This window comes from Corythoichthys intestinalis, chromosome 2 (assembly GCF_030265065.1).
Source record: "Corythoichthys intestinalis isolate RoL2023-P3 chromosome 2, ASM3026506v1, whole genome shotgun sequence".
Taxonomy (NCBI): Eukaryota; Metazoa; Chordata; class Actinopteri; order Syngnathiformes; family Syngnathidae; genus Corythoichthys; species Corythoichthys intestinalis.
The window spans coordinates 40,606,322-40,894,679 of NC_080396.1; the positions used below are offsets into that span (position 1 = coordinate 40,606,322).

The window sequence follows — 288,358 nt, forward strand, 5'->3', positions numbered from 1 at the left end:
AGGCGATAAATTTATCGTCATCATCACTTGCTACGTTAGCACCCTCAGCGGTAAATAACGCCACTAATAATGGACCACACATTAGATCACACTGGAAACCACCACTCTAAGTCATGGTTGCCCAAACTTTTCATCAAACATTTGGGCTGAACAGAAAACAGTTGCTTTAAATTGTAAAAGCTTGGCAGTGAAAATAACACAGGAACCTTTACGCTTTTTACCCCTTCATTTTATTCTTCTTTCCGCCACCCTAATGCAAAACAAACAATACGTCACTGGCGGGCTGCTATGCAGTCCACCAATCGGAGCGTCGCGCTGGCGTACCAATAGGAGCCCCGCGTTGACGCATAAATTACTGTGCCAGTGACAGCCTCGGTGATGCTAAGATATAAAACGTTTTAAAAAAATGTCCATCCATCCATCCATCCATCCATCCATCCACCCATCCATCATCTTCCGCTTACTCCGGGGTCGGGTCGCGGGGATAAAATAATCAGATGCATAGATTCATTTACAGAACATATCACAAGAATTGCATGTTGTTTCCAATCTGCACTTTTGGTTAGCGGTGCTTTCAACACCGAACCATTGTAAAAGTCAACACCGTGCTTCCTTTCTCTCCCTCATACGCTCATCCACTTCTTCTTCTAAGCCATATTGGCAATGCCGGTCACACTGAAACGGGACAGCGGCCCCTTGGAGATGCTAGTAACAATGTTATTTATAAAAATGTTACATCATTTGAAAGAGTCAGAGATTTGTTGATATGCTAAAAAGCTGCACCAACAAATCAGCCCCTGACATAAATTGGAAAAAACTTTAGGATCAAACCGTATTTCAACATGCCTAATAGACAAACGAGTCAGAAAGGCAACAATGACAACAAGGAATGTTTTGGACAACTGAATATGGTAAGCTAAATAGGCTGCCGTGCCAATCATTTTTTTTTTATGTTTTACAAATTAAACCTATTGAGAAACTAATTGCTGACTGTAAGTCCCACCTGTGGTTATGTGGACAATTGCCCGTGCTATGCAGAGTATAGCCTAAATATTTCTAAATTGTTGTCATAACATTCATACCATGGATATTATGTTTTTAATTTGTTTATGATTGTTTTGCTGGTACTTTGATTCCATCTCTCTTGTGAAGCGTGTTTGTGTGGCTTGAAAAGCGCTCTAGAAATACATTGTATTATTATTATTATTATCTGAAATTGAGGCTTATAAGTCCCACAACATGGCAAGTGGGCGTTTGCATGTTGTTTCAGCACCATTTCTGCTTATAATCCGGGATCTGTGTCAGTCTCGTCATCACTGCGCTGTCATATGTACTTTGCGTTCCGGCACCTTATGATTTACAAATTAAGCACTGCATGGTAGTGATGACGCCGATTGGTGGCTCGACACGTCACGAAAGGAAACGTGGTAAGCCTATGTTTAGCATTGTGATTTCTCTCTGTACCTTTCTTTCCCAATTCATTCTGTGATATAATTATCAGTAATTGCAAAAATAGGCGAGTAGTTATATAGATCTCATAATTAGAGGTGTCCTTATCGATCGGGATGGATCAGGTCCGATTACGTCACTTTCAAAGTATCGGAATCGGCAAAAAAATATCGGCTATGCCTTTTTTTTAATATATATATATTTTTTTATTTTATTTTATTTTAATTAAATCGTTTTCTAATTGTATTTAACGTCACAGACATAATATGTTACACTCATCCAGAGTCTTTAGTTTAGGCTTAAGGTAGGGTTATCAAATTTATCCGGATAATGGCGGCAATTAATTTTTTAAAAAATGTGTCACGTTAGAATATTTAACGCAATTAATGCATGCGCTGCATGACCCTCTCACTCATTGTCGTGCTCAATCTGTAATGGCGCCGTTTTACCTATATAGAGAGAGAAAGACAGCGCAAAATGAGTAGAGTGAACTTTGGTAGCCTTTGGAGCCTTTTATTAATTGGCTAAAGCCTTGCAATCCCTCTCCCTATGACTAGAAATATCATGGGAAGCAATGTGGGGAAGCAAGATGGCGATTGATCATTGTCTTAACACCTCATGTTATTTCCCAACGCAGAGAAGATATAGCAATTGGTAGCACGTTGCACAGTCATGGTTCCACTTCCCATCGTGCATTTGGGATGGCCACAGTATCATTTACTGAAAGCTCAACAAATACACTCGATGGCAATATTTAGTCACAATACAAAGTCACAAGTCTTTCTATCCGTGGATCCCTCTCACAGAAAGAATGTTAATAATGTAAATGCCATCTTGAGGATTTATTGTCATAATAAACAAATACAGTACTTATGTACTGTATGTTGAATGTACTGTATATATTCGTCCGAGTTTTATTCATTTCTTTCTTAAAGCATTGCCAAAATGTATATGAATGGGAAAAATTATCGGGAATGATTAGAATTGAATCGGGAGCAAAAAAAAGCAATCGGATCGGGAAATATCGGGATCGGCAGATACTCAAACTAAAACGATCGGGAGCAAAAAAACATGATCGGAACAACCCTACTCGTAATGTATGTATCAAATTTACATGAATAGACAACATGTCAGCGGTCCTATCTACTTATGACAGACCAGCACCAACAAAACAAAAAACAAAGCAGGTCGCACTTCAACGAACAGACAGTAGGATTTGCGCTCCCTTATCAACAGAATTGCATTAAAATTAGGATAGCCAATAAGGGTTCTACTTACGTCTTTGAAAAACCAAGGTTGTATTCTCCTAGGCTTTCAAAGCTGTCGTCGCTGAAATGTTGAAAACAAAGCAGTGATCGAGGAGCCTGGGAGAAGTTCTTCCACTTGTCTCTCACAAACAATGTCCAAATCCTTGTACAAGCCACTGATAGAGTCTCGAGCCTTCGTGTGAGCAATTCAACGCAACACATCGAGATGGCATGACGAATCTTGCGAGTAAAACCCAGAAAATCTTTGCAATATGTGGCGAGGATAACGTAGTGCTATACTTCCGTATTGGAGTGCTGGCGAGGTCTTCTGTAAATTATGTCATTTGGTAGCGGCTGGCAACAAGGCGCATCTCTTGTTGCTAAGGAATTGCTATGGCAGTAACTCAAAAACTACACGGTCAATTCAATTTTTTTTTTTAAATGTGAGTTTTGACACAGCAAATGATACATTCAATACAATTTAATCGAGTAAAACGCTCAGTAATTGAACTCTTCATCTGCTCTTTAAAGAGGAGTTGAAGCCGTGTCTTTTTTATGTCTTTAACTGTTACTTTAACACAAGATGGATTTTGTTCTAAAAAGAAGCATGCCAGAGTTATGGTGATTAAATGTAACAATGCAATGTACAGATACTATACAATGCAATAATAATAATAATAATAATGATAAAGATTGTAGTAAATAATCATATATTGGGATATATTGTGCCAGTGGCACAACTCACCCGAGGCCGTGTGGCAAATGTTACCCCACACCCACCATTTTGGAAAAAAAAGCATTATAATGCTGTTTGAGCTGGCATCATGTTAAATGTATAGACCTGCAGTGTATCTTCATACACTTCGTACATAGAACATACAAACTTGTCATTAATTGTTCAAACACAGCAATAAAAAAACTTTGTTCTTATGCTGCATTCAGACCGGCAGCATTTTGTCACGCAACATGGTATTGCTCGCCCTACGCCCGTTGCCAAATGCTGTTTTTTGTTGACATCGATCTTTACGTCGCCAAAAGTTGAAGTCTGCCTACGCCAATCAACTTCTGGTTCTCATAACGTTATTCTTTCTCTTTTCTTTGGACTTTTGTTGACTGGAAGTTGAGGAAGGTTCCGGTGTTCGGCAATTCCTTACTATGCAGCGAAACGTCCTACACAATGATCAGCGCGCTTGCGCAAGCATCCGCACGCATGCGCCCATCGGTTAGAAGCAGCGAGTACTCACTATTTTTGTTTTTATTTAGTTTTTTGGTACCTTTTTATTGCCTGAAAAATACTTTTTGCATGTATTACCCTCTCATACAAACTTATTGGTTAAAACCAATGTGTTTTTCTGTGTTAGCTTTGAAGCAGTTGACCACATTAGTCACATAGCGTATTTAAACCGTCCTTATTTGATAAAACTACATTTATGTATTTTCTTAAGGTATTTTTATAGTACGTTCTGCCTGTATGCGTCTTAACTAGGGCTGTCAAAATTATCGCGTTAACGGGCGTTAATTATTTTTTTTGATTAATCATGTTAAAATATTTGACGCATTTAACTTATCTTTCCATTCCAACACTAATTTACGGAAAAATATGGCATATTTTATAGATGGTTTGAATTGCAATGAAATACGATTAATTAATTTTTAAGCTGTGATTAACTCGATTAAAAATGTTACTCGTTTGACAGCCCTAGTCTAAACGAAACTAGTTAAGAGCGCACGGTAAGCCTGAACGATATATCGTTTAAACATCGCCATCGCGATGTGTGCGTACGCGATAGTCCCATCGCGAGCACGTGCGATAGTTTTTATTTTTTTTAATCCACATACGCCTTGCTTTTCTGCTCTGCGCACAGCCTCACAGCCCTTTGTTCCTCTCAGTCACTGCAGCACTTGCTTCTTCAAGTTAACGATGCTTGTTGTCTTTGATCTTTGCCTAAGAACCGGACTTCAAAGCGGAGCAATGTGTCAATCATCGTTTAACTTGTTAAACAGTTTCTGCAAGGAAGCCGCACTGGAATGAATGTGTGTGTGGAGACGTTTGAGGCATATAAAATAAATGACATGATCATGAGAAGTTTGAAATTTCTACATGTCACTCCAATAGTCACATTTAAGGTAGATAAACAGAAGCATTTAATAAAGCCAAGCATTTTTCTACTACAGTACTTTATTCTTGTTCAAAAATGATTTGGTTGGACAGTTATGTTTAAAACTGATGATAATTATGACATTTGAAGTACTCAAAAATAATTTATTTATATATTTTTTAAATCACTTTGGGGGAAAAAGTGAGAAAAAACATCTTACATGTATCTCTTTCCAATGCTAAATTTGAATAAATACATTGAGCACAAAAAACAAACAAAAAAAAAAAAAAAAAAAAAAATAGGGTGGGGTGCGCTACTTCGCGGTTTTTCACTTATCGCAGCGGGTTCTGGTCCCCATTAACCGCAAAAAACGAGGGATCACTGTACACTGTTGTGATGATGAGTCATCCAAAGTCTTTCCAAACAGCTATTCAAGTCATCTAGTGAAAATTTCTTTAAAAAAATACATATATTCTTTTTTTAATATTGCAATATAATATCGCAATATATCGCAAACCCCCCAAAAATCGCAACAATAGTTTATTCCAATATCGTTCAGGCCTAGCGCACGGTAATACTTTGGGTGTCAAATTCGACTCATGTAGACGTTTCGCCGAAATAGGACATTTTGGCAGAACATCGGGCCAGCTCTTGCAACTGAGGTCACGAAAATGAGAAAAAATCTGACTGACTGCTTCCTCGTCATTGCTGAAATCTGTTGCAGAAAGATCAACTCAGCCATCTTCTCTGTGGCGTGAAATTTCAACGCAGCCTGTTTGGTCAAAATGGCGACATCGCATCGTACCTGACAAGTCTGGCGCAATTACATTGACTTTGTGTAGGAACCCATCACGCGACGAAGAAAAAAAACGTCCGGTGTGAATGCAGCATTAAAAATCACATTACAACATCACTTTCTTAACTTAAATGTGCTTAAGCCATGTGTCTCCCTTCTTTGCAAAATGAGTGAAATTACTCTCCCTACAAAAAATGTGGTCACATGACCAAATTCTATGGCTTTCTGTAGAAAGGGTCACACTACTTCCTCACTGGCACAAAACACCCTACTTTCCTCTATATCATTACATAAGCATTAAATAGAGGTGTCATATATGTTGTCCTATTACAGTTACCAAAGTTGGTGTGGCTAGTTCAAGTTTTATTAAGGCTCCCAAAATACAGTATACTTGATGTTGCACTTGTGTAGGGACACAAAACAACCACTCTCAATACAATGTCAAAAGTATTGCAGAGCCACAAAGTACTTGGGGAATGCTTTCAAAGTGCATTGGCATTTTTCATTCTGGTGTTAAAATTAACAGTGCCAACATACTTTGAAAATATCTGCATGCATAGGAACACTTTGCTCTGATGCTTTAAACAGTTGCACTTTGCGTAAGATGAATGTCTTAAGAGTTTTCCCTGTTTTATATGAAACCACAAAATGCACAGTGATTTTAAAACTGAGCTGTGCCCACCAGTGAGAACGGAAAGTAAAAATGCTTAATGTGGAAAAATATATATACAAATACGTGAAGGGAAGGTAGAATTAGGATCCTGAAAGATTCATGCCTCATTTTTATTTATAATTTGTTTTATTTTTCTTGATATTGTAGTGTAGTCACAACTTAATATTTGATGAATATTGCCTTAGAAGTAAGGAGGTGATGTCAGCAAAAGGAACAGAAAGAAAAGAGAAACAAGATAGAAATGCATTTTGCTAAGTTTGCGCTTTGGAATAAACTCAACTCTCTTTTCACAAGTGGCTTGTTAATTAAATGAGAGGATAGTTCACTATCTGCAGGTTGTGCTGAGCCCTGGTGAGGCAAGAGCGCGCCTCCCCGTATGTGCCGTACTGGCCGCTGGGTAGTCTCCGTGCACAGAACACCATCTGCATTTTGCTGTTAACGCTCCTTCACATCCGAGGGAGGATTAGGAGAAAATCCCCAGGTTTTTTTCAACCAGTTGACAAATATCAGATTTGTCTCTTAAAAAATTAGCTCCATCTATATCTCCCACCATATGACACACAAAAAAGATTATCTTTAATACCCAGCCAGCTTGGGTGTGGAAAAAGCAGATTAAAATTTCAGTTTGGTCATATTTACCTAGACACTTATAGAACAAGACTATACAGCAGACAGACCTTCTCATAAAGTGCCCCCCACCATTCATACACACACAAATGCGCACACATAATCAAGCACAAAAGACAGCCCAAACCTTCCAGAAACAAGCTGTCTGCCTTAAACCAATTAGACATCATACTTAAATAATTCAACATTTTCCAGTCAGCCTTTCACCTCCATGTGTCTTTAGACAGACATAGTTCGCTACCAAAGGGGGATAAAGTGAGTAAAAGCAGCAGGTGCCTTTTCAGATGAATCTTTGTACTCTGCAGAGGGTGTCGGGCTGTTATTTTAGTAGCCCACTGGTGAAGAGCAGGGGGTGGCTGGGAACTGGACCTAGTTCCTGACCTGAGTCCTTGGTCATTTAAGCTTACTCAAAATCAGCCCTGGCCTGAGTTAGAAACTAAAAAATAGTAATCACAACAACCCCCCCGCCAAAAAAAATACATTGTTTATGTGGCCCAGTAAAAGAAAGATCTTTTGTGATGTCATTGTTTACATTTCTCAGACTGCAAGATGATAGCCTGTGGCAAGAACCACTGTATTTAACATTTTACTTGATTTGCCCATTTGGAAGAGGATTTATCGAGGCAGATGTTTTACTCCTACTGTGTGGTCTATTGTTGGGAGCCTGATAAATATAATCACACATTTGAATTTGAACCCAAAAGGAATGTGTAAAACGAAAGAAATAGCTGCGGGCAATCAGGAGATTGAACTTTCAGATTAGTATGATTGTATAGGGCTTAAATGTTGCTCAAAGCGCCTGATAATACTTACAATTATTATTTTATGTTAGTAATTGTGGATTAAACACGTATGGCGTACACAGAACAGCATTTCTTAAAAGTTGTGTGGCCGCCACCTTTGCTGGATTAAAATTTAGATACATTTACAGTACTGTTGTTGTATCATTTTTTATAACCATCTAATAACTCTCATTGTATTGAGTTTTTCATATTTATTATTATGGCACAAATATTAACTTATATATATAAATGTAACTTTGTCTGTGTGTGTGGGAGGCATGTGTGTGTTCGTTCCCTATAGATTCCAAAACAGCTCGACTGTATTTCTTGAAATTTTACATATTTGTACTATAAGCGTCTGCGAGTGTTCTTAGGTAGGTTTTGTATCAAATTACACCTGACAAGTATCAAAAATCAATAATCGAAAAAATCGAGTTGCAGAAGGAATGGCCCGATTTTGACAAAATTTGACACACTCATAGAGAGTGGCAACAGTAGTGTTTCTCAAAAGTGATATATTCCGATTGCTCTCAAACTATGTCGGATTTTAAAGAAAGTTGACTGATTCGTTGTTGGGGTCATTGACGGTCACCATGTAAATTTTCACTCCGAAGCGCCCCCAAATGGAGCAACCAATTGACAACCGATAAACCGTTAATAGGACTACTTACAAAAGTGGTGTTTTTGGAATGTAAATCACGGTAAGGTCACGCTACGCGCGAGAAGGAAAAGCAGGTCACAGAGCAGTGGAGTGGAAGTTGGACGCTGCGGAGTTAAATTGCCGCCTTTAAAACATGCCACTGTTAATGGGTTCAAGCCTTATCTGCCTGGGTAACAATGGTTCTACCGTTGGTGCAGGTTTCCTCAGAAATGTACACAGGTGGCCCAGATTGCTGTTAACGAGGCAAAATTGAAATGCTCGGGTGTCCAACGTACTCAATTTTTAAAACCGCATCCATTTTTGGGTGGAGCAAAATTAAACAATTTGCGGCCCAAAGTGTTAAGTGTGGAACCACTGAATTGGCGGGCGACCAAAAATCATGGGGAAGCCCTGATTTTGAGGTTTATTATCTATTGATTTAACAAATCTTGGACCCAACAACCCAGCACAAGTAGCATGCCCAGCTAAACTGCTTGTGTTCCATAAATCTACATTTTCATACGAAAATTGCTTACAACCACACTTTTTAAATTGCTGTCCAGTGTACGCCACACGGTGTTAGTGCATAACTGCAGTACTATCTAAAATTTAACAAGTATTATAAAGCACTTTGAGTAACATTTAATGTTTACAAAACCCGAAAGGTCTTCAAACTGCTTTACAACAAAGACAAACATGGCTCAAGATAAATAAAAGGCAGGAATGTATTATACAATAACATTAAGAAAGAAAAAAAAAGAAATGAAACAAAAACAGCGCAATAAAACAGATAAAATCTGAAAACATGAAAACCCTTAAGAAATAAAACCAGGCTACCTTAATCAGAGGACCTAGATTCGTAGTTGTGCAGATATCAGGGAGAAGGCTATTCCACAACGGTCTCCCCACTGTGTAAGTTTCGACCCCGGAACTTGCAAAAGAAGCTGGCCGGTAGAACGGAGAGTCCTCACCTTTTTTAAACCCTGAGGTTTGACTCTCAAAGGTCAAACAGTGCAACTTTCATTAAATTATAAGTAATAATAATAACTGACCACAGCATCCTGTCTCTCTATTAGCCTCCCTCTCTGTGCGCCAGCAGCAACACACACTTAGCCACTTAGCTTAGCTCTCTTTGCTTACTTTTACAACACTTTTGAATAGGCTTGCAACCCGTCCTTTGAAATACGGAATCGTTCCGAATTGGGAATTAAAAGTTGCATTCCGTATTGAACCAATACGGAATATATACAAATACTGCAGATACATTTCTATGCATTTTAGGAATTTGGGGGATTTCCCTTTTTTTTTCGTCACCTGTATGGCTTTGGGCATGAAGGGGGCGTGCCTTATTTCTATTTCTGAGAAGTAGCAACCCTACTTTTGAAACTGGTCTCAGATGACTGAGACATTTCTTTCAGTAAAAGACAATAAAAGTTAAGTAGACGAAGTGAGCTGACCAGGGTTTGTTGCTCCGGCCCAGCCGTAGCAATTGCTGGTAGCAGTTGCTGCTGTTATAGCCTCAAACTCTGTGTGTTTGTTCTCATTTCGTCTTCAAATGTTTTATCAGGTTCAAGGAAACGGGCCGATTTAACTCCTCCTCTCGAAATTTTCAGGCCGCAAATCTTGTATGCAGCCATTGTACTCAACGGAGATTATAAACCGAAATATTTTCTGACCGCCGACATTTTCCTCTCGTAGTTTGTTTATCCTACATATGAAAAAGCTGCCCCAGCATTGGTTAAGAGTGGCTATTGGCCCGCTCTCATTGGTCTGGAGCAGGCCAATAGCGATAGCTGTTTGGCGTGCAAAGTCATCACGAGTCATCACACAACAGAGAGTGTAATGCGCATAAGGAGAAAAAAAGGCTCCGGTCAAGTATACTGGACCGGTAAATGTTATCGGCGCGCTCTTTGTTGGTACTCGCCGATACCAATACCACCATTTCAGACCGGATTGCCCCCCTCCCCGCCGATACTGGTATCGGTATCGGTGCATCTTTACTTTTTACCTCCATGGGGAATGGGTAATGCCCTGCCTGCCTCCTGCAGGGACATCATCCTCCGCAAGACCCCCAGGGTCAAGTATGTGTACAGTGGGAAGGCCAACTCTGAGCCGACGGAGCATTCTTTTGGCAAGCACCGCCACATGTGCAGCACCCATTACTTGACCAGCGTAAAGAACTTCATGGTCAGCAATAGGCCGGCCCAGCGCCTGCCAAAAACAACACTGTTAAAGATATATATATATTACCAGTCACTAATGTTATGTTGACAAAGTATGCTAATCTGACAGAACACTGGATGTTCCGAAGAAAGCCTGGATTCCTGCTGATAATGACAGGATTTGGGAGGCTCACTTTGCTTATAGTAAATTCTAGTGACTATAAATTTGTTATTTGGAGATGACTGAAACAAAAACAACACATTTTCATGGTATCCATTTTCAGCTCATCATGATTTTGTGCTTCACAGAAGAAATTGGCACAACTTTCCAAAAAACAAAATAATCGTAGGCCTCCAGACTTTAGGAAACCTTTAGTCTTTCACAAGTGAAGGGGTTTACTGTTAAGTAGGAATTAAAGAGCATATGACACGAGAAAAAAAAGTCTTAAATGGCATTATTATGTGAATTAGAATCATATTTTGAGACGATTCGACTATATACAACAATTTAGCAAAGCACAGATGGCGAGAAATTAGTCTTTTAATCTACCATTATAGGGCTTTAGCGTCCCCAACAGGTGGATGACGTCAGCGGTAGACTGGGCTCATCGGTTTTACTATTCAGCCCATTGAGGGGGAATTATTCACAACGAGGAAAGCGCAATGAAGAGAACCGCAAAATGTCATTGTTTCAGTCTCTCTACTCCAATATTTTTACAGGATATTCTTTTTATCCAAGTATTTTTCCCCAATAGCTATATAAATGGCTTGAGAAGGACCAGTCAGCCCGTCGAGGGGGAACTATTCACAACGAGGAAAACGCGACGAAGAGAGCGGCAAAGTGTCATTGTTTCTGTCTCTTTACTTCAATATTTTTACAGGATATTCTTTTTATTCAAGTATTTTCCCCAATAGCTATATAAATGGCTTGAGAAGGACCAGTCAGCCCGTCGAGGGGGAACTATTCACAACGAGGAAAACGCGACGAAGAGAGCGGCAAAATGTCATTGTTTCTGTCTCTTTACTTCAATATTTTTACAGGATATTCTTTTTATCCAAGTATTTTCCCGAATTGCTAAATAAATGGCATGGTCATGACAAATAACAGTCTTGTGCTGAATGGAATATGAAATAATAAAAATGCATTTATTCAGGACGACATGGCAAAATTACTTCATAATGGTCAAAACTGTTGACTTCACCTTTACTGTCGCGCCTCCCGAACGATATTTTATGACACCTAAATCGGACATATGTCATTTCCCTTCCCCGGCTTCAGAGAATGTAAACACACCAGAAGGCGTGACAGCTAGCCGACATGCTAACCCGAACCGAGTGATGTTTCAAAGTCTTCGAAGAGGAAAATCACACATAACTAAGTATCCTGGATTATTTGACATGACGACCCGGTTGTCGATGGTCTTCGCGGATCGGCAAACCGCCCGGCGGAGAGCAACTTACAGTTCGTTCCCCGGAGGAGTGTGGCTGGAGTTGTTGTGCAGCTAACGTGCTGCTGCTAATGAGCATTAGGAGAGCCGGAAGTCACTCATTTTCATGGCGCGGGATTCAAAGAACTAAATAAAAATAGCGATCGCTTCCACACACATCCAAGCGGCCCATATCATTCAGGGGCATAAAATACCGCGTGTATTATGAAATAAACATGCTTTTTCATGTCACAGGCACTTTAATGTAATGTAGCCTATTTGTGGCCAAGACAGAGGCAAGTTCAACGACTATTTTTTTCCATTATCTTAGATCGGGTTTTCGGGATTTTACTTATAAGTGCTTCGATTTAGTTTCCAAGACATATTTTAAGCTTTTCTCTAAACCTCCTTAGGTCTTCAGACATTTAAACTGTATACAGTGGTACCTCTACATACAAAGTTAATTCGTTCCAGGACCTTGTTTGTAAGTTGAAATGGTCGTATGTCGAGCAGGATTTTCCCATAAGAATACATTATAATTCCATTAATTCGTTCCGCAGTCCAAAAACCTACACTAAATCCTCAATAAATACTGTTGGTACTATTACAAATGGCAATTACACATAGCAAAACAAAAAAATATATTGATAAAAACCAGAATAATAAAATAATAATAATAATAAATACTGTCATGATGTAACGAATCTGATTCTAAGTGGCGGACATTTTTTGCTGTACCTGAATGCACCGCGCGGCTGACGTTACAGAGAGAGGGAGCGGTAAGGTTGAGAGCTTACTTTCCCTTTCAATGTTTTTTGAGAACACCGTCAACTGCAGCGGACAGTAGGCGTTTTGTGTTGGATAACTTCTGAAATCATTTATTATTAAAAACCTGACGAAGCTGGTGATTTCTTTGGCGATGTTACCACAATAATAATTGTTAACTTATAAAGACTGGCGAACGGTGGTCGGAGGAGGACCGTGCAGATGTATTGTTGACCCAGTTCATGGATGCGCACCCCAAGCTCATATTTTTCTATAATTTGCATCATCATTTCAATGGTAAGTGCCACCTTTTTCCTTGTTTCACCACCTTTACCAACCGTTTTGAAACGTGTTGATTTCTCTCACAAAAAAATCTGCCGTGCGTTCGACTGCGGTGCTGTCATGTCGTCGTATTTCGAGCATGTTGTCGGATGTAGAAATAAATGGCGAGTCAAATTTTACGTCGGATGTCGAAAAGATCATGTGTCGAAGCGATTTTATGTCGAGGTACCACTGTATATCAGAGATTTTGCCCTCTAAATCAGTGTTTTTCAACCTTTTTGGACTCACGGCACGTTTTTACATTGGAAAAAATCTCGCGGCACACCACAAACCAAAAATGTTCCAAAATTATTTTCTGTACAGTATATTCAATGATATAATGATTTCTCAGTATGTATACTTACTCAGTGTGAAACTTGAGCCTGTTTAGATGAACCCAAAGTCGATATCCTTATTCTTCAACAGCTCTCAGTCTTTGTTTTTATTAATTTTATTTTATTTTTTATAGCAGTTAGGCTTGAAATAGCTCAGAATTATCAGACAGCGGGACTTGAGCAATGTCTTTAGCCACATCAGGGCCAAGCATCTCGCAGACAATGGCTTTGTAGGCAGGTATTATTAATGTCTCTGTCACGGTGTCGGACTTTTTGGATTTAGCAGCAAGGTAACTGACTTTGAGGGCTTTCTCATTTTCCTTCGGAGTTTTTATATGACAAAAAAAGTGGCCTGTTTCTCTGTTTTCACGAAGGCGAACAAAATAGTCTATTGACTTGTTTTGAAGCGATGGATGTTTCGTTTGACGTTTAAACTTGCTTGGCACCGTGGCGCTGTGCTGCTCGTGTCGCGTTCAACAACTGATCGGATTTTTAGCCATTAGCCACCTTACTTTTCTCAACAATATGTTGTTCTATAACACGGGGAGGATTGACGGTCGTCACAAATGGATTAAATAGAAAGGATACTTTCGAGTATATCTACACATGACGAGTCTAACCAAATAATGTGCAGTAGACGTGTTGGGTCCACATTGTCACGGACAGCAAGGTCGTTGATGGCTAGAAATCCGAGCAGTTTTTGAACGTGACACGAGAAAACTTCGCTCATCTGCAAATGACCGAGAACTTTCTACTTACTCCTTCCTTCCTTCCTACTGCAACTCCGCCCGACGACGTAAAAAAAATATTGTAATATCCTCGAATGGGGAAATAGAAAGGAGAGGAGTCTGTGATGACTTTCCCACTTTATTGTGGCAACAATGGAAAATAATAAACAAAATAACAGCTGCATCCACAAAATACGACCGCTAACTTGCTCTTACGCCGTTCTCCCTTCCTCCTTGCTTGCTTCATGCTACGTCACCACTCTGCAGTCTGATGCCCCCTTCAAGGGCCCGTACATTACAATAAATATATATATTATATATATATATACTGTATGTATATATATTTAGAGATATAAAATCTATATCAATATATATATATATATATATATATATATATACAGTAGTGCTGCAACGATTATTCGACCTACTTGAGTATTCGATTAGAAAATAATAATCGAATTACATTTTGTTACTTCGAGTATTCGTTTATTAAAGTTGCGTAATGGTTTATTTTGAAAGTGTTTACATTTCGTTTTATTGATTAGGGTGGATACATTACCCTCGAGTCTGCCTCATTTCACATGGCTGAATCCATGGCTGTTCAGACCAACGTAAGCTAAGTTTTTGTTTGAGCTCATGTTTTTTAATGCATTCGTAATTGAGTTTATAGGTATATTTAGCTGTTTTTTTTGAGGGAATATGTGTCTGAACCATTTGTTAGGAGCATTGTAAAAAAAAAAAAAAAAAAAAAAACGTTAGCATTTTATAGCATTTAAGCTAGCGGACTTTTGCTACGTAAGCTAGCCAGTTGTTCTTTTGTCGTACATCGATCCTTATTTATTTTTTCAAACCGTTTGTGGCTCTGCTCAGGTATTTTAATTTTTAGGGCCCGAGCACTAAGCGTGCGAAGGCCCTATTGTTTTGCAAAGGATTTTTTTTTTTTTTTTTTCCAGGGCAAATGAAAACGGCCAATTTGGAGGCCTGAACATGCACGAAAAGTCACCAAAATTTGCACATACACATAAAATTGTAAATTTCGATAATTTTGCAACGTTGCAAAAAAATAAAACAAAATGGCTCAGTGGCGCCCCCTTGACATTTTAAAATTGGCCTATAACATTAGGGTCTGTCAGCGTAGAGCAGTGAAATTTGGGGAGTCTATACCTTGTCCAAAACCGCTCCAAAAAAGCATTTACACCCATATTCCAAACCCAACAGGAAATCGGTTGTTTTGGATCAAATATGAAATTTTTATCGATTTACAGGGTGCACATTTGAGACCTTTTCGCCGAGGGAGTTAGTTCGATCATCTTCAAAATTGGTGAGACTGTTCAGGAGACATATGAAATCTTAAGTTTTGAAAATGGTGCATTTTCATTCACGGGTCTGACCTGGGCGTGGTGCCGAAGTCGGCCATTTTTTCGGCAAAATGACAAATTCAGTAAATGACTAATAGTTCCTTGACACAACGTTCAATCTTTTTCATATTTGGCATGTATGTGTGGTATCCCACCCTTAACACGAGTGCATTGAAATATTACCCATTAGGCCTAGCGCCGCCTAGTGAGAACAGGAAATGCCTTTTTTTACGAGACAGGTTCCTCCTCCAAGGGAAAAAAATCTGTTGACCTCAAACCTGCATCAGGGGAGCCTTAAGACCTGTGTTCAGGTGCCTGATTAAAAATATTGAGGTTTCGTTGAGGCGGAGGGGTCCAAACAGGAAAGTGAAAATGACCGTCAACAATTTGTCACGCAAAAAACTTTGAACAGTCATAACTCAGCAGATATACCACATATCTTCACGAAACTTCCCGTGCTTGTTGAGAGTCATACCCTGAAGGGTCTTGTAGGGGTTATTTTGCATCAATTCTACAGTGCCAACTAGTGGCGACAGAAAGGAGTTTTAAAAAAGGCCTTTGCTATTGGGTTTTTTCAACGTAGAGCAATGAAATTTGGGGAGTCCATACCTTATGCAAAACTGCTCCAAAAAGTCTCTTGCACCCATTTTCCAAATCCAACAGAAAATCCGGTATTTTGGATCGAATGTGAAATTTTTATCCGTTTGTAGTACAGTTTACATTTGGAGGCCTGAACATGCATGAAAACTCACCAAATTTTGCACATACATGCGGCTTTGCGTGTATTTCGATAATTTTGCGACGTTACAAAAAAATGTAACAAAAGGGCTCAGTGGCGCCCCCTTGAATTTTTCAAAAAGGCGTTTCCTATTAGGTTTTTTTAACGTAGAGAAATGAAATTTGGGGAGTCGATACCTTGTGAAAACTGGTCCAAAAAGTCTCTTGAACCCGTATTCCAAACCCAACAGGAAATTGGGTATTTTGATCGAATGTGAAATTTTTCAATTAACAGGGTGCACATTTGAGACCTTGTAACAGAGGGAGTTAGTTGGATCATCTTCAAAATTGGTGAGACTATTCAGGAGACATAAGGGATCTAAAATTTTCAAAATTGTGCGTTTTTATTGACATGTCTGACCTGGGCGTGGACCTAAGTCGGCCATTTTTTCGGCAAAATGACAAATTCAGTAAAAGACTAATAGCTCCTTGACACAACGTTCAATCTTTTTCATATCTGGCATGTACGTGCGGGATCCCACCCTTAAAAAGAGTGCATTGAAAAATTACCCATTAGGCCAAGCGCCCCCTATTGGGAACAGGAAATGCCTTTTTTTTACTAAACAGGCTCCTCCTCCAAGGAAAAAAAATATATTCACCTGAAACCTGCATCGGGAGCCATAAGACATGTGTTCAGGTGCCTGATGAAAAATACTGAGGTTTGGTTGAAGCAGAAGAGTCCAACAGGAGAAGTGAAAATGACTGAAGCCATTTCGTCTCACCACAAGTTTTGAACAGTCATAACTTCTACAACATATCTGCGCCAAACATCTCGTGCTTGTTGAGTCATACTCCGAAGGGTCCTGTGGGGGTCATTTGCATCAACCCTACAGCGCCAACTAGTGGCAATAGAAAGTCACTCATTTTTCTAATATATGTCCAGTTCTTTTCAGGTTGGTCATTATAGTTTCAAGACCTTTTGAAATATTTATTTTACGGCCCATGTCCACATGTCTCTGTCTGTTGCCGTGACGACCCTTTATTCGCTCCTTTTTTGTAGTACTCTGTCCAATAGGGGTTTTTATCTCTTAGGTGTGTGAATGTAAAGAGGCAACGTTCAAGCATGTTAGGTTCTAATGAGATGATTAGGGAGGACGATCTGCCACCACCCTGACCTGCTCACTGTCCGAGTTGCGTGACGTCAGAGTTGCGCTAGATTGCGAGGGCCCGTTCAGTCCTGCTTGCAGGCCTAGTTATGTTTCTTATCCGATTACTCGATTATTCGAACTAACTAGTTCATCGATTAATCGACTACTAAAATAATCGATAGCTGCAGCCCTAATATACAGTATATATATATAAGTAGATAATTTCTCGCGGCACACCTGACGATCTCTCACGGCACACTAGTGTGCCGCGGCACACCGGTTGAAAAACACTGCCCTAAATGACTGTTGCGTCTTCACAGCCTGCCACCATGTTTGTGACTTCTTGCCAGATAACCAACTGTGCATACACTCAAAATATGTCAACAAAGATCTTCCTATATAGTATAATCCTTTTTTTTTTAAAAAGGATTTACAAACTAATACAAAACTCATTTACAAACATGTGTTGCACACAATCTTTCCAGTGAACCCACACTAATTGGCTTTTAGTTACAGCATCCGGAAAGAAGCAGAAACTCTGCATGAGATCCATTCTATAAACTAGTTGCAGCACAATGAAGTGTACGTGTAGTATATTTACATGTTTGTTCAGTGCCTGTTCTTGCAATTATTGGGTTATCTACATGTCACTCATTATACTTATAGCTATTGACTTGTAGCGATGTCACCCAGTGTGTGGTCAGATAAACAGCAGCAACCTCTAGGCTATTGGGAGGTACTGGGCAACCAGTGTGTGAATGAGTTTGTAACCCTCGTTCCATTACAGCATTTTGTGTAATCTTGCTGAGGTAACAAGCAAAGAACTTTGAGTGAATAAAAGGTATTAGAAAATATGTGCACTAGGGGTGTAACGGTACACAAAAATCTCGGTTCGGTACGTACCTCGGTTTTGAGGTCACGGTTCGGTTCATTTTTGGTACAGTAAGAAAACTAAATGCAAAATATAAATGTGCTAGTTGTTTATTACACACTTTTGTGCTTTCAACAGTAGGAACATTAGCCTACACAAAGCTAGAATTCTGCTCAAAAATAGAAAATACAATATTCTGAAATGTAGATATTTAAAAAAAAATAAAAATAAAAATAACTTTGGCTAAGACTTTTTCTTTAAAATAAATATCTGATGTGCAAAATTGAACAGTTGCAACACTGAAGTGAAGAGTTGTTCCATCTATATTCTTTTTTAATTTGAATTCCCCACCCAGAGGGCCAACCATCTTCCATGTTAACATTTAACACCCACGCTGCTCACTGCACTTCTGAGTGGTGCCACGGCCCTGGCCGTTTAATTGTTATCTTTTTTGAGACTGTCAGTCATCTGATCACCGCGTCCGCCAGCTGGCTGCCTCCCCTCCCAACGTGGCATACTCTGATTGACGCCGGACGGGCAGACGATGTCACCGCCGCTGACGGGCCACCCGAACTAGCCGCTGTCTGACATGTATCCATTATGCAGCGCTTTGTTTACATTTGCAGCAATAAAGACACTTGCTTTACGGCAGCTAATCCGATACAAGGCTCTGGGTAATACTATTAGGCCGTTGTTTGAGCTTGCATACCCGCGTGAGTGTTGTATTGTGCCTGAGTCTTGTTAACCAAATAAAGGCAGCGTTAAAAAAAGTCATCCGACCGCTCGTCATTTTACAGTCAACACTCAGAGTTCGCAACTTCGCATTTGACAGCATACGTGCCGCGTACCTCCTCGCCAGCTGTTTGTTCGCCATTCATTCACCTGTGCATTTGATCGCTATTTTGTTACACTCCCGCTTTTTCGGTGAGGTATTTTGTGTTCATTCGTTATTGGATCGTTTTTGTTCACCACTGTAAATAAGAGCACCGCAGCAGTAGAGGTAAACTGCCGTTTTCGTTCAACCCGTTTTGTTTAGCGTAAAGAAGCCAGGGTAGTGGCTGTATTGTTTTTTTCTTTTTTACGATCAGGGTTTACTTAGCGGGTGGTGTTCAAGTGTAGTTTCATTTTGTTTGTTGTTTTGGCCTGGCCTTACGCTGAAGCCAGCTTCTTCCGCATTTTGTATATTTTGTTCATTGCGAGTTCGACTTGTGTGCATAAATTTGTGTCCACTTGCAACTTGTGTGCGTGTCTCGTTTTATATTACGCCCTTAGCAGCCGTCCGTTGGACGTAACGGTGGGATTATGGGAAGCATGAGCGGGCATTCTGCGCTTGCGTGAAATGCGTCGAATATTTTAACGTGATTAATTCAAACAATTAATTACCGCCCGTTAACGCGCTAAATTTGACAGCACTTTACATTACGTTAGAAACTCGTTCGGTACACCCCCGTACCGAACCGAGGACCACGTACCGAAACGGTTCAATACAAATACATGTACCGTTACACCCTTAATGTGCACTGTTCTTGTTAGAAAGAAAGAGAGGTAACTACAAGGGAAGTAGCAACAGCCCAAACAAACATCCAACTAATGTAAATATTTCAGTCAAGTGAGTATTGCAAGATAATGAAGTGCTTTAAAGAACTGAAATAATACTGATACTGATACTAATACTGAAGATGGGTTTGAACACCTAAGTAAGATACAGCCTAAGTCTCAGCTAGTGTAAGTCACTTTATTCTTCCTACCTATTTATTATCATATAAATAATAATCATCTGCCGAGAAGAGAGCTGAAGGCCTCAGGCCCTACCTGGTGTCCTGGACGCAGACAAGACCACTGCCCCACCCAGAGGTTGCTTCATGAACACAGGAGCCCCATAAATGAAATTAGGTGTCAATTAGTCAATTACAGTATAATAACTCTGAGGGCAGACATTTAGAGACAGAGAGAATCTCAGCTAAGTTCATTTCCTGCGGCCCAAGAGCCTAGCGCTTGGCACACGTCACTCTCCACCCAGACTCGCTGAATAAGGGCCCCAGTGCTCTCCCTAATGTTATTTTCCCCTAGATATCTTTTTTGATCAACAATTTCCTTTCATGGGATTGTTTTTCACATGCACTACTAGGGGATGCACTATTTCTCTTCCCAATTTGGCCAGAGAGAATTTTATAATTTAGTAATTAAAATCTTTGTTAGGCTTTAGAAATTGCAACTAATTGAATTTAATGGGGAGATGAATTTCATTTTTATTTGATTAGCGGGACCCCTGGCATAGGTATTTATGGAAAAAACTTGACAAAAATATGCTGTGTGGGCTAAGATGGCATAATAGAATTACACTTAATCACATTTCACTGTCCTGAATTTCACTCTAATTTCACTATAATTTTCCATTAGATAGCTGGTTTACAAATATTTGCTCATCTGCGATGGGAAAGGCTATCTGTCTAAAATGATTACCGAGCAAGCCTTCAGAAATATGTCCCCTTTCTCCCCCTCCCTTTTAAAAACCAGATTGCGAGGGATCAAAATTAGGAAGATTGCATTATGGATGTCTGCATCCGGGAGAGCAATGGGGGAGATATGATGATTACGGCCGGGGGATGAAAGCTGTGTCAAGAAAAATATATTACTCTAAAACATAGGCCTATTCTATCTACAAAATCTCTGCTCTCAGCACACTGCTGGCAAGTAACATACTATATCATAATTCATGCGGTAGTATAAACAATGTGCAAATAAAAGAAAGCCGTTGCAGCATGTTATAATGTGCACCAAACAAACTCTGTGTTAATCGCTTCCAAGTGTGTAACCATAATGAGATTCTGTTGTGATTTTTGTAGAATGTCTAGGTCAATCGACACGTAGCAATTATGAAAATCAAAAGACACTGTGACGAATCATCGCCAGGAGTGATGTAAATGACCATTATCAAGAAATGTTGTTGCATTACCATCGTCATCATCGTCATAATCAGCATCATCACCACCATCGAGTTGCCTTTAATATTCAGCTCAGCCCCTGTCTAAGATAAATATATAATAAATATATAATGCAAAATAAACAGACGTGAGGGGGAATAATACCCCACATCATAGGCAACCTCAAATAACACAAGACTGAACTCATGTTGAATCCCATTTTAGAAGCTCCTGCTCCAGAATTAAGGTTTTACACTTTCAATTTCCTTTCCAATTTGACAGCAGCATGTACGCGAATATCAAGAATAAACTTTTCCATTGCCTGGTGAAAAGTAAAAACTCTTAATTTGTTTGTCGAGGCAGTAGGAGAGTGCCTCATGCTGTCCGCCACTCCAATCAAGCAACCATCTAGCTAACCAACTTGTCCATAGACATGTGCCGATTAGCGGTTTCAACGTATACGGTGGTATGAAAACGTCAAGGTTTCAAAACCGCATACATTTTCCATCATACCGTCCCTTAGGTATTTGATGTTTTTTATCTCCTAAAAATGCATGATGAAATCCCTCGCTTGCAGCTGTAAGGCTCAACCCTCCCCCACCAGTTGCTGCTCAGTGTCAGTGAGTTAGCTGTGTTACACAATGGCTAGAGGAGGTGAAACTCCTGAACTTTTTGCCCTATCGAAGTAAACAAAATCGCTGGTATGGGAATACTTTAGCTACAGAAAAGTTACAGACAGCCGCGGCATAGAGGAGGAGGGCCAACCAACATGTAAAACATGTATGCGGAAGGTGGCTGCCAAGGAGGCAATACCTCCAAAATGATTTTGCATTTATACAAAATTAAAGGTTATTAAACACTGTCATGAACGTTGCCCACCAGCTACGAGAGTCTAGCGGTGGTAAAACGTGTTTATCTCTGGCAAGTGTCTGTGTTGAGAGAGTGTTTGTATAATGTAAACACGATATGAGTCATGCACACGTGCTTTTTATGGAAAATAATTCAGTTATTTTTGTTCTGATGGTAATAATGTTGAGCTGTGGCTGTGGGTTTGGGCTCACCTAAAGACTGCAAGTATTTTAATTTTATTTAGAATATTTTTATTTTTAAATGTATTTTAACTAGGGATGTCAAACGATTAAAATTTTTAATCGAGTTAATTACGGCTTAAAAATTAATCGTAATTAATCTTAATTAATCGCAATTCAAACAATCTATAAAATATGCCATATTTTTCAGTAAATTATTGTTGGAATGGAAAGATAAGACACAAGATGGATATATACATTCAACATACGGTACATAAGTACTGTATTTTTTTATTATAACAATAAATCAACAAGATGGCATTAACATTATTAACATTCTGTTAAAGCGATCCGTGGATAGAAAGACTTGTAGTTCTTAAACAAGTTATAGAAATTTTATATTAAAACCCCTCTTAATGTTTTCGTTTTAATAAAATTTGTAAAATTTTCAATCAAAAAATAAACTAGTAGCCCGCAATTGTTGATGTCAATAATTACACAATGCTCATGGGTGCTTAAGCCCATAAAATCAGTCGCACCCAAGCGCCAGCAGAGGGCGACAAAACTCCCAAAAAGCACAAGTAACAAGTTGGCATTGCACTGTGCTGTCATTTTAATCTGTTTGAGCGGGGCAGGTGCGTTAATTGCGTCAAATATTTTAACGTGATTGATTTTTAAAATTAATTACCACCCGTTAACGCGGTGATTTTGACAGCCCTAATTTTAACTTAACATTATACTTATGTTCCAATTTGCTAATATGTTTTGAAAAATAAAAAATCCTGTACAATGGAATAGATTTTTTTTGTTTGTTTTTTTTTTTGCTTTTTTAAAAACCGAGATATCTCAAAGTAACACATTTTAGAGCTTTAATTGCAATACCGTGAAACCGTGATATTTTGGCTTAAGGTTATTTTGCCGTCAGAATATCATACCAGCACATGCCTCCTTGTCCATCCACCTTGTTCCACCAGAAAATTATAGCCAATCCCTCCCCTACGTTATGCTCTCTTACTCTTTGGCCCGAGCTGCCAGAAACAGCAAGAGGGGTTCGAGAAAGACAATCTGACTCCCAGGGAAGGTCAGATTTCTCACTCTACATGTCTCTGGGCTTTGGGCACAAAAGCCACTGAATTCACATCTTTCAACTGGATTGTAGCCTTTGTCCCGGCAAAATGAGGCTGGTGAGTGGGCCCTGCACCAGACCAGCCCCTCCTGGAGAGCCCTGTCAGGGGCAGCCAAACGTCTGCCCTCATCGGCTCTTTGACTGATGCACCCCTGCCATGTCACATGCACGGCAGCATGCACACACACTCACATACGTACACACTCCACCTTGCCTTCAGTATTCTCCTGCACGAAGTATACAATACATCGGGGCCACATCAAACGAAAAGCCCCCACAGCTCCTTTTGAAAAGTAATCATTCGGCCCCCAAAGATGGCAGCATCAGAGCCAGAGGGTTGCGCTAGATCTACCCACCCTGCTGATGATGTTGCCAGTTGAATAGAATGTGTCCTTCTACTCAAATGATACTGTTGATACAGTATGTACAGTAGACACTCAACTTTGTTCAAGTTCGAAACATTCTTAAAGCACTATGCACCAAAGACAATTTAACAGTATAAATTTGTAATGCCAGGGACTTGATCTCATTGTTTTCCATTACATGGGTTTCCACTGATATAGAACACAAGTCTTCATGGAACATTCTGAATATTGCCAAAAGAAAATACAATTATGCATTTAGATTCACTACTGTAATATTAGCACTTAGACATGATTCATCACAGACTATTTTTGTTTCTAATTAGAATTTCAGATTGTTACTTTTCCGGTTTAGACATCAAATCTTCATTCCCAACTTGAAGCGTACAGTACGTCTAGTTTGCTGGACTGTCACTCGGTAAATGGAGTTGGTAAATTGAGTAATACGTACTTGTATAGCTTGTATCTATATTTGTATCTTTGGGTGTAAGTGACATTGTGCCAAGGTGCGCGTTTATCTTTGACCTTTCCTTTTTTGGGCCAAAAATGATCACTTCTGTCTTCCCCACATTTACCTGGAGAAAGTTCTGGCACATCCATTGATGGATTTGATGAATGCATTTACTCATGGAGACTAAGGGACTATAATCATGCTGGGACACAAAAATGTAGAGTTGTGTAATTGCATAGGTGTAATAGGAGATGTCATACTGTTCCATGATCTGAGCGAGGGGAAGCATATACATGTTAAATAAAAGTGGTCCAAGAATGGACCCTTGAGGAACCCCACACGTGAATTTCGTTTATTCTGGCTGATGGTTTCCGATTGACACAAAGAAATCCCTGTCATGTAAATAAGATGTGAACCACTGAAGAACAGTCTCACTGAGCCCTACCCACTGTTCCAATTTGCTGAGTAGTGTGCTGTGATCAACCGTGTCGAATGCGGCACTGAGATCCAATAGTAGCAAAACAGATGATTTGCGTGCGTCAATATTCCGACGGATATTATTTAGGACTTTAACAAGCACAGTCTCAGTGCTGTTTTGTGGCCGAAATCCAGACAGTTAAAAAGATTGTTTTGCACTATTAAAGCCTGTATCTGTTCAAAAAGAACACTATCGATAATTTTCTCCAGGATTGTCAGATTTGATTTTGGCCTATAAGTACTAAAGTTTGATGCATCCAGATTAGGTTTGTTTTAGAAGAGGTTTTCATACGAAGTCCGATGTCCTCTTGTATATGCTTGTATTCTCGTGTGCTTGTAAAACATCAACTGTCCCAATTCCAAGTTCACATCTGCCAAGTTCACTCCGCCCATTTTATTGAACGTTACAGACTCGTCTGGGAAGGTGGGCATTCCAGAATTCTCTTTTCAATTACGGAAATGAAAGCCTTTAAGTGTAAAAGATTTATCTGACATTTTATATTTAACTCACATAATCTAGAATGCTATTTAGAAATGACACAATGTTATATTTTTAACTTTATTCATTTTTTATAATTTTATTTTTACAGCTCGAAGGTGTGGACTTTGTGGAGATTTGTATCGGAGAATGCATTTACATTAATACAGTAATGCACATCCGTGATATGGTTCGCTCAACAATACAGCCGTAGATGTTCTATGACGGTCCTCCTCCGTTCACCAGACTTAATAAGTTAGGGCGGCAATTATTATTGTAGTAACATCGCCAGAGAAATCGCCAGCTTCGTCAGGTTTTTAATCATTTATTCCATCAGCTTGTGCCTAGTGTCCCCCGCAGCAAGTAAACAAAATGAAACTAAAATGGCTCAGTCTATCAAGTCAGCCACGCGATGCGCTCAGGTACACCGCGCAAACACATTCGCCACCTTAGAACCCGGTTTGTTACATTATTACAGGTATTATTATGATTATTTCTATTATTATGTTATTATTCCGATTCTTATTCATAATGTATTTGTTTTGCTCTTTGTAATTGATATTTGCAATACTAACATCTTGGGATGTCCCGATCCAGGTTTTTGCACTTCCGATCCGATACCGATATTGTTTTGCACTTCCGATTCGATACTGATACTGACCGATGCCGACCTATCTGAGCATGTGTTAAAGTTTAAAGTTATTTAGCCTCCTTACTTAGTTGTCAGACTCATGTTGAAAAAGGTTTTAGTACTCTTGATAACAACTAGCCAGCTGAATTAGGTGAGTTTGAATAACACACGATGGTTGGTAACAAGAAACTGACCTGTTTATTCAGTGACAAACACAAAACATTATAAATAACAAACAGAAATGGCATAGTCAGTCAGTAAAACGTGCAAATAATATTGTAAACTGTCTTAAAAAAGCAAACCACACAAACAACCTCAGTGGAAAATCCCACAAATCCCCCAAGCTATTAGATGCTTTTAATGTTTCGTGCATTAGTTACAAAAATTGTATAAAAAGCCTCTCAGGTTTAAATAAACGACTATTTCAGTATCAAGTTAACATTTTAAAACAGTAAATAAAATACTCAAGTCCCCATTCTGTATCAGCAGCTTTAAACTACATTCAATTCATTTAATTTTGCGAATAAACTGTTAAAGTTGTTAAAATTGCTCCTGTTATTCCATAATTTCCCTTCTGTCTACTTTTGTGGAAGTTTTAAAACTGTTTTGAAGATTGATTCAAGTCAAGATTTTGCCGATTTAGGAGTATTTTAGATAAAAAGTTAATTAGGTTCGCTTGGAAGGTTCACAACAGCCTACAAGGGAAGTCTTCTGCTTTAAGATGGCGGCTGTTTACTAACGCATCTGGTTTTCAATACTTCAATGTTGCTAACGCAGTCGAGTCTGTCGTTTTGCATCTAGTTCTATATACATGTGATATCTATTATCTCCAGTAAAACGACGTTGACGTAGTTTGTAGCGGCTGTCAGCAGCAGTCAGGTATTCTTGTGTTCTTTATCCAGCGGCATGAGTTGAGCTAAAGCCGTGAGTTGAGCATTGGCATTACCTGGGTCTATGACAAGCATTATGTTTACTTTCGGGACGCAATGCGGTCAGTTTCTCATTGCGTCCCGAAGACCGCGCTGTGTATTAGTTCAGCTTTACTTGACATATTTCAATAATCGGAATTTAGATGTTTGTGAATCATTCTCGAATCTTTCACGGCCGAATCGCTCAAGGATGTAATGACGGCTGGGCATGTTGTACCGTGGTTCTAAGTGTTGGATGGTGCGTCTTTACTCACGAGAGATAATGGCTCATCATCCAGAATGAATTCTTCGGCAATGACTCTTGTTATTCCCTGGGCTTTGGGACTGTCGAGTGCCAGTTTGTCAAGCATAGCAAAAGTTTCTGCCAGTTTAAGTTGCGTAGGACCTTTCTTTTTGTCTTCCGTTTTCTTAACATACTCCTCATATTGTTTGTGGTGGTATTTCGCTAAATGCTTGATTAGGTTGGTTGTATTAAAACTTCTTACAGCTTTACCACTACGCTTGACTTTAATGTGGCATATGTTGCACTCTGCCTCTTCGTCTTTGTCGTCCTTTAAGGTGAAATGATCCCACACGGCTGACATTTTTACCGATAAAGTCTCTCGGTAAATTGGGAGACGGTAATGTAAATGTAGTGTGCTGTAAAATGCGGACCGGAGTTTAGGGAAACCGAAGCAAAAACTGGAATGGATTATGTAAATTGGTGCGCTGGAAAACTCGGACCGGATTTTAAAAAAAAAACTGGATTTGAAGTCTGGATCGGAATTTTTCCGTGTTCCGATCCGATACCGATGCGCATTTTTTTGCCCATATCGGCCTCCCATCCGATCCAAATATCGGATCGGGACATCTCTACTAACATCAATATTTATTGAAAATTTAGTGTAGGTTTTCGGGCTGTGGAACAAATTAATGGAATTATAATGTATTCTTATGGGAAAATCCTGCTTGACATTTCAACAAACAAGGTCCTGAAACAAATTAACTTCGTGTGTAGAGGTATCACTGTACTTGGGAGTTAAAATTATGTCATCAGGTCCATTGCCGTTTAAACTTGGCTTACTTAGTATTGAGAAATGGTCAACATAGTACTAGCTGATTGAAGGTGGGGTCCACTCTGATATATAAAAACATTCAGGGGGATTTGGAAGAATCTCTGAATGTAAGCGGCAAGACCGATACATATAGAATGTCAACAACTTTGAGAAACTATGCAGACTTCTCTGGCCACAAGCTCAAATGTACTGAACTGTCACAAAGTGAAAAGTATTGCGTGAGTTAAAAGGAAAGATGATGCCTTGGTGAACATGCTGCAAATTCAAGATGAGGGAATGCTTGCACAAATAATACAATAAACTATGTTTTGTTACATTTGAAATTTATGAATTAAGTATAAGTAGATGAAGTTAATAACAGTAATTAAATATGTTAGCATTACAGTTTTTCCTCAAGGAGAGACTGTTTTCCCTTTGTGATCTCAGATGAGTCATCAACTTTTAGAAATGAACCAAAACCTGTTTTATGGACAAACTTTTTTTTTTTTTTTTTTTTTTTTTGCTGAAACCAGTGCGGTGTATCATTCCATGTCGGTTATTAATCATAAACGTATTCATTTCCTCTTTTTTTCCCTTCAGTAAATGCTAGTTAGGCATCAACATGATCCAAAGTTTTGGCCTTTTGTAAACTCTGAATTCTTTATACCAAGTCATGTTGACACTACTGGGGTATTATGTCCAAATGGTCCAGAGACGCTTTGCATGTCACTGCAGGAAAAAAAAACTGCCAGGCAAATACGAGGTTGGACTTATAAAGTATTCATTGTCACCTGGTAACGGCCAGCCTTTATCCTTTCACCTGAAATTGCAATGAAAACTGATAGCTTATCAGAGGGAGGCATGGAAAGAGATTGAGGATTATATGACGTGGGAACTGTATTTGTGTGGAGAGATGAACTTATTTGCTGTAAGCTAAAAAGTCATAAACATGTTTTTTTCCCCCCTCTTTTATGTACACTTTAAAATCAACCTGCCCTGTGTACTGTGCCTCTTAAAGTAGCAATAAGTAACATTTTGGTTGTTTTTCTTCTTTTGCTCCAGAGATCTCTCTACATCTATCAATTGCAGTGGTGGAATGCAACGAAGTAAAAGTACTTTGTTACTGTACTTAAGTACATTTTAGTGCATCTGGACTTTACATGAGTACAAATACAAGGTGGTACTTTTTTGCTTTGACTTCACTACATTTTTATAGCACATATCTGTACTTTTTATTCTGCTACTTTTTTAAATTGTCGTCTGCGTTACACGCTTTTGTTTGCTTTCTTTTTTTTTCATTGTGTATTGATAGTTTCGTTTAAAATGCCTTCCGGCGCAATCGATAAGCACCATGCAACTATGCCGTAACTGAGCACTAGAGGCAGCAACACGAGTAAAAGATTAGGCAGGTGAACAAGATATTGACCAATAAAAGCCAACAGTGAGAGCAGCACGCCTTCAAATGGGTGCTGCACGCTCTTGTACAGTAGGTGGTGGTATGCAACTGATAGTTGCTTGCAATCCGCCATTAAGCTAAGTTTTGAAGTTTTTGTGCCTGTTAAGCTTCTGTTTACTGTGCAGTCAATTTTATTGCTTGTTTTTTAACAGTCTGCACAGTTTTAAATTAAACTGAGCAATCAATGAATTTTCTGGTTATTGACTCAGCTCTCTGGATGGATGGATGGATGGATGGATGGATGGATGGATGGATGGATGGATGGATGGATGGATGGATGGATGGATATACAGTGGGGCAAATAAGTATTTAGCCAACCATTAATTGTGCAATTTCTCCTACTTGAAAAGATTAGACAGGCCTGTAATTGTCAACATGGGTAAATCTCAACCATGAGAGACAGAATGTGGGAAAAAAACAGAAAATCACATTGTTTGATTTTTTAAGAACTTATTTGCAAATCATGATGGAAAATAAGTATTTGGTCAATACCAAAAGTTCATCTCAATACTTTGTTATGTACCCTTTGTTGGCAACAACGGGGGCCAAACATTTTCTGTAACTCTTCACTCTTTGCTTGGTGTAAAGAAATCAACTGTTGGAGCAATTATTAGAAAATGGAAGACATACAAGACCACTGATAATCTCCCTCTATCTGGGGCTCCATGCAAGATCTCACCCCGTGGCGTCAAAATAATAACTAGAACGGTGAGCAAAAATCCCAGAACCACACGAGGGGACCTAGTGAATGACCTACAGCAGACATGTCCAAAATCCGGCCCGGGGGCCAAATGCGGCCCGTGGTCAAATTTCATCCGGCCCCCAGCCTCTGTCATAAAATCAATAACATCTGGCCCGCACACAGACTTAATAAATTGGTCAGCAGTACTGCAACCAGCATATGAAGTAGCCTACACACGAAATGCTGCTCCTCATTTACCCACTGAAAGGCAGCAGCACTTTAACCCTTTATTGCCAAATGTATCGCGTTTGATACACCTAAAATTTCATGATTTTCAGACTAATTTAGAATTATGACATTTCTTTTTGGGGAAAAAAAAAATGATGGATGCAAGTCGAAACATGCATCTGCAGGTTCCATGAGAAAAAAAACATGATTTAGCATGGGTTATAGATATTAGAGCGCTTATTACACATATTCATCTTGACTTTTTTTTTTTTTTTCAAAAAAATTTGAAAAAAAGGTTTCATTGGGACCTTATTTTTCATATTTTGGGATTCTCTGATAATTGCTTCATGTTGCAGGTATTTAAGGGCTAAGCAACATTACTCCATTTGACCCTCTACTTCCAATTTTCTAAAATGGCGACAATCAACAAAAAAAAGTTGCCTGTGATGGTAGACGCTTCATGGATAGGTGGAAATTGGACTATTTCTTCACTAAAATACACAACAACTGTGTCTTGCCTCATTTGCAAAGAAACAGTCGCTGTTTTTAAAGATTTCAATGTGAGGCGATATTACCAAACAAGATACGCTGACATGCACGACAAGATTACAGGGAAATTACGCAGCGAGAAATTGAAGCAACTTGAAGCTAGTTTAATTTCACTACAGTAGTATTTCGCAAGAGCCCGAGAGTCGAAAGAGAACGCCACAAAGGCTAGTTGCGAGATTGTTGAAATTATTCATTAAAAAAATAATAAAGCAAATGTGACACACTGAATAGCTTGCTAAATTTTGCTTAAATATATTGTTCTACGTAAAGGACGTCAGCCAAGGTCGGCCCCCTCACATTTTTACCACGCCAAATCAGGCCCCCTTTGCAAAACGTTTGGACACCCCTGACCTACAGAGAGCTGGGACCACAGTAACATAGGCTTATTTTCCACCATGATTTGCAAATAAGTTCTTTAAAAATCAAACAATGTGATTTTCTGTTGGGGTTTTTTTTTTCCCACTCTCTGTCGCTCATTTTTTAGGTTTACCCATGTTGACATTTACAGGCGTCTCTAATATTTTCAAGTGGGAGAACTTGCACAATTAGTGGTTGACTAAATACTTATATGCCCCACTGTGTGTGTGTGTGTGTGTGTGTGTATATATATATATATATATATATATATATATATATATATATATATATATATATATATATATATATATATATATATATAAAATGTAAAAAATTTAATATACGTATATATGTATATATACATATATTACATTTTTGCATTGGGAGAAAATACTTTTACTTTTTACTTGTAAAGTAAATTTTAAAGCACGTACTTTTGAACTTTTACTTGAGTATTTTTTTTCTTAGATACTTATACTTTTACTTAAGTATTTTGTGCACCTGTATCTGTATCTTTTCCCTAAGTCTAAAAGAAAAAGTGAGTTCTTCATCCACCACTGGTCAATTGTACAACAATATACCGATTGAAAGGGCTTTTTTCTAGTAGTACGCCCAAAAAACATAAAAAGTTTGTTTTTGTTTTTTTCCTAAAAAAGTAACAAACTGCAAACTGTCATACTTAATATGCTAAAATTCACCAGCACGTGCGCTTAAAGGTTTTAGTCCAACAATGTTAACATACATTGTAAACATTTATTGTCTAATTACACAGTGCATCCTCAATAAACACATAAATGTGTATTATTTTATTCTACAAAACAATTATTACAATGATTTATTGAAGTAACATCATTGTTGCTGTGTGTTACAAGTAAGAAATTCAACAATTGTGGGGGGTTTTCATGACCATTAACAGGATAACATTAGACTTTGGACTTATGTTGTATCATAAAGTTGGCTAATTTGCATAGAATACTTTTTTTTTTTTAATAAAAAGAAGGAAAGGGGCTCTCTTAATTTTAATGGAGGCAGCACAGGCTCCTCCCCGAGAGAGTTGAAAGGCTAGAGGAGCACAAAGATGGAAAAGGCCAGCCCACTGAGGGAGGGAGTTAAAAAAAAAAAAAGAACGCAGGGGCTCCTCTGCCATAATTTCCTATCAGCCTATTGAGACGACATCACCAGCAGCTTGGTCTGTGCGTGTGTGCATGGAAGCAAAGCAGAGGGTGAGAGAGAGGCAGACACACCAGAGAGAGAGAGAGAGAGAGAGAGAGAGAGAGCCAAAGAGAGAGAGAGAGAGAGAGGAGGGAAGGGGGAGGCTCCATATTCGCTCACCTACCTCCTCCAAAGCCACAGGAAGGAGGGGCCAGAGTCAAAGCTGCCAATCAAATCTGCTTGTGGCAGCCGGCATTATCTCAGCAACAAACTATTGACAGATTACATGTCAAGGAGTTTAGTGCATGATTGAAGGAAGCCCCCTTTTTTTGTTATAGTCACTTTTTCGCTTTATCTTCCTCTCCGCTGAGCAACATTTGAATGACTTTCCGCCAGAGTTGAGTAGTATTATGAAAGTTACATGTCTGAGAGGATTTAACTTCGACTTCCCTGAATATGGTGAGTACTTTTCTCCTTTTCTCACTTTGCTATATATATATTTTTTTATATGCCTTTTCTACATGCAGACAGTTAAAGGTGTGCCTTTAACCCTCTCCCTCTCTCACACACACACGGGGAAAGTTGTTCATGATTAAACTGTGCCAGTGAGGACAGCATACTGTATACAGTATACCAAAGTGTTGCAACACCCTTATTTATAGCACTTTTCAGAGTGCCCAAAGGTGACTGCAATATCAAATATGATCGTGTCCCGTTCCACTCAGTGTTGACACCATAAAGCACTCATGTAGATAAAGTTCACAGGACCAGTTTCATTTTCTCTTACCTGTCACTTACTTTGTTTTTAAAATAAATTTTCATTCTTTTGTGAACCGGCCAACATATTTTTACTGTACAAATACAGGTGTTGGTTTTCTCCACAGAAGCACTGACAATGCCATTAGGATAGAATGAATGGCCTAAGGATTTGTTGCCAAGGGGACAAAGCAAACAAACTGTTTTGTTGTCACACATGTAAATGGTGCAGGGCAGTCACTCTATCACCTTTTCATGTAATTCTCAGTAATGTATGTGCTTTGTAATGATGTATCATTAAGCGGGGCGCTCCAATCAAAATACTGTATGTAATTGGTTTCCAGTGAATGGCGTTGTGGCAGAAATGGGCTGCATACTTTTTATACAAAGTATTTCTGGTGATGAACTTGTCCCGTTGTATCTGAATAAAAGCGGCCGCGTGTCACAGTATTTTCCACTTCAGGGGCGGGCTCTCTTTTATTTTACTAATTATTATTACACAATAACATTAAGTTTTTTTCTGTTTTGCGTGTGTGTTTGTCATGTTTATATGGGTGTCTTTTCTGTTGGCGTGCACTGCCTGGTGTGTGTACCTGTGTTAGTGTGTATGAGTTGCAGCTGTATATTTTATTTTGTAAAACTACACAATGTGTCACCTTTGACTTTTCATGTAATATTTGCGGTTAAAAAAAGACAAACAAAAAAGTTAATGCTTTCGTATTTATTCTGTGTATATATGCATATGTACATATGCATGTATAGTTTTCTCCAGTTATATAGAGACATGGTGACACACACACACACACACACATATAGTTATACAGAGACTGTGATTTTTTACAGTGCTGCAGCTCAATAGTAAATACAACTATTTCCCCAGTATAGCAAGATACTGAATTACTTATCATACATTTTTTCTTCCCAAAATTGTAATTCACTCTAGTCAGCTTTTGCTTCAAGCTGCTATTTTTAATATGTTTGTATGACACTTGGGAACTCCCTTTGTTAGAATTTTTTTGTTTTGTTTGTTTGTTTTTAGTTGTTTGGAGTCCATCATATTGGCACTTCTGCTCATCATTATGGAATATTTAAAGTGCATTTTTAAGAGCACTTTCCTTGTTTCATTTCAGAAGGTTTTCCCGTTGAGGACACCGGGACTAACAAATTCATTCGAGTCAATCTTGCGTGCGTGCCAGTAATGTGTGGTCACTCTCAGTGAGCGCGTTAAATTTGTAGCCGAGAGTAACACAAGTTGAGCAGACTTTTAATAGTGACACAACATAATTACAAACTTTTTACCTGGTTGGAAGTTGTTTTTCCTCCCCCTCTTATAAGTCATAATAATGACTGCTTTCACCCTCAAAGAGTTATCCCATTAACCCTTTGTGGCACCCTCCATCTTTTATGGCCTTCCACAAAACCAGCATGACATGAGAGAGGAAAACAAGTCATGGTCTAAAGGGCCTCAATAACCTTATATCTCAATTTATCCATAACCTGAATCATTTTGATGTCTAAGCAATAAAATATGCTGTTGAGATCCTCTTTCTCCTCCTCCTCGGATGACAGCAAATTTACATTTTTTAATTAAACTAGCCAGAATTTTTTATTGGGAGGCTGGGTTATGCTAATAGGAATGTTGTGTACAGCAGATTAACAGAGTTTTGAAATAAATTTGGCATGCAGACATTTAGATGTGAAAAAAGGGCAGTGATTTTCTCAAACCTTTGTCACGACAATTTCTCCTGGGGATTCCTGGTATTCTATGAGGAGCTTTGTGGCACTCTGAATGGTTACAAGCCTCTGAGTTAAAAATAAATAATGATAATCTTGTATTGAAACAAAACCTTTCTAAAGAATTGTACTACAGTATATGATACAAGAACATACTCAATTTGAAGAACCCACCCTATAATAAACATTTAAATGACTGATTACTTTAAATGACCAACTAAAAATATGTTACAGTTCAGGATATTATTTTTTTCATTTAAAAAAAAAAAGTCCCTCTTTTTTGTTTTCGATTCATTTCATGTTTGCTTTTATACACAATTTTTAAAATAAAAGACAAGCTAAAAAGAACCTTAATTAAAGATTTCAAATTATAATAGTTAAATGTAGGATACTAGTGTATGTTTTTTTAGTTTTATTCCCGGCAAGTAGTGCTTAATTTATGTTTTGCTGGCTTGTGCGTGTGTGTTGCATGTTTTATGCAGAGGGAGAAGAGAGGGAACACAAACAGGAGACGAGGGAAAGGAACTGTGCACGCTTGTATGTGTGTGTATTTGTATATGCGTGTGTGAGGGCGTGCATGCACTTACACGTTTGTGTGCATTTGTGAGTGAATGTATGTATGTGTGTTAGGGGTAGACAGAGAGAGAAGGACAGCTGAGTCCTGATTGAGCATGTGCCCAGTCATCAGACACTCAGCATCATAATTGCCTTACCTCCATCTTTTATTGGCAAAATCACACCAACTGGCCTTTTCAAATTTTGGGGGGGAAGGAGCAAGTGAGATGAAATGATGAAATTAAGTTCAGAAGCACGTGGGCTGTCCCGCATCTTACTGCAGTAGTCAAAGAGTTGGCGGCTACTTGATATGGGCCACGAGTAAGGCAAGTGGCATCAACACCCCCTTTCTTCACGGCTGTGCACTCATGCAGTGGCCGGCACCTAATTAAAACCTCAAAGCTCCCCGTCACCAATATGGAGTAATGGCCTAATTAATACTCTTCACCGAAATATTATGGAATGATGAACAGGTTGCACTTTGGGTCTTCATAGCTTTTAGTGTATAACTAAGATTTTTTTGCAAATATAATATGTTGAAATGCAGTTGCATTTTAATCAACTGTAAAGGATTCATTTTGCATTATTATTCTGGCAGGAAAAAAATTAAAATCTGGAAAAAAAAAAAAAAAATTACAAAAAGAAAGAACATAGAAGCTTCCTGTAACTTGCATCCTTCTCCTTATTTTACATACAAAATTGAAATTTCACAGGGAGAGAGGGGAGAAATAATCTCAAGCCATTGATATGCCGTATAAGAGGGCAAAACGGAAAATGAAGAGGTAATTAGCACAGTGGAAGACTTTGGCGTGTTTGTCTGAAAGCACGGTCTCCACCGGCCATGAATGAATTTGCATGCTTCGCTTATCGAGGCGCACTTATTAGGCGGGCTGAAAGAGAGATTAAGCCGGCGCAAAATGTGGTGACTAATCCTTTTAAATGTGGCAGCGGGTCTTTAGGTACAAACCAGGCGGCCTGCGCGTACGTTAGCTGCAGCGGAATGTGACAGGTCGCAACTTTGATAAAGAGGCGACGAATGTAGAGTTCAGGTGCAGCAAGGATGCTCATAGGTGATCATCTCCTGACCATCTTACCACAGGACCGAGCCACCACGGGGGGCCTCTAATTTTAATTTTCTTTTTTTTAATTCTGTATCCCTTCTTCATGTCATAAACACAAAAGGTGTGATGATTCTGTTTTGTGTAACTGTGTCGTCTTAATAAGAATGTAAGGAACGGAGCAGCTTTTTTCCCACTTCCCTGCCTTGCGCGAGGAGTGAGGAAATATTTGTTTTGCCGAGTTACCGAGCCAGTAGCCCTGTCCTCATCCGTAATTGACTGCAAACATGAATGTCTAAACACTGCCCGCACTCACCCTCCACTTCAGCTTCCACCTCCTGCTTGTGCTTCACGGTGACATTAGGGTCAGCAATGATTACTCCTTCCTCTCTTTGGGTGTTATATCTGAAGGCCAGCTGCTCATTTTTGTCCGTGCCAATGGAAAGAGAAAAAGAGAAGGATAGAGAAGGGATAGAGTGGAGCAGGAGTTTGCTGTATTTCTTTCCTTTTTTTAGTCAGTAACTTGATAGGATTACATGGTTCTGGAGCCTACACCTGTTAAGAGGCTGTTAGAGGAACAGTTGGCAGTCCCGTGGCCGAGCTGCTAAGCTTTTTTTTCTCCTTTCTATCTGCTGCCCGTTCCGTGTCGCCTTGTGGGGATTTTACCCGGCATGTACACAGGGAGTTCGTTTCGCGGGGTAGGGTGGGCAACTGCTCCTTGTGACATACAAGTATTGTGTTCGAGTGTGTATCCTGCATCGGTGTGTGTGTGTGGCTGGGCCATCTCCTGAGACTCATTGTCTCCATGCAGTGTGCTTCCCTTTCTGACCTCAGTCACTACGGCCGAACCACCCACGCAAGAACGTATAAGTAACACAAAGAATTCAATTTTGGTTTGTTTTTCCACGAAGAGTTCGGGACAGGTGTTGGCAGAGTTGTGAAAATGCCCAAATACTGGTTAAACCAGACCATTTAAATGATTAAGGGTTAGGTTGAGAACATTTGTGCATATTTTAGGAGTGTCAAAGAGCTGTTGTCAATCAAAAATACTTTTGGAAGGAGTGGAGAAATGAGTAATGCATATAATGTCTTACTTGTTTTCTCTTGTTCGTCTATTATTTAAGTGGGAAACAGTCATGAATTGTTGTCTCGAGTTGGGAGAGCGATTGAAAGGAGACACTTTGGAAGCAGCAACAGTTATCTGAAAAATTACTATACAACTGTGTATTTTGTGCCTTGGTGCAATGGTTCCCACTACCTTATTTGGCATACAGCAGCTCTGTCACTTTCTGTAGGCCTTCAGCACCTGTTCCCCCATTGTGCCGGAATTTTCTATATTTGGCAGGAAGTGGATTGGTGCGTAGGTCAAAGTTTGCACTAGTTTTAGAGGCATAAACTTGATATTCTCATGTCTATTTTTGTTTTTCTTCCACAGTTGTTTAGCAGACAATATTAGACAACATGATTCACGCCGCGAGAAGGAAACATTTCTCCGCGGGGCTTTTAAATGTCATGTATGATATTGGCACGTCGCTTTTCCACAATGGAAAAGGATCCCCCTTCTGAAGCAGAAGAGAAATAAAAAAGGCCAAAGTTAATAGATATCTCAGGCTAACTTTTAATTGTTCTGATATGTAATCGCTAAATGACAATTAAAAAAAGCAGGACAGACACTTTAAAAGCTTTATCTCTGCTGCTCTGCGCTCAAAGTGTCATGTCCATAACAGCACCACCTGATCTACAGAGTAAAATAACCGCTTAGGCTTATTGTTTGGACAATATTGGAACCCCCCACCACCACCACCTCCGACGCCTCAGCTCCCCTCGCTGCTCCGCTCCCCTCTCCCTTGATTCATTTCACCCACTGTCCTCGGCTGCTGGAAAATGGCGTTAATTTTTTTATTACCTGTTTGACTCTCCAGCCTTATTACTGTAGCCCCTTAATGTTCCCTGTAACCGTGGAAACCAGATGAATAAATGTCCGCCAAAGAAAATGAGATGATTAAACAGGTCACCCTTGCAAAACAAATTCGCTTGGTCGAGCGCAATTTGTGTACCAAGCGGCTGTCTTAACAGTTTGCTAACAAGGGGATTGTTTGCCAGACTTATTCAAAAGGGGAGGGGGGATGAAGATATCTTGGAGGGAAGAGGGTTGATTGAAGAGATAATATTTTAGATTGCCATGCAATTTGTCTCATCACTTTATTCTCCGTGATAGTCTGGTGTATGTTGATGATTTAAAGTTCCACCTTCATCCATTGCGAGCGACACTTTTTGCTGCCTGCGCGTATGTATATTTAAATCATCTTGTTGTCAGCGGCATTTGGTCTGTGATCATCAGCAAGTGCAGTGGCAAATAGAAATCCCTTCATTCATGTGGCAACCAATCATTACTGCTAATTGTCCTTGAAGCCATCTGTATAGGGTGGTTTGTCCTCTGTGGGTGTTGGTACAGTCCTGGTCATGGATTTACAAGTGCCTGACCCATCTTGTAGTCAGCACAAAAAAAATCCGAGAGGCTCCACTGCAGTGGGAATCGTCTATAACGCCGACAAACGATGGCAATTTTGGCTTCCCTCTGCTTTCCCATCATGCGCCAAGTCTACCGTTCCCAGAAAAGCCACATTCCCACCAATCAGTCCAGTTCAGTTAGGTTTATTAAAGAACAATTTGGAATAGTAACACCTCGCCTGGGCACTTACAGTGTAGGTGCGATGTTGAAAGAGTGGCATGGCGCACTCAATAATCAGTTCAACAAGATGAAGAATGTGACACAACTCTCATAGTAGTTAGTGTAATGTGCAGAGTCAGACATTTTCCATCAAGATGCATGATCAAATTTGACATAATTTTTTTTCATTTGAGTGTATTATTATCAATCATTGCACTGCAATGGCCATTCGCAATACAACGACCACACTGTATAGTTACTCTTAGTATGTACAGGTTTTCCCTAAACTTTTTGTTATTGCTTATTATTTAATCCCTCCCAAACTGCTGATTGGTAAATTACCGTACACATTATTCAAAAGACACTCCTTTAGAACATTTTTGCTGTTGTCTAGGCATACTTTACTGGGTCACAGTCCTAAATAACTTGTACTCATCACCTGTCAATCACATGACTTACAGTTCACGTGCAGACTTAGTGATGCTGTGGGGTTTTCAATTTTCCTCATATACAATTTATCTGACCACCACCACCACTTATATGACAATTAACCGATTTACTAAATACCAAAAATCTTTTTCTGTGATGGTTTATATGCCTTCATGCAGGTATTTAACCCAAATACAGTGGTACCTCGACATACGACCGCTTCGACTCAAGATCTTTTCGACATTCGATGTAAAAATTTACTCCCCATTTCTTTCTAGATCTGATGACATGCTGAAAATACGGCAATTTATGACAGCGCCATAATTTCTTTGTTTTCCCGCAAGATGGACACAAGGCGGATTTTCTTGTGAGAGAAATCAACATGGGTTCCAAGAAGGTTAGTGCAGGTGGTGAAAAAAAAGAAAAAGATGACCCTTACCATTGAAATAAAGATGAAAATAATAGAAAAATATGAACGTGGTGTTCGCCTCCGTGAAATTTCTCGACAATACAGCCATAGAATGTCTACGATCTCGATGGTCCTCCTCCGACATCCGTTGGCCAGTCTTTATAAGTTAAGGTGACAATTATTATCGTGGTAACATCGCCAAACAAATTGAAAGCTTCAGGTTTTTACCAATTTATTTCAGAACTTGTGCAACACAACACGCCTACTGTCCGCCGCAGTTGACGCCAACAACAACAGGACATTAAAAGAGAAAGTAAAATCTCTACCGCACCTCACTGTCACGTCAGCCACATGGTGCGGTCAGGTACAACACGCAAAACACCTCCACCAAATAAGAACCCGATTCATTACATTATATCAGGAATTATCATTAGTATTACTATATTATTATTCTGATCTTGATTTATAATTTATTTGTTTTGCGATGTGTAATTGCCATTTGTAATGGTACTAGCAGATATTGTTAAAAATTTAGTGTAGGTTTTTGGGCCATGGAACAAATTAATGGATTTATAAATTATTCTTATGGGAAAATCCTGCTCGACATACGACCACTTCGACTTACAAACAAGGTCCTGGAACAAACTAACTTCGTATATAGATGTACCACTGTAATTTGAACCGTAAAATGTAATCCCAATGTCGTTGCATTTTAGAAATTACTGCCCCACACTCTCAAAATACAAATGAATTACATACTTGTACTTTACTTATTGATTTAGGGTTTAACAATCTATATTTACCGAATATAAGACGGCCCTTATTATAAGACGACCCCCTTTTTCAAGACTCAAGTTTGAAAAAAGACTTTTTGAACACCAAATTAATTTTTATACAGAAAATAATTACAGTACATCTGAAACCAATGATTATAACGATATATTTGAGAGAAAAAGCATGTTACTTTGCCTCATTCAAATCCTAATATCTGAACATTTAAATATGTAAACTAAAGTGCAATCACATTCGTAAATGAATGGCTTCTGGTTTTTGAAATGTAAATAAACCAATATATTGTGATAAAACAACAAAATTGCAATAACTGCATTAACCATCAAAGTGAGGTCTAACTGTAACTGTAGTCTTGAAACAAATCTGAATAAGGAAAAACATTGCAATGAAATAATGCAAACTGGTTAAACTTGAGAGTAGCTGAGATCTGTCATGACAGAACATTACTCAAGTTCAGCATTCGCCTAATTGATATCTGGCGCCATCTAGCATCGTGAATGGGTATAATGTCTAGACCCCGAATATAAGACGACTCCCACTTTTTCAGTCTTATTTCAATGCAAAAAAAACCTACCGTCTTATATTCGGGCCAATACGGTATTAACATTCCTGAAGAAATATTTGTCAAATCCTTTTCAGTGAAGGGGTCTCAAATGTCAGTATAAATCTCTGATATAAGTGACGATTCGTCATACCTGTTCAAAATGCTCGCTGAAAATAAACATAAGCATTAAAGGACTTCCTGATGGTTCAGAATAGTCTGTTTATAACTGGCGGTGTAGTAAATTAGTTAAACACCATCCATGTTTGGATTGGACTGTGGAAGACAGCCAGAGAGAACCAGATTCACAACCTTTCCTAAAAAACAACGTAACTGCTCAGCCACTGTGCTGATGAGTTTGATGGGAGAATTAGAGGGATGAAGCCACATAACTGATCAAATTTGTTAAAGTCCAGGATGTGGCTGTGGTGTTGTTCATGGAGGGATGCCAATTTTCTTTGCCACTTAAAGGGTGTTGCCTGTTTGCACTGATCCACCACCAGCACTTACTCGCTTCTTGTAAAAAAAAAAAAAAAAAAAAGCCAAATGGATCCTAGCCCGTGCCAATTTATCCTGTAACAAATACCAATGCCAACTATTATTAGTCCTTCATTTGGCCGTAACAATCAGATAGGTCATATGCTTAGTGAAGAGCCATGGCTCTTACCTAACATGGGATAAGTGATAGGGAGCCATCGTTTTTTGTTTTGTGTTTTTTTCCCCCTGGCAGAGGAGGTATTTCATCCCAATACCAGGACACTATAGCTCAAAACTGAAAAGCACTTATGCATTATTGATGTTTTAATTTGTGCAAATGCCCAAGTCTTTGTTAAGTGATTATAGTGCTAGGGAGATAACAGGGGAGGTACTTTTCTATGAAACAAGAGCTTGCTTGCTGGCCGCACTGGGAGGCCATTGAACTAAATCTAACAAGCTTCTACTCTGCTTAGTGAGACGGAGCTCGCATTGAGAGTGGGAGGGAGTAAGGAGAGTTGACTCTAAATATCAACAGATAAGAAAAGAATCAGCCATTGATCTTTCGTCCCTTTTTCAGCTACACCCCTTCAGTTTATGATGCATGGTTTATAGGTCTTTTACATCCCTTATCAAAAATTATTTGATGTAAATACAATAGAAGTGACCTGAAAAGCCTCATGTGCAAATACTCTACGTGGCACACTAGGAACTGACCTTGCAGGGAGGGGACGGGGGAATGCAAAGTTGTAATGCTTGCAAAACAAGCCAATAAAATAATGTTGTATTGAAAGGAGGGGGTTTGGATAAATATAAAAGAGATGAGAAGCAATGATTAACTCAGAACAAAGGTTATCAATGATGGCATTTAAAAAAAAAAAAAAAGTAATTCTTGTTCGTGTTGTCACGATACAAACATTTTTCAACTCAATATTCATAATTAAAAGAATACTTGATACTTTTTTTGACACTACATTTTTTTTTTTTTTTGCAAGGAAAATGCAAAAACATCATTCATTACTATTAAGAGTAGTGCAAAATAAAATTTTCCCCAAGACAAAAAATTCTGGTTACCTGGGGTCTAGCAAAAACAAATGAATAAATGAAGCAGCAGCGGCGACAAGGTGGACTGAGTATTGATATATTTGCAACCAAATATCATATACATATATAAAGATTCCAGGATCAATATTTTTGATACTTTTGACAACCTAACAGACATAATTTGTTATTGCTCCTTTTTTTGGGTGGGGTTGTCCACATGTCTCAGCCATATACAGTAGATGTGTGACCATAACAAGAAATGCCTAATTACATCAGTTTTTGCCAGGCTTATAACTTCTTCATTGAGTCACTACTGTATACGATTTACCTTTTGGCCTCCTTTTTGGAGAAAAGCAGGTTGATTTTTGAGGTTCTGGGTAGAGGTAAAAAAAAAAAAAACAAACACAAGTGCATACATGGACACGTGCGTGCGCGCGCACACACAGGCATACACGCACAACCTTACCACAGCATTTACTGCTTTATTAAGCTGTCTCATGAACCCACCAGCAGAACATTAAAATAAGGAGGAAGGGGGGGAATAAAGGAAAAGCCCATATTACATAAATGATTTTATGTCATTTGTGAACTACAAAATGCTCATTTTTATTGTGTGCACAGAGAGAAGAGAGCCAGGAAAAATAGAGGTTGGCTTAGAAATTCAGAATTTCAATTAGCATATGTAATCTGAACCTGTCGGCTTTGATAGGCATTTTTTTCTTCTCTTTCACTAAGAATAAAGTAACACTTGTAAAACATTAATTAATCAGACTTTTTTTTTTTTTTTTTAAAGAGGAAAGTGTCCTTTATACAGCTTCTGTTCCCCAGTTACCTCAGAAGTGCTTCAACCCAAATCATTGGGAAAAAAAATTTCAATTGGATTTGTTTAAAACATGAAAGAGACACCATTGAGAGGATGATATCATGTCATGTGAGGGCTTAGCCTTTTGCTGGAGAATTGAAATGCATCCTTGGCTCAGTGAAACCTAAGCTGGGTGCGGGAGAATGAGCTTCTATTTTAATGTCTTTCTACCTGACAGATGACTTTTTTTTTTTTTTTTTTTAAATTAAAAACGTTGTTCCAACATAGAAAATAATTGATTATTCATTATTAAATTGACAGGTAATACAGTTGTCACGATAATATAATTTTAACATTTCTAAAGATTAAACTTTGTAAAATTCTAAGCTTTGGTCTTAATTGGAGTCAAAGGAGCACCTGACTGATGAATGCTACTTACCATGAAAAGTTATTACACCTCATTCAGACACGTTAAGTCCTGAATGAATCAAATGAAACGGTTGTAGTTTTGTCCCAACTGAACATTTACGTACCAAGTTCATACATACATTACGTCTCAGGTATAAAAATGAATGTTAAAGATAATTCTTCTTTTCAATTCCTACGAAACAAATTATAATTTTATGTCATCTACTTGTTGGAATATAAAGTAAAATATGTCCCTCAAGTACACATATGCTCTTACACAGACTACTGTAAATCCTCTGGCAGTGTGAGATGAGTACACATAGAGATGATACATTAAAAGTGCCATAACTCGCACACCCAGCAAAGCTAAAAATCAATTGGAATGGATAGTTAAGCTGGCCCTAAAAATCAATGAGCAATTCATGTCCTTGATCACAGTGAGTGTCATTCCTCTCAATGTTAGAACTAGCCGAGGGACGAATATGCTGTTCACCATTTATTCACGTTCAGCACAAATTCATAGGAAACCTGAACACACAGCATGCCGTTCTCATATATTTTAAGATAATGTTAAATGATGTTTGTGTTTTTGATAAATGCCAACTGTTAAATAAAACACCAGTCAAAATAGCAGTGTCAAATATCCAGTCGAGTGTTGTTTTTAAACTCTGCAAAATGATGCAATCCAAGGACATTGTACACCACGCTTGGAAAGTGGAGATGACCATACTCACGCGCGCGCTTGCGCGCACACACATCCGCACGCATACATTCACAAGTGGGGGGTTCCAAAAGAAGTGGGTGAAAACTGTGTTTCAAAATAGTAATTTTGCCCTTATTAATGCCATTAGTGTAACAGTCATAGTCGATCAAATCAAGGGATGACCGAATCTACTCCTCTGTCTCTGTGCTGTGACGGGATCATGTCACCAACAATTTGGCCATTTTGATTTGATGAGGGAAGTTTACTGTGCGGTCGAATCCTACATGCTGAATGATGCAGACTACTTTTCCTTTTTTTTTTTTTTTTTTTTGTAATTATTTCCTTTCTCTCCTCTGTTCTTTGCATGACCCATCACAAATTGTGTGTTCGTTTGCTGAATTATTATCAACTGCTATAAATTATAGAGGTAAAGATATCAATGAACAATTATGCAACATTTAGGAAATGTCCCAATTCTGATTAATCCTGATCACGGGGAATAATCTTAACTACTCTGCATAATTTACAGGTAATGGTACACTAATCTAACAAGGGGGGGGGGGGGGGACCACAAAAAAAGATGGCAATTCAATTTTTTTGTTTATATGAAGAGTTGCAGTTTGACACCTGATCCACTGCTCCACTATGGGACATTTTAGGCAAAAATACTTCAGACATTGATTGGCTATCACCATCACATTTTGTGCCAACTCTTAGAGAACAACTATATTTTGAACCCAGATTTAGATGCCGGCACTGTGACAAGCCGCAATCAACTCCTTGGTTATTTCGGGCCCTTCCTGTCACTCACATGTCCTTCCCAGCTTTGTGAGCAAAGACTAGTTCAGGGCAAAGCTTAAACACAACTCATGTTTGCGCAACAACATATTTAACCCCCAAATCCAGAATTCTCTTATTTGAAGCCTTTTGACACCACATAACAGGTGGTTGTGTTTTACAGCCCATTAGTCCTGTAACATTTGAAAGGGTCATTCAGGTCTGCTAGCTAAATACTTCAGAATTTGGGGAGTGGGCCTTGGAAGCAGTTGTCACCAAGCAGATCGGTGGAACAGTTGCTCATCTCCTCATTGAGGTGCGAAATTTTCCAGCAGCTGCCACATGGCCTCTTTTTTTCTCTGGGTATTTTTCTTTCCCTTCTTTTCTAATAAAGCAGAAATGAGTGTTTGTGGCAACTGGAGCAGGAGGGGCCAACGGATGCCGTTTGCTCTGTCACTCACAATGTCAACCGCGTGTGTCCTCCTCTAGCAGGGTTACATCTCTCATCAGCTGCCAGTCATAACGCAAGGGAGCTCGATGAGCCTAACTTGTTTCCACTGTCTGGTGTTTGTTTTATTTTTTGTTGTTTGTTTTGTTTTTGGTTTTGGTTCTGTATTAGTGTATAAAATATTACAATGGTGTTTTACTCGCCAGCACTATCCTTCTTGTTGCCATTTCATTTTCTTTTCTCCTTCACTACCCCCTTCTCCCCCCTCAATCCATCTGCATCATGTCGATCTGTCAGACTGCCAGTGTCTGTTCCAATTAGATTCCACTTAATTCACGTAACCTCGATTAACACGCAATCAAGCCCAGATAAATCACGTCCTTTAAGTTCCCCCCTCTGCCTCTTCGGTGTTGCTTTGCATCACTCACTTTTGCTCAACAAGCTTCCTTTTTCCATCACCCTTCTTACTCACAGTGTAAAAAATGACTAGCTTTATTTTCAGACCATGTAAGACACACGAGGGACTGAAGAGGTGTTTCTGCGAGACTCGCTACTGCCCTCTAACCCCTGAAGATGAAGGCATCCTAATTAGATCTTTGGTACAAAAGGTACTAAAGACACACCGTGCTTTCGAGAGGCTGTGTAGTCTATTGTCTCAGTGACCTTTTTAGCTAGCGGACAATTGGTTTGACTATATTACAAATTAAGACACAGCACCAGGCGCTTAGACAGCGAGTCTGTTAGAGAGCAGTTGTGTTACTAGCAGTTTGTGAATGCCATCAGTCCACAGACTGAATGTGCACCACAGAATAAAACAGCTCAGTGCACATTGTCCATTTACTGTACATTGACCATAAAGGGGCATTTTTTTATTTCCATGATAACTACAATGAGCCCGTGCCAGTGGCAGAAACGTAAAAAAAAAAAAAAAATCACTGTGTAGCTCGGGTTACGCGACTGATTATAGCTCTTTCAACAAAGTTAATAATTCACATTGCTTATGCTAATAGGGAAGAGGAATGTTGAATAACCAAACAGCAAAAGGTAGTAAAAACACAAACCGAAGAGAAACAACCAGGGGCAATGAGAAAGCACACGCAGCACTCCTGGGGTCTTCTTTTATTAATCGCAGCTAAAAGTGCTAACATTGACATGTTGAACAGATTAGCCTCTTTAATAACAGGGCGGGTCAACATGGCTATGGCTGCTGATCCATGAGGATATCCTGTACGGAGGTGAAAACCTTGTGTGTTCCATATCCTGACCTGTACCTCCATGGGCTTGGCCCCAGCAGAGTGGCCCATCTGACCTGTGAATTAAACTTGAATTGTCATGAACTATAGGTCTCGCTTTATTTTATCTGCATTTTAAAACTTTGTGGTGAACTTTTTGTAGGCTTGTTGTAATATGAATGCTTTAGTACTCTGCTGGGTTCACACATTCTTTGTTTAGTATAAACTCATTACACGACTATTTCAATGGTAGTTAGAGCTGACAAGGGCTGCTGCAGTGCAAATAGGGCTTGGATTTAAAATTACATGAGGCTCACATTTGTCAACTTTTTCCTCTGCTGCTTTTTAATGTCTCAGTCTCCCAAACAATGTCATCAATTTAACACTTTTTTTGCCTATTGTACATTGTAATACACGTGAAAATGTGTATTAGATGCTAATGTGTCCGTCAGAAAGTTGTGCGTGTTTTATTTAATTAGTATTGGGTGCAAACACAATGACTATTGAATAAACACTCAATAGCCCTCCGCTCTGTCTTTTTCCATTTATAAACTCTGCCCTCTGCCACAACAATGTCGCACTGTTTCTTTAAACAGGGTGACAGTTTTCACTCTAAGTTGAGCTATTTTTTGTCCTCTCTTTCCCAGAGAGAAAAGTGGAATAACACTGATGAGTTTTAACAGCTTCAGCCAGGCGATGGGCAAATATAATAAGTGTTTTTGTAGACGCCACCAGTGATTATCTCATCTAGGCATTTGGGGTGAATGTAGTGGATTTAGAGGCTTGCCTCCCATTGTGCTGACATCACCCTTTCACAAAACAAATTAAATCATGGTTAAAATCATCTGAAACTCTCCCAGAGTCTGTCTCAAATAGCTAAACAATGAAAGTCTGGGAACATTTTAAAAGGAACACTGTGCGCATTTGAGTATGCGTGCCTATGTATATGGACATGAGTGTTTTGTCATGGGGGTCAGCGGCGTTATGTTGAAATGGGGCCAATTTTGCTCGCATGGTGAATTATGAAATAAGGCCCAAGATTGTCTCCATAGGTTGATTACGGTATACACATTCATATACAGTAGATTTTTAACTTTCCTTATTTTAATTTTTTTTCATTGTATAAATACTGCAAGGAAAATGTTTTGATCAGATTAAACTTTCTAGAAGGACACCTCATGTTACCTCAGTATCAGGCAGCAGAATTGTGATTCCCCTCCTCAGCCAACAAATAATGCTCTGATGGTGTTTTAACTCTGATTAAATAGATTATAGTATACTGGACTGTCTCAGAAAATTAGAATACACAATATTCTAATTTTCTGAGACAGTCCTGTACATTAATCCACCATTTAAAGCAGGGGTGTCCAAACTTTTTGCAAAGGGGACCAGATTTGGCGTGGTAAAAATGTGGGGGGCCGACCTTGGCTGACGTCCTTTACATAGAACAATATACAGGACTGTCTCAGAAAATTAGAATATTGTGTATTCTAATTTTCTGAGACAGTCCAGTACATTCATCATTTCATTTTTTAAAAATTATTATTATTATAATGAATTATTATTACCGAATAATTCATTGTAGAACTGTTATACCCAAACTTCAAAACAATAAATGAAAAAGCAAAAAAAAAAAAAAAAAAAGTCTTGTTTTCTACCAAATTTTAATGTACAGTGTTACATCCACATACGATCGCTTCGACACCCGATCTTTTCAACAGGCGACGTCAAATTTGACACGCTGTATGTTTCTACATCCGACGACATGCTCGAAATACAACGACATGACAGCACCGCCGACGAACGTACGGTGGATTTTCTTTTGAGAGAAATCAACACAGGTTTCAAAAAGGTTGGTACAGGTGGTGAAACAAGGAAAAGGTATGCTTACCATTGACATGATGATGCAAATTATAGAAAAAATATGAGTGTGGGGTGCGCATTCGTAAACTGGCTCAACAATACATCTCCATGGTCTTCCTCCTCCGACCACTGTTCGCCAGTCTTTATAAGTTAAGGTGACAATTATTATTGTGATAACATCGCCAAAGAAATCGCCAGCTTTGTCAGGTGTTTATCATTTATTTCAGAACTTATCCAACACAAAAGGCATACTCTCCGCCGCAGTTGACTGTGTTCTGAAGAAAACATTGAAAGTGAAAGTAAGCTGTCAATCTTACCGCTCCCTCTCTCTGTCAGGTCAGGTGCGCGGCGCGTTCTGGTACAGCAAAAAGGTCCGCCACATTAGAACCCATTTCGTTACATTATTACAGGAGTTATTGTTATTAATATTATTATACTATTATTCCGATTTTTATTTATATATATATATTTTTTTTGTTTGTTTGTTTGTTTGTTTGTTTGTTTGTTTTATGTGTGTAATTGCCATTTCTAATAGTACCAGCAGTATTTATCAAGGATTTAGTGTACGTTTTTGGGATGTGGAACGAATTAAATACATTATAATGTATTCTTGTGGGAAAATCCTGCTTAACATATGACCATTTCGACTTACAAACAAGGTCCTGGAATGAGTTAACTTTGCATGTAGAGGTACCACTGTGCTTAAATAAAGTGATACAAAGTACATAGTGCACTTTTTACATTGCCAGCCAATGTAAAAAGTGCAATGTTGCATTGCAGTTGTCTACAGATATTTAGATTCATCCAGCACGGTAGAGGAAAGTAAAGATTAGATGACAACTTGGAACACTATGATGGTGCTTGTCATAGCGTGCCATCATCGAAAGTGTCATTTTTTTCCCTTTTCAAATACACTAAGGGAGATGTACACTGTATTTCAAAACACATCTGCCACTTGTTTTGAAATGTACTTTTGTAATCACTCAAATCTAACCAATTTCCAAGTTGGAAGAATTAATGTCGTCCCACATTTGTTTTGGCTACACATCACCAGCAGGTTAAACTGCTGTAGCACAGCAGGGATACACTGGGAGTCATCAGCTGTTTCACCACTCGCGTGATGGTGCTTGCCACCTGTGACCTTGTGAAACGGACAAGTGGGGGGAAAGAACTAAAGTGAGCGCTTGAGTCAGCCAAGTCTGTTAAGGCGCAGTGGCGAAGTGTGGAGGTGCGTGGAGGTAGCGCAAGACAGGGCGGGGGGAAGTTGCTAAAGGCCTCAACTCAGCCCCTGTGTCCTGATGTGACAAGATTAGCTAAGCCCCGGTGAGCAGGGCTGGTACTGCGTTTGTGCGTGTGTATGTGTGTGTGTGGCGGAATGAGAACTCAGAACTGCTGCTCGCCACCAGCCGAGCCAAGACGAGACATGCGAGATCAACAGCGAGTAGGCCCGTCGCTGCCATTAAGCCTTCATCATCACCCTCCTCTTCTACCGATGGGAGGGGGCCAGACCATAGAAGTCACGGCCAAGGCAGTCAAGATGCATTGGGGAGGGGGGTGGGACACAGTGGGGGACAAGTGGGCGGGCAGCTGGGGCTAAAGTGAACGTGAGTAGGGAAATGATCCTATTAAATCGAATTAAAGAGGCAGTCTTCATTTACCCCAAGAATGATGGATTTGGCTAATTAACAGTGTTAATGGGGACTGGTTAAAGAGGGCAAAGGAAACCAGTGATTGCAGACTAAAAGGGCCAGGTCGCTTGTTGGCAATTCTTTACGAAATGTTTCCAGACAGCGACACTCGTGCTTCTCTGTTTGGTATTCAAGGTGCTCTATTTTTGTCCGTCTCCATGAAAGGACGGCAGCTGTAAATTAATCAGAACACAAGCATCAAGCATCGCTGTTTACAGCACAGGCTTGTTAAATAAAAGCAATAGTCAAGTGTGGGTTTAGCAACGATTTATTTCAGAGTAGTGAGTGCGTTTTACCAGTTTAATGCCCTCATCCTGACAATCTAATTATGGCAGTCGCGCTGTTTGTGCAATGTACTGTATCTATGCGCGAGTGTGTGCATGCAAAAAGGCACAATGTGGTGTGCTGGTACGCCTGCATTTTCACTTTGGTCATTGCACAAACGCTATCTGCATGTCCTTAATTCTGGATGATGTGCAGGCCTCAGGCAGCGTGTGTGATGGAGAGGTTGCCTGTGTGCCAAGTTGGAGTGATCAGGCGGAGGGGGCCGTGCGCCGGCCCTCACCCCTTCTCAACAATCCCAATGCAGCCCACCGCTTGTACCGTTGTGCGTTGCCAGTTTTCACACGGGAGCCAAGTAGCAGCAAGTCGGGCCCGCAAAGGAGCCAGATTTATGGGCTCTGCGCGAGGGCAATCTGCAGCTCGTCTATTGCTTTGGAAATAATAGCTAATCCCGCAGAACAACTTTAGTTGGCTTCATTTACATGATGCCAGCCATTGCCTTAATAATTCTGGTTCTTCATTACAGATGCGGTATATATTTCTCACTGCATTGTTTGAGGTCAGTCGTTTTTCTTTCAACGCAAAGCGGCGTGTGTAATCAATTCTGACAGTTGCAAACACGCACACTCAACTGTCCGTTTTGTCGGATCGTGTGTACAGCAGCTTACCTGCACCCTGATTAGGCAGTCGTTGTCCTCAGTAAGGGGATCAAATAATTGTATGCTACTTTTCCCTTTCAAAAAAAGGAATTAACACTACTGTTGTAGGCGCTTACGTGCGAACAAGAGAGTGAGGAAAAAAACAATCTCATCAAGCAGCAGGCCGTTTGCTTAGCAAGAGCTGACAGTCTTTGTGTATGTAAATGAAGAATTTAGACTAATGGAGTTGAACCATTTCTAATTTTGTGATGGCAAGAGGATTTTGATTGAAAGTAATTAAGCAAGCTAGCTGTAAAATTAATTAAAGCAAAAGGAGGAGGGGTAGGGGGGACTTTTATTGGATTGGTTAGCGATATAGCTGCTGTCAGGCAGGGGGACAAATGGGGGTGACCTGGATTCTCTGCCCTCCCTCCTCCCACTCGGGACTTTTATGTCACTTTAATCTCCTTAGAGCGGCTGGTGTGCATTTGTTTGAAATAATCAAGGAAATATGGTCAGAAATTGTCAGCTTTCAGATCTAATTTACCTGACAGGCTCGCAAGTGTGTGTGCACGCACAAATATGTGACAGTGGCAGGTCCCTCTTTTTTTTTTCCTTGTCGTCCCCTCAGCTTTGCAGAAAATGCTTTTGACAGTCTTGAAAGCATCGCGCTTGTCGAAGGGCAGGGCGGGAGGGACGAGGAACTTGGGTGGCGTTAAGATGGACATTTCAATGAGGCACATTTGGCCCTCGTCTTAGCACCTTTAACCCTAGTGTATGTGTGTTTGTGTATATGTGCGTGCATGTGTGTATAGTCATGCTTAATTCTCTGTAACCTATTCAAGTATCTTGGGTCCATTGTGCCCGCACTTCCAAACTATTGTTGTCTGCAAGTTGGCCCCAAACGAGCAGAAGCAGATTACTGCCATGACAAAGCCTGTTACAGCTACTTAACCAGTGACAAATAAGATTGGACAATCCCTCTCAAATAGAACTCTTGTCCCTGTACTTCTAAGTCTAATATTTCTGGATTTCCTGTATTTTCGCACTGTTTGACGACAGTTCAGTGGGTGTTCAAAATACTAGCCTCCTCGTGCAATATGTGTTAAGCTAATAAGCAGCCATAAAATAGCCCCACTAATGTCCTGCGACATCTATATAGCTTGGAGCTCTATGGGGTCCGTATTAAAGGTCCACAGGGTTTCCAATGATTCCACTGTGGGTGAGATGCCACTTCCTCTTAAAGCTACTGTTTGTGGCCCAGGGTCTCAGTGTGGCCCTCAGTACCCCCTGAAGAGAGAGTTAATTAAGGTCTAGGCCCAGACAACACTGCTGGGACTCTCAGCTGCACTGCACTGTTGTCCTGCATTCGCTGTTCTCCTCCTGGACTCTACTGCTTGTGGGAAAGCAAAGCGCCACCATCAGGGCCTTTAACAGGATTAGCAAAGCCTCTCAGTTGCCTGAAAGACCCCCATACCTTCTGTACACCCCAAGTCCCATCCCTTCCTCCAACCCCAGTCCTGTTTTATCAATTAATATAATAAAAGGTGGAACAAAGAGCTTTCTTTCCCCTGCTCTGTAATTAGAGTAGGAGATCTCTTGAGGACTGGCATTCCTCGGTCCCCGCAAAAAAACATGATTCTCACTCCCAATCAACCCCCACCCCTACCCCTTTGATTCAACCAGTCATGCGGAACATGGCTGCTCGATATATGAGGGTGATAATGTAAATGTAATGTACGCATGACAGGAAAAAGAGGCGACATTTCTTTATCTGTGTGCGAACAAATGGAAGTAGCTTTTGTGAAAGTGATACATTATTGACTCTTAATTTACTCTGCTATACTTTCTTTCACTGTCACCTTTACGTAGGCCCGCCCCAGTAGTCTCCGTATCACTTTTGTGGTTGTCCCTGTTCTTACACGTTATGTGTCATTGCACGCTGTTAACAAATGTGAGAAATATTCACCTAAATTGAAAATATCAGGTATGGTGCTATGAAGGTGAGATGCCATCGGCTTTTATGAGACTGCCTTTGTCTCTCTCTTCTACTTAACTGTGTCTGCACGGGTGTGAAAGTAAGAGAGAGAGAGCTATATAGAGAGAGTGAGCTGGAGCGCCCACTTTCACAAGCACTGGAGCTTTCAAATAGAAATTAGTTTTACAACATATGCAAATGTTCCCCCTTGCGAACGGGGTCTTTAAGTGACAGGTTGATATGTGATTAAACGACAATTAGAGCGCTGAAAATATGTGTCGGAAGTGGGTCGAGCACTGGGCGGCTTACGCTACTCGGGAGAACATGTTCCAAGGTGGAACCGTGCAAAAAAAAATTAGAGGTGAGAGCGTGACAGGGTTGTGTTCCCTGAAAGTTGCGATGCCTTTCTTTTCATGAATAAGTAGCCAAATTGTGATTCCCAACTACTTGCATTTGCCGTTGTAGCATAAAAATGGATGATACAGTGAGGACTTTAAACTTGGATTTGACTCTTCTGCCCTAAAGTTCACAACCACGATGTATTTTATATTAGCCACACACACCAACACAAAGTGCTTACAGACACATAAAAGGGTTCCTGCTTATTCTGGCAACAGATGGCCTCGTCCCTTTAATCCCTGTGATGCTGCGGTGGACAGTGGCTTGTGAACATCTTGCAAGCCAAAGCCTTAACAAAAGTTGAGCTACTTTTCCTTTAAGTAACCCCAATTTGTCAAGAATTTGTCAGCTGTCAGAGCTCGTTAAGCCACTAAAGGGCATCGTTTTCTGGTTCTTCCAGTTTGCGCTGTCGTGCTGGCTCCTTTTCCACCAATGGGGGCAGTGCGCGAATGGTTTTAGTGACTTCAGTGGTAGCGGTGCAGGCCGCGCTTAACTGCTCTCCTGGTCTCTTTCCAGAAGGAGGATAACTTCCTGGTGTGTAATATGGTGGCTGCAGAATGGCAGCAGGTGGGCTAATAGACTCACTCTTCATCAATAAGCTAAACTTAATCATTTTGTCACATTCGAGAGCATACCTGCAGAAAAGCATATAAATGACAGCAATGTATTACATTTGAACAGATCCAATCTTCATTGGTCACAACGTCATTTATACTAAAATTTAAGTGATAATTTGAAATAAACAAATCCCCCCCACCCCAATTATAATGGTTATATTTAGGGTTATTCCGATCATGTTTTTTTGCTCCCGATCCGATCCCGATCGTTTTAGTTTAAGTATCTGCCGATACCGATATTTTCCGATCCGATTGCTTTTTTTTTTGCTCCCGATTCAATTCCAATCATTTCCGATAATTTTTCCCGATCATATACATTTTGGCAATGCATTAAGAAAAAAATGAATTAAACTCGGACGAATATATACATTCAACATACAGTACATAAGTACTGTATTTGTTTATTATGACAATAAAGATGGTATTTACATTATTAACATTCTTTCTGTGAGAGGGATCCACGGATCGAAAGACTTGTAATTCTTAAAGGATAAATGTGACTGTGTGTATTGTGACTAAATATTGCCATCTAGTGTATTTGTTGAGCTTTCAGTAAATGATACTGTAGCCATTTAACTGTTCTGCCCAAATGCATGATGGGAAGTGCAACCATGATTGTGCGTAGTGGTATCAATTGATATATCTTCTCTGCGTTGAGAAATAACATAGGGTGTTAAGAAAAAGATCAATTACTACCTTTCTTCCCCACATTGCTTCCCACTATATTTCTAATTGTAGGGAGAGGGATTGTAAGGCTTTAGCCAATTAAAAAAAGGCTCCAAAGGCTGCCAAAATTCACTCTACTCATTTTATGCTGCCTTTTAGCTCTATATATAGGTAAAACGATGCCATTACAGATTGAACGCGACAATGCGTGAGTGGGTCGTGCAGCACATGAGTTAATTGCGTTAAATATTTTAACGTGATTTTTTTTTTTTTTTTAATTACCGGCGTTAACGGGATAAATTTGATAACCCTACCTTAAACCTAAACTAAAGACTCTGGATGAGTGTAACATATTATGTCTGTAACGTTAAATACAATTAGAAAACGATTTAATTTAAAAAAAAAAAAATATATATATATATATATATATATATATATATATATATATATATATATATGTGTGTGTACACATATGTGTGTGTGTATATATATATATATATATATATATGTGTGTACACATATGTGTGTGTATATATATATACATACATATATATACAGTGGGGAGAACAAGTATTTGATACACTCACAATGGGAAAACCCATTGGCAGTGTATCAAATACTTGTTCTCCCCACTGTATATTAAAAAAAGGCATGTCCGATATTTTTTGCCGATTCCGATACTTTGAAAATGACGTGATCGGACCCGATCAATCATCCCAATCGAGCATCCCAATCGATCGGGATATCTCTAGTTATATTATAATAACACTATGAGACTGATTGCAATGTTTTTTTTATTGGTGTTGAAGTGCAGTTACTGTACTAAATCCAGTTGAGGGATGTTTGTAATATTCAAGGTGACTCTAAGACACATTTCTCTTAATCATGCGATTTAATTCTGCTTACTGAAAACGACCCCAAAAAAAAAAAATTAACATGTTTAAACTTTTTTTTTTTTTTTGTCAAATCAATGGCTGAAGTTTCAATACTTTTCTTTGGATCTCAGTGAGTCTCTTTTTTTCCCCCTCCCTATTTCTTCCTATTACCTTTTAATTTAAGAGCCCTGTCAAGATTTGTCCTAATGCTCGGTCATGTTGTTCTTCTCGGCTTCAATTGATGACAGTGAACACACTGTTGCATGTTTGAAACACTGCATTTATAAAGCACAGAGCATACCCAAATTGGGACAGACTCTCAATAATGTATTTTCACGCAAGAGCTCAGGGGCATAATCATCACTGAGATTTGCTCACGTTTCCTGCAGGTCTGCTGAGATGCATGTACGTAGCTAATGGGATTGGTCTTTTTCCCCCCCTCTACCCCTCTCCTGTGGCGTTACGGAGCTCCCAGCTGAACATGAACGGATATGCGCACTGCTGAGTTGTGCACAGGACTATTTCAAGACCGAAATGCGATTGTTTTAATACTTTAATCCACCTGTCCTTGGCATTCAGGATGTTGCAGAAGTCGCCTAATTATTTCAGTGCCCTCTATCCATTCGGGTTGAAACACAATAGACAACCTCGATCCTCTTGAAAAACTCTTTAAGTTGTGCATAATGGGAAAATAATCAAGGGAGAAAATAGCGTACTTTCTCTAAGCTCCAGTATGGAGAGAACATTGTAGTTTTATGGCTTCACTCTAAAATCTTGCACCTTAATTGCGATATTAAAAATGCAAATATGCAACAAGGATTTGAAATATCAGAATCAAGCTATTCAACGACAAGTTTTTTTAGAATTGTCCCAGGATCCAACCCCGATAGTATGCAAACACAAATATTTTCTTTTAATTAAAAAGGTCTCATCTCACTATATCCTCCCCCAAGTCTGCTGCCTGCTCCCACCGACCCCCCACGACACACATACGTGCACAGGCAAAACCACACACACAAAGTTGGTACTTTATCTACATTCTACACACATATACAGGGAAATTTTTAGAAAGTGATTATTTTAATTGTGTCCTGAGCCATGGATTCCTCGTGACTGGCTGTTAATCTGTCAGAGCCGGGTTGTCAATTAGGAACCGGGGACACCAGCAGTGACGGCTGTCCAGTTCACTGATAGCCCCCTGAGGGACAGTTAACCCTCACAGAGCCCCCTCAAAAAAAAAAGAAAAAAAGAAAAAAAGAAAAGAAAAGAAAAAGGAGAGTCCACCCTTTCGTGCAACCCCTCCTTCTAAGTCTAGTACAGTTTATCAAAACCCATGGTGATACTAAAATGAAGGAAGAGGCTATAGGTGCGGAAGCAGTGGCAATTTGTATCGTGTGTGAGTGTGTTTGCAGACATGCAAAACGCATGGTTTTGTGGGGGCTGGCAGCTTGATAGTAATGCATGTTGATGGTTTTAGCGATTCTTCATTTCAGAAACAGGGGCCTCATTAACTGCAGTCTTCATCAGGCCAACAAGCAGCGGGCACATTAGGGGTCCACAGGAAGTCGGAGTACAGCAGGAGAGTGCATTAAGGAGGCCTGGGGAGACACACTTCCCCTAGTTCCACTTCCACCTCCAGTGCTTTTCTATATCTTAATGTTGCTTTCAGAGGAATTCAGATAGAGGTCAATAATTATACTCTTTAAATTATTCAGTCGAGGTCCTCTGTAATTGTGCTTTTTAGATGCTTTGACATCGACAGGTTTTACTGCGCCTGACCGGATGAGGAGAAAGTTTGCGCGTTCCTCCTCTCTGACGCAGAAGTCAGCCTATTATGTGACATGAAAACACAACATCCCCAAACGGAAGATGAGCTGAGCAAACCTGTCATCGCATCAGTTTTCTTAAATTCAGTGCAAGGCCACAGTTGTAAAACGCAAGTTTCCACAAACATGCGGTAATGTTCTGTTTGGGTGTGTTCGTCACTTTGAGGAGTGAGAATCCCAAACTGAAAAAACTTTAAAACTTTAAAACCAAAGAACCCAACTTCCCCAAATCATGCCCTCAACTATAATACACAAAACACTGTGTCCACATAAGAAAAAATGAGTATTATAAACATGCTTGTTGAAAGTAGCGCTGCTCACTTCTTATATTGCCTCTTAAGTTCTTATATATTTGTTCTCTATTTGTTCTAGAGGGGCACTGACAAACCCTGTCCACTAGGGGTGGGAACATCTTGGTACTTCACGATAGGATACTGTTTGCAATAAGAAGCTCACGGTAACGATGATCATATGATATGGCGATACAACGATTATCGATACATAAGTCAGGAAATCATTTTAGGATATTCTACAAAAAAGTAAATCTTCATCCTTCTGCTGTAAGTTTATCTTTAGTAGACGTTTAATCCATTGGGAGGGTGGCAGCACATGAGCCCCTCCCACTTCAAACGGGCCCCTCCCACTTCTATGGCCGTTAGTGGCAGCCAGTGCCAGGCAACAAGGTCATTTTGGGCTGTTTCAGGTCATTACCGGTTGATTTTCAGTCACCCCCTGTTGATTTTGGGGCACTTTATGGGTCACTTCCTGTTGATTTTGGGTTATTGAACAGGAAATGACCCGGGAGTGAATAAGACTCAAACTCAACTGGAAGTGACCTGTTTGCCCTAAAATGAACAGAAATTGACCTGTAAATGCCCCGAAAATCGGAAAGACTGTCTATGAATGCACTTGTTTCGAATGAACAAATATTCATTGGCCCCTCCCTGTCTAAATGGATTGGGCGTTTAGCGCTGTTAATGTCAGCCAGTGAGCTAACGTGACTACCATAATTTCCAGACTATTGAGCGCCCCTGATTACAAGCCTCACCCAGTACATTTTTAAAGGAAAAACCATTTTGTACATACATAAGCCTCTCCTGTTTATAAGCCGTGTGTGCCCACATAGTAGCATGAAATATTTATGAAGAAATACACAGAGCTTTCTGAGTTTTAATAACATACTTTAACGAATCGGGTTATAAATATACTGTAGCGCGTGACTTACGGGAGTAAGGGAGGTGCGGAAGAGCGAGAGACATGCCTTCCTGTTGTTGTGGGGGGGTGGGGGGGGGTGCGCCTCGGCTGCTGCAGACAGCATTCGTGCATTTTTCCACGAGTTTCCAAAATAAAGAATTGCAACCTAACTAAGCGGGTGACTCTTTGTCAATGTTACAATACCTTAACTTTTCTTTCCAAAGAGCTCCAGCAAAACGGCAATCAGCTGACTCCTCAACTCACTCCTGAGCATGTGTCATCCTCTTCGTCACGCAGCAGACCGGCTTTTTGAAACCCGTTGGTGGTGGTGTTTTTTTTTTCACTGCTCCACGCTGTCAGACTTGTGCAAAAGTTGCTCTTCGCGTGCGGCCATTTTTGGTAAACGATCTCTCATCCAAGCCTTAAATTCAACTCGGCACGTCATATCCATTTCTTCTAGCATTTTCCATGATGCGGGTTTGCTAATTTTACTAATGCACAAAGATGAGGGTCTGCTACTTTTATTCGAGCACAAAGCACAAAGTTAAAATGCGGGTAAGAGTGCACACTAGCGTCTTCCTCGACACATATATTCCACGTGTCTTACGCTTACATTTTATGCTCGAGCGCTCCTGGCGGCCGTTAGAAAAATTGATAAATTGGCCGCATCATTGCATACGCCGCGGGATTCAAAATGAGGGGGAAAAGTAGCGGCTTGTAGTCCGGAAATTACAGTAGTATTCTCATGGAAGATTTTGGTAGCAGCCTTTACTTTCCTTTTTTTCTTTTTTAAACATTGACGCCTTTTAAAGCGATATCTCGATTCTTGGCATGAGCATGTTGATTACCTTTTAGGATGCGAAGTATCACGATATACTGTATCACCATTTCGATATTTTGTCACACCCCTACTGTCCAACACCAGCATTGCTAAACACAGAGTCTTTAAAGTTTTGTCACAGCTCGGGCAAGTCTGTAATTGCTGCTTCATGATTCTTAGTTACTGCATTAAAATAGTGTTTATCCTGTCGCCAGTGTTCCTGCAATGTATTGCACCCAGACAGCCATATCACACCTATGAAAAAATGTGTTCTCCTCTCGCTTCCTCTTTTTGTGATTCAAGCTCGTTCTCTTCAGTTGAGAACCGTTGCCTTATAAAAGAAGATATGCCTTTCGCTCCCCTCTGACACACCCACGCACAAATAAACATAAAAAGCTCATTTGTTAGCGCATTCATTTCAAAGGCCTGCGCTGGAGAATATTGTTGGGGGGGGTGGGGGGGGACGAGTAATGCTTTGTCAAATGTTGACATGTGCTGCAAACATGGGGCCTTCAGCAGCAGCGTTTGGTGGGGCTGCTGCAGCACATTGTTGGCACATGAAGAGAGGATGCTTTGAAACAAGATTAGCCTCCAAATGGCCCTGCCTGACCCAACCAACCCCCTCCCTCCCTCCCTCTGCCCCATCAATACTCTGTGCGTTTGTGTGTGTGCCCCACACAAAAATACTAAATGATTGGATCAAATGAAATATTCCGTGGGCCTGCTGTTTCTGTGCGCTGCATGCTCTTGTTCGGCCGAGAGGGCCCCAATGTTTGACACCTGGGTTCTGCTGGCCAGGAAGAGCAGATAGCTGTCACCAAAGCCTCCTTCTCCTCCTCCTCTTCCCCTTGGCTTTGGGTCAGGGTGACACTAGGCAGGGGGAGGAAGAATCCATCACCCGACAAGCCTGCCCCACAAAAATGAATAAAAATTGGAAAACAACATGCAAGGTCCGCTAAATACAAGAACACTTGCAATATGCTGATGTTTTGTTTTGCACACTGTGTTTGCTAAATTGCCTTTGACTGCGTGCATCAGTAATGAAACTTTATGTCCTTGTGGAGAGGGCAGCAAGTCCGTTCCAGTTAGGACCGGGACGATCACTCCTGTCTTGCTATTGTAAGACTTTTATTTTTCCTTTCTAATCCACGTCCTTATGAATAAATGAAGCACATGAAGTCATTTATTTTCTTCAATATTTGCGTAAATTGCTTTAAAAGCATTTTATCATGTCATAAAAAGCACAATTGATCTGCTGGGCTTAGCCCATTGGACAGCTGTGTGTTTTGTTAATGGCCACTTTGCTCCAAGCAGCTTATTAAAAAATTCATATATAAATGCTAAAATTGCATACATTATTTAGATACAGTAAGCATTTTTTTTTTGTTTTAGTCTGGCAGGGAGGGGCTGCTATCAGTATGGAAATTTTCCATAGTGTGATATAGTAATATATCCACCCGGGCACATGTGTCCTCCTCTCTTCACCCCTACATGCACATGCAAAGGCGCTGGGAGGAAAAAAAAAGTATATATTTTTTGATGACTTCGTTTCAGCAACCACGGAATGTCACCCATATCCCAGTTGATTGTACTTTCGAGTTTTATGATGTTTTTCCATTGATTTGTTTCCCCGGCGCAGCTGCCGACCTCTATTGAGGGACGAACATAATCAGCGCTGACGCAAATTAGATGGTTATTCGTTTCGAAAATTGACAGAAAAACAATAAAAAAGATGAAATGCTCCCAAATCAATAGATATAATGAAATTCAAATAATCCGAGAGATGGGGTCTCCATGGCAACTGATAATGTGGAAAAGAAAACAATTTAATAAAGGACAGACACGCTTTGAAAACAGATTGGGGAGGGAGGGGGTCGGCTGTAAAGCGGGGAGAGGAAGGTGGGGGAGGTGGAGGGAGGGCAGCCGATGGGGTGTTTGAGGCTCTAGTGCTTGCTCTATAGCTTGTTTCCCCCAGCGTGTGAAGGATCTGTGTCTGTCCCAAGGACACCGCAATAATTAGAAAAGCTTTCAGGCCAGAAAGTGCAGATTCAGGTTTTAATACACAAAATTATTTCAGGGGCAGTGAATCGGAAAACCATTTGTTGGTGACCTTCCCAAAAGGCCTGCCCCCCACCACCGCACACACACCCCTTCGGTGCAGGGCAAGATGGAGGCTATGTGGCAGCGCTGGCTGAGTTATAGCATATTTGTGTTTTTATAGAGGCGCGGGGAATGGAGTTGGGCGGGTGCATGGGGTAAATGTGCGCCTATGATTGTATTTTTGTGTCAGGGTGTGCGTGAACAGGGGGATGGGGCACATTGAGACCTTCATGTCTTGAGTTTGGAGTTTTGGGGAAGAGGGAGAAAAGCGCAAGATCAGAGCAGAGAGAGTGGCAGCGGCAGACAGCGGGAAGTTGAAGATCTGGCTTTATTTACAGATCATTTGTCAAAAGGAGCCATTTAAGGGGAATACACCCGTTTCTGCACTCTGACAAGCGAGATGGCTGTTTATAAGCTAAAGACAAGCATGAACCTGAGTGTGAAATAGTCAAACAGGCTTTTTCTGTTGAAGACACGCAGAGCAGAGGGTGGCGAGGGAGGCGAGTGGGTGTTAAGTGACTTCATTTGTAGTCTATTTAAGGTATGTTTTACTTGTCCTCGTGCTGCTCCTCCATCACCTATTACTGCTGCTGCCTTCTTCTTCCAGCAACACGCACGCAATAGTTTTTGTTGAAGTAATAAGTTTTCTGTCATTTGGCAAAAAAGGTGTTTGTTTCCAGCCCTGCCTCCAAAGTACAATTTGCAACTATGTAGACTTCATTCAACATCCGTGTCCTGCTGTTTTCACATCCTTTTTTGCATTGAGCTATGACACTTTGTCACTGTTTAGAAAGTCGTCTGACAGGGCGTTGAACCTCATCTGTCAACCAGTACTCACAATTTTTGTGTCATTAGAGGCCTTTGTTTGATTCAAATAAAGGTGAGCCACCCTTTGTTCAAATGATAGCACGTCCAGGATATCACAACTTGACAGATACCCTTATCCTGTTCCTGGCAGCAATAAATAGGAAAAAACAAGTCCTCACACAAACTTTGACCTGATAATGACACTTCTGATACTGTAATGCTGAGGCAACCTGATGCGATCAGCACTTTATGCGTTATAAAACATCTTTACATGTTGAGCAATATTTGATCAAAATGAATTAATAATATCAGCAGGATAAAGTTCCAACATGTTTATCTCAGAATTTCCTTATCTCCACACCAGAATCTGACAAATGTGCTATGCAATTCTCTTGCTAATGGGACATTGCACCCCTTTGTCAAGTCTTAAACAATCATTTTGTTCTTTCTCCTGCGTGATGTTTTTAAAGCAAACACGTTAAATTTGCCGTTAACAAGATGCAGCAAACTCAGGCTTGTTTAGACTTTTGACAGTCACATTCTAACTTATTATCCCCTGGGGATTTTGCTCATATTCGAAGACAAACACAAGAGATGACACTCTTCAGCGGGACAGCTCATATCCTCAAGTATTGATATTACAATGTGAAAAGTGACCCTCAAGTAAGAGAGAAACTAGAAATTCCCCACAGCAGACTAGCTGAGAGCCTTCAAATCTAACACGGCGGTGTCAATGAGCAGTTTTCTTTTTTTTTCTGTCTCTCTCTCCAAAAAAAAAAAAAAAAATGCTTGATAGAGCTGAAATTCGAGAGCCAGCAAACACCTGTGGTGTGTTTGTGTACGTATGCACATAAATGTGCACACACACATTAAGGCACAAAGCATGTGTTATCACTGTTAACAGCAGCACAAAACAGTTGATAGCCTGTGTTGTGTTTGAGTTGATATTTGTGTGTCGAGACCCCCCACTCCCAGCAGCTGGTGTTTCACTGTAACTCAGCCACTGTGCGTGAGTGTGTACATGTGATTGAGAGAGTGAGAAAGAGAGAACAGACTACAACAGTACCACACACTTGAGGGGCCAGAAGCCAAGACAGAACCAGGTCGAACAGGACTGGAAAGGGCCCAGGGCCAGCTCCCTGTGCAAATCACCCTCTTTACACCTGTCTCTTGCTCACACACGCACCCCCAATACACAAACACACTACAGTCGTGCTGCTCAGCGCATGGTTCTCATTGTAGCAGTGACAGAGGGCGTCCGTTAAGTAGCTCACTCTGCCTCTGAGTGTGTGTGAATGTGTGCCTTTCCACTTGTGTCTGTGGGGTGGGAAAGGGCGATGAAGGACCCCTACTGGTAAAGTGGGTAAACTTGCACAGCTTCGACATCTGTGCTCGGAAGAGGAGGAGGGGGAGTGGGGACAGACAGTGAGAGAGGAGAAGTAGGAGGAGGATGAGGAGCACGGAGTGGGAAAGAGGAGAAGAGTGTGAAGGAGAGAGGGAGGGAGTGAGAGAGCAGAGCCCCGGCGCTAAACAGTTGGGGAGAAAATGCCTTGTTTTGTGGAGAGAATCCTTCCAGGGCAGGAGGGAGAGGTGAGGCAGAGCGCGGAGGGCGGTCTGCTGCCAGGTAAGACTCTCACTCACCTACTCACACATACATACACACACCATTCCCGACCCTCTGCCCCTCCCTCCCCTCACAGACAAAACACACACAGTGCTACCTCGAGGTGAACCGCCTCGCTACTAGTTGCAGCTGTTGATGATGGCGTCAAAGTTTGGAAAGAACAGGTGTCGTAGTTTAGTTTGTCATTATTATATACTCTTTTCATGGTGAATATGTTGCACTATACCTTCAAGTTTGACTTGAATCCAGAACTTTGATAAAAGTTTTCCCTTGCTGAAAAGGAACTAACTTTTTTTTACTGTTGAAAAGTTATTGTTCTGCTTTTTAACTCTTGTTCTGTTTGAGCCACAGGTTTAAAAAAAAAAAAAAAAAAAAACTGATGTAACTTTTTTTTTTTTTTTTGCATTTTAATTATGTTGGTGAAAAAAAACGTAGTTATGTTTTGTTTTTCATTTAGAATTGATTCATTGACTCCAAATTCTCTAGCATGGCCTGACCAAGAGAGCAGCACAGACCTAAGAAAGAAGTCAACAAAACGACAACTTTTACGCCTTTTTAACGGAAGTTTATGATTACCTAGACATACAGACGAAATAAGAAGACTTAAGTGTAACTCCAAACTGAACAAGAAACAAGTTGGACAGAAATGAAAATGAAACGAATTGATAACTTTTAACGATTACAAATGAAAAATGCAATGCAGTGTCTGCATTAAGAAAGGGCAGGTAAAAGTAATTTCATTTGAAATTTAGACAACCACAATCCAGTTTAACATGGTGCTGCAATACAGCAAATTACCTTTATTGTGCTTTTGTAGGAGTTTTCTTCATCTTTAATATGCTGGGTTTCCGTTCAAGTAAACCACTCCGTCAGCCACTAATTATATATTATTAGACTTTATTGCAAATGCATTTGATATTTTATGAAGCCCCTATTCAAGCAGTGGCAATGATTAAAGGCTACATCAATACATGGTCTAAGTACACCGTTGCTTGCTAAAAAGGGAAATGATTCAAAAGCACCTTTAAATCCTGCTGGTCTAATGTCAAGTACAGATGTGTCTTTTTTTTTTTTCTCGGACGTGACATTGAAATAATTTGCAGTGTGGAGATTGATTTGGCGGTTGAAACGCAGATGTTGTGATGGAGAGGTTTATCATCTGAGGGATTTTCCACTCTGCACGTGTAAACACTGTCTGGAGCTCAAGAGTCCTGTCCTGATGGTTTCAAAGACGAGAGAATCCTTTTTGCGTAAAATTGTATTTTCTTTTGCTTACATAACCACGGCATCTCTGAGCGTAAACACAGATTTACATGCGGCGGCCCTGTCAGTGTCTGCATCGGCCTGCCGCCACACCACGAAGCACGTAGGTCAAAATGAGGGGCAGACTATAGTCGGTGAACTTTTGAGCTCTCGTTTTATTTGTGTTGTTAAATAAATAAGTAAATAAATAAAACTGAGTGAACAGCTTCCTGAGTGAAAGGTGAAGTCAGAATCGAATTTGGATCGTGTTACCATGACGATCTTGAAACCCCTCCCCGTGTCCCACAGGGCCGCTCTGGTTGCTGTGCGCCAGCGCGTGTGTTTGTTATTTAACTTTGTGTGTGTGTTTGAGCAGTGGGTGGTGGTAGCTGCATTCACCAGAGAGACATTGTACTAAGCAGACATTTCCCCCTCTGTTTTCACTCTGACCTGGTAGGAGATTGATGACTGAATTGTGGAGTAGATGTTAACAGTAACTGGTGATTTATGAAGATACTTAGGGTAAGTGAGGCCGCACAGGCTGAAGGGGAAGAAAAAAGATAGAGCCTTTTAAGTTAATGCAAAAATATAGCCTTTTTAAGTAATAATTGTTATTACGGCTGCCGAGGCTGCACAAGAGTCTTGAGACAGATTTGAGATGTGCACAAAGTAGAAAGTGAGGTTCTTCCTTTTCCGTTGGCCATGTGCCTTTACCGGCTTTTGAACTCAACTTCAAAAGCGAGTTTACTGCATGGAAAAAAAAAATAATAATAATTTAGGAAAAACACTGCTATATTGGTGTCACATTTATTATATATGAATTGAAATTGATTTTGTTAAATGAATAGCTTCAAATAGAGGGGAAAAAAACACTTTTCCTGTTTAAACCACAGTGGAAAACTTTTCTTGGACGACCTCTTGCACTGCAACAAGTGCACTGTGTGTTTTGGCTGCCCCACTTAGCCCAAGTTCTCAGCAAGCCTCAATATGTAATTTTTGATTCATTCTCTTTTTCTTGGCTCATGACTTCCCAAAATATTATTCGCAAGGGAGGTTTCACCTCTGTTTTCAAATTTTAGGAATTAAATTCACTTGAATGTGATCCATATCATTCTTGAGGAAGAAAATTAAGTTGGGGAATCCGGTAGAGGGCTTCCTGTGGAAGGAGGAAAAGTACTTTTTTTTTTTTTTTTTAAGCCACCATCGAATGACTGAGTGAAATGTTTCCCTTTTCGCTCAGGGACAACTTTATTTCTTACTGGGGATTTAACACTCACTCAGTCCCCTCATAAATACAGCGTCCCTCAGCCTTTTGCTCACCATAACTCACGCGCTAACTCTCCGGCTAACTAAACTCATATAGCAGAGCCAATGCTCGCTTGTCTTTTTACCTCTGCCTCTTTTTCCTACCTTAAGCTGATTTACACGGGACACAATCTCCTCTGACTGCTGCCTCACCGGGCGGCTCTGCTGATCTTCTCAGCTCACTCTTGTGGTGCGTTTTAGAAGAAATGGCCGTTAGAATATTAGCCAAGCTAATCTCCTTTAGTCATCCAAACGCATAGAGTACTGCATGAGCACTCTCCTGGTTTGTCACAGAAGTCCATGGTACCTGTTTAACCATAATTTATTTTTAGTCAGTTTTATTTCCATCTACAGTGGGGCAAATAAGTATTTAGTCAACCACTAATTGTGCAAGTTCTCCCACTTGAAAATATTAGCGAGACCTGTAATTGTCAACATGTGTAAACCTCAACCATGACAGACAGAATGTAAAAAAAAAAAAAAAAAACAGAAAATCACATTGTTTGATTTTTAATGAATTTATTTGCAAATCATGGTGGAAAATAAGTATTTGGTCAATACCAATAGTTCGTCTTAATACTTTGTTATGTACCCTTTGTTGACAATAACGGAGGCCAAACGTTTTCTGTAACTCTTCACAAGCTTTTCACACACTGTTGCTGGTATTTTGGCCCATTCCTCCATGCAGATCTCCTCTAAAGCAGTGATGTTTTGGGGCTGTCGTTGGGCAACACGGACTTTGAACTCCCTCCTCACCCCGTGGCGTCAAAATGATAACAAGAACGGTGAGCAAAAATCCCAGAACCACAACGGGGGACCTAATGAATGACCTACAGAGAGCTGGGACCACAGTAACAAAAGCTACTATCAGTAACACAGTGCGCCGCCAGGCACTCAAATCCTGCACTGGCAGACGTGTCCCCCCGTTGAAGAAAGTATACCTCCAGGCCCTTCTGCGGTTCGTTAGAGAGCATTTGGATGATCCAGAAGAGGACTGGGAGAATGTGTTATGGTCAGATGAAACCGAAATATAACTTTTTGGTAGAAACACAGGTTCTCCTGTTTGGAGGAGAAATAATACTGATTTGCACCATACCCACTGTGAAGCATGGGTGGTCAAAACATCATGCTTTGGGGCTGTTTTCCTGCAAAGGGACCCGGACGACTGATCAGTGTAAAGGAAAGAATGAATGGGGCCATGTAACGAGAGATTTTGAGTGAAAATCTCCTTCCATCAGCAAGGGCATTGAGGATGAGACGTGGCTGGGTCTTTCAGCATGACAATGATCCCAAACACACAGCCAGGGCAACAAAGGAGTGACTTCGTAAGAAGCATTTCAATGTCCTGGAGTGGCCTAGCCAGTCTCCAGATCTCAACCCCATAGAAAATCTGTGGAAGGAGTTGAAAGTCCGTGTTGCCCAACGACAGCCCCAAAACATCACTGCTCTAGAGGAGATCTTCATGGAGGAATGGGCCAAAATACCAGCAACATAGTGTGTCAAGCTTGTTAAGAGTTACAGAAAACGTTTGGCCTCCGTTATTGCCAACAAAGGGTACATAACAAAGTATTGAGATGAACTTTTGGTATTGACCAAATACTTATTTTCCACCATGATTTGCAAATAAATTCTTTAAAAATCAAACATTGTGATTTTCTGTTTTTTTCCACATTCTGTCTCTCATGGTTGAGGTTTACCCATGTTGACAATTACAGGCCTCTCTAATATTTTCAAGTGGGAGAACTTGCACAATTAGTGGTTGACTAAATACTTTTTTGCCCCACTGTATCTTATCTTAAATAAACAGTTGTCACCCCACAACAGCCAAACTCAGGTATCTACTGCGTGCCTGAAGTGAACATTTAATGTTCAATGTTGGAATGATAAACCCCAATCTGACTCGTGTTTCCACTGTAGTGTGCTTAGGCCAGATGACGATAGCTGCGTCACTTACAGTAATGTAACATCAACCGCAAAAGGTTTAGTTGTGTTTGCAAGTTAGAAAACCCAACACCAAGTACTGTAAATTCGGAGTGCTGTTTGAGTCCCTAGCAGTTGCGTGGTAACATTTGTTATTTCAGGATCAACTTTTGAAGACAAAAAATAATGCTGTACCAAACTGTAGTGCAAACGGGGCTGTACCCACTTGGCAGGTTGGGAGGAGACTTTCCTTCTTGTAGGGTTCCTGTATTGGTTGTTAACTGGCTCGCGGTGCCTTCTGTTCCTACCGTTCTGTCCCAAAGGTCTGACTCTGACATCTCCAGAAGCATCTGAAGACCCTCTGAAGTCAAAATCACCCATTTTGATGTCTCATGGCAGTATGTTGTATTTGCGTTTGAAAACACAGTCCTTGCTTGGAGAAATTGCCCTCAGCACTTGTTGGTTGATGGAGGAGGAGGATCGCGTTCAACTTTTTCTCCCCCCTTCTCTCCTTTCTCCGAGCTGTCCTTCCTCCCTTTTTGATCTCGCTATCAAATCTTCCCCTCTGTTTCATGAGTGACGTTTACCCGAGAGCGGCGAGGGAAATAGCTGGTGTAAGGAGACGTTTGAGAAAATGCTTCTTAGCAAGCGATCACCTTTGATAATGGCAAAGTTCCAGTGGGAGAGGAAGAAGAAAGGCAACGAGAAGAGGCATTGTTGGTAATGAAAAAAAAGGCCTTGCAGGAGAGAGCATTGCTCTGATCCCAGCCTAGTAAACTAACATTGTACAGTACAGCAAATAGTGCAGTGGCACATCAATACTCACACTGCTCTTGTCCACCCAGAGGACTGATCTGGAGCTGGGATTGCACACGGTGTATTTCATTGCACACCAGCTGGCCTCCAAGTAATCTCATAACGATACAATGACACTGCGCGACCACGCACGTTCGTGCACACAGGTGCTGCCATCAAACACTTATACTTCTACACTCAGCTGTTTCAATTGAAAAATAAATAATGGAAGAAGTGTCTCTTTAGTGGAGGACCTGAGTCACAAGAAATGCTAACTTTACTATCTTTATAGAGAAGCAATGGCGGGGGCAAATAGGCAAGCACGCTACAAAGGAGGGCGCCGTGTGCAGATAATGATGGGGTATCATGGTAGCGCTGACTGTGTTAATCTTAGAGCGTATGTGTGTTCATGTGAGTTTAGCCTTTAGATATAGTGCTTTTGTGCACAGCACTGCCTTATTACACTGCTTTCTCTTCTTAGTCTGTGCCCATTGTTTAAAGCAGGCCTGGCTTGTTTTGTTCATTGTTACCATTACTGTGCAATGGCAACAATGTAATTGGCCATTCTAATGAATTATTTGAGTATGATTAACTGAAAAAAGATCTGTCATATACCTTGTTAGTTGGTTTGATTTGTCCATTAGAACAATATGAAGGAGTGTTAATTCAGCGGGATATAATTTGGATATATGCTAGGCTAGCTACTGGTCAAACCACAAATGTTAAATTATCCTAAGATGGAAAACAGTCTAAAATGGGATGGAAAAAGTCTTTTTGTCAGACATCTCAATATAAAGTTCACTTGATATCATTTTATCCAGAAGCATAGACTTCATAACATATTGACATGACACGAGAAACGGGCCCATTCAGAGGGGGTCTATTTTCAAAAACTTCAAATTCAAATATTTACAAAACCAAAGCTGCTACCGACCTAAAACCAAAACAGGCACCTACCTTAGCTATATATGAGTCTCCATGAGCAGTGGCAACAAAAAATTCAAAGTCGTTCCCTTATAAAATCCCGATTAATTATTTTCTATGTAAGTATAGCCATGCTACTAAGCTAGCAAATCAGGCTAGCGGCCGCCTGGCATAAAAGGAGCTTTTCTGGTGAAATTTCAGTGAATAAATGCTTAAATCCCCGATTTCTTCATAGATATGGACGTAAAACAGTCTCGATTCTTGGTTAAAAGCAAAGAAACCGTACAGTTAAGGTTTATTTACGTATATTGACGAAGTACCATGCTACTATGTTAGCGAATGAGGCTAGCGGCCGCCTGGCGTAAAAGAAGCTTTTCTGGCGAAAATTCTTGTGAATAAATGCTTCAATCCCCTAATTCTTCATGGATACGGATGTAAAACAGCCTCGATTCTTGGTTAAAGGTAAACTATGAGGCTAGTCAGTTACGAAAATTCGCCGCCTCCATGTTTAAACAAAGAAGAAAAGCCCTGCGAATAAATGCTTCAATCAGGCATGCATGGTACAAAAAATATATAAAATTTATCTTGAATTCTCGACCAAATCACTCCTGATACAATCCTTCCTGTTTGTGTACGGTTCAACTTTTGAAGTTAAATCCAATTGTAAGTGAATCCAAGCTTAAATCCGATATTAGCGTGTGCTGTCTTTGGCTATTACTAAATGAAGCTCGGCCCCCTCTGATAAGGCGTCGCACAAAGAATGACAAAGTGACACGTCAATAGTGATGATGTCTATGCCAGAAGACTAAAACATCCTTGAATGGGGAAAGAAGGGTTACTGATACATGAAGGTAAAACCACAGTACAGTAGAGGGCCATGAGAGTATGTTTTACACACCACTATAAATAGCCAAAATATATGTATAGGACATGCAAAATTGTGAGTTTAGTTTTAAGTTGTCTCATGAATGTGAAATGCAGTCAGAAGTGTGTTAGAACTGAACTCATCTGACCAAAAAGAGTATGAAATAGTATTCTTTATGCACCTATGATATAAATTGGACTAGTAAACTAAAACTATAAGTACAGTGGTACCTCTACATACAAAGTTAATCCGTTGCAGGACCTTGTTTGTAAGTCGAAATGGTCGTATGTCGAGCAGGATTTTCCCATAGGAATACATTACAATTCCATTAATTCGTTCCACAGCCCAAAAACCTTCACTAAATCCTTAAAAAATACTGCTGGTACTATTAAAAATGGCAATTACACATAGCAAAACAAATAAATTATAAATCAAAATCGGAATAATAATAATAATAATAATAATAATAATTCCTGTATTAATGTAACGAATCGGGTTCTAATGTGGCGGACGTTTTTTGCTGACCCTGAACGCACCGCGGTGCTGACGTGCCAGAGGCAGACCGGTGAGCTTGAGTTTCACTTTCACTTTGAATGTTTTCTTAACACCGTCAATTGCGGCAGACAGAAGGTGTTTTTGTTTTGAATAAGTTGTGAAATCAATGATAAAAACGTGGCGAAGTTGGCGATTTCTCTGGAGATGTTACCACAATAAGAATTGTCAGCTTAACTTATAAAGACTGGCGAACGATGGTCGGAGGAGGACCGTGGAGATGTATTGTTGAGCCATTTCACGGATGCCCACCCTACGCTCATATTTTTCTGTCATTTGCATCTTCATTTAGAAGGTAAGCGTCAACTTTTTCATTGTTTCACCACCTGTACCAACCTTTTCTGAAACCAGTATTGATTTGTCACACAAGAAAATCTGCCGTGCATTCGTCTGCGGTGCTGCCATTGTCGTCGTATTTCGAGCATGTCGTCGGATGTAGGAACAAATGGCGAGTCAAATTTTACGTCGGATGTCGAAAAGTTCGTGTGTCGAAGCGATCGTATGTAGAGGTACCACTGTATTACATTTTATGACCTGGTGTTGTAATGTAAAATATAGCCTCGAAGGGCTTTAAGTCAAACCAGTTTTTATTTTATTTTTTTTTTTAAATCCAAGGATGAGCGAAGGCTATAAAATGAAAATAAATAAATAAATGAAATCCATCCCACGTTTACACTGGGTTTTAGTTTACTTGCAAGTGAAAAAGGCTGACTGATTTAATGATTCCCACTACAACGACAGTCACTGTTTCATGGACACCATTGGGGAGACCACACAACCTCTCAGGTTCCTCCTTAATAACTTGAGTGTTCCCACTCTTTGCAGAAGAGTATGGAGAGGATGGAGGCACCCAAACTTTGGATAGGCTGAACCTTTTCCCCTTTTTTTCCCCCTCCTCTTCTTATTTGAAGTTCTGAGACACTCTCATTTAAGCCTCATCACACAGCAACACAGGAGAAAGTGTAATGAATATGTATCAACACAGCATATGGCAGCAGTAGCACTGGGACTAGGTGTGTCCAGAAGGTAGAGTGCTGCCAATGCATTATTCTTCATTCAAATTAGGAAGAGGAGCTGAAAGGTGTTCAGAGCCTCTTCAGATGGGCCAGTCGCAGAAGTAGAAGATGAAAACGAAAAAAGCAGAAAATGAGAGGCTGACACGAATACAGTAGCACAGCAGCCAAGTTTCCTTGATATAATTTTTTTTCTCCTAACCTAGCACTCTCTGACATAAACGTGATTAAAAGTGATCTTTCTGACACATTAGGATGCACACGGGAAGTAACCTCCTCTAAAGCGTTCATTATTAGATGCATGACAGAACTGAATATTTATAAAATACGTTTTAATAATTAATTGCAGCAATCTGCTCCTGTAATTCATCAGATTTGCACTTCAACAGAGTATCTTTTTTCACTTTAAAATAATAATAAGAGAATTATGAATGTTGCAGAAATGTAAAACGGGCAGCTGGATGCGGCAGGTGAGTGTGTTCTCATGCTTTTCCTTTCACATTATCAGTTTGAAACTATATTTTCAGCCTTTAGTACTGCACAGTCTGAACACTTTAGTTGTTGTGCTTGAGTGACAGTTTAGTGAGCGGCTTCTCACAAGTGTCATGAAGATAAAGATGCAGGAAACTGGGTTGGTTTGGTTTAGAATGCTAAAGTACTTTCAGTGGTTTTTATCAAAAGGTAATTTATTTGTTTGAGTCAACTTAACAGTACTTCCTTTGGTCTACTAAAACCCAAAATAGGCATCGTTATTTTTTTCCCGTAAAGTACCGTAGCTGTGTTTATTTCCTCTTTTTCCCCCCGTTGCCCCCCTTGAAAGAACTGTTTTATCACACCTTCAAACGCTGTCACGACACATTCCTCACTTGATTGAACTCCCAGAAACAACATTGTCCCTGTTTCAGTTGAAAAGTACCTTGTTTGATTCCGCCTCCTGTTGAAGGTTTCACTTAAAATTATTTTTTTTCCTCTGATGATTAGTTCGGAATGTGCAAAAGATGTGGCCTGCAGCTTCAAACCGCTGCAAACAGAACCTACTATAATAAACAGAATGTGAAATGTATATCTGTCTGAAAAGGTCAAAGAAAACTGAAAATGGTTTTCTATGCAATGTCAGGATACGTATTTGCTACATCTCTGTAAACAATGCGGCCGATGAGTATAACAATACCTTGTACACTCATCTCCAACCGAAAATGTGCGTAACAGTCAAGTTGGTGCAGGCCTACTGACACTTCCATTCTGCTCGTAAGAAATGAAGTAGTGCGTATCTATGAGGGGATTCACAGCCGGGAAGGCCCATTTACTTCACTTCCTCTAGCAGTCCACCAAAGAAACTATTTTCATCGAGTTTTAATCATTTATATGTATATACATATCAACAAAGTTTGTTGAAAATCATATAGTAACAGGCACCTGTTCAATCTTTAAAGCCATAATGTGCGTGCCTGTGTGTGGAGAGGGTTTGACTGAGAGAAGAAAAGCCCTATATGAGTGTAATAATGATGGAGGTGAACGATAACTGATGCGGAACCATCAAAGTAAGTAGTAGGGAAAAAAATACATTGGTACAAGGTAACCTTGGAAATCATTTTGTCATAGGTGGGTGCATGTGAAGGGGATAAAAAGTTAGCTATGAAACAATCTCGTTCCTTCTGGACGTACTCATCAAAGTTTTTATTTTCCTCTCTCTCTCTCTTTTCTATGCCGGAATGCCTTATTTGCTGTCAAAAGGTCTTAAAACTCTTATTAGAGGAATGCCACTGCTCATTTCCTAGGAATGCCATTCATAATCTTGTGAAAGAGGGCATGTCTAAAGTTCTAAACAGTCGGCTTTTTAGGCCGCACATTAGAGTTTTTGTGTCATTGATTGACATTATTTGTCCTGACAGGGCCTCACATCAAGGTTAACCTCATGGACAAAAATGCCGCTCGCACCAACACAAATTGATATGCACCCACGTACTACGCTTATTCACTCGCTCGTATATGGCACCGAATGAAAAAATGATCCTCAGCCTCCTGTTGAGAGACGTGATGATTGCTCGTGTGTGTGTGTGTGTTCGTGCGTGCGTCATCTTCATTGTTGTGCGTGTGATGCCAGGTGGAGATTTCAAGACTTAATTGATAACTAATGGAGCGGCATGTGCTGAGTTTACCCTGGAGAATTGACACTGTTGGCGTGTGCGTGTTGGGGTGCGTGTGCGCATGTGTTTGACTTACTCAGCAGTGCACCTCCGGATTGTGGTGAATTAAATATGACCCCGAAAGATTACAACTTGCAGCAACACATCAGTCTAAGTCACCTGACCTTTTAGACCAGGCGGTAATTGTCATTTTCATACAAACAGAATGTGTGTGATAATGCCACTCACACACACACAAGCATCATCTCACTCTCAACAAGCCACAAAGACAAAGCGAGATCCCCGTGACCAAACTACAAGTGAAGCAGTTAATCTGTACAGATATTAGCTGAAGGGCCCTTGAGAGGTGCACCGCTGAGCCCTCTTCTCCACTGTACTACCCACGATGTCTTGCTGCCACGCCGCAGCCATGGGACACACACACAGACACACAGGAGTTGTCTGCTCATTTACCGTGGTGCTCGGTTTATCAAATTGCACCCCTGCGAACGTCTTGAAAGTGAACGTGGAAGCTGAGGCCCAAAACAAAGCTGCAGGAATAAATTTCCCCTGCTATTCTCAGCAAAAACGTTTGAACTGTGTGCCAATTGTCTACCTATTCAATGTCTAAACTCCTGAAATTGGAACACAAGTAAAGTCATCATCTGCTTCCAGCTGTGAGCCCAGATTTCATGTACAATATTAACAAGTTAGCCATGTGTCCTGTGAATTACCCAAAGCAGCAAACAGAATAAAAGTTGGCTGTTTTGGTGCGTGGCTGTCACAATGGTTCTTGTCACTCATGTCAGTTCCTTTTTTCACCCTTAAACCACTTAAGGCTGCTTGTCCTCTGCTCTGGAAAAGACAATAATTATACTGTTTGTGATGAAGCCCCAGGGCGTATTTGTCCTTCGGTTTTCTCTCAAGTTCAATGTATTTCCCTTTTCCCCTCTGCACTTGAAACATTGTTTTCTTCAGCCATCATCTTCTGCCTGTTTCTTACTTTAGTATCTGCCTTTGCCCTGTAGAGTCTTGTTTGTGTTTTGTGGCAACGTGACGGGAGCGTGCCGCTTAGCTTGAGGACCCGTGTGTGATAACAGCCCAGAGACGGTGCCAATGAGAAATAGTCAAACGGGCCCTTCAAGGATACACAATGAGCAAGGTCACATTCTGGACTCAGAGCAATAAGTGCTTTCTTGATTGGTAATAGAAAAAACAAGAAGGCATATAGTGGGGCAAATAAGTATTTAGTCAACCACTAATTGTGCAAGTTCTCCCACTTGAAAATATTAGAGAGGCCTGGAATTGTCAACATGCTCAACCATGAGAGACAGAATGTGAAAAAAACTGAAAATCACATTGTTTGATTTTTAAATAATTTATTTGCAAATCATGGTGGAAAATAAGTATTTGGTCAATAACAAAAGCTCATCTCAGTACTTTGTCATGTATCCTTTGTTGGCAATAACGGAGGCCAAACGTTTTATGTAACTCTTCACAAGTTTTTCACACACTGTTGCTGGTATTTTGGCCCATTCCTCCATGCAGATCTCCTCTAGAGCAGTGATGTTTTGGGGCTGTCGTTGGGCAACACGGACTTTCAACTCCCTCCTCACCTCGTGGCGTCAAAATGATAACAAGAACGGTGACCAAAAATCCCAGAACCACACGGGGGGACCTAGTGAATGACTACAGAGAACTGGGACCACAGTAACAAAGGCTATTATCAGTAACACAATGCGCCGCCAGGGACTCAAATCCTGCACTGCCAGACGTGTCCCCCTGCTGAAGAAAGTACACGTTCAGGCCATAACACATTCTCCCAGTCCTCTTCTGCATCATCCAAATGCTCTCTAGCGAACCGCAGATGGGCCTGTACAAAAAAAAACAACAACAAAGTACCGTTGTTGAGATGAACTTTTGGTATTGACCAAACACTTATTTTCCACCATGATTTGCAAATAAATTCTTTAAAAATCAAACAATGTGATTTTATGTTTTTTTTCCACATTCTGCCTCTCATGGTTGAGGTTTACCCATGTTGACAATTACAGGCCTCTCTAATAGTTTTCAAGTGGGAGAACTTGTACAATTAGTGGTTGACTGAATACTTATTTGCCCCACTGTATGTGCAACCAACTGATTAATAATAAAAGATATTTGTGTCAGAGAGGGGCCAGTAAGAGGAGAGTGTGCAGAGTAGACTTTTTGACCCTTATCTGCACGCTGCTGTGCGACCTGCATGTGTTTATCGATTCTTCCATAAGAAATCTGTTTAGTGAAAAAAAAAAAAAAAAGTTCCAAAATGCTACTGATGGAAATTTTCCACAGTTGTGCACACGCTCCCACTTCTTCTACTTTTCTGACTCTTTCTGTTCAGTCATATTATGAGTGATGTGTCTGCTCTGCTATTATCTCCTTTCATAAAAGTAAGCAGAAACATCCAGGCAACAAGGGAGCTCCAAAATGAGCAGATTTACATTCGGGTTGGGGAGTGCTGTCCCAGCACCAACTAAACTGGTTCCTTTAGGAAGACTGAGGCTCAGGTGGGCTGGCTGGGTTCAATATGCTCTGCCAGCCCTTCTACCTGGAGTTGTAATCCACCCGCCCCCTTGAACCACCCTTTTTCCTCCATGGAAGTATGCTCCGATCTTTTACAACCTCCTCTCTAAATCCCCACTCCACATAAACTTCCTCTCTGATGTGCCCACCCCCAAATCTTCATCTATCATCTAGTTGGCAATGGCATTGTTTTTAATCATCAGAACCTCAAAATTATTATCGCTTCTGATGCGGCAATTAAAACTTCAGGTCAGAGGCACAACGAGCGGTGATCAGCAGCTGAGCTGAGAAGTTTTAATTAGACGATCAGAACCATTAATGCACAAAAAAAAGGTGTGCGCTGGGAAATTAACGGGAACGTCTTAATCAGGGTTAGCGACTCCGAAGAGGAGTCAAGTGAACAGAGAGCAAAAAACAAATCATTTCCGCACCACTGGGACAAAACTCAATTAAATATGGATGCGGAAAAATGGAAATTTCCCGGCATCAGCTTCACGGACTCTTAGAAAAGTGTAGCAAAATCTCACGACGGGGTTGACGACCCCACTTATTGTTATTCTTGTGTAATAAAAATGAGAAAAGGGGCCAGATGTTGTGGTCCTCGCATCGTGGCGCACGTCCGTCAGTGGCTTTCTGCTTGACTTCCTCATGGAGGAGAGCAATTTTAAACGCTCTGCCTGTGTTGGGCACTGTGATTTCGATAACACACACTTATACAAACACACAGGTACGCACTGGTTGTTTCATCCACCAAAGGTTCATAATGTTATAAGCTATAGCAAATCTCAGTTGCATCATGTAAAATAATCTTCATCTCACAGACCCTGTTTGTATTAATTAAGTCCAGATATTGCTTACTTATTTGCCTTTGCGTGATTCATCTTGTAAGTCAGCAGGAATCTACAACAAACGCACATTTTAATGGGGTAAAAGCAGAGGGTGCATTTGGGGTGGTCATGACACTAAAGTGGGTCGTTTTCAACATCTACCACTCTTATTCAGACTATAAAGCTATTAGCAGCACAAAGAAAGTAAATATTAGATTTGATTTCTACACAGGTACTCCTAATGAAATGATATAATATAACGATAGTTGCATACATTTATAGACATAAAGTATCTGTAAAATGTAGGGCTCCAATTTTTTTCCTAAAAAATGACAAAGTCTACTCAGTGGTCAAGAAATTCTTCTTTTCTCAATGTTTCACTTTCAAAATAATAATAAAAAGATCAATGTGCCATGAAGTCAGCTAGAGGTAAAACTCATCACTGCTATCATTAAAATTCTCACATCCTTTACTCGAAAGCTGCCTTGATTACAGTCTGTACGCGATCACACAAATAATGCACTTCCAACAGTGTTATTAGGATTTGAAACGCTACTTGATTGGGCGTGATATCATTCTGGCGCACAAACATAGAGCGTCTACATTAAAAAAAAAAAAAAAAAAAAAAAAAAACTAAACCTTTGGTTATACGGCTCCAAAGAGTGTTGAGTGGCTTTGAAAAGAAACAGGCGCTGAAAATAAACCTTCTGACACAACTTGAATAGGAACAAATCCTATTTCAAGCATTTAAATGGTTTCCTACCATTTTCCTCATGTTTTGGCCTTATACAGACAAGAAATGGGGCTCGTTCCTAGCGCTGCGCTTTTTCCAGTAAAAATAGTGTCACACTTAACATAAGCATTTGGAGAAATTAGTTTCAGATGTGTTTGACTTTAAATCCTCTTTTTTTTTAAAACTCACAATCCTGACTGAGCTGTCAGTTCCTTGACAATTAGCACACCAGGGTAAAACAAAGTGTAAATACGTTCAATGCGAATGACAGCCTTGTTTTTCTTTCTGATATTTATTAATAAGGCAGAGCGCTTAGTGGACTCACCGGGGGGCTGGGGAGGTGGTAGAGTTGCTCCCTGAGGGAAAGTTGTTCTTTCATGTAGGTCCCCTTAGATTTGATATCATTGTGCGCTATCATGCACACAAACTACTTGAGGTAAACAGCTTAGTGTTACCATAGCAATCTGTAATGTAAGCAAAGGGCAAAAAAGCTGCTGTGGACAGAAACCTCAGCATAAATAATAGTGAAGACAGCTTCTATAAACCATCCAACCTTAACACCGTTCTCCTTGGGGCCTTTTAAGTAAGTTCTGCTCACGTTCTTTGTTGTTAAAAGAAAATACTACATAAATAGTCTCTAACAGAGAGAAACAACTGTGCAGGGGTCATTTTCTACAAGGATCTGGAGATGGCAATGCAAAGGAATAGGTAGTTAAAGCATGAAATACTGAACACAGTTAAAAAAAAAATGACCTCCACCGCAACACCCAAATGACCTCAATCTTCCTTGGAGTGTACTTGTAAAAAAAAAAAAAAAGTTGGAAATTTATTTCCTCTACTTCCTAATAGTTTTTCCAGCTGATTTTGTTTCTCTGCCACCCCCCGCCCACTAACCCCCCCCTCCGAAAAAACTGCTGTCCTCTAAAAGGTTGCCCTTTCAGCCCTGCTTGCAATTGTCTAACACTAATTTGTCGGTGTAATGTGCCGTTGCTACTTCTCCCCACCCCTAGCTCTCAAAACGACATCATTCCTGAAGTCATTGTTTCACTGAGGAAGTGTGCAATGTAAATACAGTAACTGAGAAAGCATGTGTGCTGAGCGCTGCTTGCATTGTCCGCTGACGGGGTGATTTGTACACTCCCTCCAATGGTATATCCTCTAATGATTCTTTGCAAAAGAAAATGAAAACAGGATTTTATGTTGCACCAGCGTGATTTACATAATGCCAGCAATGGCTCACGCGTGATTGTGCTGCGTTTTATGGCCGAGGGAAAATGAAGTGGCTTGCACTTGTTATAGAAAGTCAATTGAGTCTTAAAGATAGAACTTTGCAACCTATGATATCATGCATTCCTCTCCAGTGAAATTGTGCGCATATTATGTTAGGCGAAATGCGGAGTCAACACAACGAGAATAAATATCTCTGCTTCAGCCTGCTGCCAGAGCTTTACGTGAAATGAAAAAAACAGATCACAACTTTTAAAAATATCACAAACGCCGCGTTGCTCCTTAGTTATTTACAACCTCGATCAAAATCTGGCCTTGAGTCGGCATCTGCAAAATGCCGTTGCAAGGTGAACTTTGGTGGCTCTGGAAATAAAGTGAAAGGTAACAGAGTGCGCTTTCTGCCCTAAAAAGGCAGCTCGGGATGTGGAATGCCACAGGCAGCTGTTCCTGCCTCATCAGAGGACATGTTATAAAGATAGCCCCACTTGGGTTGAAATAATGCCACCCATTCCCGCCCCAAAGCGCACTCTATCACACTCTATTGTTCAGAGAGGCCGTGCTGGGGGGAGCAATGACACAGTATGTCCATGTCGCATGTCAAACACGCAAACTCGCTGCATGTTTTTCTCATGACGTAAACCATCACGTTATGTATCTAAGAGCAAATCAGCATCTTCGAACCGAGACCCAGGAATGTTTTTGTTCACCAGGAGCAGCCACACAATTGGATTTTTTTTCCATACTCCTAATAATATTGTGTATTTTTAAGCACTTCTTTACTGCTGTCTGATATAAAGCCAAAATACCCTATTCAAATTTCTCTCTTGATTCTAATGGGCTCCCAGGTTACGTTAGAAACAACACAATGACGCGGTTTAAAATAATGAGTAAAACTATTTAATCCATGATTATTGTTTTATCAATTTTGATTCATTCCAAAATTGTTCCAATCCTTTGTCAATGTTTTTAAAGTCGAGTTGAATAAAATACTGGCGATGACCAAATTTCTAAGAGTTTTGTCACATGTTTTATCTCCTCATAATTTAATGATGTAAATATTTGAAGGGGAGTGCTGTAATAATAGTATAACTCAATTTCCTTGGCTAAATTGTTCTTGTGTCATTTCTAAATAAAAGATACTTAGCTACTCAATGAATAGAAATAACCAACTCAACATTTTTGCCTTTGTCAATGAACGCATCTTTGTTGGTATTTTATTAAATTTGAGTCTAGAGGAAACAAATTTCAAATTAGGGTCTTGAGCTGAAAGGATTTGCTTTCAATGATTTGATAAGTCACTTTTAGTCAACGCCAGGGCACAGTAAATGTGTTTCCTTTTGGTCACTTCATAACCAAATTGTTTTAAAGATGTGCTCTGCTCCCTTCGCCCAGTGGCAGAACCGCAGCCTCTTGAGAGGGTGAAGATAACATTTCAGTGTGTCTATAGCGCTGTCATGTGAAGGATTATGTAGCCTGCTTGTTCTGTTGTAGCATAGTGTGTTAAGGGTGTGTGTGTGTGTGTGTGTGTGTGTGTGTGTGTGTTGTGGGGTGATACATACTGTATCTGTCTGTGGTTTCACCTGCCACTGCTCTTTTCTCCTTGTTTTTTTTTTTTGCCCCCACATTGAGCTACCCGTGAAGGTGCCACTCGGAAAGATATGTACAGTATCTCTGTGTCCTCACTCTTGTGCCCTTTTAAGTGCTTTGGGGGTTATTAATAGAAGCAGTTACCATTCGATGTTCGTTGTTTTTCCATTGTGATATTTGAAATCCGATGTCGTTTATGACTGTGAGGCTCATTGCAAGCCTGCTGGGAGCGCATACTTTGCAGAACTGTGACACTTAATCGACCGTTTTCTTTTTTTCTTCCCCTCTCTCAGCTGAAAGGAGTTTATGCACTGAAACGACCTCAGGAAAACCCAAGATGGCCGCCAAAAGGAAAGGTGGCCTAAAACTCAATGCTATCTGTGCCAAGCTAAGCCGCCAAGTTGTGTTCGACGGCAGCTCGCAAAACGCAGAGGGAGACCAGAGCTTAGCTGAAAACAGCGAGCGGGGCAGTTCCCACTACGATGACAACGAGGCCAACTTCTGCGAGAGCCTGAGCCTGAGTCAGAGCCTAGAGGAGGACCAGAAGAGACGCGAGGCCATCGAAAAGTGGGTGAACGGCGAGTATGGCGACGAGCCTCCGGCGCCAGATGGTGGCGATGAGCACGAGCGTGACCTCCTAGACGGCGACGATGAAGGCGCTCCTCCCGAAGGCGTCTACATGGTCCAGCCCAAAGGTTGCAGTGACGACGAGGATAATGACGGCGAGGAGGTGGAGCCATCTCAGGATGGCAGTTACCACGACGACAAAGATGCTGACGACGGGCCTTCCAAGCCTGACGCATACGTCCCTCCGAGCGAAGCCCCGAGTCGCCAAGCACCTTTCTCCTCTCCAGGTACATTTGTGGTCGTCATCCTCCAGTCACATTGTGCAGCACCCTCACTTTGCTCTTTAAAACATTCCACTTTAAAGTATTAAGGGGCAAAGGCTCAAACTGTGTGTGCGTGTGCATGAGCCTGAGTGAGGGAAAGAGCGACATTGCCACATGCACATAAGCTTAAGTGTGCCCATTATTGGAGAGAGACACTCTAGGGTTGCATTATGAATAGTCGTGACATTATTACCCTAAAGACAGATTCAACTGGGGTGCTGGAGGGCGAACATAGAAACTTGTCAGTGTGTGCTAAACTGTATGAAGAACTTCATAAATGGAGTAGGCTTACAGCGCGAGGCAGTTGTAGCAGCTGTGCGTGGTCAAGAGCACATGGCGGGGCTGGGCTAAGCTTCATATTACATTCAGGATTACATATTGAGTCTTTGATTGTCCATAAGCTCCCTAAAGTTAGCCACTGCTGTACCATCAGCTTCTAGATGCGCTGCAATTATTATCTATCAGGAGATTTTGAATTATCGTGAAAACGTAGCATGCTTGCCACCCACTTTACATTAGTCTCACCCAATTCAAATAAACGCACTGGAGAAATTACAAAAATGAATGGCTAACTTCAAACGGTTTTGTACAGGAACTTCAAAATGTTTTTGTTGAGGTACTATTCGACTCACATTTTGTGTGTTGTGTAATAATTAAAAATAAGCTTTACAAGTAAACAAAGGATGTCACACATGTTACATTTTGGGGACATTGTCATTTAAATTTAAGGATATCTTCAGAGTTGTTCAATTTCTATAATTGCAATTTTAAACTAAACTAAAAGGAACAAACAAAACTATTCATGGTGGTAAAAAAAATACCATCTAAAATAAGAAAGGATCAAGAGTAGAAAATTTCAGAGTTTATTGTTTTCATTAACTTTCGCCTTATTGTCTGTCAAAATGAGAGATTAATTCAGACTAAATAAGCACAGAAGACCCATACCTTCACTGGTTACTGATACTGCATGATGATACTGCATGCAACACTTCGTTTTGTTTGCCTCAGAGTTCCTCTTTGTTGATTGTAAGTAGGCCATCTATACTTCTGTGATTCTCCTCAGCACACAATTAAAACATTTTTCCGTCTCTCGCTCTCCGCTGTCGTTCCAAAGCTGATGTGCACTGCACATAATTATGCATATAAACATAGTGGCTTAATTATCTCTCACAACATCAGTGACAATGTAATTAACAAACATTGCAAGATCAATGAGAGAAACTGCGACCTTCAAAACATTTAACTCCTCACGCTGAGGCATCGTGCGGGATTTCCTATCAGTGCAAAACCTCAGAATACTTACGAAGATAATTTAGAGCCAGACCAACAGGAAAAAAAATCACAACAACAAAAAACACTTGCTTTGACCAAATATGTTTGACCAATTTCATTCATTGATTTTCAATTTTAGATTGGATTTAAAGTTACTTGAATTTTGTTATTCACAAAAGAAGTAATATATCCCTACACATACGTATATATATATATATATATATATATATATATATATATATATAATACAGGGTTGGACAAAATAATGTAAACACCTTAAAAAATCAACAAAAACAAATTTATTATGGTGTAAGTCCGCCTTTTGCAGAAATTACAGCCTGAATTCTCCGAGGTATTGATTTATACAACTCGTGAGTTGTTTCCAAAGCAATTTTAAGCCATTTTTCAGTTGGAATACCCTCTAACTCTTTTGGAGACGATGGCAGTGGATATCGACGTCTTAATTAAATCTCTAAAACTCACCATAAATGCTCAATAATGTTGAGGTCTGGGGATTATCCCGGCCATACGAGATGTTCAACTTCATTAGAATGTTCCTCATGACATTTAACCATAATATTCAATGAGTATAATGCCAAAATATTAGGTGTTTCCATTATTATGTCCAACCCCTGTATAAATACATACAGGTAACTATAGTGAGTAATATAAATGTATATATAATAAAACACTCTCATTACAACCATTACATTAAAAACTAAAGTAATAGCATTTAATTGTCAAAAAAAGTATAATTGTAACATGTACAAAATTGTACAAACTGTACTGTGATTGAAATACGTTCTGTTATTCTGAAAAAAAATATGAAAAAAAGTAGTAGGTTTTGAACAGTGTTTCCAAGAAAATAATACATTTATTAAATCAAACATAGTAAACATCGAAAAGCAACACTTGAAAACACAAGTTAGGAAAGGTTGTCAATATATGGATATCAATCATTTTTATTGTCTATGCAGTTTGCCAAGCACCCTCTTGTGCTGCAACTGTTCACAAGAGGTTACAAGATGATCTGTCTTAAAATCATTTCCTAATTGCAAAAAATATACTGTCCTAATTGCAAAAAATATACTGTATTAGTTCATCATCTGTGCCAGACGGAACAATAAAATACTATTCCTTCTCAAAAAATTAGCATAACGTGATAAAGTTAATTATTTTCTGTAATGTACTGATAAACATTAGACTTTCATTTATATTTTAGATTCATTACACACAACTGAAATAGTTCAAGCCTTTTATTGTTTTAATATTGATGATTTTGGCCAAAACGTTAAGAAAAAACAAAAACCCTATCTTTAAAAATTAGCATATTTCATCCGACCAATACAAAAAAGTGTTTTTTAATACAAAAAATGTCAACCTTCAATTAATTGTACAGCTAAGCACTCAGTACTTGGTCGGGAATCCTTTTGCAGAAATGACTGCTTCAATGCGGTGTGGCATGGAGGTAATCAGCCTGCGGCACTGCTGAGGTGGTATGGAGGCCCAGGACGCTTCGATAGCGGCCCTAAGCTCATCCACAGTTTTGGGTCTGGTGTCTCTAAACTTCCTCTTCACAATATCCCACATATTCTCTACGGGGTTCAGGTCAGGAGAGTTGGCAGGCCAATTGAGCTCAGTAATGCCATGGTAAGTAAACCATTTACCAGTGGTTTTGGCACTGTGAGCAGGTGCCAAGTCGTGCTGAAAAATGAAATCTCCATCTCCATAAAGCTTTTCAGCAGATGGAAGCATGAAGTGCTCCAAAATCTCCTGATAGCTAGCTTGACTCTGCCCTTGATAAAACACAATAGAGCAACACCAGCAGCCGACATGGCACCCCAGACCATCACTGACTGTCGGTACTTGACACTGGACTTCAGGCATTTTGGCATTTCCTTCTTCCCAGTCTTCCTCCAAACTCTGGCACCTTGATTTCCGAATGACATGCAAAATTTGAAAACAGTACTTTGGACCACTGAGCAACGGTCCAGTGCTGCTTCTCTGTAGCCCAGGTCAGACGCTTCTGCTGCTGTTTCAGGTTCAAAAGTGGGTTGACCTGGGGAATGCTGCACCTGTAGCCCATTTCCAGCACACGCCTGTGCAAGGTGGCTCTGGATGTTTCTACTCCAGACTCAGTCCACTGTTTCTGCAGATCCCTCAAGGTCTGGAATCGGCTGTTCTCCACAATCTTTCTCAGGGTGCGGTCACCTCTTCTGGTTGTGCAGCGTTTCCTGCCACACTTTTTCCTTCCCACAGACTTCCCACTGAGGTGCCTTGATACAGCGCTCTGGGAACAGCCTATTCGCTCAGAAATTTCTTTCAGTGTCTTAGCCTCTTGCTTGAGGGTGTCAATGATGGCCTTCTGGACAGCAGTCAGGTTGTCAGTCTCGTCCATGATTGCGTTTTTGAGCAATGAACCCGGCTGGGAGTTTTTAAAAGCCTCCAGAATCTTTCGCAGGGGTTTTGAGTTAATTGGTTGATTCAGATGATTAGGTTAGTAGCTTCTTTAGAGTACATTTTCATGATATGCAAATTTTTTTAAAATAGGGATTTTTGATTTTTCTTGACTTTTTTGCCAAAATCATCAATATTAAAACAATAAAAGGTTTGAACTACTTCAGTGGTGTGTTATGAATCTAATATATATGAAAGTCTAATGTTTATCAGCACATAACAGAAAATAATGAACTTCATCACAATATGCAAATTTTTTTAGAGGGACCAGTACCTACCATAAAAACGCAGAAGGAACAATTTACATGTGAATCCACCTGTTGCCATTAATACAACCGGGAAAAAAAAAAGTGAGTATATCAGCTTTGTGTTTAATTAAACAGATGCGGAGCCAACATTGAGTGAACCAATTTGTGAGTAAATTGAGACAAGAACATCATTATTTCAGCATTCATTTATTTTGAGACATTTTTGTCAGGCCATGAGGGACCACGTTGCCCAACAAGTTAACACTTGATGAGCGAAACGAGTATCATGTTAAAGAAGCAAAGCCGATGACTTCCCATGCTAACACAAACCTATATTTGAACTCATCCTGGTTATAACATCATGCTTTGAGATAGACATTTTCATATGCAACTAAGTTTGATGAGCGTTGCACACAATTTTGTATTTTGTAATGGAGTAATACAGTTCGTTAATTTAAGCACCGACTACCGGAATTGGATCGTAATTGGTTCAGACAGGGCCACCAATGACACTCTAATGTCAGTGATCTGTGGTCGCCTTCACAGTTACAGAAATGCTACTCTGTATTACCACAAGTTAATGCCGAAAAAAAGGTCACAATGTTGCCTAGTTATTTTAAGCTGGTTAACATTTGATATAACAATCTAAAATGTGTCCATATTTGTTTTAAGCAAGTGGTGTACGTTGTGCAGGTACAGTATGATTCCAAAGTGACAAGCCTGCTAATGTTCCGACTCTAGATTAGTCCATATATAGCCACTCGGGTGCACCTTTATCATCAGCGACACCTCTGCCTCTCGTCCTCTTTGCAGACCAGCCATGCCACACTGATGCCCATATTTGGCTTGCTCAAAGATATAATGCCCATCTGTTGTCATATCTGCGAGAAGAAATGTGGCCTAATTGTCTCCCAGACAGGGCAGGTCTGCGTCTCGTTGTATTTTCAAGTGTAAAAGAAAATTCAGGAGGTAAAAGAATATTAGCCATTTCAGTGATGTTCACATTAGAAGGGATCAGTCTAACAGTAACTGGAGGGAAGCAGCCTGATAGGGCCTGAGAGGAAAAGTAATTTACAGTGCTTAAAAAAATGTTATCTCCTGTGTGTGGCAGCCCTAATCCTAGCAAACCAACATCATTTGCCCTCCACTGATAGTATGGTCACATGGCTACCTCTTTAAATACACTCTTAACTCTCCTACCCCTCTTTCACAGGATGACGATAATACCTTAACCAAATAAAATATTTTTAAACAGCGTAATTGGCCCGACCAAAAATGACATACAGGTATATACCTTTTCATACAATACCTGCTTCGACGCAAAAAGAGGACATTACTAAAAGTCAATATATATTCATTATAATAGGGTCAATATTTATATAAGTGATTATTATATATGTTTAATTTTCAAATTTAGTGATAGGCTTTCCATCCAATTATGTTGATGGAAACGTTTTCATTATATGTCAAGACTCCAATGAAGTCCCATGTTGTGACTAATAACCGGTATGGGCTGGTCTGCCCTAACTTTAGAGATATATGATCTACTGTGTCCTGAAATGACCTGAATAATACAGCAGCACCAAAGTCCATTAAAACATTCTCAAGCTAGTCACACCTGTTGGGAAGGTTCAGTAGAATTTTAACTTGTTAAACCTGAAAAATAAATAAATACAAAAAAATAAATAAAACGGTGAAAGGTAGCCTGAGGCAACTCCAGTATCACTTTATGTGAAAACATTTGATTCAATCATCTATGGCAAACATGCCAGCCTATTCATTCGTCCATTCCTCTAAATGTTTCATGCCCTTTTCAATCCACCGGATACTCTTTCAGACTGATCTTCTGTGCAGAAGAACGACCCCAAAGCAGTGGGTGGAAATTTGGGGATTATTTTACATGCTGCGCAGGAGATGTGAAAAGCCGAGCACAGCAACTCATTTAGCAATAACTGAGAAATTGGAGACAGGAGCTGAAATATTTGTGTATTAATTACACCAGTGGTAGGCGGTATTACCTCTGACCAGCTTAAGTGCGCTCTGCGGCTGAAAAAGCAATAAAGCACTGTTTTCCCTTTTTATTTATTTATATATTTTTTAAAGAAATGCGTAATTAGTAGTCATGAGAACTTTGTAGCTACGCATTTTATAAAAAGTTTAGCACTATTGAATGCAGGAAAGCAGATAATGTGATGTAATGTAATGAGTGACTTTGTTAGGCATAGTTGTAAAGGCTGCATGAAAAAAAAAAAAAGAAAATTTAAACAGTTGAAGATACTAAACTTAAACACTAACAAAAATAAAACAAATTTGCCAAGTGCCGAATGCCAAGCTTTAAGCATAAAACATGTCCTGTTTCTAGTGAACAACTGGTAAATCTCTATTTTGTTAATGGTTTCAAAATTGATAGTCTTTTTTTTTTTTGTTTGTTTGTTTTCTAAAAATGGTGTGGGTATGATCATTTAAAAAATCTGTATTGTTAATTTAATATTATATATATGATCCAATTCCATGTACAAAAACCTGTGTTTTCAGCTTCTCATGAATTGATTCAGTTGTAATATGAACAAATAAACAGATTAAAAAATCTCTAAAGTTGTTGTTCAATGTTTGCACGATCCAGTCAACCTGTACATTCTACAGCTGCGTAACATGAAACCTAAACAGGAAAAGTGCTACCTCAGACTGCCTCTTTGTCGAATGAATCTTAAATATTCCAACTTTTACCCCTGTTGTACAGGGTCTGGCAAAATTGTCTGAAATAAAAACCAAATAAAGTAAAGAAACAAAAAAGGTTTTATTTTCGAAAAGTACATATAATGCCATTTTGTTTAATTAGGTTTTAAAAATTAAATCAGTCAAATAGGATCCATTATTATTGTGTTATTAATTAATTAATTAATTAATCATGTTATTACCGCTGCCACATTTTCTGGAGTTCTGGTGATGAGAGGCCTGCCGGTTGATTTTCATTACAATCCAGATCTTGTCGCTCTGAAGTTAACCCATAACAAGATCATTGTTCGAGCTGGTACGGGATCATGTTTACCAAGATTGAAGTGCAAACAGAACGCTCGTTTGGCTCTGCATTGAAATGAAAATCAACCGGCCGTTCTCACACTGCTAGAACTCCAGAAGATGTGGCAGCGGTAATAGCATAAATAATAATTAATTAATTAATCAATAACACAATAATAAAACCCAATGAAAACACTTGTTTGTTTCTTTACTTTGTTTGGCGTTTATTAAACCTACAAATGTGTCTGATCGTTTTGCCTGACCCTGTATAACACTTTCCAGGTACAACATACTACATTTTAGTTAATCAAATAATGTTTTTATAGATTCTATTGTTATCTAGTTCTAAATCACAGTCAAATGTTGTTTCAGTGCGGTAAAATACTGGACTCTGATAAGAAACTGACGAGTCGCATACAGTACGCAATGATAAAGCCTACAGTAAAAAAGGAAACTACTATTCACAAAGTTCACAAATGGAGAACAAGGTTTATGAATCATTTGCAAATGTTTACATATAATCTTTGTGCTGTTTCAGGAGAATCATCTGCTCTCCGAGACTATGCAGCCAACACAATGAATGAGTTTTTGGGAATGTTTGGCTACGACGACCATCATATGCGCGATGAGCTCAACAAGAAGCTCTGCTTTGAGAAGATCAAGGCTGCTACCTCAGACTCTTCATCCCTCAACAGCGAAGAGGCCTCTCGGCGAGCCCGCTTCTCCAAGTATGAAGAGTACATCCGTAAGCTAAAAGCTGGTGAGGCCCTGCCTTGGCCCATGCATGCTTCCCCACCCAAACCAGATGACCTCAACTCAAAAATGTCCCAAGAGAAAAGTCCTACGATGCTCCAGACCCCCGGGGTCCTCCCTTCGGCTGAGGCTCAGATCTACCCCACTAGCTTGGATCACAAGCCGCAAGGAGGGGCTGCACTGGCTGCTGCACAGCCATCTAATCCCACTCACTTGCAGAACATGGCCTCCCGGGCCTCGAAGTATGACTTCTTTATTCAGAAACTAAAATTAGGTGAGAGTATACAGCCCAATGGTAACGCTTTTAAACGACCCTCCAAATATGACCTGGACAATGTCAAGTTTCTGAATCTTTTTAAACCGGGTGATGGCAGCCCCGACATGGGCGGGGCCATTGCCTTTAAGACTGGGAAAGGTGGTCGCCCTTCCAAGTACGACATCAGAACAATCCAGAAGCTGATGCCGGGAAATCCTGATGGCTCACTGATGCCCAACATACTTGCGACGGCACCAGGGAACCCTGGAGCACCTGGTGTCCCCACCATTGGCACAGCTGGTGCCAGCATTGCACCAGGACTCACTGTGGATCAGACGGGCCATATAAGCTTCACCACTTCTGACTACATGAAGTCCAGCTTCTCCAAGACTGACTCAATCACCACTGGCACTGTTTCCTCCGTTAAGTAAGTCTGCTCCCACATTCACGTTTAATCAAGTGTGTCTTCTTCCTATCCTTTTTTTTTTTTTTTTTTTTTTAAAACAGTTTATCCTGTGCAAGGTTAAGAGGTGGCAGGAATATTACTCGACTAACTTGGAAATCCTGGATATACCTCAGATAATCAGTCATTCACATGATTGATACTTAAATATACAGTACCGTATTTTTTGGACAAGTCAGCACCAGCCAAAAAATGCGCAATGAAAAGGAAAAAAACATGTATAAGTCACATTTTTGGGGGGAAATTTATTTGATAGAATCCAGCACCAAAAACAGACATGTCATCTTGAAAGGCAATTTAAAATAAAAAAAAATACAATAGATAACAACAGGCTGAATAGGTGTACGGTATGCTAACATTACATGACGCATTAACAACAAACTGAGAACGTGCACGGTTTGTTAATGTTACATAGCTATTAAGAGTTATTCAGATAACTATAGCATAAATAACGTGCTTACAATCTACAATGAAATAATAATGTGTTAAGAATTTCAAACATAAGTCGCTCCAAACTATGAAAAAGAAAAAATACAGTATATGTAGAAGACCTCAGCGACATTCACATTTGTTTGTGGGCTTTAGCTTATTTTCTAGATAAATTTCAACATGTTTAGAAATCCACCCAGCTGTTAACTGTACCCCTCAGGTCACTGGGTTGCTGGAGCCTATCCCAGCTGAATTTGGGCGAGATATGTGGTACACTTTAAAAACCAAATGGTGACCAGCCAGTCGCTGAAATGTTTAGAAATGAAGAAATGTAAATCAGTATATTAGTCTACATATGTATAACATCAGTTGAACCACAACCGAAACAAACTTATGTGACCTGTATTTATTTTCTTATGATTTAAGTCAAATTTAATTTTCAGCCCTAAATCATCCAAAAGGTTCTGACATGCTTCAAAGATAAATGCAGATTAGCAAGAACTAAACCTTAAAAATAAACAGTAAAACTAGAGATGTCCTCAATCCAAACACGTGATCGGAAATCTGGCCATTTTTGTGAGGATCGGAATCGATTGGGAGAAAAGGATTGAGTTTATCTATTTTTTTAAAATATATGTATAAATATATAAATATATACCGTATTGGCCCGAATATAAGACGGTGTTTTTTTGCATTAAAATTAGACTGAAAAAGAAGGGGTGGTCTTATATTCGTGGTCCAGACAGTATAGCCATTCACGACGCTAGATGGCGCCGGATATCATTGAAGCGATGCTCTGTCATGACAGATCTCAGCTACTCTCCCCATTCACGACGCTAGATGGCGCCAGATATCATTCATGCGATGTTCTGTCATGACAGATCTCAGCCACTCTAAAGTTTAACCAGTTTGCATTATTTTATTGCAATGTTTTTCCTTATTCAGATTTGTTTCAAGACTAGTTACAGTTAGACTTCACTTTGATGATAATGCAGTTATTGCAATTTTGTTGTTTTATCACAATAGATTGGTTTATTTACATTTCAAAAACCAGACGCCATTCATTTACGAATGTGATTGCACTTTAGTTTACATATTTAAATGTTCAGATATTAAGATTTGAATGAGGCAAAATAACATGCTTTTTCTCTCAAATATATTGTTATAATCATTTGTTTTGGATGTACTGTAATTATTTTCTGTATAAAAATTAATTCGGTGTTCAAAAAGTCTTTTTTCAAACTTGAGTCTTGAAAAAGAGGGGGTCGTCTTATAATCAGGGCCGTCTTATATTCGAGCCAATACGGTATATATCTACAATAAAAAGCAATCCATGGATTGAATTATGATATGCCCTAGTCTAAACCCTCCCAAAAAACCTTAGGAACGGGGGTGAGGAATAAAATGTGTTCACCAATATTGAGACCTAAAAGTTATCAAATAAATGAAGACATTTTTCAAAGTAACACGTGGTGTAACACAAATGTTGGAGGTCTTTCTCCTTTACAGTTATTGCTTCTCAAAGGAGCAGCTTGACGCTCCTGTGAGCTCTCACGCACTTCACTGCTACAGCGAGTCAGTTTGCCCAACATAAAGGTAATTGCTACCTCCGCGGAAGCCAACAGCACTGTAGTGTGAAATAGTGCATGGAGCCCAATAGGACAGCGACATGATGAGTTGCGAGGACACATGAAGTGTTTACTTGCTGTAGCGACCCCTCGGAGACTGATTTAGCACAGTCATCGCAAAGTGACTGACTTGGTTCATTTTGGCTTGGGTGTAACAACTCTCTCTTTAATTACTTTGGAGTCACGGCTAACCTACCGGCGAGTCACAGGGGCACATACAACACCTAAAGCAAGGGAATGAGAGGTAGGCTGTGTGCACCGATATCAAACCACCGTTTGATTAGGTTTAATCTGGTTTCTGGTTAGGTGAGAGATGTCAAAGGCGACATTCAAAAGCCCTCAGGCACATCTCCCCCAGGGTTTGGCCTTGGTTGGATTGTGGCTGGTAGGAGCAACAGCTTGGCTAACTGACCCGTTTAGTGTGAGACATGGTCTGGCAGGACATCCTCCCCTCTGGGCCAGATTAACCTCAGGTCATTCCCCTTGTGGAGCTTCACATGGAACTAAAAGCTAATGCTGAGGGGGGCCAATGATGTATAACTTTTACCCCACAGATAGTACTCCTCCCTTGTAAAGGGAAATCTTATCTAATATGGGAAAAAATAATATCCATTTACAGCAAACCCATTCAAAGTTAAATCAGCTGGATATGTGTATAGTCCCATAAAGAAAATAACATTTTTTCCACCACCCCATTATCCAGTTTTGCATATAAGCACTCACCAAAACACCACTATAAAAGATTAATGTCCTTTTTGCTTCTGCATTTCTCCTCCCATTGGCTGAAAGGCCATGCATCAAATGTGTGCTCCTTCCATCTCTGATTCATATGGCACAGGAAAACGCTGCTCTGCCACGAGAAAATGTGAATTGATAGTCAAAAGTTTCCGCAAGTAAATATTGTGTCACTTTGTGTTTATTAACAACAGGCAGCCCAAACCTACCATTAATCCTGTCCCTTTTGTGTTTCCTGCGGCGTTAGGAATGGCCTGCCACCAGATAAACCTGCCAGCGACGACGTCAACCTCTACCAGAAATACATCGCCAGGTATGCAAATCCCTCAGCGGGCAATGCTAAGCACAGATGAAACAATACAGCCAAACTGAGACAAAACATTTCCTCTTCCACTGATGGTGTTCTATTCAGTGGTGTAACTTGAATCTGCAATGAAGATGTGCCATGTGCAGTGAATTGATTACGAATATACTTCAATTTATGTTGCGAGCACGATAAAGGGTAATGAAAAAGAAATGGGTTGATTGTAAATTTGATCGTAAATATTTGAATACATTCCCTAAGTGTGTATATGTGCTAAAGCCCTCCTTTGATTTTACATGGCCTTGGAGAAAAGCTAATTATTGGGCTAGTTGAATTGAAATTCACCTTTTGAGATGCATGTTTATGCCTTAGCCTGAATGAAATTTAATAATCATACCAGCACAAAAAAATTGAACTTTCACAGAAAATTGTCTCAGACTGCCTGAATACAATTGGTGCGCTTGCCACAGCTCCTCTTAACTCAGCCATTTTCACCGGAGCAAGGCCCTTCGCTCCGGTCGTTTTACTGGATTTTGACTGATATTGCGAGGCCAACAGAAAATTCTGTTCTATTGCTATATAAACATGGAACCTTCAGTAATAAAAAAGTAAGTTCATATATTTTTCCATTCTTTAGAAATCAGCATTAGAAAATAGCTTAGTTTGAGCAATTTTCCAATTTCTGATGAAAAAACGGAGAAATTGAGCTTTTTGTGAAAGCATACATTTCAAACATAACTTTGACTTTAACACAGCTATTTTTTGCTTTAGTTACATCCCAAACATCTGAATAATGTTTTCCTTTTTCAAAATAACAGAAACAACAAGACAAATAGAGTTTTTGATAGCAAAGTAACAATTTATTTACACATAACTAACTGAAAGATGACGCTATTGTGGCTGCGACAAACTTTTCCCTCATCGTTGCCTGTCTCAAAAGATGAAAGCCGCACGGACTCAACGGCATCTAGTGATCCCGGTCGTTCTGCTCGGTCGTCCAGTGCCTGGCATCCCGGGCGTCCTACCAGTTGTTCTGCTCGGTCGTCTGCCGCCTGGCATCCATTCGGTTGTCTTCCGCCTTCGCCCTAGCTTTGCTGCTCTGCCGTTCGTTGCCGTTGAATAGAGTTGCAGGTCTTACCAAATGCGCTACTGCCCTCCAGTGGCCAGTTTTATTGCTTTAAAATGGATTTTCAGCTTTGTGCTTTGGAGATAAATTGAATCAGAACCCAGAGATGTCTCTTTTGAAAAAAAAAAAAAAAAAATGTAAAAGACGTATAACTATGTCTTTGGGACACTGAAACAATTAAAAATAGAATGTATGTATATGTTTTGGGGAGCAAATGAGTTAAGATGTGTTCTTAACGGCCGACTTCGGTGAGTTTCCATGCAAAGTCAGTGTAATCACATTTTGAATGACGACGGGCAGCATTAAGCACAACTCAATGTCTCTGTTTTTATTAAACAGGCCCACACCATGAGATCGCGCGATAAATGTTTGCACCGCAAGAAAATGGCCTAGATTTATCTTTTTGCGACCGATTTCAACTACGTGACTAGTTGCTGGAGCCATTACAACTTTTAATCCTGTGCTATTACGAGTTTTTTACCATGATACCAGTGTTGCCAACTCCCCAGTAAGGAAAGTAGCTATTGGCTGTCCTAAAAGTCGCTAGAAGTCTCTAGATCACATAATCAACTAATTTGCATGTAATTGTAATGGACACTGTAGGAGAGAGGAATAACGTGAATAACGTTGAAAAAAAAACACCCTAAATATGTTTAGAATTACAAATGAACTGTAACCCTAACTTTTGTTTTTACCATTGCCAAACTAAATGGACCAGAAATATAATACAGAAGGGGAAAATGATGTTTTCACCAGATTTGTCACTAGTCATTTTTGACGAAAAAAGTCGCCATGAGGCTTTTTAAAGTCACCAGATTTGTTGTTTGCAAGTTGGCAACACTGCATAATACAGTTTTACGACTTTAATCTCGTGATATGACAATGTATGACACTATTCTCGAGGTCCTATTTTTTTTTTTTCCTTATTTGGCCCTAATTGTCTGAAGAACTAATCACACATAAAAATGGAAGATGCTTCGATAATAGCAGCTCGTGACCGTCCTATGTTGTGCAACACCACATTAAGTTCCTATAATTACAAGAACAAAAATGAAGCTGCCTGAAAGGACATAAGCGATGCGCTCGATGTTCCTAATAGGTGTTTGCAGTAACTATGGTTCCCTTGTCATGAAAAGAGTATTAGCGAAAGACTATTATGGTATGTCTGGTAACCAGTGGTTTCGCTGGATACACAACAATGGCTGAATCGGAAGTTGTTTGTAGCACAGTGTTGTAGTGCAATTGTTCAACATAAGTGTTAATGCCCCTGAAGTAACATTCAAAAAATCAGGTAGACCAGGAAGAGAATGTAACATTTTACTTTGTTATTAATGAAAGCAAGTGTTAAATAAAAAGGATGTATAAGCCTTCTAAAAAATGAACATTGATTTCTGTGATAGTAACTGTAGATTGTAACCATCACGTTTGCTTACATTAAGCATATGACTGCTGTGGGCCTTCTATTGAAAACAAGAGAAATTTTATTCTGCCAATAAAACAATACCTGCACTTACATAGCCAGTTTAGGCAGTCTACAGTTTAGTTTTGCTGTATCTGTAGCTCGACATAATTTCGGATTTTCTATTTTACTATGTGCTTTCAATGCACAACCCTTGAAAAAGTAAATAAGTGACAAAAAAAAAATCAGGCAAGGAGGATGTCACTGAACAATGCCCCCCCCCCCCACCCTTTTATGGATTCATTTAGAGCTGATGCTCAAAAGTGATTATCACTTGTTTGTTTATTCCTTCTAAAAAAGAAAGAAAAGCAGCATTTGAAAAGCCGAAGTGGCTTTGGCATTAATGAATACTTCTCCAAGCCATAACATGAAGGGCACAAATCAAAGCCTTGGCACGGACACACATGTGCAAACACACACTCACACTCACAAAACCTCTTCCTTGGACTGATTACATTTTGCAAGAAGATTTAATTAAGGAATTTTTAATGAGGCTTCTGCTGGCACTGCCAAGAACTGTTTTGATATTTGCACTGCATAATGCATAAAATTTGTCTAAACATCTCGGCAGTTGATGCACGGGGAGGTTGCAGATAAGCTCAGATACAGTTTCAATTTCCGTGTTGGGTTGGGTTGGTTGGGTTGGAGGGAAAGAGAAAGGAGGGATGGAAAAATGGGTATAGGAGTGCTCATAAAAAGGGCAAATGTAGCACAGAGACGTAGATAGAAGCGGGGGAGGGTGCTCCTTGGAGCTAATGAGTGCAGACAAGTACTAAAACCAGCTTTGTACATATGTTTGCACCCAATCCTTGTTCAATTTTTTTTAAGTTATCTCATCTTCTCACCAAAAAACATTTGCTGCTTCCCTGGTAGCGTTTAGTCGCAGTTTTCTCTCTTGCTTTCATGCACCCGCGAATTGCCTCGGCACTTTGATCTGTGTCTCTATTGTAACTGGAGATGCGCTGCAATCTCTGCATCGTGGCGATATTAATATTTAATCTGCAGCTGAATAGCGGCGGCCCATTAGGCCCCCTGACGCGGCAAGTGGGAATTGTCCAGAGGCAAAGTGATACAGCTGGGCAATGAACGAGGGGTGGGCCCCGGTCTCAGGGGGCTGCGTGTGTTCATAAAGATGTATGCACGGGGAAGAAGAGTGTGTAGAAAGCGCAAATGTTTGGGACATGCGTTGGCTTTATTGCTTTTGAAACCCCATCCTCCATATTACAGATGCAAACCCACTTTCACACGCATGCAAAAAATAAAAAATAAAAGTAGTGGATATGGCGTTCAATTAGCTTAATGAACTCTGCAAAGTGATCTGTAAACGCAGCTTTGGGATAATCTGAACAATGAAAAAAGAGAAAGCAAGGGGAAAAAAAAAAACATTACTTAGTCCCCTTCAACCCCCCCCACCCCCCAGACACACACATATGCACACGCACACACTCCCTCCTCTCCTCCTGCACTAGCAGATGGAGTTCTTGGCAGCAGCGGTGCAATGTTTATTTGTGTGTTTTCACTGGTAATTGGAGGATTTTAACAGTCATCATCGCCTGGCTTATAATCAGCGCTATAAAGTTGCTGTACTGTAGCAGGCTGCCGTTCTTTCTATGGAGTGCTACACTAGACAAGTAGAGACGAACGAAGGCAAAGTTGTTTGTTTAAAAACAGCATGGTGTTTGTGCTTCCCAAATTTAGGATCCTATACAATAAAATAATGACATCAATTTGACAAGGATTTTCACAGCATCCAGACATCAAGCATCAGAGGACTTCAGTGTGTGTAATAAGTGTGTCTTATGGCTGCCTTGCCAATAAATGTAGATAATTTGGCTGAAATCGGTGTGACAGACTGGTAAATTGTCAAAGCAATGAATGGAGTGTGCTGTGAGCAGCGATACTTTGAAGGTGAGATGAGCGTCATGTCTTTGAAAACTCGCTCACCTGTTTTATTGCGCCTGCTTTCACTGTTGACAGGCTGTTTGATAGCCTTTATTGTCACACATCTGTCCTAAATAGAAGGCCTGCTCCTGTGTACAGGGGAGAAGTCATACAAAGATGTAACATCCTACAATGTACGCACGTCTGGTTGGATTGTACACACAAATCTTGCCACACCTTTAAAATTTGCATTCTCCAAATGCAAAAATGTTTTCTTTATAAGCAACATGTAACTCACCTTGCTGTTGGAATCAGGAAACAAACATTGCTCATGTTATGGTCCGTTGGTCCAAATCTTCCTCATGTCAATGCTGACTTACTGGCATGGCCTGCCACTGCATCAAATGCCCCAATTTTGCACAAGATATTATAAGACTTGATTTTCAACACAGTTAAATAAGTCTTTTTTTGTTTTAAGACAAACATCATGGTCTCAGTAGGAGAACCATCCATGCATTTTCAACGCCGCTTATCCTTGTCAGATACCCATCTCAGAGAAAGATAAGGTGCTCCAGGCTATAAATCGCACTCATCAAATTTTACAATGTTGTTCATATATATAAGCACTATAAGCCGCAGGTGTATTTACACTAAAAGACATGCAACTTATTTGACTGTAAAAATCCATAAATAAACCGCACTGGACTATAAGACGCAGGGTTCGTAGATGAGGAAAAAAAGTAGTGGTTTATGGTCCGGAAATTACGGTGTTTGTGCTTTTTGGTCATTTACCTTATTTTATAAATTGGTTATTATCTCGTTTCATTTGAAGTTTGCAAGCTGTGACAATCTTATTTTTCTTCAGTAATGCTTTCATTTCTTCTTATCTTGTTCTTTTTCAGGTTTTCTGGAAGTCAACACTGTGGCCATGTGCACTGTGCCTACCAGTATAGGGAGCACTACCACTGCATGGATCCTGAGTGTAACTACCAGGTGAGCAGGATTTGAACAGCATTCAATGACACACTTAATTTCTGCTCAGTATGAGTACAATGCTGCTCCCTTACCTGAAAGAAATAAACACTTTTTAGAGGGTTGAAAAATTGCGAGTGTAATTTTGGTAAAAAGTGGTGTTCATTTGAAATAAAACAAACAAACAAATATTCAGGCCAAAAAAGATGTGGTTCGACAAACAGTGTGATGTGTCATCTTTTCAATATTCATAACATCCTGCCAAATTTGAACTAATCATAAGTTTGTTAGCCTGTGGTTTTCCAAACAGAATATTTTTCCGTTCGCAAGCGTCCTCTGGCTACTTTTGTTCCCTGCTTGAAATGTTTGTGTTTATCTTTTATTTATTTAGTAATAAGCAACATGTAAAAATTCACCAGTGGTAAAAAAATGGTCTCTAATACAGTTTCTTAGATTTAACCGTGACCTTGTTATGTGTGTAAAGGTAGACAATATTATGCAGGTATCCGACTAAAACTTGTCTTTGCATCTCCGGTCTGTAATATTTTCCAAATGAAGCAGCCACATATTTTTTTGTAGTACACTAATCAGGAGTGATCAGCTTGAATTAAAATATTGGTTAAAAAAAGGGTAAAGACCCAAGCTATCAGGCTTCAGCGTCACAGTCTGATGAGGCACACTCTGGAAAGAATACAAAGGAAAATCATTTCATGTATTCATTTAGAGTGTTAGTTCAGGTTATCATGGCAATTTCCACACTCGAGCCCACATTCCTCTCCTGCTTCTGCACAAATATTCTGTACAAGTCAATGTGGATGTCAATTCCCTGAAAAGTTGGGGGGAAAAACAGTCAGGCAGTAATGAGCAGTCCCTTTCCAAGTGATAACTCTTGAAATGTTACATGACACACACTCCTGGAATATTATCCCACTGCCAGCTTCTGGCCCATTGGCTGAGTCTTAACATTCTCCTTTCATGGGCTTGTACATGAGGGACAGTGTGTGCATCTTGCCACACTAGTGGGAATCCTAAAATAAATTGTAGCAAGTGCCTCCCAACCTTCATCACCACTCGACTGAAAATTAGATCTTTTTCCCAGTCAGCTCTCTCCATGGCCTATTTTGGACGCCTTGATGGATCGAATGTACAGCGACTGCATTTCCACTCATCTTCCCATCCAAATCAGACTGAAGCTCAGACATGAGGAGGGTTTTTTCCCCTAGGAAAATTTTAAAACAGCTGAATATTAAGAATCCTAATGATGTCTTTGCTCTTTGAGTCAAAAAAAATAAATAGGCAGCGGGAAACGGGCCAAGATCGACGAGGATGCGCTTTTTCATATTTTGTGCGAGAGTGGAACACACAACACAAAGCAATTAGCCCACTTTGTAGAGCAATTAGTTGCTTTTCGAAACGCTTCTTTCTGATGTTTTTTCCCCTCAACTGGAGATAAATATGGATTGAAGACAGAAGTGTCTCATTGATTTGCGCGTCTCTCGTTACAGTTTCTGTTACATCAGCTTAAGGCCAATTACAGCAGATTTGGTTGCTGCGAGTCTCTGAGGAGTCACTTTTCTGCTTTCTAACTGCGGCGTGTGGGAAGCATCATTTATTTAGTCATTTTAGATGCGAGGTCTCTTAGCGCATGCACTCATCATAAACGACAGCAAAAGCAAGTGTTCATGAATTGAAATCCCACTTTCGGCAATTGAACGTGAAACCTTATCTCTGCAAATTGATAGCGAAAAGTCCTTTTTGATATGTTGACTTATTCGTGTGTCTTCTTGTTTTTTACTCATCGCTGCCAATGCACGTAATGTATTGTTTTTCTTTACCAACAATCATTTTTGTTAATTGGTTTCAAAATAAAGAGAAAAGGTCCTCACACAAAATGTACACTTGAGTAATACTTAAATAAGTTGAATAAGCACATGTTAATGAAGCCTTAATTTTAATCTATAGTTGTGAAAAATCATGCATATTTAGGAGTTGGCATTTTTAGTGAATGGAAACAAAATAAAAAAGGAGGTGTTTGTGGAAACTAAACTTATTGAAGGCCGTTCTGTCCAAGTGCGTGTGTATTGTCTGCCTGTACTTGGAGAGGACATGTAGAGGAAAAACCATCTTTTAAGGCGTCCTGCCCACTCAATTCCCCATCATAACCCCCCAGCCTTCAAATGCCAACTGGCTGCTACGTGCTGCAGCTGCTGTTTCCACTAATATAAAGTGACATGTTGCTGATTTTGTGCCTGGTTTCAATAAACACTAACCTATTGCTTTACATTTTACCCCATCGATGCCCCCCCTCCTTCCATTGCAGAGGTTTACCAGTAAGCAGGATGTGATCAGGCACTACAACATGCACAAGAAGAGGGATAACTCCCTGCAGCATGGTTTCATGCGCTTTAGCCCTCTGGATGACTGCAGCGTCTACTACCATGGCTGCCACCTCAATGGCAAAAGCACTCATTACCACTGCATGCAGGTACATCTCAACAACAAGAAAACACTGGCCAAAATGGTACACATGGCTTGCAAATTTTTCCAAATTATGTTTTGCCCTGACATGCATGAATATGAGGCTAACCTAATCTAAGGGTTGGCTTTCATCCATTGACTAAGTATATTTTAATTGGAAATGACTTAAGACAAAAAAAACATAAGAAACTAGAAACTGCAATTTCTGGAGAAATTACGATGGGGCTTTGCTGCGGTTGATACAGATGTATCAGATCACTTTGTGTTGATTTGTGGACATTTCGGGGACATGTCCTGTTGATATGGGGTCACTTTCTGTTGATTTGGGGACATTTCGGGGACACGTCCTTTTGATATTGGGTCAATTTCTGTTGATTTAGGGACATTTGGGGGACACGTCCTGTTTATATCAGGTCACTTCCTGTTGATTTGGGCACACTTTTTTTTTTTTTTTTTTTTCTTTGCCCTTGAAAATGAATTGAAAATTTGCACACACATTGCCATCAATGGCACTGACTTACATATACATGAATGGAATCCAAGTACATTGGCATCAAAAGAATCGACATACATGGCCATCAATGGCATGGACGTGCATATTGGCATTTGGCATCTGTGTACATGGGTGTCAATGAAATGTAAAAGCCATTGGAAATGAATGGAAATTTGGACGTTCATGGCCGTCAATGGTATGGAGGTTCATGGCTCTCAATGGCATTGACTTATTTGGGCACCAGTTGAATGTCAATGGGCTGTAATGGTAAATGGTCAAAAATAACAAGGACTTATGTTTTCCTGCCATAAAAAAATAAATGGGAAACAGACGTACATGGCTGTCAATGGCATCCCATTAGAAATGAATGGGACAGTTTTTAGGCCAAATTCTGTGTCCAACTTTTATGCCCAGTAGCGTTTTTATTATTATTTTTTTTTTTTTTTCAAAAAACCTGCATTTTCGGGCGAACAGAAAATTTGGGGAGTTCGTTCAAAAAATTCCCTGCGCCTCCCGAAAATTCTGGTCATTTTGATATTCGAACGGTGATGGTCGGTCAAACGGTTTGGGCTGTGCGGCGCGCCGAAGAAGCACCATTCAAAAAAAAAAAAAAAAAAAAAAAGAATTTTACTATATGGGCCTTTGCCTTGCAAAGCCCCATCTAATCATTATACTGTATATTTATTTATATATTTAGAAAATCAGTCATATCAACGGCAATCTTTTGAAGCATTATTTAGGATCTTAAAAACTTTGGTTGTGTACTTTGTTTATTGCAGTCTGACTGCTAAAGGGTGTATACATTTTTGGGATACCCTGTATAACTTAGAACTACCTGAATACAGGTATTTCGTTTATTTAATTCCTGTGTCATTTCTGGCTAGACACTCTATTGAATCCAACAAGCATTCATAACTAGATCTCAATTGTATGTGTATAAATATACAATGTGTAAGTCATTCTGTCATGTAAATGTCATCTTTTTGCAAAAGACTTTTTAGTGTGTTTTTAATAACCAATTCTGTATGTAGTGTGTAGCTAAATATAAATGTTCCCCAGCAAGTGGATGTGACGTTTGTTGTGCAGCATGTAGCAACTGTTACGTTGCACTTTGAATATTATCGTTTGCCACTTTTTGAAGGATTTCCTTTTGAACTTTTGAGAGCACATTTTGCAGTTGCAGCTCTAAAACATCAATCACATTGAGGCAAACATCAGAAACGGTTAAAAAAGGACAGCAAAGGTAAAAAGTGTCATCTTGATGAAAGTGGTGATTCAGTTACTGTAGCAGCAAAATGACACCCCCACACTCTTTTTCATCCACATTGAAGCAACAAAAATAATGTGATCTCAAATAAATTCAAGGTTGAAGATTGAAATTGATGTTTCCACACAAGGCAGCTGTTCTGCCTCTTTTCTGCCTCACGACTTAATTGGTGTGGATTAAATTCAGTAAGATGTTTACACAAATGTACAGATTCTTCATATTTTAGTAGAAAGCAGACATTTGAAGATTATCCACCTGTCTCAATTTTTTTTTTTTTTTTTTTGAACATCTGCTTAATTTCAACACACCGTTTTGCCTCTGACCTTCCTTGCTACTTGGGAATGTGCTTGTGATACTTTTTTTTTTTTTTTTAAACCCTTAACACTGTCATTGTTATTACGAAATTTCAACTATTGTTTTAATGGTGCTGACAAGCTGCAGACGGCCTCAGCAAAACAAATTTAGGAGGGAAAATACAATGTGACCTTTTTAATCATCGTCTGACTTGATATAACGAACTTACCCAGTTACCCACACACCAGCACCTTTCCCTGCTAGGGTTCAACTTGAGACCGTCATGTTCCATTTTCCCCCTCCTGACAGGGAGTTACAGTAAATTTGTGGTGACCTAAGCCTACAAACGTAAATGTAAATGTACTGTAGTTTCAGGTGCCTTTTGCTTTTTGAATGCAGCAGTTCTTTCAATAGCAAACCACAAATGAAATGTTGTATATGAGAGTCATTTATAAGCCATTTTCTTAACCACACAAAGAGCTTCCTTTAACTCTTCTCGCAAACGGAAATCCTGCAATCCGCTTTTTTGTCTCCATTCAACAGGTGGGCTGTAGCAAGGTGTACACCAGTACCTCAGATGTCATGACTCACGAAAACTTCCACAAAAAGAACGCCCAGCTGATCAACGATGGTTTCCAGAGGTTCCGTGCGACTGAGGACTGTGGCACAGTCGGGTGCCAGTTTTACGGGCAGAAGACGACGCACTTCCACTGCAGGTGACATTTGAAGAATGAAACACTTTTTTTACATATATTTTTTTCTCTCATGTATGTTTTGTATTTCTTTACACGATCACATTTTAAACCTTTTCTTAAATGTTTTATTACCTTTAATCTCAAACTTGCGGCCCGTGGGACAATATTTTGCTGCCCACATTCGACATCCAATGGTAGTATTAATGTTGCTAGCATGTATTATGTGATGGGCAATAAAAATATATATGAACATTTTTAAATAAAAACAATTTTGGAGGACAAAAATCAATTGTTAAAAAGAGTGAAAAAAACCAAACAACTAAAAAAGTTACTTAAATATAATAAACAGATTTTTAAAAAAAGCATAAGTAATGAAAAACATACTTTTTCACCTGGGCTGGGAGTGAATAAGTTAAGCTAATGACAAATACAATATGTCCAATAACAAATGCATATACAGGGGCTGGATAAAGTAATGGTAACACCTAACATTTTGGCAAGAGGAATATCCTAATGAAGTTGAACATCTCTTATGGCCGGCACAATCCCCAGCCCTCAACATTATTGAGCAACTTTTGTCAGTTTTAGAGATTCAAGTAAGACGTCAGTTTCCACCGCCATGGTCTCTAAAAGAGTTAGAGGGTATTCTAACTAGAGCTGAAACGAATACTTGAGCAACTCGAGTAACTCGAGTTTAAAAACTGATCCGAGTAATTTTATTCACCTCGAGTAATCGTTTATTTTGACAGCTCTAAGCATCACGTTTTGCTCGGACTACTTTTAATGCGGGGCAACGCGCTGATGTCACGTGCATAGAGGAAGAAGCAAAAAAAAAAAAAAAACTTACTGCAACCGACAGCCGCTACAAACGACGCCGACGTTGCTAAATACTAGCCCGCACGATGCTACGTTGGTAGCAGGTAGCGTCTGATGAGTCTCATAGAGATCACATGTATGTTGAACTAGATGCGAAATGACAGACTCGGCCGCGTCTGGGCAGCGTTAGTAAACAGCCGCCATCTTAAAGCAGTAGAGCGCTAAGCGCTAATAAAGAGCGCTAAGCGCTAATAAATAAGATTAACGTTACTGTCACTAGCTCAAGTAATGTTAGCCCTGCGGGGGGCTAGGTTTCTATTAATTATGACCACTTTCGATGCGTGGCTAACGTGTCTTACATACAGGCTTTAACATAACATAGCGTTGTGGAGTGATGAGGGTGTAAAATAAAAACTCAATAATGCTAACTATCAATTTTAGCTCAGTAGTCATTGCTGGATAAAACACCAAGTAGCACTGGTCCCTAATGTGCTCCCATACAGCCTGTATCATACATTTATTTTGAACACTGCAAAAACTCAGAATCCTATCAGGACTTACAGTTTAGACTAACTTAAAACTTAACTAGAACTAAAAATGGCTTGACACAAATCGAAATTCAATTGAAACACGTGGGGAAAAAATCCTAACTTTTAAGTGATGTGTGTTATCAAGTATAACGGCATTTTTAGGTATATATATATATACAGTGCTGCTCGAAAGTTTGTGAACCCCACAGCGATGGTCAGATTTTTTGTAAAAAAAACTAAAATAACCTTATTAAATGTTAAGTTATACCCAAATCCACAATACTGACATTCCAAATAATGGACTGAAACAAAAGAAATAGTTATATTGTCATCCTTTATTTAACAAAAGTGGTTGATTTAAGAAAAACTCAGATATCATGTGTGCAAAAGTATGTGAACCCCTTCAGTTAATAGGATATTGCGCCTCCTTTTGCAGAGATTACCTCAACCAAACGGTTTCTGTAGTGACTAATCAGCCTCTCACATCTACTTTGGGGGATTTTTGCCCATTCTTCCTTGCAGAACGCAGTCAGTTGAGAGAGGTTTGATGGGCGTCTGGCATGAACTGCTCGCTTCAGGTCCCGCCACAGCATTTCAATCAGTCAGGACTTTGACTGGGCCAGTCCAGAACACGAATCTTCTTCTTTTTCAGCCATTCCTTGGTTGTATTGCTGGAATGCTTTGGATCATTATCATGTTGCATGATCCACCTTCTGCCAAGCTTTAACTTCAAAACAGATGGCGTCAGGTTATGTTCTAGGATTTGACAATATTCCTCAGAATTCATGATTCCCTGGACTATGTGGAGTTGTCCAGGTCCTGAGGATGAAAAGCAAGCCCAGATCTTGACATTCCCACCTCCATGCTTCACTGTTGGGAGAAGGTTCTTTTGGTGGTATGCAGTGTTGACTTTTCGCCAGACATGGCGGTTTTGGTTGTGACCAAACAGTTCAATTTTGCACCTACATCAGTTGATGAAAACTCTTTTTAATTTAGTCTCGACAACACAACTGTTAAAAAAACAAAAAAAAAACTACTGAATTGATTGATTAGGAAATCAGGTTGAAATAATAGAAAATTCCAAAATGTTGAGGGGGTTCACAAACTTTTGAGCAGCACTGTATATATATATATATATATATATATATATATATATATATATATATATATATAAAATTTTTTTTTTTTTTTTTTTAATAAGATCTAAAGGTTTTTTGAGTGAAAGCAGTGAATTAGTCTTTTTTTTTTTATTCTAGTTACATCTGAGATGCAATTGTTGGCTGTTTTCAACAATATACATCGAAAATAAAGACATTGATTGACTGAAAATGAAGATTTAAGATTAGATGAAATGTCTTGTTTTCTCATGTATATTTATAATTGCTCTTCACCCAAAAATATATTTGTTTTATCCGATTACTCGATTAATCGATAGAATTTTCAGTCGATTACTAAAATACTCGATAGCTGCAGCCCTAATTCTAACTGAAGGATGGCTTAAAATTCCTTTGAAAACAATTCACAAGTTGTATGAATCAATACCACAGAGAATTGAGGCGGTAATTGCTGCAAAAGGCAGACCTACACCATATTAAATTATTTTTGTTGTTGATTTTTTAAGGTGTCGCCATTATTTTTTCCAACCTCTGTATATGTGACAGAATGTGTAACCATCTCTTTTAGGGGTGTGACAATATATCGAAATGGTGATATATCGTGATATTTTGTATCCCAGAAGGTTATCGATATGCTCCTGCCAAGAATCTAGTTATCGTTTTAAAAAGGTGTCACTGTTTAAATAAATAAATAAAAATAAAAAAAGAAATGGAACCAACAAGTTACTACCAAAATCTCCAACCATAATAGTGTCTCAGTTAACTACAAGGCTGCATTGATGGTGCTAGACGCCCAATAATTTAGACTGGGAACGTTTGTTCATTCCAAACCAGAACATTTACAGTTATTCTGTCCGATTTTCAGGGCATTTACAGGTCACTTGCTGTTCTCTTTGGGGCATTTACAGCTCATTTCCTGTTGAGTTTGAGTCACTGCCTATTGATTCGGGCGATTCCCAGGTCACTTCCAGTTCTGTAACTCAAAAATAAACAGGAAGTGACCAATAAAATACCCCAAAATCAACAGGAAGTAACTGAAAATAGACAGGTAAATGACCTTAAATGGCCCAAAATTACCTCATTGCCTGGCATTGGCTGTCACTGACAGAGGGTGGGAGGGTAGCATGTTCATTCGCTGCCATCCCTCCACTTCAAACGGCTTGAACGTCTACAAGTGATAAACGCATTCCAATTCACAGCAGAAACTTGTTTTTCTGTTCATTAGTTGTTTGTAGAATATCCTAGAATGATTTCCTGACCAATGTATCGATAATCATTGTATCGCCATATCGTCAGATCATCGTTATCGTGAGCTTTGTATCGCAAATCGTATCATATCGTGAGGTACCAAGAGGTTCCCACTCCTAATCTCTTGATGCTCATTCTTTCCTCAGGCGACCAGGCTGCACTTTCACCTTCAAGAACAAGTGTGATATCGAGAAGCACAAGAGCTACCACATCAAGGATGACGCCTATGCCAAAGATGGCTTCAAGAAGTTCTACAAGTATGAAGAGTGCAAGTATGAGGGCTGCGTGTACAGCAAAGCTACCAACCACTTCCACTGCATCCGCTCTGGCTGTGGGTTCACCTTCACCTCCACCAGCCAGATGACCTCCCACAAGCGCAAACACGAGCGCCGGCACATTCGCTCCTCTGGCGTCATGGGCCTCTCCTCCACTTTCCTGGCTCCAAAAGACGAGCCGGAAGAATCGAGTAATGATGACTTAATGGACTTCTCGGCCATCAGCAGCAAGAATTCGAGTCTGAGTGCCTCGCCCACTACCCAGCAGTCCACCACTGTATCCCACCTCATGGCCACACCCACTACTGCTGTCTCCTCCTCTCCATCGGTGGGCCTCACCCTCAAGCCTACGCCCTCGCTGCCCAGTGTGGGCCAGCGTATGTCTAACCTACTGTCCCAGGCCCTGCCCAGCAACATGCCAGTGGCACTCTCTCTGTCCAACAGCACCATGGCCGCTTCCAGCCCTTTCTACCCACTCATACCCAGGTTGCCTCTCCAACCACCTCCACATGCTGCTGGCCTGTTATCAGCTGTCTCATCCGGGGCCCATTCTATGCCCACCGACTCGCTGACCCAAGGCTGCTCTACAGCGGGGGCGGACGGAGCCATGGCTTCTACCCCGACCTCCTTCTCCAGCTCCTCCATTATGGAGAAGATTTCAGCCAGCAAAGGTCTGATATCACCGATGATGGCTAGATTGGCTGCTGCTGCTCTGAAGCCTGCCAACGGTCCAGATGCAGGTCAGTCACTTCAACACTGTGAAGTCACTATATCTAAAAAATGTAATATACAATGGTACAAAAATGCATTTGCATATTGGACTCACTTTTTTTCCTTACCAAAAACAGTAACACTCAGTCACTCCTTGGGCTTGTTTTTGTGTTGATGATAGTTAAGTGAGGTATCCATAATGTATTTGGAGATAAAATGTGTTGACAGAGCAGCGTGGACCCTGTAAAAGTCTTTCATAATACTCAGTGAAAGGGGGAGGCAAGCTCCTGGGGCCTGTGTGGAAGGTGGTTCCTCATCATCAGCCCTCTTATCGGTCTATCTGTACCCATTCCAAACAAATGGAGGAAGAATCAAATTAAGCAAGAAAAAAAAGTTTTCTCAAACCGTGTACACTTGAATCTGAGGGGGAAAAAAACAGACAAAAATAAGTCAAGCAGAAATGACAGTTGAGAGATTTTCCTTCTTTCATTATTACAAGAAGCCTGTCACGCTTTCACGCATCAGCAGAGATACGCTCTTTGAAAGTCCCACAAAAACATGTCGTTGTCTGTTTAGCATAAACAAAATCCACATACATTATGAGGGGTAATTGCCAAATTTGTGTTTATCGCATTATTGCTCAACAAGGCCAATAAAATGACGATAAAATGGAAGTGAAAGCATTTAATTTGTAAAGAACTGCACCATGGAGTGGGACCTCCTGAGCCAGAGCAGGTGGGGTGCAGAAAAGATTGGGGGCTGTGAAGGCTGCGGATGTTGAGGCCAAGGTGGATTACAATTCCTGGTGGTGCTCGCTGGAAGATCTTCGAGGCGTCTGCTCCGGGGGTTGGGCCGAGCCCAGGCTGTCAGGCTGAGCTCCACCTCTGTGCTTCCAGCAGGTAGTCATAATCGCTGGGAAGGGGCTTGTGCTGAGGGCGGGGCTTCCACAGATGGTAGCTTCACCACCCATTTTTGAGGCCCAGAGAGAGTTTGCAGCTCACATCTCTCTGCTGTTGAACATTTTACACATTTTGTAACATCTATTGTACGATGAAGTGCAGACACAGGATGGCGGTTAGCTGTGGTTTTGTTTCTTGTATTTTTCTCATATGTGCCATTTTATGGCAAAAATGTAGGAGGAAGTGGTTTTTGCCTCCCTTTAGAAAAAAAAAAAAAAAAATCAATGTTCTGAGGCTATTTTCATTGAAAATCTTTATCGTTGCTTTACAAGTTGTTCAGTGAGTCTTTTTCCTTTCACTTTCCCTGTTTTTAATTAATGTTCCTCTCTAATTTACCCCTGCGTGTTTTGCCCAGAGATCCGAGCATATGAAAGGTTTACTAATTAGACACGCAGTACAAATGATCTTTCGCGAGCTCTGTATCTTATCCCGAGCAATTACAGAGCGATACATTATTCCTGGATAATTTCCAGAAAGAAGCTGCTTTGAGTCAAACTCATTTGTACTCCGTCTTTGGGGAGAAAAAAAGCCTAATGATTGGAAACAGAACAAGAGATGTTTGCACTTTCATCCGCGCTAAATAGTCAATTTATCCTCAGAGATTTGGAAAATTCTTTAATCTGCCTGGTGATCATGTGTTGATCACATAGAAAATGGTTTCTCTCTAAAGTCGGCTCTCATTTGGGCTGATTTAATTGTCAGTGACAGGGCCAGCTAGTTAATTTTGTGTGTGTTCTGATCAAGTTGGGGGTTGGAAATGCCGGACTTTGCAAGCCTTTACGACCTCAAAGTAGACGTAAAATTATCACTGCATTTTTCTTGGGTGCCGCCCACCCTCCGTCAACAATCCCCTCAAACCACAGCCATTGTCAAGCTCAACTGACATTGACACTTGCCCATCTCCGAGCTTTTAGCTGACAAGGCCCAAGACTGGCCTTTCTACTTCTATTCTGTCTGATATGTCTCTGGGTCATTTTGTAGCACCAAGTGGAGGGAGGGAGCAGGGGGATTATTGTCATGTCCACACCCCCAACTTCACGTACGTTTCTCTCTTTTTCTCCCCAGCAGTAAGGGGAAAAAAAAAGGGGGGGGGGCACTGGCCTCACCAGGATAAGGCCAAGGGCATACACTTGGCTGCTCATGACCTTGCTTGTCACAATCCCTCAACACAAGCCCCAATTCCTTATCAGATTCAAAAACACTGCTGGTGTTCTGCCCGGTTTGGTGCCCAATTGGCTCCACCGACATGGTGGGGGGCTTGCTTGCATTGCTCCCCTTAATGCAGATAAAACACCACTTATTGTCTCCCACAAGCCTCAACATCCCTGAATCGCCCCAGGACAAATTAATATTTAAATCCCTTGAGAATAGGAAAAGTGGGTTCACCTTCCAGTCAACATTTCTGCCTTACGTTGTTCTTCTTGCCTTTGTTTTCTTACCTCCACCAAGGGAGCTCTATATTTTCATTTCTTTTCTTATTTGTGAGCGTTAACAGTTCCTCATGTAGTGGTTGGAAGGCTCAATTCATTAACACTAGAAACCCCAGCAGAGGCCGACTTGGCCTTTCCCAAGACAAACACTCCTAATATTCCCAAGCAATGGCCGATTTGGCCTCTCCTCTGTGACTCATGTGATAGTTTGTGTCAGTTCAAGTCAAGCTACATTTATTTAATTAAATTTATTTATGAAGTTTGACACTTTTTACACATTTTTTTAATTCTCGTCTCCTTTACTCCACACATAACGACAGAAAGAATGGCCCAAATGTGTACATTGTTTTGAAGAAGAAAAAAAAACATTTTAGAACTGCAATTTGAGGTTAAAGCTGGAATTGTGTCTATAGTTTAGAAGGACTGAATCAGGGGCATGGAGTATGGATTGTGGTCATTGTGTCTGAAGTTAATATGTGTCTAGTGGTTGTATTTCAATATGAACGGCTGTTGTCTGTCCGACAACGACTTGCCAATTCAAAAGATTGAACATTTTTTCCACCTCTGGGTTTTCCGGGGGAGAGGCCATATCGGCCATTGTTTGGGATTAGTAGGAGTACCAGAACTCTCTGGGACTTCTAGTGGTAAAAGGTAGGCTTTTTTTCCCACATTATTTTGAATGATTTTTTTCCCCCCACAAAACATCGGAACTTACCACATTTGCTTAGTGCCTTCAGAAGTGCTGCTATATACAATTGAGTTTCCTGATGAGGAGAAGGGGAAGTATGTATTTGTAGAGATGCCAGAATTTGTGTATTAAAGTACAGGCCCGTATTTGAGGAAATGGTATTTATGTAGCCATTTTCCATGGAACTTTGTAGAGGAGGGCCAAAGATTGAAATATATTGATTTTTAAATGTGATCTCTGTTTTCATGAATACAATCATTACTCAAACAAAATTTTCCATTAAATAATTGTGAGCAATCAAATGTCTGTTCTAATGAGGCCTTGGTGGAGGTCTGTACTCTGCGGAATGCAACTATTTCTGCACACCGATACTCCTCCCTTGAAGAATCTTCCATGTAACCTATTTGGATCAGAATGCAAGCAAGAGGTCGCTTTGTTTGAACCGATCAGATTGGCTGTCATCTCCAATCTGACCAGCATAACACCCCCGTTCCTCGTGGGTACGCTCAGCGGTATTGGTCGCAGCGCGTCACCAGGCCAACAAGGAACCAGGCGGGGGAATGAGGGGGTCCAATCTGAGGCTGCCACTTTCCCTCAGCATTAGCATCTCACTTAATGACCAGTTAAGAGGCAGCCTGGCAAATGAGTTGTGACAAGTGCTGCAGAAAAAGGAGTCTTTTTCCCTCATATCACCCGCCTCTCAATCACCATTTAAAAGGCTTGACGGCCTGACATAATTTCACAATAATTATCACTGCGAGTTCTCTTTTCGGGCCAAGACAGAAGTCAGATTGGATCTCGTCATAGGATAATAGTGCTGACCAACAATAACATTGTTGCTTCTCCTCTGTTATGCTCGATCGTCAGGGAGTGGGCAGCCGGTCTCAGTCAGCCAGTTCAATCTGGCTCAAGTGAAGCAGGAACCAGCGGAAGCCACCGCAGGGGCCTCACAGGAGTCTACGCAGGAGCACAGTCTGGACCTCAGCAAGAAAGACAACAGGTAGCCTGAGTCTCAAGTATTTTTGCAAAATGTGGACCTTGCAAATAACAACTGTGACTGATGGAACCCGAACGATTTGTCGACAAGATTGTTTATCAGAAACACTCCATTTATTCATATCCTCTCATGTCTCAGTTTTTGTCTGAGAAGAATGTTTGCGTAAACCGTCAACTTCTACACAAGCTTTATTGTTTTTTGTTGTTGTTGTTTTTTTTTTTTTTTTAACAAGACAGTGTTTTCATCTTCATTACAGTGGCACACCCTGCGTGATAAATAGTAATATTTACTGTTCTCATGCAAATCTTTACGAAACATTGTTCATTTTCCTTGTTCCAGTAATGAATCAAATGGACATGCTGTACCAGGGAATGCATCTCTTTTATCCTCGCTTATGAATAAGGTAAGATCCATCCATCAAAGCCCTTTCATCCCAAGACAAATTAGCGGCACACGGCGGGGCCTGTTTGTTTTTTAATGTTTCACCGCTAATAAGATGAGTTTGTATCATTTAAATTTTCCAGCCATTTTTCATACGGTCTAATTTCCATCACACCTCGCACAAATTAATATAATAAAGTAGTAGCTGGCTACACTAGATATATAGTGATGTTTGTTTTCTGATGAGCTGTTTTGAACTCCGGGCTCCATTTTTTTCCTTCCTCTTTATGTTTTTTTTCTCCCAGCCCTGCCTTTCTACATTTATCCACAGGGTTTATAAATGATATGATTAAAACACTGCCGTAGAATAGAAGAAGGAGGTGCTTGTCTCATTTTTTAGCAAGTCCAAATGTTAGGCTATGGAAATTTAAATGTGTGTGAAGGGGTGTGTGTATATGTGTATGTGTGTGTGTCGTGAAGATTAAAATGGACAATGTCTTTCATCACATTAATGACAGGTCAGACGCCCCATTTCTTTTTACACACGGGCAACTGACCAAAAGACCTTCTTTCACATACAATTTTCCTTATGTCATCATTATTAGTATCGAAATGGACTTGCCCTCCCTTTCTATTGAAGCCAGAGAGCTTAAAAAGCTTTTCAGGTTTGATTTTGAGGAGGGGGGGTTAGTCAATCCCCAGCATCACATTCAAGAGTTAACAGCCAGTCCCAGAGGATGCTTGCCTGGCAAACGTTCTTGGCCTGCTCTCAAGCAAAATGCGGAATGTTTGTAAATCCGTTTGCGCTTTTCTTCCCTCGCCAAATTGTTTGTACGCTTGCGAGTGTGTAAACTCTCTCACCACAGTGAACATATTGATGAGCAAAGCACGTGCCTGTTGGTTTTACACTGCATGTTTTACTGTAGATGTCACAGGTGAACCCTGCACTCTTTAATGCAATGCACCTGAAGACAGAGATGGAGGCTGGCCAAGGCAGCGATACAACAGAGGCACCTCAGTACCTGAACCAAGTTCTGAAGAGGCCCCTGGCAGACAAACCCAGTGAAATCTGGAGGACTTACCTCCGCAGGTCAGAAATTATAGAGTGTGGTCAGAGTAGAACTCTAATGGCCTACTTTTGAGTCCCTGTCCCTGTTTTTTTTCTTATCTGTGGCAATATAATTAACTTTTTTGATTTTCTGAAAACTAAAAATTATACAGTAATAGGAATGGGTACCCATGTGTAAAAGTTTAGAAATACTGCTTATTGATACAGATATTTATGCATTACAATTTATTACGTCTGAATGTGCTACATAGAGTCATATAAAAATACAAGCATAATTATCCAGCCTATGTTTCACAGGAAACCCCTGTTTAAAAAGTCCTTTTAATGGAATCTTGTCTAACAAGTATCGTCATTTGATTTGACTATGGCTGTCAAAATTCTCGCGTTATCGGGTGGTAATTTTTTAAATTAATCACATTAAAATATTTGACGCAATTAACGCACATGCCCCGCTCAAACAGATTAAAATGACAGCACAGTGCAATGTCCGCTTGTTACTTGTGTTTTTTTGGGAGTTTTGTCGCCCTCTGCTGGCGCTTGGGTGCGACTGATTTTTATGGGCTTCAGCACCCATGAGCATTGTGTAATTATTGACATCAACAATGGCGGGCTACTAGTTTATTTTTTGAGTGAAAATTTTACAAATTTTATTAAAACGAAAACATTAAGAGGGGTTTTAATATAAAAATCTATAACTTGTACTAACATTTATCTTTTAAGAACTACAAGTCTTTCTATCCATGGATCACTGTAACAGAATGTTAATAATGTTAATGCCATCTTGTTGATTTATTGTTATAATAAACAAATACCGTATGTTGAATGTATATATCCATCTTGTGTCGTATCTTTCCATTCCGACAATAATTTACAGAAAAATATGGCATATTTAATAGATGGTTTGAATTGCAATCAGTTACGATTAATTAATTTTTAAGCTGTAATTAACTCGATTAAAAATTTTAATCGTTTGACAGCCCTAGATTTGACGTGTTCAATAAACTTCATTTTGATGAACTGTGATGTCATTTGTATTTTTTTTTTTTTTTGTGTGTGTGAATCATTTCCTCTCTGTCTACATGAAGATTTGACACAGATGACTTCTGCGAGGCTCAGTGTGACTTCCTCCAGAAAGTGCACTTTCACTGTCTGGTAGAGGACTGCGGTGCTCTCTTTAGTACGGTGGACGGGGCCATAAAACATGCAAAGTAGGTGCCGTAATGATTAAGATTTGAAAAGTCAGATTCATTGTGCTTTAACATTCTTAAAACAAGATCATGTGTTTTTAGTTTCCACCTCCGAGCCACTATGAAAGTGAAGTCAGAGCCTCCGTTCAGTGAGGGCAAGGTGTCCGGCGAAGGCGGCCCTCTGCGGCCCGCCGCCCCTGTCTCAGTGGCTAACAACCCTTCTGTGGATGTGGCGAGCCTCCCCTCCTCTGGTGGCTACAGCTCGCCACCTCCCTCGCTGCTGGCCTGGAAGCAGCTCACCGGCAGCATCCCTCAGATGCCCGCCTCCATGCCCAACCTGCCAGCCAACTCCCCTCTGGCTACCACCTCACTAGAGAATGCCAAGCCCCAAGTGAAACCTGGTTTTCTGCAGTTCCAGGAAAAGTATGGAAAACAGTTGTTGACATGTTAGCATTTAGTAGGAAAACTCAACACTAGGGATGGCTGATTTGTTTTGTTTTTTTTCATTAACATGGAACTTCTGTTCCCCTCTCACAAACACGCATAACCACACTGCATTGCACCATGGCCTAAAGGTATACATTCCACACACAGCAGATATCCTGGACTGAAAATGCTGTTTCGCCTTATAAAAGGCATTTGTTTTGAAGAGGTTAGGCTCTATGCGTATTGTGTTCCACTGTTCCCCATGGATTAAAGTTTACATAGTCATCAAAAGTGATTAATTCCGCTAAAATATTGAATATTAAAATATTTTTCTGTAAAATCCTCATAAATTACATTTTCTTTCTATGTTTGTTTTAACTCATTATTATTTTCATTGTATTTATCTAGTGATCCCTGTTTGGCAACAGACTGCAAGTACTCAAACAAGTTCCACTTCCACTGTTTGTTCGGGAATTGCAAGTACGTGTGCAAGACCTCCGGCAAAGCCGAGTCCCACTGTTTGGACCACATCAACCCCAACAACAACCTGGTCAATGTCCGTGACCAGTTTTCCTACTACTCCCTTCAGTGTCTGTGTCCCAACCAGGTGAGTGCACTGTAATGATACCGCCTGTCAGCCCCTCGCCAAGTATTCTCTAAGCATGAAGTATGCTGCCCATTACAGAACTATTTGAGGTGATTGGACTCAAGGCTTTCACAAGCACGGCTTGCCGTCTTCCATCTCAGCTGAAAAAGACAGTCAAGTCACCCCAGTAATGCCTGTTTATATGTCAATAATGTCATTTTGACTGCCGCATTCTCCTCTCAGAAAAGGCCAATTTAGCTGATATTACCCAATAAATCATTGTCACTGGCACAGTAAACACGGCTGCCTGGAATAGGGCAAAAATCAGCGGAATGCTTTCCAAATGAAACCTAAATGGCAGCCGCTGCCCGCTTTCATGAACCCGTATTTGGGAAAGCATTTAAATGAATTCATTAATGTGCCGAAAATCACCCCTTTCACAAAAGCAACTCTACCTCCCCCCCGTATCCCCCACCCTTCACCCAGCGCCTCTCTGTCCTCCCTCCCCTAGCTTCCATCTCTTGAACAGAACAGATCTTATTTGGCTCAGTCCTTTGGGATGTGGGCCTCACCAACAGATGGTGGTGTACAGACATGTTCGAGAGGAGGGGTGACGCCTTCTTCTTAGATAGTGGCCATGTTCCAACAGGGAATAATTCGTCTAGAAATTGAAATCAGAAATGTTGTTGGTGAGCTAAAAGGCGATCAAGTGTGTCAAGACATTAGAGGTGCCAATATATCAAAGGATATTCAAGAAATGACCAGATATCACAAAAATATGTTTCTTATAAGCTGTGAGCAGATATCAATCAAGCACCGTGATGTTTAGAACTGTACAATGCATTGCATCATGCATATGAGATTAATCGATAGAAGACACGGAAATGACAAAATCTTAAATTCAGCAATTGAGGTGTGGGATCTCTTAGATAATAAGAAAAACTGACATGGTTTCACAAAATCTTACACGTGTCTCATCTGTGCAGCACTGTGAATTTCGAATGCGGGGCCACTATCACTGTCTGCGGCCGGGCTGCTACTTCGTCACCAACATCACCACCAAGCTGCCGTGGCACATTAAGAAGCACGAGAAAGCTGAGCGCCGCGCCGCCAATGGCTTCAAATATTTCACCAAGAGGGAAGAATGCGGACGGCTAGGTGAGAAATCTTCTCATGCTCTAGTGCACTGATTCCTAACTACTACTAACTCGTCTCCAAGGTATACCGGTGGTGTGAAAATGTCAGGGTTTCAAAACCGCCAAAATTTTCCGTAATACTGTCCCTAAGGTATTAGCTATTTTTTATGTCCTAAAAATGTATGGAGAAATCTCTCGCTTGCAGCTGTAAGGCTCAACCACAACCCCCCACCCCACCACCGGTTGTTGCTCAGTGTCAGTGAGTAAGCTGTGCTACACAATGGTTGGAGGAGGTGAAACTCCATAACTTTTTCCCCCATCAAAGAAAACAAAATCGCTGGTATAGGAATACTTCAGCTACAGAGAAGTAGGGAGGCTGCCGAGGAGGCTTGAATTTATACAAAATTATAGGTTAGTAAATACTGTCATGAAGGTTTCCGACCAGCTACGACAGTTAACTCCAGCGTGTTTAGTGTGTCTAGCGGTGGTAAAACATGTGGTGTTTTTTTCTCTCTGGCAACTGTCTGTGTTGGAAAAAGAGTGTGTGTATAATGTAAACATGATATGAGACACACACACGTGCTTTTTATGAAAAATAATTCAAATATTTTTCTTCTGATGGTAATAAGGTTGCTCTGTGCCGTGGGTTTAGGCCCACCTAAAGGACTGCATTCATTTTAATTTTATTTAGTTATTTTATTTTTATTTATTTTAACTTAACATTATACTTTTGTTCCAATTTGCGAATATGTTTTGAAAAATAAAAATGCTGTTCAATTGATTTTTTTTTTTTTTTTTTCAACCCAGGTAACTCAAAGTAACACATTTTAAAGCTGTAATTGCAACACAGTGATACCGGGAAACAAGTGACGTTTTAGCTTAAGATTTTCATACCGTCAGAATCTCAACCCGGCACATGCCTACTCTACTTATTTACTCACTTGTATGCTTTTTGGTGACAATTTAGTTTGGCAGTGTTCTTTAAGATTAAATATGAAATATGTGCATTGGCTTGATAAAAGCAGTTAAACACTGCCTTAATTCAATTCAACTCAGTTTCCTTCGAATGATTCCTTGTGCATTTTGATGCGGGAAAGCTTGGTTAGAATTCTACTTTCTACCACCAGTCATTGGTCGAGCTGATTCGTAATTGCCACTTCATATTGAAATTTAGCGACACACAGCTAGAAATTTGTGATTAAAATAACTACAGGTCAATATTAGCTTGCTGTGGAGAATAGCTGAAATTGAAACTTGAGCAAAAGTACAAATATTTTACGAAAAATTATTTTTGTGAAAGTGATAGGCACCTTGTAGAATATATATAAATATAAATATATAAATAATAAAATAAAAAATATAAATATATATATATATAATGAGTCAACATCGCATATGAGATTTTTTTTTTTTTTTACTCATCTATCTGAACTAGTTTTATGATTTTTAATGAAGTTAAAAACGTTTTTTATTATGTTTGGTAGAAGTTACAGGCACCTCATAGAATATTTAACAAGTCAAAGTTTTATCTGAAATTTTCTTTACTCAAGTATCTTAACTAATTTTAAAATCACCGTAATGTGTTTGAAATAAACACACAGCAAACACTGTAAAGATACAGTAGCTGTCTTGGCTAATGAACAAAGTTACCCTGGTCATTTTGTGACAAAAGGAGTGACAGATACATGCAAACACACCGAGTGTACACGTATGAGGACCTCCTGATTACCTGAGACTCATTTTCATTTCCTCTCCTGAATGGTATTTCCACCACATCACTTCTTCTTATCGTGCTCAACACATCAGCCATTACGTCAATGAATAATTTCGAGGTCAGGTGATATGTACTGGAGTAAAAGTGTACATTTGATGCAGTAAATGAAATGGAGTAAAAAAAAAAAAAATGAAAGTTTTGAGAAATAAGTACAAACTTGTTTAAATTCTTCTCAGTAACACTTTTTGCACAGAGTACTTCAGTACTTAACCACTTTTCGAAAGTCTTTCTTACTATATTTTTTTCTGCCCTTAGAAATAGATTTTTGCCTCCTGACTGCGACCAAAACCCACAGAAGTAAATAATGAAGACCCTCGTTCTGTTCCATTATAGTTGTTTGTTTTTCATTGTGTCAGATCTGATGCGTTCAATGCAGCATAGATTTCTCCATTTCCCCCGGTACTAATTTAAAGTGGAAAAAACAAATAATCCCTTGTTCTCTAATGTTGACCATCAAACTTTTGTTATAATGCCTACAGATACAGACAACTTTTTGGTATTATTTTCAAAAAAGATTGCAGTGTTGCAAGGAAAGAGGAGTGGGGATTTTTTTTTTTTTTTTTTTTTTAACTCACAATGACACCTCAGATCCCAAAGGTAGTCTTACTGTAGCGGCAATAACATCAGTGGGTATCGAGCTTTGTTTTCCTCTTCCTTTTTGCCCCTGTCAGAAATAAGCAATTAGGTTTGTGTTAGTTAATTAACCGGCTTGTCTGGTTTAGCCTGTTTGCGCTGGGAAGCTGCGCCCCACAGCCGCCGCTGCCACTGCACACAAATGAATTAAAAGTGATCTGGGTTTTTTGTTGTTGTTGTTTTTTTTCAGGCAGTTACACAAGCTTTTCACAACGCTGAGACAAAGCAAACAAAAACAGGCCCGAAACAGCTGTTTTTTGTCCCCAGCCGAATCTGCCAAGTGTATTGTTTGAGCGGGGGCGTGGGGTGGCGGTGGCGGGGGAACAGAGAGGATTAACATGGCTAACACTCCAGTCATAAAGAATTGATGGTTTGCCAGTATCCATGGCAGCGGCATTAAACAGAACACCACAGATGATGTTACCTGGTTTGTGTGTGACAAAAGGCACACATTGTCTAATGCAAGTTACTGTTATTTGCTTAACTCGGCCTGGTTTTAAACATGCCCTGCGTGTGAGAGGTATTTGATGACACACACGTATACCGCTCTTAAACCCAGGCACCATGGTTACTGACACGCTAGCACCTGCCCAGCATGTTACTCAATTATTTCTGCCTGCCTTTAATACAAGAATATTTGATTAAGTGGCACAAAACAGAACATTCATTAAATTTGAAATCATAAATCAATTAGGGCTTAAAACAAGAGGAAAGAGCACAAGATGTTTGAAAAATAGGAACAAAAGAAAAAATGACAACAGAGACACTTGGAAAAATGAATTTAATACAGCAGTAATTGTGCATTTAGTTTGGCTCACAGGGGTGTTTGTGTATTATTGGCCAACAGAAAATGAGAATTTATTTATGTAAATTCCTAATTGAATAAAGCATGTCAGTGTAATAAAAGAGCTCCACAGGTTTAGTGCACAGAAGTCTTGACTCGCTCAGTGTGACACCCCTGTAATATCTAATATTCCTCCTACCTGCACTTTCTCTTTCGCCATATTGTGAGATTAAAAAGCTCAAAATATTGCTCTTTCTGTGATCTAATCATAATAACCCCTGTTGCATTGACAATGTTTGAGGTCTGGGGAAAGCAGCTTCTCCTTGGAACAGCAATATTTCAACTTACAAGCATTGGCGTTTTTCTATATTTTGCCAGGTTGTAAATATAACCAAGTCAACAGCCACTTTCACTGTATCCGCGAAGGCTGCCTGTTCTCCTTCCTGCTCAAGCACCAGATGACCTCACACGCGCGCAAACACATGAGGCGGATGCTGGGGAAGAACTTTGATCGTGTCCCATCCCAGGTACTAAATCAGCATGTGACAAAAGATGGGTGTCATTCTCAAAAGGTTAATAACCCAAAAGTCTGTCAGGTACAAGTAGGTGACAATTGTCACAAGGCATTCACTGCATTTCCTTTTTCTGCAGGGTTTTACTTAATATAATTGATGCATTTAGTTTAGTTTAGTTTTTTTTAAAATCCATTTGGCTATACAGTGATCCCTAACTACTTCGCACTTCAAACTTCGCGTCCTCAGTCCATCGCAGATGTTTTTTTTCCAATTGAAAAATAAATAAATTATGACAGATGAGCCGTCCCGAGCCGATCACGGAGCCTCACTCTCCGTCCTGCTGGTCTCTGTTAGTCAGGAAGTGCACTGGAGTTGCTTATTAAAGTTAACGATGATTGAGATTGTTTGATCTTGCCACCGGTGCTTGGAAGCTGAATCTTCAAAGTGCCGCATGTGTCAATCATTTGTTTAACTTGTTAAACAGTTACTATGGAAACTTATTGTGTGTAAGTAAGCAGCTTGAGCGGATTCGAGTGAACTCACTCAATGAAGCGTTTAATAAAGGCAAGCATTTTTCTACTTTATTCTTGTTTAAAAATAATTCGGTGGGACGTCACAATAACATGTTTGAAACTTATAATAATTACATTTAAAGTGCTTAAAAAACATTTATATATGGCGGAAAACACTCAGGTGACTTGAAGTTCCGCTCTGAGACCCCCAATTTAGCCTTCTTTCAGAATTGTCCGATATGCATGTGTGATACATCATTGGAAAGCTTAAATTCTCAATTTTCTGGGGGAAGAAAACTTTTGAACAGGAAGGCTTTTTTTTTTTTTTTTTTTAATGTTTTTTAAACAGCAAAAGAGTTGAGAGCACGCGAGAACAGAATTATAAACGCCATGACTTCAACAAGATATTATCGCGTACTTACCTTGTTTCGATCCAAAAACTCCATGTAGCATGTATCACTGAGTGTCAAGACACAGCTGTGAATGGCCACAGCTGGATTTTTGGGGGATTTTATGGGTGAAACTTGGTCATATAACAAGGGTCGCGATGCAGAAATTTTGATTGATTATTTATCATCTAAAATATTGGGGGAAATGCAACAGTAACAAAAAAATACAATTAAGCGATAGTTATGAGGTAGATATCCATGACTTTTTTACAGACGCCAATTTTTGTGAAGTAATTAGTTTAAAAGTTTAAACTATGCGAGTGAATAATTGTTTAAAGTCTCTTTTTTTTTTAAACTTATTATTAGAAATTAATTAATGATTCTAAGTTAAAAATGACAGACATTTCGAATAATAAATACGATTACTTATCTTCTTTTTATGGCTAGGATGAAACAAAAGCAGTTGCGCGACGTCTGTAAACAGTTTTCAGGGTAAAACGAACAAATTAAAAATAGTTCAGGGGCTTATTGCGCCATGAATTTGCTATGGCAGCATATAGACATATTGTTCTATCAAACACAACAGTTCTTTTGGCTTAAAATACAGCAGTTTATTTAAAAGAGGGGTGCAAGAGCAGAAACTACTTTTTCAGCCTTGTCTGTGTTTTCCGCCATAAATGAGTGTCAATACACAGCTGTGAATAGCCACAGCTAGATTTTTGGGGGATTTTATGGGTGACACATGGTACTATAACAAGGGTCATGATGCAGAAATCACAAACATCAAGGAGTGGTCGAGATTTTCTTTTTCCTATTTTTACCCTTTTAAACATTTTTTTTTCCCAAATTTTCTTTGTTTGGATTCATTATTTATAATCTAACATATCGGAGAAAATGCAACAAAACGTAACAAAAATGTAACAACAACAACAAAAAAATACAATTAAGCAATAGTTATGAGGTATACTGTATATCTGTGACTTTTTTACAGACGCCATTTTTTTCAGTGTGACGTAATTTGTTTAAAAGTTTGAAATATGCGAGTGAATAATTTTTTTATTTTTTTTTTAACGAAATATAAGACATCAATTAATGATTCTAAGCTAAAAATGACAGACATTTTGAATAATAATTGTGATTAATTACCTTCGTTTTATGGTTGGGTTGAAACAAAAGTGGTTGCGCAACGTCTGTAAACGGGGGTTTTCAGGGTAAAACGGACAAATTAAAAATAAATTGGGGGCTTCATGCGCAATGAATCTGCTATGGCAGCATATAGACATATTGCTCTATCAAACACAACAGTTGTTTTGGCTCAAAATACAGCAGTTTATTTTAAAGAGGAGTGCAAGAGCAGAAACTGCTTTTTCAGTCTTGTCTGTGTTTTCCGTCATATACATATACACATAAAAAATTTTTAAAATTATACTTTGGGGAAAAAAGTGAAAAAACATGTTTTATATGTATCTCTTTACAATGCTAAATCTAGTAAATTAACACATTGAACACACACACACAAATAAAATAAATTTCACTTTAACTGCAAAAAGTGAGGCATCACTGTATACAAACTACCACACTTGTGTTCTCCTGCAGGACACACAAGCAAGTCTATTTCTAAATGGCTGAAGAGAGGAAAAAATGCATTTGGATTGGCCCAATCAAGTTCAGACTTGAATCCGATTGAAATGACATTAAAAGGTGGTACATACTCAAAAACTTTCCAATGTTGCTCAGTTAGAACAAGGCTGCAAGGGAGTGTTGTGCAAAACACCTCCAGAGATGTGAAATACTCATTGTCCGTCAGAGAAAATGCTTAATTTTATTTGTTCTTACTGAGGGTGGCTGAACCAGTTACTAGGTCAAAAGGCCAATTACAATTTCACACAGGGATTTGATTAGATTTGATTAATATTTTTTATCCTTCGTAAATAAATCACTATTTAAACACTTTACATGGACTCTCTGTGGGATATTTAACCATCTTAAAACAATTTTTTTTACACATGATTACAATCATTAGCAAATTCAAACTTTAATAAATGTTTCAGGTTTCGCATTTGCTGAAAAATCAGAAAGAGGCAAATCCTTTTAAATGGCACTTTAGATGGAAAAGTCATGTATTTTTTGCATCATTACAGGTTATCCCACTGAGCCAGAGGGGTGATGAGATGCATCATGGCTCTAGCATGGTGTCGGGTGCTATGGCTGCTCACCCCGATATCTACTCCTCCGCCACTGTGGACGAGGCTGACGATTACGTAGACTACATGGGAGGAGGGGGCAGCCCGCTTGGCATCTCTTCCGAATCCTCCAATCAAGACCGTAGCTGCACTAGCACCCCCGTGGGCAATGATGGCTCCCCAGGAGGTGAGTTCTTCACAGAAGTACGCATGAGAAGGCCTCTGTGAGTCGTATAGGTGGAAATCTCGCAAAGTCATCCATTACTCCTCATCACGGAATCATGTATGTCTTCATTTATAAGTAAAGACGTATGAAATATGAGCTGCATGATACATTATTTTTTCAAAGTTGAGAAATAAATCTGCTTCAATATGCTTGAACATTCTTCTATTTTTTTTTTTTTTTTTTTTACATAACTATTCATTTTTCATGGACACCGCACGTGTATTACTTTAAGTAATATTTGAACATTTTATATCAGGTGAATCGTGTTTAAGGATGGAGAGGTTATTGGCAATAACATTCTGTATTTTGATGCATGTCAGTATTGGCCTTTAAACAAAAAAAATATCCAACAGACATTAAGAGATTAATTTAAAACTGAGTTGTAGTAGCTGCACCTATATAGTTAACTTTATAGTTAAGACATGCCGTTGACCCCAGGGACTCCCCACACTAATTGTTTTGTCAGAACTCAAAACATAGATAAGCTAAAGAAATCATTCCTCTACATTAAAATTTTCGACAGCTTTGGGAAGCTTTATTTACTCTGGAAAATATTAAGAAGCTAGTTATTTGTTTTCACTTTAATTTTCTTTTAACTTTAAGATGTGCTGCTGAGCCTGGGAGCGCCCTGCAGTTTAGCAGAAAGCAAGAAAGAAAGAAAGACAAATTGTAGCAAATCAGTTTGATAACATATGTATAAAGTCAATTAAAGAAAGGCTTTCTTAACAAGTAAAGAAAAAAAAGAAAGAAATTTATTTCTAGTCTTTAATTATGTTTATTTAAAGAAAATGTACGTATATCTGCTTGTAATTGCACATTTCCTGATGTGGTGCCACCTTTGTCATTGTTGTTTTTCTGGCTGGTGCTTACTTGTCTTGAATGGGCCTCATTTTATATCATTCTCTTATCTTTATCTTCCCTTTTTACCTCCCACCCCTGTGTATGTGTGTGTCTGTGCGTGCGTGCGTGTTTGTGGCCCAAACCCTTCCCTTCTGCCCACCCTTCACCCTCTTTGGTCAACCTGTCTCTCCAGGACAAGGCTGCCCCACCACTACCACCTCTGCTCCCACCACCCCTGCTGACACTAGTCAAACCGCTCCTCCTTCCTCACCTCCTCCTGCTCCTCTTCCACCTCCGCCACTTCCACCTCCTCCTTCAGTTCCTCAAGCTGGCCTCCCGGCCCAGGCTACATCACTGTCTCCCGCTCTCCTCCGACCACCTCTGCCCTCGCTCCCATACCTCCTCTCTCCATCCTGTCTGTCATACTCTCTGCTCAGCGCCTCTCTGGGAGCCACTCTGAGTGTTGTCATGCCAACCAACACACCAGCTTACAGCCCCATCATTGCCACTCCGTCGCCAGTTAAAAATGACGTCCCAATAGTACAGGACGCTGCAGGTACTTATTCCCGAAGCAAACCAACACTGCAGCTGTCACTCTATGTTTTGAGCCCTGTGCAACATTTTTATTGACTCAGACAGGAAAGTGGGATATTAGCGTGCATTAAGAGCCAAAGTAAAAAGAGAAATAAAAACACTTTATTTCCATTACGCGTGAATAAATTACATGTATTAAAAAGCTTTTGGCATATCTGTCAATTAAATCTACAATAAGCGCAAGTGGAAGAATATATAGAAATATTACTGATTCTACCTTTCTGGGAAAACTTTCTTAAATGTAATGGCATATGCTCCACTACATTAGAATAACTTGAGAGTCTTGAAGAACTGGAGACGCAACACGCAGCCCTGATCGGCTCAATTTGTGACTACTCACAGTCGCAATACTTTGTTCAGAAAGTGCATGTGTGCATTCTCATGGAGTTGTTGCTGTATTTCTTGTACTCTCAGGCGCACCGGACGGAAAGAAAGAAAAAAAGAAAAAAGGCAAAATTGGACTTTTAAGCCGCAGGTGTTAACGTTGTAATTTACCAAATAAATAATAAAAACATCTAACAAAGGAAGATTTGATTGATCAAAAATTTATTTAAAAACAAAAGTAACTTCATCAATAATGAAAATCCACACTACCTTGTCTTTACAGCCTGATAAGCTCTTCTAACGGCTGTCATCGGTAGCGTAGCAACTTCGTCGTAGCACACGGTTGATATCTGTTCTTTTTAAATCTGTTAAACCAATGTACTGTATTGGCCCGAATATAAGACAGTGTTTTTTGCATTGAAATAAGATTGAAAAGAGGGGGTCGTTTTATATTCGCGGTCTAGACGTTATACCCATTCACGAGGCTAGATGACGCCAGATATAATTGAAGCGATGTTCTGTTATGACAGATCTCAGCCACTCTCCCCATTCACGACGCTAGATGGCGCCAGATATCTTTGAAGCGATGTTCTGTCATGACAGATCTCAGCTACTAGTTTAACCAGTTTTCATTATTTTATTGCAATGTTTTTTCCATATTCAGATTTGACTACAGTTACAGTTAGACTTCACTTTGATGGTTAATGCAATTATTGCAATTTTGTTGTTTTATCACAATAGATTGGTTTTAGGGCTGTCAAACGATTAAATTTTTTAATCAAGTTAATTACAGCTTAAAAATTATCGCAATTCAAACCATATATAAAATATGCCATATTTTTCTGTAAATTATTGTTGGAATGGAAAGATAAGACACAAGAGGGATATATACATTCAACATACGGTACATAAGTACTGTATTAGTTTATTATAACAATAAATCAACAAGATGGCATAACATTATTAACATTCTCTTAAAGCGATCCATGGATAGAAAGACTTGTAGTTCTTAAAAGATAAATGTGAGTACAAGTTATATAAATTTTATGTTAAACCCCTCTTAATGTTTTCGTTTTATTAAAATGTGTAAAAATTTTCAATCAAAAAAATAAACTAATACTGTAGCTCACCATTGTTGATGTCAATAATTACACCATGCTCACTCATGGTGCTGAAAGCTTTAAAATCAGTTGGACCCAAGCGCCAGCAAAGGGCGCCAAACACCAAAAATCAAGTAACAAGCGGACATTACATTCTGCTGTCATTTTAATCTGTTCGAGTGGGGCATGTGCGTTAATTGCGTCAAATATTTTAACGTGATTCATTTAAAAAATTAATTACCGCCCGTTAACGCGATAATTTTGACAGCCCTAATTAGTTTATTTACATTTCAAAAACCAGAAGCCATTCATTTACGAATGTGATTGCACTTTAGTTTACATATTTAAATGTTCAGATATTAAGATTTGAATGAGGCAAAATAACATGCTTTTTCTCTCAAATATATTGTTATAATCATTTGTTTCAGATGCAGTGTAATTATTTTCTGTATAAAAATTAATTTGGTGTTCAAAAAGTCTCTTTTCAAACTTGAGTCTTGAAAAAGAGGGGAACGAAAATCCACTCTACCTTTTTTTATAGCCTTATAAACTCTTCAAACGACTTTCGTCGGTAGCATAGCAACTTCGTAAAATCTGTAAAACCCATGTAATGCCACCAAGGAGCAGACAGTACCTTCTTTGACAATAAAATCCCCAATATACCCGATGACACCAATTAGCGGCATGTCAGCATGCCACTATCCTCAGTAAATAATGTTTTGTTAATAACGGAACACTCACGTTACAAGTTTGAAAATTCTGAGTGCACCCAATGTAGCGTCGTCACTGTGATAATGTGATTTGCGCTAAGCAAACTTGAAGGTCGCCAGCCCGTAAAAATATTGCCACTTTGTTATTAAAGTCAAAAGAGTCAAAGGGAAAGAAACATGTAGTTGCTCATAGTCCAAAAAAATTGAGTAAATCAGCAATAGTGCACTCAACTTAGTAGATTCTATACTTAATCTTCCATTAACAAGCCAGTTACTTTAATCACGCCTCAAGTTTTATCGAGGCACACTTTTTCCCCATCTTGCAGAATGGGGATCACATCATTAGCGATGACCACAGGGTGTTGCAGAAGGTGGGTGCCCCCACATAAAATAACACGCAGATGAGAGGGCCGGTTAAGACCCACAGCTCCGTCTCTGTTTGGAGGCAGGAGACACCCTGTAAAAGTGTCATGTTCCAAAATCAATCTATCACTCTCCTCCCTCTTTGGATCATTATGGGAATTAGGCATAAGAATTTGTGGCTCCCTGTGCTTACTCAGCTGTGAACCACTTCTGGCTGAGTAAGGTGGGACATTAGTGTTTCAACCAGGAAGAATTCACAATGTGATTATGTAGTTTGTGGCTTTTGCTTTGAGAAGCAACTGATTATTCTTTAATGTGCATCCTCTCTTTATTTTCCTCCAGGAAACACCATCTCCATCCCCACGGCCGCCGGAGCCAAGAAGCGCTTCTGGATCATCGAGGACATGTCCCCGTTCGGCAAGCGCCGCAAGACAGCCTCCTCACGTAAGATGCTGGATGAGGGGATGATGCTGGAGGGCTTCCGCCGCTACGACCTGTACGAGAACTGTAAAGACTCAGGCTGCCAGTTCTCCCTGAAGGTGACCCACTACCACTGCACCCGCGAGAACTGTGGCTATAAGTTCTGCGGCCGCACCCACATGTACAAGCACGCCCAGCACCACGACCGTGTGGACAACCTGGTTCTCGACGACTTCAAGAGGTTCAAGTCCACACTAAGCTGCAACTTCCTGGACTGTCAGTTCTCTGGCAATAGTACCCACTTCCACTGCCTGCGCTGCGGCTTCCGTTGCACCGACAGCACGAAGGTGACAGCACACCGCAAGCACCACGGCAAGCAGGACGTGATCAGCGCCGCCGGCTTCTGTCAGTTCAGCTCAAGTGTGGACTGCGAGGTTCCCGACTGCAAATACAAGCTCAAATGCTCCCACTTCCACTGCACCTTTCCTGAATGTAAGCACACGGTGGTGGGGATGTCCCAGATGGACTCCCACAAGCGCAAGCACGAGAAGCAGGAGCGGGGCGAGCTGCCGTCCGTGTCGCCCAAACAGGACGCCGTGCCTCACCTGGCCTCCTCCGCGGGCCCTCAGGCCTCCATGGCTCTGAACGCATCCCGTGGACTGACCCGCCCCAGCGGCAACAGCAGCACCCCCTCCATGACCTACTCGACCGGCGTCGGCTTAGAGTACCACCACCCGTACCCGCCGTCCTCTATCAGCCTGGATGGCTCCCTCAACCTGGGCACAGACACCAGCAGCTCTCTTTTCTTCCTCAAGAACGCCACTGGGCTAGGTCTCAACGACTCGCTGGACCTGAGCAAGAAGATTCACCAGGAGGCGGTGCGACGCACACCCGGTCACAACACGTCGCTGGGCATGCTGGCAGCTCATGACGACACCACTGGAACATCCGGGGAGGCCGAAGATGATCTGTCGCCTGAGGAGGAGGCACGGGCTGAGGATGAAGACGAAGAAGAGGAGGATGACGATGACGACGACGATGTGGAGGAGGAGCTCAACACTGACTCAAATGACGATTCGGTGGCAGAGCCAGAAGAGGAGAAGGACAACGGGGAGAGTTACGATGCTTCCGTTAACACTGACACTTCCCAACTGGAAAAACAAGATGGTGACCCGTGAAGGAAAAGACTGCGGAAGCGACCCGATGTACGATGAACAAACGATAACGAAAGAGATCGCATTCATCATGTTTAGAGGTTGTCACATGACAACAAAAACACAACAGCAGCGGGTAGATCAGAAGGAATAATAACGGCCGAAAAATGATTTATGATGATGTTTACAAGATGACCAACATTATTAATTCAATTATGCATTAAAAATTATGAACGAAGACACACGGAATCTAGCCCCGGTTTACGCGCGGGAGCAGAAATGTAAAGCATTTTACTACACATCAGTCTTTTTGTGTGCGTGCATGTTTGACTTTAATTTATTCTTATTCTTATTTTTCACGTTTTTGTGTGGGGAAAAAAAAACATCAAATGTCTCTCTCTATATATATAGACGTGTCCGATGATAGAAAAGGAACATTGTGGGCCCACGTCACATGAACTGCGGGGCCAAGCACACGTTTAAAAAAAAAAAAAAAAGAAAGAAAAAAAAAAAGGGAAGTGAATCACTAAGGAGGAACCGGATGTGTTCAAGCGTTTAGATTTTTTTTTCTGTATTACGTATAAATATTATTATCACAACAGAATACCGAGAGAGAGGGGTCACACTTCTCTCACTCTCTCTAAGACGTTGGACTTCTTCAGAGGAGGCGAGGGAGCGACCCGTCTGGTTGGTCCAGGAGGCAGCTGAGCTCAGCCTCGCCCATGCTGACATTCTGCTTGAAAAGGCACCAAATGAGCAGCCTGTGTAATTTAACCCCCCCAACCCTAACCCATCCTCCTACCCACTCATGATCAACCACCATCTTTGGTGGAGGAAATCTACTCTGTGTGTGGATAGTGCACTTTTATACTAGCTGACCATGACGCAAATACAATGGCGGTGGATGACTCATGTTTATTTTTGTTACCATTTACATTACGGTGTTGTTTTGTTGCTGTCAGTGAGAAGCATATCAAACTATAAAGGTGAATTCATGGAGCTGTATGATGGCAGGGGGAAGGGGGGGCCAAGAGTTGATTAGATGTAGTATGTTAGAGGAAGGGAGGGAGGGGAGCGCATCAGGTAGTCTATTTAATGTTGGAAAAATGTACAGACCGAAAACTGCCTCAAATGGCGTACTATTTCCTTGCTTTTTTTTTTTTCCTCCCCCGTTCACTGTCGTGGCTGTAACGGCCGAGCTCCGATTTGTAATGCTCTTTATTTAATATTTATGTGAACTTCCAAAAATGAGAATTTTTAGGGTGTTGTTGCACTTTTTAGTTTCATTTTAACCATCTGGGGATTACAAAAAAATAATTATATATATGATATATAACTTTTTACAGGGAATTTGCTTTAAAAGATTGTTGTTTTAGTTCACTTTGCTTTAATGCACAAATAGATGTTCGTGTGACAAAAATGTTTTGTGATTTTATTTAACAAAAAAAAAAACAAGCTGTTTTGGTTTTTTGCTTTTTTTGATGGGAAACTTTGTTAACAAGAAAATGAGCATGCCAGATAAATGGCATGCTTGCAAGAAACACTAATACGGACTGTGATTTTATGTTTTAAACTTCATGGCGATGCTCTTATTGTAGTGCTAAATTATGAATCTGTCACTCTGGTTTATACTGAGCAAATGTGTACGACTGAGGAGCAGACACACTGGTTATAAATGATCTCCTGAGCTTGGCATTGGAAATAAATATCCATTATATAGGGCATAATGATGTGCGTAGATGATTTTCCTCCAGATATTGTTTTGAGAAGAAAAAAAGAGGTTGTACAGTATTTCCCTCTGTAAAAAAATGAACAAAATGCTCTTTGAGGAAGTTTTAAAAAAAGAAAACCATAAGAAGGAAAAAAGTCAATAATAAAAAGAATACCAATAACATCATAGTTTTCGTGTGTGTGTGTGTGTGTGTGTGTGCGTGACATTTCTAAATTATGAAATGTTCAGAATTATTCCCAAACAGAACATCAGCTGCTTCCACTATTAAGCATTTTTACAATGTCAAAGCTCAAACTCACTGATTAGAATGTGTCTGCTTCATTTAATGTGTTTAATTAATTTGTCATTTCTGTGTGTGCGTTGTTTTGTTTCCCTCATTCATTGAATTTTTGTTTTTTTAGTTTCTATTTGTAGTTTGCTGTGGGCATGGCTCGTTCACAGACTGTCTCCCGGGACTCTCTCGCAAAGCAAGAGATCTTCCTAGATTTGTTTTTGCATATTTTTTGTTGTTGTTTGTTTTTCCTTTTGTTGACAACTGTAGGAGCTGGGAGACAATAATCACTTGAATTTAGTTTCTACGTGTGTATGTGTGTGGCTGTAAAATTGCAGAATTTGTAAAAAGTTGGAAATAAAGAAAATATAATTATAATGACAATATATAGTACATGTGGTGCTTGAGCTGGTCGGGGGCCTCGGGATGCTGGATGAAAGCAGGGCCAAAGGTTAAAGCGGACCACTTGCTGCCTTTTTTGTAATGTCACTGACACAACTGGTGTGTGGGTGAGACTGTAAGAACACACACTAAGGTTCCCAGCTGCTCACAGCTTCGATTCATATTTCATGACCTTGTGCCCTGCTTTGTTCTGCGATAAATCCATCTGGGACATTTTTGTCTGTCTCATAGTCTCAGGAAGAAGAAGCAAATATTATACACATTGCCTTAGTTGTAATATTGCCTTAGTTGGAAGGATCTTCAATGCTTTTGTCTTGGGATCAACCATAGTTTATCCTCGATGTGAGAAGAGGACCTTCCAATTTTGTCCCAATTGCAAAATAATTGCTTCCATTCAGAATGATTTCATTTGAATTTCAGATCATTTATCCCGTGTTAGGTGTTGTTTTTGACTGTCATTAAAGTGAAAAGACAACTGTAGCCAAAAACTTCCTCGGTTTACGACAGATATGTAAGTCACAATGTGTCCAAGCTTGCACTACAGTTAATATGTATAAAAGAAAACGTCACACCTTTGACAGTTTAAAACTGACATTACATTGTCATTGTCATGGACAAGTGTAAGTCAAGTAGATCAAAACTATTCACCCTTTAAAGACTCCTGACAAGGAGGTGCTTGCAAAAGTTTTTTTTTTTTTTTTTTGTCTTATTCGTGCCAGATCAAGGGTTTTTAGGCAAAGAGAAAAAAATGTCATTTCCCAAGTCCATCTGCTGCTTGCCATGAAAAGTTATGTAATTGATAGGCGGCAGAGTGGAGTATGAGGTTACTGTGCCTGCCTCAAAGGAAAAAGAATTTATGTGTGAATCTAAGCTCAGAACTCTGCATTTTTCATTGCCGTTAATGGTTGTTTGTCTCAGTTGTCTGTGTATCCTGCTATTCATCAGTGACCAGACCAGCATGTACCTTGCCTCTGGCGTGTCACCTGGGATGGGCTGCCTCTATGGTTAACATTATACTTGTTCTCTTTGCCATGCTATTTATACTGTATGTAACAACATTTTAAAAACAAGAACACTAAAAGATGATCCAAAGCCTACCGGACTTTTTTTTTAGATGAGCTAAAGTCTGAAAATGCTATTGTGTCACCTGACATTTGCTAGAATTCTCAATTGTGCCTCTGATAGCGTTCTGTATTAAATTGAGGACTATTCCGAAGATTCAAAGGCATCCCAGCAAATATAGAGTCTGTTTTTCGGTGGGACAAGTTCATATGGCAATTAAAACAATATTTCCAGGAAGTAGACAACGTTTCTATGAGCAACCAAGATGTATTTCAGATAGTTCGCTATTGCTTGATGTGACGTCAGTTGTACCTACAATTTCCCATGCTATAGACCCCACTCACATGACGTCACAACCACGCCTCCGCGCCATATTGTCCGTCAGCTCGTCGTGTTTACGCATTACCGCTACGTAAATTCCTCCTATTATGGCGTGTTTTTCTGCTCGTTAACATTAATAATCAAAATGGTGAAGGCGTGTGTGGCGGTTGGTTGCAGTAACAGAGAGGATAGACAGAGAGACTTGAAGTTCTACCGTATTCCGAGAGTCCCGGAGAGGAAAGCGAGATGGACTGCTGCAATTCGACGAGAAAACTGGGCACCAAACGATCACCACAGATTATGTCGTCATTTTATATCTGGTAAGATGCATTTAATATATATTTAGAGGGTTTTGGGCTGACAACCACAATTAAGATCATTTCTTCCACCATCATTATTTTTTGAATAATATTTAGCTGGTACCAAGTGAAAGAAGCTGGCCTCGTCTACGGATCATCAGTTAAACAGGTGTGTCCAAACCTTTTGCAAAGGGGGCCAGATTTGGTGTGGTAAAAATGTGGGGAGCTACCTTGGCTGATTTACATAGAACAATATATTTAAACAAATTTTAGCAAGCCCTTCTGTGTGTCACATTTGCTTTATTATTTTTTTTTGTTCATAATTTCAACAATCTCGTCTTTGTGGCGTTCTCTTTCGACACTCGGGCTCTTGCGAAATACTGCTGCCTGCTGTGAAATTAAACTAGCTTCAAGTTGCTATAATTTCTCGCTGCGTATCTTCCCTGTAATGTCGTACATGTCAGCGTGTCTTGTTTGGTAATATCGCGTCACATCGAACTCTTTGAAAACAGCGACTGTCTCTTTGCAAATGAGGCCGACACAGTTGTTGCGTGTTTTATTGAAGAAATAGTCCAATATCCACCTATCCTTGAAGCGTCGGCCATCGCAGTCAACTTTTTTTTTATTGATTGTCGCCATTTTAGAAATTGGAAGTAAAGGGTCACACGGGGTAATGTTGCTTAGAGTGCTGCTCTTAAAGTTTTTCAAACTTTCGTGAGAATAGGCTGATTTTGTGTGGACAAGATAGTTGTAGATATCAGGGTAGCAGATATCAGGCAGAGAGGGCGAAGACAGTGGGTCGAAAAATATCGATTTAGGCATCAAATATGGATCTGGCGAATGGATAGACTGAAGCTTTTCCACATAAAGCCTTTTACGCAACGCATCCAATGAGTTTACAGCGTCTGAAAGCACCGGGGCTTCCATGAATTGCACTATAAATTGCACGACAAATTGAAACCATTGAGAATACGGATAAACAAGGACGGACAATATGGTGGCCGGATACAGCGACAGTGTGACGTTGGTGAGTGGGGTCTATTACAACAGAATGTTATTTTAATGCGAGTCGTCCCTTAAATAGTTGTACGTATGTGACACAGATGCACCATGTTACCTCCATCACAAACGATTGTGCGAATAACTGAAGTGACATTTGTTACAAAATGGCAGTGGCTATGTGCTGTGTCATTTTCTGTGTTTAAAAATTTTCTACATTACTAAAGTTGTAAGAAATTTGTGATTTGCATATTTAGATGTTTTGAACAATTATTTTTCACATGAAGGTCATGTATTTCTCTTTAAAGGCCTGCTAGTGCTAACAAGATGGCCTTCTTTGGGGGGGAATGGGTGTGGGTGTGTATGTGTGTGTGTGTGTGTGGGGGGGGGTTGTCTGGTCAGAGGGCATGCTGATTTCATTGTCTATTTAGTTTGATGCACATGCTGGGCTCCGCTCCCACATGTCACCGTGCAGTAGCCAGTGTGCCAAGTCTGTCTGTCCCTCGTCTACAGCTGTTCCCGTTCTTCCTCCTTCAATTCCTTGTGATGTTTTTTTTCCTAATAAAAAAAAAAAAAAAAACAGCACAGGGAAAAATTGAGGTAAAGACATCACCATCTGCCTGCCAGCTGGCAACCGGTATATAATCATCAGATTAAAAAAAAAGACAAACAAGAAAATTATATTACACAAAAACCAGATGGAAACAACCTTTGAGTTCTGTGTGGGCTTTAACTAATTTTAGATGAAAACGGACAAAAATAATTAAAGTAAAGTAAAGTAAATCTCTACTGCGGGACATAGTATTCTTTAAAGTTATGAAGTTTTGTCAATTTTTTTCAAAATCACCAAAAGATTCAATAGAAAAACTGACAATAAAAAGGTATTTAAAGAAATAATTAAATGACTAATAATATGTTGGACCATACAGACAAGGCTGAAAAAGCAGTTTCTGCTCTTGCACCCCTCTTTCAAATAAACTGCTGTATATTAAGCCAAAAGAACTGTTGTGTTTGATAGGACAATATGTCCATATACTGGCATAGCAGTTTTATGGCGCATTAAGCCCCCAAACTATTTTTAATTTATCAGTTTTACCCTGGAGACCCCCGTTTAGACAACGCGCAACCACTTTTGTTTCAACTCAGCCATAAAAAGAAGTAATTATAGTTATTTTTCGAAATGTCTATCGTTTGTAGCTCAGAATAATTAATTGATGTCTAATATTTAGTTTAAAAAAAAACTTTTTATAAAATTATTCACTCGCATATTTTAAACTTTTAAACAAATTACGTCACAATGAAAAAATGGTGTCTGTAAATAGGTCACTGATATCTATCTCATAACTATCACATAATTGTATTTTATTTTTCTTTTTTTTTTTTTTTTGTTACTGTCGCATTTTCCCCGATATTTTAGATGATAAATAATCAATCCAAACAAAGAAAATTTTTGAAAAAAAAAAAAAAAACTTTAAAAGGGTGAATATTTGAAAAAAAATATAAAAATCAACCGCTCCTTGGTGTCTGGGATTTCTGCATTGTGACCCTTGCTATATTACCGTGTTTCACCCATAAAATCCCCCAAAACCCCGGCTGTGGTCATTCACAGCTGTGTCTTGACACTCAGTGAGATATGCTACACTCAGTTTTTGTATCGAAACAAGGTAAGTACGCGATGATATCTCATTGAAATCTGTGTCTTTAATTATGCTCTTTAATGCTCTCACCTTTAGTTAGAGTTTAGGGGTTCACTTTTTTTTTTTAAATGCCCTCCTGTTCAAAAATTTTCATCCCCCAGAAAATTGAGATTTTGGACTTTTCAATGATGTATCCCAGATGCATTTAGGACAGTTTTGAAATATGGTCAAATTGGGGGTGTTAGAGCGGAACTTAAGTCACCTGAGTGTTTTCCGCCATATATTAGCATATATGTATATAGTGAGTAAATATTAGAAATAGTATTTAATCATGACATCCCGTGATTTACTCCTCTCTAAATAGCCCCCCATTTACAAAGCTACAAGAAAAAGTAAAACTGAAATATTTCAAATTTAAAAACTTTTCAGAAAAATTGTGCAAACCATGACATACACCGGTGGATTTGGTTACTAGTTCCATCAAGTGGAAAAGAATTTGATCTGTCACTATTTGCCATAGGCAAAGATCGCTAATGGCACACTAATGTACCATGGCCCATTGATTGTGAATCACTGATCTAAATAACGCAACAGTCCATCCAAAAAAATGACTTGGCATAGGAGAAATACACCCAAAAAAGTAGCCCCTCCTCTGCCGCTCCAAGACGCAAGCGCTTCTCGGTAGGAATTCTAATGTGGAAACATTTTGCTGCATATAGTCAAGAGGCTAAGCAAATCATCAATTCAGCATTTTTTAAAGAAGTATTGCACTTTTGAACCAAATGGCATCTAGTGTTGCTTCTCTAGTCATGCCACAATGTATTGTACAGGTAGTCCCCGGGTTATGAATGAGTTCCGTTCCTACGCTGGCGACGAAATCCAAATTTCCGTATAAATTGGAATTAAACCTTTAAGTACCCCTAAATAACCCCTCAATCTCAAAATAACTATCCATAAAAATGTATTTTATGTCATATTAATAGAATTAAGTAAAAATTAAGAGACTGTACTTACCATCAATGCTGGTGGATGGTGAAAAAGGTACACTGAGAAAAATACAGCGCTCAAACAGACACTCTACACCAGGGGTCAGCAACCTTTTTGGTGTGGAGCGCCACTTTCAAATATTCTTTTCAATCAGTGTGCCAGTGTTAACATTTAACTGTTTCACAAACAAAACTCACGAGGTCTGGATCTAATGTGGCTACGATATACTAGCCGAGTTTAAGTCTATTCAGGAAAACTGTTCATTCCCCTTTGTGACATCTTCCAGTCCAGTTTAGGCATGCTGACTAATGGCTTTTTACATTTGGAATTTTTTGTGCAAGAGTGAGGCAACACTCTGGGTCGCATAAACCGACTGACAGGTGGATGCTACATTCGTCAGTGGCAGTGTTGTGCATAATCAGTGGCCCAGTACCAACATTTTAGCGAGTTTTACGTGAAACAGATTTGAAATTTAAGATGAATATGACACAGTTTTAGTGCTTAAGTGGATAAAATAATTGCTGTCTGTGGTTCTAATATTGACTTTGTCAATAATCGCTTGCACCAATTATTGGGGAGATGAAAAGACTACAACAGTTAAAAAAAGAAAGAAAAACTACAAAAAAAAATCCTATTTTTGAACCATGAACTTAAGTTCAAAATTTTGAACTTTTCAAAATTTTGAATTATGAACTGAACACTTCATTTGAACTAGTTCATGTAGGAAATTACCTTTCCTAAGACTGGTCAGTGGTGATTTCTCAAAGATTGCAAGGGAAGCTCAACTTCCCCTAAAGTAACAAAATAAAATAAAAATAAAGTGATCAAATGTATACTGTTGTGTGTACATGTCATTAACTATATACAGTATGTGCTACAATGCACTCATCTTTTGTTCAAAATTAGCTTCTTATCATTGGTTACAATGCAGTTGCCTTTCATTCATCCGTGCAGCTTCACAGTTCTTTAAACAGGGCGGACTGCGCTGAGTCTCCATAGTTGAGAGTACATTGTTCCACTACAGTGAAACAAGACAAGTCATTGACTAAAGGCTGGGTTTTTCCAACCCATCGGACACTCAGCGTCTCTGGGGGTCAATGGGAAGTGGGCGGGGCCAACTCTGCCAGCCTGGATTTTGCACTATATGCAGGATGATTCGTCTGAGATTCGCAATATTATGGTGGAAACATCAGTGGTAGCATTTTTCAATTTTCATTCTGTTGTTCTTAGTTGAACTGGAGTCTTTCCAAATCATCCTAGTGACACTTTTATTTGTCAAAAATGACTTGCTAAAAAAAAATCACGCTTCTATTTTTTTTTTTTTTTTTGGTAGCTGCTTGCATTTCTATCGCTCTGGTCTTTCTGTCCCCACCAAGCAGTGGATGCCACTGAGCCCCTCCACTGTCACAAAGTACTCACAGGCGAACATACTTTGAGCTTCTCTCTTTGAAAGACCAGCATCCGCAAATGACATGCATGGTCACGTGATACCGATAAACAGATCAGGGCCCAAACAAATGAAGCGCTGCTTAAAGGTAGCTTTTATTAAGTTCACAAGGTGTGGTGGGCTTCACAGGGAAAGCAGGAGGTTGGCCCTGTGCTCTCTCACCACCATAGATATTGTACCGTGGACTCTGTCAGGATTATAAAAAAATTTGCTCCAAGACACTGTGTGCCTGTTTTTGTGGTGATAGCTGCATGGTGAGGTGGCACGGCTTCTGAAAGGAAGAGGCATCAGTGGTGAAATTAAAGTCTAGTTATGTAAAATTAAATTGTAAACAAAGTGAATGTGCTTCACGAAAGCTTCAAACATTCTCATGGGAGAAATTCATTGACTGTGTGAATATGACTGCGAACGGATGCAAGTGTTTCTGCCTCACATGACCCAAAGCATGTACAGTGTATCACAAAAGTGAGTACACCCCTCACATTTCTGCAGATATTTAAGTACATCTTTTCATGGGACAACACTGAGAAAATGAAACTTTGGCACAATGAAAAGTAGTCTGTGTGCAGCTTATATAATAGACTTCATTTATTTTCCCCTCAAAATAACTCAAAATATAGCCAGCCTGCCCATCTCATCAGACCACAGGACATGGTTCCAGTAATCCATATGCTTTGTTGACATGTCTTCGCAAACTGTTTGCAGGCTTTCTTGTGTACCGTCTTCAGAAGAGGGTTCCTCCTGGGGTGACAGCTATGCACACCAATTTGATGTATAGTACGGCGTATGGTCGGAGCACTAACAGGCTGCCCCCCCACTTCTTCAATCTCTGCAGCAATGCCGACAGCACTCCTGTAACGAGTCACATGACATTTTGGAGGGAAAATGACAAGCAGTACAATGTGGACATTTAGGGATGTGCATTTTTTCATAGGGGTGTACTCACTTTTGTTGCCAAGGGTTTAGATATTAATGGCTATATTTTGAGTTATTTTTAGGGGAAAATAAATAAGCTCTATGATATAAACTGCACACAGACTACTTTTTATTGTGTCAAAGTTTCATTTTGTCAGTGTTGTCCTATGAAAACATATACTTAAATAGCTGCAGAAATGCCAGGGGTGTACTCAGCTTAGTAATATACTGTATGTTTGGTTAATTGAAGAATAGATGCCTACTCATTTTACTGCTTCTCTTGCAACCAACACTTGGAGATGACACATTGCTCATTGATTATCTTTTAAATTTTGTATCCTTGGTATTAGATGCCCATTCGTCTACAGTTTTTTTTTTGTGCGTGCACAGGCTGACACATGCTGAAAAAGGTTTTTTGGCCATAGGTAGCAGCTGTTGCTGCTGAGGCTCCTTGGAGGAAATGGCAACTTGCACACACATTCATCCAATTTACTGTTAACAAGACCTTATTGGATGCAAGGCTCACAAGAGCGCATGTGGCTTTGCCTTATGTGGTCGTGTTTGGACGTGCTGCTGCTTTTCGTCAATGTGTGAGAGTGTGCCTTGCTGAGTTTAGAGTTTGAGTCAAGTTGCTCTGCATTGTTACAGTACTGTATATCACTGCCAGCTTTCAGTGAGATAAAAAAAATTAAAAAAAAAAAAAAAAAAAAAAAAGTAGGGGTGGCTTTAAATCAAACTTGAGGTGTGTCAGTGAAGCTGAAAAAAGTACAAGCCTTGGCCAGAACAACAGCCACGAGTACAATGTTTCACTGCGATGTCACACTTGAGCATAAGAAAAATATTTTACATTAAGATTGTTGAAACACTGTTCTGACACATTTTTATTTCCACACAATCTTTAATGACCTGGTGCAAATGTATACATCTTTCTTTGTGGTTTGATAATGATCCCTTTTTCCTTTTTCCAGTTGTGCAACTGTAGGGCGCTTGGCTTCAGGCTAGGTGACATTTCTTTGTCCATTTTCCACGAAACACACCTCCCTTTTCCTTTAAGTGTTTGGCATTTCTTTCACAGTTCAAAAAACAAGTCTTCTTTCAAACTTGGACCATCAGATGACACAGCATTCTTGACACAGTTTTGTTGGAACATTCCGTTAGCAAAACCAGACAAGAGTGTGGGTGAGAAAATGTTGAAAAGCAGAAAAAACTGGATTCACTTCACGCAGGAAGGCTGCTGCCAAGATTGTGACTGTGTCTTGCTCAACACAGCAAGTGATGCATATCTAATGCAAAAAATGACTCTGTCTGACTTTTACTACAAAAACAGCGGGCTTTGGAACGCCAGCGATATGGGTATATTTGAGTCTAGAGGGGCACCTTTAAAATTCATGTTGATAGGAGGAATGGGACAAAATTTTCATACAATGACGTATGAAAGTTGGACATGTCGTTACTTGTGCATCTGCCTCACATTCCTCTAGATCAGGGTTGTAATTTTGGCTCTGGCCCGCTTGATAGCATTTGCATGTTCTTTCCAAACTTGCATCTTTTTTGGGGTCAGTTTCCTTAATTTCTAATATTGTAAAATCATTCATATTTGCTAATTAAGGTCTCAAAATTATCCATTTATGTCAATGTAAGTGTGAAGTGTTGTTTGACAATATTTGACCTGCAATTAGCGAGGGTGTACCTCTCGCCCACTGGGAGAGACACATGCTAATGAAGACAACCGTGATCAAAAACTACAGGTGTGATCTTTATGTCATGGCTGACTTTGCATTTTAGTATTATATAGCCATGGGCGGATCTACTATTCAGGCGAAGTAGGCGATCGCCTTAGGCCCCCACCCAGTAGGGGGCCCCCAACCAGCTGCCCTTGCCCCAAAGAGCAAGGGCTTGGGCCACCGGAGCCAGCAGCACCCCCAACTATTCGTCATGTATTATTATGTCAGCATACCAAACAAACAATTAACAAAGCAATAATGAAAGCCATTTGAATGGTGCATTTATATTCTCTCTCCCCCACACACACGCACTACAACGGACTGTTCCACGTCGACGGACTGAGTATTAGGCGCTTAGCTTCGTTAAGCACCGTTTAGCTTTGCTTAGCTCCGCTTAGCTGTTCGTTAGCTTCACTTAGCTCTCCCGTGTTTTTCACGCCACTAAGCTCGCTATTTTTACAGCTCACCTGCTAGTTTGCACGTCGGCTATCCTTTATTTCGAATACATGAGCGAACGTGCTCTCCATGAGAGCCAAAGTGCAGTGAGGGAGAAGTTGAGAAGAGGCCGCTAATGCCTCTTTTAACTTTCTTCTTCTTCTTCACACCGAACATAAAATGTATGACAGCACACCCTGTGGCGAAACAATGCAGTACAGTTCCAATCAGTCATACAATAACACTCAACATCTGGTTAACAGTCTTTGCTAACGAAAAAAAAATTAAATCTTTTAGTGACACCACAAGCAATGACGAAGAATGTTTTATTACGGAGTGTGAAGCTTTCGGTTAGCGGTTTAGCGAACGGTGAACTCATTTCAAACAACATTTCAAAATAAAAGCACGTCATGTTCGTCATATAAATAACGATTTCTGGAGTTAATCCCACATACTTCAGAATTAATATTATAATATGTTGAGTAAATACTACAGAATACAGATTCTAAACTAAGAATAGCTTTCAAATGACACTCTTTATGACAAATATGATTGGCAATGACTAATTATTATAACTATTATACTACTATTATAAATAGTAGTATACTTTAATAATAATGCTAGAATTTTTTTAAAGAATTGTTTTGAATAATGCTGGAAAGGCAAAGTCAGAGTTCTGAATCAGTTTACTTTCATTCTTTTGCACTAATATATGCTATCAGCATTTATCCTCATTGTTTATTTGTGATTAATTGTTGTTATTGACATGATTAATTGTACTTTAATAAAGAATTTACGTGTTCTAAAATGGTTTTGTGAATTAATAAGTGTCAACAAAAATTTCATTGCTAAATTAGTAAAAAAAAAAAGAAAATTATTAGATTAGTCGACTAATCATAAAAGTACTCGGCTGACTAATCAGGAGAAAATTTGTCGTTTAGGACAGCCCTAGTGTAACGGAACATATTTCCTCCACACCCTTTTCACCTTTTTAACCCCAGACCCATGAAGAGGGCACCTGGATATGTTCGCCTTAGGCCCTAAAATTGCCAAGTCCGCCACTGCATATAGCGCTCGCTATATACAGGATCAGGCAAAATGATCTGACACATTTGTAGGTTTGATAAAAGCCAAATAAACTAGCTAGACATTTTTTTTTAAATATAATGCCATTTGGTTTTGTTTCTTTATAGTGCCATTGTTTTTTGTTTCTTTTTCAGTTGATGCCATGAATTGGACTGGTTGTCCAATTGGTCGCATTTTCATTATGGAAACATTTATTATCACAAACGAATCTGTAACTGCAACACAACAAGTATTCCGTTTGCACTTCAATCATGGTAGACATGATACGGTACCAGCCCAAAACATTTTATTGTTATAGGTTACCGACTTCAGTTGTACTCGATCTGCATTGAAACAGATCAACCGGCGGCCTCGCCCTGCCAGAACTCCAGAAAATGTGGCAGCGGTAATAACAATAGTGATAATTAATAAAAGCGCAATAATAACGGATCCCATTTGACTGATTTAATTTTTAAAACGCACTAAAACAGAATGGCATTATACTGTGTGTACTTTTTCGAAGATAAAAACACTTTTTTGTTTCTTTACAAATATTTGGCTTTTATTAAACAAATAAATGTGTTAGATCATTTTGCCTGACCCTATAAACAATATAGTTATTTTGTAGGGGTGTGCCATCCTAGGCACCCCACGATTTGATTCGATTACGATTCAGGGGGCTACGATTCGATTCTTGAACGATGATCACGGTTTTGGCGATGGTTATCACGATTATCACGATTATCGATGCATCGTACATTACTAATTAATATAGTAGACACATTTTTGTCCATTATTTATTTAATATGCCCTTAAGCTGCTTTTTTATTTATTTGTCTTTTACAGGAAAGTGCAAAAACATTACCCATTTTAAAGGGAGTAATTATTTCACTCAACAATACAATAAAATTTACACAGGTGGAATTGATTCCACATTTTCTGGAAACAAAGTGTCTTTAGAAATAAGCCTTCTTTTAACCAATATACTTTGTTTTTACAGATTTCTGTACTATTTCGCATATTGTAGTGTTACAGCTGTACTTAATCATGGTTCTATACGTTCTGCATATGAAATACACTTTAGCGAATTAGCTAATTAGCTTAGCGCTCGGAGCTAACTATTAACAACAATAAAGGCTAAACAGTACAAGAGGGTTCGTGTACTCACCTCTTGTAGACGTACACGGGTCTTCGCAACACACTCAGGACATTTTTCAATTGACATGATTTGAAATTACAGCTGGACATCTGAAAGACGAGGAGCAACGAACTATCGCTCTTCCCCTCTTGCTCTAAAAAATAACAAGCGCATCGCACTTCTATGCCTGCCTGCCTCATACACAAATTTATTTTCCAGAGTAAATCTCTCACTCAGTTACAGGCACCATCCATTATAACGTGCGTGCGTCCGTTAAAGGTGTCCGGGTGGCAGACGTGTCTTGAATTTCGTTCCGCTACGAGCGGCTGTCATAAAATTATAAGGGAAAATCGTCATTTTTGAGCCTTTATGAATCGTAATCGAATCATTACATGTCGAATCGCGATGCATGTAATAATTGATTTTATGGAACTCCTCTATTATTTTGTCTTTTTTTTTTTTTTGACAGCCTCCAATCCAACCCTAACTGCCTCCATCATATTGCGTTGATTAGTCAGTAAAAAATAAGTGCCAAGGCAAACAAGGATATGCACTGGTTCTTGGGTGGTTGGGCTTGGATGTTGTTCACTGGACAGATAGACAAACACAAATCAAGTGGAAAGGTTTGTATTGAATTCCGGCCATGAGACATACTTGCTTCCTGAAAAACAACAAATATTTTGGTCTCTTTTTCTTACACCTTAAGTCAGACATGTCCAAAGTCCGGCCCGGGGGCCAAATGCGGCCCGTGGTCAAATTTCATCCGGCCCCCAGCCTCTGTCATAAAATCAAAAATGTCTGGCCCACACACAGACTTAATAATTTGGTCAGCAGTACTGCTACCAGCTTACACACTAAATGCTGCTCCTCATTTACCCACTAAAAGGCGGCAGCACTCTAAGCAACATTACCCTGTGTAACCCTTTACTCCCAATATTCTAAGATGGCGACAATCAACAAAAAACAAAGAAAGTTGACTGCGACGGCCGACGCTTCAAGGAAATTGGACTATTTCTTCACTAAAATACACAATAACTGTGTCTGCCTCATTGCAAAGAGACAGTCGCTGTTTTTAAAGAGTTCAATGTGAGGCGATATTACCAAACAACACACACTGACATGTACGACAAGATTACAGGGAAGATACGCAGCGAGAAGTTGAAGCAACTTGAAGCTAGTTTAATTTTACAGCAGCAGTATTTCACAAGAGCCCGAGAGTCAAAAGAGAACGCCACAAAGGCTCGTTGCGAGATTGTTGAAATTATTAAATTAAAAAAAAATAATAAAGCAAATGTGACACACAGAATGGCTTCCTAAAATTTGCCTAAATATATTGTTCTACGTAAAGGATGTTAGCCAAGGTCGGCCCCCCACATTTTTACCACATCAAATCTGGCCCCCTTTGCAAAAAGTTTGGACACCCCTGCCTTAAGTTTTCACATCCTTGTAAACTAATCACTACTAGAATTAAAGCCCTTGGAACTAAGCGCATGGTGGGAGGAGGCCCAAGCGCATGTAGGAGCCTTGAACAAGTGCAAGAAATAAAAGTCCAAAGTGGCTGGCCCCAAATGGCACCAACAGAACCTGACTCCATTGTCACATGAAAGGAACAAAATGGAAGGACAGGAAAGAGCAGCAAAAAACAGAGGAATATTGATTGGAAGTCACACAGTGAAGTTCGTCCGACTGGCAAGTGAGTCCTTGCTTACTGCTTTCCTGGCAAACTAAGAACTTCTTAAGTGCTAAGCTGTAAATTTGCTTAATTTGACATGAGTCTGAGGGGAATGGGATCATTTTCTTGCAGTGGAATAAAAAAAGAAAAAAAAATAACTGGCAGAAAGTCTGACAAGGAGTTGGAGTGCTCCAACGTGGTGTTTCTGCTGTGAGATGATGGCTGTAACACACAGCGGACAGTGTTTGACTGAGCAGTAAAACCACTCCACTCTGGCACCAACCTACTATGACTCACTGCAAATGAAAATTATGAAAATGAACGTTCCCACTAGACGGGCTTGGGATGGGTTGAGTACTGAGCTTTAAACCCAAACGCTCTGTGCGGCAATTTGTTTCTGTCATTGCAGACAGGAAAGACCGTGTTATAGTCTCATCTCGTATGCATAAAGATAGGTTTTATGGAAAGGTCACCGGTATGCCAACGTACCTGATTATCGACGGGAAATATGTAAGTCAATTAAGAAAGGAAATAGATACAAATTCATGTTTGTTTTTACGTTTTTGGAAATCATTTAAATCATGAAAACAAATTTTACTATAAAAGATCATCTGTTCTAGAGTTAACCCACCACCGTGAACTGTAAAACACACTACCATGACTTCTAAAACAAGTGACACCATATAGTGCTGGCCAAAACTATTGGCACCTCTGCAATTCTGTCAGATAATGCTCAATTTCTCGCAGCAAATGATTGCAGTTACAAATGCCTTGGTGGTAATGTCTTCATCTATTTTGCTTGCAATGAAAAAACACAGAAGAGAATGGGGGAAAAAATTAAATTATTATCATTTTACACAAAACCCCAAAAATGGGCCGGACAAAAGTATTGGCACCCTTTGAAAAAAATCATGTGATGCTTCTCTAATTTGTGTAATTAACAACACCTGTTACTTACCTGTACCACATAAAAGGTGGTGGCAATAACTAAATCATACTTGCAGCCAGTTAAAATGGATTAAAGTTGACTCAACCTCTGTCCTGTGTCCTTGTGTGTACCACATTGAGCATTAAGAAAAGAAGACCAAAGAACTGTCTGAGGACTTCAGAAGAAATATTGTAAGGAAGCATGGGCAATCTCAAGGCTACAAGTCCATCTCCAAAGACCTGAATGTTCTTGTGTCAACCATGCTCAGTGTCATCAATAAGTATAAAGCCAATGGCACTTTGGCTAACCTTCCTAGATGTGGACAGAAAAGAAAGAAAAAAGAAAGAAAGGAAAGAAAATAAAGAACCTCGACTAATATCCAAACAAGTTCAAGCTGTCCTGCAGTCCAAGGGTACAACAGTGTCAACCCGTACTATCCATCGGCGTCTGAATAAAAGGGACTCAATAGTAGGATACCCCGGAACACCCCACTTCTGACCCAGAGACATAAAAAAGCCAGGCTGGAGTTTTCCAAAACTTACCAGAGAAAGCCAAAAAGGTTTTGGAAGAATGTTCCCTGGTCAGATGAGACAAAAGTATAACTTTTGGGGAAAAGGCATCAACATGTAGTTTACAGGAAAAAATACGAGGCCTTCAAAGAAAAGAATACAGTCCCCACAGTCAAACATGGCGGAGGTTCCCTGATGTTTTGGGGTTGCTTTGCTGCCTCTAGCACTGGACTGCTGCACTGTGTGCATGGCAGTGACGTGCGGTAAGGTTCATGGTTGGTGAGGCACTGACTCCTTTAGTGTCAGATTTCCAAATATATATACCAAAAAGGGTAGCTTATTCAATTGGCTACTGGTTATTTCATATCTCATCAGCATTCTTCACAAAACACATGCACACAGTACATATTATCGATACGTAAAAGTAAGAAAATAACATGCATTTGCTCTACACCCTCAATGTGTTGGCCGTCGCAATTCTATAATTCATGCAACATAAATGAGAGTAAAGAGTGGTGTACAAAACCACAGCATTCAATTCTGACCTTTATGGAAATATTTAGTTGTTTTTAAAACTTTTAATTCTGATACTTTAATCAATTTATTACAGATTGCTAAACAAAAAGTGTGAAAAGAAAAACAAAGGATATTTTATTTAAGTCCAAAATTTAGTTTTTAAATATTCTATTGTATTTTTCTTAGTCTAAGCTTTTTTTTTTTTTTTTTTTAATAAGATTGAAATGAAAACTGTTCGTGGTCTTGCGCCTGTCCTTCACCACAAAAACCGCCGTTACTTTAGAAGGGCATAGGTTTGGTCTCAACATTTGTAGGGACGATATAACAGCATATCCTGCATGTAGGTACACTTTTTGCTGGGGACGGGACATTGATAAGACCAAACAGATTGGATGAAGGGGCCAAAGGGCCACATTTCTCATGTATATGAACCTAATTAATTAATAGGCAAAAATGATCAATGCAAAATAAATCCTTATCTACTGATAATAACTTTTACGTGCATTGGTTCAGATGATACAGTGTTCGATTCAAACCTTTGTTTTCAAAAAATACTGAAGAAACATTTTGTAAACTTCCTGAATAAATGTCTGGTTTTTATTAGCAAACATAAACATAATGAAAATAATTCACTTAATAATGGTAGGGTCAATTCTATCCTTGCAACATATGGAACTATTGAAAGATCTAAATTCTCTATATAACTGAACATTATATCAAGCAAAAAAGGTAAGGTTGCTTAAAAGTTGGTGGGGACAATTTTAGCATCCTGATAAGTTGGTAGTGTTATGTCCCTACCGTCCCTATGCAAACCTACGCCCTTTTTGTAAAAGTCCTCCTTATTTTCCTTTACTTAAAAAAATCTCTCCGACTCAATGGAGAGGATTGCTTCAATTAGATCGTTCTGTGTTCTATTTGACAAGCCAGAAAACACAGTGGATGTGTCCAAATGTCTAGCTAACCTTTCATCTTTCTCAGCAAAACCATGTAATCGTTCTACATATATGCCACATTTAGAAGAGCTTACACGCTTATCGTTACCACGAAATGTTAACTCCTGTTTAGCTAGGATGCAGGATGCATTAATGAGGTCTTTCAAACTCTTTCGGTTTTCCTTTACCTTGGGCATTGTGGATGCTACCGTTGAGCTTCCGCTGTTCGTCAAAGCCAAATCGATCCTTGAGCTTCCAAAAGTTTTTAAAGCAATCAGGCTTTAAATGTGAGTGGTCGAGCTCTCATGTTTGCTAAGGCTTCGTGGTAGTTTTTTAATGTCACAATATCTCGTGTTAGTCCAGGCATTGGCACAAGTTGAGAAGAAAAGGCAGGGAAAGCAGCAAAGACGATTTTTCGAAGGACAGCCACATAGCCAGTCTTTTCGGGTGTACCAGTTCGTTTGAAAAGCGCAAGTTATCTTCTATCCCGTAGTTTGAAGCAAACCTTTTAGCTCCGGTGTTGTTAATCGCGTCCACTTTTGACGGAAAGTCCAGTTTCACGTACGCCCCCTTTCAGTGCGGCAGAGTACTATCTGCCGCAACCTGTGCCTTTTCACTGCGGTTTTATTTCCCATCAGCAAAACTAAATATGTCGCTAACAAACATTAAACTTAAAGACATTAGCCAGACTGTGGAAAATCAGGTCAAATAAACGTATCTGGAAACATTATAATGGCGACATGCAGATGTACGGCAACCAGCACGCTCCAATTCCATGTATCAACCCAGTTTGTTATGGATTGCGCAATCAGAGGTGAGGCTTTACTCGTTGCTGCCGCACCTCTCGTTTCATTTCGTTATTTGAACAGGAAATGGGCAAATTCAGCGATTTTGACTATAAAAAATGTTTGAAATGAGTCATACATTAAGAGCAATGGACAAATATTAATAAAAATTTGATGCTATAATTATTTTTTTGTCATGATGACAGGTGAGGCTCTGCCTCATCTGCCTCCCCTGACCGCACGTCACTGGTGCATGGCATTATGAAGTCTGAAGACTACCAACAAATTTTGCAGCAATAATGTAGGGCCCAGTGTGAGAAAGCTGGGTCTCCCTCAGAGGTCAGGGGTCTTCCAGCAGGACAATGACCCAAAACACACTTCAAAAAGCACTAAAACTGGTTTGAGAGAAAGCACTGGAGACTTCTAAAGTGGCCAGCAATGAGTCCAGACCTGAATCCCATAGAACACCTTTGGAGAGATCTGAAAATGGCAGTTTGGAGAAGGCACCCTTCAAATCTCAGAGACTTGGAGCAGTTGGCCAAAGAAGAATGGTCTAAAATTCCAGCAGAGCATTGTAAGAATCTGATTGATAAATACCGGAAGCGGTTGTTCGCAGTTATTTTGTCTAAAGGTTGTGCTACCAAGTATTAGGCTGAGGGTGCCAATACTTTTGTCCGGCCCATTGGTCGAGTTTTGTGTAAAATAATAATGATTTAATTCTGTTTTTCATTCTCTTTTGTGTTTTTTCATTGCAAGCAAAATAAATGAAGATATTACTACCAAAGCATTTGTAATTGCAATCATTTTCTGGAAGAAATTGAGCAGGGGTGCCAATACCTTTGGCCAGCACTGTATATGGTTATACTGTGACCGTGCATGATCAGGATTGTATCTGCCAAATGCAACTTGTGCGTTTCTTGATTGATAATATCAGGAACATCTGAGACAGACTTTTCATCTTTAAATACCTTATCTAAAAGGCAGGTGTATCATGACTGCAGTTACACACTGACAAGATGGCATAATGCCTTATCTCTGATGGAAAAACTTGCAGAACAGGGTTATTTCAGAAAGTTAGTGCTAGCTTCTCCTCAGCAGGTCTGATATCATCGCCATCTTAAAAATGGCCAATAATGTTATATAGGGTTCCCTGGCTGACCCCCTTGATTTTGGGAAAGAGGAGAGAAAATGATCATAAAGCCAGGTCAGATTGCCGTCATTTGGCAATGTTGCTCTGTGCATTGTGAGTAGGCATGTTGTTCTACCACAATGCTCACCTCTCTTAGCCTGGAACTCCAGAATCAACGTTTCCAGCGATTGAGTCTGGCGACCGTCACGTGGATCAAATTCACAGGGCGGAGCAAGCCACAGCAAACAGACAGCGGGCATTGGTACATCGACATTGGTAAAGTGACAAGAAACTAGTGCGGCGCAAGCGGAGAATGGAGAAGTTTATTTAACATGGCTAGCGTGAGACAGACTGTTGTCAATGACTTGTGTCGATGTGTTTTTGGTAACTTAAAACTGATTTTACCGCGGATTGGAACATATTCAGGGCTCTTGCATTCGCCATCTGTGCTGTTGTGGAGACGACTTCCGACCAGGCCCGGATTTAGGTTTAGCCACCGGAGTGGGCACTAAAAATCTTTAGGGGGCACCCCCAATGCAGGCTTTTTTTTTCTGCATTTCTCCGGGCTTGGGACCGGCACAAGTAGGACACAGGCTTGTGTCCCATTGAGGCTGCAGTAATTTTTCTGGTTTTTCTTGTTTTTTGTTTTTTTGTTTTTGTTTCATTCATCTATCTACTTATTCTCGTAGTCAGCGTGATGTCACGATGACGTCATCTCGCATAGCAACGTATCGCCATTTTGAGATGGTGCCACACACAGGTAAAACTCCGTAGACAAACGTTGTCTGAAATTCATATATCTCAGCTGTTTTGAGTCTTTTTTTCACAAAAACGTCTTAAACATGACTTATTATTATCACGAGTCACTGCCGACAGACGCGAGGAGGCGATACAACTTAAAATTAGCGTGTATTGGCCTGCAAATCTGCCCATACAAAGTCGCAGCTGATAGCTGGATAAACAATCCAAAGGAATTGCCTGCAGTGGAGTTCGGAAACATCTACAACTACCTCATAAAGTCCCCAGTAAGTTGACCTTTATCAATTACGTGGAATATTTACTGTGTGGAACTAAGGTAGTATATACGGAGTGATTATTTCTGCCATAACCGGTAATTCGCCTCCAAGCGTTATTTAGCCGTGAACACGTCACGGCAAAATAACCAATTCCTACCAGGCCAATAATATACCGATTGACCGATCAGAGCAGTTCACGGCAAAAGAAAAATAACGCTTTGCGACTTGTCGGTCACGGTAATAATAACCACTGCCTCGTCTATTATATCCTAGCAGCTAATTGGGGCCAAAAAAAAAAAAAAACGATTAAAGTTTACTCACCAGTAATAAAATGTCGGCTGCAAACGTAAATTTGCCTGGACGAGAATGGGCCACGGAACCGTCTTCTTTTACTGTTCCTCGATTGATTGGTTTCAGCCATTTGCTTGTCTTTTTCTTCTCACAAGGGAGAATGAAGAGCTTCAAATGCGGCTCCGAACTCTTCCTTGTGTTACAACGGCAACACGGCAACTTTTAGTCATTCCGATGGAAAAAAAGACCGCAAATAAGACAAAAGTTCAACGCGTTTGTACTACAATGCACGACAGAGCAATTGCTTGTGACTCGTGTTTTGCCCCTATTTCAATATGGCGACGCTTTGTTGTTGTGGCTGGTGACGTCATGAATGCCCGGATGTCCGACTGCGAGAATGTGTCTGGAGGAGAGAGAGGAAGCGCCCGGATAACAAATGAGGTTGTTTTGGTGATTGCTTGTTCGGCGTGGTTGCGGCCAACAGTAACCGTTAATCCTGCAATAAAAAAGTTGGTGAGACCAACTTTCCATGCGTTCTCAATATCCAGTGCGACGCTACAATAGATATTCCCGACATTTTGATTGGGTGGGCACGAAACACCTCTGTGTGGGCCGTGCCGCCCCGCCCCCCCCATACATCCGGCCCCGCTTCCAACGCGCAAGAGTGACGTTGCTCGTTAAGAACACGTCACGCAACTAATCAAATTTGATTGCACGGATGATTTCGTTCAGCTCGAGAGGCCATTAAGGATGTGGAAAAATACAGGAAAAACAGTCTGGCCGTGCCAGGCAACACCTTAACTGGTTCATTGGATGGCGTAAATGCAACATGTTGGTTAACAATCTGGCCCACATTGAAGAAAAAAAAATCATATTTGGGTTAAGATTCAGTTAAACTATGAATTTTATGATTCCAGTCTTAAAACACTTTTTAAAACACCTTGTTCGTGAAACAGAAAAAGTAAAATGATTGAAATAATTAATCCTCTGACAAGCTTTGAGTGGTGGTTCCAGGTGTCACACAAATGTTTTCTTCCTTTCTTTTTCCTTCTTCAAAGCATTACTCTCGAGTCATTTCCAAACCACTGCATACTCAATACTTACATTTTGCATATACGTTTAGTTACGGCTCATTAGTTTTTTTTTTTTTTTTTAAGTCAACACTGTCATGAGCTCACGGTGAAACAATGTCTCATGTTTGTTCGACCTGTTTTCCTAACAAAGTGGGAATGAAATATAGCTAGAGCAATAAAGCGCTGAAGATTATAGAAGAGATAAATTCATTTGGCTTCATAAATTAACTTTAGCCTTCAGTGACTTTATAATGCTTATTTAAACCGAAACTAAAACAATGAAAAATGGACCAGATCATTCTTCAAAATCAAGCTGAAAGACTCAAAACCTTTCCTGTGTCTGCAAATTTAGTAATGATGAACAGTTAGTGTACTACTATCAGATTTTTGATGGTTTACAGTAATACTGTATGTTATATTTTATTTGTCAATTTTTGACAGTACGGTAAACATTTTTCTCACCAGAGCAGTAAATGGGAGAAAGTGAGACAGATTACTGTTGTAGACATAACTATGAACACGCAGTTGAACTACTTTGAGATCAAAAACTTTGCATTCTGGGTTCCACAACATCTGATTTGAGTTACTTTAATCAATTCGAAGTAGTTTTTCATCTTTTCACAAATTAAAACAATTCTCAATTAACTTAACCTTCCAATTAATATTTAGTAAATAAAACAACCTAAAACAATTGTCTGTGATAAAATAAAAATTCAACTACCGCAATATGTAGTAGAGTTGTCCAATATTAAAGCATTTTAAAATGATATCGCATATTATGGACATCAGTTTTTCATTTATCCACTTATTGCCTGCTTGTGTTTCTTGTGTTTTTCGCTCCCTGCTGGTGCGTAGTTGTAATTAGTTTTGAAAAGTTCCAGCACTTTCTGCTGACGTAATGATATGTCGACACAAGCCAATTGTGAAGAGAGCGAAATGAATGAGCTAACGTCTGCACGTTATATGTACCTTTTACAAGCATCACTTGTAAGTTATATTCTTCCTTTGTTTTATATTCATGAGCGTTGTGTAGTATATTAGAAATGTGTATATTTCGTTTTGTTTGAATTTGTGGTAAAATTGTGGTTAAATTATTTAATTGCTTGCAAGCTTTACTACCAGTTGCTATTCAAATGGACACATGGTGTATACTTCGCTTTATTTTGAGACTTTATTTCATATTATTGACACAGTTTTGTTGTTTTCAGTTTTACAAAAAAGTATCAGTGCTCTTGTCAAGGGAAAAATGACCACAGTAAAGCAAATTCAACTTTACTCCAGCGTATGACATCTCTCTTTAGAGCCTGATCTGTTTGCTATCTGTCGATTTGTGTACTCACACACACATTGAGGACAGAATAAGTCCCTTATTAGCAGTTTCCACTTGATTTATATATAAAAAAAAAATAAATAAATAAATAAAAGATGTCTAGACTATTTTGATTTCAACAATAAGTATAAGGCGGAAAACACAGACAAGACTGAAAAAGAAGTTTCTGCTCTTGCACTCCTCTTTAAAGGAAACTGCTGTATTTTAAGCCAAAACAACTGTTTTGTTTGATAGAAGAACAAGTGTACTGTATATGCTGCCATAGCAGATTCATGGCGCATTAAGCCCCCAAATTACTTTTAACTAGTCCGTTTACCCTGGAAACCCCTGTTTACAGACGTCGCGCAACCGCTTTTCTTTCAACCCAGCCATAAAAAGAAGCTCAACAATTATATTTATTATTCAAAATGTTTGTCATTTTTAGCTTAGAATCATTAACTGATGTCTCTAGATGTCTCTTTAAAAAATTATTCACTTGCATATTTTAAACTTTTAAACAAATTATGTCACAATGAAAAAAATGGCATCTGTAAAAAGGTCACGGATATCTACCTCATAACTATCGCTTAATTGTATTTTTTTGTTACTGTCGCATTTTCTCCGATATGTCAGATGAAAAATAATCGATCCAAACAAATAAAAATTGGAAAAAAAATCTTAAAGGGTAAATATATGAAAAAAAAAATCTCGACCACTCCTTGATGTCTGTGATTTCTGCATCGTGACTTTTGTTATATTACCATGTTTCACCCATAAAATTCCCAAAATATCCAGCTGTGGCCATTCACAGCTGTGTCTTGACACTCAGTGATACATGCTACATGGAGTTTTTGGATCGCAACAAGGTAAGTACGCGATAATATTTCGTTAAAGTCATGGCATCTGTAATTCTGCTCTTGTGTGCTCTCACCTCCATATAGGGTTTTGCTGTTTTAAAAAAAAAAAATTTTTTTTTTAAATTGCCCTCCTGCTCAAAATTGTTCTTTCCCCAGAAAATTGAGATTTTAAGCTTTCCAATGATGTATCACACATGCATATCGGACAGTTTTGAAAGTTGGCCAAATTGGGGGTCTCAGAGCAGAACTTCAAGTCACCTGAGTGTTTTCCGCCATAGATATAGTGATGTAATCCAGGCCCATTTTCCATAAATTGTTCCATAACAATGTTTATTTGGAAAACCTTGAAGTTGTTATATTTATCATTATTAAAGCATACAGTGGGGCATCACAGTACAATTATACGACCGTATGTATCGGTTAAAAGGTCATTATTGGACAACTCAAATATTTAGGCAAACTCAGTGGCAGTCACCTCTAAGTATTATATTTTTTGTTCATCTTTAATGACCATTGTAGTCATGATACCAACATTCTGCATCACTGTCAATGGCTTTGCCTAAATTTAATGACAACAGTTAAAATACAGTAATCTTTATTTTGTCCTGTTCTGTGCACATTGCTGTTAAACAGCCATTTGACAAAAATGATTCTTATGCTTTCACACATGATTTCATCTCCAGTCTTGTGAGGATGAGTATCGGTTTCCTCATTTGAAATCTTTCTCAAAGACTCCACTTGGACCACGTGCTCCCCCAATGGCCACCTTTTAAAAGACTGGTTTTCGAAGCACAGCTGTGACCTTCATCAAGAGAGCAGGGCAACAGGTGTGAATTACGTGTGCACTAATCTTTCACATTATGGTTACTGATAACAGACACTGCACAGGCTCCTCAGTTAAAACTTTGTAATTTAATATGGAATACATCAGCAATCTGATATTTGTAGCATGGAAGAAGCAAAGGTTAGGAAGATTCTGTAGACACTAATTTTAGAAAAAGTACATCATTCACAGAGGTGTTCTGTTACTAGAAGAATTCTGTCAGTACTGCAGACCCTCCTAAATAAGACATTGAGTGGCCCGCCAAGGGGTTTCGGGATTATCTTTTTTTGCACTCCCCATCTGTAAAGGCATGAAAATGGGATCGTATTTCGCTGTGACAACATACCAATTTCTGAGGACAAGGTCACTGAAAGTACACACTTTAACATTTTGGTGAATGTCCACATGTTGTGCCAGAATACTTTGGTTGGTTTTCTAAAGTTCTTCCGCATAGTGCGTTTATATACAATATTTACATTATCCTTACCATATAGCACAGGTGATTTCAAGCCATCTTAACATACATTAAATATAAAAAAAAAAAAACACACACACAAAGGTATTTAAATACCAGGTTTGTAAGTTTACCAAAAAAACAAAGGGAGAAAAAGAGTGAGGGAGTGAGAGAGAGAGAGAGAGAGACAGCAAGATCAGTTGTTTAAAAAATACATGTCCAATCCACTTTAATTGGCAGTAATTATTCACTGCTGTTCTGGACATGGTCTGATGAGACGGGTGGGCTTTCTTGTGTACCGTCTTCAGAAGAAGCTTTCTTCTGGGGTGACAGTCACGCACACCAATTTGATGTAGAGTGCGGCATATGGTCTGAGCACTAACAGGCTGACCCCCCACCTCTTCAATCTCTGCAGAAATGCTGACAGCACTCCTGTAATGACTAACATGACATCTTGGAGGGAAAATGACAAGCGGTACTCAATTTGGACACTTAGGGATGTACATAGTTTCTAAGGGGTGTATTCGCGTTTGTTGCCAGGGGTTTAAATATCAATGGCTATATTTTGAGTTATTTTGAGGGGAAAATAAATTAACTCTATCCTATAAGATGCACACAGACTACTTTTCATTGTGTCAAAGTGTCATTTTGTCAGTGTTGTCCCATGAAAAAAATATACAGAACCGTATTTTTCGGACTATAAGTCGCAGTTTTTTTCATAGTTTGGCTGGGGGTGCGACTTACACTCAGGAGCGACTTATGTGTGAAATTATTAACACATTATTATATCTTTTCACGTGTTATTTTGGTGTTTTGGAGTGACACTGATTGTTTTAGTAAACGTGTTAGCATCTTCTTTATGCTATAGTTATCTAAATAACTCTTAATAGCTATGTTACGTTAACAAACCGGCCATGTGCGTATTTCGTTTTTCATGCATCATGTAACTTTATCATACTGTATTCGTATTCAGCATGTTGTTTTCTATTGTATTTTTACTTTAAATTGCCTTTCAAGATGACATATTTGTTCTATGTGTTGGATTTTATCAAGTAAAAATGCGACTTCTACTCCGGTGCAACTTATGTATGTTTTTTTCCTCTTTGTTGGCCATTTTATGGTTGGTGCGACTTATACTCAAATGCGACTTATAGTCCAAAAAATATGGTACTTAAATATCTGCAGAAATGCGAGGGGTGTACTCACTTTTGTGATACACTGTATTCCTTTCTTTATAGAATGTTTTTAGTGTTTACTTTGGAATCGCTGGATTTGCGGCATGCGCAGAACCGCAAAGTTGCAATTTCTGATGGGTTACAAAATATGACAGAACTCCGGCACAGTACCAACGTTTAAGCAAGTTTTACAAACAGGTCAGTACCAAGGCAGATTTGAAATTGAATATAAATATGAATCTGACACAGCTTCAGTGTTAAAGTGGATAAACTCTGCTGTCTGTGTCTGTCAATAATAGCTTGCAGCAATTATTGGGGAGAAGAGAGAACAAAACTGCAAAAGTTCCATAGAGTTCATTTTAAAATTTGTGAGGAGCAATTTGGACTACTTCATGTAATAAATGAAATTTCAAAACACTGCCTACTGATGACACAGCATCAGGAGCAACATGGGGTTCAGTAGCTTGTTCAAAGATACTTAGACAAGGTCACCAGGATGGGTAATCAAACCCACAAGCTCTGGATGGGGGAACGACTACTCTACCACTGAGCCACAATGAGCTAATGGTGGTGAATAAGTTGGTAACACTTTATAATAACTATCCGTTTTACTAGTTAATAGATCATTAGGAAACTGTTGATAAATGATTTATTGTTGATTTGTGAAGTATTTGTTAACAGTTTGTTAAGCATTTGCAGGGTGTTCCAATATGGTTGACCCCATTCTAAATGCCCATGCTAGTTGATGGATCTTAATAAAACTAAAGTATATACACTTTATGTTGAAGGTCATAAGTTTTATTGGTTAAATATACAAAGAAAAGTACAAATATTTGTCGGTTCTATGGCAGATTTTCATGAATTTGCAACATGAGCGCTGCCTGCAAAAGGGCTTATCAAAATGCCTTTTCTTTTGAAGTGAACGGCATTTCTTAACCTGAAAAGATAGAAATGCCAAACATTACACACAAAAACTTAAAACGTTTCTACACAAAATGTGTTTCAGGTTAACAACACCCTGTAAATGCTTAACAAACTATTAACAAATACTTCACAAATCAACAATAAATCATTCATCAACAGTTTACTAATGATCTATTAACTACTAAAACAGTTATTTTAAAGTGTTACCAATAAGTTAAATGGGGATGCACGTGTGTTCAGAAAAATCCAGTCACATTCAAACTCATTTAATGGGAATCAGTAGACTAATTACTACTGTAAGATCCACTGATGAAGACCAACTACATTTTCGTTTAGGCTGTATCTTTTCTAAACCCCCTTTCAGCTATAAGTTGAGGGTTTTCATTAACATAATTCTTTGGTCTAAATATCTTGTAAAAACACACCTGGAATCTCCAAAAACGTATTGTTAATGTGTGGATATCTGATGAAATCAAGGTTAAACCACAACTTTAACCAGAATTCCAAAAGGTATGTTTGTTAGATTATTAAAGGCTCATACCTACAGTACAGTGGATCTTTGTGGTGCAAGTGTTATGTGGAAGGACTCTCCTTAGTTGGAACTGGGGCCCATTGAAAGTGGTGTAAATTATGAACTGTTTTTGTTGGTGCAAAACTTTTAGGCTTATGCCAGACAGAAATAAATACTTAGAAAAACTTACACTTGAACATCTGAAATATTTTATTTGAGATTTTTTAATCAGAGACACTTTAAATCAGGGGTGTCCAAACCGGTCCTCCAAGGCCGCTGTAGGTTCTGGCTTTTGTTAGTTTAACTAATGAAGTTTCTGATAAAACAAGCAGCACTTGACTGCAATCAACTGATTACACTAGTAAGACACCAGATTGGTGAAAAGGTGTCGTCTTGTTTGGTTAGAATGAAATCCAGCACCCACTTTGGCCCTGTGTGGAATAGTTTGGACACCCCTGCTTTAAATAATAGGTGTGCTGAGTCCCATTTTACATTAGTTTGAATGTGATTGGTTAATTTTGAACAAAGCCACACCCCCAGTTATAAGCAGGTGTGTCGATTTGTGCAACCAAATTATCTCAGTGTTTATTCTTCCTCATGACTTGACTTACATTTTATCCACATATTAGGTAAAGTGGCCCGATTGATGTCAGTCGACTGAACTTGTGAATGGAATTAAATGAGTCTTTGTCTTTTGAATTTGTGTCTTTGGAAAAATTATTTAAAAAACACTAACAGCCATTTTAGACCCTTCATATGCCTGCAACTTCTGTTGGCGGGTCTATCTAATATGCAAAAACACACCTGTTGCCTCTGTGCCGCCTGCAGCTGCACTCTACAGGCTGACAGGCCTTCTCTTGGATAATCAAATCTCATAACAGCATCAGTGACTTATACAGTGCATATGAGCGCTTTTGAATGTGTGAAAGTTTGTTTCACCTCATCCTCAGCTCAATATTTTGGCTCATTAGAGTGTTAGTGACAAGAACTATGTAATTATTTTCAGTGGGCAAACTAACAGCTTCAATGGAAGATGGTTTTACATGACAGCCCAGAAGTATCCATGCTCTACATTTGGATTTGAAAAATAGCCAGGGCTGAATCAAGTAATACACACCAGGCAGAGAGGTGAGTGTTTATATAGTAAGTGAAAATAATGTGCTTACATGACTTGGTTTGTAAAATGTTCCTATTTTCATGAGGAAGAGAGAGCATCTTACTTTACCATCTAAGACACTTTTGAGGAAATTCATTAGTCACTCACATGGTTACAGAGCTTGAATGACTTTGGTCTAATAACTGGAAGGTTTCTTGTTTCAGCCCTGATACCACACAATGAGTGTTGAAAGTTGATGCAGTATGATAAAAGTAGTTTGTATACAACAAATCACTCTCAAAATGGAAAAAAAAAAGGAATACATTTCACTTCGGGTGAAATTCCAGCTCTTTTAAAAGACCAACTGCAGCCAGCTGCAGATTGAGAGCCACATTTTTCCCCCTTCTCACATAGCACATGCTTGTGATTGTTTTATTGCCAGGAATAACAAGCACACAAGAAAACACTAAATAGGAGCTGCAGGAATAAAGTGACAGACAGTACAGAAGAAAAATAAGCAATATGCAAGAAAAAAAAAAAAGTAATGTAACACGTTGGAATTGTAAGAGTCAAGACAACTATTTGAAGCATGGTGTCAAGCGCGCCTCGTCTAATGTAACTGTTATGAAGTCTGTCAGGTGCAAGTTCGAGAATGGAAATCTAGAAATACGTTATTCAATCGATTATTCCATGATAATCAACTTGCCATTGTTTCTGTGTGTAATAATTACGTTGTAATTAGGGCATGACAGCACAGAATAAAGAGAAGTGGAGTAGGAGAGAGAAAAGACACTTTAATTCCAGGATGTAGATAGCGGTTACATTTGTCCAACATAAAAAAAAAAATAAAACAAAAAATAAAAAGAAAATAAACTTGCTTTAAGTTTTCTGTCTTTTGTACTTTGTTCTATCAAAAAATGGGAATGAAAAAAAGAAAGAAAAACTGAATTATTCTCTTTTTTTTGTGTGTGATTCCACATCACCCAGCATTTCTATTAAGGCCTATTTATACTCCTGCAATTCTGTACATGACAACTGTCACGTTGTATCACGTGACATACACTTTGGGTTACGGAGCACCTTGGTGTAGGCTATTCGACCGCTGACGGCCACGCAACATTTTTTTTTTTTGCAGCACGGCAGACCATTTGTCATGATTGGTGCGTTTGACATGATGCACAGTACAAGAACCGGAATTGGCCTAAAAAGCTGACGAAGCTAAAGCCAACCACAGTGACACCTCCGACTTGGAGTGAAACTGCAGCATATTTTTCAATACAACGCATGGGGTTACACTCAAATGTGAAGTCAAACTCTGTGCGGCATCGTCGCAGTGACATTACACCCTGAAGTCCACGTTCTCTCAATTGTCTATCACTCCCAGTTTTTTGTTTTTAGAAGTAGATTTTTATGGTATATGCTAAGGGTGTAACGGTACATGTATTTGTATTGAACCGTTTCGGTACGTGGTGCTCGGTTCGGAACGGAGGCGTACCGAACAAGTTTCTGACATAATGTAACCCTTACTTTTCGAGGCTGTGAGTCGATCGGGTTACAATTTCTTTGTGTAGATTATATTTACTCCGTCTTCTCTACTCTAATGGGGCAAACACGGTAGGACAGTATATAACCCAGAAACGTCAACGGCGCGACAACGTGGCCGCCGCGAGAACGCAGTGAAACACGGGCGTTAAAGTCAATCAGCCAATGCACACCAGTCGCAGCGCGCCCGCGTGTTGGACGCGTCCCAGAAGCGGCTCAACACAACACACACAGAGTTTATTATATGACGCGAGACGCAACCCTCCTGCGTCAATACTACTACCGGTAGCTAGGATCGGGCAGACCGGAAGTCACTCGTGTAAAAATACTGTGGATCCGGTCGATTTTCAAACTAATATGCAAACCTAACCAACTTTTTGAGTCCATCAGATCTCTTGAGTGGTAGATCGGGACACAGTTGACTTGTCTTTGTTGATGTATTGCTGTCTTCTCTGCTATAATAATAACCAACACGGCCCCGTGTTCAATACAAAACCCTCCTAAGAGATTTTTGTGTATCGTTACACCCCTAGTATATACCAAGTCTAGTAGCCATCTGAGCATCTGCTTTGGGCTAACAACGCATCCATTGATCCACGGAGATACTCAGCCCTCTAACCTGCTGAGTGCTCAGATCCAGTGAACAATGGAGTTCACAGCACGTCAATATGCTATCCTATTGAGTGCTCTCCGTTTAGCAGCATGATTGATGAGGTTAAGGCTCCCAGCCTGGGAGCAAAATGATGCCAAATTCAAGGTGCTGGATTGAGCAAGCAATTAGTCCCAAATGAGAAGCAACATAGCAAAAACACTCACTTTAATATATATACACCTAGTGGTATTAATAGACTATGTGAACTGTGGTGTTGTTAATTGATGTAGATGAAAGCTGCTTTATGGACAGGAATGTCCAAATCCCGCCAGACACTAAATGATGTCCAAGCTGATTTAGTACAGTCGGTCCCTATAAATCTCCAGTTGGCTTCAGCTCCAGGGAGAGGTTAATGGATTACAAAAGGATGCAGTATTGAACCACAGAGAGGTTTATACACCTCATCGATACATAGAACACTATTGATCATCAAGACCCAAATAAATTGATTCATACTCTGTATCGCGCATAGTAAGATTCAAAATGTAGATTATGAGGGAAAGTTCAGCTGCGCTGTCAAAGGATCCTCCAACCTAGGAGCGTGAAATGAAAAATACCGTATTGGCCCGAATATAAGACGTTTTTTGCATTGAAATAAGACTGAAAAAGAGGGGGTCGTCTTATATTCGCGGTCTAGACATTATACCCATTCACTACGCTACATGGCGCCAGATATCATTGAAGCGATGTTCCGTCATGACAGCTCTCAGCTACTCTCCCCATTCACGACGCTAGATGGCGCCAGATATCATTGAAGCGATGTTCTGTCATGACAGATCTCAGCTACTCTCAAGTTTAACCAGTTTGCATTTCTTTATCGCAATGTTTTTCCTTATTCAGATTTGTTTCAAGACTACAGTTGCAGTTAGACTTCACTTTGATGGTTAATGCAGTTATTGCAATTTTGTTGTTTTATCACAATAGATTGGTTTATTTACATTTCAAAAACCAGAAGCCATTCATTTACCAATGTGATTGCACTTTAGTTTACATATTTAAATGTTCAGATATTAAGATTTGAATGAGGCAAAATAACATGCTTTTTCTCTCAAATATATTGTTATAACCATTTGTTTCGGATGTACTGTAATTATTTTCTGTATAAAAATTAATTTGGTGTTCAAAAAGTCTTTTTTCAAACTTGAGTCTTGAAAAAGAGGGGGTCGTCTTATAATCAAGACCGTCTTATATTCAGGCCAATACGGTAATAGAAATTGAGACAATACATACAGATATGAGGAATATAATATACAGAAATCAGCATTGGAGTACACCTCAACAAGTGTAGTGTTTAGGCACTCATAATTTTTTGATAATTTTTAAGATATCCTTTGTAAATCACTGATTGTTTGGAACAAAAGTGTCAAGTAAATATATCATGTACAGGTAGCAGATGAACACAATAGTATTTGAGGAGTGAAATGAAGTTTATAAGATAAACAAAGTGTGTCATAATTATTTAAATCAAAATAGGCTGGTGCATATATTTAGTCACCCCATCATATAAACATGATCACCATTTAGTAGAGACTCCTTTCGCAGAAATAACAGCCTCTAAACACTTCCTATACCTTCCAATGAGGGTCTGGATTAGGGTTGAAGGTATTTTTGGATATTCCTCTTGACAAAACATCTCCAGCTAAGTCAGGTTTGATGGCTGCCGAGCATGGATAGCCCGCTTCAAATCAGACCACAGATTTTTGAATAATATTCAGGTCTTGGGACTGAGAAGGCCATTCTAGAACGTTGTACTTGCTTGAATGCCTAAGTAGATTTGGAGCAGTGCTTAGCGTCACCGTCTTGTTGAAATATCCAACACCTACGTAACTTATACTTGGTCATTGACTCTGGAAGATTGTTTGCATGAATCTGTTGATATTGACTGGAATCCCTGTGACCTTCAACTTTCACAAGAATGCCAGTGGCCGCGTTGGACACACAGCCCTATAAAATGATGGAACAACCACCAAAATTTCCTGTGGGTATCAAGTGTTTGTCTAGGAATGCAGTGTTCTTCCTACACCATGCATACCGCCCAATGTTATGCCCAAATAACTCAATTTTGCTTTCATTAGTCCACAGAGCCTTATTCCAAAATGAGGCTGGTTTATCCAAATGTGCTTTGGCATACCTCAAGCGACTGTTTGTGGCACGCGCGCAAAAAAGGCTTCTTCCGCATTGCTCTCCCATACAACAACGCTGAGTAGTTGACTGATGCACAAGATCATGTTTGTAGTTCTTTGGAGCTGGTATGTGGGTTCAATTTGACTGTTCTCACCATCCTTGACCTCAGCTTACCCGACATATTAATTGGCCTGCCACTTCGGACCTTAACTTGAACTGTGCCTGTGGTCTTCCGTTTCCTTACCATGTTCCTCACAGTGGACACTGACAGCTGAAATTTCTGCGACTGCTTTTTGTATCCTTACCCTAAACTATCATGTTGAATAATCTTTTATTTCAGAACAATTGACAGTTGTTTTGAGGCTCCCAGGTTTCCACTCTTCAAAGATGCAAAGAAGAGAAAAATATGCCACCTTAAATAACTTTTCTCATAATTGGCTTTACCTGTGTATGTAGGTCAAAGCCTGTCAGCTTATCAAACAAATTTTGAGTTCCAAATATTAGTGCGAAAAGTTTTCTAATCAATAGGGTGCCCAAATTTACAGTGTATCACAAAAGTGAGTACACCCCTCACATTTCTGCAGATATTTAAGTATATCTTTTCATGGGACAACACTGACAAAATGACACTTTGACACAATGAAACATAGTTGTGTGCAGCTTATACTAGTCCTTCTAAAAAAATTAGCATATTGTGATAAAGTTCATTATTTTCTGTAATGTACTGATAAACATTAGACTTTCATATATTTTAGATTCATTAGACACAACTGAAGTAGTTCAAGTCTTTTATTGTTTTAATATTGATGATTCTGGCAAAAAGTCAAGAAAAAACAAAAATCCCTATCTCAAAAAATGAGCATATTTCATCCGACCAATACAAAAAAGTGTTTTTTTCAGCAGATGGAAGCATGAAGTGCTCCAAAATCTCCTGATAGCTAGCTGCATTGACCCTGTCCTTGATAAAACACAGTAGACCAACACCAGCAGCTGACATGGCACCCCAGACCATCACTGACTGTGGGTGGTTGACACTGGACTTCAGGCATTTTGGCATTTCCTTCTCCTCAGTCTTCCTCCAAACTCTGGCACATTGATTTCCGAATGACATACAAAATTTGCTTTCATCTGAAAAAAGTACGTTGAACCACTGTGCAACAGTCCAGCTTTTATGTAGCCCAGGTCAGGCGCTTCTGCTGTCGTTTCAGGTTCAAAAGTGGCTTGACCTGGGGAATGCAGCACCTGTAGCCCATTTCCAGCACACACCTGTGCACGGTGGCTCTGGGTGTTTCTACTCCAGAGTCAGTCCACTGTTTCTGCAGGTCCCCCAAGGTCTGGAATCGGCTTTACTCCGCAATCTTTCTCAGGGTGCGGTCACCTCTTCTGGTTGTGCAGTTTCCTGCCACACTTTTTCCTTCCCACAGACTTCCCACTGAGGTGCCTTGATACAGCACTCTGTGAACAGCCTATTCGCTCAGAAATTTCTTTCTGTGTCTTAGCCTCTTTCTTGAGGGTGTCAATGATGGCCTTCTGGACAGCAGTCAGGTCGGCAGTATTGCTCATGATTGTGGTTTTGAGTAATGAACCAGGCTAGAAGTTTTTAAAAGCCTCATGACTCTTTTGCAGTGGTTTTGAGTTCATTTGTTGATTCAGATGATTACGTTAGTAGCTTCTTTAGAGTACCTTTTCATGATATGCTAATTTTTTTAGATAGGGATTTTTTGTTTGTCTTGACTTTTTTGCCCAAATCATCAATATTATAACAATAAAAGACTTGAACTACTTCAGTTGTGTGTAATGAATCTTAAAATATATGAAAGTCTAATGTTTATCAGTACATTACAGAAAATAATGAACTTTATTACAATGTGCTAATTTTTTGAGAAGGACCAGTATAAAAAAGTTAATTTATTTTCCCCTCGAAATAACTCAAAATACTGTATAGCCATTAATATCTAAACCTCTGGCAAAAAAAGTGAGTACACCCCTTAGAAACTACGTACATCCCTAAATGTCCAAATTGAGTTCTGCTTGTCATTTTCCCTCCAAAATGTCATGTGACTTGTTACAGGAGAGCTGTTAGCATTGCTGCAGAGATTAAAGAGGTGAGGGGGGTAAGCCTGTTAGTGCTCAGACCATATGCCGCACGCTACATCAAATTGGTGTGCATGGCTGTCACCCCAGGAGGAAGCCTCTTCAGAAGACGGTACACAAGAAAGCCCGCAAACAGTTTGCTGAAGACATGTCAACAAAGCGCATGGATTACTGGAACCATGTCCTATGGTTTGATGAGACGGGGGGGCTTTCTTGTGTACCGTCTTGTGTACTGTCTAACAGGCTGACCCCCCCACCTCTTCAATCTCTGCAGCAATGCTGACAGCACTCCTGTAACGAGTCACATGACATTTTGGAGGGAAAATGACAAGCAGTACTCAATTTGGACATTTAAGGATGTACGTAGTTTCTAAGGGGTGTACTTACTTTTGTTGCCAGTGGTTTAGATATTAATGGCTATATTTTGATTTATTTTGAGGGGATAATAAACAAACTCTATTATATAAGCTGCACACAGACTACTTTTCATTGTGTCAAAGTGTCATTTTGTCATTGGTGTGCCATGAAAAGACATACTTAAATATCTGCAGGAATGCGAGGGGTGTACTCACTTTCGTGATACACTGTATGAACCGGCCTATTCTTGTTTAAATAATTATTAAGCACTTTGTTTATCCTATAAGCTTCATTTTTATTTCTCAAATATTACTGTGTTCATCTGCTATATGTTATATTTAACTGTTTTTTTCTCCAAACAATGAGTGATTTACAAAGGAAAATCTTACAAATTATCAGTGGTGCCCAAGCTTTTCCATACTACTGTATAACCTTTTGAGTCAGCCTATTCGTGGGCAATCATCATTCACTTTCAGGCTTGGTCCTATCCTCCCATTTATTATATCACTAAATTATTTCAATGGACTGGATTGTTTTTTAATGAACTGCAATTACAAGTGTTAAATGCAAAAGTGAACCAAAGTTACTGAAGATAGCGAAAAACAAACAGAAAAAAAACCCCAATGGTTTATATCAATTTAAACCATTTTTATTATCATTTGATAACCTTCAAACAAAAAGCATATTTCACAGTGTTCTACTAAGCATTAGGTACAAAGCCAGATAATTGAAACAAACAGTCAATCGTTGGTCAGAACTATTACATGTGTGCTGAGATTTATCCTGTCTTCTCACTCACAGACTCGTCTCGAGCTGTAAACAGAGTGACTAATTCAATGAGTCAAGTAATCATTTATTACTTTCCTTTTCAATCACGGGGCATTTTTATAAGCTTCCCGCATTAACCTTCATACACACACTGAGAAAACAAGTGACACAAATTCTGCAACTTCCATCTGTGGCAGCCCTTGGTGTCTTACTGCATCATAATAACAAAATATGGACGCAGTTTTCAGTAAAGATTAGTCACCGTGGGAGGTGCTGTCTAATTTGTACCAGGGGGCTCGTTACGAAAAAAATAACACAATGCAACTGCGCTTTCTGTATTAGATTTACACTTTTAGCCTGCTTGACATTTCGAGCTGCATGAACTAATACATCTGTTATTTGTTGATCATTTGATTATTAACATACTTCACAAACCAAATCAGCTGCTCTGCTGGAGATGTAGACAGAGCATACCATACAAGTCTGCCCCCCTCCTTCACCTGCCACCCACCAAACAAACAAATTCTCTGTGATTCGCAATTCAGCCTTCAGTGAAAGAGGAAAGCAGTGGAAAAAAAAACATTTATCTTCCACTCTCCTCTGAGCACCCTGACACTGGCATGGAAGAAAGCCACTCATCACATTCTAATCTTGAATTTCAGGGCTTTTATTTCACCCAAATACCATCCTGCTGGCCTTGTGAATTATTGACAGACTGACACCAATGCGAAAGGACACATAAAAGAGGCTAAAAGCTCAGGCCCTTGTCGGAATTGTCCTTTTCGATTGGCATCAAAAGAGAACCCAGCTAAATGTGAAAGTGAAATGAAAGTGGCCCTGTATTATTTTGCGTGATGCGATGAACAAATGACTTCTGACTCCATATGAAGTTGAAATCTTCTACATAGAACCTAAATGGCCAGGCAACTAGGAGCTCATACTCTACTTTGGACCAGAATATCGGCAAAAATAGATTTTTGTATTTTTACATGGGGCAGCCAATACAAAGCAAATTTGCTATCTGTGCCAGCGCTTGGTTCCTTCCCACATATAGTGAAACTGCACTTTTGAATATATGTGTCTATTATGTGTCAGCACTGTTTATATGTAACAGCAACCTGGGAAAAAGGTAAAAATATAGGCTTTTACAAGCTGTGCAAATGTAAAAGCTTCAGGAAATTTAACAGTGGATTGTTATATCAAAACCAACTGTTCCAGGTTCATGCACGATTCTTCAGTTATAGTCACAGTCCTGTTGTACAATTTCTGTTCGGTAACTGCGACAGCTATGCATTAAGGCGACAAGTTTAGAGGCTAGAGGGTGGGTGGAGTTGATTCTATTCAGTAGCAGACTTTGGGAATTAGGTTTGTGAGATGAGGTTTCACATGATTTGAAATGCCCCTAAATACATAGAAGCCCACAGTAAAGATGGCATAAGAAGAACGATTCTAAGCAGAGGACTCTGACGTACAGACTAAATGAATTTGGAAAATATGTTGGGGAGTTTAACACATTTCTAATCCACCTGGCTTAGTCTTCCGGTTTGTGGATCTGTCCATCTCTACCTTGACAATCATCGCTCTGCTCACTTAGAGCGTCCACCTCTCCCTTTTCCTGGGTGACATTGCCATTTACTTCCTCTTCTCCCTGCACCTCAATGGGAACTTGATCTTTTAAGTCCAAGGGTAGTGCTGTGTCGAGGCCTACAACATCACCATTGACACAGAGTGCCCCACCTAACACATCCCCTGGGCTGGTGCATCCGTCTTTGACAGGGGAGGAGTTGGCTGACTCATTACTGACAGGTGAGATATCGCTGCTGCTGTGGTTGACAGACTGGGAGCTGGATGCGGGGGGGTCTTTCAAGGGAATCTGCCAAGATGGGATCTTAGATATTGCGGGAGTTGAAGGAAATTGTCTCCTGTGAAAGAGAATATTAACATAATAATTTATCAATTGGAAACACAGTAGTACATTGGCCTTTTGGTTTAACATTTTTTTTTACACGACAGCACACCTTTAAATCTTACATTAGTTCTTTTAAAATGTCTGTATTTTTCATCAGAGTCTTTACTCGTGCCCAAGTTGATGCTGATGTCACTATTTTTTAGGCCTTCATTTCAGTCACAACGTTTTTTCCTTCCAACACTTTTTTGGAAATGTCTCCTTAGTGATGTGAAAGACTCATTACTAGCACATAGAGCGCCCGATTACAGTTTTATAGTTGCTCAGAGTGGCCCAACCAGTTATTAGTTTGAGGGGTGCAATTACTTTTTCGGACTGGGCAAAGTGGCTTTAAATAGCCTTTTATCCCTTCATAAGAAAATACCATTTAAAAACTACAGATTGTATATACAGGTAGTCCTCGGTTTACGAACAGGTTCCGTTCCAGCACTGGCGATGTCAAAAACAATCACATAAACTCGCAACAAGTATTCGACCACAATTGAAAACGCACAGTAAACAGTACAAAAGGAGTTACCGTATTTTTCGGACTATAATTTGCAATTTTTTTCGTAGTTTGGCTGGGGGTGTGACTTATACTCTGGAGCGACTTATGTGTGAAATTATTAACACATTATTATATCATTTTACATGTTATTTTGGTGTTTTGGATTGACACTGGTGGTTTGGTAAACTTGTTAGCATGTTCTTTATGCTATAGTTATTGGAATAACTCTTAATAGCTATGTTATGTTAACATACCAGCCACGTTCGCATTTCGTTGTTCATGCATCATTTAACATTATCATACTGTACTGTACTGTATTCAGCATGTTGTTCTCTATTGTATTTTAATTTTAAATTGCCTTTCAACATGGCATATCTGTTCTATGTGTTGGATTTTATCAAGTAAATTTACCCCAAAAATGCGACTTATACTACGCTGCGACGTATATATGCTTTTTTTCCTCTTCGTTGGGCATTTTATGGCTGGCGCAACTTATACAAAGTGCGACTTATAGTCCGAAAAACACGGTATATACAGCCGTCTCCTTTGGATGCTTTCCAAGCGACAAATGTGCACGCAGGCTGTCACCTCTGCTACTCGGCTGCTCTGTGTGTGCGTGTGTGGGGTGGGCACATCTGTACATGCGCTCACTTCCTGTTCTACACTTCCTGCACCAAAATAAAAGCAAGCATTATAATACAAAAGTCAACATTAAAAAAACAAACAAACAAACAAACAAACAAAAAAAAACAAATAAAAAAGACGACGAGACTCAGGTGTCTTATAGTTGAAATCGTGCAAGTCGGGCCCGTCGTAAACTGGGGACTTCCTGTACTTTGGTTATCTCCGTCTTATATTTACATTTGTTTAATTATCTGGCACATGAAGTAGGGAAACTACAAACAAGTAGAAATTTGAGAAGGGGGCAAGTACTTTTTCACAGTACTGTAGTTTTCCCAGTTAAATAGTGCATTTCTTTTTTACATTCCTTCTGCTCTCAATAATGAGTGAGAGTAAAAGTAATATCACAGGAGCAATTGGTGTCTTGTTTACCCATAAAAGTATGAAAAATACATAAGACTGCGCTAAAACGCTGATGACCGCAGTATGCTAATTGGCTAAGGCAAGTTGTGAAATAAAAGCAATGGTGCAATCTGTAACCTCTAGGGCCACAGTGAGATGATACCCCAAAACCACATTTGACATTTATGGTTGTCTAAGTGTGCAAGTGATTTGGAAGACCATACTGTATTTTATGAATTTATACACAAACAAATGTTTGTGTGACTCCTGAAGCAATACTGCAACTGAAAACAAGCTAAGACTGTGTCGGTCGTTTTTTTTTGCAATCTGCTTATTCATTCAAGTCAACATTAACATTACGCATGATTACATTGGAAAACAACCACCATCTTAAAAATGTAGAGGGCTGGAAGCAACCACATTGTATCTCACGAGGCATCCTCCAAAAGTTGATATGTATACTTTATGTACAATAAAAGTTGTACATGAAAAAATAGGTTCCATTACAATGATCAGCTAAAGTGTAATTGTTACACTGTGTATTGAACCTACTGTATATCATTGAACATTCATTCACTCATTATCTGTACCACTTATCATCACGAGATTCAAAGCTGTAGGACAATGTTGTGATCTATTCTGAAATAATGTTACTAAAGCTGAACACGTTTGTGACTGTTTTATCTGAAAATAACACATACCAGGCAAAAAGCAATCAGCCTACGGGAAAAAAAAATCTAAGTACTACACAAGCAATAAATAAATAAATAAATAAAGCATTATAAAGAAAAAAAAAAGTTGAGTATAAACTGAGTAGCCTATAAGTCGCATTTTTCATCAGAAATTTATTTGGAAAAAGACAACACCAAGATAAGACATTTTTACTTTCTCTGGCTACTCTTGTGCCTCACACTCAAATCGACTCCAAGAAACAACTCGCTATCGTCAACGCGGCGCACAGTCAGTTCATTAGTGAACAACACTACTTTCAGTAACGGTGCTCTGACAAATTAAGTATCAATCTTTGCGGGTGGAACAGACCAATAAGAACAGTCACTACAAGCAGTCGCTACAGTAAGAATAGAACAGGCTGACTAGGTGTACGGTATGCTAATGTAACACATTCAGCTAACGTTACATGACACATAAACAGCGAAAACACAACTATTGGCCTCTACTATCAATATATTGTGTTGGAATTTTCTAAACATGTATAAGTAGTAAAAAAAAAATTGTCGACAAAATAAAATGATACACGGTGGTCGCCATGTTTTTGGGTGCGCAGTGCATTCTGGGGCGAGGACGCAGATTGATGGGCTTCATTGTTTTGTAATTCGTCTGACAATATCGCACATCTTGAATTTTAGACACACTTTTCAGTCACAAGGAAATAAAGGGAGCAACGTAAGCCTGCATGTGTTTCCTAAGTTGAGGAAAAAAATAACAATAGCTCAGATGATTTTGAGGCTACTCATCGCGTTGAGTTCATGAAAGTGCTCACAAGTGTATATGGTTACAAATGACTACTTAAACCAAATGTAGTACAGTGGTACCTCTACATACAAAGTTAATTAGTTCCAGGACCTTGTTTGTAAGTTGAAATGGTCGTATGTCGAATTGGATTTTCCAATAAGAAGATATTATAATTCCATTAATTCGTTCCACAGCTCGAAAACCTACACTAAATCCTTAATAAATACTGCTGATACCAAAATAACAATAGATCAGATGATTTTGAGGCTACTCATCGCGTTGAGTTCATGAAAGTGCTCACATGTGTATCTGGTTACAAATGACTGCTTAAACCAAATGTAGTACAGTGGTACCTCTACATACAAAGTTAATTAGTTCCAGGACCTTGTTTGTAAGTTGAAATGGCCGTATGTCGAATTGGATTTTCCAATAAGAAGATATTATAATTCCATTAATTCGTTCCACAGCTCGAAAACCTACACTAAATCCTTAATAAATACTGCTGGTACCATTTCAAATGGTAATTACACATAGCAAAACAAATAAATTATAAACAAAAATCAGAAAGATATTTTTAATAATAATAATTCCTGTAATAATGTAACGAATCAGGTTCTAATGTGGCGGACGTTTTTTGCGTGCTGTCCCGTGGCTGACGTGACAGTGAAAGAGTGCGGTAGAGATTTTACTTTCTCTTTTTATGTTTTGTTGCTGGCGTCAACTGCAGTGGAGAATAGGCATGTTGTGTTGCACAAGTTGATGGAATAAATGATTAGAAACCTGAGGAAGTTGGCGACTTCTTTGCCTATGTTACCACAATAATAATAATAATAATTGTCACCTTAACTTACAAAGACTGGCGAACTGAGGTCGGAGGAGGAACGTCGAGACCGTAGACATTCTACTGCCGTATTGTCGAGCCAGTTCACGGATTCGCACACCACGCTCATATTTTTCTACCATTTCTATCTTCATTTCAATGGTGAGTGTCACCTTTTTTCTTTTTCACCACCTGCACTAACCTTGGAAACAAGAAAATCTGCCGTGCATCCGTTTTCCAGCAAAAAAACAAAGAAATTGCGGCGCTGTCATAAATCTTCATATCTCGAGCATGTCGTCGGCTGTAGAAACAAATGGCGAGTCAAATTTACGTCGAATGTCGAAAAGCTCATGTGTCAAAGCGATCGTATGTAGAGGTACGACTGTATATATTTATAGAACACTTAATGTCAAACAAGTAGCCGGCAATTGACAGCAACAGAAATGAAGTGCAGCAGACGTTGTTCATTGTGTTAGTATCAGTGAACATTTACCACAGGAAAAAAAAACATCGAACTTGACTTTCCAAATATTCCACCCGCATGTTGTCTACTTTTTCAGCTCGATTTTCATTGTTTTGGTCAATCTTCGTTATTTATGTTTCACATTGGCTCGAACTGGAAAGGCTCAACGGTTGAGTTCATTGCGGCAGTTGGTGGCATTATATACAGTTGTGGTCAAAAGTTTACATACACTTGTGAAGAACATAATGTCATGGCTCTCTTGAGTTTCCAGTTATTTCTACAACTCTGATTTTTCTCCGATAGAGTGATTGGAACAGATACTTCTTTGTCACAAAAAACATTCATGAAGTTTGGTTCTTTTATGACTTTATTATGGGTTAACAGAAAAAGTGATCAAATCTGCTGGGTCAAAAGTATACATACATGGATCTGAAAAAGCGAATCATTGACTTGAACAAGTCAGGAAAGTCACTTGGAGCCATTTCAAAGCAGCTGCAGGTCCCAAGAGCAATAGTGCAAACAATTGTTTGTAAGTATAAAGTGCATGGCACTGTTTTGTCACTGCCACGATCAGGAAGAAAATGCAAGCTATCACCTGCTGCTGAGAGAAAATTGGTCAGGAGGGTGAAGATTCAACCGAGAATCACCAAAAAGCAGATCTGCCAAGAATTAGAAGCTGCTGGAACACAGGTGTCAGTGTCCACAGTCAAGCGTGTTTTGCATCTCCATGGACTGAGAGGCTGCCGTGCAAGAAGGAAGCCCTTGCTCCAAAAGCGGCACCTTAAGGCTCAACTGAAGTTTGCTGCTGATCACATGGACAAAGATAAGACCTTCTGGAGGAAAAAGTGCCCAGCAATATGTTTGGAGGAGAAAAGGTGAGGCCTTTAACCCCAACTACACCATGCCTACCGTCAAGCACGGTGGTGGTAGTATTATGCTGTGGGGCTGTTTTGCTACCAATGGAACTGGTGCTTTACAGAGAGTAAATGGGATAATGAAGAAGGAGGATCACCTTCAAATTCTTCAAGATAACCTAACGTCATCAGCCCGAAGATTGGGTCTTGGGCGCAGTTGGGTGTTCCAACAGGACAATGACCCCAAACACACATTAAAAGTGGTAATGGAATGGCTAAATCAGGCTAGATTTAAGGTTTTCGAATGGCCTTCCCAAAGTCCTGACTTAAACCCCATTGAGAACTTGTGGACAATGCCGAAGAAACAAGTCCATGTCAGAAAGCCATCAAATTTAACTGAACTGCACCAATTCTGTCAAAAGGAGTGGTCAAAGATTCAACCAGAAGCTTGCCAGAAGCTTGTGGATGGCTACCAAAAGCGCCTAATTGAAGTGAAAACGGCCAAGGGACATGTTACCAAATATTAGCGCTGCTGTATGTATATTTTTGACCCAGCAGATTTGATCACTTTTTTCTGTTCACCCATAATAAAGTCATAAAAGAACCAAACTTCATGAATGTTTTTTGTGACAAAGAAGTATCTGTTCCAATCACTCCATCAGAGAAAAATCAAAGTTGTAGAAATAACTGGGAACTCAAGAGAGCCATGACATTATGTTCTTCACAAGTGTATGTAAACTTTTGACCACAACTGTAAGTCACTACCCGGAACACAGTGCCACCTAAACAACAATTGCGACTTACCTTAAAGTAAAGTTCTTAATATTATATTTAAGTGTGAATTATTTTCAAATGTTATATATAATGCATGAGTTCTTAACATTAAAATAAAGAATATAGAACCAACATGCCATTTTGGTCAGGTCGTCCCTTTAATAATTTTTTTTTAATGGAGGTCGGTCCGGCGTATAAGTCTAAACCCCGGCCAAACTATGGGGGAAAAAAAGACTTATGGTCAAGAAAAAAACAGCACTTTAAAAATTAAGAGTGTGGTGATGATAGATGAACCTGTACAAATGTTAGGTGTGACTAGTATTTAGCCAGATTTTGATTGGTAGAGAAGTAACTCACAATGTTAGTGTCACAGTGTACAAATGAGCCACACGCATAAAACTCTCAAATAAAAAACAGTACAGGCCTTTAATGCACACATACATTCAGACATACAGGGAGTGTATGTGTGGCTTGACTGGATAACTTTGTTACCTGCTGAGCAGTAAACCCTTCAAAGAGACTATCTCAGCTTTCAGCTCTCCAACCATTTGGTTTTCCAGGATGCGGCTAGATGCAGACGCCGTCTATAGAAAATATGACACACAATACATACAGGGAATGTCAACATGCCCCCTTTCAACAGTTCCTCCATTGTCACTGTATAATAAAAAAATAAATATAAAAAAAATTGCAGCTGTATTTATAATAAAAATTAAAGCGAGAGCGTGGCAGAGAGAGAGAGAGAGAGATAAGCAAACATGGCAACCTTCATTTCATGTGACTGAGGACAAGAAATTCCCATGAAAATCATATTTATGGCCCCACAGTGTGAATCATTTTGTTTTATTAAATTTCTGTATTACCCAGAAAAAAACTAAGGCAGTATGCACTGTTTGGAATAATGCCTTTATCACTAACAAAAGGGGCACATTCATGAATGCTGACACATTGCAGTCCGTCAAAGATGATTGCCTTCCGATGCATACATGAAAACTACTGTATGTACTGTAGAAATGAAAGAAAAACTAAGCATGGGAAATACAGTGCCTTGCAAAAGTATTCGGCCCCCTTGAACCTTGCAACCTTTCGCCACATTTCAGGCTTCAAACATAAAGATATAAAATTTTAATTTTTTGTCAAGAATCAACAACAAGTGGGACACAATCGTGAAGTGGAACAAAATTTATTGGATAATTTAAACTTTTTAACAAATAAAAAACTGAAAAGTGGGGCGTGCAATATTATTCGGCCCCCTTGCGTTAATACTTTGTAGCGCCACCTTTTGCTCCAATTACAGCTGCAAGTCGCTTGGGGTATGTTTCTATCAGTTTTGCACATCGAGAGACTGACATTCTTGCCCATTCTTCCTTGCAAAACAGCTCGAGCTCAGTGAGGTTGGATGGAGAGTGTTTGTGAACAGCAGTCTTCAGCTCTTTCCACAGATTCTCGATTGGATTCAGGTCTGGACTTTGACTTGGCCATTCTAACACCTGGATACGTTTATTTTTGAACCATTCCATTGTAGATTTGGCTTTATGTTTTGGATCATTGTCCTGTTGGAAGATAAATCTCCGTTCCAGTCTCAGGTCTTGTGCAGATACATACAGGTTTTCTTCCAGAATGTTCCTGTATTTGGCTACATCCATCTTCCCGTCAATTTTAACCATCTTCCCTGTCCCTGCTGAAGAAAAGCAGGCCCAAACCATGATGCTGCCACCACCATGTTTGACAGTGGGGATGGTGTGTTCAGGGTGATGAGCTGTGTTGCTTTTACGCCAAACATATCGTTTTGCATTGTAGCCAAAAAGTTCAATTTTGGTTTCATCTGACCAGAGCACCTTCTTCCACATGTTTGGTGTGTCTCCCAGGTGGCTTGTGGCAAACTTTAAACGAGACTTTTTATGGATATCTTTGAGAAATGGCTTTCTTCTTGCCACTCTTCCATAAAGGCCAGATTTGTGCAGTGTATGACTGATTGTTGTCCTATGGACAGACTCTCCCACCTCAGCTGTAGATCTCTGCAGTTCATCCAGAGTGATCATGGGCCTCTTGGCTGCATCTCTGATCAGTTTTCTCCTCGTTTGAGAAGAAAGTTTGGAAGGACGGCCGGGTCTTGGTAGATTTGCAGTGGTCTGATGCTCCTTTCATTTCAATATGATGGCTTGCACAGTGCTCCTTGAGATGTTTAAAGCTTGGGAAATCTTTTTGTATCCAAATCCGGCTTTAAACTTCTCCACAACAGTATCTCGGACCTGCCTGGTGTGTTCCTTGGTTTTCATAATGCTCTCTGCACTTTAAACAGAACCCTGAGACTATCACAGAGCAGGTGCATTTATACGGAGACTTGATTACACACAGGTCGATTCTATTTATCATCATCGGTCATTTAGGACAACATTGGATCATTCAGAGATCCTCACTGAACTTCTCGAGTGAGTTTGCTGCACTGAAAGTAAAGGGGCCGAATAATATTGCACGCCCCACTTTTCAGTTTTTTATTTGTTAAAAAAGTTTAAATCATCCAATAAATGTTGTTCCACTTCACGATTGTGTCCCACTTTTTGTTGATTCTTGACAAAAAAATTCAATTTCATATCTTTATGTTTGAAGCCTGAAATGTGGCGAAAGGTTGCAAGATTCAAGGGGGCCGAATACTTTTGCAAGGCATATAGATTCGTGACATAAGGAGAATCGAGGAAACAAATACATTTGGTCGGAGTTTTGTCCACTGTGTACACAATTACATTCCCTTCATATGTAGCACTGTGGCCTCTAAGTGCTGTTCTACTGTTCAGGAACGCAATTTGAAGTTAAAGGGCAACTATGGTCACAATAGTATATCAAAAGTTAATGAGTCCACAAAAGTTATTCAAAAGCTTGAAAATAGCCAAATGAAACTAATGAGTAAGAGTCTTATCAATATAGTTAAAACTAAATTCAACTCGAAATTAAATTCCTTTCATTGCACTTTGTTAAACTAATCTCTAAAATTTCAAATCTGGAAGGTACATTGGGGTTGAGTATATGTGCACACACGTGCTTTGTAGATATGAAGATATCATGCAACCGTATCATTTGGGGGAGCCCTGGTGAGCGTGCACTGAAGTATGGGGACCCCTGACACATGCTGATTGGCCCTTGTAGGAATAGTGTCAGAATTTGGTTTCAGATTACTGACACTGATTTATTTCCAATGAGGGAAATTTTCCATTTAACTCCTTCAAGGCTTCTTTTGTAAGCCCAGCAGAAGCATTGAGGTGATCTGGTTTGGTGGTTTGGTGAACTCCATAATACTCTGCTTTTGGCAGATGTTGTGATGGCTATACAATTTTCAATTCTTGTCAGATTGGTTTGCAGGCAAGTGTGAAACAAATGGAATGGGAATCAGTACCTCCAAATTTGAGGCCATGGTCCTGCCCCAAATGGAGCAGTCAAGTATCTTATGTCGAACAGATATGTGCAACATCTGCAAAAATGTGGACGCTGCATCAATTTAAGTCAAAAGGAAAAGCTCTCAATTTATCGATCAATCTACTGTATTTTCCTAAACCCAACTATTGTTACGGGCTGAGGCTGGTGATTGAAAGAAGGTAGCAAATAGAAATTGGTCAAAATGAATTTCCCTCACAGAGTGTTCGGGCTCTTCTTGGGAGACGGACCCTTCACCCAGGACGGGCTCAATGTTAACCACAAAATTAGTCATGGTATGTAGACTACAGGCATTTCCCTGAAAAGTCGTCGTATAGGTCTTTGGAGATGCTGTGGACCGGCACCGAATGCTGAGGGAGAGTCCATTAGTTTACTAAAATCTATATTACTATCCTAATTATTTGAAGCTTTAATATTGAAGTACATTCTCCATACACATTTTGTCCAAATAATTTCAAACAGTAAAACAGTAATTATTTCAAATTCATTAGAGATGTGGCTTTTTTTTTTCTGTAAAAGTCTTCAACAATGTACAATGAAATGTGAAATGAGATGAAATAACAATAATAGGTATTGTGATTCTGGATGGATAGAAGGTGTCTGTTCCCACAACAAAGACTTGCATATGAGCAAGAACAGATAATGTGAAGATACTCAAGTGAGAAAAGGCAAAGTCAAAGGAAAACTAGACTAAAACCGTAATTAAGTCTCTCCTAACTCACCAGAGGACGCTTGTTAGGAATTGTGGACCTCCTACCAGTGAAGGAGTTATAATTTGGACTTCATCGCTTGTAATTAAATCTAAAAGAAATTAATTGAATCACATTTGAAATTGATGACACTCATATACTGAACAAGGAGGCCGAGATGTAAAAGTGAAGAGATAAAGAAAAAGTGAGGTGTATTTTCTCTGTAATGGAGATTATCAGCAACACCTTGTTGATAAAGAGCAATATTTTAGCGGTGCTGCATTGGGACCCTACTGAAAGCATTTCTAATTACAGCCACCAACTCCTTAAGACAATCTTAATTTCTTCCCCCTCATTGAGGTATCAATATAATATAGTTCATTTTACCTTTGAAATCTCATATTCTCGATCGACTTTCTCAATCAGTTCATTTCTTATGAATTACTTTTTCCCATGACTGGCAACAAAAAGAAAAAAGAAAGTACAATCCCGTGTTGCAAATTTAGGGATTTGGTCACGATATCTAGCTAGTTTTTCGTCCAATCTAGCAACTATATATTCTAATTTAGTTCAACCCTTTTTCTACGGAATTTGGCAGAAACTTATTTGGTAAAGCAGAGATAAATGGAGCAAGGGTGGTGGAGGTGAATCAAAACTGGTTGTGAATAACTCCTTTTCATTTGCTTTTTCCAAAAGCTCCATATCGCCCAATTTTGCCCTTAGCATTTAATATTTACTTAGTGCAGGGTTTTTCAACCTTTTTTGAACTTCGTACACTTTTTTCACCACCGGCAAAAATAACTATATTCACAATATAAAGTTGTGTATTGAATAGGAATCAAACAAAGAAAAACACATTTTATAATCACATTTTTACTCACTTAGTGTGACACCTGGGCTTCTGTATTGGAGTAGGTATCACTGCATTCCTGTTGAAAGTTAACCCCGCTATGTTCAGTTCTTTACATTCCAGTGTAAATCCCAATGAAAGATGGCTTTTTTATTACCTTACACCAGAGACTCTACGACTCTTTTGACTGCCATTCAATAAATTTTGTCCAGTTCTGAGTTAGCATCATTCCTTTAAAAAAAAAACCCCGAAAACTTTACCGTTGCTATCACCGTTAATAGCTTCGCTAGCTAGCCGCTACTGCTAACCACAATGCCACCCTTACCTCTTACGCATAGCCAAACAAAGTAGCTACCTATTGATACCTACTCATATTGAAGAGAATTGCATGATTACTGACCATTGGACAGCACAGACACCAAAATTTGTGCATTTGCGGTTTCATTTTCCTAAAACATTTTTACATCAATTAGGAGAAAGTGAATGATTTTTCACGGCACGCCAGACACTACGCGACGGCACGGTGGCTGAAAGACACTGACTTAGTGAATTGTCCCTACAATTTCAGGTTAGGAGCCACTTTGGGCCCAATTAAATTAGATTAGTCCAGAACTCTGGATCCCTGCTACAAGTTAAGGAAAAAATAGACATCTGATTTTTCTGACCTTATAACGCTGATGGCGAATCAAATCTTACTGAGTTTTATAAATGCACTAGAGCTGTTCTTTCTAAATTTATACTCTGAAAGCAGAGGTACACAGCAAGTACAGTAATCGAACGCATTTTATGAATTAATTAATTTTTGGGCAATTTGGAGTTTTGGTTCTCTCTGAGATTGCCAGGCAACCAATCCCAGGTGTATTCTTTCTGCCCAAAGTCAGCCGTGAAAAGGCCTATTCACACTAGCAGCAGCCAAGTACTAGTATAAAAACAATGAAGCCGACATCCTGCTACCCAGCATGACCAAATTTGGAAGTGCTGACGTTACAGCATTTCAGGAAGTAAACAGTGAGACACTTCAATGGCAGTTACTATGGTTTGCCTTGCGAAGGGACGCATTGCTCATTGTTGCACAAGAAAGACATAGCTTTGCTTGTTTTAGGCAGGATGGGGCGATAGTAGCTGCTGTAAAAAGAGCACTACTACTTTTGGCGGGAAAGTGGATATGAATCCCTTTTTTGAGTGTCCCAAAGCTCAGGAATTTTTAATAATGTGCATTTATCAAGGCTTCCTTTATTTTTCTTATGCCTTTACTTGAAATACATACAAAATAGCACAGTATCTCTTTGCCAACCTCGGTCCTATAAGAGGGATTTTTTCTGATGTGTACATGATGTTACTGTTTGTTCACCCAAAACACCTAATGAGCAGGGCTCATTTTTGCGAGTACTGCCCCGTCATCAGACACAGAACAAATGGGTTTGTCGGTGGTACGCGTTGCTTGTGCGAAAAGACCTTTAAGGTAGTCCTTATCAAGACCACATTAGTGAGGGCTCAACCTCCCTAATGTGGACCATCGCTAAGAAAGAAAAGACTCCTTAGTTCTTTAAAATAATATTTGACAACTAAATGAGTTTGGTCTCACTTGTGCTGATCAGAAATTGTGGGTTCGAAGGCGAGACTGGTTGAGAAGCCCTGTTATACAGTATATCAGTGGTCCCCAACCACTGGTCACAGTGAGCCACTTGGCACCGGTCCACAAGAGAAATAATACAGTGGGTCAAATAAGTATTTAGTCAACCACTAATTGTGCACGTTCTCCCACTTGAAAATATTAGAAAGGCCTTTAATTGTCAACATGGGTAAACCTCAACCATGAGAGACAAAATGTGGAAAAAATCCAGAAAACCACATTGTTTGATTTTTAAACAATTTATTTGCAAATCATGGTGGAAAATAAGTATTTGGTCAATACAAAAAGTTCATCTCAATACTTTGTTATGTACCCTTTGTTGGCAATAACGGAGGCCAAACGTTGTCTGTAACTCCTCACAAGCTGTTCACACACTGTTGCTGGTATTTTGGCCCTGTTTTCTAAAATTTCCGGGTTCGCAGTGAGTCAGCAACACGCACACTTTTGCAAAATATACGATGTTTATTATTTACAGTCCCACAAAAGCAAGCAAAACAAGCAAAACAACAATAACACTAGATCTAGATTGTCACTTCTAAAATCCCCGCGTTAAACAAGAACAACAACGCTAGATATACTGTAGTTTGTCACTTCTAAAATCCCCGCGCTATCGAACAAGCATCACACGTAACAACAATAACGCTAGATATAGATTGTCACTTCTAAAATCCCCGCGCCACCGTTACAGCACACAAGATATTCCTTTGAGCAATCAAAACTCTTACCGTTGACAAGCGGGCGGTGAGCCAACACCCCGGCAGAGCTGCAGAGGAATACAGGCTGGGCGTCCGTACGCAACCCACAGGAGACTCTGACGAAGCGCGAAATATCCCCAGCTTTTATAGTGGTGCATCACGAAAGACCAGAGATGGCCAGTCCCTGCCCTCAGGAGATGAGCCACTTGCCCAAAAATGGTAATGTTAACATGTGTTGCAGTTGTAGCAGTAATATTATGATGGTTACTATGACTACGAGGCAGCAGGCGTCAGAGTGGTGAAGCAAACAATAAGTTGTTACAATCAGTTACAAAGGCAATTGTGCATCACAAAGGCAATCATCATAATATGCTGATTCACTCCGGGTCACATTATATATATATTTATTCTATCAGGCCCATTCCTCCATGCAGATCTCCTCTAGAGCAGTGATGTTTTGGGGCTGTCGTTGAGCAACATGGACTTTCAACTCCCTCCACAGATTTTCTAAGAGGTTGAGATCTGGAGACTGGCTAGGCCACTCCAAGACCTTGAAATGCTTCTTACGAAGCCACTCCTTTGTTGGCCTGGCTGTGTGTTTGGGTTCATTGTCATGCTGAAAGACCAAGCCACGTCTCATCTTCAATGCCCTTGCTGATGGAAGGAGATTTTCACTCAAAATATCTCGATACATGGCCCCATTCATTCTTTCCTTTACACAGATCAGTCGTCCTGGTCCCTTTGCACAAAAACAGCTCCAAAGCATGATGTTTCCACCCCCATGCTTCACAGTGGGTATGGTGTTCTTCGGATGCAATTCAGTATTCTTTCTCCTCCAAACACGAGAACCTGTGTTTCTACCAAAAAGTTCTATTTTGGTTTCCATCTGACCATAACACATTCTCCCAGTCCTCTTCTGGATCATCCAAATGTCCTCTAGTGAACCGCAGACGGGCCTGGACGTGTACTGTCTTTAGCAGGGGGACATGTCTGGCAGTGCAGGATTTGAGTCCCTGGCGGCGCATTGTGTTACTGATCGTGGCCTTTGTTACTGTGGTCCCAGCTCTCTGTAGGTCATTCACTAGGTCCCCCCTATGTGGGTCTGTGATTTTTGCTCACGGTTCTTGTTATCATTTTGATGCCACGGGTTGAGATCTTGCATGGAGCCCCAGATCGAGGGAGATTATCAGTGGTCTTGTATGTCTTCCATTTCCTAATAATTGCTCCCACAGTTGATTTCTTTACACTAAGCGTGCTACCTATTGCAGATTCAGTCTTCCCCAGCCTGGTGCAGGTCTACAATTTTGTCTTTGGTGTCTTGGCCATAGTGGAGTTTGGAGTGTGACTGATTGAGGTTGGGGACAGGTGTCTTTTATACCGATAATGAGTTAAAACAGGTGCCATTAATACAGGTAACGAGTGGAGCCTCGTTAGACCTCGTTAGAAGAAGTTAGACCTCTTTGACAGCCAGAAATCTTGCTTGTTTGTAGGTGACCAAATACTTATTTTCCACTCTAATTTTAAAAAACTAAACAATGTGATTTTCTGTTTTTTTTCACACATTCTGTCTCTCATGGTTGAGGTTTACCCATGTTGACAATTACAGGCCTTTCTAATCTTTACAAGTAGGAGAACTTGCACAATTGGTGGTTGACTAAATACTCATTTGCCCCACTGTATTTCTGTTTTAAATCATGTGGACACATTCGACATTCATGTATAGATATCAGGATCCAACTGCACGCTGAACCTCAGGGTTGTTAGATCAAAACAGTCTCCAGCCCAATCACACCATAAATCTAACCCATCAATTTCGGCAGGAATCTGCCCAATCTGCCAACACTGCTGCACCTACCTACTCACTGTACATGCGCTCTTCAAACAACAAATATGGCGGCACACTGTGAGAACATTGCAGAAACTCTTCTTCTTTTCATAGCAGCTCTTGGTGTGTGATAAACAGACTCTTGGGAGCCATCGGAACACTGTGCGGAACACCACTGGTGCAACATCAGTGCCCAGCTTGCAGCATGGAAACCCATTCAATTTGTACGTGGGAGTGGCCTTTTCCTGAGCTGTGGGACCCTCGAAAAGTTGCTCTTGAACCATGTTCTCGCCAAAACAATTTTGCCCTCCTCCTTGCAATGATAAAAGTCACGGCTTTCTTGTGAGACTATGTAAAATAAATGTACTTGGGATTTAAATTCCTGGCTGCAGCGAGGACTGTCTTTTGCTGTCGTGCATCCCCCCAACCTTTGGCATCCCGCTGGTCCGCGAGAAAAATTGTAACGCTTTACTGGTCCGCGGTGAGAAAAAGATTGGGGACCACTGCAGTATTTCACTTCATATTGAGGTGAGAGGTAGTTTTAATGAAGAAACCTACAATACAGTGTATCACAAAAGTGAGTACACCCCTCGCATTTCTGCAGATATTTAAGTATATCTTTTCATGGGACAACCCTAACGAAATGACACTTTCATACAATGAAAAGTAGTCTGTGTGCAGCTTATATAATAAACTTAATTTATTTTCCCCTCAAAATAACTCAAAATATAGCCATTAATATCTACACCCCTGGCAACAAAAGTGAGTACACCCTTAGAAACTATGAACATCCCTAAATGTCCAAATTGAGTACTGCTTGTCATTTTCCCTCCAAAATGCCATGTGACTCGTTACAGAAGTGCTGTCAGCATTGCTGCAGATATTGAAGAGGTGGGGGGTCAGCCTGTTAGTGTTCAGACCATACGCCGCACTCTACATCAAATTGGTGTGCAAGGCTGTCACCCCAGGAAGAAGCCTCTTCTGAAGACGGTACACAAGAAAGCTCGCAAACAGTTTGCTGAAGACGTCAACAAAGCACATGGATTACTGGAACCATTTCCTATGGTCTGAGGAGACGGGCGGGCAGACGACTTTTCATTGAGTCAAAGTGTCATTTTGTCAGTGTTGTCCCATGAAAAGATATACCGTATTTTTCGTACTATAGGTCGCACCTGAGTATAAGTCGTACCAGCCATAAAATGCCCAACGAAGAGGGAAAAACATATATAAGTCGCACCAGAGTATAAGTCGCATTTTTGGGGAAAATTTAGTTGATAAAATCCAACACATAGATTTACTGATCAGTCATCTTGAAAGGCAATTTAAAATAAAAATACAATAGAGAACAACATGCTGAATAAGTGTACAGTATGATAATGTTACATGATGCATGAACAACGAAATGCAAATGTGGCCGGTATGTTAACGTAACATAGATATTAAGGGTTATTCAGATAACTATAGCATAAAGAACATGTTAACAAGTTTACCAAACCATCAGTGTCACTTCAAGACACCAAAATAATATGTGAAATGATACAACAATGTGTTAATAATTTCACACATAAGTCGCTCCAGAGTATAAGTCGCACCCCAAGCCAAACTAGGAAAAAACACTGCGACTTATAGTCCGAAAAATACGGTACTTAAATATCTGCAGAAATGCGAGGGGTGTACTCAATTTTGTGATACACTATATGTAACCTCACTTACATATGATTATGATTATGATAGCACCACTATGTTCTTAGGTAGCATAGGCGTTTAATTATGTATTTTATGTTATTGTTTGTTCTTCTCTTCTGTCAGTTTCCTTTTTCTCTGTCCCCCCAAAACCACTTCCTGTCCGCTGCGTTCTCCTAGATAAAACAATATGAACAACCACAATGGTTGTATATCAAACTCCCATGTGGCACATTAAAGCTGTTCAGTCTACAGGTAAAAAGAAAGAAACCGTTAACCTCTTGCTACATACATAACACGTATTATCTTACATTAATGCTATCGAGCAACACTATCTCCGACACGTCTTATTAAATTCAAAGAAAGCTAATCAAATGTTGTGTCCGTGCTGAGTTTCAGCTTTGAGATACATTATGTTAGTGTGTATGCACACACTTTGTGTGGAACTTCAGTGTTAAGTGCTTTGCTACAGGCTAATTGTAAGAGTATCAATGCCCGTGGAGACAGAAAGTGTGCTGAACTTCAAGTGCTGACATATTTCACATACCACGGAAGCATTGAAGATTTGATGTTTGCGCGAACTACTAATCAAGATAAAATTCTGCATTCCATTTACTTGCATCGACACTTAAAACCTTTTTAAATCTTCTTTTCCACTATGAAATGCAAGGATGACCATGATTAGAAGACCATCGTTTTTGGCTTTCACTGCTCAGACACCTTATCTTTACTTATTCAATTCTGATGCAAAGTTGCTATACAGTAAATGTATAGAAAGCATCTGCTGCTTGTTAAACATTTACACAGTTCAGCAAGGTGAAGAAAAAAAGATAGAAAAGACAAACACGCAGAAAAGAAAGTACTCATCCTACAGGTAAAAATTCAGTCAATTTGTGACTTCATCCCGGAGACAACATTATGCAAATAAGATTTTTGAGGTCTAGCCGACTTCCTGAAAAGCAGGTGTAGAGCTCTTTTGTTTTCTGTGTTGCCTTAAAATGGGGAATGTAAGTGCAAACTCAGGTTCATGAATATATTTCAAATAAAGAAGTAAATACTGATTTTTCCTCCGCAACCGTAAACATTTGGACCACTCAAAAAAAAAAAAAAAAGAAAAGAAAGAAAAAAAGAACTAAAATAAACCTATTCAACATGTATCCAATAATTAACCAACACTTTACAGACTGTTTTTCACTGTTAAAATGGTATACAGTAACAGGAATTTTCTCTGCTAAGAATTTGGAAACATGTAGATAAATAGTAGGTAAATAGAATGAACACCCTGCATTACATGGTTTGAAAATAAGACATATCAACTGTAGCAGCAACAAAGGACAACATCTCATCTGCCTAAATGAAAAATAAACGCCTCTAGACCATTACAAAAAGATCTTTAACAAGCCTTGTTTAAGAGTGTCTGAAGGCAAATTAATTCAGAGTTACTCTGCCAGCAGACACTACATTTTCAAGTAACGCATGTATATTTATGATGGAATTAGCTGCTAAAATAAGTCCCCAGAGGAGGGTTTTTGAGTAGAAACATCACTGCAGTTCAATTGATTTTACTCTATTTATACTATTTCCCACCGGCAGTTAGTCTCGCACGAGCTAAGAGGCGGTTTCTAATCTTCAACACTGTACCCACTAATAAAGGGAACGATCAGTGAGTTGAGACAGCGGGGCAAACATGGTTAACAGGCAGATTTGTAATGATAATGGGGCAGAAATATACCAGTTTGTTTAACATTAGGGATGAATCCTCCTGAGGCAAATCTTTACTTCAGTGGGAATACAGCAAATGAGCCAAGACAGAACAGTTAAAAACACCATTCAAGAAAGCATAGAAATGTGCATAAATTGCTGCATTTACACTAAAGGTCAATATCAAACAGCCTGCCTGAACATTTGCGCACACACCCTTATCATATACAGTAAGTAAACAACAACAAATGTCAGCTCCAACACAGAAGAAAAAAATGTATATCTGTGTACAAGTATTCAATGTTTCATGTACTGTAATTTAATTGGCTGACTGCATTGACCATGCTTATCCAATGTGTCTGTGCACGATGCAGGTGTATTGATAAACTAATTCATATTTGATTTAAATCCCCCATTGAAAGAGGCCTGATTACCACGTCATGTATTTTCATTTCTGTTTATGTCACCATGGCCTATATTAGAATTAGAGTTAAAAAAAAAAAAAAAAAAAAGCACTATATCAAGAAAATCCAACCAAAGTCTATTTATGTAAGAGGCCTTTTTTTTTTTTTTTTTTTTTTTCCCCAGTTTAGGGTCACTACATTACCTCTACAAATGAGTGGTTTTTAGACTACAAGAAATGTTTACTTAGCAGTCAAAGAAAACCAAAGCTCCATGTGTTTTGGCTTAAAGGCGCATTTCCGTGCTGAGAGGTATAATTGCTAAGCACAGCGCACTTTGAGCGGCGTGGTGAGGCAAACCCTTGAAGCCGCAAACGGCGACTAAGAAGTAGCACACCAACACAAACGTGCTTCTCATTTTAAATCCTCGACCTGAAAACAATTTCCCAATTTCCTCCATGGCCAACAAGTCTTCCTGCACAACTTGCGGGGAAAATTTAAGATCTACGCTGTAACCATAAAGCTGAGTTTACGATTTGTTTAATGGGTATTTGGATGTGAAATATACTTTTTATACTCTAGCGCTCTCACAACAAGGTACTCTTAGCAAATGAAGTAGACAATTTTTAATGCTGTGTGTGATTTGGAAATGACGAATGAAAAACATGTCTGCCTCGACCTGTGATGTGAATGGTGCTTATTATTGCCACTATTTTATCAGCGGTGTCCCACTTCAGGGAATATTTTCATTAATAAAGAAGAGTGGAACAGGCAGAAAAGCAGCAGTCGCATCATGTATCAATAAAACAAAATGATATTCATTTTATATGGAAGAATAAATGCAAAATACAATCTTTTTACACTTTTATTTTAAAAAACAAAACAATTTGCTATTGTAAATGACAAATAAGCATCTGAAAACTTAAAATGACACAACGTGAGCTTGAAATTTTTAAATCAATCTCATCCCAGGGGAAGCACTTATACTTTCCCCCCTCATTCGAACTGAAGCAGATGTGGCCACATATGTTTCCTTGCGATATCCAGATGCTAGCCATGTGCTTAACAAGCTGTGGACATAAAACATTGTCTAAGATTGTCTCGTCCAAGATACTTTTCAGAGCCCAGAGATCATAAAGTAAATTACGAGCCGTGTTATAAAAAAGCGAGCAACATTTCATGCCTGCACATCACTTTTTAGAACACAGCCACTTCATCTAAACACTTAAAATTCCAAAAAGATTACCAACACTGTCTATAAAAATCTAGGCAAAGACAAACGACAGAATAGCTTAACATTATGGCCCTATAATGAGTTAAACCATACTTGAGTTGAGCATCTTTAGTTCTGATGATGAAGTGTATAATAAGGCTGCCTATCTATGGCAGTTATATGCGAGGGCAGCACAGAAAGTTTTAGTGGTTAGAGGCCTGGAGAAGCCGATTTGCTCCTCTCCTAATCAATCTGGTGAGTTCGAATGAGCACCTTTATTAGGCTCCATTGCAATTTCAAAGTTATTGCCTGTCCCACAACCATCCAAAACACTATAACAGATCTTAAAGGCAGCCAGTAAGTTATTTCATGTTTATAGGAAACCCGTACAGTATTCTTTCAAATGCTTACAGTTTTCTGTCTAATACTATAATTTTCCTTTATTAAACACAAAATATAATCTAAGATTATGATTACAGGAAAAACAAAGTAGGTGAGTGTTGCCTTTTCTACTTAGACATGAAAAAAAAAAAAAAAGACATAATAAAATTCCTATTCATAGGTCCTAATGAATGGGTGAATGGGTCCAACCAGAAGATACTTTTTGTATGCGTTGCAGTGCCATAATAATCTTGAGATTATTTTTCGTAAAATTTAGAAAAATTAGAATGATTCACGGTTCATTTTTGGTTCAAAAGATGATGATGCTGATGATGCTGATGATGCTGATTGAAACGATGGTGATGAGGCGACAACTACCTCTGCTGTGGTTAGTTCCTGAGAGAGCTCCTGGATTTTCTGCTGCTGCTGGACTAGGAGCTCCTGGAGTGAAGTCATGGTATGCTGCAGTTGTCCAACTGATGAAAACAGAGCAAAAATTATATTCAATATATAAAATAGGAAATAACGCCTGTATTAAACATAGCTGCAGTTTTGTTGTTGCTCCAAGGAAAAAGCTAAACATGCCAGATATAAAGCTGTCCACCAAGAAGTGTAATTACAGGCAATAGTCACACACTATTTGGTCAAAGTCACTAGGGGTGGCGGGTGGGAATGGGCTTTACATAGGATGAAGATATTAATCTTTTGTGTCTGAACTTAAATCAAATAACAGTCTCTAACCTTCCATTATCCACCCAGACAGTGCCTTCTAATGCATCTTAAATCCTCAAACGATCAACAAAGAAAAAAAACAAGGCTCTCATTTAGGAGGAGGCAGCCAGACATAATGTCGGTCCTAATCCGAATAAATATTGTTCTTTTTTCCATTGACTTTGAAGATTGAATTAGTTCAAGTGTTGGTGTTGGATGCGGGTGTATGATTTCAAATAACAGCGGGCACAGTTTGTTGCCCCCTGCTTCCAGTCACGCATGTATTACCAAACAATGCATTAAGTTTCCCTGAGCTGATTATATTATAGAAAACCAATAAACATTCATATAAATCATGGGCGTGTTAAGTGTTAAATCAAGCCTAATAGGATTAACATCAACAGTTATTGTGGCGGTCCACTGCTGAGGTTGTTAGGCCAATGCTTAAAAGCCTGGTTTGCAGTCGGCTGGACTGGATGCATAAAAAAACCCTGTAAATGTAGGCTTGGAAAAAGAACTAACCCAATTGGAGTACAAAAAAAACGTACAGACAAAGGTGGCACCTGTATTCAAAATGGGTGGGGTTTTATCATTATACTGTAGGTAGCGAGCTCTTCATTTTGGATCTTCCTATGGTTGCCGACTCCAACAAAGTAAAAGGTATATACACAGTATATAACAGGATGGGTATTGCCAAAACCAAATCATTACAGATGGTTATTTGTTTGTGATCCCGAATGTGACCAAACTCTCTAAAAGTAATAAAAGTTAACGCAATAGACCCCTTAAAAAAGGTATTACTACGAAGGAAGTGTGTGCTGAATAAATCAAGGGTTTCCCTATCATTTCTAATGACACCTTATTGGACAATGACTTCTCCTCACGAGTGGGCCAGTCCACCAGCCTGTGTTGCTGTGACTTCTAAATTAACATTGGCCCAGTTTTTAAACAACTGCAGCCAAACTGTCCACAATCCAACCTTTGACTCCTTTGTACCGACAAAAATGCATAACTTCTTATCCTCAGTCATCACAGACATGAAGCCAAGAATAATGAAGTCAATGACTTTGGCAAAGCATGAATCAGAAGGCAGCTGTAGCTTTGACGAACGGGTGTGTGTGTCTGTGTGTGTGTCAGTCGGCTTGCTTGTGAGTGCGCAACAGAAAGATGAGACACGATGATATGTGGGGCTTGCAGCTGCTGTGTGGAGGGTTCATATTGTCCATTCAGTAAATTATTCAGTAAATACCCAAATATAATGTACACTACATATGTCCAGGCCTGTATATCTTAATGGCCAGCTGGTCACCAATATGGTGCCCACTGACACAGAGTATCCGAACAGCCACGCAATTCCATTACAGCCTGCACTGAAGTTGTTCCAAGATCCATTCATTAATTGTCTATGTGAAGTTGCCGGCAAATCATAATGGGAGTCAAGGCCTCTACTGCTCTCGAGCTGGTGCTGCTGAGAGACTAACGCAGTCTACTGTTCAACTGGATACATCACCTTGTTGCACTTGGCACTTGAGAAACACATGCACTTTAACAAAAGGGGGTTAAAGCAATTGACAGCAGTGAGACGCCTGGTCGCTATTATTCAGAAATGCAAGAAGGGAAGAAGTGAGAGCTGGAGCAGACAAAGAGAAGGCAAGGAGTAGTGTACAATAATTGCAACACCTCCAATTGTTGACAACAAGTCATGGACTACAATAGCCACTTGGCTACTACAAGTCATAGGAAATTAGTTGTAACACTGCCAAGTGGGTAAAAGCATTGGGCCTCATTCATTTGCAGTGCATACTCAAAGATTTTTGTTTAACTTTTGAATATGCACTTTTGACACACAGATATGTAATCCAGCAATATGTTTGAAATTGGTGTGAACTTATTTGAAACCTATTCAGTGCATACATATGCACAAATAATGAGTTGTTTTCTGAATAAATAAATATAAAATACAAAATAAGACATGCACATGACTATTACAAGATGAGCAACACACTGAAACTCAAGTCAAACTGTAAGCAATCAAACTGATAAATTGTTGACAAATTTCCTAAATAACAGTGAAAAAGACGTGTTATCACTTTACCCACTCCATTCAAGGGTTTGTGTGTAGTTTAAAATGCCTGTGACACGAAAAAGCATGTTTATTGCATAATACACGCGGTATTTTATGCTCCTGAATGAAATGGACGGCTTGGATGTGTGTGGAAGCGATCGCTATATTTATTTAGTTTTTTTAATCCCGCGCCATGAAAATGAGTGACTTCCGACAACAGTCTCGAGTTGAGAAAGAGGGCGCTGTGACGTGTACGGAGGAAGGAGTCCTCTTCACTATACAGCCATACTGTTGTATGAAAAGGACTAAGGATTCAGCTGATTTTGCGGATTAATATGTTTATTTTTTTGCATCACGCCAGCCAAACGGCTACAGAAAAATCTTGCTGTACGAGGGAGAGGCGTGTGCGCCTTTTTGGGTTTTTAAAAAGTTCCCATTCACCGGTGGATATTGGCCAAAACAAGCCCTACTACTGTGGGACCATGAGACTTACGAGGAAGTGAGTAAACATCGTGTTTTGTATTATGTCAACTACTGGGATCATTTTAATATGTAGGTGGCTTGCATTTTGTGGCTGACATGCTCCTTGTCCCCTCGGCCGACGACCGGCGGCTTGTTGCACATCCCCCCGCCGGGAGAGCACTATACTCGGCTTATTCCCCTCTTCATTTGCCCGGTGTTCTGTCAAATTTTCTGACCGATCATAAAACTTTGAGTTAAAAATAGCCGCGAATACAGCGATTACAAAGTAAACACTACAAACTTACTTTAAATAAAGGACCACTTACATTTGATCATGGATGGACATGTAAAAAGCTCTCCTCATACACATTAGCTACACATCTTAGCTGCACAACAACTACAGCCGCCCTCCTCCACTGAGTCTCTCGCTGTTTACGACTTCGCCGTGTAGTAAAGCATTATTTTGCCATATTAGTGTTGACCATTTTGCAGTTACACGCTTCTCCGACGTCGGCCGGTTTGTTCAGCGGTCATTGTCCAGCTGCTTCCCCGGCGAGCTCTCCTGTCCGTAGTAGCAGGGGAACGAGTGGTAAATTGCTCTCCGCCATCTTTGCCGATCGGCGAAGACAATCGGCGAAGACGATCGACAACCCAGTCGTCATGTGAAATGATCCGGGCTAGTTATGTGTGATTTTCCACTTCGAAGACTTTGAAACATCGCTCGGTTCGGGTTAGCGTGTCAGCTAGCTGTCACGCCTCTTGGTTTGTTTACATTCTCTGAAGCCGGGGAAGGGAAATGACATAAGCCCGATTTAGGTGGTATAAAATATTGCTCGGGAGGTGCGACAGTAAAGGTTAGGTCGACAGTTTTTACCATTATGAAGTAATTTTGCCATGTCGTTTTGAATAAATGCATTTTCATTATTTCGTGTTCCGTTTAGCACAAGACTGTTATTTGTCATGACCATGCCATTTTTTTAGCTATTGAGGAAAACACTTGGACAAAAAGAATATCCTGTAAAAATATTGGAGTAGAGAGACTGAAACAATGACATTTTGCGACTCTCTTCGTTGCGTTATCCTCGTTGTCAATAATGCCTACCATTACAGGGCCCTATCGCCACCTGTTGGTGATGATAGGGCCCTGTAATGGTAGGCGTGGCTAATCGGCAGATTAAAAGACTAATTTCTCGTCATCTGCGCTTTGCTAAATTGTTGTATATAGTCGAATCGTCTCAAAATATGATTCTAATTCACATAATAATCGTATTTAAGACTTTCTTTCTCCTGTTGTACGCACTTCAAGGTATCTGGTATCACCTTAATATCGTGTGACTAAGTTAAAAAAATAGTACCTCTCAGTACCTGGTTATACTATTGGAAATGCACGAACAGTTATTAGATCCATGGCAAAATGAATTGGTATCATCAGTGGGAAATGACCATCGAGTCCAAGCTTTGTCAAAGGTCTCTTGTTCATCATCGCTGACCACGAAAATTGACTAAGAGCAAGTGTGTCTCTCTCTCTGTGTCTGACAGTTAGCTTGAGATTTCTCACCTGTCCAACATGGCAGCCACACCTGCCACAGTGTATACTTAATCACCCACAAGGGCCAATGCTGAGCCAAGACACCACACAGTGCCATTCTGGATGCACATCTAACCAACACGCACACAAGCAACACGCCAAATTAAAATGAACTTTCTCGCCACCTACGGGGCACAGCGTGGCTGATGATGACAGTGAAGCACTGGATTGGGTTGGTATAGCGATGGAAGATGGGGGATGAGAGAAGGTAGGCGGGGGGAGGGAAAAGAAAAGTTGTCATTTCCCGACTCCTCATTAATATTCTGAGGTTAAGAGCTTTTCAGCGAAACGTAATTAATTGAGCTCGAGCCTGACAGTAAACAAGCAATTTCAAATTAAAGCGAAATGACAGCGGCATCATTTGTTAAAAACGCGCAGGGCCTCCCAATTTTGGCAACAGATAAATGAGGGAAAATGTTAAGGAGCGAGAAACTGATGAAGATATTAATCTTCACCTGTCTGTGTCAGCGTGCCACTCATTGCTGCGATGTTGCTCTCCATCTTCTGCAGATGCTTCTTGTCCTCTCGGCTGTCCATAATGAGGGGAAGGATGTATTTCTGCAATTAAAAGCGTGGCACAATATTAGACTTCTCTCTGGTGGGAAGTGGAAGAAAGATGAGGAGGAGACAGGGCCACCAGGATGTGGCAGTGGAGGGTCAAAGACATTGTTTTATTGGACTACTGCATCATTGTGTAAACTGTGGCTGATTAAGTGCACATTTCCGTGTCCAAGCAAGTGATTCAACTATCAGGTATTGAAGCCATTAGTAGATTAGAAAATTGCTTCACAGCTGTTGTTATTATTGCTTTAACACTTTAACAATCTATCAACCTGATTCAACATTCAAGTAAGAGAATTTTTATGAACATTGACTAAATTTTAAGATTTAGATCCATTAAATTTTCCTTTACATGTATATCTGCCTTTGGTTAAATTTTAAGATTTAGATCCATTAAATTTTCCTTTACATGTATATCTGCCTTTGGTTTCTGTCTTTTCTTCCACATGTCCTGTTCGGCTGCTTAGGCATGGACATGGTGGTGCATCTGAATATATTTAAAGGCTGAAACAGTTTTAATTTGCAAAATTTCTTTACTTTTCTTTCTAACAAGTCAGTGTACTGTATATGATAAGAAAAAGAAAATTAATTATTAAAGATGCTCAATGTAGGACTGATGGCCAAAAATGGTACTGCAACAAAGTGCCCTCCCCCTACAGGGTGGCAGAATATCGCTTCACATTGGAAAACCTGCAGGAAACGAACTTTAAGTGGCAAGTGACCAGTCCTCTGCAGAAGGAATATCTTATTTTCAATTTTCATGCAAGATGTTTTAAATGTAACAATGCCAACATTTAGTAATGACAATTAAAAGAGCTGCGATACGACGTCCATGTTAGTTTATGTCACCATGACCAAAGTCAGGAAGAGCTAATTTTGTTAATGTGTAAGCACACTATGAAAGAAATATATAATTTGGTAATACATTGACAGCATCCACAAAGATGATTTAATTGTTCCATCCATTTTAATTTTAATTACCGATTAAATATAAAAACGCGTAAAGACCATCTTGTCCCAGCCAGGTGCTAAATAACATGGCACAACCACGCCAAATGAATGCAAATCTTTGTTTTGCTTCTCTTGTTGTCTTGAATCCTTTGAGATTCATTACAATATTTTTTGCTTGAGGGGTAGACATAATTCAGACTGTTGGCACAGCCAAAGTGTACAGGGCTGTGGCAACCCGGACGAAGACTGGAAACTTGTCTCGTGATTGGCTGAGGATGAACACGGAAACAAAACAGTAAAAAATTTGTGACATGTGTTTTGTCTTTTAAAATGGGAAATTCTCAGCTTAACCACTGACAACAGTTTTAGAAGTATTTCAAAAAACATGTTTTTTTAGTGTATATTGATATATTATGGCCATTTCATGAATAATTGAAGTTCAAATCTTACATAGTGCCCCTTTAACTTAATCTAGTCTATGATCAAAACTACTGGCAACCATAAGCTAAGGCCAAGTAAAAAGAATACCAGCCAAAGCAGGTGAGGTCCACAAGGAAATGCGTGGGTATTGACCCTATAAAAAAAATGATTTAATTCTTTGAAACAGCTGATTTCAGTCATGAGAGAGTGCTGACCAAATGAAACTACAATATAAAATATGGAGGGCTACATCCTTCAGAGTATATTTAGAGCCAGGTCTGTGTTCCACTAGCCCAAGTAATAAACACTTTTCAGAAAAAAAATAAACGAGTGTCAACACGTGGTAATTAATAAGTGGGTTGCTGTGACTGATGTGTTTACAAGGTGCACAATAACAAAGTATGGACAACAGCCAGGACATATGGTCTGACTGCTGCTATGTGCTTGTGACATGACAGCAACCTGTGCTGTCCCACCAGGGGACCTCAACACTCTGGTGACCCTGCATTAACGAAACTCAAGACCTTTACTGTGTCAATGGCGATCTAAAAACTGTGAAAATAAAGACTGAATAACAGGACCTTTAGAATACTTCATGATAATTTGTCAGGTACTCTCGCACACTCAAAAAGAAAACATCCGTGCCTTTGAGCACAAGATTGAGTGCTAAAGCTTCTGTCCACCCCAAAATAAGTGTAATGGCTTCCACATGCCACTCAGGCTGCTACTACAGTAACAACCACTCCGGGATTAATTGCACATAGGACAGGGGGCCCCATGATATTATGTTCAAGGACTGTTAAGCGCGATACTACACAGGCCGATTATTTTTAGATGGTCAGATGTCAAAAACGGGTTTAAGCCATGTTGGCCACAGTACTTTTTAAAGAGAAAAACATAGCTAAGAGAGGACGCAGAAGTTTAGGGGGAAAAAAAAGAAAAGGGGCTTCTAAATGAGCACCTGTTTTGATGTGAAGCAGGATCACTTTTAATGAATCAAGCAGAACAAAGTTGGATGCTGCAGAAAAGGCGGATACTGATGTGCTCGCCACCAATTAAATTGTAAAATCACAGAGCGGAATTACTGGCAGATCTGAACACACAAAATATAATCTAAAAATGAAAAAAACAAAACAAAACCAAAACAATAGAATGGAAAGTCTGCCAAGAAGGATTATAGCTTACTGCACCTTGTAAAGAAGATGACAGCTGTAGGTTATGCCCACCATCATGACGGCAAATGCACCATAGTCTCTCCATCGGTAGCCATTTGAACCTTGACAAGAGGAGACAATATTTCAGATCAATAGAAGAACTGCATAAATGAAGCCAATAGTCTTTATGTGTAACATCTTTGTCTGGGAATTTACGTGCGAAACAATGGAGTGCAAAGTTCAACCAAAGATGACTTACACTAAAACTAGGGAACTTTTAGTTTTGGTCGATTTTAGATGGACAGGTGGACAAACGCGGTAGTGTTCGGCTTTAAGGAAGACTGCTTTTTCCATGAGGACAAGCGCACAGTATCATAAAATCCTGATCTCCCGGTTGCCTGCTGTTGGATCGAATGATATTTTTCCAGCGGCTGTGTGAAGGATGAATCGTGATGAGGTAATGAATCCAGTTGTGGCAAAACAATATCATATGACGATGTTGAAAACAAAAAAACGTTTGATTTTGTACCGTCATCCCCCAGCAGCCCTCCACGACCCCTCCTCACCCGAACTCGTCAGCGGGTCACACCAGCGAGGGAAAGCCGGTCCAATGTTTATTTTTGAGTGTCTTTTTATCCTGGTAGCCTCCCCTTTTATTTTTTATTTTTTTCCTCAGACAAATTTTCATCTTTTTTTGTTGCCCTGCCATCTTTGCAGAATTTGTGCAAAAGCGTTCGCATTGACTTCCATCTGTATAACGAATGGGGAAAGGGGGAAGTGATTCAAAGTTACTTGGCGCCAGTGAAAGCGAAACAAACCCCCCCTCAGGCCATAACAGAGGTATCATTCAACTAGTTGTCAGTCGTCATATCATCACAAATGCTATGAAAATATTTTATAAAGGTTATAAAGTTCCCTAGTGTTGCTTTAAGTCAGTTGTCAATGTTTTGCTGAGTGACAGATTCTGTGAAAGTATGTCACTGTCTAAAACTGTCATGAGGGCCAACAGTTTGCCACACTGGAAATTCCCCACATAAAAAAACTGAACTGAAAATGTCACTGAACAACCAAACAGGTCTCTTTTATTTGTAAATATCCAACATGGTTTAAAGGATAAAGAATAATGGTTTCTGAAGGAGAACAAAGACATTGTGGTGACAGTCATTTAATTTGTCTTGATGTGACTTTTTCCTGGAGTCAGAAAATATTTGACATGCAAATCAAATGAAAGACTGATTAACTAACTGAGTATTGTGTGTCGCTTATAATTTGAAGGTGAAAGGTATTCGTCACATTACAAGGGCATGTTTCATTGATGCTGCAGCATTCAGAGAATAATCCGTAACCTTCCCTTTCGAAAATTTTGAATCATTTCCCAACATTGATATGGTAAGCACATAAATTTGGGTCTTCATCAACATTATAGCTGCAATAGACTGTCACCTGTCCCACAATACTGTGCTTCTGAAAGGCCTCAGAGTCCTTGGTCTGGTTGGTTGACCCTGGAGAAGACTCACTGCATCACATGGGGACTTCACTGCTCCTCCTCCCCTTTCGGACCTTACATTCTTTCTCCATCTCTTCATTTTTCTCTAGCACTACCACTCTGCCATCTTCCGTTTTTTATTTGGTCACTTAAGCTGGGGAACAGTGGACTCCATCCCCCAGTTTTCCAATCTCCTCTCAAATTTATTGGGTTCAGTGGAGGCCTTCCTGTCCTTCCACTGCATGGAAATAGAGATCAGAGTATCCATTACTTCGACAGAGATGGATGCAGGTCCCCATGTACGGTCCCTATAACAAGGACATCACAGGGAGGTAGCCCTCTCTTTTCGGCATGACCCCCCATACAAGACTCCCCGCTCTCACCTCATTATGCAGCTTCCTTATGGCCGTTTTGATATAAAACCCCCCACTATGGACGGAGAGCCACGAGTCCCCCTAACTACATGGCCATCCCATCAACATCACTTTCATTACAAAACATGAGATGCCGGGGGAGTCAAGGACAGTGTGGTAATAAATGAGGGTGGAATACATCCGGAATCATTGTCATATGGGTTAAGCATTACGCAGACTTCATTCTGCATTGGTAAATCAGTGGACAGCACTCATAACCCCTTGAGGTCATAAAGACACAGGTTGCCTTGTGGATTCCTGCCAGAGTGCAACTGTTTGAAACACTATGCGGCTCTGCTCTACAATGCCATATTGAGAGGATCGGAAATCTCTATTGAGACTATTGCTGGAATACATGGTACAGTGTCCAAAAATCCAGGGAACTTTCCAAGGAACATGTATAGAACTTAATAGCGCACAGCCCGAAACAGTAATTGTTAATTTGGATCAGCAGCCACTAATATAGAACTGTATCTTCAAAAAGAGCCACTTTTGGCATTTTGAGAAGTTCAGATCATTGCAATATCAGATTCTAAACCGTTGTGAAGGCAGATGAATGGAACAGAAAAGCAACAATTCTTGGTGGAATAAGGGGGAAGAGCAAACACTGAATTGATAAATTGAGCACAAAATATTCTTACATTCCACGTTATGCATGAATGGGCCATTATTTATTTGACCTATATTTATTCAGTTAACGCAACAAAAAATAGATTCTCATTTGCTGACATGGCTGCAGATAGCACAGTAAAAAAAAATTGAATAAAAGCAAATATATATAAATTAATGAATACTTATACTTTTACAGGGTTCCTACAGGTTTCACCAAATGAAATTTAAAACCTTTTGAGACACATGATTTGTCTCATATTGAGTGTTACAGTGTATCACAAAAGTAAGTACACCCCTCGCATTTCTGCAGATATTTAAGTATCTTTTCATGGGACAACACTGACAAAATGACACTTTGACACAATGAAAAGTAGTCTGTGTGCTGCCTATATAATAAAGTTAATTCATTTTCCCTTCAAAATAGCTCAAATACAGCCATTAATATCTAAACCCCTGGCAACAAAAGTGAGTACACCCCTTAAAAACTACGTACATCCCTAAATGTCTAAATTGAGTTCTAATTGTCATTTTCCCTCCAAAATGTCATGTGACTTGTTACAGGAGAGCTGTTAGCATTGCTGCAGAGATTAAAGAGGTGAGGGGGGTAAGCCTGTTAGTGCTCAGACCATATGCCGCACGCTACATCAAATTGGTGTGCATGGCTGTCACCCCAGGAGGAAGCCTCTTCTGAAGATGGTACACAAGAAGACATATCAACAAAGCACATGGTTTACTGAAACCATGTCCTATGGTCTGATGAGACGTGCGGGCTTTCTTGTGTGCCGTCTTCAGAAGAGGCTTCCTCCTGGGATGACAGCCATGCACACCAATTTGATGTAGAGTCCAGAGTATGGTCTGAGCACTAACAGGCTGACCCCCACCACCACTTCAGTCTCTGCATCAATGCTGACAGCACTCCTGTAACGAGTCATATGACATTTTGGAGGGAAAATGACAAGCAGTACTCAATTTGGACATTTAGGGATGTACGTAGTTTCTAAGGGGTGTACTCACTTTTGTTGCCAAGGGTTTAGATATTAATGGCTATATTTTGAGTTATTTTGAGGGGATAATAAACAAACTCTTTTATATAAGCTGCACACAGACTACTTTTCATTGTGTCAAAGTGTCATTTTGTCATTGTTATCCCATGAAAATATATATTTAAATATCTGCAGAAATGCGAGGGTTGTACTCATTTTTGTGATACACTGTAGATTTAGATTGGAAAGAGCATCAGAAGCATAGACAGAGCAGTGTTGAGCAAGGAGCAAGAATTACGACATAATTGTGTCACTGGCTTTTAAATGGACAAAAAGGTTATAACATGTTGGGCTATGCTTAGAAAACTGTTGTATACAGTTGATAAGTGGTTACAGATCTGACAGAAGATCCCCTATTCTGAATAACTTTGTGTCCCTAACGCATTCAATATTTTTCGATGCTGAAGAAACAGTCCCGTTTGGCTTGCTTCAATAATGTGAATTTCAGTACCGAAAAAGAATGGGTTAAACTCATTCAGGCCTGGAGATGTAGAGGTGTGCAGGTTGATTAGCTCAGGTAGTACATAGGAAATGTATACAGGCCGAAAGGAGAAGGTGATGGGGGTTCTCAAAGCAGGTACCACATTTTCACGACTATTAGGCACACTTAAAGGTGTAAAAAAAAAAAAATTTAAATGGGGGGCCTTATGTGTGCACCAAATAAAAAAATGTGTGCATGTCACTGTTTAATTTCTATGAGCGCTCCGCTTCACTGACTGGGTACATGTTTGTTATTTATTTACCTTTTTATTCTAATTAAATAATACAAAAAATTACAAACCAAGCAGCTTACATCAAATATTAATATATCAGTTACAATATGACCTTATGAGTGAGGTGTATGTGCGGAGACTGGATATTTTTTTATTGGCACGTCACAGTCCCTGTTGATCTACAACTCCAGGCACCATTGTCTCACAGCCAAAGTGAAAAACCAAGTGTGGCAAAGGAACTCAGCGCTTGCCATCATTCTGGGAGGCTTGACGAAAGAACCCCAAATGCTGGGTATACTGTAAGTATGAACAGGGGATTCAAAGTTAAGTTGGGAGCAACCTGGGAGCGAAGAATGTCTGATGGTGAACACAGCTTTACCAAAACTGGCAGGCAGAGTTGGGCGAGTTATGCCACAATTTCGGAATGCTTGGCCAAACATGTCTGTTAGCAATGTTGTTAGATCTTTGTCAAAAACCGGCATTACTAATACAGAGGTGCAAGATGACGAGTCTTAGGCTAGGTTCAGACCGCAGGTCTTAATGCACAAATCCGATTTTTTTCGTATTTTTCCAACTCGAGTGAGCATTAAATTGATGGTCTGAACGAGTCAAGTCGCATAGAAGTGGCACATTTCAAATCTGATCTTGGTCACTTTCGTATTTGGTTTAAAGCCGATCTGGGCCACATTTTTCCAGAATGTGGAGACGGTCTAAACTGTAAGTCTCCGAAATCGGAATTCATGCAGCAATTACGTCAGCAAAGAGCGAGAGCGGCAGGCAGGACGGCAGTGATGGAGCTGTGCATTAGCATTAGTGCCTCGCCTGATTGGCTTTTACGCAGGAGGCGGGCTTGACCACAGTTATGAAAAAATTAAATGAAGAAAAAGATAAGCCTGATAATGCTCGGTTTTCTTTCTGTGCGCCAAATAAGCAATATTTCAGTATTGCTTACATGGCCGAGTCAGGACAAACTGATGCACACACATTACTTTTTGTGTGTGTGCGTCATGCACGCACTGTTCTATCAATCCATATAAACTTTGAATATAAGACTAAACGAGGATTATTAATGTCTGTTATTTGTGTCCTCTTTTTGGAAATCAAAATATGATCACCCTGGAATGACGTATATCCAGCGTGTGTAGTCATTTGTTTTGATGCTTCTGCGCATGCGGGTCAGTTTGCTCAGCGCGTGTCGGACTGCAAATTAGTGCGCATGCGTAATACTTGAACGGGCTCACTGGACAAAGGCGGTCATGCTTTCATGTGCCTACAAGGTTTTTCTAAATCATTTTGAGTGTTGCTGGTAAGAAGCCGCTGTTGAAAATCACCATTTTTTGTTTGTCAAATGGCCTGAGTACATTTATTACTGAAGGATGAGTATAGCTGCCATTATTGACTTTTTTGCGAAGTACAAATATGAGTTGAACACTTACTTTGAGGAACAGCAGCGAAGTGAGGCGAATCAAGAGGATGGGGAGGGCCTGCAATTCTAACAGGCAGGACCTCTTCTGTGCTGCCCGAACGTTGAATGGCCAACTCAACCTCCTCATCTGTCAAGCCTGCAATCCATTATGACATTTAAGAAACTCCTGAGGTTTTGGTGACTTACTGTACACGATAACAACAAAATGGGTCCTTTGCTATAATAATGCATACATTAATACTTTCAATTCTTCTCAATATGAACTTATCCAATTCCCCTAATTGGAAGCCATAAGTATATATATTTTAATTTCATGATTCAAAAATTCCTGAGAGAGTTTGAGGAACAGCTTCTTCTTAAGGGATGTCCATCAAGGGGCACAATGTGCAAAGCTTCCCTCCAATGAAATTTCAAACTATGCAAGACTATTAACTGTCACCAAAGGCAAAGAAAATAAGTCTGTCCACTTCTCCTTGTTATATTTCCCAAGTGGAAATGTCATACACCCAAGACAGCTAAAATGCATTATTTAATTTCTTCATTGTAATGTAAATGTGTTACATAAATGTGCAAATGCCAATATAATTTAATCTTCTGATCTTTTTAATGATTTTGGTTTTGATTAAATTGCAAAGGGCTCCCTGATGGAGACTGATCAGTGAGGAGGGGAAAAAGATCTAATATGAACACCCTCTTTTATAGAAAGAAAAGGGTGTATTCCAGGATGTGTGCTACTATTGATGTGGGTCTAAATTTAATGAACATTAGGTCAAAACACAAGCTAAAATCCTAACTTCACGCTTTCATAACTACAGTAACTGAATGAAATAACAAGGGTGTCCTATACTGTTGAAAAGACACGTGGTGATGAACCACAAATTGCATTAAACAGACAGAGCTGCGTTTACTTTGGAAATTGTCCTATAACAAGGCCCGTAACTCAAAATTCTTGTATCTCAAATCATCATTCTCCATTGAATTATACTACCCAACTGGGCTTATTTTCATGACAACATAGTGGGAGCTAATTTCATACAATAATGCAAAGTTGTCTCCTAAACCTTACTTTGTCACTTATCATCAAACATCTTTATCTCGAGATTGTTTGAAAGGGCAGTGATGCACAAACTCTGTCAGGATGCTTAACGGAGTTGGTGAGTAAAAAAAACAAAAAGTTTGGGAATGCTGACAAGGAAATGTCTAATATAGTGTAGAAATCAAGAAAAGGTCCTGGTCATCACCTACAGTGTATCACAAAACTGAGTACACCCCTCACATTTCTGCAGATATTTAAGTATATCTTTTCATGGGACAACATTGACAAAATGACACTTTGACACAATGAAAAGTAGTCTGTGTGCAGCTTATACAGTGGGGCAAATAAGTATTTAGTCAAGCTCCAACTGTGCCAATTCTCCTACTTGAAAAGATTAGAGAGGCCTGTAATTGTCAACATGGGTAAACCTCAACCATGTGTCACATGCCAAGCACATAACAAAATGAGGGGAGCCGAGACAAAAGTATGGGCCAATTGAATGATTTATTCAACATAAGATTTAAACAACATAATAAACAATGAAGGTGTGTGTATGGGTGTAAAGTCAGTGATGTCTGCTAGGTATGGTTGCAAATGGATATGTATGTGGGAATCTCTAACTAAAGTCCCAAAACAACCAAGAAAAACCAACGACCAACCTGGAGGGGAGAGCAGAGAGAAAGATTAGCCTGGCACCCAGGCCTTTTAAGCCCAGGTGCCTTCAATCAAATCACCTGGCCTCTGCCTGATTAGGGAGCCACCCATACCAGGCAGGGCAGGGCCGTGACACCCCCCTCCTTAAAATGAGGGTTCCACCCTCACCCCAAAAAAGCCCACAAAACTAATCAAAGTTCCCTAATGAAAACCATACCGATCCAAGGTGTGGTTGTATCCCCCAACTGGACGTCCGCACCTCCAACCCAGCAGCCCTGGTACCTAGGGAGCAATTTAAGAGCAGGAGGAGCAGGCAACCAGCTGAGTGAGACAAAACACAAGTTAGTTCAGAGGAGCACGGGAAAGCGCGTCCGCCACAACATTGTCCTTACCCCTAAGGTGTCTAATATCTAAATTATAAGGCTGTAAGAACAACGCCCAACGCATAAGGCGCTGGTTAGGATTTTGCAGTGATCTCAGAAAGGTGAGTGGGTTATGATCAGTATATACAACCAATGGTGTCAATCCGGAACCGACATAGACTTCAAAGTGCTGCAAAGCCCAGACGAGGCCCAAAGCCTCCTTTTCAATCACCGAATAATTCAGTTGATGTTTATTAAATTTCCGGGAGAAGAAACTAACTGGGCACTCAATGTTAGATTCATTGTCCTGTAACAAAACAGCACCTGCCCCGATCAAACTAGCATCAATGTGCAATTTAAAAGGTCTGCCAAAATTTGGAGCTGCCAACACCGGAGCTGAGCACAGTAGAGCCTTGACAGAGTCGAAAGCCTCTTGACATTGGGTGGACCAGGCAAACTTGACCTTGGCGCTCAACAAGTTGGTCAACGGGGAGACCACCACAGAAAAGTTCTTACAAAAAGAACGGTAGTAACCCGCCATTCCCAGGAAGCGCATGAGCTCTTTCTTCGTGGTGGGCTGAGGAAACTGTTCCACAGCCTGAACTTTTGCTTCCACTGGGCGCACGAAACCTTGACCAACAACTTTACCAAGGTAAGTGACTGTAGCCTTGGCAAACTCACACTTCGCCAAATTTATGGTCAACCGGGCCCACCTTAGTCGATCAAACAAGGCTTCAACTCGCTGGACATGCTCCTCCCAGGAATCTGAATAGACGACCAGGTCGTCCAAGTACACGGCACACCCTTGCAACCCAGAGACCACATGGTTCATCAGCCTCTGGAAGGTGGCGGGAGCATTCCTGAGCCCAAAAGGCATCACTGTGTAAGAAAACAAACCAAATGGTGTTATAAAGGCAGCAATTTCACGAGCTCTTTTAGAAAGAGGAATTTGCCAATAACCCTTTAAAAGATCAAATTTACTTACGTATTTTGCAGACCCCACCTGATCAATACAGTCCTCCATCCGCGGAAGGGGATAGAGGTCTGCTTTGGTCACACTATTAAGTTTCCGATAATCGGTGCAGGGCCGAAAAGTAAAATCTGGCTTTTTGACCAAAAGACAAGGCGATGCCCAATCAGAAAGGGTTTGTTCGGCAATACCATGGTCCAACATGTACTGCACCTCGGACTCCAACTGCTGCTTCTTCTCCTCGGAAACCCTGTAAAACCTCTGTTTAATAGGCTTAGCATCTCCGATGTCTATGTCATGTTCAATTAAATGAGTACGCGTAGGTATATCAGAGAACAGAGCCAAATATTTCCTAATTAAATTAATTAACTGGACCTGTTCTTCCACACCTAAGTGGTCTACTAAGGTACCGAGATTTTCTAAGGTCTGCGAATTCTTCAAACGACCCCTCAAAATCTCATCTGAAGCTACTAGTGGCACTTCTCCCTCCCCCTCAACTTGAGGACTTCCAGGAGAAGCCACCGGCACAGCAGCCAGCGTGGATCTAACCACCCGACCGTCCACCCTGTCAAAATCACGAGAATGATAAGCCTTCAGCAGGTTGACATGAAATAATTTTGAAGACTTCCTTCTACCAGGTGTTTCAATCAGGTAGTTTAAATCAGAGACCTTGCGCAGGACCGTAAAAGGACCAGAATACTTTGCATGGAACGGAGAACTAACCAGCGGCAATAGAGCTAGCACCTGGTCACCAGGACTATATTCGCAGAGTTCTGCCTCTCTGTCATACAGCCGTTTCATCCTGCTCTGAGACGACGCCAACTTTTGTCTAGCAAGCTCACCCGCACCGTAGAGCTTGAACCTGAACCCATTTACAAAGTCAATAAGGTTCTGGGGAGGTTGCTCACCCAAAGTCCCCTCCTGTAAAACAGCCAATGGGCCCCGAACCTTATGCCCAAAAACTAATTCATTCGGGCTAAAACCCATACTCTCCTGCACAACTTCCCGAGCAGACAACAAAAGCCAAGGTAAACCCTCCTCCCAATCAGCGGATAACTCTGTACAGTATGCCCGTAGTAGGGACTTCAATGTTTGGTGAAACCGTTCCAATGCCCCCTGACTCTGAGCATGATATGCTGTTGACATATTATGTTTTACCTTTAACTGTTTCAACACCTGAGCAAAAATTTTGGAAGTGAAATTTGAACCTTGATCAGACTGAATGACTTTGGGAATACCAAAGGTAGAAATAAACTGAGTCAATGCCTTAACTACAGCTCTGGCAGTAATCGTCCGCAAGGGGAATGCACTAGGATACCTAGTTGCCTGACACATAACGGTAAGCAAGTAGCTATGACCCGACTTAGAACGTGGTAAAGGCCCAACGCAATCAATGAGCAAATGCTCAAACGGTTGACCTATTGCTGGTATTGGATACAAAGGAGCTGGCTTTACCACCTGATTTGGCTTACTGGTAAGCTGGCATGTGTGACAGGTTTTAATAAAATTGGATACATCCCTTCTCAGGCGTGGCCAGAAAAAATGACGCAAGATTCTGTCGTAGGTCTTCCGAACGCCAAGATGGCCGGCCACCTCGCCATGTGACGTTTCAAGAACCTTAGTCCGCAGGGAGGTTGGTACAACAATCTGGAAAACTACATCTCCCAAACCCTGCTCCCCATGCGGGACCCACTTTCTAACTAAAAGGTCATTAAGAAGGAAGTAACACTGAGCGCTGTCCCTCACTACAGCCTAAGGTACCACCTTATCAAAAAGTCCTGCTAAAGACTCGTCACCCTTTTGTTCAGCTATCAGTGCCTCCCTAGAACCTGTCAAATGCTCCAACTTAAGGCCAGTTGGCAATTAAAGATTTTCCGGCTGGCACTCTTTACGCCGAGACGCCGCCCGAGTAACTGCACAATTTGGAATGAACTCAGGAGATACCGCACCCTCCAGGACCGAGTGTTCTGGACCATTGAAGTGCGGCTCCTCCGCCCACACACGCCCGCCAGCAAGATCGTTACCCAAAATCAGGTGAATGCCCTCTACTGGCAATCCGTGTCTAATGCCAACCATCACATCACCCTCCACCAAACTGCATCTCAAATGAATTCTATGCAAAGGGGACGAAAATGGTACTAAACCCATACCACGGACTAAAACACATTTACCGGTATCTGACTGTTTTGAAAATGGCAACACAGACTCTAAAATAAAAGAATCTAAAGCCCCTGTATCCCTCAAGATCTTAATAGAAGACTTTTGCCCCCCACCTACCAGTGACACCGACCCCTCAGAGATGAAGGCCGAAAAATTGCCCTGCGGATTGTGCGAGCCGTCATCAGCACGTTGACAAAACTCTTCACGTTCGACAGACACAGTAAGAGAATCAGTCATCGGACCTGCTACCACAGCAGGCTTAAATTGCCCAGATCTTTTAGACCTAAGAACAGGACAATCTTTCTTCCAATGCCCATCCCCCAAACAGTACCTACAGGTATTAGTGCCAATGAATCCCTTGGGACCCCCCTTACTAAATTTGGATTGAGACTTTTGGGCAGAAACCCCAGGCATGGATGTTGGAGCACCACCTTCTATAAAACTTCCCACATTCGGCGCAAAACGACGTTTATGTGTCAAAACGTACTCGTCCGACAGGATACCCGCCTCGCTGGGTGACTTAACCTTGCGTTCATTTAAGTACGTAGCTACAAAATCGGGCACTGAATTTTTGAACTGTTCTAACACAATCAAATCCGACAAATCCCGCAACGTAACTACTTCAGCCGCAGCACACCAACGATTAAAAGCACCTGTCAAATCACGCGCAAACTCCGAATAGGTTTGCGATTCCTGCCTTTTCCTATAACGGAAACGCTGATGATAAGCCTCCGATACAAGCTCATAAACTTTTAACACTGCAGCCTTTACTGTAGCATAGACCCTGCTGTCCTCAACACTGAGAGCCGAGAACGCCTCCAACGCCTTCCCCGTCAACGCACACTGAAGCAATGTAGTCCTGTCTAAATCCGACCAAGCCCTACTATCCGCAATGCGCTCAAACAAAGCGAAGTACGTGTCTGGATCCGCCTCATCAAATTTGGGCAATAATCGGAGGTTTTGTGCAACATCAAACTGAGGCCCTCGATCAACCCCCTGTCTATTAGCACCTCTTAACCTCTCCAATTCAAGCTGCATGTGCAACAATTCCCTCTGCTGCTCAAAACTTAGCATAGCTTGACCGGACCGAAAACCTGCCCCCTGAGTGGCACCAGGTTGACCAAACACACCAATATCCACCAGTCCCTGCTTTAAGATGTCCCTGACTGTTTCTTTTAACTTCCTATCGACAATGCTAATTTTATAGTACTCAGCAATTTCCAATAATTGCTCCTTAGTACACAACTCCAGCACCACCTCGGAAGGAGACTGAATAAAGCTAGTAAAAACGGCAGACATATTAAGTGACTGACCAAACAAAACCAATCAAAACAACTCACCTGCTGCCCTGTCTGAGTTTTTTTTTTTTTTTTTTTTTTTGGGTGGAGAAGCCCCCCCCCCTCCAAATAAAACTAACTGATCCTAGTCTTCGTGCAGACTGGCGGGAGGATTTTAATCACCAGTGACCCTACTGGCCACTGTACCAATGGGGCTAATGGGCTCCTGCTACGCAGCCACCCACAGTAACCCACGGATGTGAACCCGAGCCGATGAAAGGGAAAAAGGAAGTAGGGATGCTCTACCCACCGTGCTGCCGCCTAAAAAAAACACCACGAGCCTCCTATTGAGACCCGCTGATCACCTAACAAGGGAGGACTCCCACCTGGCCAAAACTCAGAACGAGGCCCAAAGCGAGCTATCAACATAACACAAAGGGAACCTATGCTCAATGCTCTCACCCCTATTACAGGCCCAAACCAGACAAGCTCCCCTTATACAAACAATTGAACAAAAACCACCAAGATTATAAACAAACTCCAAACATATTTCGATAACACTAATCCAAAAACGTACAACACTAACCAAAGCTCAAACAAGCACCAAACCAAACTACCAAATTAACAACTAAGGACGAGCCCCCACTTGTCACATGCCAAGCACATAACAAAATGAGGGGAGCCGAGACAAAAGTATGGGCCAATTGAATGATTTATTCAACATAAGATTTAAACAACATAATAAACAATGAAGGTGTGTGTATGGGTGTAAAGTCAGTGATGTCTGCTAGGTATGGTTGCAAATGGATATGTATGTGGGAATCTCTAACTAAAGTCCCAAAACAACCAAGGAAAACCAACGACCAACCTGGAGGGGAGAGCAGAGAGAAAGATTAGCCTGGCACCCAGGCCTTTTAAGCCCAGGTGCCTTCAATCAAATCACCTGGCCTCTGCCTGATTAGGGAGCCACCCATACCAGGCAGGGCAGGGCCGTGACACATGAGAGACAGAGTGTGGAAAAAAAAAGAAAATCACATTGTTTGATTTAAAAAAAAATTGTTTCCAAATTAGAGTGGAAAATAAGTATTTGGTCACCTACAAACAAGCAAGATTTCTGGCTGTCAAAGAGGTCTAACTTCTTCTAACGAGGCTCCGCTCGTTCCCTGTATTAATGGCACCTGTTGTAACTCATTATCGGTATAAAAGACACCTGTCCACAATCTCAGTCAGTCACACGCCAAACTCCACTATGGCCAAGACCAAAGAGCTGTCTAAGGACACCACAGACAAAATTGTAGACCTGCACCAGGCTGGGGAGACTGAATCTGCAATAGGTAAAACGCTTAGTTTAAATCAACTGTGGGAGCAATTATTAGAAAATGGAAGACATACAAGACCACTGATAATCTCCCTCAATCTGGGGCTCCATGCAAGATCTCACCCCGGGGCGTCAAAATGATAACAAGAACGGTGAGCAAAAATCCCAGAACCACACGGGGGGGGCTAGTGAATGACCTACAGAGAGCTGGGACCACAGTAACAAAGGATACTATCAGTAACACAATGCGCCGGCAGGGACTCAAATCCAGCACTGCCAGATGTGTCCCCCTGCTGAAGCCAGTACACGTCCAGGCCCCTCTGCGGTTCACTAGAGAGCATTTGGATGATCCAGAAAAGGACTGGGAGAATGTGTTATGGTCAGATGAAACCAAAATAGAACTTTTTGGTAGAAACACAGGTTCTCGTGTTTGAAGGAGAAAGAATACTGAATTGCATCCGAAGAACACCATACCCACTGTGAAGCATGGGGGTGGAAACATTATGCTTTGGGGCTGTTATTCTGCCGAAGGACCAGGACAACTGATCTGTGTAAAGGAAAGAATGAATGGGGCCATGTATCGAGAGATTTTGAGTGAAAATCTCCTTACATCAGCAAGGGCATTGAAGATGAGACGTGGCTGGGTCTTTCAGCATGACAATGATCCCAAACACACAGCCAGGGCAACAAAGGAGTGGCTTCGTAAGAACCATTTCAAGGTCCTGGAGTGGCCTAGGCAGTCTCCATATTTAAACCCCATTAAAAAATCTGTGGAGGGAGTTGAAAGTCCGTGTTGCCCAACGACAGCCCCAAAACATCACTGCTCTAGAGGAGCTCTGCATGAAGGAATGGGCCAAAATACCAGCAACAGTGTGTGAAAAGCTTGTGAAGAGTTACAGAAAACGTTTGGCCTCCGTTATTGCCAACAAAGGGTACATAACGATAAGTACTGAGATGAACTTTTGGTATTGACCAAATACTTATTTTCCACCATGATTTGCAAATAGTCTTCAGAAATCAAACAATGTGATTTTCTGTTTTTTTTTTTTTTCACATTCTGTCTCTCATGGTTGAGGTTTACCCATGTTGACAATTACAGGCCTCTCTAATATTTTCAAGTGGTAGAACGTGCACAATTAGTGGGTGACTAAATACTTATTTGCCCCACTGTATAATAGAGTTAATTTATTTTCCCCTCAAAATAACTCAAAATATAGCTATTAATATCTAAACCCCTGGCAACAAAAGTGAGTACACCCCTTAGAAACTACCAACACCCCTTAAGTCCAAATTGAGTACTGCTGGTCATTTTCCCTCCAAAATGTCATGTGACTTGTTACAGGAGTGCTGTCAGCATTGCTGCAGAGATTGAAGAGGTGGGGGGTCAGCCTGTTAGTGCTCAGACCATACGCCGTACTCTACATCAAATTGGTGTGCATGGCTGTCACCACTGGAGGATGCCTCTTCTGAAGACGGTACACAAGAAAGCCCGCCCATCTCACCAGACCATAGGACATGGTTCCAGTAATCCATGTGCTTTGTTGACGTGTCTACAGCAAACTGTTTGTGGGCTTTCTTGTACCGTCTTCAGAAGAGGCTTCCTCCTGGGGTGACAGCCACATACTATATAAGCTGCACACAGACTACTTTTCATTGTGTCAAAGTGTCATTTTGTCAGTGTTGTCCCATGAAAAGATATACACTGTACTTAAATATCTGCAGAAATGCGAGGGGTGTACTCACTTTTGTGATACACTGTACGTTAATGCCACAAGAAATTCAAATAGCTATAAAAGTTAGAATTAAGAAGAATTTATAGCATATGTTGGCCATCCTGTGTGTCAAGAAATGGTATGCAGCATGTGTTGAGTTTGTGCAGTCAGGCTGCACTATCAAACAAGCAATAAGGCATTTCCAGACTCCATTCATCTGACCAAAACAGACTACATGGTGTCAGATAATATTGAGTGAGACTAGCAATGATATCAGGTTCACTAGAACACACTGAGATGTTTCTTTTCACCTTGAATGTACAAGTCTAAATGCCAACTAACAAGTTTAATGAATGCACATTTTAATGGCTGTTTAATGAACCTGAGTTCAAACAGGAAAATTAAAGTCAAATCAAAATAAAACAAGGAAAGCTCTTAAACTGTTCTCTGGTCAAAGTACAACAGTAAAGTTGTGCTGTTGGCATTGATGTATTCGAACACAGCAGAAACAAATGAAAGCATCCTTAGATCTAATAGAAAAGAGAACAAGGTTTTACATATGAAAAAGAAAGACAAAAAAAGGGTTTGTGGAATTTATTAGCGGTTCCAAAACCTGTAGAATGACCCCTGGACCTCCATTTCGGATCGACCCATGGGGAGATGAATTTTTAAGACATAAATTACACCTAATGACGACACCATAAAAAAAAACAATAATGGAAAGCTATTCTGTATTTCATTATACTGGATTATTTGGTGCACCTGATACACACAGTGCCTGTTTATGAGTCGCAGTATTAGCAGATGCTCTGCCAAAGCATTTGCTTTGACCTTGCCATTCTCATTGGGGCATGAAATTACGGTGCTGGCACCTCGATATTACAGCTATAAATACTGTAAACTGCATATCTGGACTACGTTTTCTATTGTCTTTCAACATAAACCTGATCGGTATTTATTTAAAGGAAAACCCATTGCTCGTCAGGTTATTTACAGCTCTATTTCCAGAGCCTCATATTCTCTCGGCATTTTTAAGGGCAAAGAGGAAGTCAGGCTCTTTTATTAAATCAATTTCTCCAATTCTGGCACTCCTGCACTTTATGGGTCAAGACCTCGGCAGGACTGTCAATTACAAAAATTGCACACTGAAATATTTTGGGTAAAAGGTGAACACATCTTTTTCTATGGGTCCTTGAGAAGAATTAGATTTTGGATATCATATTATAAAACAAAGCTCAACGGTACAGGTTATGTCAAGTAGAAGGAGGTCGATGGGATATTAAGGAGTGGAGCATGACATCAACACACCTAATAAGTTGTGGTGACGGTCCTTCGCGTCCTTCTAGTCAGATACAACTGCTAAAAAAATGGTATACACTCTCATAGCGTATTCATTTATGTATTTAAAAAAAAAAAAAAAAAAAAAAAAAAAGGAGACTGCCCTCATTTCCCTCATTTTTATCGCCCTACTGATGACAAAGTAGGAAAGGCCTCGACTAGGTGGCGCCGTGGAGTAATTTATGACCACATCAATCCTTTTACCTTCTTTGCAGGCCTTGGTCATTGTCATTTTTGTCCAAGAGGTGAGTCACATAACCCTACTTACATATAGCATTCCATTAATACGAGGGATGATGAACCTTATCCTTACCTTCATACCAGGTAAAGTAATAGACCAACAGCCTACAAATGTTCTACGCGACCCTCACTTTCTGGCCCTCTACTCAGGGTGAAAGCTATTTAAATAGCAAGAAGGATAGCAAAAGAAATAAACCAAGACATCAATTATGTGTAATTGAAAGAAAATTCTTACTTTACAAAATGTATGCAAATAAAGAGCTTACCAAATAACCTAGGTACAACTGAGGAAGCATGTCATCTTTGGAGCTTCGGTCAAAGTGACATGTGACAAGACGATAATGTTAATGACTTGGTGCTGAGAACCACATTTTTTTTGTAATTATGTGTGTTTAACTGCTAATTTACAAGGCAAAATTGTGGGTCCAAAATGGGCTTCAACACTTTGACTGTTGTACTGTATGTGTTAATTGTCTCAGACAGAGACAGCCCAATCCACTAAATGAGACTGCATCACATTATATTTCAGTCAAACAGTAAAACATATTTAATGCTAGCAAGCAACAAGGACAGCAAAATTGTGCAATGGTTGTAGTGTCTAAATGCAATTTATTCCCCAGCTAAGGAGAAAAAAAGAACATATCACATTACATATCTAGGTGACAAACTTTCAATATTTCAACCAGTTCATTCAACAAGGACTTTGAGAGGGCAGCTACAAATATTGGACTGCATAATTGCCAATTCATACCCGGGAAGTGACAGTTGAGGCAAAACAGAAATTATATATTTCAATGAATATTGAAATAAACCACACTACAAGATGTCTTTGAAAATTGGAAGATATGACCACAGAGGCAACCTTCGGTGCAGATTAAGGCACAAATGTGCAGTGAAATAATATGCACCACCGAGATTATTGTGTTAAGATTGTGCAACATGCAATCAAAGTGGGCCCTATTTTCCCCTTCATCAGTTGTCCAGCATAAATATTGTCAGCAGGAGGAATCCAATTTAAATTCCACTTTACCGGGGGATGGTATTGTTTCATTTTATGTGTGCTTTGACATTTCTGGCTGGTAATATAAAGTAAAATCCACAAGTATTTACATAAATACGACATTAAACTGCAGTAGAAATTAAAACTGACATAGTTGAAGTGGCAGAAGCAGGACAATTGAATTTCTAGATCAATTGGTGGAGAGGTCGGCAAAAACATTACAACGACAATACTGGATTTACAGGTCTGCAGGTCTAAATAACCCAAATCTGATTTAAAGCAATCATTTTCATTTATACTTGGTTGGTTGGACTCACACCTTTATACAGTAATTATGAGTGCAATGTAAAGTGCGAATGGTGCTGATGTAACAAACTGAAAAAATGAATTCAGTATATAAATATTTTCATAAACTAGGCATTAATTTTAAATACAATCCATACACGCCACACAAATGAAGGCAAGGTTGCCTTGTCAGACAACAAAGCACAAAATATGTCAAGTCAGTACGAGGTTGCAGAGTACACACTTTCCTGAAATAAATTATTTCATTCTGAGCATTATTGTTGAGTGGCTTAAGAGTTATCCTCTCAAAACAGTAATGTACTCTGTGCTTAGTGTTTCATTGCTAGAGTTTCTCTGATCTTTACATTGTCTTCCTTGAGATCGATGTCCTCATGCAAATTGAGGCTTCTTGTTCATATCTACAGTGGAACTAACTTTCCAAAATAAATCTGCATTAAAACATCATACATATTTCATCGACTTGAAGTGCAGTTAGAGCAAACAGTTTTTCGAGTGCAGCAAAGATTTTATAACAAAGAGGAAAGAATGAAGTGTATGTGGTGTGGTATACAACATTGATGACTGGATCTGCTTATTATTTATCTTATTTATCTTAACTAACAATCTTATCCCTACAAACACACACACACACAAGTACCCCTCCACAAACACCCCCTCAACCCATCCCACATATACAAACCCACACCCACATCAAAAGACGTCAAGAGCAGTTTTAACTACATGAGAAATCAAGGCAGTTGGCAACATTGGATTTGGTTTCAGGTTACTTACTCTGCTAAGGAGTTGTTATGTTCACTTTTTATTTTTTAGGTACGACAATCTATACAGTTAAATTTCCACAGAAATACAGCCCCTTAAACTGATAACGTCATAGAAAAATAACCCAACTCTGTATGTACTCTTTTAGGGCCACAAAGAAATATTTGACATAGCAAAACATATTTTCTACATCGCATCAAGCTAATCAAGCCAAAATAACGTAAGTGTAATAATTTAAATAATGATATAAACCACATTTTAAAAGTAATCTCTGAATGGTAATAAAAAGACCTCTCTTCAGACTTTTTTTTTTTTTAATAAGTACATGAACACTCAGAGAGAGCAGACCTCCACCCAAGCACCCAATTTCAAAGCATTGCCATATTCCGAACCTCTGTGGTGTTTGACCTCTCATTATTTACACTGAAAAATTGAGTTAAATTGGCTAATCCTTATTCAAGTTAGCTCAAATTCCTTTTCTGACTTCTGTGACGTTTGACCTCATAAAACCAAATGTCAATCAGCTCTTCCATTTCATATTTCAAACATATAACACAAGTTTGATAATAATCCCTTTATTTGTTCTATAGTTATCTTGAACACAAACATAACAGGAAGACATGGAAATGTAGCAAGTTTCACCTAGTGACAGATGTAATAAAAGGAAAATGAAGTAAAAGGGTTCGAATGCTAGGGGGCGATATTGAAATTCCATTGAAAATGCAGAGGAGGTTCGTCAATATTAATTTTCCTGAACTCAAAGGAGCATCCCAACTGTTGTGTCATTTATTCACAGGGCCTGAAACATGCACTCTGCAGCTAAAATCGACCCTCTCAGATCCCCCAGGGCAACAGCTCTAAACTTTGACCTCACCCACCAACTTTACACAAATAAATCTACACAACTATATTTTCCAGTTGAAATTACTTACCTTGTACGGATGTCATTTGGATAGCTCTCATACAGTATATCGCTCATTTAGATCATTTATGAATGATTTAATGTTTTACCTGCTATTTTTTTTTTTTTTTTTTACATTTTACAACAATATGCCCCTTACCTTTTTTCTGTAGGAACGCTTTTCTGGTGGCCAAGGGACTCTGTGTTACCTTTGGATTTTGAAGAAATTTTATAGCAGTAGAAACCTAGAAAGAGATAATAGACAAAAGGCCAAACATGAGGTTCACAGTTAAGTGATCACTGTAAAAAGTTAATGCTGTTAGTAAAGAAAGTTTATTTTATTTTATTTTTTTTAAAGGAAAATAAAAGTATTCCATTTAAGAGAGACTGTAAATAATGGAGTCCACCTGACCGCTTTCAAGCCACTGTAAATGGACAAAATGACCAAATCAGCAGTTATAAAATTAGCCCATCAAGAGTGCTGGACAAATGGAGTACGGAGCTTAATTTGCTATTACCCTCTTAAAGACAAACTTCCATTCTTAAGTGCGTGCTGAAAGAAAATCTATACTTAATGCAGAGGTGATCATTTGTATCTAATAACTTTAGAATCCTAGGCTGAAAACCTCTGTAATTCTTTGAGTTAAAAACCTGCGGTGATCAAATCACACAGCTTAAATGTTGTAATGACTTGAAACGTTAATGCACTAGAAAGTTAAATAGCATCAGAACATCAAAAGTTTTAAGTGCACTGCTTTCATCGATTCTATTATGTTTTCCTTTGAGATGAACTTTAATTTTCCATCCGTGTATGCATTTCCAAGAATTGGGAGGGAGGTGGGGGAATTGTCCATCAAACTGCATTAAACGATAGATTTGAAGCGGGTGTCATGAGGTGAAGCCTTGGAAAATGGATAAATATGTAAGAACACGGAGATAGGCTGAACAACTGAAGAAGAGGTTTAGATGACTTATTATCACACCTGTGGTCCCTGTGATTCAATGTAGAAGTCATCTCTCTAATATGTTGAAAGGTTTTGATTACTCTTCTTTTCTTTTAGTGTGAAAGATACAAAGTGATTGAACACCCTGCCAGTGGTAATTCATTTTGGGTTAATGAATCACATATACTGTGCACCCATTTTATTCCAAAACTACTACCGTTTACACATGCTCAGTGAGAGGAGGGTATTGTGTAACGAGCTATATTTCAGTGACAAATGCACATAAAAGGCTATCATGTTGAAGCAAATTTATGGATCTTATTAAAGTGTACTTGACTTTTCATTTGTTTAGTTTTTTTCATTTGGTTCAAGTGTTTGCAGATTACAATTAATGTACAACCAAATTAAGCACTTTGAGGCAAATACATAAAATATATCCATGCATTCAATGGGGGTTTTCTCCTCTTGTATCAATTAGTACTACATCCATCAATATTGACTAAATTTGCTGTGTGTATTATGTATTTAATGAAAATATAAAGAATACTATTCCTGAAAAATGAAGTAGTCTTTAATTACGTACACAAGAGTCACAAAAAGCTTCCGGACAAGCCACGTGATTTTAAACACAAATTCCGCACTAATAAAAATTTGGTATTTTCAGGTTCATTGCATCTGTGACCTTTGAACAACAGATTTAAGGAGCAATGATTACCTTTAAGGCTTAAATTTAGAGAAAGCCAAGTCAGGTTTATTTATAAAGCAGTTTGACAACAACCACAGCTATATCAAAGCTTTTTTACAGGTGCATGACGAAACAAAAACACAACAATGTAACAGCTGACCCTGATCTTGGTGTCAAAATCGAGTGACACTGTATAGTGCAGGGGTCCTCAAATACAAATCTTAAAGGTCCACAATTATTTTTTTTCATACAAGCATGGGTCCATTTATGAATGTCGGTCAAGTACAAGGCAGGTCGAAGGTGGTTTTCTTTTGACCAAACAAAAATACAGTGCACATTCTGATTAAATAAAAATAAATTAACAAAACATTTTCTTGACTTAAAATAAAAACACAAAAACAAAAACATGCAAGTACAATGTTTACATTGATCTGTCATTAAGGTGCAAACAATAACTACTGACAGTACATGTTGTAACTGTACTGCTGGACAAAAAAGAAAATGTGCAAGTAGTACAGTACACGTTCACATGTACAGAACATAAATGACAAGCTCTGTCATTAAGGTGCAAACATGATATTTATTGACAATAACTTTAACTGTAAAACACTGCTCAATGAGAGAAATGGCATTTGGGGGTCACAAAACTGTTTACTCACATCATCAGCCAGTAGCCTACTTCAGTGCATCTTGAGGTTGATGAATCTGAGAGTGAGATTTGATATTTGTTGTCATTTCCAAATTTTCCTTTCCTTCGAACATTGCTGCCATTACTTCAGTCATACACTCTTTTATCATTTCTCCATCAGAGAACGGCTCATGTTTGGCTAACACCCACGACAATCTGAGCACTCCGTTGCAATTTGTTGTTGTGTCATAGATTTAACAATAACCTTGCTTGACTCTTGAAATGACTGCTACAACCTATTAATTTCTTGCCTTCTCAATTCTGATTTAGGAGGAAACTTCTCTTTAAAAGAGCTGTGCTCTTTAACATAATGGCGTTTCACATTTTCACTTTTAACAGCGCAATTGTCTTTAAGCATATTAAGCACATAGGTTTGGTACTTGCGGTTGGTAAAATGGACACATATTTGTCAGTCAATTCCTCATTGAAATGGCGATTTTCGTTGTCCACTTTTCTACTCTAGAACTTTGAGCATGCCATTTTGTTAGAGTCGGTCTTCCACTGGTGGCAAACAGAAAACAAACATATTGCAAAGTGCCGGGTGCGACTCGTGTTTCACACTGCTGTGGTCCATCCACTGTAGCTAGCAGCATGCAGGCTCTCTCAGCCAATCAGCGCATCCATGCAGGCTCTCTCAGCCATCCAGCGCATCGTTGTCTTAGAGATGAGAACAGAAGTGGGACCCTGGAACATTTGACTAGAAATGAAACATAATTTAGCGATAGAATAGTAGCGCATAGCGATAGATCGGTGATTCATACAAATAATATATGTTTAAAAAAAGTTTTTTTTTTGGTTTTTTGTTTTTTTTAAAAGTGCCGTTTGCTCTGGGTCCGCAAAGAGGTGTGCCATGGTCTGGTCGTGCACCGCGGTCCGCTAATTGAGGACCCCGAGTATAGTGCGTGTGACATAAGAAAATGCCATATAACAACAAATGAACAATTCTTCCCACCATACCCATGCAATATTATCATTAAAAAAATTTGGCCATGTTAACAGTCTTGAGCACATCTTTAAAAGGAACATGGCCAGCTCAGCAGCAAACTAATGAGGCAAATGTCCATTTGGTTAGTGGTAGATCTTTGGGGAAAGCAAAAGTGCACTTCTTAGCAGATGACATAGAAGCTTTAAACAAGTTCCACCCAGACATCTCAATCAATTATAACCACATTGCACAGATTTTAGTCTTGTCTAGTTATTGACTTATAGATCATCTCAGTTATAGTATTGGGTAGCACAACTGGGCTTTTAGGTGGATTGGGATGGATAACAACACAAGATAGATTGGGACAGAGGCAAACATAAGACCAAAAAAATATTGCTAAGTCTCCTCAATGAAAACTAGCACATTTTCTTTTCTTTTTTTTTTTCTTAGTCCACTTGCTAATGCTTCCAAGTGCTCCATAAGAGCAATAATCATTACAAATCGGATATCCATTCAAGTGTGAGGTAAAGCTGAAAAAGAGGCAAAAACTCAATCAGAGGAGCAGAGACCATTAACCAACACACTTACATGAGTGAAGTTGATGAGCGAACAGGATTACAGCTTTGTTATTGAGTTTGAATAGGACAAGACTTGCGCTACACTGCACAAAATAACTAATGCGAGGCATTGATTTGTGATAAATGAGAATAAAATGTATTTATGTCCAGACCACATGGTGGGGAAATCCATGTAGGCAGTCACATGCATTGTGTGTCAGAACCGTTCAAGGAAGTGCCTCACAAAAGATGTATTTGACATCCAAATACATATTATGAGGGTTTTTTTCTCCCTTCGAAGTAACACGCTTGCTGTCCAATAAACTTTCCAAGCACTTTTTTTGTGAGCCCTTTATGTAATCCTGAAAGGATTGTTTAATAAAAAAGATTATTTCACTTAAATTATGAGTGAATACAAATCTATTGAACCTTGTTTAATCAATTTATGCAACTACGATTTGTAAAAGCAACACAAACCTGGTTGAAATTTACTTAAGTTACTGAGCGATCTACTCTTGCTTTTTCTCAATTTGTAGGACAAGATACAAGTAGAATTCAGGTGAAAGGTGATAAGGAGGGGGCTAAAAGGAAGTCATTAGGAAGTATAGGATTCGGTCTCAGTGTGAATCAATTAATTCCCAATTGCCCTGGCCTGTACATTTGTGGAAAAGTGCATATGATATGATAATAGACTAATAGACATGGACAAAAATTGTGTTAGAATGTTCTCACATTTCCACTCCGAAACACATATTTATAAAACCAAAATGACGAACAGTGATGGACAGCGAAAAATGAGTATCTTTTTTAATTTGGTCCTTTATCATACGCTTCAAGTATGACTAAACCTTCCTGATACAAGATCATAGCTAGAGAAATTGAACTTTAATGAAATTTTATTTCTATTACAATTGCCCCCCCCCCCCCCCCCAACAATTTTATTGTATAGTACTCTCCTGCCTTTTATTTTTATTGTTTTTTTGTACTATATTTTGCTTTGTTGTAAAGCACTTTAAGGACCACTGAGGTTTTGTAAAGGGCTACATATAAATAAATTTTAATTTGAAACTGGCTGGTCAATGTGATGAATGAGTGTTTTTTTAATCTTTTTAAAAAGGTGGGTTTAAATGCGTTTCTAATCGTGACATTGTCCCCACCTTAATATGACCTTCAGTGGTAGAAACCACGCCTCATGGGAGCAGCCAAAGAAAATTATTGACCATGTTACATGTCAGGAAGTGTGGTGCACACTTCGTTTATGTTACATCAACTGTGCGACTGCTGGTAAACTATTACACAAATAACTGTTATTTAAAAATAAATACAAATGAAATAAAAAATATGTATAGATTGTCAAGCAAAGGGATAAACAACCTCGGGGGAATTTCTATATCCTGTGCTCGTCGCATGTGGTCAATTTTTATTGAATAATGCCCAACGTTTGAAAATTAAAAGGTCAAAGTCAACATTTCAATAGATGAGACACACAATGGAAAACCCAATTGACATTCATGTTTAAAAATAACATACAACAGTGTATCAGTGACAAACCCGCAGGCAAGACTACAAAATATCAACCAGGGATTATGCAATTTTTCAAAGGGAAGATAAATGGAAATCAGAATTTCCTGGCTAAACTCTTTAGTTTGTCTGGCAGATATCTATCATCACAAAACTTGAAAAGAATGAGTGGTAAGCAAAACTGAGCATTAAAGGTTAGTTGATTCATCAAACACTACTGTATGCATTTTTAAAAAAAATAAACGCCTGTAATTAATTATACATGTGAAAATTATTAAATTTCAGATTTGCTGTTCAAAAACAACAACAACAAAACAGATCACTCGCCAGTTGGAATTGATGAAACCTTCCTTAAAGAGTTACTAAATGCAAAATATTTTTGTGTTTTATGTGCCACAACAGGTTAAAAGACAACATTATAATTGATACTGTGTTTATGGAATAACAAATAAACAGATGCAGGTCAAACAAACCCATTTAGATATAATCCATTCATCAGGCAAAAAAACATCCAAACGACAACTTTTCATCAAGGAAAAAACTCGTCAAAACTAAGTAGCTCTGTCTGAAAAAGTAATTGCACCCTGGATAAATTATAAATTAACCGTGGCTAACATATTTTTTGGGGGAAAGCTGAGTTCATTTTTATTGACCACACCAAAACCTGATTACCTCTAGGCCTGCTCAATCAACAACTCGTTTTTATAGAGCCTGTCTAACAAATTGAATTGGCCAAAAGATCTCAAAAAGGTGCAGCTAAATGCCACGAACCAAAAAAAATTCTAGTACAGATGACAAATAAAGTAAGAGGCGTCCGAAACTCATGGGCAAGTCAACTATTGAATGCCTGTACAAAATAAATTAATTAAACGTAGTGGCCTTGTCAAAGTCCGAACTTGACCCCGAGTAAAATACGGAGGAAGGGTCCTAAAAAGGCTGTACGTGAGCCAAAATATCAGTGAGCCGGGAACAACAGATTAGTAGTTGTGGAAATCATTGTTGAAAACATCACAACTAAGAAACCTGTTTTGGGTTTAAACATCATGTCATGTCATCCACAGTTATGTTGTCACAGATACACAGTAAATCAAGTTTTCATGCTTGTTGACATGACATTCATGCCTCAGCTTCAAGATTTTGAGATGCGGAAGTGTGACAATAGCACTACAAACGCATTCTTCCATAGAATACATTGAGTTATTGACCATCCTAAACACAGTCTCTTTGAAATGGAAATAATTCTTGATATAAACTTCAGCTGTGGACTGGATTAGAGAACCAGTAAGAGTGTTTCATCTTGCGTTATGAAGATGCTCATTCTAGGAAACTAGTGTGTCGTGTGCTCATGGTTTTGAAAAACACAGTAGGTTGGATGATGCAATTTGTTTGCTGTAAGGCGTGTTTGCGTTTACAAAGTAAAAAGCTGTTTGGACAGACATGGGTGTCATGTAACTTGATAATGATAATTGTTATAGTGGTAGGGTTTGGTTACTAATGGCCCGGCAGTCTATTTTTTAGTTGTATTAATTACAAGTAAAAACGCAGGGGCACTGAAATAAATTTGGGGGGATCGGTGATTGTTTGCCCAAAAAGTATAAACAATCGTGTTCACCGATCGTGTCTAGAGCACGTTAGCCACTTTAGCCCTCTAGAATTTGTTTGTGGATGTTCATATGAGTATATAAGTGTATTTGTTGGGTATTTTCATACTTACCAATCCCAACATAATGATAACATACTGTATTTTTCGGACTATAAGTTGCACCTGAGTATAAGTCGCACCAGGCATAAAATGCCCAACAAAGAGGGAAAAAAACATAGTGGGGCAAATAAGTATTTAGTCAACCACTAATTGTGCAAGTTCTCCCACTTGAAAATATTAGCGAGGCCTGTAATTGTCAACATGGGTAAACCTCAACCATGAGAGACAGAATGTGGAAAAAAAACCCAGAAATCACATTGTTTGACTATTCACAAGCTTTTCACACACTGTTGCTGGTATTTTGGCCCATTCCTCCATGCAGATCTCCTCTAGAGCAGTGATGTTTTGGGGCTGTCGCTGGGCAACATGGACTTTCAACTCCCTCCACAGATTTTCTATGGGGTTGAGCTCTGGAGACTGGCTAGGCCACGCCAGCACTTTGAAATGCTTCTTATGAAGCCACTCCTTTGTTGCCCTGGCTGTGTGTTTGGGATCATCGTCATGCTGAAAGACCCAGCCACGTCTCATCTTCAATGCTCTTGCTGATGGATGGAAGATTTTCACTCAAAATCTCTCGATACATGGCCCCGTTCATTCTTTCCTTTACACAGATCAGTCGTCCTTGTCCCTTTGCAGAAAAACAGCCCCGAAGCATGATGTTTCCACCCCCATGCTTCACAGTGAGTATGGTGTTCTTCGAATGCAATTCAGTATTCTTTCTCCTCCAAACACAAGAATCTGTGTTTCTACCAAAAAGTTCTATTTTGGTTTCATCTGACCATAACACATTCTCCCAGTCCTCTTCTGGATCATCCAAATGCTCTCTAGCGAACCGCAGACGGGCCTGGACGTGTACTGGCTTCAGCAAAGGGACACGTCTGGCAGTGCAGGATTTGAGTCCTTGGCTGCGCATTATGTTACTGATAGTATCCTTTGTTACTGTGGTCCCAGCTCTCTGTAGATCATTCACTAGGTCCCCCCGTGTGGTTCTGGAAGTTTTGCTCACCGTTCTTGTTATCATTTTGACGCCACGGTGTGAGATCTTGCATGGAGCCCCAGATCGAGGGAGATTATCAGTGGTCTTGTATGTCTTCCATTTTCTAATAATCAGTTGATTTCTTTACACCAAGTGTTTTACCTGATATAAGTGAAATGATATAATAATGTGCTAAACATTTCACACATAAATCGCTCCAGAGTATAAATCGCACCACCAGCCAAACTATTAAAAAAAAAAAAAAAAAACTGCGACTTATAGTCTGAAAAATACGGCATGTAAATTCTGCCGCTCTTTGCTACGTTGATGTGTGAAGAAGTGTAATGACTTGTATTGCGTTCTACGTAATCACTGTGTGGTAATTGTTTTGTGGCCGCTAGATGGTCTCATTACTCTGTCTTTCCTTTGTGAGTGAATAGTCAGATAAAACTTGTTAAGTGAATGCACACATTTGGCTCATGATGGCTTAAAACGTTCAGGCGGTAAAAGCCATTAAAATGTAAAAAGAAAGACGCATAGAACTGAAATAACTAGTCTGCTTTTCCACAATATTAAAATTTTTCATTTCGTCAAACCTTGTGGTTTTCTTTATGTGAAATAAAAAGCTGCATTTGAAGTAAATGAAGTCATAATTTATTAGTTTGCAGTATTAAAAATAATCATAAAAATAATAAATGAGAAATCCTGGAAATTCAGGAAATAAGTGCTGTGAAATGGTGACCATGTAATAAGATGAAAATGACTCCACTAATGTACTTTTACATGTAAAAACCGAATTTGGCACTCAAATCTCGCAATTTTTTTTTTTCTAAATAAAGAAAAAATACTCGATACTACATTAAAATCAATAAATAATTGACATCCATTTATTCAGGAGGAAAAAATCCAGCATTATGAAATAAATTTTTCTTAAAATCCCATTTTTCTCCACGAATAATGCCACCCCTAATGGTAATATTTTGTACAATAACCTTTTGCCCCACTACCACAAAAATACCACCTGATATTATTCTATAATGTTTCATAAGATGGGAGAATGCAGAACGAGGGATCTGTTATCTTTACACAATCTCTCTAAATCAGAAAGCGACCTGGATCTTCTACTTTGCACTCTCCTCTTCAGCTTCAACCGCCTCACAGGTTTTTGACAGGGTTGGGATCTAGAAACTGACTTAGATGGCCATTGGGAGGACCTTGATTCTCTGTCTGGTGAACCATTTCTTTGGAGATTTGGCCATAAGTTTAGGGCCTTAGTCAAAGACCTAGACATCTTCACTTGTTAAGCAGCAAGCACCAAATTCTGATTTAAAATGTCCTGGTATTTCAAAGCGTTCAAGATGCCAGGCACCCAACCAAGGTTCCATGGGGCCTTTGGAAGAGGAAAAAGCCCAGAGCATCCCTAATCCGTCCCCATGCTTTACAATGGGCATGAGCTGCTTCAGTGCATCCTCATCTCTTGTGTTACACCAGACCCACTGTTTGTTGCCAAAAGCTCTGTCTTGTTCTCATCCGACCAAAGCATGCAGTCAGTCTCAGTAGCGAGCTTGAGACATTCGGATGAAAAAATCTTCAATAAGCTACATATTCCTTTTAATTCAGGTAAAGGCCCAAACTATGAATCTGGTTGTGCGCTACAAAAGGGTCATCGAAGATTAACCCATGGCACTTAACCAGTCGGGTGTGCTGGAGGGGAGTTGCAGTGGAACACTACAAACTACTTAGCTACCACAACACATGCCAGCCTCCTCTCAGCTGCAATCCAGTAATGGATACTTCCTCAGCTTCTCAATTGGTCAAAATGTTTTCATACAATAATTTAATTCAGAAACACATTTACAAAGAAGGAGTAATCAATTTTAATTAGTTGATTTTTTTTCATTCGCATAAGATTTAATGTACTGCCATCGATCTCTTTTGTTCCTTAAGGCCGTGCCTCTTTACTGTAATTTGAAGCTTAGCTTTTTTTTTTTTTTTTTTTTTTTTTTTTTTTTTTTTAATCGCCCCAAATACTAGTTGTCAAACGATGAAATTCTATGTCAAACTGGATATGCTCCACAGCAAAGGGAACAGACATACAAGTGTAACTTCAAATCAATGGAATTTACCTTTAGTACAACTTAAACACACAGATACATATCAGATGAAAAACCCGGACAAAAACAGAATGAATCCAAAACTGAAGAAAAACTATGGTCAATTGAGGGGACCAAATGATTCCTTTTGTTATTTTGTGCATGGCGTGCATGATGAAAGCTTGGTAGAACTGTAATTAAAATGTTAATTTTATTAACTCCTCATCAGAAATCTTAATTTTATCTGATGAAAGCATTTGTTCTCAATCCATAAAGCACACTACATTCAAGCCAATAACATTTGGTACATCATGTGCACTGACAAAATACATACATTTTTAAGTATAAGATCATATTCCGTAACTAGTTCCAAAGTAACTACACTGGTACCCCTTCATAGGAATTTAATTCGTTCCAGGACCTGGTTTGTAAATCGAAATGATCTTATGTCGAGCGGGATTTTCCCATAATAATACATTAGAATTTGATTAATTCGTTCCACAGCCCAAAAACATATACTAAATCCTTAAAAAAAATATTGCAAGTACAATTACTAATAGCGGTTACACATAGCAAAACAAATGAATTAATATAAATCGGAATAAATAAATAATAATTTTAAAAAAAGGAAATTTTACAAAAGAGTTTTTATATCCACCTTAATTTATTGCAGTGGCGATGGCAAACAGAGATTGGAGAAGATGGCGGGTTCATGTGGATATAGTGAGCCGTGTTCGGTCTAATTTAACCATTTCAATAAATAAGACACATGTTAAACAAATTAAGAAAAAATAAGAAATCACAAAAGTTGTTATTGTCACCTTAACTTACTGGCAAATGGAGGTCAGAGACAGCGGGTGTGTAGGTAGGTGAGGGGTCGGGGAGGGGCTGCATTGTCTAGCCAGCTCACTCACACTCACACCTAGCTCATATTTTCCATCATTTCCTTCTTAATTTCAATGGTAAGCGTCTCTTTCCTATTTTCACCACCTGCACTAACCTTCATGGGACCCATGTTGATTTCTCTCCCAAGAAAATCCACCATTCATTGCGGAAAAACAATGAACTTGTCATAAATTGTCGTATTTTAAACATGTCGTCAAATGTCGAGACAAATGATGAGTCAGATTTTACGTCAGATGTCAAAAGGATCGTACAGTGGAACCTCGACATCAGATCGCTTCGACACAAGATCTTTTTGACATCTGATGTAAAATTTGAATTGCCTTTTGTACATCTGACAACATGCTCCAAATACAACCATCTATGACAGCGCCGCAGTTTCTGTTTTTCCTGCAAGACGGTCGCACGGTAGATTTTATTGTAAGAGAAATCAACATAGGTTCCAACAATGTTAGTGCTGGTGGTGGAAAAAAGGAAAAAGGTGACGCTTACCTTTGGAATGAAGATGGAAATGATCAAAAAATATGAGTATCGTGTGCCCATCCGTGAACTGGCTCGACAATATGGCCGCAGAATGTCTACTCTCGAAGGTCCTCCTCCAACCTCCGTTCGCCAGTCTTTATAAGTTAAGGTGACAATTATTATTGTGGTAACATCGCCAAAGAAATCGGCAGCTTCGTCAGGTTTCTAATCATGTATTCCATCAACTTGTGCAACACAACACATCTACTGTCCCCCGCAGCTGAACTAAGTAAACAAAGTGAAAGTAAAAAGTCCCATCTCACGCTGTAAAGTCAGCAATGGGATGCATTCAGGTACACCACGCAAACACATTCGCCACATTAGAACTTGATTCGTTACATTATTACAGGTATTATTATTACTATTATTATCATTTCAATTTTTATTCACAATTTTTTTGTTTTGCTCCGTGTAATTGCTATTTGCAATAGTACCAGCAGTATTTATTAAGGATTTAGTGCAGGTCTTCGGGCTGCGGAACGAATTAATGGAATTGTAATGTATTCTTATGGGAAAATTCTGCTGAACATACGACCATTTCGACTTACAAAGTAGGTCCTGGAACGAATAACTTCGTATGTAGAGGTACTACTGTATTTTCATGCAATCGTATGTCGAGGTACCACTGTAGATTGAAATGATAAATCTGGCCGGCATTGTCAATAACTTCCATGTTGAAGCATGTTGGAAAAGCAGTTTTAAATGACATTTATTTATTTGTCCAAAAAAAAGAAAAACTGTCACAAATATATATATTTACAGTATTCAACCACATCTGATTTCTTGAAACTGTAGAGGTAAAGTCGCCATATAAACCACTTGAGACATACCCTGCACCGTGTTGTCCTTCACATCATCAAGGCCCAGCGGGCTTTCACATTCAATTAGATGATTGAGGCGAAATGCAAGCGGCACCAGCAGCAAAGATCGTGAGGCTTGTGTCCAACAGACACACCACAGAAGTTGTGTTGTGGTGTCAAGAGGACCAAGGCCTTCATCATGAACAACTAACTCTGACAAGCGTATATCCTCTAAACACACAAACACAATAACACTCAAGTTGGCTTGTGTGCGCCATCCTGCTACCTGCCAAATTGACTAATAAAACTACAATGGAGAGGCCAGTAACAATAGAAAAGTGTCTTTTATCGATCAGATTATTATTTCTTGGGTACACAGTACTAACCTGACGACGTTGTGGTCACAAAGACAACCAGACAGATTGTGACATTCTCCTGACATTATAATCACACGTCACCCCCCTAGCCAGTCAATAGGCCGAGCGCGTTAATCGTGTGTCCTGGATCACCAATTTCATAGTCTTCAAATGGGGGATGCAGGGGCAGGAATTGGTGGCATGACCCTCCACACATGGGTGAGAGCCCCCTTTCCTTTTTGAGGATTCACAATGGAGCAGGGGAGGATTGTGCCAGGGGAAGAGCGCTCAGACCAGAGTGGCTCCAGAGAGGATTAACATCACCATCTACTGGTTAGGGATGGTACATGTATTTCTAAGGTCTGAGTAAAGCATAGTAGTACCAGGTGGGCTGTAAAACCTGTCAGATACATTTAGACACATTTTGCCAAAACAATGGTATATCTACAACGGCAGATAAGTCAAAATGCAATCGCCATCAGAGGAGGTAGGAGACAAAGAGTACAGACTCAAGAAAAATGTTAGTAAACTCCTTTGCTGGAAGCCTCCAGCTATTTGTAAAGATCTGACCTCCGGGAGTAGGGTAAGCATTAAAGGAGTGTGTTGCTGACAGCATTGGAAAGTAACAATCATCAGGCTCACAGAATTACAAGTTCTCTTTCTTCTACTTAAGCCCCTCCTGGAGTGCACAGACGCGACAGCTCGTCACATCGAATAATCATTCTTCATTTCAACCTATCTGAACCGGTCAGGGCGTGCACTGACGATCTAAATGAAGTTAAATGGAATAAAGTCAAAAGTGTGACATTTTGTTTGTGCATTTTAGCACCGTACACTTTATCCCAGGAATCCTATTTTTTTTTTATTTGTGCAGCATATTGAAAGAAGAGTGATAGATAAGGATTATTAAAGAAAATATATTGACTAGTTAGGGTTTTGTTTAGAAGCAGCTTCGATCAAAATTAAGTTATTAAATGAAAAGGCAAGGTTTAGTATAAGGAACGTTCCTATAAAATACAGTTGCTCAAAGTATTTAAGTATGCAAATTGCTAATTTCTTAGACCTCTGATTATGGAGAAAATAACATATATAACAGAAAAAATGACTTATGAGCACAGCCACTTTGTGATGTCAATTATACTAACACACTACTAGACTCGAGCACAGGTTAGTGTAATAATAATGAGTATTAATGACATAACCAGACAGGGCGGATAACTTGGGATACTCACATTTGATTGGCTAAAAGTTTACCTTTTTTCTCCACTAATATACATCAGAAAAAAGAAATTCTGTTGAGTCCCCCCCATTAACAGAATAAGATTCTTTCTGCTTGGATCCACATGGGAAAAGTCTCGTCTTTCCCTTTAACCAATGCGTGACCAATAAGGTACTGCATATAGTTGAAAGTATTCCCATCCCTACAACAACCCAAATATTATTCATGATTTCACACATGAAGAATGATGGATAGGCATTATTTAATTTCAATAATGAAAATACTTATTGCTGCTAATCGTGTCTGTGGAGTTCTACAGTCTACAAATGAAAGATTTAAGGAATACATTTCTAAAAAGTCTTGGTTTCGAAAATCAAATCTGATACCTATGGAACCATGGGCTTCTTGTACATTATTTACCACTATACAAGATTAAGGTGTTACAGAAGCCACAGGTAAACTGCTAAAGGAAATGTCAATGTCTTATCCTTAAATTTAAGCCACGTCTTTTCTCATTGCAGTGATACTTAAAATCAATTTGTACTGAAAAGAAAATGCTTTGGGACCACTACATGACTGTCGCAACAACTCAAAAGAGAAAACATACCAATAACGCTGTTTCCAAGTCATGTTTAAGCTTGGGGACAACCAGAGAGCGCTTCACTCATTCCATCAGATTGCAGACTGTCAGAACCACCCATAAAAAGAATCTTGGTTGTATTTATTGCAGAGGTAGTGCAATAAATAAGACCTGAATTGCTCTGAAGTTCATGGCAGCTAGAATGCACAGATCCGTCTATGATTCTAATCAAAGAGAAAGCAAAATACCAGAGCCAGCAGAGTTGCAGCAGAAAACAAATGCAATATTCATGTTAATCACTGCATTAACAAGGCGTTGACAGTCTTGACAATCGAGCAATGATGGCGAAGCCTAGATGGTGAATAATTGTGAGGCGAGCCAGAGGGAATGGTTTATTTTTCAATGCAGGTTGTTTCCTCCTTATCTACACTTGTGCCACACTGAACACTTGACTTCACTTTTAAAAACAAACACAAACGGAAATTTTCATAAAATAGAAAATTGGGGGGCTCTCTTGTTGAAATGTACAGGGCATCTTGCAGTGAACAGTGAAGAGACTAAAGAGTGGCTTGCTTTTAAAGAATTTTGACAAACTGTGGGTAGTATGGGTAAAACCTTTCATTTATGCAAATAAAATAACAGAACTTACGCACAAAGGAAAATTTTATAGTGATAGATTAGTTTTGAAGTGTGGCTAATTGGAGTTCATAAGTTAGTGTGATGAGCTGTTTAGTTAAAAGATGATTTATTTTAGGATCATTATGAGTTTCATTTTTTGTTACTCTAATTTATTAGCTCTCACTATCTCTATTTTAGATATCCCAGATAAAGCCGCAATCTTTGGATAACATACTCCAAGAAACGATGAAATCTTATTAGCATTTTGCTTTCATTATTTTTAATCAAAAACAGAAAATTGGCATGTTAATTATTAAGCATTACCATTTATGCCAGACTCTACGGGAAAATATTGTTGAAGTAATAACTTCACATTCTAATAATAATTATAATAATACAAAAATAAAAATAAAAAAAAAAACACTTCCCAACTCTCTAAAAATTATCATTACACTGTGGGTCCCATATACGAAGGATGTACAATACATTTTTGGTGTCATATTTACTGTAGCCCAAAAGTGCAAAACACAATAGCAAATAAAAAAAAAAAACACAACTGCAAATCCAAAAACAAAACAGCAATTCAAAAACAACTGCAAATCACATACTATAACAAAAAGATAAAAATAAAAAAGACCAGTCAGAAAACACAGCTGCAAATCACATAACGCAATGGTAAATCAAAAAACAAAATTACATTAAGGAATCGGAAAAGATAGGTTCCAGTAAAAAAAAAAAAAAAAGTACACTCATCGCTGATTGGACAAATCTACCAGAAATAGTGCTCATCGCCATCAATCATCTTTTTTTAAATTCTCGATAGACTAAGTTGATGTAGAGATCATCAGGTTGGAGGAATGGGTGCTGCACATTCTTGTACATTGAGTGACGGTATGGACCTGAAAGCTGCTTGCAACCCGCCATTAATCACAAAAAGAATTTTCACGCGCATGCACAATACGGCTCCCCTATTGCAACCGCCTGTTCACGTGACTGCGCTATGTCACTTCCTCCGTTGGCTTTATGCTATAAATGCAAGAGTTTCGGACATATAAATAAATTATTTTTCTAATTTTTTGGTAAATGAGTTCAATAAGAAATGTTTTTATATGTCTGAATTTGACACATAAATCCCTTTAGGGCAGACATGTCCAAAGTCCGGCCCGGGGGCCAAATGCGGCCCATGGTCAAATTTCATCCGGCCCCGAGCCTCTGTCATAAAATCAATAACGTCTGGCCCGCACACAGACTTAATAAATTGGTCAAAAGTACTGCTACCAGCATATGAAGTAGCTTACACACTAAATGCTGCTCTTCATTTACCCACTAAAAGGCAGCAGCACTCTCAGCAACATTACCCCATGTGACTCTTTACTACCAATTTTCTAAAATGGTGACAATCAACAACAACAAAAATGTTGACTGTGACGGCCGACGCTTCAAGGATAGGTGGAAATTGGACTATTTCTTCACTAAAATACGCAACAACTGTGTCTGCCTCATTTGCAAAGAGAATTTGCAAAGAGACAGTCACTGTTTTTAAAGAGTTCAATTTGAGGTGATATTACCAAACAAGACACACTGACATGTACGACAAGATTACAGGGAAGATTCGCAGCGAGAAATTGAAGCAAGTTGAAGCTAGTTTAATTTTACAGCAGCAGTATTTCACAAGAGCCCGAGAGTCAAAAGAGAACGCCACAAAGGCTAGTTGCGAGATTGTTAAAATTATTAAAAAGAATAATAAAGCAAATGTGACACAAGGAATGGCTTGCTAAAATTTGCATAAATATATTGTTCTACATAAAGAACGTCAGCCAAGGTCGGCGCCCCACATTTTTACCACACCAAATCTGGCCCACTTTGCAAAAAGTTTGGACACCCCTGCTTTGGGGGCATCGCAGCACGTTAAATTTCTTCTTCTTTTGATTAATGGAAGATTGCAAGCAACTTTCAGGTGCATACCACCATCTAATGTATAAGAATATGCAGCAACCATGCCTTCACCCTTACGATCAGTACAGTGGATGTAAGGAAAACAGTGATTTCCTTACACACGTAACTGTGTTTTTTTTATCTTCTATCATGTACATATCTATATCTGCCATCATCGCGAGAGGAAGTGACGTCAGTTTGCACATGCGCAGTAGCAATTCGTCGCAATCTGGTGGTTTGCGAAATATTGCAATATTAAAACTACAAGAATTTGCACCAGGTAACTTGTATAAATCTGTTTGGGATGGGCTTGAACGATATTGGAAAAAATTAACATTACGATACACTGTACAGTATATTGCCAAGGCTCCATTCTTACTTTTGGCATTGGTTGCACTGGTGCACCTGATTTTTTTTTTTATGGTGCACCAGCAGAAAATGTAGGCGCACACACATTTTCCAATGCGTCACCTTTAACGCCATACTTTAAGTCACTCTACAAAACATTCATATAATTCTTCCTGACGAGGGAAGCGGGGGTGCTGGAGCTGGAGCTAACTCCAGGGAGAAGACAGGTTACACCCTGAACTGGTTGCCAGGACACATAGGCTAGGTTCAGACCACAGGTCTTAATCCAAGAATCCCATTTTTTTCATGTTTTTCCTGACTCGAGTGAATCATTAACGTGACGGTCAGAACAAGTCACATAGAAGTGGACCATTTCAAATCTGATCTAAGTCACGTTTGTATGTGGTTAAAATCCGATCTGGGCCACATTTTTCCAGAATGTGGCTGCGGAATTGTGAATTATCCCAAATCGGAATTCATGCAGCAATTACGTCAGCAAAGAGTGAGAGCGGCAGGCAGGAAGGCACTGATGGAGTTGTGCATTAGCGTTAGCAACTAGCTTGAACTGGGCTTTTACACAGGAGGCGGCCTTGACCACAGTCATAAAAAAATAAATAAAATGAAGAAAAAGAAAAACCTGAAAAGGCTCGGTTTTCTTTCTGTGCACCAAATGAGCAATATTTCAGTATTGCTTACATACCTGAGTCGGGGCAAACTGATACACACACATAAGGCTTATGTGTGTGCGTCATGCACACACAGTGCCTGCATGCATTCTTACAATCCATATAAACTTTGAATATAAGACTAAATGGGGATTATTTTTGTTTGTCATTTGTGTCCTCTTTTTGGAAATCAAAATATGATAACCCTAGAATGATGCAGAGATAGCATGTGCAGTCATTTGTTTTAATGCTTCTGCGCATGCAGGTCAGTTTTCTCAGCACATTTCTGACCGCGAATTAGTGCGCATGCGTATTACTTGAACAGGCTCAATAGACAAATGCAGTCTGAACGGGCACGCCAAAAATTCAAATACGACCCAAAAATCAGAATTGTGCATTAAGTCCTGCGGTATGTACCTAGCCATATAGACACACAACCACTCACGCACACACTCACACCTACGAACAATTGGGAGTGTTCAATCAGCAGGAACCCCGAGAAAATCTATGCAGGCACGGAAAGAACATGCAAAATCGACACAGGAAGCCCAGGATTGGACCCACAATCCCAGAACTGTGAGGTGGGCGTGCTAACCACTGTGTCACAGTGCCGCCTTAATAATGTGAATTACTTTTAAAAAAGAATAACTTTTTAACTTTCTTTCTTAAACGCTTCATTGATTCTTGGTCACCAGTGCAGCTGGCATTTGGTTCTTAAAGTTAACAATGATTGACAGGTTTGTAGCTTTGATTTGGCTATAGACAACTCGGTAGCTCTACGATCAAAGACAACTCTTTTATTGTGTAAGTGAGAAGCTGTTCTCGGCAGCATGAGCGTCAAAGAGTGAGTGGTTTTGTGGCGCTGTACGAGCATGAAGCAGAAAAACGGGTTTGCGTGTTTATAAAAACAAAATAAAATACCGCACGTCCTTGTGATTCGACTATTGCGCATCCGCACATCGCAATTAAGATGTTCGAACGATATATTGTTTAGGCCTAGTGCCTACCCTTTCGTTTTTTTTCTTCATTTACCAATGTGTTATATGACTTGTCGTTGTGTTTTCTGATTTGTCATTGTGGTTTTTTTGTTGTTGTTGTTATCTGATTTGACATTTTTTTCGATTTTAACTTTGTGTTTTTTGAATTGCTGTTGTGTTTTGCACTTAAGGGCCACCATACATATTCCATCAAATTGCTATTGAAGTGTTCATGGAACTATTAATCACGAGTATTATTAGCGTACATGTTTTTTCAACAATATATTATTGCTTTGATATATTATTGCTTCACGTTCAGTAGATTCTTGGACATCAGGATATTTGTGTTTATCCTTGATTGAGAAACAGTCAAAAACTCTAACACCCACTCCCCCCTCAATTAATGTATTGGACTAGGCTGTTTACATTAAACAACCAGTATGAAGTGCATCTACATCTGATGCATAACATCATAATTTATAGTCAAACATTTATTGGAGGTGACTAACAGGCATTTTGTAAACGCATGCTTTTCCACAATGCAGTCTGCGTTCAATCTTTATAAATTACGGTCTGGAAAAAAGTGCAAGACCGAATTATTTTATTATTTATGTATGTATGACTCAATAGGGGTCTACCAAGACAAACAATGAACTACTTGATTAGCCTAACTTCGATTATTAAAGAAAGATGACAATGGTGGCTGGGCCAATCAAATGTCAACGTGATTTATAAGAAAACTGAATTCAGATTGTGATAATAAATAACATATTTATGCACCAGAGCTCTTGAATGCCTTAGATAGAACAAATTTTGTTTAATGAAAAACTTGTCCAAAAGTCAGTATCATGAATTGTATAATTGACTGGGCAGCCTTTCAAGAAGTTTGGTTTAGAAAATGAATTCGATTGGAGAAAATATGTCACTGTGGAGGTTCTTGCATACACATTAGCAGATAATAGGGAAGGCAAATGAAATGGCGAGCGGATTGATTGTTATATCATTTCAAAATGCAAAAAAGCTTAAAACACAGCAGAGTAAATAATATTCCCCATATTTTCCCACACTGGCTTGTTACAGCATAAAAACACCAGCACTAGAGGTGAAACGATTACTCGAATAATTCGAGTAACTCGATTTCAAAAATTGATCGAGGAATTTTCTCCACCTCAAGGAATCATTTAATTTTGCCAGCTCTAAGCATGATGTTTTGCCCGGACAACTTTTAATGCGGCACAACGCACTGATGTCACGTGCGTACAGAAAGACAACAGATTTTAACCATGCATGAATGTAGAGGTAAAAGACAAAAGCGAAGAGAAAGGCACCAAGAAAAAGCAGAAAATGTCAAACGTGCCGGAGCATTTCAAGCTGGACACAAAGGCGAACATTGTTTCATGTATTCACTGTAAGACAACCCTTGAATAACACTATAGCACGTCTTCAATGCTGGAGCTCCACCGAAGGCACCCCATTTACGCCGAAAGCGGAGGAGCGATACTCAGGACTATGTAAAATTAGGTTAACGCAGCGCTAATAAATAAGATTAACGTTATTGTACCTGGATAACGTAACGCTTGCCCTACGGAGGGCTAGGTTTCTATTAACTATGACTACTGTCGATGCATGGGTAACGTATCTTCCATGCAGGCTTTATTTCATCTGTAAAAACAGCGCTGTAGAGTGATGAGGGTGTAAAATAAAAACATAATAAAGCTAACTCTCAATTTTAGCGCAGCAGTCATCAATGGATAAAACACCGAGTAGCACTGGTGCCTAATGTGCTCCAATACAGCAGGTATCATACATTTATTTTGAACACTGCGTAAACTCAAAATAGTATCAGGACTTACAATTTAGATTAACTTAAAATTTAACCACAACTCAAAAATATCTTGACGCACGTGGGAAAAAACTTAAAAAAAATAAAATAAAATTACGTGATTTGTGTTATCAAGCGTAATGACATTTTTAGGTAAGAAATAAGCTTTTTTTTTTTTTTTTTTTTTTTCCCCCAATAAGATCTAGAAATTATTTTGAGTGATAGCAGAGAATTTGTTTTTTTTCTAATCACATCTGAGATACAACTGTTGGCTGTTTTCAAACAATGTACATCTAAAAGACAGATTGTCTAAAAATGGTCAAACATTAGGTGAAATGTCTTGTTTTCTAAAGTATATTTAAAATTGGTCTTTACCCCCATAAAATATATTTTTTATCCGATAACTACATTGAACTTTCAGTAGAATACTCGATTACTAAAATATTCATTCGATAGCTGCAGCCCTAACCAGCACCATTGTTTTCTGATCATGTCAGCTTTGAACACGCTCACAAACACGCCCACATGCACACAGCCGCACACACACCACCAACATTAGAGAAGTTACTGGAGACAGAGAGAAAGCTAAAGGAATGGAGGGAATCATGGCGACGGTCCTCAATCAAATTCAGAAGAAATCCTAAAAGTATAAGAAATATGCTGACAAGTCAAAAGATCCCAGGACCTGAATTACCATAGTCATTTACCAATTAAGGTGAGGATGCTTCCTGTCAATCAACAGCCATCACATTCTCATTTTGCGGCGGAAAGCAGGTGTAATTGCTTCTCATACTAATCAACACAACTTGTGTAATTATGCCTTGAAAGTGACATTGGAGGCTGAGAGCGATGTGAGCAGTCTTGACAGCGGAGACGTCCCCGATTCATCAGGAGATTTCCAACCTCACAGCAAGAAGACAAGCCACTCTTCGACCAAGTCGCTCATTCTAGCAGTTTCCAACCGTAAACACAAAGAAAAGATGATAAATCAAGCGGAAGTAATTACAAAGCAGAAGAGGGACCAGAGCTCTGCTTAGTGAGGCCACTTTCCTCCAGTACTGTAGCAAAATAGCTACAGTGCAATTAAACTAAACTCATATTTCCACAATTTTATCAAATAAACACACTACGACAGTTTTTACTAAATTGCAGGAAAATGAGGAACTACCACATCCAGACTGTTTACATACCTAAGGCTACTGATGAAAAACATGACAAACACATTCCGAAGAAGACATTAAATTGTATTCAGTTTGATCACAGACTTATCATATGGTTGCCAAACAGAACTCTGTGTAAAACTAGCATTGACAAAAAGCATTTTCCTGGGCTACATCTGTAACTATTCAGAATGTGGCCCAGCCACAAGGTCAAAGCCAGGTCAAAAATATCTGCTAAAACCCAACAGCCGCGGAAGATGACACAACCTACACAAATTATGTATTCACACAAAGTGACAACAGATTCAGTACGGTGAAGCTTTCAGTGAATTAAAGGATCCTCTATTCTTTCATTTAAAAAAAAGACAAGATAAAAGGCTGAGTTGGCAAAGACGATCCAAGTCCAGATCTGCACAAGCAAAAACCACAAAATAGATCAAATTCATAAACTGAGCTGGAATCATCTGGGCTCATCATTTTCAATGATGCGGGTGGAACCAACAGAAAGATATTGCTAACATCAAAAAGAAGTCGACTGGTAATTCTGGCACACTATGAGTGGAGTAAGCAAAATGATTTCATCTGTAAAGAGAGACAAAGATGAGATTTATAGCTTCTAAAGTTATTCAGGGGAAAAAAACGCCTTGTCTGTGTCATCCCTAAGTGTCTTCAAACTTGAGCTCAAGTCATGCCTATAGAAATTATTTTTTGATGTTGTATAAGAAAATTGCAGTCTGACATGAAAAAGAAAGGCTTAACAGGAAATGCGTGTGCAATTCACCCCCTGCATTCATCCCTAATGAGTCAAAAAGTGTGACCTGCTCTTAAACAAGAAGTCCCAGCCAGAAGCTGTAAACTCATTTCCCCTCATTGAAGGCAGCACTGTCGGCAGCAAGATGTGCTCTGAGCATGCACGATAAATCTGACGTGAAATCATAATCATAAAAGCAATTAGCTGACCCTGTGCCACTCGTCCTTGGACATGACAGTGAGAATTCATTCAGAGTCCTCTAAGGATGCTGCTGGCTGTGGGGTTGAGTGGGGTGGGGTGGGGATGGCTAACAGAACACAGCGACGATAAAACGGCCACTTCCTGTATCATTAACCACTGAAACAAGCAGCGCATGATGCACCAGGATTGTTGTGCTGCAAAAAGAATAAATATTGTTATGCTTTTCAAAGACAGATGCAGGTGTCATCCCAAACTCCTACAGAAGTACTCTGAAGTATTGTCAGAATTGACTCAATGTAAAGTAATCTCATCTATTTAACTTGTATGTCAGAAATTATACAGTTGCTCGCGTTCACTTACACACCCAGTAATTACACAGAGGCCAAACTACTGCCTGCCACCTAGTGACCATCTTCTTCAATAATCATGAAATATCTCTGCGCCTCTTGCCCCCGCTCGGACCATAACTCTCCTTTATGGCGGACAACTCCAATAAAGGATTACAATTACAATTAAAGTAATGAGCAAAGAGGAAAAAGGAAAGATCTCTGAAGGTTCCCTTGACTAACTAAATGGTAGCCTAGTTTCCTGACAGAATTGAGTTAACATAGCAGAATCATTAGTGACTCCCAAATAATTAATTTGGAGAGTGCTGGAACTCGCAGGCCCTAAAATTTCAAATAATGGATATTAAAAAGTGATGAATGTGAAATATGAATTATCACAGATGAGAAGAACTTACATTTTATATTTTGCAACAATTCTATTGACAAATCAGAACATTAGAAGAAAATTACCAGTTGGTGCTGTGCTGCGTTTCTTTCCAACATATCGACTAAAAGCAAGGCCTGTGGCAAATATACATTGTATTCGGTGGGACAATGAGTTACTAGATCCAGCAGATGGGGCTATGGTGACAAAAAGTTACTTTGTAGTACACAGTATACCAGTATACTGAATTCAGAGTACAAAGGTAAGGGTAAAGAGAGAATAATTTTCCTCTTCAACTTATGACAAAATGAATTTGTATGACTGGGTACCTAATGACAAACCGTCAAACCAGACGGTCAGATAAAGCAATTTAAGTATGGGTCGCACATGCCATTTTTATTTTATTAATTTGGGGGAGACTATTTAATTTACAAATTCTGTCTGCAACCAGTCGCTGAACACAGCTTTAATGGTGAACATGAACATAAAGTTATTGCTAAAATTGCATACAGAGAAAAGAACACAAACCCTACAGGGAAACACAATTTTTGTCGGTCAGCAATGCATTAGGTATAGTGGATAAGGACCAGGCCAAACTGCAAACAGCAAAAATCTGCAAATAATTCCAAATATTTAAATGAGCAGGGAAACACTGCCAGTTGGGGAAGCACCCTCAAATAAAATAATGGTAAAAACAACAATACAAAAAAAAACTTTTTAAAATTTTGTTTTCAAATATAAATGGAAACTGGATTGCACTTATATAGTGCATCTATCTACACTTTTTTTTTTTTTTTTTTTTTTTTTTACAGTGCCCAAAGCGCTTTATATCATCTCACATTCATCCGCCAATGGTGCAGCTACCAACCTACTGGGGGCAAATTTGGGTTTTGTGCTTTGCTCAAAGGCACCTTGACAGTGGCCACTGGTAGCTGGGAATCGAATCGCTAACCTTTCAATCCCCGAATAACATGAGCTACCAACTGCACAACAGCCGAATAGGCAAATCCATGGGTCAAGAACCACGACTTTGCGATGGAGCACAACACTAAAGGCATGATTGAAATGTTTTGCTAAATTTATAGTATCTTTATTTTATTTTGCATCAATTTCAAATGATTGTAGTGACTATTATGCGCTGTAAACAGAAATCCTTTTTTAAAATCTCACAATCTTATTAGATTTTTATTATTTAGAGAGCAATTTAATTTTACAGCGATTCGATTCAGTATAGATGGAAATTGTTAAATAGATTCCCTATATATAATAGGTTTATTTTAATGCCCATGAGGACGTGAAGTACAAAACCATACATTTTTAAGACAAACATTCAGAAAGAAGAATACACACATTGATCACTAATGGTGTAAGAATTACCGTATTTTCTGGACCATTAGTCGCACTGGAGTGTAACTCATACAAGCCAAAATAGCTGTAATAATAATAAATAAATAAATAACAAATATTTAAGTTGCATTAGAGTGTAAATCACATTTTTATGGGCAAACCATGTTTTTAAAAGAAAGCCTAACCCAAGAACAGACATTTCACCTTGAAGGCTACTTTAAATAATATGACGTGTGAAGTGGGCGACAAAGTCCAGAGACACTGTCCTCTACTTTTACTGGCTGCTCTTGTGTCTCATACACCACAAGAGACCGTGAAAGAGCTCACAAACTGAATGCAGCACACAAGTAAGTCATTACAAGAGTACCTGCAATAATGGTGCCCTAACAAGTTACCCATCAACCTTTGCGAGCGGAACGGACCAATAAGAACAGTCACGCCAAACAGTTGTTACAATAAATATAGAACAACAGGCTGATTAGGCATTGACAGGATTGCCTCGTGCCTCCCAGCTTGTATTGTTAGTTTTGTTAATATACTGTGATTGTGCATGACATTTGAGTGAATAGCCAGTCATTATTTGTCAGTGTTGTTGGAAGTGAATGTAAGCCTGTTCTTCTGCTTAGAGATGTCCCGATCCGATATTTGGATTGGATCGGATCGGACGCCGATATGGGCAAAGAAATGCGCATCGGATCGGAACACAGGAAAAATTCCGATCCTGATTTCCGATCCATTTTTTTAAAAGATCCGGTCCGGGTTTTCCAGCGCGGACCGATTTACATAATCCATTCCAGTTTTTGCCTCGGTTTCCCTAAAATCCGGTCCACATTTTACGGCACACCTTCAACACACTACATTTACATTACCGTCTCCCGATTTACCAAGAGACTTTATTGGTAAAAATGTCAGCTGTGTGGGATCATTTCACCTTAAAGGACGACAAAGACGAAGAGGCAGAGAGAAACATATGCCACAATAAAGTCAAGCGTAGTGGTAAAGCTGTAAGACGTTTTAATGCAACCAACCTAATCAAGCATTTAGCGAAATACCACCACAAACAATATGAGGAGTATGTTAAGAAAACCGAAGACAAAAAGAAAGGTCCTACGCAACTAACACTGGCAGAAACTTTTGCGATGCATGACAAACTGGCACACGACAGTCCCAAAGCCCAGGGAATAACAAGAGTCATTGCCAAAGAATTCATTCTGGATGACGAGCCATTATCTCACGTGAGTAAAGACGCACCATCCAACACGCGATTCGGCCGCTTAAGATTCGAGGAGGATTCACAAACATCCAAATTCCGATTATTGAAATATGTCAAGTAAAGCTGAACTAATACACAGCGCGGTCTTCGGGACGCAATGCGGTCAGTTTCTCATTGCGTCCCGAAGAACATAACATAACTTGTCTTAGACCCGGGTAATGCCAATGCTCAACTCACGGCTTTAGCTCAACTCATGCCACTGGATAAAAAACACAAGAATACCTGACTTCTGCTGACAGCCGCAACAAACTACGTCAACGTCGTTTTACTGGAGATAATAGATATCATATGTATATAGAACCAGATGCTACACGACAGACTCGACTGCGTTAGCAACATTGAAGTATTGAAAACCAGATGCGTTAGTAAACAGCCGCCATCTTAAAGCAGAAGACTTCCCTAGTAGGCTGTTGTGAACCTTCCAAGCGAACCTAATTAACTTTTTATCTAAAATACTTCTAAATCGGCAAAATCTTGACTTGAATCTATCTTCAAAACAGTTTTAAAACGTTCACATGTCGAAAGTAGACAGAAGGGAAATTATGGAATAACGGGAGCAATTTTAACAACTTTAACAGTTGATTCGCAAAATTAAATGAATTGAATGTAGTTTAAAGCTGCTGATACAGAGTGGGGACTTGAGTATTTTATTTACTGTTTTAAAATGTTAACTTGATACTGAAATAGTCGTTTATTTAAACCTGAGAGGCTTTTTATACAATTTTTGTAACTGATGCACGAAACATTAAACGCATCTAATAGCTTGGGGGATTTGTGGGATTTTCCACTGAGGCTGTTGGTGTGTTTTGCTTTTTTAAGACAGTTTGCAATATTATTTGCACGTTTTACTGACTGACTATGCCATTTCTGTTTGTTATTTATAATGTTTTGTGTTTGTCACCGAATAAACAGGTCAGTTTCTTGTTACCAACCGTTGTGTATTATTCAAACTCACCTAATTCAGCTGGCTAGTTGTTATCAAGAGTACTAAAACCTTTTTCAACATGAGTCTGACAACTAAGTAAGGAGGCTAAATAACTTTAAACTTTAACACATGCTCAGAAAGGTCGATATCGGTATCGGCCATTATCGGCATCGGATCGGAAGTGAAAAACAATATCGGTATCGGATCAGAAGTGCAAAAACCTGGATCGGGACATCCTTACTTCTGCTTATAATATATAAGTGTAAAGTGTCCTCCACTGTCTCATGAGTGCCAGAATATATAACCAACATGTCATTTTAGTCAGGTCATCCCTTTAAAAATTTCACTTATAAATCGCGACCCCCGCCCAAACTATGGAGAAAAAAAACTGCGGCTTTAAGTAAAAAATAAAAAAAAATACTGCAGTCGATCTGGGTCAAAATATGGATTTTTTAAGCACAATCAAATCAAAATCAATCAAAAGGTAAAGCAAACAAACAAAACTACAAACAATTAATTTATATAGCTATCTTTTAGATCTTTTAGTTAGAAAAAAATGGTTTTCATTCAAATGCATGAAATGTTTCAGCAACCAAATTTTCAAAAATGGCTAAATTAGTTTGCGTTTTTTGCAGTTTAAATGGAACTGAATGTTAAACGTGTATACATAATAATGTATAAAACTGATCGAATCAAATCGTGGTAAACATTGTATATCACCAAATATCGTAATGTGCAAAGAATCGATATTGTAACATAATGAAATTGGAAAATCACGCCCCTTTATAGTATTTGTGCATAAGGAGTACAAAAGGGGAAAAAAAACATTACAGTTCTGTATAAATTTTAACAAGTTCAAGATTAACTACAACTGACCAGCACGCTCCCTAAACGTCTCGTCCAAGAGACAGAATTAAACACCTGAACAGCTTGAATTCCCGCTACTGGTTAACTCCGAACCTACAGGCTATAATAAGTCTGCCCTGCAGGCGATCCAAAAAAACTGCATGTAAAGTTAAATAATGTATACCATTAATCAAGAAAAGTGAAAGTGAATTTAAAAAAATTCCTGACAGCCTATTAAAAAATGTGACAAAAACAAAAAACCCTTACAGTTATCGGTGTTGGTGTAAAGATTAACAGTGGAATCCAAAATTACACAAAACCTCCAATTTAAAATTTGAATGCATGGCTTCACACACGTGCTTATGTTTTAGTCACGGTGGTAACACAAACGCCACTGTCCAGAGAAAAGCTTTGAAAAAGATGACCATAGAGCAGTACTTCTCAAATAGTGGGGCGCGAGCGATGCCAGGGGTGGCGCGTGTGACCTCGGGGAAGATGCCTTTTTTTTTTTTTTTGCGCCGTACTAGAATAAAGTGTACTTGCACATCCACTCAGTGGGTGGCAGTGGCGCTCTCATTTTCATAGTGCGCGCAGTATTCCTGAACTAAGCAAGAGCACACGGAAGAGACTCATGAGGGGCTGGAGAGCTGTGCGCCGTTTTCGAAAGCCGTTTTCCGGCCGGACTCATGCAGCGACCCATTGTCTTCTCTGGTTCTCACGTGTCCGCCCGAGAAGTGCCATTTTCGGCTTGGGATCGTCATGACGACCGCCCTCACCAACGGTTCTCCCTCGGCCGCCGAGAATCCGCTTTTTTCGGGCCGTTTGCCTTCTGGCTTTGACATTTAATACAGTGGTAGATGATGAAAGACCACTGTTTACTGTATCTAAAAATGATCATAGCGGACAGCCAGTGTTGTGCCGAAGAATAGCCGCCCCGCGTGAAATGTCCCCCCTGACGGGAACGCCCACACGTCACTCGTACAAACAGCTTTTTCTTACCAATCAATGGACACGGAAAGGACTTTCTTGTACCGTGAATATGTATTATTTTACTCTGCGTGATCTAATAAATCTTGCACTGTAAATATGTATTATTTTACTCTGCTTGAACTAATAAATCTTGTACTGTGAATACGTATTATTTTACTCTGCTTAAACTAATAAATGTCATACCTGCGTGATTGTCATTGGGATATGGTCGTGAAAACCTGTAGACCAATACATTTCTGTTCAAAGATGGTTATGTGGCCCAGTCCACGATTTGTTACTAAAATACAGAACTACTATTTTGTGTAATTTATTTATTCAAAACTCATTTCACAGTCGTAAATCCATTACTGTAATGCGTCCATGAAAACATTTGATGTTTTCACCTCACCAAAGCGTTTTAAATAAGCGCTCCCGTCAGGGGGGACATTTCACGCGGGGCGGCTATTTTTCGGCACAACACCTGTTGTGCCTGTTACGGAAGCCAAATAAATTAAGACGCCATTTAAAGACATTAGACCCCAATCTTATTGATAAGCCTCTTGGTTGTTTTTCAGCAAAAACGTGCCGAATATTGCCAACAATCGTCCCGCTTTGTCAGTGTTATATCAGTAAACCAGTGAGCACTGTTAGCATGCTCAGTGCAAAAAAAACCCATACCATTGAAAACTGGAGGTGATATTGTGAGCAGCGAGCAGCGAAAATAAAAACTGTCCTTCTGTCCAAAGACACTATTTTTTCTTCTATTCAGTTTTGTTGTTTTGGTCAAATTTTTTGGTATAATGTCCTCATGAGTTAATGTTTCTAATCAATTAGAATTTGTTATTATTTACTGATTTTATTTTTCAGTATCAAATGGTAAAAAATGTACCTTGAGTGTATTTTTACAGTTTGGTTGTGACTTTTTTTTTTTTTTAATTCAGGCAACATGATGCGCGTTGTCTTTTCTGTTACAAACAAAACAATGTTAATAAAGTTATACTTAATAAGTTGATCTCTGTTATTTTCTCTAATAGAAAAAAGGATACAATGTGAGGCAGAGGCGTACTTATAATAGTAATATTGTAGACAAATGATACTATTTACAGTGGCGGCAGAGTCTGGGGGGGCGCGAAACATTTACGTCTTCCTTGGGGGGGCGTAACAGGAAATAATTGAGAAGCACTGCCATAGAGTGACAATGTACTACTTAGTTGTACCACCACTGTGTTACATTCATATTACCCTCTTCCATCACAAGTCAAAAAATACAAAAATACTTATTTCGGGCCTAACATAAGTGGAACATCTGCCTCCCTGTGAGGCAGGCAGGCGAAGAGCAGTAAATGATTATGAAGACGAAAGCTCCAGACATAGTAAAAAGGGATCAATACCAGCACTAGTGCCTTCATGTTTGTGACTGCACAGACTACTTCCGCCACACACATCTTCTGCCAACCATCCAGGTGCCCTTACCCTGCAGACTTCGGTGCTTTAACACTACACCTCTGTAGTATGACAGTGACTGCGAAAGGGCGACAGAAATTTGGAGACTGCTGACTGCTGCAACAGATAACTTCAAAGCAGCTTATTTAACGCTCGCTAAATTTTTCATCATAGTCGCTAAATATCCTGGGGAAGTAGAGCTTTTGAAGTTGCTTCGGTAGCGGGATGTTTTTATGATTCTTTGTTTGACTCTAAAAATAAATGGGTGGGAAAAAAAAAAAAAAAAAAAGAGTTTACATTACTTACACCTGACATGGGTCCAAAGGTCACCATAATGAAACATTTATTAGTTGCATAGACATTTTTAATAATAGATATAGTATTAACTTCTATTTTTGTGGTCACAATTTCTAATTCGTCAAAGTCAGGAAAATCCAATCTTATCCAATTTTATCTCGAATCCAAACTGCGTTGGGAAAATAATATCCAATTGTTTATCATGAAAAGAAGATATGCCCATCTGATCTACGTACCACAGGTTACAAATTCTGCATGTCACAACGTGATACTCATAAGATCCTACTGATGCTGCACAAATGAAGTTGTGGTAAGTTATTGCTACCTTTTCAACCCTTTCTCTTGGGGTTCGGGGTACAGTTATAGCTGAGTAGAGTTGTATTGGTTGCTGCGTCGGTTCTGTTCTCAACATGGACAAACCGCAGCAGATCGCAAATGGTAGCGAGCCAAGACCACCATGGCAGGTGCTCTCAGTACATTGTCTCATTTCGCAGCCAAACGCAGTAGCTGTGTTCACATTTGTCCAAACGAATAGATGTTTGTTTCCGAACAAATGGTCAAAGCGAGACAGATGTAAAAGGATCCTCAATAGGCCTGCACAATCTTTTGGACATCGCCACCACAATGTGCGCATGCGCAATAGTCCCATCGTTGGACGTGCGATTGTTTTTTGTTTTTTTAATGTAAACTTTTGTTTTTCAACATAAAAGCAGCAATTGTGCAGTGACATGGCTTCCTGGATCCCTTTTATATACACCCGGGGTCCTCAATTAGCAGACCGCGGTCCATGACCGGACCACGGCACACCTCTCTGCGGACCCAGAGCAAATGGCACTTTTCAAAAAGAAAAAAAAAAACGAAAAAACGAAAAAAACGAAAAACATACTTTTTTTTAAAACATATATTATTTGTATGAATCGCCGATCTATCACTATGCGCTATTCTATCGCTAAATTCTGTTTAATTTCTAGTCAAATATCTTCCCTGTTCCCACTTCTGTTATCATCTCTATGACAACGATGCGCTGATTGGCTGAGAGAGCCTGCAAGCTGCTAGCTAGAGTGGACGGACCACAGCAGTGTGAAATGCGAGTCACCTTGCTATCTGTTTGTTTACATGCCACTAGTGGAATACCGAGTCTAACAAAATATCATGGTCAAAGTTGACCAAGAGAAGAACAGTGAACAACGAAAATCCCCGTTTCAATGAGGAATGGACTGACAAATATGTGTCCATTTTACCAACCGCAAGTACCAAACCTACGTGCTTAATATGCTTAAAGACAATTGCGCTGTTAATAGTGAAAATGTGAAATGCCATTATGTTAAAGAGCACAGCTCTTTTAAAGAGAAATTTCCTCTTAAATCAGAATTGGGACGGCAAGAAATTAACAGGTTGTAGCAGTCATTTGAAGAGTCAAGCAAGGTTATTGTTAAATGATTAAATCTATGACACATCAACAAATTGCAACGGAGTACTCACTCAGAATGTCATGGGTGTTGGGCAAACATGAGAAGCCGTTCTCTGATGGAGAAATTATAAAAAAGTGCATGACTGAAGTGATGGCAGCAATGTTCGAAGGAAAAGAAAAGGAGGGAATGACAAGAACAAACAAACAAATCTCACTCCCAGATTCATCAACCACAAGACGCACTGAAGTACTGGTTGATGATGTGCGTAAACAGCTTAGTGACTCCCAAATACCATTTCTCATTGAGCAGTGTTTTACAGTTAAAGTTACTGTCAATAATTATTTTGTTTGCACCTTAATGACAGAGCTTGTAATTTATGTTCTGTACATTTGAACATGTACTGTACTACCTGCACTAGGGATGCAACGATACAGTTAAGTCACGGTTCGGTACGATTTTCGATACGAGGGACACGATTTTCGATTCAATTTCATATATTTAATGCTCTGAAACAAAAAATACAAGTGTTATATTTTTTCTATGTTTTTTTATTTTGCTTACAAGCAAAAATAACATTGCCATCATATAAACATGCATTTTAGTGCATAATATTTATGTGCTTACTACTTACTGATCTGAAGTAATTTTGTATAAAAGTGCTGAGAACCATCTTTACTGTTTGTAAAGTGAGGCGGTGCAAACTGTTGACTGCTACAGCTCTCTTAGCAGCTAGGTTTACCACATGAGCAAAACATCCTATTTGTGGTCCGAGTCCATCTGTGTCACGTACTGAATTAACAATATTTGCAGCATTGTCTATAGTCACTGGTATGGATTGATTTGGCCTGCTTAACTTCCATTCAGTCATGGCGGTTTTTAATTGATCGATGTAGTATATGGACTACGAGTCCCATGATCACTCTGAGCTCACGTAGCCAATGGCATTGGATTGTTGGGATCTAACGTAGCACATCTAATTTTTCTATTTGATGATATCTAGTGTGTGTGAGCGCGAGTGTTGTCGGAGCATTAAAAAAGTTAACAAACGCCACAGAAGTCACGTCTGCTCATTACTGCACAACACCAGCATATGACAATCAACTTTCATAAACAGGACGAGTTTGAAGTACAGCGCTCTGAATTTGCCACTCATTCAGTGTCACTCAGAGTCCCGAGGTATCCAGCTGTCTGTTGTCAAAGCGAGGTTGTTCGTTGCAGCCTAGTTGATAACAATGTTTTGGCGGACTTCGTTGTAAATATTCGGGAAGACAGTCTTTGACAAATATGTACGAGAGGCAATAGCGTATCAGCAAACCCAAAATGCTGCCACACAGCGGATCTGTACGATGCTGAAGCCGCCTCCTCAAACTTCTGTCTTTCCTTACTAGCCATGATTATCGTGTCTGACCTCTGCCACAAAGAAATGCAGCATGCCTCGCTCCGCCCTCCACTCAGTTTGGGGGAGAAGAAGAGGAGGGAGGAGCTGTCTCAGAGTTTTTCAAGGCACAGCCCTCAGTTTTCAATGCACCCCAGGCATATTAGCGAGCACAGGCAAGATATAATTCGGAAAATACATTTTGGGAGCTTTTCATTTGCATCGAATATATTTGCGTATTGAATCGAAGAGGGCCTATCGAACGGTTCAATATAAAACCGAGTATTTTTGCATCCTTAACCTGCACGTTATTTTTTTTTGTCCAGTAGTGTTTTACAGCTACAAAATGTACTGTCTATAGTTATTGTTTGTACCTTAATGGCAGATCTTGTCAATTATTTAGTGTACATATGTAAACATTGTACTTGAATGTTTTTTTGCATTTTAATTTAAATCAAGAAAATGTTTTGTCAATTTATTTTTATTTAATCAGAATGTGCATTGTATGTGTTTGCTCAATAGAAAACCACATTTACCACCTTTGACCGGCCTTGTACTTGACAGACATTAATAAATGGACCCATGCTTGTATGAAAAAAAACAATTGTGGACCTTCAAGATTTGTATTTGAAGACCCCTAATATACACCAATCTTCATCATTCACAGATGAACCCCTTTAGCCTGGATTAATTCGGCATTTCCCGATCCCATATTTTCATCTGATTTTGAGAGTCTGACGATACAGAGTCCCGAGTCAATACCGATTTTTTTTTTTTTTTTTTTTTGACGCTCACACTGCCGAGAACAGCCTCTCACTTACGCAATGAATGAGTTGCCCTCAGTACACTTCAAACTATGTACCAAGCTTAGCGATGAGTAACACGTTTGTGCTTTTGATCATAGAGCTACCGAGGCATCTCTGGCCAGATCAAAGCTACAAACCTGTCAATCATCGTTAACTTTAAGTACCAAACGCCAGCAGCACTGGTGACTAAGAAAAAACAGTTTGGTTGCACTGCTTTTCAGGAGGGAAGGTGAGAGGCTGGACGACCATGAAGCAAAAAAACAATTACATTTTTAAAATTAAAAATCCTATCCTTTTCACCCGATTCTAATCCACTGAAAAATGGCTTCATGGGCCCAATTTCCGGACATGTGATCGGATCGGGACATCTCTCATGAATACATTGTGGTAATTGTGAGTCAACCAAATTCGCCGCAAACAGAGCTATTCAAGTCTGGGGAAAATTCTTCTAGTTTTAATATCGTAATTTATATCGCAAAACCCCCGAAAAAAAAAATCGCAATGTCAGTTTTTTCCAATATCGTTCAGCCCTAATCCTTAAGTATAGCTAAAACACAAACAATCAAAAAAAGTAAGCAAGAACAATAACAAACACTTCACCTTAACATTTATTAAAAATTACAGTACATTACAGATGATAAAGCAAGGTGAAAAATATGATGTCTTACCTCATGTAGGATGGTGGGTTTTTTGTTTGGTTGTATTTTTTTTTTTTTTTTTTAATGAATTAAGTGCGACTTTTCCCGAGAATGTTGGTTTAGTTCAGAATACCAAAAACTTAAGGCCCTTGAAAGAATGTTTTAATATAGTTTTGTGTTGTCATCACAGTAAAAAAATTGTAACTACAAAACAGAGATGGAGGGCGTGGAGACAGAGGAGGCTGGGGGTTGAGTAGTGGGCAAAAAGCAGTGCCAGAGGAAACAAGCGGCTGGCAGCAATTTGTATACCAGTCAAGCATGGTCCTCCCAGTCTCTCTTTCAAACAGGTTCAAATCGCTTTGGCCTAAATTGCAGTAGAGGCTGCAGCAATGCCCCTAACTCAGCTGGACCCGTTACCACAAAGAAAAGTCCACATGGTAAAGTGTGCCAGGGCCTGCTGATTTGGGCGAGGTAAGTCAGAACCTCTTAACATAACTGGTGTCCCCAGTTTGACATGCACATGTGCACATAAATGTTATACAAATGTGTGCACTCCCTCCCCTCTTTTTGTCTGCCCTTTCTCTCACTCTCTTGCTTGCTTGCTGAATGCCCTCCCAACCCTGCCAGCACTCCCTTTCCTCTCATCCAGATAAAATCCTTTCAGACACAAATTTCAATTATTCACCTCATCCAAATAATGCCATGTGACAAGAATTATCCCTACTGTAATAATCCACTTAACTGGGAAAGAGCAGCTCATCAAAAAGAGAAAGGAGAAAAGGGACTTCAAGTGAGGGCTGTAGTGTGTGTGCGCGCGCTGTTACTTGTCAACCAGTCTAAAATCCAAACCGGACTAACAGGAATTTATTCCCTTTCTGAGGAGTCTGTGTTGAAGTGCAGTGGGGATGATGAAATTGAAGTAAATTGAAAGAAGGCCTGAGAGAATGCTCCCATAATCAATAACCTCAGGATTAAATTAGCCTTGGCATGAAGGCATGATGTTGGAGGTGGGAGGGGATGTGAATGATGGTGAATGACATTGAGACTATCTGGTTAAAGAAACCACACCTAAACTGAATGCAATGTTAGGCCCATACATGAACATTTCATGTCCACATGTGATACGAACTGTATGTATACCTCGACGGCTTGGAATCAACTATTCGGTATTTCCATCATAATTGTCACAGGTTTTAATACACAAATCGTTTGCAGTCAATTAGAAATTGATCGAGGAATTTTCTCCGCTTCGAGGAATTGTTTATTTTTGCCAGCTCTAAGCATGATGTTTTGCCCGGAATACTTTTAATGCGCCACAACGCGCTGACGTCACACGCTTACAAGAAGAAGACAGATGCAGCGGATATATTTGATTTCAACCATTCATGAATATAGAGGCAATGACAAAGACACCAACGGAAGCGGAGAGAAAGTCACCAAGAAAAAGCATAAAATGTCAAAAGTGTGGGAGCATTTCAAGCTGGACACCAAAGCGAACACTGTTTCATGTATTCACTGTAAGACAGCGCTTGCATACACCACAGCACATCTGCAGCGCCATCAAAGGCACCCTGTTTACCCCGAGAGCGAAGGACCGATACCCGAGACAAGGTAAAAATTAAGTTAACGTAGCGCTAATAGATATAAGATTAACTTTACTGTACCCTGCTAATGTAATGTTAACCCTGCGGAGGGCTAGGTTTTCTATTAATTATGACTACTGTAGATGCGTGGCTTTCATACAGGCTTTATTTAATCTATAAAAACACGGCGCTGTAGAGTGATGAGGGTGTAAAATAAAAACATAATAAAGCTGTCAATTTTAGCTCAGCAGTTATTGATGGATATAACACCAAGTAGCACCTGTGCCTAATTTGCTTCAAAACAACAGGTATCATACATTTATTTTGAACACTTTAAAAACTCAAAATCCTATCAGCACTTATAATTTAGACTAAATTGAAATTTAACTTAAAAATAGCTTGATACAAATGGAAATTCAATTGAAGCACGTGGGGAAAACGTCTAATTTTTAAGTGATTTGTATAATCAAGCATACCGTAAGTTTTTTAAGTGAAAGCAGTGAATTTGTTGTTTTTCTAGTCACATCTGAGATGCAATTGTTGGCTGTTTTCAACAACAAAATAAAGACATTGTTGAAAAATGGTTAAAAATTAGGTGAAATGTCTTGTTTTGTCATGCTTATTTGAAAGTGCTCTTTACCCTAAAAATGTTTTATCAGATTACTCGATTAATCGATGGAATTTTTAGTAGAATACTCGATTACTAAAATTCGATAGCTGCAGCCCTAGAATGCGTGGATGTCTGCAAATTCAGGAGTTAATCCCTGGCGATGCTCTCACTTACCCTTTCACTTTTGCCTTCAGCAGGTGAAATGCAAACTCAGTTGGATTCAGGTCAGGGGATTGATTTGACCAATACAAACATTTTGCATTGCTTGAAAAAAAATGGTTGCTTTTACAGAATGCTTTGGGTCTTTGTCCATTTGTATTGTGAAGCATTGTCCAACGAGCACAATATGAGCAGATAATACTGCCTGAAAAACTAGATTCATATAGCTGTCAGCAGTCATAGTATAAATAAATACCTGGGAACCTGGTTGCATGGTCAGACATGCTGTACAGGTCCAAGCCATAACACAACCACCACCTTTGAATCATAAGGAGTTCCTTTCTTTTTCCACACTTTTCGCATTACACTGGTACTACCTGGTGTTTTGTCTATTCGTTCAGATACCGATTTTTAGTGACGTATTCCTTTTAAAAAATTAGTCACGTTTGTACTTAGCAATATCAAGAAGAACAAGAACTACTGTGAAACGCAGGACACATTGATCGTGGACACTTCGAAAAATACGTTGTGGTGAAACGTTTTAATTCAGTGCTAAGCAGGGGTCAGGAAAGGACTGGCCGGACAAAGCTTGCGGTGTGTTCTTTAAAGCATGTACATTGCTCATTTAGCATAAACCCCAAATTGAATCATGCTACAGCTATATTTTAACTAGATATTTATATACAAATGTAAAATAAAACCGGATTTTGCTCTGCCGTTCTTAAATGACTACTTAAATACTGTAGATGCTCTGAGGTGACACAGCCGTCTATGGATGACGTCTCCTCAGTCTTGCCATTCCCAACTAAGATTCATAAGATATTCATTCATTTTCCATGCCGCTTTCCTCACGAGGATCAGGGGGTGCTGGAGTCTATCCCAGCTAGCTCCGGGCAGTAGGCGGGGTGCACCCTCAATTGGTTGCCAGCCAATGAGACATAAAACCATTCACACATACACTAATACCTACGGACAATTTAGAGTGTACAATCACCCTATACCATGCATGTTTTTGGGATGTGGGAGCCTGGGATTGAACCCTTGATCTCAGAACTGTGAGCCGGACGTGCTAAATAATACAAATAACGGATAATAATTTGTTTCGGCTTTGTCCCTGGTTTAAGGGTAAAGGTTTTCATTTTAGTGCATCTCTTTTGTTACCTTCTATTAACGAGCACAGGCATGAGATCATCAATATTGGGCAAAGTCGTTGGCTGGGTGTGGATAAGAGATTTGTTTTCCGATATGCCCGCTGCATGCACCAACTATTGTAATTCTTTTTCTTTTTTTTTTTTTTTTTTTTTGGGGGGACCAAAAAAAAAAAAAAAAAACACCAGTGGTGAGGCAGGCAGCGCAAATAAAACCTAAAAAATTAGTAATAAAAAAAAAAGACTTAAAAAGTTTAAATACAGTATTATAAAAATCCTATTATTCATCAAAAATGAATTTTTACTCTTATCCAACTTTGGTCAAGGTCCCAGGCTCTGCTCCGTTAATTATCTGTTGGGTATTTAAATAGTTATACACACTGGAGAGAAGGCGCATGATTGAGAATCATGACATGCCGCATAATTAACAGTATTGCTCTTATCATTTATTAAAATATTCATCGCAACGTGTTTTCTTGATTACACGAGATTAAAATAAATAACTGATATGTCCTGGCTACTGTGTGCTTGCATTAAAGAGAGACCGTATACGGAATTTCTGCAAGAGAGACTAGTCCTAAGCCTTATTCGTAAAGTTGACGTTAATGAATGAAAAGGTGATTCCTTACCAGTGCCTCTCTGGGGGGAGCTGGTGCATCACTGCTGGCGGAAGGGGTAGCCTGAGAGAGTGAATAAAAAGTAGTATTACAGTGCCACCTGCTGGATTTTAGAACCAATGTATGTTTAACTCAACACAGAGGTCACGTGTCATGCAGTTGAACTAAAAGATTACAGGATGCCAATCATAAAAGTCTTTGTATTTTATTTTTAACCACAGATGGTTACTTGGCCTTAACAGTTATTCTATATTAATTAGCAAATTTGCACCTGACAGTATTGACTAGGCCCTTGTTCAACCAACTGTAATAAAATGATAAAAGTTATGTTTTAGCACAGTCGAGACCACGTTTTAAACTTTTCCTGTACCCTCAATATATGGTTAATTAGGAGGATATTGAAATTAATACAAACATACATTAAATAACTGTGTAACTTTGTTAAAAGTAAATATTTGGCATTTGTAATAATAAAAAGGACGCATAATATATCGACATCATTATATATACGTACATAAAACTTAAGTAAATTGTCATTATTGGTATTGAATAAAATTACATTTCAAATTTGTTGATATTGGTTAGTTGTCACATTTATACTTGTAAACGCATAATGACAGTCATTAAACATGGCATCAGGAGAATAATAATTCTAGGAGACCTAAAGAAAGAGAAGATATTGAATGAATGAATGAATGAATGAAATTAAACAACCAAAGCTTCACTTCATAGTTTGTGTAAATTAATGTTACAGATTGGGAATCAAATATTTTTTTCATTTCGTCAATTAAAAATCTTACAATTTTTTATGTGTCATAATATTTTGGTAATGGAGCCTTATCTACATGGTCTGGTGGAGAACATTAACATGTTTTCTACACGTCCATCTCAACAGTGAATTGTGAGAGATTTCTCTGCAATGAACAGAGTAAGACATGTGGTCAACTGTACAATATATAGGAATGTACAATACAAGTTAGAGATGCTTGAGTGTCTTCATTTCCTACTTTCCTAGATCAATTTTTTTTATTCCTGTGTAACTGAAGACAGACCTGAGGAACAGGCTGGAGGTGGACCATCTGGCAGCGTGCCTCACATTGACTATAAATGGACCACGTATTGCAGATTACCCTTAGGAAAAAGCACTTGAATTGTTGTTGTTGTTGTTTTTTTTTCGTTGTAAATACAGGCAACTTCAAAGAGTAGTTTCACTAAGCCAAACCTTTTACTTTTACTTGAGTAGATTTATGATGGAAAAAAACGCTACTCTTAATCCGCTACCTTTGGCTACACAAGTTGTTACATTTTTCCTCTTTGTTCTACATATTAAATTTTTTTTTTTGCCAGTGTTGCCAAGAGTAGCTCTACCAATTTCACCAATGAGAAGTCGCACCAATAATCACATGACTCCATAACACCAATCTGACGCGACCTTGCCGTTCTATGATCACGTCAGCCTGTTCAATCATGTAGTGTCTTTAAAGCACCGTAAAAAATGAAGTATTTGACATAGAGCGCTGCCCTAAACGTGACTCAAAACTGCGGATTTAAATCTCCCTCCCAGTTTTTATATGGCACCGATTGACCACGCAAAACCGGAGATGTGATGCTTTTAATTTCATGATCGTAACTATGAAGGAACTATTCACTATTCAAACTAGGAACTATTTTCTCCACTGGATGGCACTCATGCTTTTTGGACAAATAATGCTTCATTTCTTTCTTTTTTTTTTTTTTTTTTTTTTTTTGTATTTCTTTGGCTTAATGTGGTTGTGTAATGGGTTATTGTACAGTATCATTATAACAACAGTTCATGTACATAAGTTTGTGCTGTGAGAGAAAAAAATATCATTGTTTTTAAAATAAATCAAACAAAAATAAGCAGTTACTCACAATCTTACTCATTACTTGAGTATTCTTTTCACTCAAAACTTTTTCACTTGTACTTGAGTACATTTTTTGGATGACTAATTTTACTTTTACTTAATATTATTTTGAAGTAACGCTACCTTACTTGAGTAAAATTTTTGGCTATTCTACCCACTTATCAACTGAACTTCCATAGTTTCTGTTATGTCCTCATATTTATAAGTTCACTTGTATTTTTTATGTAGCCTTTTATTCTCAGTTGAAGCAAACATGCATTCACATTCTGATTAGTGTAAACAGAAGCCATTTTGTGTCATAGATATAAGCCCACTTATCTCAATCTCTTAAAGAGCACAAAGGTGTAACATGACCCCCCCTTAGTTTGCTCAAGTCTTTGATATTCAAATAAGGGGAAGTCACAGACAACCCCCAGACCTGTGGACCAATGGTTTGAATGATTAAAGTAAACGGCCACTAGATTGTAAAACGTGAGGTATAATTTGGAGTCAGATTCTGAAACTTGTGTTTATTTCTTGACTGCACCCTGAGACACTCGGTATTTGTGTGTCAACTCCGTTCTCATTAGAGTATACAGAACAGAAAGCGAATGTGTGGCGTTGTGGGTACAAGGTCGAGAGCCAACATTTCTACATTTAAAGGGGTCCACAGATAGAAGACATGCAGTTCTTAAAAGACAAATGTTAGTACAAGTTATAATAATTTGATACTAAAACCACTCTTAATGTTTTAGGTTCAATAATATTTGTAAAATTATTTTAACAAGCGGGTCGCCATTGTTGTTGACATCGCTGGGTGGTGACGTCACAGGGCCACGCTGCTGTACTTCACAGTGTCAAATGCCACTCTTTAATTATGAAATACGCCACAAGGCGTCAATGGCGAGTTTTAAATGAATTAGGGATCAAGCCAATGAGTGCGTTTTGTCCCTTGACTGACGCCGTAGTTTTCCTTTAATGCACAATGGGTTGTAAGGCAGAGAGAAAGGAGAGTGGATACAGGCGTTCAGATTCGTAGCTCGGACCGCCCCGTTTATTGGCATAGGCTTCAGCAAGTCCTTCACAACAAACATGAGCATCATATAGTGAAAATACAACAAAAATAATATTCATATCTCTCAAAAAAGAATGTTCACAAAAAGAAAACTGCTTCAATCTGTATTAATGAGGCCCTATTCTCTCTAGCGGTGCAACGGTTTGCGGTTCAAAGCCGAACCATACGGTTCGCCCTGTACGGTTCAATACGCCTTTATGAACCGCGCTTTTTCGGTTTTGCAATTAATGTATTCCGAACGCTTGTGGAATGAATTGATCGAGCTCTGTGCGCCTGTGTGTGACGTGAAGCACCGCTGTGGAGAAATTCCCGCCCCGCAAGTAAATCTCGGCTCGCTTACAAGCACCTGTGTAATAGAAGCCGAGTAACGCCCTCTCTCGCTTACGAGCGAAGTGAAAGTGAAACATGAAAGAAAACAAATAGCTATGGCGAGCGGAGGAGTGGAGAGACCAAATTTTGAGGAAGCACCGGCTTCTTTCAAATCTGCGGTGTGGCAACATTTTGGTTTCCCCGTGGACTACAATGCGGAGGGAGAGAAAATACTGAAAAAAAAAAAAATTGCAAGCATTGATCAGCGCTTGTTCCGCATGCTAATGGCAACACTTTTATAACATGACTCCGGCACCTCAGCCGGCATCACCCACAGATATCACTTTCTCAGGGTAGGACAACCCCGGAGATGACACCAGTGAAAACACACGACGGGCTTCGTTAATTTATTTGCAACGCTTGACCCGCGTTACATTGTTCCCTCACGGACATAATTCTCCAACAACGTAATCCCCGACATTTATGAAATGGAACGCAAAGCCATCGAAGATGATTTCGCTAAAGCACATAGTTTCGCCCTGACCACTGATAGTTGGACGTCCCGTGCTACAGAGTGCTACTACCAAACTGTGACGGTCCACTATAATTCATACCTGTCAAGTTGTACGGTCTCGTCGTAATTTGTACAAGTGAGCACTCATTTTTAAATGTGTACGCCGTACGTTACGTTCAAAATCTGCACGTTTTTCGTGCATTAAGTTTTTTTTTTCATCCGTTCGGATTTGGTCACCGTTTCTGCAATGAGACAATGTTCGTTAATACGTTGGTTGAATGACGCGAGAAAAGTCAGAGACACGGAGAGGGAAGAGTGTGTGTTGAGACGCTGTAGCAAACACAATGCTAGGCTAGGTGGCTCCAATACTTCCTGACTTAGCCGACAGCATACAATCTACGCCTAGATATCTCATGCATATAGAACTACATGCGAAATGACAGACTCGGTAGCGTTAGTAAACAGCCGCCATTTTAGAGCAGTAAACTTCTCAGAAAGGCTCTGTTGTAGTAAACCTTACGAGTGAACCTACGCAACCTTTTATCTAAAATACTCCTAAATCGGCAAAATCTTGACTTGAGTCTATCTTTAAAGGATGAAACAGTTTAAAATTTTCACATGTCGAAAGTAGACAGAAGGGAACTAATGCAAAAACGGGAGCAATTTTATCAATTTTAACGGTTGATTCACAACATTAAATGACCTCCAAACATAGCAAAGGTTACTATGTTTTTGGGTGTGTGTTTTTTTTTTAATGAAAAAAAAAAAAAAAAAACATAAAAAGGTATCACCAGTTATTTTGCCAAGTAACTTTTTTACTACTGTGTATTTCAGTAGTCAGTCACTACACTAGCCAAAGAGCTAAGAGGCATTTTAACAGTCGAAAATGTTTACATTTTAAGTGTTTATTTCATTTTTTTAAAAAGCAAAATAAAGGCAGTGTAAAAAAAAAAAAAAAAAATGCAAAACGCAAACCGAAACCGTGATCCCAAAACCGAGGTTCAAACCGAACCGTGGGCTAACTGAACCGTTGCACCCCTAATTCTCACACAGTCAACCAATAATGCAAAGAGAACTGGCATTCGCAAATTCACAATCATAATAAATATGCATAATACACATAAAAGTTACTGAGTTCGGTCAAATTCAATTTAAACATTTTAGCAACTCGTTCAGCTTAACAAATACAATGGATGGTAATATTTAGTCACAATATACAAACTATGATGCTGGGAGCCATTACCAGAACTCTTTTTTGTTGTGACTGACTCTACTACGGCGTCAGTCGAGGTAGTAGAGTCAATCAAGGGACAAAACACACTCATTGTCTGGAGCTCTTATTGATTTAAAACTCACCAATGGCATCTTGTGGTGTCTTTAAATCACTAACTTACGTAGTTAAAGAGTGACACTGTGAAGTATGGCAGCGTGGCAATGTGACGTCACCGCCGTGGGATGTCAACAACAATGGCGAGCTATTAGTTTATTATTTAAAATTTTACAAATTTTATTAAAAGAAAAACATTAAGAGGGGTTTTAATATCAAATTATTGTAATTCGTACTAACATTTATCTTTTAAGAACTACATATATTTCTATCCAAGGTACCCTTCAAAGTTCTGACCCATGTTTTGACATGAGTAACTCCAATCAGTGTTGAAGCTGAAAAGTGCAACAGAACGTAGGCTGAACTCAAGCTTCTTGTGCTGGCTATATATATCTGGGTCTTTGAAAAAGACCAAGATGGTGTTGTTCTGCAACTTTATCGTACTTATTATCTGGGTCTTTTTTAAAAGTGTTATTGTTTTTTTTTTTTTAATTTTTTAATGGGATTTCTTCGGCGCGCTGCACAGCCTGAACCGTTTGATCGATCGACATCGGTCAGATATTGAAATGACCTGAATTTTAACGCGACGCAGGGAATTTTTCGAACGACCCCGAAAAAATTTCCGTTCGCCCGTAAACGATGATTTTTCACAGATTTTTCGGAAAAAACAAACAAACAAAAAAAGCACATTTTCAAATGTATCTAGTCCTACAATTTTTGAGAAGTACAACAGAACGTAGACTGAACTCAAGCTTTTTGTTCTGGCTATATTTATCTGGGTCTTTGAAAAAGACCAAGATAGTGTTGTTCTGCAACTTTAGTCTTCATATTAAACATGTTATTCTTCGCCTTTTCGCGCGACGCAGGGAATTTTTCAAACAGCCCCGAAAAATGTTCGCCATTTACTTTCTTTAATGGCATTGACGGGCACCTTTGTCAATTCTATTGATGCCGACGTATTTGTATTCCATTGACGCCTATGTAACTCGATGCCATTGATGGCCATGGACGTCCAAAATTTTTTCCATTCATTTTCAATGGCGAAAAAAAAACAATGTCCCCAAATCAATAGGAAATGACCAGATATCAATAGGACGTGTCCCCCAAACTTCCCCGATTCCATTGACGCTTATGGAGGGTGCTGCCATTGACTGCCATGGACGTCCAAATTTCCCATTCATTTCTAATGGCATTTACTTTGTTTAGTGCCAGTTACAAGCATGTTTGTCCATTCTATTGATGCCAATGTAAGTCGATGCCATTGACGGCCATGGACATCCAAATTTTTCCCGTTTATTTTCAAAGGCAAAAAACAAAAATATCCCCAAATTAACAGGAAATGACTAGATATCAATAGGATGTGTGCCCCAAGCGTCACTGATTGCATTGACGCTTATGGAGGGTGCTGCCATTGACGTCCAAATTTCCCATTCATTTCTAATAGGCTGTATTGGCTGAGCGAAAATTGTGTTGGTTCGTTCCACTAAAGTGGATCTACATAACCTCTGCATTGTAATTTACATACGTTGCTAATTAGTACCAAAAAAAAAGTTCTACTCACGGTTTCCAGTCATTTTTTTAGTAATTAGCGTTTTTGCGTCGGTCTTTTTTTCCCCCGTGGCGCAGTGATATTGATACGGCGGAGTCGTATCGTCAGTGTGTGAAGCCATTTTAGGTCACGTGCACCAATAGGAGACGAGGATTGTTGCTATGGGTTTGAAAAACAAACAACATGGCGGCGACCATGTCAAACTACGACACGAGCGAAGATGAACAAAAGATAAGAAAACCGCATTCGAAATTTAGTCAAAAGGTATCGAAACGATGCTATATGCATCTCTCAACTGTCCAAGGGCAAAAAAGGGCAGGAATTTGGAAAAAAAACGTGCAGAGCTGCGTGGTTGCGTCAGACAATGGCTTTCTCCCCAGGCTTCGTCGAAGGATATTGCTGAAAATGCGTCGACTGGAATTTTTAACGACATTCACTACAGGTAAGCCACACGCACACCTTTGCTACAAGGTTAATTGTTATTAACCTATGCTCACAAAAATCTTATTTAAACTAGTGTTGTAACGATACCATTTTTTAGCCCAGATATCAATACCACTTTGTTATAAAAAGTACGTACAGTGTATAGAAAGTGAATCCAGTAGAACTTTTTATTGCATACCTGTTATGGGTGACAATGGTTAAATAAACCTTTTGGCTCAAGAACATCAAGCTGTAGTCAATAAAAGTCCTGATACTGACGTGGCAGTGATTGCTGTAAGTCTGCAGATAGATTTACAGTGTAAATTGCATTTTTTCACAGGAGGAGGCAACAGAACGAGGACTGACGTCTCTGAGGTCTCTGCAGCTCCTGGCACTAGTGTGTGTTTAGCACTCATTGGCATCCATACATTCACAGGTTGTGACTCTGCTTGTGCCTTTCATGGCAAAGGGGGAAAAAAATTCTTTTGTTTGGCCAGTTATATGCCAAAAATGATGCCAAATGCAGATCTTTCTGTATGGCCTCGTCAATCTTGCCAGAACATTCTATTCCCCCAAAAACTGATGCTCTGTACCAACATTGCAGGACAGCAAACTATCAAGCAGCAATTATGAAACGTTGTCTGACAGGTAAAATGTGTGCCCCTTCACCCATTGGGAATGGGTGGGACATTGAGGATGGGCAGTTGGCAGTGACATGGATGACTAAAAATCCTGCCCCTGATACTGTTTTGCAAGTAGTCAACTGTAGTTGAAAGGCAACCAATTGTGACACGGGAAGATGTTCCTATATGTCTGCAAAACTTTCTTGTACTGATTTATATCGGTGCCAAGCATGTGAGAATGTTTCCAAAGAAACAGAAGACACTTGGATGGGCTGATTACTTTGATGAAAGCGATTTTGAGGAGTAATGTTGTCATGTACCGTTTTACTATTTTTTATTTCTATATATATATATTTTTAATTCGTTTTTCAATATTTGTATGTGTATTTTTATAGTATGAGACACTTCCATGTTTAAATAAATGTTGTGTACCAACAGTACCATACTTGAATGATTCCAACCTTTTGTGTATATACAGTGTGATTAATAAAGGCTGTGCCAAAATCATAATGCCAAGTCAAAACAAAAAACATTTAAAAAAAAACTCTACCTTGGACAGATGTAGGAAGTAACTATGTTCAATTTCATGTTTTCATAGTATTCAAATATGGCCATCACCAGCAGCATGGACAACATCCAAGCTGACATGAGAATTCCTCCCTCCCGCGTTGATATAGTCTGTTATTCGATCTTTCATGTCATCAATATTTGCTGGAAGTGGTGGAACATACACTTAGTGTATAACATACGTTATGTGCCATACAGATGGATAATGAACTTTGTCTTTAACATACCAACACATCCAGCAAGTACTGATGATGTGAAATATCGAACAACAGTTGCAATCAAGACAATAACTGCGACATGCACAAGTTTGAGAGGAATTCTCATCGTGGCTTGATTTTGTCCGTGCTGCTGGGTGTGCTCACATTTGAGCATTTGTGAAACATGAAATAAAACTTGGAAGTTATCTTCAACACGTGTCCATCACTTCTTTTGTGATGTCTTTTATTTTTTAAGTATCACCTTATGATTTTGGCACATTATTTTTTGATCACCCTATAATTTTTTGTCTTATTCCATTTTTGCCATGATTCACATTTAGGAGGGTGTGGTAGCAATTCGGTTGATTTTCAGCCATTTATGATCATGGTGTGCATTTTTTATTTTATATATTTCATTGCATAGTAGGTTGTGATATTTTTCATATATGATACATAAGCCTTTAGCTTAATTCAATATATATTTCATTGTGCTGGGTGCAAATCATTAACGTTGAAGTGTTTCCTTCAAGAAATTAGCTACATTTGCATTTGATTTCATTTCATTTGATTTCATTTACATGAATTCACCTATGTGTATACTAAGGCTTCAAATGTTTGGTAGATGTGTTTATGGCATTTGATAAAGATTTTGTGTTGCCAGAATTAATATAACACTTAAAACAAGAAAAACAGCAACACTAGATCTGTATTTTTGTGTATTCACATCAAGATACATTTTTGGCTGGTGACTAAGTTAGAAGGGTATTGGCTTAGAAAAAATGCATTGAACGCATAGATCCAGCGTAGTGGAATGAAATCCATTTTCTAAGCACTTTTTCCATGGTCCCAATAAAGCCATATTTCCACAAGCTTGTCCATTCACAGCAGATCCTGGTCAACTCTAATCTTTTAATGGACGACGGTCCCACAGAAGAAGTTGTAGCTGTCAGTGAAGGGTGTTTCAGTTCTGAAAAACACGCACACACACACACATAAACCATGTGTGAACTGTTTCATCCATATCATATTTACATAATCTTCCAATCCAAATTATCTAGGCTTGTCTATTCTGCCATTTTTTCCTGAATAATATTATCAAATAGGTCTTTGGAACTACAGTTAAACAAACTAAATACTATGAAAAACCTATGTTATTTGTCAATCTAAACTTTTTGCTCAAAGTTAACAATCTAACATCATAATAATGACCGCTACAGCCCAGAACTCACATTGCAAGTCTTAACTTCATATGTGATCTGACCAGAAGCCCCCCAACTCCCATAGTTATTCACAAAAAAAGGCGTGTGTGTTGCTTACCTTGAGTCAATGTCGTTAAAAATCCCAGTCGATGCATTTTCAGCAAGATCCTTCGACGGAGCCTGGAGAGAAAGCCATTGTCTGACGTAGCCACGAAGGCTTAGCAAGTTGCATGCCGTTTCGGCCAAATTCCTGCCCTTTTTCGCCCTTGGACAGATGAGAGATGCATATAGCATCGTTTCCATGCCTTTTGACTACGTTTCGAATGCGGTTTTCTTATCTTTTGTTCATCTTCGCTCGTGTCGTAGCTTGACACGGTCGCCGCCATGTTGTTTGTTTTCCAAACCCATAGCAACAGTCCTCGTCTCCTATTGGTGCACGTGACCTAAAATGGCTTCACACACTGACGATACGACTCCGCCGTATCAATATCACTGCGCCACGGGGGAAAAAAGACCGACACAAAAACGCTAATTACTAAAAAATGACTGGAAACCGTGAGTAGAACTTTTTTTTTGGTACTAGTTGGCAACGTATGCATATTATAATGCAGCGGTCATGTAGATCCATTTCAGTGGAACGAAATCTATTTTCTAAGCACTTTTTCCATGGTGCCAATACAGCCTATAATAGCATTTACTTTGTTTAATGCCATTGTCGGGCATGTTTGTCCATTCTATTGATGCCGATACACTTGGATTCCATTGATGCCTATGTAAGTCGATGCCATTGACGGCCATGGACATCCAAATTTTTCCCATTTATTTTCAATGGCAAAAAACAAAAATATCCCCAAATTAACAGGAAATGACTAGATATCAACAGGACGTGTCCCCCAAGCGTCCCCGATTCCATTGACGCTTTTATGGAGGGTGCTTCCATTGATGGCCATGGACGTCCAAATTTCCCATTCATTTCTAATGGCATTTACTTTGTTTAATGCCATTATCGGGCATGTTTGTCCATTCTATTGATGCCGATACACTTGGATTCCATTGAGGCCTATGTAAGTCGATGCCATTGACGGCCATGGACGTCCAAATTTTTTCCCATTCATTTTCAATGGCAAAAAATAAAAAAATACCCAAATCAACAGGAAATGACCAGATATCAATAGGACGTGTCCCCCAAATGTCCACGATTCCATTGACGCTTATGGAGGGTGCTGCCATTGACGCCCATGGACGTCCAAATTTCTCATTCATTTCTAATGGCATTCACTTTGTTTAATGCCATTGACAGGCATGTTGGTCCATTCTGTTGATAGCCCTGGTCGGGGCTAAGATCTCTATCTCCACACAGCAAAGACCTAGAGTAATTTCTCCAGAAATTGCAGTTTCTAGTCAATAATACTCTTTTTTCATAATTTGCTGCGGGCTAATAAAAGCTGCACCACAGTTGGCCCGCTGGTCTTAGTTTAGACACCAGCTGCTCGAACTCAAAATGATCAAACATTTAACAAAAACATTACTAGAATACCAAAATGTCCGGTTCCTGCTTTGCATTTCCAGGATCTAGGAGCGAAGAACGTTGCCATTAAGAGACATAAGATGAACCCCAAATGTCACAGGCTCACAATTGAGTCTTTAATTCAAAATTGGTATGAAGAACCAGAACATAAAGGCTTATCCTGGTCCATGTTGCATCGAAAATGTCAACCGTATGGATCTTGTGGTGGTAAGAAAGTTAGTCATCCTTGCTATCTTGACGGAGTGAACTTCTTCAACCGCACATATGCACACACAGTCCATGACGTACGGTTTTGAAAGTAAGCAAATAACACGTCATCTCGCGTGATGCCAATTACAGGTTTAAAACAACACTTAAGAGTGGAAAGTACGTCAATTCGGTCAGCAGGTCAACTTCTAAAGGCATTCGAAAGCTTCCGAGCATTGCTAACTAGCTTATATGCTAACAATCTCCGCATGAAAACAGTCAGATAAAAGCAATGTGATTGACATTTAAAGAACAATAGTACACTACGTGTATGGATATTAATAGGCAAGTGACATGATTTGATAAATATTGACCTGTGCTGTTTGATCATTCTGGTTCGTGGATGCCATCTTCCTGACTGTCAACACAGAAGACTGATCGATGTTTGATTGCTTTGGCCTGAGCTCAAAGTGCACATATTGAGTCGTTTGATGGCGCTTTATCAACCAACCGAAACATTAAATTATAGTTAAATATCAAAGAAATGTAACATATTTAATCACTTTTCGCTCTTTTGGTCATAGTTTCTGAAGTTTGGGGTAAAAATAGATCTGTTCACGACATTCTGTAGTAGGCGCAAGCGAAAGCACTACATATCCCATAGTTCTTAAAGTCAACGCAGTTCCCGTTTTCGAAACTGCCAAGCAAAGTGTCTCCTGTTGTCTGAATTGTAATTGTTAGACGTTTTTGCACATAATGGCGGATCGGAAGCCGTGCAAGGTTTGCAACTTTACACGTCAGAAGTCATATGGCTTGGTGGTTCCCTCGCTTGAAGAGCTGAAGATTAAAGGTGAGATGATAAACATTTTTGACACAACTTTATTACGCATGGCTTGATGAAATAATAAATGTAATCTGTACACAAAACAACTTATATGAATGAAGCTATGATGCTGATTGATCTATTTGATGAACCCCTACTACGAATAGGTACATAAAGGTAATTAATCTTTTATTGAATTGTTACTAAATAGTCGTCTCAGGTAATGCTATAGTGCTATTGAAGTTAATCTCACACTAACAGAAACTGGCATTTTTCGTCGAGCAACATTTCTGACGTGCTGAAACTCGCATGAGCTGAGGTGAAATGAGTTGAGAACTACCGCCCTCCTCCAGTCTGCTCATTCCTTAGATGCTAGTCAACACCAGGCGTTGGCCAAAAGCTTTGATTTGCTGAAATGCACAACCTACACATTCTGGGTGTCAAGCAGTGATGTCGGTTGCTTTTTACCAATTTTTCTCTCTTTGCTACCTCAACATAAAAATGACAACAGAAAAATGTCATCGCATGTAATTGACTTTCCACTAATTGAATTTAAAGGGGTAGATCAGAATTTTTTACATAAGGCTTAATATTCGAGTCGATGGAGTTGTTTTCAACCACCGTTAACTCAAGCTAGCTTAGCCTACTCAGGAGCCCTGAAACTAACTGACAAACTGCATGGAATCTGTTGAAATCAACTCCACCAACTAAATAAACCCCCGCGTAATGTCAAAAATTTTAAACTTCGGGTTAGGTTTTAGGGGTTAACACGTATCAGTGCCGATGTAAAACTATGCAAATTGACTGCACATTAATCAACAACACACAAATGAATTAAACAGTGCAATAAACATAATGGTGTTGGAGGGCGCGAATGCGCGCGCACAATCCGAAAGTACACCATACACGCCGTCAATTTGGCCACAAACGTGGCACAAACTAAGCACGTTACACTCAATCGGACTTGCAACACATCCCTAAGATGCTAAAGGAACACGTCACCTCAGGGCATAAATGTGCAACACGAATATGATGCAAAAAATGCTTGCCGACTTGGAGCGATGACTACCCGCCATTGCAACAGCAAAGTTATGAAACGGCCGCATGTGTAGCAGGAACCTGTAGCTGGAACCCTCCAGAATGAAGGAAAAATACGTTCATTTATGGACGCACACAGATCAACATTCCCTCGCACATCTCAACAGGTGGCTGCACTCGGCTCGAATGCGCACCCACACCGGCACACGGCTTTCTCAGTCCCTAAACACTTAGCGCGTGTGATTTAAGACCAAAACAGGAAGTAATGTTGAGCGGTTACCACGGAAATAAACCCATAATGACAAAATGGGAAACTTTCTAACATTTTCTATTTGAAATGCTCTTCGTACTTGACTACAATATTCGTCATTCTACATACATGATGAGGCAATAGCAAAATAGTAATGCACAGACACAAAGGAAACGAACTACTAATCAGATTACTGGATTGGAAAAATGAACGCATTAGATTGCTCGTTACTGAAAGAGAGTAATTATATAACAGTTAGTAATGCGTTACTGACAACACTGGTGTCAAGCTACTCCTTTTGTAAAGTAACAGACTTGTGCTGGTCAAAGCATCCATCACTAAATAAATGGGTTTACTTGAAAGTGAGTTAGACCCGACGGAACCTTTCCTAGCTGACTTTGATCAAGAGGTGACTCTAAACTGGTTGCCATTCACATCACATCATTCACATCTTGAAGTCTTCAATAAACCTGCATGTACTGTACATGTATGTGGGAAACCACACAGAAAAAGAGGGAAAACATGAACACTGAAAACAGAAGGGCCCAGAACATTAAATGCCACTGTCTGTCCACATCTTGAATAAAATTACAGTTGCATTTTTGTGCTGAATTGATCCTTTTTTTTTTTTTTTTTTTTTGTAAAATTGTAAAACTTTCGGAATTGCAGGAAGTGAGTTTCTTGGTTTCACAACACATGACCCAGTCACGGTGGTATTAGAAGACGATGGAACAATAGTCAAGGATGAGGCCTACTTTTGGTGTTTACCTTTAAACACAAAGTTTATGCTGCTGCATGAAAAGGAGACATGGTCGCCGCTTCGCAGGGGTGAGCTGCTTTTCCTTCCATAAAATATGTTTATTTATATGTGGGGTGGGGTTCTAACTCGGAAGTTTTGACTGGCGGCATGTGCTCCTCTATGCTTTCTATTGTAGTTGATGGTGGCACAGCATGGATGGCGAGGGATTCTATGATGCTTGAGAGCGATGTTGTGGATGCCGCTCTTGTTGCTGCTCCATGGTTGGACTTGGCCTTGCAGCTGAAGCAGGACCTGGCCAGTGTCATCCTCATGTCTGAGGAAGACTTACAGGTGGGACACAATTAGTCCAGTTTGTCACTCTATGTATTTTTAGAGAGGGAGGAGAGGGAATAAAATTGTTCATTTTGCAGTATCCGTAAAAGCCACTACAAACAGTGCCTTCCATTATTTGTCATCTAAATGAGTACTTTGTGTAGAATCAGTGTCACATGTTGTTCCAGAGCTTAGTGGACGTCCCATGCCCTGAGCTAGCTTCTGCTCTCGGCTTCCCAGAAAAAAAGACTGCAAATCTTCAAGACACTTTTCAGAGGGTCTTGGACCGTCGGGAGGAGGAGAGGCAATCCAAAGAGTTGCTGCAGCTATTCCTCAAAACAGTGGAGAAAGAAGAAGGACAGCCACAGGAGGAGGCCGGTCAGGCCAGTAAGGAAGGTATGTTGAAGAAATGCACATTTGAAAAGTGAATAACTCTTTGCAGTCACAACTGGACAACGTGATGTAGTGGTTAGCATGCCTACCTCACAGCTGTGGGTATGAGGTCTTCTGTCGGTCATGCCTGGTCTTGTATGGGTTTTCCAGTTGTACTCTGGGTAAATCCCAGACCGGCAATTTGTTCTTACATTGTACTTTCATAACCGGTATTCTCACTGTATTTTTCTGTTTTTCCCAGATATTGACAGTGTGCCTTGTAATCCAATAAGATTTAATATGAATTCCTGGTTGTGCTTAATGACTTCGAACCTATTTTGTTTGAGCATATCTGTATTATACTGCTTCAGTGAAAGTGCTAAAGACACATCATTCATCAAACCCATAAATACAACCATAAAACAAAGAATTAATACATGAAACAGTAATTGTAATGTTAAAAGATAAATAACAAATAGACTGATGTACCCTTTATAATAAGGTGTGTCTTATGTACGAAAATAAACTCCTTGATGATGCGATTTATAATCTTTTGAACTTTATCGTCCGAAAAATACGCTATTATAATGACTATTAACATCAATGCTGCTCTATTGTTAGAGAAGTCACACTTATACCGATCGCCACTAGGTGGAACTATTGGCACAGTTGACTTGTTTGAGCCCCGTGAAGCTGATCAAGCTAATAAACCTCAGAGAATAACACTTTCTTTCCTTTCTTTATGTAGCAGTGGATGTAAGTGTGGATGTGCCTGATGGGATGGAGGTTGATCAAGCATCTGGATTCATTTCCAGGACTTTAATGGTTCTGAAAGGCAAAACAAGTCCAGAAACCAGACTCTCAACTGAAGATCTTCAGGTAATACACACGTCTTTAAAATTTCTTTTCATTGTATTGGTCCAAATGCAAGCAACTTAACTTTTTTATTGAGAGTGTGGTTGTAAAGGGATGTTGAGTTGTGTACAAAATGACATGTTTTAAAGTAGCAAAAAATGTACAGTGCACTCTCAGTGAATGTTGTGGAATCTGGTTGAGGTTGAAAAAACACTCTTGGGGGTGTAATTTAATTCAAATAATCCTTTTTATAGCCAAATTGCCAACATCTATCAAAAAAAAAAATAATTTCAGTCAATGTGTGATCTCACTCACTCACTCACTCACTCACTCACTCACTCACTCACTCACTCACTCACTCACTCACTCACTCACTCACTCACTCACTCACTATGGAAGCCCAAAAATAAATTACTTCTACACTGCTGTTACTTCTGTTCGTACCACCCACTAACAGTACTCAATTCCAATTTACAATATAAATATTTGACTTGTGAATTAATTCTGATTTATCAGATTTGCTAACTTGATACAATGCAGTAAAATTAGTTAAAACTTTCTGTTCAGATGGTAGTGGCCAAAGGGGTGGAAGTAATGCAGCAGGTGCTCGGCTGGGACAAAGTTAGGACATCAACGCTGCTTCAAGACTGCGAGTCCGAGCTAAACCGGCGTCTTCAGCAGGTCCAGGCCGTGCAGTCGATGAGGGGCAACACGCCGCAGGGGGACAGCAACCAGTCAGCTAATGAAAAGAAGGGAGACGAAAGTGAAGGAACGTTGCCTTAAAGGGGGAAGTAGTCTATTGGCTCAGCTGTGCACAGACTCTCAACAGTTTACGCTGACCGCCTAAGGGCCAGCAAAATGACTTCGCACTGGGGTACTGGTACTATCGTTACAGCTGGATTTAAAATAAATGCCAACAAGTTTGATGTGTGTAGTATTTGGTGCAACTTTAAAACCACTTATAAATGTTTTTGCCTCAAGTAAAAATGGACAGATTTTTACAAGACGTGTTTTTATCCAACGTCTGATAATACCACGTGACAGATAAGATGCTATGGGAAAAAAACATGACAAAGGCCCCTGTGAAATTTAATGTGTTGCCATCTTCTGACATTAGAGGTTACATTATTCACTGTGGAGTGTGGCTTGTTATTCTAAATGTAAAGAACATGAGCTTAGTGTTTCAGATACAGATTAGGTGTCTGTGTTGTATTTCCTAATTGCTGATTGAGGCCAGTAATCTTTAGATATTAAGTATTTGTTTAAAGCTCATCTGTTTATTTTCCTATTTATTCAGAGAAGTCAGTTACAACTATCCATCCATCCATTACATGAGCAACAGGTGAACATGAAAATTTCATACTGGAAGGCCTAATCAGAGATATAAACCAGTAATTTTAGCTGTATGTGCAACACTGTACTGGCTGATATTGATCAACTTCTGAAATAACTATTTTGGGGTTTAGCTGTAATGTAGAGACATAGACATCATTACTAGGTTATGAAGTCTATGGTAGAGAGAAGATTTGTAATGGGTGCTTGGGCGGGTGTGGTCACTCCTGTGTATCCTGTGTTTTGTCCTTTTTCTCATCAAATTTCACTGTGTAAATTGGTATGGCTGACTGACAGAATGATAGAAACGCAGCCCAAGTTCTGGCTGTGAGCAACAACATTGCCAAGATTTGTAGTATGCAAATTATTTTGTGTAAAGCCTGACCTTGCTTGAGATGGTGTTAAAGTCGAGTGCACAGACTAATTTATCATTTTCCTAATAAAGACTTCGACACGATAAGATGTTCTTCATTTCATACATGCAAGCTTCAGTGCTCATGCCATGCCAACAATCATTAATAAAGATGATCTTTGAGTTATGTCAAGCCAGCGTGAAGCCATCTACCATTATGAAACTTTTTATAAGTATTGGTTTGGCAGCCACGTGATACGGGTCCATGTGAGTCATGTAAGACAAGCTCTTCTGGTGGACACACATGATAGTGCATTTGATTTTTCACCTGGATGAGCCTTGTGCACACAGAGGTCACTACAAGCTTGTTCTTAAGTATTCAAACATGTGACGTATACTGACGTATACAGACTAGTAAATGATACTTAAGACTTGTTTCACTTCCACCCTTTTACACCCGTCTACAATTGGTTATATTCAAATTAGTACTTCAGATATTTTTTGCAAAATTATCAAATATACAGTGAGTAGCCGAAGTATATGCACCCCTTGTGATTTTGCAAGTTCACCCACTTAAAAAATAGGTAGAGGTCTGAAATTTCAATCATAGATGCATATCCACTTATGGAAACTTAATCTAAAAGAAAAAATCCGGAATTCACTTTGTATGATTTTTCAATAATTTATTTGTAATTTACTGGGGTTCATAAGTATTTGTACCCCTGAGAAAATCTGTGCCAATATTTAGTGCGCTTAGACACTTTCTGTAGTTCTTCATTAGGTTTTCACATTCAGTGCTGGTCACAAATATTGGTACCCCTGCAATTCTGTCAGATAATAATCAATTTCTCCCAGAAAATGATTGCTATTACAAATGCTCTGGTAGTAATGTCTTCATTTATTTTGCTTGCAATGGAAAAACAAAAGAAAATGGGGGGAGTGGGAGGATTAAATTATCATTTTAGACAATTTTAGAGATTTAACATGAAGCCCCAGTCCAAGGTAGTCATGTTTAGCCTTTTACATTTTCTAACAATTGCTGCAACTGTTGATTTATTCTCACCAAGCTGCTTTCCAATTGTCCTATAGTCTTTTGTAGCTTTGTGGAACACACCATTTTTTCCCTGGTGTCTTTCGAAACACACCATTTTTTTTCTCCGGTGTCTTTTGAAATCTCTCTGGTCTTGCCCATGGTAGCAGTTTGATTATGACTGACTGTGGGGTGCACGGGTGACAGTACTGAGCTCAAACAGGTGGTGTGTGGGTGGTTACTCTTGGGGTAATGGTGGACTTTTTTTTTTTTGTTGTTGGACTGACAACCTTTTTGAGTGTCATATTTATTGCTGATTCTCAAGGGTACAAATATTTATGAACCCCAGTAAATTACAAATAAATTATTTTAAAAACCATACAATGTGATTTCTGGATTTTTATTTAGATTATGTCTCTATGCGTGGAAATGCATCTATGATTGAAATTTCAGACCTCTACCTATTTTCTAAGTGGGTGAACTTGCAAAATGACAAGTGGTGCAAATACTTATGCTCCTCACCGTATACCAGGGGTCTCAAACCGATTCCACAAAGGGCCGCAGTGGGTCCTGGTCTTTGTTCCAACAGATCCAAAACAGACAGTTCAACCAATGAGGTTTCTGCTAAAGTAAGCAGCACCTGACTGCAATTAACTGATTACACTTGTTAGACACCAGATTGGTGAAAAGGGATTGTTCTCGTTTGGTTGGAATGAAATCCAGTACCCACTGCGGCCCTTTGAGGACCGGTTTGAGACCCCTGCCGTATACTGTTACTGTATAGCAGGGGTGCTCAAGTCCAGTCCTTGAGAGCCCCTATCCAGCTTGTTTTCCATTTCTCCCTCCTCCAACACACCTGACTCAAATAATCAGGATCATTATCAGGCTCCTGCTGAGCTTGCTGAAGAGCTGATCATTTGATTCAGGTGTGTTCAAGGAGAGAGACATGGAAAACAACCTGGATAGAGGCTCTCGAGGACCGGACTTGGGCACCCCTGCTATATAGTACTGTACTTGAAAAAGTTGCTATATTTCAGTAATTGCATTCAAAAGTGATACTACAAGGTTTCCCCTACATATAAATGATTGTGGTGCACCGTCACACCAAAATAAAAGCCGCCACGCCTTGCAAATGATTTTTTCTTTTTTTAAGATTTAAAAATATACTGTAATTTATCATTTGTATAATTTAACAATACATCTAAATCAGGGGTGCCCAAGTCCGGTCCTCGAAAGCCCCTATCCGGCTTGTTTTCCATGTCTCCCTCCGCCAACACACCTGAATCAAATAATCCGGATCATTATCAGGCTCCTGCAGCGCTTGCTGATGAGCTGATCATTTAATTCAGGTGTGTTAACGGAGGGAGACAAAGAAAAAAAGCTGGATACGGGCTCTCGAGGACCGGACTTCGGCACCCCTGATCTAAATTAATATCTAGAACTCATTATTCACACACTATTTGCCAGAAGTAGTCTGAAATAGCAGGTCAAACACAAATCGTTCCTTTACACGCTTTATTTTGGTTGGTTTTCTTCATTTTTCTTTTTTATCTAATGTGTTTGGTGTTCCAGCTGGTTTGATAGATTAGCAAGGGGAAAGGCAAAAGGTTTGGACGGATGAATGGAACAAACCATTTTCATAAAAATGGACTACCAATCAAAATGGGATATAATGAAAGAAGGCCAATCCTTAAATATAAAAAAAATACCATCTTACCCAAGGTTTCCTATTTTCCTTGTTGGGGGTTTTCCTTGCTATTTGGGCGGGGGGGGGGGGGGGGGGTGTATTAAATTAGTGGGTGTCATAATTATATGTCAACTGTGGGTCTGTGAATCCCATTGAGACATCCGTTGTGGGGCCTTATAAATAAATGTGACTTCGCTATGCAGTATGTCAAGTTGTTAATTTAATGTCAAATACGCCGTGACTCATCCATACTAGCCTGTAAGCCACTTGGTCACAACCCATCAATTTAGAATCACTGACATGAAATGTTTCCTTAGGATGTCCCCCAACACACACACATTTCAGGTCTCAGAATGGAAAAAATTACTTGATCATTCCTATGACTATTTTCTTGTTTAAGATTAGAATTGAAAGTCAATATGCAACACAGGGTTGTTTGACTAGGAAAAAAAGGAATTAGTAAAAGCTTTGTAAAAAAAAAAAAAAAATTATTTACAGTGAGGAAAATAAGTATTTGAACACCCTGCAATTTTGCTAGTTCTCCCACTAAGAAATGATGGGCGGGTTTGAAATTTTCATGGTAGGTGCTTGTCTACGGTGAGAGACCATCTAAAAAACAAATCCAGAAATCACAGTGTATGATTTTTTAACTATTTATTTGTATTATACTGCTGCAAATAAGTATTTGAACACCTGAAAAAATCCATTTTAATACTTGGTACAGTAGCCTTTGATTACAATTAAAGAGGTCAAACGTTTCCCGTAACTTTTCACCAGGTTTATACAGACTGCAGCAGGGATTTTGCAACACTGCTCCACACAGATCTTCTCTAGATCAATCAGAATTCTGGGCTGTCACTGAGCTTCCTCCAAAGATTTTCGATTGGGTTTAAGTCTGGAGACTGGCTAGGCCCCTCTAGAACCTTGATATGCTTTTTAGGAAGTCACTCCTTGGTTATTCTGGCTGTCTGCTTCGGGCCACTGTCATGTTAGAAGACCCAGTCACGACCCACTTTCAATGCTCTAACTGAGGGAAGGAGGTTATTCCCCAAAATCTCAAAATACATGGCCGTGGTCATCCTATCCTTAATACAGTGCAGTCGTCTAGTCCCATGTGCAGAAAACACCCCCAAAGCATGATGCTACCATCCCCACACTTCACAGTAGGGATGGTGTTTTTGGGATGGTACTCATCATTCTTCTTCCTCCAAACACTATGACTGTAATTAAGACCAAAAAGTTTGATCTCATATGACCACATGATCTTCTCCCATGACTCCTCTAGAACATCCAAATGGTCAATGGCAAACTTAAAACGGGCCCGCACTTGTGCTGGTTTTAGCAGGGTAACCTTCCGTGCCATTCATGATTTTAAACCATGATGTCTTAGTGTATTACCAGCAGTGACCTTGGAAATGCTGGTCCCAGCTCCTTTCAGATCATTGACCGGCTCTTCCTGTGTAGTTCTTTGCTGATTCTTCACAATTTCTAGGCTCACTGAGACCTTACAAGGTAGATCTTGCATGGAGCCCCCAGTCCGAGGGAGATTGACAGTCATGTTTAGCTTCTTCCATTTTATAATAATTGCTCCAACGTTGGATCTTATATCACCAAGCTACTTGGCAATTGCCCCGTAACCATGCCACGCCTTGTAGAGGTCTACAATTCTCTCTGGTGTCTTCGGACAGCTCTTTGATCTTGACCACGTTAGGAATTTGAGTCCTCCTGATGTATAGGGTGGACAGGTGTTTATATTCTGCTAACCGCCTCAAATAGGTCAAAAGTCAAATTAAAAAAAACTTTTTGAAAATGAAAAGGCAACGAAGGTCGAGCAACTAGCCAGAGTTACGTTTGTTGCACTGACAGGAGACCACTGGACAAAAAAAAAAGGGTATGACTGGCTAACTTAAGCAGTGTTTCTAAACACATGGTACCCGCGGGTTATTAAAAGTATTAAAAAAGCATTGAATTTAGTTTTCCATTCTTAAAGGTATTAAAAGTATTAAATTATCTGTTGTAAGTCTGGAATTTTTTCACTGTGGTCTTAATTTTCAAGAACATCTCAGTACAACCTAAATTATATCCGTGACGAAGGTTTTTTTTTTTTTTTTTTTTTAATTTTTTAAAATCCATAACAAAGATGACGCATAGAATTTTGACGATGCACTGCACTACAAATCGAAATGCAACTCGTGCGTGCCAAACCACCACAACCGGCAAAACGGAGAATCCACCTACCTCTGCATCGGGAATGCGTCCGTTTTTCGGTGGAACGAAAACCCTGCAGGAAGAGGTATTGTGGATTCTGAACACCAAAACAGACCACCATCCATATACTTCAAATGAGTTTATTGGTGATCTGTTTCGGATATTACGTCATTTTTGGTCGGCATCAGCTGTCACAATGTTGGTCGTATTGCGTTTTGTTCCAGAGGGAGCGTTCCCGATGTCGTAACTGTCTTTTGTAATGAATTTTCAATTGGCAGAAAAAAAAACTCACATTTTCTTAATGTTTAAATAGTCTACATATTTTTATGATCATTATAAATGCATTTACACAATGAAATAACGCTGGAAAAGTTTGTTAAACATAATGTCGGTCAAATCGTGTTTTTTTCCGGAGGGAGCATTCCCGACTTCGTAACTGCAGCCAATTTAAGCTCATCAAGACTTTAAGATAGATGTAAAATCGGCCTAAAAAATCCAGCCCGACCCGAACTGGTCCGCGGGTATTAAAGCCCGGCCCGCGTTTTGTGTGATAACATTTGTGACGATGTCTGCATAAAAGCCTGTCTTTTGTAACGAATTTTCAGTTGGCAGAAAAAAAACGTATTTTCTTAATGTTTAAATAGAGTACATATTTTTATGATCATCATAAATGTATTTACACAACGAAATAACACGGGAAAAGTTTGTTAAATATAAGTAAACAGATACAGTTTTGCGGACTCGCAGAGAGGAAGATTAAAAAGGGCGTATAGACCCTACCCACGTGACGTAGAGCCTAGTTCGGGCCTAAAAAATCCAGCCCGACCCGACACGGCCCGCTGGTATTGAGGCCCGACCCGGCCCGAGCTCGATCACTTAACTAGATTTGCAGGCCCGAGCCCGAAAAACCCGTTTTTTTTTTTTTTTTTTTTTTTTTTGAGTGACGCGGAAAAAACGCAGCAGCAGCAATTTATTTTCATTTCTTCGAGTTGGCAGAAAAAAACGCAAGTTTTCTTAATGTTTAAATAATCTACATATTTTTTTGAGAATTATCAAAGCATTCACACAACGAAATAACGCTGGGAAAGTTTGTTAAACATATTTCTGAGTGTGGGGGATATTGTTCTCACATGGACGCGCCTCTCTGACAAGGAAATGAAAATGAGGGCGGCGCCTCGGCCGTGCCAAACGGTACAGCGGGAGGACAAGAATAAAGAGCGGCCGGCGCCACGGCGTTCGTGACGTGCACACGCACAAGCAAAAGCGCAATACAGAGAGCCTGCTCTCCATTTTTTTTTTTTTTTTTGAGTGACGCGGAAAAAAACGCAGCAGCAGCAATTTATTTTCATTTCTTCGAGTTGGCAGAAAAAAACGCAAGTTTTCTTAATGTTTAATTAATCTACATATTTTTTTGAGAATTATCAAAGCATTCACACAACGAAATAACGCTGGGAAAGTTTGTTAAACATATTTCTGAGTGTGGGGGATATTGTTCTCACATGGACGCGCCTCTCTGACAAGGAAATGAAAAAGCGGCCGGCGCCACAGCGTTCGTGCACACGCACAAGCAGAAGCGCAATACATAGAGCCTGCTCTCCATTTTTTTTTTTTTTTTTTTTTTTAAATAATTTATTAGTCCGGCATGGCGGCCCGACCCGAACTGACCCGAACGTGAATGCTTAAAATGTGGGCCCGAACCCGACCCGACCCGAATGTCGGGTCGGGTTCGGGTTCGGGCACAAAATCTAACCTCTAACGTGACGTCACAACTCCTTCCTCCTGACTGGTGCCGCCCAATTGTCCGTCAACACATCATGTTTCCCTGTTACAGCTACGTACATTCCTCCTATTTACGACGTGTTTTTCTGCTCGTTAACATTAATAATCAAAATGGTGAAGGCGTGTGTGGCGGTCGGTTGCAATAACAGAGAAGATAGACGGAGAGACTTGAAGTTCTACCGGATTCCGAGAGACCCGGAGAAGAGAGAGCGAGATGGGCTGCTGCAATTCGATGAGAAAACTGGGCTCCAAACGATTACCACAGATTATGTAGTAGTCATTTTATATCTGGTAAGATGCATTTAATATATATTTAGAGGGTTTTGGGCTGACAACCACAATTAAGATCATTGCTAGGCTAATCGCCGACAACATACACGTATGTATGTAGTGAGAGTGCTATCGCTAAACCATATAAACATTAAAAGCCCTAACTCCATTGACAAACGACATGAAATACATTAGACTTGACAGTGGATGTTAGCAATAACAAAAGATTTTGAATTGAAAATTTCGTAACTCACCTTTCCAAGCACAAGATAGATTCCTGCCGAATTTTCGTGGACGAGGACCTGTTTCACCCAACCAGCAACGAAGTATTTATAAGCCTCCAAGCTCTTAAAGTTTTTCAAACTTTCGTGAGAATAGGCTGATTTTGTGTGGACAAGATAATTGTACAGTTCAGGGTAGCTAGCAGTTGTCAGGCAAATACGGCGGAGACAGCGGGTCGAAAAACATCGATTTAGGCATCAAATATGGATCTGGCGAATGGATAAACTGAAGCTTTTCCACATAATGCCTTTTATGCAACGCATCAAGTGAGTTTACGGCATCCGAAAGCACCGGATCTTCCATGAAATGCATTATAAATTGCTCGATCAATTGAGACCATTGATAATACAGACACAAAATGACGGACAAGTGGGCGGAACCATACAGCGAGCACGTGATTTTGTGATGTCGGTGGGTAGGGTCTATAGGCATGCTCTGGCTCGGCAATGACCATACAGCGCCTTCTTTTTTTTTATCCAAATTATTTATTTTATAACAAGTATTCCTTAGTTTATCATTCATACATCGTTAATATATAGTTATTTCAAAAAGTCAGCGAGAAAGAACCCTGGCCCGGCCCGACGTAATAATTGACATTTTAATTTTGGTTATGTTTTCAGTTTAATTGAGCTGTTTCCAGCTAGCTATGTTTATATTTGCGATGTTTGTTTACCGCTTTTCCTCTTACTGCGAAGAGGGAGGAAGTTACATCGGCCGCCGCTATGATATTTAAGTCATCAGCCATCTGCTGTGACCCGGGAATTTAACGCCTGCTTTCACGCACACTGCTTCCCATGTCAGTCGACACGGGAAACTGTTTTCACACACAACTGCTGCACGGTTAAGTCCCGCGATATTCCCGTTGTTTTGGAGTATGTGATAGGGGCTCAAGTTACATCCAGATAATTTAGGTTGCAGTTTATGGGTCACGCGAAGGCAGTGGACCTGCTTAAAAATTTTGGTTTGCCTTTTGAATGAATGTGAATTTCGCCATGTTAACTCAAGAGTTAGCCATGTTCACTGGGGTCTTGGCACTAGCGGCTAGCCTGTTACAGAGGATGGCTGGTCTGAGTCTTGTCCTCCTCCTCTTTTTGTCCATAATTATTGTGTGCGTGTGTGTGTTTAAAAAAATTCTGACAGACTTTATAATGTTACTTTAAATGTGTTTTAATTGTATCTTCAATATATGTGCATTCTTTTGTCAAACACACTTAGTAATTGAGGTTAAATTTGACGTTCGGTACTTTATTTGTTTAATATGATTCAATATGATCTAAATAATGGGTGCAAGAAAAGTATTAATTTTCAGTTGAAATGGCATTAAAAACGGTCTTAAAAGTGTTGAATTTAGATTGATCAATTCTGGGGGGACCCTGAAACACCTTTACACACATTTTAATGTAATGTTTTTCAGTTAAGTGTGTGAAAACTGACAACTTTTTTTTTTTTTTTAATCTCACACAGCTTTCAGGCCATTTAGTGTAAAACTGCAAATGCTGCATTTATTTGTGTGAAATGTTTAATTTAACAGACAAGTTGTTTTCACTTTTTTTGAAATACTAGCTATTGTTACTGTATTGTGCTAGTCTGCTCTTTAAGTTGGCAGTTAATTTTGCGCAATATGCCAAACGGTACTTGAGCCACATTGTTAGTCTGAGGCACTTTAATCTGTTAAGCTCTTTTCTGTATAATACTGACAATTTATTTTATTTTATACGAGCTGAGTTGTTAAATAAAATTTTAAACCTCTATTTGGTTAAGTATTAATTCATTCATACATCATACATTTCATCTGAAAACAAATTTTAAGGCAATTATAGTATTTTTCTAGATTTTTTTTTTTTTTCCTGAAGAGCAACTTTATTCACCCAGTGGGGAATGTGATTAATCATGATTAATCACACAGTTGACATATGATTAACTAGATTACATTTTTTAATCATTTAACAGCACTAATTTACAAATATATATTTTTTTTAAATAATCAGACACTGTGATTTCTGGATTTATTTTTTCTTTTGATTGTCTCCCACAGTGGACAAGCACCTACCATGAAATTTTCAAACCCTCATTTCCAAGTGGGAGAATACTTATTTTCCTCACTGTAGACTATCTTGAAATTTATAAATTATGTTTTGATTAAGTAACTAACAGTGCAATCTAGTTCAACCAATTAAAAAAAACATTTTCAATCAGTGGAACCCTGTCACTATTTACTTAGTAGATTCATGCATGTAACACAGACTTTAAGAGCAGCAAGTTAAATCTGCAGCTAGACAGCTACTTAATAGGTGTCATGGTGGGCGTAATTCCTGTGGAATTAGATCCAACTGGGCTGTTGTGGTAGCAGCCAGTTTCATGTATACATTATATTGTTGTCTAAAAGCGCAAACTACAGGTTGGCATTCTGACCAACAGTGAATTTACTGTATTTTTCTTTTTTTTTTTTTGTCACACCGACAATTTTATCATGTTTGTCATGATCAAATCTGTGATATTGGTCAATCTTAAATTTAGTTCAATATAAAACAGCATTTTCCATTGAGATCAATTACAGGTGTGGCTTGAATTATAAGATTTTTTAGATATGAGTCACCACTGGTCCAATATTTTTGCTTTCCAAACATTTTGGATAAAAGCGCTATTTAGTGGCAGTGAACTCAACAAATCAACATTCGTGAATATAGATCAATTCACATCAAGAAGAAATTTTCAAAGACAACATTTGAAAAAAAGAAAAAAGGAGTTCGAAAGAGGCTCTAAATCCTTTAATGCCATCCAATAATAGGTTACTGTCAAATATACTTACGTGCAAATATAGGCTACATTGAGACCGCAGCATGGAGTGAAGCAAATCAGATCTTTAAGCCTTCATCTGAATCAAATGAGATTCTTTCATGATGGTCTGAACAGGCCACCTCGCACTCTAGGGGATATTTTCAAATCTGATCTATCAGCCACTTACTCGTTAACACGAATTGAATTGAACTCCTACAGTATATGAAAGCACTCCTGTATTTGGATTGAGCTGTTTCGCTGTTGCCATCAAAGGTCATAAGTTATTGCACGGGCAAAGATTTACTAGTAAGTAACATTTGTGTATCATCAATTAAAATTCCTTTATTTATTTTTCCTAAATTTATTTCTTTATTTGTTTAAGTGACAGTCTTTACTGTATCTTCAATCTTCACCATTGCTCTCTCTTGTCAACATAAACAAAACAGATGGATTCAAAAGTAGCAAAACCGCCAAACCAAACATACTGTATTTCAAAATAACTCCAACTTCACGTCATCCACATTGTCTCTTGTGATTACTTCCAACACAAGACAAGAGTTGTGATTTCTTGTAAACCAAACTTATATAAACCGGCACTTGCTATGCTCATTTGTCATAATGTCAGCCTAATTCTACATTATTCAAAGAAGAAGCCATAAAAAGAAATGACTACATCAATACAAGGGCACTTCTTCAGCACCTCAACACACTTAAGTGTGTTTCTTTGTTGAACAGAGACAGATGAAATGCCTGTGAGGAAGTGCAAAAGTGCCAAATTAGAAGCAATTTCATGGTAGTGGAGCACCCTGTAATAACTGTTTTGACAGAGAATTAGAGCTGGAATTAGGTAGGAAGGAACTGCATAATGTATGAAGGTTAAAGGAATAGCTTTCACATATCTTTGGCTCTCAGACAGTTTTTATTTTACCAAATTGATTTCCTACACATTAAATGATTCTTTTTCATTAAACAAAACAAAGCACTTTACGGTAACATCTTTCACTCTCAGGAATTACAACAAAAATAAACTAGCCTTGAAGTATCATTGCAATCGTTTTCATTCCTACAAAATCAGGAAATTCCTACTCTACGGAAATGTAATTGTACGTCTGGTACTTACAGTAAATGCTAACACCATCATTGCTGACTCTGTTATTTGTAATGTTTCCTTTCAAGTCGTAATCAAAGTAAGGGACGTGGCATTTATACTCGTGTACTTGATCTTCCATCCTTTGTTTTTTCCACTTGAGTCCGACCTGAATGAAACATGCAATTGGAAACTTTCAAAGTAGATGTTGTCTGGTGGCGTCGATCCACAGAACGGCCCGTAGTCTCGATGGCCTGTTGAAATCTTCCAAATTACAAACATTGATTTGTGAAATGCACAACTGATGTTAAATATGCAGGAAGCCTCATGGCTCAACAGTATATCACCTAAGCATGGCGGAGACAGCGACAGAAGGCCTACGCATGCATGAGGACGAATATATTGTTGAGTCGCTGCTCTAGAGTCACGTGACTAACCTTTAACATATCGTATGGACAGAGGATGTCCGGATGTCCCTCGATGTCAAAAGGCTCCATAAAATCCAGGTTTATTTTGTAGCTCTCAGGAAGACGGATGGTGTGGTTGCAGTGAATCATGGGCGGATATGGGCTCGGATAGCCTGGACTCGTCAGAAGGCCTGACAGGTTGGTCAACACTTGACTGGGGCATAGCACTGTTGAGATACACCAAGTGTAAGATTGTGCTCTTTAGTGTTTGAACAGAGCAGAAGGGGAAAGTGCCCCCAGAATACAAGAGTCTCATAGTGCCTAAAAAGATTACCAACATTAAAATTATATTCTGAAATCTGGACATATATCTTCATCAATGGGCTGCTTGAAAAAAATTCTGCCAATTTGTTAAAGCGGAAGTTCATAATTGTTGACATTAGGCTTCATCTTCGAGGAAGTGGGGGTTTAATTAGTCGGTGGAGTTGATTTCAACAAACTCTGTGCAGTTTGTTAGTTATTTATCAATTTCAGGGCTCCGGAATGGCCAGCTAGCGCAAGTCAATGGTCCCATCCTAGCATGCCAATAAAAACGATATTTACAGCTCTAACATAGTCAAATAAATTCAAAATGCAGATTGTTGATCAAAATACCCATGCGGCCAAAACAATGTCACACAAAACTGCCTACTTCATTTATTTTTGCGGAACGATTTCTTTTTTTTTTTTTTTTTTTTTTGCATGATGCGACCACAATAGAGAGCAATGCTTCGGCCACTCGTCCTCATGCTGCATTCGAGGTGGGAAGTCAGATTTATCCTATTCAGATTAGCCTGGTACACCAGACTCACCGCTGTTCCAGCTAGTCTCTCAGTATTTGAAAAATACAGGGAGAACAGTCTGGCCGTGCCAGGCAACATTCAGATGGTACCAGTTGCGACCTCAAAGCGTTTCTTTGCCTTTCTAGTAAAAAAGGGTGGTTCCTGTTACCAGCAGGGGACGTCAGGCCTAATGGGGAATATTTCAATGCAGTCGTGTTCTGGCTGAGATATCTCACATACATGCCAGATATGAAAATGATTGAACCTTGTATCAAGGAGGTATTAGTCATTTACTGAATATGTTATTTTGCCAAAAAATGGCTGACTTTGGCACCCAGCCCAGGTCATACCCATGGATGAAAAGGCACCGTTTTGAAAACTTAAGAT

At 39.5% G+C, this 288,358-nt stretch overlaps 4 protein-coding genes across 12 annotated transcripts in view; 2 read left to right on the top strand and 2 right to left on the bottom strand.

Annotated features, from left to right (window-relative positions):
• Nucleotides 1–32,144: 32,144 nt before the first annotated feature.
• On the top strand, nt 32,145–133,479 carry casz1 (castor zinc finger 1). 4 transcript variants are annotated; one of them, XM_057856733.1, is made up of 19 exons: nt 32,145–32,468; nt 82,191–82,751; nt 90,321–91,218; nt 94,294–94,359; nt 99,719–99,809; nt 102,109–102,273; nt 104,864–105,036; nt 108,871–109,739; nt 113,655–113,787; nt 114,124–114,187; nt 115,092–115,255; nt 116,320–116,442; nt 116,524–116,844; nt 117,256–117,454; nt 118,420–118,591; nt 122,139–122,287; nt 125,318–125,546; nt 126,619–126,981; nt 129,859–133,479. In XM_057856733.1, the coding sequence occupies exons 1-19, from the start codon at nt 32,420–32,422 to the stop codon at nt 131,112–131,114; spliced, it is 6,045 nt and encodes a 2,014-aa protein (XP_057712716.1). In that variant the 5' UTR covers nt 32,145–32,419; the 3' UTR covers nt 131,115–133,479. The 4 variants fall into 4 exon arrangements, 3 of the variants coding, with proteins under 3 accessions (XP_057712716.1, XP_057712710.1, XP_057712725.1); XM_057856727.1 differs by lacking the exon at nt 32,145–32,468 and adding an exon at nt 64,039–64,219; XM_057856742.1 differs by lacking the exons at nt 32,145–32,468; nt 126,619–126,981 and adding an exon at nt 64,039–64,219.
• Nucleotides 133,480–168,413: 34,934 nt separating this feature from the next.
• pex14 (peroxisomal biogenesis factor 14) lies at nt 168,414–270,105 on the bottom strand. Of its 2 annotated transcripts, XM_057817847.1 has the most exons (9): nt 269,903–270,100; nt 258,179–258,229; nt 219,220–219,304; nt 205,037–205,162; nt 199,370–199,455; nt 196,703–196,805; nt 191,800–191,897; nt 177,414–177,505; nt 168,416–170,983 (listed from the first exon to the last, which is right to left on the bottom strand). In XM_057817847.1, the coding sequence occupies exons 1-9, from the start codon at nt 269,936–269,938 to the stop codon at nt 170,593–170,595; spliced, it is 1,068 nt and encodes a 355-aa protein (XP_057673830.1). In that variant the 5' UTR covers nt 269,939–270,100; the 3' UTR covers nt 168,416–170,592. The 2 variants fall into 2 exon arrangements, with proteins under 2 accessions (XP_057673838.1, XP_057673830.1); XM_057817855.1 differs by lacking the exon at nt 205,037–205,162 and having other exon boundaries at nt 168,414–170,983; nt 269,903–270,105.
• On the top strand, nt 269,737–275,765 carry dffa (DNA fragmentation factor, alpha polypeptide). The gene is made up of 6 exons (XM_057817865.1): nt 269,737–270,378; nt 272,309–272,467; nt 272,575–272,729; nt 272,900–273,107; nt 273,832–273,962; nt 274,506–275,765. Exons 1-6 carry the CDS (start codon nt 270,285–270,287, stop codon nt 274,719–274,721), a joined length of 963 nt encoding a protein of 320 aa, XP_057673848.1. The 5' UTR covers nt 269,737–270,284; the 3' UTR covers nt 274,722–275,765.
• A 2,693-nt stretch (nt 275,766–278,458) lies between these two features.
• The window catches only part of masp2 (MBL associated serine protease 2), a 20,586-nt gene continuing 10,686 nt past the window's right edge, over nt 278,459–288,358 (bottom strand). The window contains exons 5-7 of one of the 5 annotated variants that reach the window (XM_057830411.1): nt 287,181–287,377; nt 286,777–286,912; nt 278,459–286,406 (exon numbers count right to left, since the gene is read on the bottom strand). In XM_057830411.1, the coding sequence (XP_057686394.1) occupies nt 286,294–286,406; nt 286,777–286,912; nt 287,181–287,377 (446 nt within the window). In that variant the 3' untranslated portion in view covers nt 278,459–286,293. Of the gene's footprint in view, nt 286,407–286,556; nt 287,008–287,180; nt 287,378–288,358 lie in introns of those variants that run through there. The other 4 variants (XR_009062601.1, XR_009062600.1, XM_057830413.1 and 1 more) reach the window with 4 other exon arrangements.

What these genes read in the sequence shown, in the direction of transcription:
- casz1 (XM_057856727.1), top strand. Translation starts at nt 64,141, where the DNA reads ATGCCTTGTTTTGTGGAGAGAATCCTTCCAGGGCAGGAGGGAGAGGTG. An exon ending in AGCACCTTTCTCCTCTCCAG is followed by an intron (nt 82,752 to 90,320) that starts GTACATTTGTGG and finishes GTGCTGTTTCAG; the next exon opens with GAGAATCATCTGCTCTCCGA. An exon ending in GGCACTGTTTCCTCCGTTAA is followed by an intron (nt 91,219 to 94,293) that starts GTAAGTCTGCTC and finishes CTGCGGCGTTAG; the next exon opens with GAATGGCCTGCCACCAGATA.
- pex14 (XM_057817847.1), bottom strand. Translation starts at nt 269,938, where the DNA reads ATGGCATCCACGAACCAGAATGATCAAACAGCACAG. An exon ending in CTTCGCTGCTGTTCCTCAAA is followed by an intron (nt 199,456 to 205,036) that starts GTAAGTGTTCAA and finishes CCTCTTGTCAAG; the next exon opens with GTTCAAATGGCTACCGATGG. An exon ending in TGGCACGCTGACACAGACAG is followed by an intron (nt 191,898 to 196,702) that starts GTGAAGATTAAT and finishes TGTTTTCATCAG; the next exon opens with TTGGACAACTGCAGCATACC.
- dffa (XM_057817865.1), top strand. Translation starts at nt 270,285, where the DNA reads ATGGCGGATCGGAAGCCGTGCAAGGTTTGCAACTTTACACGTCAGAAG. An exon ending in TGAAGAGCTGAAGATTAAAG is followed by an intron (nt 270,379 to 272,308) that starts GTGAGATGATAA and finishes TCGGAATTGCAG; the next exon opens with GAAGTGAGTTTCTTGGTTTC. An exon ending in TGTCTGAGGAAGACTTACAG is followed by an intron (nt 272,730 to 272,899) that starts GTGGGACACAAT and finishes ATGTTGTTCCAG; the next exon opens with AGCTTAGTGGACGTCCCATG.